Raw genomic sequence first — 254,654 nt, forward strand, 5'->3', positions numbered from 1 at the left:
TATTGCCGACAACAGGTAGCAGCCTTGTGCAAAATCATTGTTTTTTATAACTTGTCCGACATTTTTTGTGCTTAATTTTCCGCCACGTCCCTTGCGCCAATCCTATTACAAATTTGATTCCACTATCAGAATTAACCAAAAATAATTGTTTTAATATCAACTTTTAACATTTTAAATTCCATAATTATAATTTAGCGGACTTACTTCAAAATTCCATTTATTTAATTATATTTATTTATTATTAAACATTAATTCACTATCCGTTTCACGTCCACTACAAGGCAGAGACCTCCATCAAAATATCACCATAATATTTAATCGCATTATGCTTTATTATATAACATTTATTGATAATTTAATATGTAAGAGTATTATTACTATATCGTCAACTGATTAAGCTACTTAATAAATATTGCACCATAGTAGCATTTGTATAAAAGGATCTACTAAGGTTTTTTTGGCAAATTGTGTTATTGTTTCTACTTCCCAGCACTGTGTCAGAATTTTGTTAGTAGTTCGATTGGAAGAATGATGACAGGTGATTAATGAAAGAATTGGACCTTTTTTATTTATATGGCAATCTTATAAACTAGGCTAAGTTTTCTCAGCAGATTTGTAAAATTATTTACACAGTGTTTTCCATCTTATTTTAAATCAAACCTACAACCAATGATAGGTATGATAAATATTGTGAATATTTAACCACTACGTTACCGGTGCAAGGTAATTGTAAATCTCATATACGATGAAAACATTCCGAAATGTAACACAATATTCTCGTAGTTAAATGCGCTTATGGATTTTAATATACATCTTCCCATCTTTCGAATTGTCAGTTAAATGTTATTAACGAATATATAAGAATTATTTGGAGGTGTACAAAATAACCCCAGTAGTGTCTTTAAGAGCTTGATCAAAGTTCAACAATTACGCAATTTTAATGAAATTGAAGTTATATTGAAATGTAAGCTGTCACGCTGACATACACTACTCATTTTGTTGAAAAATATCCTGTACTACAAAATACACCGATTTTACATTTTACCGTTACAGTTTTATCGATTCGTTCATACATTGAGAAGAAAGATTATTAACGAAATGAAATGTTTTTTTTTTTTTGTATAATATAGATAAAAAACATTTCCGATGTATTGCATTCTGAAACAATGACAGAGAAAGGCGACGGTTAGTGACGTCAACTCGAAAGTAATGGCTAGTGATCTATCAGAATCGGCCTGAAAAAAATACATTTATATCAATAGAATGCAACTTGTTCGATCGGCGCTCTTTTTGCTTAGAGGTCTTTTCTTAAATCTAATAAAAATTAAAAAAAAACTGTTCTTGTATTATTATTTTCCACTCAAATATATATCTAGCTGGTAAACTTCTTTAGTATATTTATGTTATCTTACATTACACTTATGTATTATTTTTATTTCGTTATATTTTTTCTCTTTCATGTAATTTGCTTCATCTACTTTCATTAATTTATCTCTGCACTGTCAAAATGATTAACGTGTAGAAATATGGCACAGGCATTAAGTTCGCACTTGGACTTAAAACGTTTAAATAAAAAAATAAAACCTTAATATTTCTAAATATGTACTTTTGTGAAGATTATGCTATTGTAATTATTTTCTAGTGATTCAAATTGAATGTAAGTGTGGAGATCAGAAACATAAAGACACGTTTCTTTTATTTTTTTAAATTAATTGAAAACCTGTATTTAATTAGATGTAAACTTATTATTTTCATTGTTATAAAAATATAATATATTCCTTATTAAGGTTGACAGATAACCTTGTTAACGTCGTCTTAAAACCACTGCTGGCCGCTTCCAATCGGTCTTTATGAATATCTATTGGGATGCCTTTGTATAACGGTAGACGTTCTTCGGCTGAAAGGATTATGTAAAATTAAGAATAGTCACACTAACCACTCCATCCTACACGATCTCAAATAAAAAACCATGCTTTCTATGTGGCTGCGCCGAGTTATGGAGTTTTTCAATCACTTGGCGAACCCCTGATTACTGATGGTGATTGAAGTCGAGAACAAACGTCCGAGAAGTCTTGTTGCCGACATTTCGTCGGGACAAGCTCGACGCACCAAATTGAATATTGCTCTCGACGATATCAAAGATACAAACACGTAACGCAACATAATAAAAACTAAGTGTCTTTGTCCTCAGAAAAGTAGAAAACAATGCGAAGAAGAAGCGGATATAAAACGTAGTACTTTTTTTTTTTTTAAATTGTACATTTACATGGTAATTATGATAAAAAATATTTGTGTGAAAATACGAGACCATTAAAAAATTCCTTTGTCTTTTCTAATTATAGGTGTACTTTTTCCAATGTTTTATTATCATCATCATTTTGTTCGTAAAATATCCACTGGAGATAGCGATCGCCCCAGGATTTTCAAGAAACGATTGAAAGCGGCTCGCATCTTGCTTCTTTCGATAATCTTGCTATGAAGCCTGCTTATTGCCTAATTTCGGTTCTCTACGCATCACCTCATTGCTTAATTAATTTAATTCCACGGAGAAATACCAAGTACAACCATCTCAAAAGCTCATTGAGCGACCGAAGCTTGCCGATCAAATCCGAAGTGAGAGATCACGTTTCAGTGTCCTACTCAATGTAATATGGTACAAATATGTAAAAGAAAAATAAATATAGTTTGATATAAATAAATCAATTTACTTTATCTGTCAGTAATAAAACTTATAGATATCAATATTTAATTGGGTAACGGTTAATGATATTTATAAAAAATTAATTTAAAAGTAACCTAAATGGCTTAAAATATCAACCACGACGCGGTTAAAATTGAAGTAATAGCAATAAAAAGGTCGACACATTTTTTATGAATACCAATTAAATATAAATAACGATATCGCAATATCGACATGGGATGTTCTGCGTGTATATGTAATGTAAATGTATACTTAAACTAATGGCGTTTGTCATATCTCAAGGTTTTTAACTCTTCATTTAAGTATAGAGAGAGCGATCTGCCGACCGCCTGCCAGCAGTTTCGTGTTGGACTCGGCGACGTCGTGCACTGCTATCACGTATTAAAAGTTTAACGTTCTATTTTCAAACTGCTGTCAAATCGCGCGCCTCAATTTAAAGTTTGCGTCCTATATAACAATTTTAATTTTCTTATAAAAGTGTATATTAGTATATTTTAGTGTTTGTGATTTGCCGTGGAATAGTAAAACGAAAGAATACTTATAATTTTGTAAGTAGAATATATTCATGTACTCCATATTATTTTTTATGTTTTATCATTCAGCAGCCGAAAAAATAATCCCGAATAAAAGATTTTATTGATTACAAAACTTCAATATCAATATCTCCGCATCCTAAATAAATTGACTACACTGTTATGTCAAAGTTAAGCAACATGGTCTCGTTTAAAAATTAACGTCATGCTTAGTAATTGTGTAATAATAATGGCTTTTACATAAATCTCTGTAAGCGATTAAATTTTACAATTATTTATTACAAATTTAACTATACAAAAATCCCTATTACAGATAAATAAATTTTATTTGTTAATTTCGTTATTCGTGGTAATTTCATATATTTTTGGTTAAAGAAATATGTAGAAATTCAAATTAGATTAGTAAAGTTCCAATTGCATTTATTAAAATTGTGTATTTATCATTTTAAAGATTTGATAATTTCATTTATCGTTCTAAAACATTTTAAATATATGTAATTGAAGCGAATGCAAATTCTTTATTCGACTTACTATGGATTACATCTCTTGTTGACGTCAAATTTATCACCTGTTCGGATGATAAATTCCGCAGACCTAAAAAGAACCGGCAAAAGAGACAGCGAGATTTATCAATTTTTTGAAAATGATTTACAATGACTTATTTCATAAACAATGAAATAGCCAGAACGCGAACACATCATACCCGAGGTGTGCTGTGCTATCTAGTGTTTTTTATTATCTAATCTTTTAATTAATTTGAAAATAGAATGTCCAATTTTTTTTTCTACAGTAGAGCAGTTTAAATAAAATTATCAGTTTTTTTTACATATTGAGGAAAGTGTACACGGCGCGAATTATCGCGCTTTCGTAAGTGGGATTTTGTGCTAATAAAAAGCGAGGCGCGCTTGTAGATATTGCCTAACCAGCATTGCCGCTTGTTGACAAAATTTTAATCGAATGCATATTAACGAACAAAAGAATACAATAAAGCAATACGAAATTTTAACGTTGTAAATAATAGATAAATATAGATAAAAATATTTATAATGAATACTGGAAAAAGACAGTAAAAATTAAGTAAATTTTTATGTATTTGTCCTTTATTAAAATTATGTGTGGTTAATCAAATGGATGTGTCCATGGAAAATATTGTTACATATTAATAGTTTGTTAAATCTTTTTAATAATTCGCATTTATTTAAAAAGAAATAGATTAATATTTTCATAAATAAGTTAAAGATTATCATGAAATTCACAACACCCTGATATGGAGTCTATACTCCCGTTGCAAAGCATAGGCCTTTCCCAAAGATATGTATGGAATACATGGTCACTCTTGGCAGGCGGGTTGACGGTAGCAATATGGTATTATGGTACGCAAAGAACGCTGATACCCATCCCCTGGAAACTTTTTTGTTAGCAATGGAAATCCTATTTAATTAATGAACAAAGCGTGAATTATATAAGATTGTATCCCGGGAACTGAATCCGTGATCTACAGTCTGTAAGTTTCAATTCTCTAAGAGGCTATTAATGAAACTTATTAAGTCGGATATGTAATGATATTTTTCTTCGGCAATTAAGCAAGTCTAGACGTAATCTAGCAATAGGTCAAGTGGTAGTCAACATTTTTTTATTAATTCTAATTTGTATCACTGACATGTATTGCTAAGGATGTTTTATATTCGCGGTTATTAAGCGCAGACAGTCACGAGAGGGATTGCCGCTATTTGATATCAACTTTTCTTCTCCCAGCTGCAAGTCACGCAACAGTTTTTTATTGTAAACATTACTACTTTTATTGTATATTTTCGTAACAGTCAGTAAAGCTAAAATATAATATATTTTATATATTTTAATAAATTACTAGAAATAAAAAGTCCCTGTCCCACACGAGATAGGGGAACGAGAGGTCCCCAACAGCGGGGCCATAAAAAAAAATATTTTACATTGATTTCTATTTCAAATTTTTTAATTTTTATTTAAAGCCGCCACAGACCGTTAAAAACACTGAGGTTTAAAACAATGTGCCGGGCTTGCTCATCAAAAGATTTTACAGTAGTATTATTTTTTCTTGAAGTGGTCCGATAAATTGTACGGTCGTATTAAGGTTATTGCGGGTTTTCTGAATATTTATATAAGCTTAAATATAAAAGCCGCAAGGCGTGCGCCTGTGGACAGGAGATGATCTAAAGTGTAAATTATAATAACTGACTGTCCTCTGTACAGTGGAATAATAAATAATGTAGAAAGATAATTGAATATAGAATTTTAAAATGTACACATATATTTTTAAAATTTTGTAAATACTTAGTTAACAAAGTAATTAATCAAACAAATAAATAATTCAAAGTAAGCTGTAACATATATATTATATTTGTATGTATGCTTCATGTTTCTGTTAAATAAGATGGTTTTACTTTTAAACATTATATATAACAGCTGAGTTACGTCTTGTACCCTAGTTCTGCAAATAAATTTAGTTCGATAACAATTTGTTACTCCACCAATGTCCCTGACCACACATCAAGGAAAGAAATGTAAAAAGGGTCACGTGGCCATATTTTAGATTCGAATCGGGAACAATGTGTGACTAAATGTAGAAAAGTTTGTAATGTGAAGCCGTAATATAATCACACATAATAATAATAAGGGTAAGTTCGGGGTAAAAGCCTCCTATAAAGCCGAAAATGGTCAGACATAGTTGTAGATTATTTTAAAAGGGTGGAGGTAATGCTTGCAGTGCCATTGCCCGTCTAGTAGTTGTTTGAGATGAAATGATGTTTTCATGAATTTTCGCAGTTTGTTTATATCGGAGAATTTCGGTAGGAGTCCTGGTGTCGTAGTCAACATAAGAAAATTTATTTAAAAAACCATTGTCACTATTTATATAATCGGTTAAAGTTGTATATAGTGACTTTGAGTACATGAATTGAAAAATATGTTATAGTTTTTCAAAGTCGCGCCAATTATTTTTCAACGAAATAGCATGATGCAGCGTTAATTTTCTCTATCGATAGCTTACAGAACTCAGTTCCGCAAGCTCTTGTCCAATGAAGCTGTACATGCGTCTGGGCTAGCCGCAAATCAACAGAGACAATAGCTAGAAGACACTCACGGCACTAAGAATGTAAAAGGAGAAAGTAGAGATTCGTCATCATATTAATAATAAGGGCATCATATGGTAAAAAATTTTACTTTTTTTGACAATAGATTTAACCAATATCGGCTTTATATATATATATATATATATATATATATATATATATATATATATATATATATAAATTAATATTATTATTACATATTTAAGCTAATTCTTCGCTATTTCTACAAATAACTTGTTTTGTTATACAAAATTTTGTGTCCAATTTTATTGCATATGCTATTGCTACGTAAGCAAAAATAACCGTCTGACTCGATGGAAAATCTAGTCGTGTTTGTTTATTAATTATTTAAATAGTTTGTGAATGTTATAACAAATATTTGTGTAATAACCTAAGCACAAAATACTTCAAATAGAACGAAAAAGACTTTCTTATGTTGAATCTGTGAAACTTAAAGCGTATTTAGATTAAAAATCGACGTAAACTTTTTAACATATCAGTGATGTTAATATAATACATTTTATAATGCTATACTTATTGTATGTATAAGTAAATCAGAGTGATTGAAAATAGGTTTAAACGCTTTAAAAGGGTGTACGTGTAGCTCTTTGACTATCAATTAATGTATGATACCCCTAATCCAAAAAATCAATGGGTTCAGTAATGTAGTACGAAAAATCGTTTTCATATCACTGATTACTAAATATTGTTTCGTATATGTCCCTATACACTTTGTACTGCTCAAAGTTATTGGCCCGTCGCATTTCAATAAAATAGAATAATACGATGTAACATATTTCAAAGCGATCACTTTATATCGTTGATTGAAAATAGATGTAAAGGCTTCGAAGAATTTTACTAACGCATAAGCTATACTCCTATAAAGGTTTTATATCTGTAAAAATCATCATGTATATTTAATATGTAAATTAGAAGTCATTGATTTTAAGTTGTCATTATAGTATATCTCCCTAGTTATATACAACTCTCTTCTGAAAGGGAGGGTAAATTTTTAAGTGTATTTATTAAACGGGTTTATTTAGTTCGACCCGTACGGAATCCTGTTGTCAGATTGATCTGAAATTTGGTACACACATTTAATTTAGATGACAATACAATAGAATAAAATCAATAACATTATAAATCTAAGATGGCCGCCGATACAAAATGGCGGATTACATATTTTTCCTTAACCCCCTCAATATGGGTATCAAATGAAAGGGCTACACTAGTAAAACACGATGATTATGTCAAAATTTAAAATTCAAGATGGACGCCGTTCCAATATGGCGGACTAGAAACATACTTTTCCACAACCACCACAATATGGGTATCAAAAAACCGTTTAATGTAAAAGTTTTATAAATGTATTTATTTTAAATATATGGGCGGCACCTCGTTTTTAAATTGCGTAATTGTTGAAAATTATTTATTGAGTTTGAATGAATAGAAGTTACGATGACAAAAGACGACAATAGAGAAGAGTTGTCTTGTTACGCTGTTTGTTAAACACAAGAAGATTCTCCAAAACAGTTTTATTATATGTTATACGTGTGTTGTACTGACTAAAATTATATTAATGAAGCCATAATATCTATTTCCCTGACAAATGTACGTTTATTAATATTCTGTTTGAATATTTTGTTAGCTGCAGTAATGTTCAGTGTAAATGCATTAGCTTATTGAAGGTTTATTTGCTTATCAGATGGTCTGTAACACAGCAATGATTACTTACTTGCGCGGTCTTTGTTCATATCCAACACGACTGGATGTCATTTCTACACGTTTATACAGGGTGATTCATTATGTAGGTGTAAAAGATTCAAAGGTTACAGTTTGACAGGTCAAAAGGCCTTCTAGCAGTACAAAGTCCATAGGGATAGAAAGTAAACAATAATTAATTTTATTATGTTATAATCCTATTTTTTTCTTACTGTTTTATCATTACATTTTTTGTCTCTGAAACCATAGATTTGCGGATAAGGTGTACCATACATTAATTGACAGTAAATAAGTTATAAGGTCACCCATTTAAAACTTTTACCTCTATATACAATAACACTGTTAATGTGTATGTTAACATTTTCTTCAGCCGGACAACATTTATGTTACAGACAGTTTACTATGACTAGAGTAATTAATTAAGCCGTGGTTTAGTTGTCTCGGGAGTCGTGTAACTTCATCATTAGAAATTCAGTCGTACGATAACAACTGCTAGACTTTGACCATCTTCATAAATTGACAATAGGACCGGTTAGAAGACTGCATCTACGATCGATAAGGTGAACTCAGGCCTTAGCAGCCATCAGTTTTGCGTACTATGTAGGCCTGTCACTGCCACTTCAACCTGTCCGAATCCGCTGGGTTAGGTCGGTTACTTTCGCCATCCATTCTGTTGGGCAGGTGCTCGCGTGGAATGAAATCCGTTTCGATTGTTTACTTGTATTGAAATATACATAACCGGTATCATAGTGCAAACATTCTTTAATCATTTTTCTAGGATAAAAAAGAAAGTTAAATGTTCAATGGCGCATATTTACTTAATATTCTAAATCTGTCAAAAACCTTAAAGGCATTCGGAAGCCTTAACTTGGATCGTTATATTAATTATTCTATTGCTTAAATGTGGTATATTTTGATGATAAAGATTCTTGAGGACAATAGGCTGTACTTCTATCTGCACACGAGATAATACAGGAGCAAGTGTCGAGTATCATACGACTTCTTGCCTCGCTACTAAAACGTCCACTACAAGGCCAATGACCAGCCTTGTGTTGCTTACATCCAGCGACTAATATCAACCTGGACTATGTCATCAGTTCACATAGTGGGGAAGTCACCCCGGCCTCTACCGACTCAATTAGGTCTTTATAAATGACCTTTTATAAGCGCCTGTAACCTAGGCATATTTAAAAAAAGAATTTTGAATTTTAAAATTCGAATTTATATACGGAGTTACAACAGTGACCCTCAAACTTTGATACCACTTATGACCCAATAATATACTCTACGGTGCCTTTCAAATCGGAAATATGTAAATTACTTACGTTCTACTGCTAATCGGCCTCTTGCAAAAGAGTCCACCGTAAACATCAAACGAGAGAGAGGTGGGTGTTTAAGTTAGATAATTTTGACGCACCTATGACAGCGCGTCTAGTGAAACATTACCAACTTGCTGCCGGCAACAACAGGCTGTATGAATTGTAAGGGGTATATAAGATATCTATGGATCAATCTATGGGTATATTTTCTAATTTTGTTGAAAAGTTCAACTTTTTCTGTGTTTGTTTTAATCGTGTATCATTTAAATTAAAGGAATTAAAACCTATGATAGAAAATGCCCTATTCTTACTATTTTTAAATCGCCATTAATATGTAGAAATTTTTTTTATTCATAATTTTGTGTGTTCAAAACCCTCATTTCCCTTGGTCACACTATAACTTGACAAATTTTTCGATCGGTATCTTCTTCTATGCATATCATTTTCTCTTTTTTCAATTTTCTATTTATAAAAGATGAGATGTTGGATGCAGGCCGTTTCCTACCATTCCTATTGGGAATCCATGAGAGTGGCCTTTGCTCAATAGTGAACGTACTACGGTTGAAATACTAATGATGAAATTAAATCCTTATTTTTTAATTACTTAATAACTTGAAAAGTTTATAATAAATTATGGTTGGTATCACTGCAGCGACTATATCAGACGTCAAACAAGTAGAGCGTGACCACTATTAAGTTTATGTATGGAGTGTATCATTGTTATTAAAAAAAAGATTATAGTTTAATTCTTGATATTATTTCGCGAGTCGAAACAGCGAACCGAGTCATGATAGGTAAAGATATTAAATAATTTTTAGCGCAGTTTTAGTGCTCCGTGAGATTTTGTACTACAAAATGACATTGTAAATATAATGAATATCATAACACTAGACTAATATAACCGGGCTTAACACATATCTGGTATAACTTGCTTATGACGTCACTATTATCATAATCCTCTCTATTTTGTTGACGTCACTTATGTATATACCACCGACCGTCAAGCGTAGCACTACATGTCCACCTACGATGTGGATAGATGATCTTGTTAAAATCTTCAAAAGATGCTAAATGCGGACTGCTTCCAGCTGATCCTGTTCGAAGGCTTGAATCCAGCATCGCACGTCCTACTGTTGTAAATATGATAATCATATGTCCATACTTCAAAGTAGCTACAGCGGGGAAGAATAATATGATAACCGTTATATCGCCGTCCCCACCGATTAAAATGATAAGTCCAAAAATGCGACTTCCCAGGAAGAGTCGAAAAACTAAATATTAGTTATATCTCAAAATTTGATATACTTAAAATTATATTCTTTGTATAGTTTGAAAGCTAATTTTATACCGAACAAACTTTGTGTATAATCTTTTTATTCTTGTTTGTTTGTAACAAAGTTAAACTTAAGCAAAGTTATGTTTTTTTAAACAAGGTTAAGTACTTAACCTTGTTTATTTAGAAAAACAAAAGATAACTTTGCCTATCTCCGCCATTTTGACTCAGAAAGTTATGGTAAAAATTGACTTGGAACTCTTAGATTGCAAACATTTAAAAGCTCGATAAAAATGATAAAGGTAATTGACATTTTGTTCGGTTGGGACGGAGAAATATTGTTTAAATAAAGCTTAATTTATGGATGAAATTAAAATAAAATTATTTTTAATATTATACTGGTGTGTTCACTGACATTAACATAATTTATTGCGCTTTTGTAAAGCAGCAAAAACATTACAGATTGGGTCAATTATTCCCAATCTTTTTCCTACGAAATTTCATACGTAACCTGAACGTCAGAGTCTAAAAAGATCAAAATACACAATAACCCTTCAGAATATTTAAAATTATATTTAAAATTTCTAAATTATACACATATAAAAATGAAAGGTAGTACTATATTGACAGTTGATTCATCTATTTATTTATAGTTGCATGTATAATTATGTCATCATAATCATAAGTTCAGTTATAGAACGTCCACAGCTAGACATAGGTCTTCCCCATAGATTTCTAATAGGATTGACTGGAAACGTTCTGCAACGTCTTCCGGTGACGTTAAAAAATTCGTTTAATAGAATTATAATAGGCCTCGTAAGGAAGACTCAAAGTCACCCAGAGAACAATGGAGATGGCCATGCTCGGAGTTTTACTGCGATCCAAGGTCTCCGGCGTTTCGAACTACGTCATATCGTTTGGCTGAAGTGGCAATAGGCATATCGCTCGAGCAAATGGATAGTCGTTGTGGGTGAGCTTACCCATGCCGAGTCTTCTTGCTCTTGGTGGAAGCTCCCATGTGAATTGACGATAAAGTTAAAGTACGGTATGTCGCTAGATGCGGGCAGCGAAAGACCAGTTATCGTCGCGATCTTCGAGAGAGGCCTATGCCTCGCAGTGGGCGTCCATTAGCTGAAAAGAAAAAGGTGTATTTTAAAAGACTAACCTAAGGATACGTTGTATCTGCCATAAATTAAATAAAAAAGACGTTAAGGTTTTTAATTATTCATTGTTTTATTAATTTATCTGTTACATCGAGGTATCAGATTATTAAGTGCACGCAACGGTCCATTGTTAAATGACAATGTAGACGGAAGCCGCCAACCTGCTCGTCGCTAAAAAGTAAAACAATAATATTGCTTCATAGTTAGGCAATGGTCTGAAGCTGTTTGTTTTAAATCGATCATTTTCCCCGTATAAGTTTTTTTTAAATATAGTTATAAATAAAAGTGTTTTTGTCATTTTTAATCTACTATAGGCAAGGCATTTAATATCTTGTCTGATGTTAAGTGATGACGACGTCTATGGTAGCACATGCTTGCCTGCATAGAAACCTATTCAATCTTGACTTGAAGATCGCATAATATAGTTAGCTGGAAATGCGACGCCGGTAGGTTTCATACTTTAGCTGTTCGCACTATAAAAATAGTATCATAACTCCTAGCACGGGTTAAATACAGGCGAGGCAAAAAAGTGGGATCTATTTATACAGGATGTTTATATGTGTAAAAGCTTGTTTAAGGGATTAATGTATGCATGCTATACATCATGTATTTCACTATTCTTCTATGTAAATATGATTGTATGTCCAAAAACTTTTGTTTGGAACCTCTGTAATTTCGCTATTAATAGTGTGATATTAATTTATCTACGCATATAATTAAGAATGGATTTCGTCTTTTTAACAATTTAATTGAATCTATGTATTAGGTTTTAATTCAAAATAAAATTACAATTTTCCATATAACTTCAAATTTTTCAAAACGTATCATGACTAGTTGTGGAGTTTCTTACTGCATCTTCTTCACACCTATAACGTCTTGCGAAGCAGAGTACAGTCAAAAACAAAATATATAGAGAAACAAATAAAAGATGACGATCAATTAGAATCCCTTTAAAGGTTACAATGTTGAATAAACAAATTTTATCTTTATATCTTTATCTGTAGTGAATCATTGTAATTTTTGAAAATTACTACAAGACCTCCCACCATGATCACCACCTCGTTTTATTATTTTCTAACACTAACAGGATAATTACTGGTAGTCTACGCGCAAATCTGCGACTAATTAATCCTCTCGTGCATGTAAAGGTGGCGACGGCGTGATCTTAGAAATACTATATGTTGTTACACTCAGATGGTTCTTAATGCGCAGTGGAGTCGTTCGAGTATCATAATTAATTGCAGAGACAAAGAGATCGCAAAATTATTACTGTTTAAAATGCTTTAATAAAAAACATATAGCTCACCTGTTGCTAGAGGATTTTTATTTTTAACAACAAGTGGTTGATATTTTCGGCTGGCTTTTAAATTTAACTGTTCACATTATGAGTGGACTTTTTCCGCTAAACTTACCGCGGTTTACACTCTTGAACCATAAAATCCTAGCGCCCATCTATCCTGTACACTACACACTGCTACTTCACCTTGCCAATCCAATAGCTTATTTTGTTTACTTTCCTTTGTCTACGTTTCTCCTCGTTCTGATTTGATCTCGGAAAGAAATCGCAAGCATAACGCTCATATAGAAAACGAGATAGGAGAGATGGTAGAGAGTGGCAGTATCGCCTTCCTGTAAGAGAATGCAGGATATCGCCACAGATTCTTAAAATACTGCGAGGAGGTCATATCGTCATAACTATGAATTTAATCTAAGGTCGGGTAATAGTGATAAATAGCTATGATACAGTAATAAGAAAACAAATTTTAACAGCTAAGACAAACAAATGTAATAATAAAAAATGAAAATTAAAAAAAATAATAAAAATATATCGATGGATAGAAAGCGAAATATGAACAGACTGAAAATAAATATGGATTGAAAGATATTGAGAAGTAAGAATGAGAGAGAGAAAGAGAATGCAAAATTATGTGAAGTTTGAAAGAATGAAAATGAAGAATAAACTATTGAAAAAATATTACATAGGTCCTAAGTATAATAAGTCCCTGTCATAGATTAAGATAGGGAAATTACTTTTTTAAAAAAAAAGAATAACATTATCGATGGCTGGTCGGACGACGGCGAGCTTGCCAAGTAAGAGACCACTTAAAAATCTCTTAATAAATAAATTTTATTGAATTAAGAGATGGCCAAGTTCTGAGTTCGATCACGCAGGTGTTCCACTAGGTTCCATTCAGTCAGTGTTTAGCATTCTGATCCCAGAGAGGCGGAACCACGGCTCGGGCGGTTAGTACTAACATATTTTAATGTTATAATGATACTACCCGGTAAAGGAACCGCAAAATATAAATTCTAGAAAACATTCTTGATAAAAATATAATTATATTAAAATTACACTGTTAAAAAGTATATAAAATATTCCATCGTTTTTATAATGATCGGAATTTTTATCACTGTATCGAATTTTGTTTAAATTGTAAACCAAGTGGAAAATCAGTATAGAGAATATCGTAATACATTTTTAATTCTTTTTTTTAAATTTTTGTAAAAATAAGTCAGTAAAAATAATTTAAATTTAAATCAGATATTATTTATATCTACGAGTATTACTTAACTTCGGTTAACCGTTTATAAAACTAGACTAAAGAAACAGAGAAAAAACGAACAGAAATGATTTACAGAAAGCATGTTATTTTACTCTATGCCAACATCAGAAATATTTAGTATTTCATGGATTCATTGTAGAAAAAAGGGTCGGGTACGGTGCCCAGGGCTGACAATCCACAAAGTCCTAGGAAGGCCTCCTTGCAATATATAGGCATTCTCACCTTCGCTGACCAGATAACGCAGACCATTCCTCCACCTAACCAAATTTAAATGACCATTACTGATTCAGGAGCCCGTTTCGTAAATGCGATAATATTCACTGACAAGTTTCATTTATGTGGCAAGTTATACGATAGATTTCGCTGTTATTCCTCATGCAACTTCTGCATCAGATACAAAGTCACTTTGAATTTACATTATTTCGTTGACTAGGTCGTAGTTAAACTAGCGTGTTCAAAGATCAATTAGACCTTACAAATAATACACAAGTTAAAAATAATCCACGATTAATCTTCCCCAAGTGCCAATTCAATATGAATAGGTTCTTAAAAGAAACACAATAGGCCTTTTCAAAACGACACTCTTATCAATACGAGATCATTCAATACAGACTTTGCCAATTATCCATTGTTCTGTCAACCAGGAAAACATCACGTCTGAATGTTCCACGTGACCCTGCAATGTATTACTTTGTTATTGGTAGCTTACTCCTCAAGAGTTTGTTTATTGATACGCTTAGCACATGTTAATATAGCTAGCCTCCTTGAAAAATTAAATCCTGTCTATAACGTCTACCGTGGAAGCATGTGCGAACCCACCACAACTATTCTTCCAAGAATACTTTATGTAATGTTGGAAATTATAGTTATTGGTAGCTTACTCCTCAAGAGTTTGTTTATTGATACGCTTAGCACATGTTAATATAGCTAGCCTCCTTGAAAAATTAAATCCTGTCTATAACGTCTACCGTGGAAGCATGTGCGAACCCACCACAACTATTCTTCCAAGAATACTTTATGTAATGTTGGAAATTATAGTTATTGGTAGCTTACTCCTCAAGAGTTTGTTTATTGATACGCTTAGCACATGTTAATATAGCTAGCCTCCTTGAAAAATTAAATCCTGTCTATAACGTCTACCGTGGAAGCATGTGCGAACCCACCACAACTATTCTTCCAAGAATACTTTATGTAATGTTGGAAATTATAGTTATTGGTAGCTTACTCCTCAAGAGTTTGTTTATTGATACGCTTAGCACATGTTAATATAGCTAGCCTCCTTGAAAAATTAAATCCTGTCTATAACGTCTACCGTGGAAGCATGTGCGAACCCACCACAACTATTCTTCCAAGAATACTTTATGTAATGTTGGAAATATAGCGTAACAAAACGCACGACAAGTTTTCCTAAGAGGGTCAAGAATATAATAATGTAATATAAGAGGAATGCTACCAATTCGTATTTTGTAAATATTACTGTGCTCCGGTTCAAATATCCTTAACTAGGACCTTTTTTTTTTTGTAATCCCGGGAGTAAATCTAGAGCTTGTACCAGATATCCTCACGTTTGAGGAGAGAACAGAGTTATTTGGAATTCCAACCTACTAAAGAATTGTCGTCCGACCCTGTATTGGTGCTGACAGGCTGTCCCATGGTATGTGACGTCTACGCTACCCCTAAAATCCTTGATGTACTATCACGTCGTTTCGAGACCACATTGATCTACTCTCCATATCAGAGTCGCTAATAAGAGGAAACAAAGTTAGAAAACCTGGTTTGAGTTAGGGGTGTACCATACTCCGGATGGCCGTTACTAGACGTCGGATCTTTCAGGGACGAGAAAAGGTTCTATCCGAGTTTCTTCACAAGGATTAGCCTAAAACGATCTTTACTTCTTGCGTTCGGCGTGTGCGTGTCGGAATCTTTAGCCGCCCCATCGCCGATGAAGTTCTTACACAGATAATCTCCGAAGCAACCATGACCTGTGATCACCTGTGTAACTGTAATTTGTACCTAGGCTACTAAGAAGTGCTATTAGGAATCATGACGTAGACCACAATCACAGTGCGATTTTGTGTAACAATAGATTAGCGACTCATTGTTATGTGTCGGGCGTAACTTGCCGTCAGAGCGATGGCCTCCTCGTCTCGTCAATATATTCACGTTGTCGGTTTTTTTAATAAACATAAAACAGTTATAATAGTACGAAATTAATACTACTGTAACGTAATGGATAATAAAATATAAAGTTATAAAGTAAATAGATTAAATAGTACATTGCAATTTAATCTATTAAATAAACTAGACATTTAAATAGAACAGAAAGGTAATAGATGACATAGTTAAGATCGCGAGAAGTCGCAGGACGCCGGCAGCGCAGGACCGGTCATCGTCGTGATCGTTGGGGGAGGCCTATACCTTGCAATAGGCATCCATCGGCTGAAAATAATAAGAAAAAAATAGGTAAATTGGGTAAGGAATACCAAAGATCATTATCATTACAGTCGTAAGACTTCCACTGCGGCATATAGGCTTTAAATTCAGCGTCATCTGACGATCTTATAAGGTAGTTTTGTGTGTCACAACCAGATATACAATATTATTACTAAAAAGACATAAATCGAACATTTTAAAATTAACGTTCAATAATAGCTTATATTAAAATTACACCGCGCTATTTTTGTTTCCGCCAAAACTCCACGTGCAAACTAAAATCTACTAGCTATTGTGATTTTTGGAATGCTTTTTAAACACTTATAGTTAATTTGAACAGCTTTTAAAATTCTCTGTGCTACATCGCGGGGTACATTACATCCACGCCGATCTGATATTTACAAGGATTGAGAACTAAACTTTTTTATTTATTCCAATTTAAGAGGTTTCGGCTATGAAAACGTTCTAGTTGATTTAATTTAAACATATATGTTTTGCTAACTTGTGTTGATTTAAATAAAATTATTTAAAAGATCTTAAACATTGAATTCAAAATATCTTTATTCAACAAATAAGCATTTACATGCACTTTCGAATCGTTGTTCATTTTACATTATAAATAGTAAACTACCATCGACTCCAGAAACTCGACAGTTGCTCTTTTTAAATGAAGGTAAACAATTTTGGATGTATATATTATGTCAGCCCTGTTAATGAGTCATTAAACCAAGTTCGACGCATTTAGAACAAAAAAAACCTCTAGAAGAAAAGAGAAAGAAAAAGAAATGGCTAAAATGTTTTATGGAACTTTGTTATATATATGTATACTCAGACCCATAAAGGATTTGTTAACTTTTTGAAAGCAAAACTAAAGCGTTGCGAACTTATTTTTATTTCTTTTATTTATATTCTTGTGTCTTTCACCATTCTTACATAACATTATAAATTTGACGCATATCTAATATGTTATTAAATAAGAATTGAAAAGACGACCGTTAGGATATCAATTTCTTCGAAAACATTTCGCAGGGAATCGAAAGCTATCACGTTATAAACAGCCCGAACAGGTGCTTTTTTGTAAAATAAATATAGAAATAATTTCGACGTAACTTCCCCATAGTAAAATACCATCAAACAAAATGCTATGAACCTAGCTGAAATATGGAAGTCTACTTTTCTACTTAAATTGTAATTATTTTTTTAATCTTATTTTAATAGAAAACCTGTGTGTTAATTTACTATTGTTGACCATAACCGATAAAAGGCGATAAAATATTAATTAAGTACAGTTTTTTTTTCAGTTATGGAGTTAACTATAAAAAACTTAAACCTTATTTCACGCGTTCACAGGTAACTTCTTACGAAATTCACTTAATCTTAAAAGGCTTGTATGGGAAGACAATTTTAAAATTATTCCGACTCCGTTTACCTTACTATCCACAACCGTAACTACAACTAATAAAGTATTTTTATGTAATATTAATAAATAAAAACATTTTTATACAGTTACATTATTTTGCACAGACTAACGGTTACATGACAAGTGTGAAATTTAGCAAATGCGTAGAATGAATTTTTGATTAGACATGTAGCTGTTGTTACGGTGATATTTCGATTACTAAAAAACGAATACATTGCTTACGTTCATAGTACATTATCGGATCCGATATATTTCCATTGCTGGGACACAAGCCTTATCAAGTTTAGAGGGTTCAGGCACCACCCACCACGTGTGCTCTTGCAATTTTATGCCACAAGGCCCTTCGTTATACCGAAACGGGTTTTTTTATTAATTTTCACTTCATTGCTTCACTGTATTATAATTACTTACAACTGAAAGACCAGAGGTTTGACATTTTAATATAAAATGAAAAACAATTTTTACGGAATACTCAATATTAAGCAACTATTTTTAAATATGCAACATTATATTATATTGGTTCATTTTTTTGGTTCCTGATTTTGTACATGGCGTAGTGTAAGTGTGAGGTGTTAAGTCAGTCCTCATCCGTTAATAGAAATTAAACATGTATTTTAAAATAAATAATATACCAATAACAAATATAAAGTCAAAATTAAAAACGATGAAAGAACTTTGCAGTAAATGTGTTAGTGTGATTGTGTGTGCGTGTTTTATTTGATGATTTAATGTTTTCGTATGACGATTGCACGAAGAATTTTCTGTTTCGCAAACTGTCAGACTTGCAAATATCCTGTGGTTTATATAGGGTGAAATAGTGGGGGCTATTAATTATTTTCCTCCTATTTTTTCCATTTTATTCTTTCTCTTCTACGTGCTATCACATATGTAGAATTCAGTCTACTTCTATTTATGTATAATGTTCATGTAAACATCTCTATCTTCATTTCAAAACAAAAACACCGTAAATTAATTTTATTTCATCCGATTTAGAAATATTCTATTGTAACTAAACGTGCCGGCTGATTACAAATTTTCATCTCACTAGCCCACACACGTCTTCTCTACAAACTCGAATAGAATATATATCCGCCGTTTTAAAAGTTACGAATGCACCTTACCAAGGACACTCGAGTTACACTCGCCTACGTGATCAGAATGACTTATACCCAAGGTTAATTTCACCCGATACGAATTCGGAATTGCGATATTCGCGAATACTACTGTTGGCAAATAGTACGGGACATATTAAGTTTATTGAACTTTTTTAAGTTTTAGTTTATGCAACACACTTCGTTGGGTCAAATAGCTACATTTGCATTTATAAATATTAAAATACAAACGATCACATTATTTTTTTATAACTTTAATTTGTCTTCTGGATCATTCTACATAAATTGTAATATATTATAAAAGAGGCTCTAACACTCTAAATAAAGTTATTCCACAATATAACATACACAAAGTAAAATATGAAAAAACTCATAGTTTGTCATAGTCGAAATCAACAAATTTTTTGTTGGTTATAGGCAAAGCATTTGACCTCTGCTTCGCCTGATGATAAGCGATAACGAGGTCTACGATGGTATATGCTTGCCTAGAAGATAAGTATTCACTGTTGACTTGAGGACACCAAAGTTATAGCTACCTTGAAACAACCACGCTGGAAGATTGTTCCATTTCTTTGCTGCAGCAAAACGCTTAATGCAGGTTGAATGGATTTCTTCCGTACATGGATGTCAGAAATTCGTGCCTCTTGATGTTGGGTCGAAGAAAAGAATGGGGACGATGCTCCAAGCTCTGTAGCTTAGCGTTCATCAAAAGCATCGTTAAAATTGAACATACAGTATTTACAATATTGGGAAAAAAAATTAAAACACAAATTCATAAATTATTTATTCGACGTACAGTGAATTACATCTCTGAAAGACGTCATGTTGAATCTACCTGTTCGGTAGATAAATATCTCAGACCTGAAAAAGCTGGCGAAAGAAACTTAACGGAATTATTTAAATTTAAATGAAAAAATTACATATTTAATACATATTGAAATATCCCGGAGGCGAACACATTATTCCCAAGGTGTGCTATCTTCTTTAAAATCTTTTACACTGTAATAATCCCTAAAACACAAATTTTGATTTGTCGGTGGCAGTTGTGTGATTCGTGTTGTTTGCCGTATACGCATTTGTCGGCGGGCTCGCGGGCGGTACACTTTGTTGCACGACTGCCGCTGCATGTGCGAAAGTGGCTAGATATTGGTCCTTTTCTTACTTAGGATGGACTTCCGCAAGGTAACGCCTGATTCCATTAAATATTTAAAACACAAATGTTCTTTAGTAACTTCCTGGTTATTATCATCAGTATCACTTCGCTGCTTCAAATAGGAAACCCTATAAATCTCCTATAGAATAAGTTAGAAGCGTCCTTAATCCAATGTCTACTGATAATCTTAATAAAGCCCTTTGTCCAGCGCTGGGTTTGCGGTGCGTGTTCTCTCAATGGCTCTATAACAAATCTTTTTGGAGGGCGACCGTTTGTTGAGGAATATTCATAGCTATTCGTTTTTGTCTGCATTCGAAAGACAGAGCAACGCGGATATTGGTATTCAGTATTACGAATCTGGCCAGTGAAGTGTGACGGACTTGCTATTTAACTATTTGGAAAATCCAAATAGGTAAATATGAATAATAATAACGAGATGAGGGTACACTGTACTATAAATGTACACCAATTTTAATTCGTTAAAATAAACATAGTTGAAGAAAACCTTTATTTAACTCTAATAATAAATACATCCAACCTTTTTACTCGATTTTGAAATAACGCGGTTAACTAATAAGGATAAATACACTTTTTACGCGACGTTTTTTGTTTTAACAATTTTCTTTTTTTTTCTTATCAGCCAATAGACGCTCGCTACAGGGCACAGGTATCTCCCAAAGATATATATGGGAGGATATACCATAATCGCCACGCTTGGCAGGTGGGTGGGCGATTGCAGTGAGGTATGCTAATTCTCCCCCCGTCTCGGCGCGCGCATACCTAAGGCGCGGTTTCAAAGCAACGGTTCCGATAGTATGATGTGTGGTCCATACAACTTAATTCCTGTTTACTTCACTTTATCTGTTTCTCGGAAACGTAATGGCATGTTCATCGAAAAGCTTTTTAATAGAGAAACAAAGATAGATGATAAAAGAATATTGTTATTACTTAAATATTTTTTAAATTTTGTTGTAATTATAAAACCTTCTTAAATTTTGTTACGATTTTTGTCGCCCACTACAAACATCTGTCACTTTCATTTGCTAACAAAAATGCGGTTTTAAGAGTTTGTAATATTTTTATGAAAGGTAGTTTTATTTTTATTAAATGGCCACACTACTCAACCCCTCATTCTTTCGTGACAACTTCCAGTAAAAGGATTGAGAGTGGTGGGGTTAAAACAGCGTTTTGATTATTGAGACGGGAGCTCGGTCACTCGTTAGATAATCATAGAAGTGATAAGTTGTCTGGTCGAAACAATGCTAGTTGACCTATAAGAGTATTAAAAGTGGTATAAAAGTATTCACTGTGCTGTGAGTTTTTCTGATAAGTTATTATATTATATTAACTCTATCCGGCGAATAAATCTGTAGTTTTTTTTTATTCCTAAAAATAAATATGTAAACGATATCATTGCAGGGATCACCTATTAATAGTAAGTCTTTATTAACCCAACGCATGAAATATTACAGTGAAAATGGAATTTGATCATAAACTCATTTACTAGAATATTACATAAAGCAACACTTCATACTTGCGAGCAAACGATGTCCCATAGACTTACGTTATCACTTCCGTATATTAAATCCTTCCGGTATTGGCACGCATTAGACTGGCCACTTTCATAAACAGTTTTAAAGATTAACTAAAAAAAGTATGGGCTCCGTAGCCTGCATACATCGAACCAATAACAATAATTAAAAAAATTGACAGTACTTCATATTCATATTCAAAATATCTTTATTCACGAAGGCATTATCAGATAATAGCAATCGAGAAATTGCCTTGATCGCCTATATAAAGTTTACTTTAATATACCTTGCAAGGAACTTCGACATCATCCATCAATATGTGTCGTCGTCGTTTCACCCCATAGGCCCCCACTGCAAAGCATATGCCTCTCCCAAAAATATCTATGGGGATATATACATTGGCCACTCTAGGTAGGTGGGTTTACGGTCACAGTGTAGAATTGTGGTACTACCTGCCCATCTAGAAACGTGTTTATGAGCAGTGGAAAATAAAAAAAAATATTGCAAAAGATTGTATCCCTGTAATTGAACTTGCGATCGTAGAACACAAATCTCAGTTCTCTACTACTGGGCTACCATTGCTCTGTACGTGTACCTAACATCAAGTAACTGTATGTAAAAAAGAATACTGTGCGAGTGAGTAACTTTAATAGTTTGTGTAAGGAACATTAGTGCTTTTTGACGACTGTTCCTTCAGCAATGAGGTTTTAATTCCAAATTGGCAATAACAATTTTCAGGCTTTCCTAAATTTGTATTAAATCATTTATCTTGCAGCAACTTGTTAAATATTTGAAACCTAATATAATACTATAATTAAAGAATTTTAATTGGTTGGTTTAATTGGTTGGTAATAATCTCTTATTTTAAAAACACTAGCTTTGTATAATTACCTACGGTTATTAGTCTACCATATAAATAAATAACATGATGGTGTTATGCCATCTACACATTTGCAATTAGCGTGCGTTACGTAACCTTGCATCGTATCCTTTGTTACTAAGAATATTTACCTTTTTTGAAATTCCACAACATAGTAAGCCAGAGGAAAGTGAGATATTGTTAAAATAAATAGAAGAATGTATGATTGAAATTGTGACAGAAAAATGAGAGTAAAAAATGTAAATAAAAATGGAAATATTATTGTAAAAAAATTCCACAACATTCCCACAGGATATTCACTGGAAGATATACGTGATGGGGGTCCCACGTCCTTCCACGGCAGACGTTTTTACGAGAGCGGCTAAAAATCATGTTCTAAACTTTTAACAAGCGCATTCAATTGTAACTGCGAATGTTCTAAAGAAGCAAGCGATTTTTCTTTGTCTTGTAATAAAAAAGCCAATATTGGGTCGGATCAATTAAAAGCACTTACAAAAGTAGAAAAACAATGTCAATAAGATTGTTGGCTTCATTTGTATATTTGATTGATGGCTCACTGTCACGAGTTATAGTGTGTATTTATTCGTGTGACAGTTAGCTGGGGTTTGACAAGCGTATGGATGTAGTATTAAAAATTTAACATATTTATTATATTGTATAAAGAACCAAAAACGTTATAGATGGTAAGAAAGTAATATAAGTATGTTTGGTATAATTTTTTTTTATGACCCCCGCTATTGGGGGCCTCTCGTACCCCTATTTGTGGTGGGATAGGGACTTTATTAGCATTTAATTTTTTCACATTATCTTTTATTTTCTCTCTCTTCTTTCATTCTTCACATTCTCTTTCGGTCCGTTTTCTATCTTTCATGCTACATTTCTACTTTCTTACCCTTTTGCTCTGTTCGTCTATCATTCTTCCCTTTTTCTTTTTACATTTTTTCGATTTGTGTTTTTATTTTACATTGTTACTTATTCTATAATTATTTTCTATCACAGTTTTGTTTCTATTTACATTTTTAATCTATTTATCTTTTTATACTGTTTGCTTTATTCCTTTCTATCGCCCTTTTGGCGATCTCTTTACAAAGGGATATGAACGCATGTTTGTCATCTCCGCCTATCAGGGTCTCCTCCCTGATTTTAACGCCAGACTAGGTATATATTTAACATTTACATAAAACAAAAAATGGAACAAACTTGTCACGGTTAAAGTCGAAACGTACAAAAGTAATAAATACTAGTTGCAAATTTCTATACATCGACGACCCATGTCTACATATAGATATGTGTAGTAATTACTACAGTAGATTAAAGTTGTTCTAAAAGAAACTTGGACTAACTCGTTAAGGTGGACATTATCTCCAAGGAATATTTTCGGAGGATTATTAAAAAAAATATTTAAAAAGTCTTATTAAAAAGTTTTTAAAGCAAGATCGTACACTTCACGCTCCATGTATTCTCTATTTTAATTTTAAAATTCTACTTTTTGGGCTTTTAGAGTTGAAACCAATAGTGTTAAAATCTATTGTAATAAAATTACCTTTGAGCCAACTAATGTAACTATTTGCAGAATAACAATAGACACATCACGCTATTACACAAGTCGTGTACCCGTCATTAAATATAATTTTATTTGCAAACACGATAACAGGTTTTTATCAATATTTCCCTTCGTGAAATGCTGTAATTAAATCTTGCGTGACGCACGGATTTAACTGAGATTAGGACACGATAATGAATGTGAACACTGTAACACATAAAAGAAATCCTAAAATTATTTCAATATCTCATTTCCTAATAAGCAAACAGAATTACTGCTTTAGCAGTAACAGGAGGAACAGTAAATACTTATATAATAAGAAAGTAATACAAATATTACAAATATCAAACAGTCTTGTCTATATTAAAAAAATCTAGAGCCCTATATAATAAGAACACGACCAGACTACGACCGCTCTGAATGTGACTAAACAAAAGAATATCTACACCCATTCGACGCCCTTATGAACCCTTATCTTGATTGCATATACAAGCAGAGTAAAGGTTTTATATGTGAAGTGAAAGTAAATAGCGTTTCAAAAAATTTCCAGTACAAAAAGCTTAAACACGTGCATTAATAAAATGGATGTACATATTAATCGAACAGTTGGAGCCCAGCGATAGAGGACTGAAACTTACGATCGTTGGTTGCGGCTTCGATTACCGTAATACAATCATATTTAATTCACAAGTGGTGCATTATTTATATAAGAGCGCCACTACTCACAAACAAGTTTCGACAGGATGGGCAGCAGTGTCCCCTGCGTACCATAATACCACACCGGGATTGAAAACTAGCCTGCAAAGCATGGCGATAAAGGTATTTACCAAAATAGATATCTTCCGGAAGGCCTATGAATTGCAGTGGGCGTCTAAGGGCTGAAACGACGATTTATTTATAAATTCATCAGCTTTCAGATTATAGAGTATTGAAGACTTTAACTCGAACTTGGTTTGAGCTATTGCATTATTTATTTCACAAGATTCGGATTTCAAAAATTCCTCCATGAAGACTGACTGAGAAGGCTGTTAAAAAATAATTAAAAGGTTTTTTTTTTAAAAAAAACTCTAAACGTATTACCAAAAATATTTGCTTTATATAAGTCACATCGGCCAGAACAACATAGGACGTACATCTATAAGGTAAACAGACCTTTTTAGTTACGTAGTTGGTCGTTGGAAGACGCTGAATGGCTGAACATTTTCAACTAAGGTCTAGTTAGGCAATCCACGGGGGAGGTTTATGTCTAGCAATTAGCGACCTAGGGCTGAAATCATGATGGTGACATTTCCTAATTTCTTTACTATTATTTTAAGAACTTTAGATATCAACTTTGTCTTTCGATAACTTTTTAGTCAGTAACATTACAGGCAGTCGTGGCTTCCATCCAAGTGTACATCCTTTGACGTCAGCGCAATAAAAGCTAACGTCATTTCGATAGTTACAATATTCGAAAGGACTGCATCGGTCGTGTATTATATTGTTTATTATCATTGATAAATAATTCATAATATTTTCATAATGTTATTATAACCGCGAAAGTGACACGTTTTAACGTCAAAAGAGGATTTACAATTTTCATTTAAAATTGTAAAATAACAAAATTATTGCATGTAAGTGAAAGCTAGTTTTAATAATAAAAAAAAACTCTTATCTCCTTAAATTAGTTCACAAGAAATTAATTTATACGATTTTAATTTTCCTGCGAGTTATTCCTCGCGAACAACTATAACAAGTCTCTTGGGAGAGTGTGTCGTAGACTTCGTTGTCGTTTCAGCCTATGTACGCCCACTGCAAGGCATATGCCTCCCCCAAAAATATCGATGACAAGATTTACCACAATTGCCAACCGCTGGCTTACCACTGCTCAATATATATCAAAACACCAAAACTTGAAATACACACAGGCTCTACCAAAAGATATATTATTCTATTACAGAATATCTTCAAGGTAAAAAGGGTTGGAAATGAATTATTCTAATTTTAAGATAAAAAATTGTCAAACAATAATCAAAAGAAATTACAAACCCTTTGAGTTTCTTGTTAGCTTTTTGCAGTAGATGGCGTGTTACAAATAAACTTAATTTTAAGCTGACTTTTATAGATAATTGTAATGATTTTAGATAATAAAGCTATTTTGACTTTAATTAAATACATCTAATCTTTTGAGAGAGGCTCTACCATTATAAAATTCATATCAAATATAGTTTTACAGTAATTAATAAATTATAGAATATTTGTAGTTTTATTGTGTTTCTTAAGAAACAAAAGATTTTTAATATTAATCCTGATATCTCTTCATTTCCCGCGAATACATGGATTACAAAATAAGTGACGATTGGTGTTGTGAACGTTGTTACATGTAGAGTCATAACTAATGACATTGCGTTTCGATAGAAATTATATTTTATCGAAACGCTGTTACATAACGTGAAACTAGCGCAATGATTCGACAGTTTTTTTTTGTCTTAACGTTTAACGACCAGTTGCGATTGTTATAAAAACTTACACGTAGATTTTACAAACCGTATCATATTTATTACAAATTATTTTAAACTATCTACCATACTTGTCTTTTTGTTCTAATTATTAAATTTAATGCTTTAACCTATTTTTATTTAAAAATTGCAATAATCCAGCAAAAAAAAACCATACTCATTTTATGCATAATATATCGTGTATTGGTATCTATGTATATACACACCTATGTTCTCAATCATCACGATATCTTTGAAGCCATAAGGCTTAGAGACTTGAAATTTGGTAGGAATATTTCTTTAGCTGAGTAGAGATCAGCTAAGATTTTATGTAATTTCACCCAAAAAGGCGTTGAGAGTGCGTTCATTAAAAATGCATTTTTTTACTTTAACTCCTGTGTATAAACTTGAGCAGAATCTAATATATAAAATTCTCGTGTCACGGTGTTCGAACTTGAACTCCTCTGAAACGGCTTGACTGATTTTTACCAAATTTAATATGCGTATTCAGTAGGTCTGAGAATCGGCTACTATCTATATTCTATACCCCTAAGTGATAATGGTTGTTCACACATAAAAAAAAAAATTATTTTTTTTAACGAAATTTTTTGTTTTTATTTTTTTATGATACAGCGTACAAGAATACATACAACCATAAATTTTCACCCCTCTACGATCAACCCTTATTTTTATTTAAATTAAAATATCAATTTTTTTTTGCAAAACTACGTTTGCGGGATCAGCTAGTATTTTTATAAAAGTTTAAAATGATTAAGAATGGCTTTTACAAAATTACACGTACAAAAGTCAGAGCGGATGCTGCGAAGCGAGCGTATGACAGCCGGTATTATATAAATTTAATGCTGTTATTGGAATTTTTTTTCTGAACTGTAGTAGTTTTAAAATACGACGAGTTATACTATATATTTATGCAATATATTACAATTACAAATGTTTATTGTTTACTTTGTCGTATGATGTAATAAATAGCGATAGTTATATTTCGATTATTACTCACAATAATCTAGCGTCAGTGCTCAATTGTCATCACTATTATACTATTATTTAATAACATCGTTGTGATATCATTATCGTAATTATTATCATTATGTTTTGTCCAATTGAAGCCTACCTTCTCGTAGTTCATCTTTTTCGTAAGAACAAGACTAAGATGTAAAGACCAATATGCATTGCAGCATGCATCTTTAATTTCTTTTTCTCAACTGTCTATTAATTTCTGAGGGTCGTTTCCGTCTTGAAACATCTTGACGTAATCGATGACAAGCTCTTTTCATTCATAGAGTTTGTCGTGATAGATGAGCGCCCACGTGGTCTTTTACCATCTATTTTCCATGCAACCAATAATTTGTCGAAGTTTTATGGTTGCCTACGGGCGTTGTTGCCAAAATAACCTAAAACACGCTGATAACATATCATCACATCTACATCCTAATCTATCGCGACGACGTGTTTCTTAATAGTATAAAAGAATGAGTGAACTTGAGTTTGTTTTAATTTAATTTGGAGTAACATACACATCTTAAAAAGTATCGTTTTCACTCTTTTTCCTGGCAATTTTTCATCAAGTTAAAAAAAATGTTAAATTCAGAATGCTTGTGCACTCTATGAATTTAACATTTATTTTTCAAGCACAAGCTTGGAAGCAAATCGTAAAACTTAAGTGTCTACTTATATCTATATAACATAATTTATGTATACTTTGAATTTTACGTCGTTAATCTGGGATTTATGTGATAAAATTTGCATATATTTCTCAGGCAAATTAAAATTTCTTTCAAGTCTTCACTACATTTATTTTTACTTTTGTCATTTGTGATTCGCAAGTCAGGTTTTATAGAATTTTTAAAAGATTGTATGTAAAATTTATATCATGAAATTTATATTTATAATGCCGACGATATAACTTAGTACTGTTTTTGAAATGTTAGTGAAAACTTTTTATTTGCCTTTCCATATTTATATTGTTTAATCTTGCTGTAAGTTATCCGAAAACGATTAATAAATAAATAACGAAGTTACAATGAAAATTAACAAATAAAAATCGTAAATAAATTGATCGGCTATAACGAAGTATATTTATTAAAACGTTTGTTACTTTATATTTAAATTTTGCAAACATCACAAATGGCCTATGCTGAGAAAAGTTGAAATTGTGCTCGAAGTCCGACGACACATACTTGGACCAAGTCTTCCAGCTTCGTAAATCACACTTCGATAAAGAGATCACTCATCGAAAAATTTAACCGTCGAAAATGCCACAACGTCTGAAAACGGAGTTCTTTGAACAATGTGTGCTGCCAGTCATGATATACAGATATGTGAGATCCAATCAGAAATGAGATCTGCAGGAGAATCACAATCACCGACTTAGCTCGAAAGATTTCTCCCCTGAAGTGGCAGTTCTCGACCAGCTAGACATGACGTGGGTAGGACTTCCAATCGGTGGACCGACGATGTAGTTAAGGTTGCGGAAAGAAGCTGAATGCAGGCAACGCAAGAGCGGTCACAGTGGCGATGTTTGATTGTCTATGTATATCTGCCTTGCTTTAGGCGTATATCGGCTACAAATATGAAGGTTTTACAAATGAAATTATTTAAATTTGATTGCGAGCAATTTGTTCTATGGCGTACGAGCGCAGGAAATGACTTATTCTTACTACGACTCTATAAATATAATTTGCGCAGTTACAATTTGCTAACAAACAAAGCTCAAATTACCAACGTAACCGAAGTCGATGATAATCATAACATTAATCATAGAACATGTGGAAATCTTTTAACGTTAATAAGTACTGAGGGATAAAAACTACTTATGAGATTTAGAAATGACTCGTAAATCTAATTATAACTATGAATGAGCATTGTTTTTTTATAATTCTAGAGTTTTTTTTATTCCTAATATAACATAATGGAATTGTAAAGAATAACATATTTAATAAATTTGTTTTTATAGGGAGACAAACCTTCGTAATTTGCAATAATTTCCGTTTAACACTACTTTTGCTTATTATTATTATAATTAATTCCATTTCATTAATTTGTAGTAAAAACCCTTTATTTCAGACATAACGCTCCGAACAAAATGGATAACATAAGATAATCTATTTTCAGGTTGATTCGAAATAAAAAGCTTTGTACCCTTATTTCCGATTACTCTGTACCCTGCAGGAACTGGTTAACAATAATTAATTATGATATGTAAGAATCCGAATTTTGCGCTTTGTCTTACTGTATTATCATTACGTTATTTTTATTTCTGAAACCATTGATTAGCAAATATTTATGATGAAGTAACTGTTTCAAATTTATGAAAAAAATCCTTTGAATTATTCTATATACGTAATATACCATAGTCGTGTATAGAAAACGGATTTCCGAACGAAAGGTTTTATTATGGTACGCAGACACTGCTCTCCATCCTCTAGAAACTTGTTCGTAACTAATGGCAATCCTATATAATTAATGCACAAAATGAAAATTATTCAAGATTGTATCTGGGAATCCAACCTGCGACCTACGCTCATAAGTCTCAGTCCTCTACCGCTGAGCTACCACTGCTCGTTTATTACGATGTTATACTTCATTATTCACAAGCGAATATAAAGTTCAACTTCTCGAGTGTTAGACTATCGGAAGATTGAACAAGCAACTAAGTATTGAATTCCATTGTCCTTAACCTTTATATTACAATGTATGTATTACACAAAAATATTAAATATATTATTTTATTTATTCTACGTAAATAAAACGACTTCTACGATATCTTATCAGAAATGAGAGGATCCGTAGACGAATTTTCAAGATGAAATAGCAGTAAGCACATTACATAACGAGCAGGACAGATGACCGCTGGAGCCTTAAAGTTCTGGAGTACAAATCACAGGTCGAAAAGCGCAGCCTAGGATATCAGCCCACAAGGTGGATATGGTGTCTTGCGAAGAGCTGAACAGAACGCTAGATGCAGACCGCTTCTTACTTGTCTTAATGTAAATCTACGTGAAGACCTACGTCCAGCATTGGACGTTGACGATGATGAAATTAAAATAAATCAAATGTTTTTCTAAGCTTTGCAAAACTCACGGCTGGCTCTTCCAATTCGGCTTAAAATGTTTCCTATATGCTTTCGTTGAAGCAAGAGATTTTTGTTTATTTTTTTTAAAGATATGAACTTTTCGTTTTTAAACCACAGATTAAATTAAAAAAATATTTCTCTTAACTGTCTTACTCATGACAGTAATCATAACCAAAATTGGCGTGTTAGGATATAATCAAACAAGAATATTTTTCTGTATGGTACAGCACTACAATAAAAATATATTATACGAAGTTTTGCACGGAACGAAACAGAAAACTTTTTCTAATTAGTACTGATTTTGTAATGTCAAGATATTAAATCAATAGATAAATTGATCAATGTTAATTACGAATTATTTATATTTGCCTTTTTTTGATAGGCCAATAACTACTAAAGACTAGAGGTAGTTAGTACGTTTGTTAAGTTAACTTTTAAAATTACGCTGGCAAACTAAAAATCGAATGTTAACGGTGTTTATACATAAATAAACAACTGTACATTATTATACGAATTTGTATCTTATTGCAAAGAAGTTTAAGCTCTTTATGCATCGTCTACGCGTCTGTTATAAAAATTTTGCGAAACCGTATGGTGGCAGTCATCGAGCAAATATTTATGGCGGCTAACGGAACTGGAGTAACGGACTCTAGCTTTTTGGTATTGCCATATATCAAGTGAATAAAAATATCATTACTAGCTTTCTAATGTGCTTCGATTTCGCTTTCACATAAATCTCGTCAATATGCATCACAGAGTTAAATACAATCTATCATAATTTTGTTCGTTAAGTTTTTTTAATAAGAGATACAGCATAATGTGCTTACACAGCCTCCGGCAATTTTTTTTAAATGTTTTTTTTTTATTAATGATAAATGTTCTTGCCCGTTGGCATTAATAACGAAGATCTCTTGTTACCGAACGTAACAAAAATTGAAGGTTACTTTGAGAATCGCGGCTCGGACCAAAAGATTTTTATTTTATTGGATTGGGAGACCTGACGATCCTGCATGGATCTGAGCTCAAAGCAATCACCCGTCCAAGTTTTTTTTAAATGGCCCCCGCTATTGGGGACTTCTCCTTCCACCCCCTATTTAATTGGGAACAGGGTTTTGTATTTCTTAATATTTTTTTTCACTAGAATTTTTATTTTCGTTCTCGTCTTCCATAGTACACAATATGTTTTTTTCTCCTTCTTTCATTCTACAATTCCATCTTCCTTTCTCAATCATTCCATTCCTTTCGTACATCTTCAAACACTTCTGTTATCCATTTCTATTACAGTATCGCAGTTTTAATTATTTTCTCGTGTACATCAATTTTATCCTGGATTTATTTTACAATTTTTTTTTTTAACATCAATGAATCTCCCGTCCAATTTTAGCATTCCGTACGAAGATGGAAGCTAAACCATGACCCAATTGACTGACGTAATCCAGCGGATTGGCAAGTTGAAATAGCTGGCCGCAAGACACGTTGAGCTGATAGCCGCTTGGGCTTTAATATTCTGAAATGGAAACCTCGAAGCAGTAAGCAAAACGTGAAACGTCCATGAAGACGGTCAAACAACATTCATAAGGTCGTCGGAAGACGCTAGATTGAAGCTACTATCGACCAGTCCTGAAAGAAATCTTTGGGGAAATTCAAGAGGATAACCTTAGGCTGAAATTTAAATTAAATCTCAATTGTTTATTTACTTCGTAACTTCAGTTTAAATTAAATGATTGGTTTCGTTTATGCAGATACCGGCTTAAACGAAAATGATAACGGTCATCATGTTACAAAGTGTAGTAATGCAAGAGACAGTTTTTAGTAAGGCAAAGTTTAAGGAAAATTGGATTTAAAACAGGGGTCAACAACCTTTTTTGGTAGTAGGCCAAAATCGTCCATAATACAAGTATTAAAGATAAATCGATCCGCGGGTCATGTTTTTTAATGGCTCCCTTTTTTGGGGACCTATCTTAATCTCAGGCAGGCAATTCAATACACAATTTCGAAATAATTTTTCCGTATATTCTTCATTTTTATTCTTTCATGCTTCACATAATCTCGCATCCTCTCTTCTTATTACCTTTTCAATATCTTTCACTCTATAAGTTTTATTTACATCGTACATCGTCTTCAATTCATCGCCATATTTCTCACAATAATACATTTTTACTATTTGCATTTTAATTTTTATTATTACATTGGTTTGTCTCAGCTGTTAAAATTTTATTTTCTTATTACTATATCACAGCTATTTATCGCTTTAGCCATATGCTGCCGGCCTTTTGTACATAAAATACAACTCTCAGTATGTGACCAACCGCCAATGCTCTTCCATACGCGTATATTGGACTGGGATGAAGTATTCGATATTTAAATTATAATATTTGTAAGTAAGTCAGTATTCAATATGGAAATGCATTGTATCCATACGTTAACATCGCTGGATTACATTTCGATAATTTATATAATTGAAGGCAAATTCCCATAACACAAAAAGTTCAAGACGAACACGGAAGTCAATATCTTAAACAACTGTATGTTTGTACGGCTTAATAAACATATTCACGGTACAGTAAATTGACTGAATCGGACCTAACAATAGCTGTAAGCGCATCCGTAAATGTCGCGAGGTAATTTAGCGCCTAAAGTTATAACAATACGTAGCATTGTTGCATGTTATGAAACTTCATCACTTGTTATTAATACCGACATAACGGTATTGATTTAGTAGTGGTATTATAACAGTGTCAAATAGCAGTAGCTAAACGAACCAACATCAAACATGCGCAAAAGAGGGATTTTTTTTTATTTCATAATACAGTTACACTGACTTCATACCATTCATATGATAAACAGGTCCATATATACTGTAGTATAATATAGACTAAAAATGCATAAGTATATTTGTTTAAGGTATATTTGTTATTTAGGTTGTATAAGGACTACGTCTTGTCAAAAGTTAAAAACTTGTCGGAAATCTAATAGAAAAAAAATGAAACGTGTTTCAGTTTAGCCAATTTATTGTAATATGTCTTAATAATAAACAATGATTTCCCATATAAATAAATTATCTATTTCCTACACCTCCAAAGTTCCTTTTTTTTGTTCTAATTGAATTGTTATTTGTTTGACAGCTGGAGACAGACTTGGTTTACTCTGTGGTTTATGTGGAAAAAGAAGAATCGATTTCAATGTTTTCCTCGCAGTATTTTCATCTTTTTTATTCATAAGAAACTTCTAGAAGACTTAACGAAAATATAAAAAAATACTAATAAGGAAATTGTTCAAGACGTTTCGTAATACATTTAATTATAATTTTTTTGTATGTAGATATATAAAGTTATATGTAGATATCTTTGCTATACCAATGATTAAGTATTGACGCTTAAGGTTGTAGGTCGTTCACTTTAAAATACAAATATTGAATGTATTTATAACATATCATTGCGAGGAATAGAACCAAATATTTGAAAAAGATGCGACAAGCTCAAAAAGCCTGCATGAAGGTCATCGTACTAAATCGTCTCTTATTGAAACGCTATCCTTTTATTATTCGTGGGGAAATCCTGTATGGGATATTTTTACGCTGCGGAACAAGGAAAGGGTGTTGAACTCGCACTGGCTAAAATCCCAAGATGTAACGCCTGTTGTCAAAAATATTTTTTATCGTTTTCGCACCATTATATTTCACATTTGTAATTCCATGACAAATCCTACATGGAATGTCCTTCTGTAGCATATTCAACGAAAGGAATATTTTTTCTACTGGCTAAAACCTCACGTTCTTCTGTGCATTTTACTAAACCTATGCAAAGATATTCGCATGTTACCATATGTATATTCTTCGCCATTGTCTTAGTGCTTCAACATCCTAGGTAGACCTGGAACTCCCTCCCGTTATTACACAGAGCGTCTAGGACGTGTATGCGGCGGGTCACTCGAATCAGTTACGGAGGCCTTGTCAGAAGGTTTAGTAGAGAGTGTGGTACAACCTTCCCTGACGTCCAAGTTTCCAATTCCGTATAAGGAACTCTAATGTTTTCTTTTCTTGCCTCGTTCTGCAACTTTGGTACTGTAGTATGGCACCTGTGTAAACTTATATTATCTTATTCTCCGGTTTAGAAGAGGCAGAACGTTATACGCGCCTAGGCTAAACTTTTTCACGGTAGTATAAACTCCAAGCTTACTTAAATAACAATTTGTTAAGGATGTGCCGCGCTCATGCTCTTCTTACCTTGATCCCTACCTCACCGCGTTTTTCTTACGTGTGGTACTGTGGTATCGGCACTATAGTAACAAGTTTATCCCGGATAAATATAAAAACAAAAATCAATATTAATAAATTATAATATAAGTTAATTGTAAAATTATAATAAATATCACAGATTTAACTTTGTGCTTTTGATAGATGGCAATAGGATTACGTCTGTTGGGCATGATACTGGCTCTCTGGCTATGGTTATATTCGATTGGTGCTGGATGCTGTTATCCATTCTGGCTTTTATAGCTTCTTCGGACTCAGGGCTCGAGGATCCGAAATCCGCGAGCTAACAAATTAAAAATATCTACGTCAGATGCGTCGCTAGACGTATAGTATTAATGGTTTTCGGAGACGCGTGTGATTCTTTTCTCTGAAGACATTTAATATGGGCCTTCGATATTACATAATACAGTTCACTAACAATGGACAGCCGAACTTGATGAAAGACGAAAAATGTAAACCACTTTCGAGCGGTCTTATTAAAAATTTATGGTGAAGGCCTACCGGTGAATTAATGATAAATTGCTGTTGTCTTATACTTTTTTTGGTACAGAAAGGGAAGCTCTCTTTGCCTTAGTGACTGACGCCTCAGCTAATCGTTTTATTATGTTTTTCACTTGAATGGGAGGCGACCAAGATTTTTTAATCCACCACCACTTTATAAACCGGTGGCAAAAACCGTCAAGAGTAAAGCTTGACTTGGGAACTCGAAACATACTCCGTATTAACTTAGCTGTTATTATTAGGGGAACCGGAAAGTAATATTGCTTTCCTAAGTTAAATTCACACGACTACATTTTTAACAAGTTTTTATTTCGTTATCAATAATCATTTGCAATCTAATATACAACGTTTTCTTAGTACGCTACCAAATCACTATCAAATATAGACATGCGAAAGGACATTGCTTTCCGATTCCCCTAATATTTTAATAAAATTACAATGCCTTAACTAACTGAAATTTATTTATGTATTGATCGTCGTCTGTTATCATTTATACAATGATTTAACAGGCGCAAATTAAAGATATATCCTTGTAATTAGTGTCAAGAACCCTTGACACCAAGCATCTACAGACATGTTCTTATATTAAGAGTTTTGTTTACTATCATTCAAATTATCGATTATAAAAATGTTTTATTACATAAACTATAAATATAAATACATATTTCATTGTAATACATATTTTAAAAAAATAGTAAGCAATCATCTTAAAAATATTATATCTTTATCGAGCAATTGTTTCGTCTGATAGTGTGACATCGCCCTTAAACATAGTTAACGCGACTAGATGCTAGTTTACAAACCGCGTATCCATTTCGAAAGAACAAGGAAAGAAGATTTTAAAATAGGTCATCTAATATTTAAAAGTTATTTTGTGTTTAATATGTTTTGTTAATATTTTTATCTTTGTACGAAATTTGTTTTATTAAGGGTGAACTAACATTTTTAATAAAATTTCAATGAAAATGCGTTATAATGTGATGAAGGCTCTAATATGCATAAGGTTGCGAAGGTATCTTGGGGTCTGAACTCGGAGGTGATCAGAGCGATGTATCTGGCGGTGCTGGAGCCGACGATTTTATATGCAGCGAGTGCATGGACGCCGGCGGCTAGGAAGCTGCTGGTCCGCAGGCAGTTGGACGCGGTCCAGCGGGGCTTCGCGCAGAAGATCCCGAGGACCCACAGGACCGCGTCCCTGCACTCGGCCCTTATACTTGCCGGGTTGCTTCCCCTGGACCTTCGGGTCCAAGAAGCAGCCCGCTTATTTGAAATAAGAAAGGGTCATTCCCGGCAGGTGTTAAGGGACCGAGACCTGGAGGTACCGGTCAGCTACCTGAGACTACCGCACCCGTCTGGTCAAGTTGGTGTGGAGTTCTCCTGTCTGGGGGAAAGTGCGGAGGAAGTCCGACTTGCCACCGCGGCTGCCGACTTGGTAATTTATACCGACGGCAGCCGCATAGAAGATAAGGTGGGTGCGGCGTTCTGCGTCAAGCGGGGCGCCGCAGAGCTGTACACAAAAAAGCTCAAGTTGGGCCACTTCTGCACCGTATACCAGGCAGAGCTGCTGGCTCTAGCTGAGGCAACAGGGTACGCGGCCGGCGAGTCAGCGCAAGCCTGCGCCATACTAAGCGACTCGCGGTCCGCCCTCGAAACTGTCGCAAGATCGGACACCCTCCATCCCTTAGCGTTAAGAGTGAAGGAGAACGTGATGAAAGCGAGAGAAAAAGGGAAGGATGTAAGGTTGTTTTGGGTGAAAGCGCACGCGGAGATGGAGGGGAACGAGAGGGCGGACCAGCTGGCCAAGGAAGCGGCCCTGAAGAGTAAAAGACGACCAGAGTACGAGAGATGCCCTGTTTCATTCGTCAAGCGGCAACTGAGACTGGAGTCGCTCGATGAATGGAACAGGAGGTATGTGGAAGGAACGACGGCTTCGGTAACGAGGATGTTTTTCCCGGACGCCGTCTCAGCCTACCGCGTGCTCCGCAGCATCGAGGTGGACGCGGTCTCGGCCCAGCTCTTCACGGGGCACGGGGGGTTCTCTGAGTACCTTCATAGGTTTAAGCTCAAGGAGGACCCCTCGTGCTTCTGTGAACCGGGCGTGGGCTAGACCGTGATCCACCTTGTGGCCCGGTGTCCCGCATTCGGGGGACTCCGGTTCGGCTTCGAGTGCCGGTCTGGGGTTCAAATCAGGGAGGAGTCAATAGCCTCCCTGATAGGCGAAACTGCAACTAGAAAAGAGTTCCTCGAATACTGTAAAATAATTATAACGCAAGCTATTAAAAGAAATAAAACTAGGTAAAACAAAAGAAAATAAAAAATAATAAGACTGATGTAAAATAAATAATAATTATAAGTAAACAACTGTGATTAACTTACCTAGTAAATAAGATTTGTAAAAAATAAGAGGACGAAAGAAAGAGGAATTGAGTAAAAGGGCATAAAAGAATAGAAATGTAACATGATAGACAGAAAAGAATGAAAGATAATAAGATGAATGACAGATGATCATGGAAATAAAAAAACTTATGTGAATAATATATGTAAAAAAGGTCCCTGTCCTAAACCAGATAGGGGTACGAGAGGCCCCCAATAACGGGGGTCATTAAAAAAAAAAATATGCATAAGGTTCTGGAATGGCAACCACAGACCGGCGTAGCATAGGATGTTCACCCACAAAGTAGACAGAAGATCTTGTAAAGGTTGTCGAAAGACGAAGGATGCAGGCAGTTTCGAACTGGTCTTATTAGAAATCTGAGGGGTGGCCCATAAACAGCAGTTCTGCAGCTGAATTGATGATGTGTCACGATGTGTCCGATCCAACGAATATCTGTACGACATACCTATTATGATAAGGTAGTAGTAAGTTTGTAGGTCTTAGATACGCGAGCCCCGAGTTAGAATGTAACTTTTAAAGCCTTACACAGCTACTAGTATGTTAAATTTTTCAGAATAAAGGTAGTATTGTAAGTATATAAAAAAAGGAAAACTGGCGTTTGTAATTAGAAGATTACGTTCTCTGATTGTTGATTACAAAACTATCAAGGTTGGCATGCTCTTGACTTTATAACGGATTAAACGCCGGAAGAAACAATTTGACCTTAAGATGTCTTCGGATGTTAAAATTATAAGTCTGATGTTTTAGTCTTGCGTGCGGTTGATGGTGCAAGTCCAGTCAATTGCTAAATCATTTTTCTCTCTCTAATTTATATTTTTTTATGCAGTATATTGTAAATTTTAAATGTTGTCACCTAAAAGGAACACAACAGAACTTATATGCACTGTCAATATAGCTAACTAAATAAACATAAAATCCTGGTGTAATGGCAGTCATATTATTTTTTATTACTTAGTGTGTAACTATCCTTATACCCATCTATATTTATATCTAAAGGATATCCACATTTGTACTGACTCATCATAATATATCTTGATTGTTAAGGGTTAAAGATTTAAAATTTGTTGAGAATAATTCTACAAATAATTTTTAATTAAGCTAAGAACGAATTCTTTGAAATTCTATCCGCGAGAGACGTTGATGGTTCATTAAGTTCTGTATATATGTATATATCCTCCGCGATATTTTTAACAGGTGCTATTTGTCACTACAACTATTTTGCATTACACTGTAATTAAAAATTACAGATACAGTACATTGTTATCTAAAGGTCAAATGCAGTTGCTTCACATTACATATACAAAAATAGGCCTGCCCGTCCATAACGTGATGTAACAGAACATTAAACCGCAATGTTGTATGTTAGGCGAATTTTTATTAGCGTATTAAATATTATGATTTTTTGTTGCATTACTTAACATTAAATTAAAAATAGTTCTCAATTGCAGTACATTGTTTAGTAAAGATTAAATATTCTACTGAAATTAACATGGAAAGCCTTCGCTCCCATTGAATTGGTGTGCTCAATCGTTTGTTATAAAAATACAAGTTATAGTTTTTAATGAATATTTAAATGTTTTACTTATTTATTTAATATTTTTTATTGTACACGCTAGGATACATTTAAATAATTCCATAATGATGAACAAAAAGTACAATGGGAGGTCTTATCACACAAGGCAATCTCTTACAGACAACTATATGTATGTAAAAGGTAGAAGTACAAAAAATTTTAGTTTATGATAAAATAATTCGTGATCTAATATATAATTAAATAGATATTTTTCTTATGAATAAATAAATTAGGTTATTTTATCAAAAACTTTTTTATGCTAGTACTATTTATTGTTGACAAAAAATGTGTAAATTGTAATTTTTAACATTATTGTCTACCTTTTTGCGCCGATCTCCAGCCTAACGACATGTTGACTAAGGTGTCCACACGTGCAAATTTTGGGAGATTCATATCGTGACGGCTTTCACATGATCGTCTTCAAATCTTGTACCGTTTATTCTGCCATGAACAAAAAGTATACCCATAACGTTTTTTTTCTTTGCTTACTCAAAGTATGTCAAAATTGAGCGTAAACGGTGACTGACAAGTGTTGCTTGATCTTAAGTTCTTATTCGCAGTATTCTTCTTCAACACCACTTCTCCGTTCTCATTTACTGGACAACTGGAGAATTGACATTTCTGAGCCATAAAAAACACTGGCGACACGTATGTTAGTTAGTGAGAAATGCATTTGATTCGCAAGGTTATTTTGATGCTTTATTAATATTATGAGTACTCCAAATCTTAGGTTTAATAAAAGTATATTAATTTTTACGCATTATCAACGAAAAAAGATCTTTAACTTTACATAAAATTATTAGATTTATTAAAATGGTTGAAGGATCTCAAGTGATTGTAATAAAGGAGTAGATGACACATAAAGGCCTCACTCGTAAATATTAGAAAAGCGAGTAAAGCCGTTAAGAACCAGCTAATTCTTTTACCTATTCGATTCCATGCATCTGCGTTAAATCGATATAGAAGTTCCAAATAAACCATCAAACGTATTACGCGTCTATCTAACGTTAATAATTTTTAAAGTTATCTTCATATTTTGTCAGTGTTTTCGTGAAAGAAATAAATAAACACCGATCGTGCGGGAATGATGAACAGCTAGTTGTACGACGGTCGGCCCCGATTCGCACGGTGTCAGAGCCCCGAATCGCAGGCTGTTAAACGAAACAAACACTTTCACCCACTGAACTCCAAATTTAAATTAAAATGAGACCGTTGGCCACCGCGTGTTGTAATAACATGTAAAAACACGACGCGGATACTCGGCTAAAACAAGATGTAGATTCTCTCAAATGGCTGGGTCGATATCTACTGTGTTAATAGATCTTTGAGTTTTTGAAAGGTTCTCTAGGATAAATGGCATTTTTTTTTGCCAAACGACAAATACCTGTCACAAGTTTTCTTTGACCTGGCTTACACTGCTGCCCAAGTAACATTTGGAGATTCCGAAAGTAGGAATGGGCAGTTCAAAGAGGGCCTTGGCTTAAAATCTCTTTTGAGGTAGCACAGCCCGAGGGTTCCCTGGAAAGCCTTCCGTTCCGGGCCGTGCCCGGACCGCTACATGCAACTATTTTACTGGAGTAGGAGCTCCCTGACCTCTTTGTTATAAGCGTTACTGTTAGCATTCAAGTGATAACGCTCCTTATTACTGGCCGCTACAGCCCTCAATATTTTTAAAAATGAAATTATTATGGGTCGTTAGAATTCATACCGCGTTCAAATCGCAGCAATATAATATTTCTATATAAAATGGGTCATAACTAATGAATTCACTTAACTATTCAAATAAAATAAAAGAAATTATAGACATTAGCGTATTTTTAAAAGTACAAGAATCAAATAAACCAAAGTTTTTTGTCATCTCATTATTAAATACCTTAAACAACACAAATTACAGAAAAATGTCACAATTGTTTTTGTATATTAAATATTAACGAGGTAAACTTTGTGATCACCTGTTAATAAGTGATAGTGCCTCATAACAGTGGGGTGTTAAACACAGTTGTGTAACAAATGCGTACATAACGACAACATCGCTTGTCACTTTGAGTCTCGTGATGGTGTATCTTATAACTCTACTGACGTTTAAAGTCCGTTTTACTTTTAATTGCTTTTTATATTTTTCTTTCATCTACATACCAAAAAAATTTGACACGTATGAATTGTAAAAAAAATATGTTACAAACAATAAAAATTCATTTATTTATTTAATATTCTTTATTGTACACGTTAAGCTACATTTAATAAGTTTTACAATAATACACAAAAAAGTACAATGGGCGGTCTTATCACACATGGCAATCTCTTCCAGACAACCATAGTATGGAAAAGGTAAAAGTACTAATAATGGGTAGTTTACGTGTACAAAAAATACATATTTACAAACAAACGAACATAGACATACATACTTAAACATACATACATACGTATATAACTTATGTACTTATAATAAAAAAGGTTTATTACATATTATAAATATAATACAATAATAAATAAAAACATCTAACTGACTTCGATCAGTATTGGTTCGAACGCACTTGCCTCAGAAAGAAACAGAAGAAGAAAAAGAAATGAATTAAGAGATAGATAATTATAGGTCTCGTAAATGGTTCTTAATCATTTTCTTGAAAATAGGTAGTGAGTTAGCACATCTTATATTCATTCTTCATGTGATCTTTAAGGAAACTTTAACAAAACGTTTTTCATATAAGTATAGTTTTGAGTTTGCGTTAACTGAATAACAAGCAACGTTTGGCGATCAAGTTTATGTGCAATTTGTGGTTTGTGCAATTTAGAACAATGTAAAGATTCTTCAAGAAATAATTCGTGAAATAATAACTATGCCCGATAAAAACAAATTTTGTTTAAGGAAACTGTGTAAGCTTTTACAATAAACTTTAGCGTTATGCCTTTTTGAAAAATTAAATTTGAAAAAAATATATAACAATGTAAAAGATTTTTCGGGCGTTTATTACAGTTTGAATAAATTGCTCTGTATTAGGTTTACTGTATAAACCATATTGTGAAAGTGATCACAAAAAAATCTGATTTCGTGGACTCTTCTTTCTAGCTTTATTAATTAAGCAACTCAATATTTTTCTGTACTATTAATTTGGACTCTTTTAGAATTAGCCTTATGATTTACAAAAATGTTCGATAAAAATATTGAAAGATGTTTTTTTTAAAGATATTTTCCTTTAACTAAACTTTATTCGTAAAGCTTTAATATAGTGTTGACAAAATGACAAGCGGTGCATGTCGATTGAAATATTCTCATATGATTTGATAATTCGAATTACAAAGGTCGTTACCCACTTGCGCAGACAATTTCGCCGGCCCGACGCGAGGCCGCCTGACGTAATCGAAAGGTTGGCTCGCACCGCGCTGTTCCGGTCATCCGAGATCGTACGTAACGCAGTTGCGTCAATAAACACCGTCGCTTCCAATACCATCGACACAGTCTCTGATTGTCATTAAAACTTTCCTGTGATCAAAACTACTGTTATGACTTTTTGGATCTACGAAACAGTAATTCTTTATTTAAAAAAAACGCTATTTAAATTAAAAACTATCGCGACGGAAATGTAACAGAAGTGGTGGGGGGGAAAATACGCATCAAGTGTTGATGGAATGTGCCAAAAATGTAAGTGAGAATTACAGTCGGTACAACTGAAATTTAGCCTGCACGATGTTGGCATCGTACAATCTAATTAGGTCCCGCTAAGTCTGAAGCGACTAAACGATTTTGCAGATTGGCGTCTCGTCAAACAATATTCATGACGTTGAATTTAATAATGGCATTTACCATTAATGATGGTCATAAAGAGTTTGATATGTTTAAACATGGATAAAATCTCAACCTAAAATTTGTTGTTTGTAAAGAAGGTAGAGCAGTGTTTGTAAACTGGTGCTAAGAAACTAAAAGACATTTAAGTATAAGAACAAACGTAACTTGTTACATCTAAGTACTACTAAAAAAAATCTTTTCATATAACATACATTTTCGTGAATAATTTGTGTCAACAATCAGCTGATTATGGACAGTCACTATAATCCGCAACTCACACATAGACAGTCATTGAACGCGGCAGAATAAACATACGTAGCTTAAACATACGTAGAGGAAAGAGTTTTGTGGGTCAGTACAACAGGTTTTGTCTCCGGTGCGATGCGACCCCGTTTCTCTATATTTTGCACAAAATATACATAAATTATATATAATACATAATATGTATGATTATGGTGTACAAATCATTGCGCATCAAGATGTAATATTCGAATATAGTTAATTTTATAAGCATTAAGGATCGTTGTTTTTTTATTTACTTTTAATTATATATGTCTATAGAAATCAGCTGTTATCTGATCTTTTAGCGTGAATTGCACCGATGACTATCATTTTTATCATACCATCATAAATAATCTGGTCAAGTTTTATAGCTAGCTATAGTATTTTCTTAATGAAATGTGAGCGTTCATTCAAATTTTACAGTAGGGCATTTCGTAAATTCCATTCTCAGTTGGCCTTTACTTGGTGAAAGGAATATTGATGATGATAAAACCTTTTAGTTTCCGAGATATCGTGATGAGACAGTTGATAGGTGAAAATGTAATAAATATAAGTTATAACTGTTAAGACTTTAAATTGGTAAGTGCTCAATCATAGCTCAGTAGTCATCTAAGTCTAGCTTTTATACCTATATCCAATCATTCTATTTATAGTAATCACTCTGAAATACGTTAGACACACGCCTATAACTTACAGTACAAAGTCTTCAGGGGCAGTTATTAAGCAATACTATTGTTTATTATTAATTTTATTTATTTTTTCCGAAACCATTGATTTTTTGCATAGGGTGTAACATGCATTAATTGACAGCAAATGAGTTATACATTCACCCCTTTAAACTTTTTACATATATAACCAATCTCCTTGTATAAATTTGTTTATAACGAAAGATAAAATTTAGGTACAACATTACAGTAGCATTATTTTGTATTAACTAACTAGACCTAAACCTATTTTATTTTAATCTAATATATAAAATTCTCGTGTCACGGTGTTCAAACTTGAACTCCTCCGAAACGGCTTGACCGATTTTTACCAAATTTTACATGCGTATTCAGTATGTCTGAGAATCGGCTACTATCTATTTTCCATACCCCTAAGTGATAAGGGTGGTCCACCCCTAGATTTTATTTTTAATTTTTTATACAATTTTTTTGGTTTTTATTTTATTATGTTACAGCATACAAAAATACATACAAACCTAAATTTTCACCCCTCTACGATCAGCCCTTATCTTACATTTGTTGATTAAAAACTTTAATTTTTTTTGCAAAACAACGTTTGCGGTATCAGCTAGTTATAATTATAATTATGATAATAACTTTAAGAATAATATAGATGGCATATTATGTATGTATATATATATGTATCATAAATATGGGAAACTTCCTAAAATAAAAACAATTTATTTATTTTATTTAATTATTATTTATTACGAAATCTCATAATGGTGATAGTGTACTTTTATACCAGCATTCCGAATGCAAAAAGTTAGTTTTTTATGAATATAATATTTTATCATATTCAATCCCATTTGTTTTGTTCATTATATATTGCATTAACAAATCAAGTAAGCCTCTTCTTGATGTAACTGTTCTAGCCATTTTTAACCAGGTTTCGGCTTTACTTGAATGCCTTCACACAGGTGTTATACTCGGAAAGAATTTAAATTGATCCCAACGGTAGGATATTCTGTGTATGTATTTTTTATTGACCAGGATTTCAATACAAAATTCTGCTTGGAATCACAAGCTCGTGTATTAAAAAGATTGCCTTTTTATTATCTTTCTTTGGTTCAGTAACTATACAAATACAGTTAAACACAGATACATCCTATATATATTCCCGGTGAGTTTCTTTCGTCTGTTTGTTTAATTTTCATTTATCATCCGAACAGATAGTAGACCCATCATCGCGTCAATATAAAGTGCAATTCATCCTATGTTGAAAAAATCATTTTTAAATTTGAATTTAGAGATTTAAGTTAAGATCCGGCGCGCAAGGCGACTCTTAAAAAGCTAAACGCAGACTGCAATTGTCTGTGTAAAAAAAGAGTTGACAGCGGAGTACATACGCCATGGTTATCCATCTAGCTTTCTATAAATGAAACCTGTCGCCATTGGAACTAACAATCAACAATTGTAAAGCGTTCCATAATTAAATTTATCACATGAGGTAGTATTACGACGGTCTATGATTAGACGGCAGTTTAAGTGTTCATTTCCTCAATTCAAGTAACACGTGTCTATTAATTACTTTCCGAACTGTCATTTCACTTAATTATATGTGAAAAGAACTTCGCAGTTTTTTTAAATGTCTATAGTTCTCTCATTTCAAAGCATTTAGCCTTACTTGACGAGCTAGCTATAAATATCTACTTACTGTGCAATGATTTCTTAACTGAACACAAAATTTTGAAAATCTATTACTACAGATATATTAAGGACGTGTATACATTATTAAAAGTAACACAAAAATCCCCGTCTTGGTTTATTAAGCGTTCTTATCAAATCTAGACGCTATTGGAACCCTTGTAAGTTTAAATTGTTGAATGGTATTATAGAAAGATAAGAGCCATTAGAGAAAGAATTCAAGATAAGATTCATTTATTTCTTATTGAAACTTTTTACTGAATTTTCTTTGATAGTCAAGTCTTTTTTTTTAATCTATTTAACTTTTACTCCGTTTTCCAAGGTGTTATAGTTGTAGAAAAGAAGCATAAAGAAAATCCACTGAGGTACTCTAAGAAACTTTAATCTGGTTCTGGCATTCTATAATTTCATTCATCCATATAGGACGAATAATAACATGAATAAATTAATAAAGATACAGAAGCAGCGTCTGATTATTATAGTATTATATTTTGATGTATCATGTAAAATAACTTTGCTTTTAAACATGTACCATAATTCAAGCAATAAGCAGATGTAATACTATAAAACTGTGGAACATCGGACTTAGGCAGATTATTTCATTATTTGAAACACATTATGTAAGGAAATAAAAAAGCAATGGAAATGTATACGTCGCTAGAATATAAAAAACATGAATGTGTTTTACAGACTACAGGTTCAAATATGTATGTAGTGTCGTGCAAAACATGACCAGTTCTTCTTTAAATCAAACACATTTTTCTCCAAAGGCATTTTAATATGCCACAGGTCACGTTCGTTATCTATTATACACACTCATACGATCGTTGCAGTAAATTTTACATGTAAATAGGTTATATTATACGTAGTATAGTTTAAAAAATGTTTTCACTATTAGATGTTCAAAGAATTTAATAATTTATTACGATCGCTTGTCATTTCTACATGGTCTATACAGTTCTATGGGTCTATATCTATGAGGGGATATACCATAATTGCCACGCTATCCCGGCATACCGGCCATTATTCAAAAATAATGTTTTTTCTCGAGCCACGATTAAATATGTTTTAACTACATCATATACACCAAAAATAGTGGAAAATTACAAAAATTAAATTTATTGACAATATAACAAGTAGTTCAAAATAAGTGTACTAAGCAAATTTATTTCATTTTTATGATTGTTTTTTAAAATTTGGTATAATTGTTGACTGCAGTGGTATAAAGTAATTGGTGACAGCAATTATCAGTAATTCTTTCAGACGCTGGTTTGTTGATACCGGCCAGTGTTCCATTTAACGATATTTTTTTTAAAATATATTGACAAATATGAAAAAAAGTAGAAGACAAGGGTACATTCGTCGAGAACCACAAATAATTATTCCACCTCTGTTATACAATTTAAGCAGAAAGCGTGAATTATATACAAAAGACTGCATCAAGGGAATCGAACCCTGTCTCTCAGAACCTATGATCGCAAGTCTCTGTCCTCTGCACTTTCTAACAGTGTGATCACTGTGAAATATGTTACTTTATTTATTTTTTCTAATAAAATAAAACAGGCCGATAACTCGACAGAACAAAGTCTTTACGGATAGATAGTAAACAATTGTTTAATATATTTATATATAAACATAGTAATCCAAAATATAAACTTTTATTTTGGTTACGTTACATATTTATTTGTAACCATTAATATTTAAATAGATTGTTCCATACGCGAAATGACTGCAAATAATATATACTAACATTTATCTCTTTAATGTTTTTACACCTAATTCCTGTCTAAAGTTTTCTTTCTTATATTTTTTGTAATATCCTTATATTAATAGTAATATACTTATATTTTTGTAATATATAAAAAGTACCTAAATAATTACTCAATTGTCATTTTTTTTCACAGATAACAAGAAGATGCGTTCACGCTGATAAGGGGTTCATCGAGAAAATTCCAAGATGGCGGCGCGTCCCGCCGCTGTGGTTGTGGAGCGCGCCTACAAATATTATGGGAAACAAAACAAACCCGACTACAAGCCTGTCCTTAATTACTTGGATATGACTGTCGAGCGAGGAATTATGTAAGTTTTCTTTTATCCTTAAAGTGATTAACCTATATTGCGAAAAAGGTTACTGTGTTTAGTTAAGAAGAATAATAAACACAGGCTGATGGTGATTGGTTTTAAGTGTAAAAGCTTTAAAAGGATGAATATAGCTCACGTATTAGCGAAAAAACTTTAAAGCTTGAACACCTGTTTCCAATCACCCTGTATAAAGTGATCACTCTGATGTCTGTAATACGACAAGCCTGTAACTTCTGGGGCTACAAAGTCTGCAAGGACAGATATTAAACAATAACTAATTTCAATATAAAGTAATACAGATTTGAAAAAAGGCTTTATTAAATTCATTGTCATTACGCAAATTATTATTTCTAAAACCATAAATTCTTCAAAGCTTTTTTAATTTTTTTGCTTAGGCACCCTTGAAATGTACAGGTAAACGCGTATTGACAACTTAACTCAAGGTTCCCTAAGAGGTCAAAGGCATCTCACTTCACTGAAATATCTAACTTAACATTTACACTATTTTATGTTCATATATACGATTATATGATTTATTTATAAATTAATCCATCTTTAAATACTTATATTGATGAATATAATGATGAATGAAAATTGCAATTTTTGTCATTTCATTTAGGATCATCGAATACAAAACGAAATATGTTTCGAAAAGTTAGTCTGAAAAAGCAAATTCGATTACCCCGTACTACTCTTTTAAAAGAATTATAAAAAAATAAAATGGACAAATTGCATAAGGTATATTGATCTACATAATAAATAGCATTTTTATGCTTAAAAAATTCTTAGTTTTGTCTTAAGCTGCAATTAAAACATACGCTAACACATTTAATAAAATCGATTATTTTGATGATACTAAAATCTTAAACTGATTCGCTTATACTTGATTTATGACATCAGTTGTTTGGTTCGAAAATTTTACCCCAAAAATCATATATTATCATTATAGAACGGTGATAAAGGTTCAGTAAACATTAAAATTAGTAGCGAAATCAGTGACTTAGGATCCCTTGTATTAAGTTCGAATCATCGTCGCCATAGACAGCACATTTTGCGTAAATTACTTAATATTGTTACTGTTTATAAACAAAGGAAAACATCATGAGCATATCTTAAAATCTACAATTTCACACTAAGATCGCGTGCTTTCGCTAAGACTGCTTGTGTAACAACTGTGGGAACATTACATTAGATACAATTAAGAAAAATATTTAATCGCAGATACGGTCTCCTTGGTGCTTCCGGATGTGGAAAGACTACACTTCTCTCCTGCATAGTCGGAAGACGAAAACTAGACGGTGGAGATATCTGGGTATTAGGAGGCAAGCCGGGTGAAAAAGGCAGCGGGGTACCTGGTCCCAGGGTTGGGTATATGCCACAGGTAATTTAGAATTCAGGTATTTTAATAATTTTGTTCTTATTTTAAAATCTATAGTTATCCTTAACACCACGTAAAATATACAGACATGAAATAAAATTAAATACTCGCTACAAAAATTAATCTTTGTGGCAAAACTGAGTTATAATTTCACACCCTCCCATGGATTCAAAGTGCGGATGCTGCTTCGTAGGAAAATGTGGCGATTGCCATGCTCGGGGCTGACGACACGTGTAGCAGGTTTATAGACGCCCTACAATGCGTTCGCGTTCACTTACCCTACCTTACCTTTTTTAAAATGATCCCACCAATTAGTAGGTAAAATGCATCCGAATCAAGTCCCTTTATCCATAACATTCATTACAAAGAGAAGGTAATGTTAGTCGTGTGTATACAGCAATAATAACTGTAATAGTAGTCATTACGGCTTCAGTAATCAATAATAACGATGATGATAGTATTTACGGTTGCACCATACATTAATAACAGATAAAAAAAATACAAAATAGCCGATTTGGTATCCGCACGTTAAAATATTCAACTCTTATGGTGTTGACTTAGTTGTTTCTAGTGAAGTTAATTTTTACATTTTGTTAGTTATGATGCCTTTATTCGGTTGTCAATGGGATGCTGGGTTCTGAACAAAAATTCTGGGACTTGAATACCGCTGTTAAGTACAGGTGTACCGAGTATGTAGGCGGTGTACTTGGCCATTCAGCGGCGAAAAATGATATTGCAGTGTATTAACGTTGTTTCTCTTTATTTTTTGATAGGACATAGCATTAGTCGCAGAGTTCTCTGTACGAGACGCAGTGTTTTACTTCGGTCGAATCTACGGGATGCCAATGAAGAAATTAGTCGAACGCTTTGACTTTCTAACCAACCTGCTAGATTTGCCCAACGGTGGACGCCTTATCAAATCACTATCTGGCGGACAACAGAGGCGAGTGTCGTTAGCGGCTGCTCTCGTGCATGAACCGGAGCTCCTTATATTGGATGAACCTACCGTGGGATTGGATCCGGTGTTACGAGAACGGTAAGAGTTTATGTACTTCCTATTTTATTGCGCATACGGTACATTTTATTCATTTAGTAAGTAGATACAGACACAGTAATATTTCTAGAATCTTCTCGTGGCTCAGAGAACTGAATTTAAAAAAAGATTGTGATAGAAGAAACTTATTATTCATCAAATGAATTGTCTATATCTCGTAATGGAATTAATGCTCACCTAAACTTCTTAAAGAATCATGGACAAGCCATCTTGATAATCACAATAAATTCTAATATCTATTTAAAAATATATGCAAAACGCTATAAAATGCAGACACTATATATCAAAGCAACCTATACAAAAAAAATACTTATGATGTGTATAAAACTGAAACATTAAAAATAACATTTGTTTTACTTCTGATTGGTGTTTAAATTTCACAGTAATAATTTATAAAAATATAACACAAAAAAGAAAAGTGAATATGGCTAATTTTTTTAAGAACCATAAATAATTCTTGAAATGGTCGCGGCAGCATGATGCCCCTACCCTGTTACAAAGTGTAAATCTATCGTATCTTAACTATGTAACAGGGTGTAAAGTACCTGCTTGACGTGTCAATCAAAAACTTTGTAACTTATAACATATACGGTGTATGTTTTAATGTGACAACAGTAACAACCACACTATACTGTGGTTATTATAATACTAAAGAATGCCACTCAAATGTATCCAACAATGTTTACGTGTGTTAATTCTTACCGCCTATAATGTTTTAAATTTCTTACAATATAGGTCATAGTGCTTTGAGTTATCAGTAAATTTAAACTATTATAATAAAGTTAATAACTGTTATTATTATTAACGGAGTATCGCGTTTTTTTGTCACCCTGAAACATAATTTAGTATACGTCACTATGTTACGCTAATTTGACTTGCGCATTTCCTTTATTAAGTCTACAATGAAAAAATTTCGAAGATATAAAGAGATAATATATTATTCTTAGCGTTTTCAGTATTTATTTATTAAACTTCTTATCATGATAAAGAAAACATAAATCTTATGAAATATGCAAAAGAAGTTCAAATTGCGATCTTATTGCTAGCGGTAGTTTCTTCTTGGAGAGGTCATGAAGAATACATGAACGTGAAGATGAATAAAAAGGATGAGGAAGAATTAATACTTCTTTTTCATATTCAATAAAAACGGCTATCCTGCTTAAAGGGCAACAACTCTTCGCTGCTATCACTACTTGGAATATTTATATTATATCGTTAAAGAATTTTGTTTTTAATACTGAGATCAAAAAGTAAGGCGAATTTGTCTATAATATTTAAATTCTTTATTAATTCTGTCCTTTCCTCAATCGTGTCAAAACGACATCCCCGCATTGGCCTTTTGAGTTTGCTAAATAGCCATATCGCACGGAGCCAACCAAATATTATGCTCGCAAAACGACATGAGTCGACTTTTTGCCATTTTTGTTTTTTTCCAAAAAAAATTAACGTTTTTGACACCAATCGAAATGTTTGAGACACAAAACATCCTTAAAGATTATTTTAGCTAAGCCAAATGATATTCGAACTTTTGACAAACATACATTTGGCAAATGTTATATGCAGTCCTACCAACCTAAAAAAAATTACCTGCCTTCCTAATGCCCAGGAGTTGTAAATAACTATATCAACTTACTTTTTATATATAGTAACTTGGTATAGTAGCTTTATAGTTTATTTTTCATTGCTCACGTTTTAATTTAAAATAAATCATAAAGGCATCATTTTCATCAGCATTATGATCTTATACGGTATTAGAATAACACGCGATACGCGGAATATGCACACGTACGTTTAATTATTTCGTTACACAACACGGAAATTATTATTATTTTATTTGTTTATCACATCACGTGTTACAATAGGCGATTCATAGATTATTAATGAAATGATTACTACGAAAGTATGCAGTTTGAAGGTATTTTTTTTTATTTCGATTCAAATTGTTGCTATTTGAAAATAATTTAAGTACAAATCACAATAAGTCTCTAAATTTATTTAATTTTCTTTAATATTCTGTGTTTTACCGTTTCAACCCATAGAAAGGCATCTCCCGATTATCTATGATTATATTATATTTATGGCGGATATACTATAATCGCCACGCTTGGCAGGCGGTTTGGCATTCAGTGTGGTATTATTGTACGCAGAGGATACGCTTCCGATCCTCTGGAACTCGTTTAAGAGCAGTGGCAATCCTATATAACGAATGTACAAAATTTGAATTATATATGATTGTATCCCGGGAACCGAACCCGTGACATACGATCATTAATTATTACCGGTAGACTGTATTTTAAAATGTTAATATTTCAATGATATAAATTAAACTTCATACAGATTACAAGCTAGTAAATATTTGTTTTAATTTTCACGCTTGCTTGTAATAATTGAAGTGTTATAAATCACGCAAATAATGAAATACATCTAGCAGCTTCTTGCCATCCGGATGTGTAAAGGTTAAGTTTAGCCGAATTTAGCATGTCACCCATAAATACTTGTCTGTCTTGGGCATATAAAAAAGTCAGTCCACAAATATACTTGACTCTTGTCAAAAGTCTACTGCAATATACGAGCATGAATGTATACAGCATTCGCCAAAAATGGTTGTTACGAAAAAAATTCTGTTTTAGCGTCTATTTCATAAATGTACATCAATTCCTATTTAATGACGATATTTTTATTCATCCCAACAATAAAACAAATTGATAATAATTACATGAATTGTTCCTTGCATAACATTTAAAAAAGTAGGGACATGTAAACCCATCTTTAAATTTTGTAGTTATTGTTAAAGCCCATCAAGCCTGTTTTTCCCTAATTCTATCAGGCGAATAAACTGAAACTACTGTTGCTAGAGTCTCCTCTGCTATTTCTTTCTCAGAAGAATAGAAGAACGAATAGTAATGTTAGTCAGACAATTGTAAGCGACCAAGATGAGGTTCAGAACTCCCGGATGCCTTAGAGTCGAAATGCTAAAAGGCTATCATGTAATAGCAGAGATGAAACGCCTGTCTCACATTAGTTCTAAATATGCGGCAGCCTCCCAATCCTTTAATATTGCACGTGACATAATAGTTTTAGCCGAGGTACCTGAGTGAACCTGCGAGCCAAATAACATTAAAGAGGTTTAACCTAAGTGCCTTCCGCGCTCTGTTCCTTTTTTTTTTGAAACGACTGCCGTCAAATGGCAGAATGTTTTTATACAGGATAATAAGTTTTTTCACATTTCTCACTTTATTAAATTTTTTATAAAAGAAAAAAAACCTCTTTCCTACATTTAATTTTTTAAGTACCGGCCTTATAATACTTATAATTTTAAAACCTCATTTACAGTTTATTTTTAACAATCATATGATATTTATAATATCCTCTTAATTTTACGTTATACATTTTAAAAGGCTTATTTTTCGTACTTTGTGTATTGCTCTACCCCTTTAGGTTCAGATAATATGTAAGGCAGCAGTATAGATCTAAAAAACATATAAATAATCTCCACCGCGTCTATTGATAATTTGTGTTTAATTGTGTTACTTTAAAAAACTAACCTATGTTCGAATACAATCAAATACAAACCAAAGTTCAGTATTCTCAGAAAAATTAATAATCTTTTTTGACATTGACTTTAGCCTTCGCAAGTGAAGATGTCCTTTTAGTGTCAAGGATAAAATTTAACGAGCAAAAATAATATTTGAAGATTAAATTCAACGCGAGCCGCCTGTGATTTGTGAATTTACAGAATATAAAGTGAACAAACGAAACTTGACCCTATTAAGAAGTAAAGCAAATTTAACACCCAAACATTTCACAACGTGATCAAATAAAAACAACCTTAACCGTATAGACTTTATACATATAATTAAAGAATAAACATGTGATGTTATTATTCCAAAACATTGAAAAATTATGTTTGAATTACCTTTATGTCCGAATGGCCACTAATGTTGACTTACGACACTTAAACATGGTCATCTACTTCAGCTCTCATTGGTTAAGAAACAGTCGCTCAACCAGTCATTTAAAGAGAGTCAGGATATTTTCAGGATTACTTTACGAGATCTAAATAAGAATGAGACGATCTAAAAACTCAACAAGGTAACAGAGATAGTCCAGCTGATTATCAAGTTAAGGTGGCAGTGTACGGATCACAAAGCCCGCAAAAAATAGCCCAAAAGCTTTTAGTTTCTGGAGTAGAGACAACAGATCGGCAATACAGCGTAAGATTGACGCCCACAGGTGGACAGGTCTTAATGTCGTTGGAAGTCGCTTGATGCAGCCCGCTTCCTGTCGTTCCTTTGGTAATATACGAGGGAGATCCATTGGCAGCAGTGGAAATCTTCTTACTGAAATAATGATTATTGCAATTTTGAAAATTAATGCCTGCTTAACAGGTTAATGTAAAAAATAAAAAATTTAGCACAAAATTCCGAGTGGCTTTATCGATAGTTAAAACCCCGATAGTTATTTTGATTGAGTAATGAAAGTTAGATAATGTACGTGACATCATTGCTTAGTAATTAAAGAATTCAATACAGCTACGAAGACCCGTCTAAAATTGGCACTGTATGAATTATATCCTGTTCACTGACGATAAAATAGTCCAACATTAAACTAACTTAAATTATTTGGTAACTAAGTACTGGTTAGAAGGGTGTAGTGAAACATTAAAGGCTATTGAGATACGTGGTGTCATTCAATACAGTTTGAAATCAAATAGTTAATGCTATTTTATCTCATACATTAATACCATTGCTACACCGCTTGCAAAGCGATAGTGTTGCCAATGCATTTGGAAATGGGAGTAACTTTTATATCTTTTTATTATTCTCAACGCGTAATGTTTCGAATTACTCTGTGCAAATGTGTCTGTCGCTATATAAACTAATCTTCTGTGCCCTTCTTGCAAATACTAGGTCTCGTAGTTTACATTAAGAAAATTATGTAAACAAAACATATTACGAATTTTCTATCCAGTTATTAGTAGCTTTCTCAAATGTTAAGACTTGAATAATTTATACATTACCACGAGATATTTCATATGTAAAAGGTTCATCATTGTCATAAATTTATAGGACATTTCATAGATTTTCTAAAGGAGCAGAGGGAAGCGGTCTGCATCCAGCATGTTTCGACGATCATAACCAGTATTTGTTCTTATAAATAAATGTGTTTAATTGCCTCATCGATCTAGTTCTATTTAGTTATACTAGGGTTACATAGAATGTTGTAAGATTCAACCGGAGATCTAATTGATAAAAAAGGCAAAAACTTTTTAAAAAAAATTACTATATTATGTGTTCACTCGTACGATTCTACCCAAGTGAACACAGTGTCTAAGCTACTATTTCAATGGATAATTTACATAAGTGCCTTCAATGGAGAATATTTCAGACGCGTTGCAATTAAAAATATTTACGTAGTTATCTTTTAATATAATAATCTCTAGTTCTTGTTTACCTTTGTGTAAATTATACTAACGGTACGTAACGGTTTCATTATCCTTTCAGTTTTTCGTGTTTTTTTTTTATTTTGAAAAGTATACAATTACAAAATAAACTCATACACAATTGATGTAAAAAGCAATAATAATTCTTTAATAATTGTATAAAAAGGTTATGAACAAAATAGCGGTTCAGGTGCTAATTCTGCAAACTTTATTTTAAAATAACTAAAACACGAAGAATTTTTACAGCTGATAAGTTAAGTTAGTATATGTATGTATATCGCTGTTTTTGTTTATGACTTCTCAACATTTCGTTTTAAGAAACATATGGCTACGGATTGTCCTGTTATGATAACAAACGTAACGTAACGCAACGTAAACGTAAAGTTCTAATGTCTATACTAAAATAAAAGCTTTAATTCAAAAAATTAAAAAGATCAGTATTTACATTTTCATCATCATCGCTTCATCCGGAAAATTTCCACCGCTGTACATGGGCCTCCTCGAATAATTTCCAATAAGACTAGTTAGCAACCTGTATCTAGATACATCTACTACATCTTGCGACGGCTTTAACAAGTTCATCTATCCACCTTCGTTTTACACAGAATTACTTTTTTTATTAATATTAATAGACAATACATCAGAATAGAATACACTGAAAATAGTAACTGTAATAAAATGTGATAACCCTTATTAAATAACAAGAAATAAAAATACAAAATAGTGTAGCATAAACATAAAGCTAAAAGCGAAAAAATTTGATTAATTACCTAAACCTGTGATATTAGAGGAACGAGATAAAGGAAGAGAGGTGACGCATGGAAGGAAATTCCTATGTAGAGGAATGCTTGAGAATTAGAGATTGAAAGAAGAGGAAAGTTAGATCAAAATTCGAACAAAAGAAGATTAAAGAATTAAAAAAGTATTTTAAAAGAATTATTAAATAAAATGTAAATGCCCGGTCCCAAAATCAGGGGATCAATACCTCAACAAATAAAAAAAAATATAATACAATGTCTAATTTCCAGGATCTGGGATTTCCTAGCTGAACTAGCCAGGGGAGGAACGACAGTTATCATAACAACACACTACATCGATGAAACGAAACAGGCCCATAAAGTAAGTTACATTATTCATACCTAGTTTTAATGATTAAAGTGTTGCCGTACAGGGTTAAGGATAAGTAAAAAGGCCTGTTGCTATGAAATTCGTCCACATGCAAAATAGATCGTCGCTGGAGCCTTAAGTTTCTGGAGTAGAGATGACAGACTAGTAAGCGCAGCGTAGGATGTCGGAAGGTGGATAAGTAAGAAGACGTTGGATACTGGCTGGTCAAATTAGAAATCTATGGGGTAGGCCTACTTCAAACAGTAGACGTCTTATGACTGAAATGATGATGAATTTAGACTCCCGTAATGACCTTACGGCCTTTTTGATATTTACCCAATGGCATTTACAACTTCATCGGGAATAAAGAGGCAAAATATTGAGAGCGTACAGTCTAAATCCCTTAACATAACTTGTAGACTCCTTTGGGAACCTCCGCACGAACCATTATATTAGATATTCCATCAGATTGGGTGGCAGCCAAGTGTCCTTTGATATACCACTCGATATGCGTTTAGCATTTAGATTGGAAGAAGTATCAGAGGGCCTAGGCTACAATAAAATCTACAACCGGTAAAAGATAACAAAAAAATGTACGCGAAAAAAGTGAATTATACAATTATGATAATTGTTAATGCCATAGAGCGAAGAAAAAAAATATTATCAACCCTGATTACCTTAAATAACTAATTCAATACCATTAACACTATTATTATATCTATGACTATATGCAAGCGCACAAAAGGCACCAGATATAGACAATTAATCTTAAGTTAGTGTAATTGTAATTTTAGGTTTTTTTTCGGTGTAATTCTAGGCTGACATAATTTAAGTAGCATTAAATTTAGTAAATCCGAAATATAATTCTATAAATTCTTAAAGGTTTATTCCGAGTGATGGAAGGGAATTTTGGGGATTAATAAAAACCCAATGAATCTGTAAAGATTAAGCGAGTATTTCAATTTTACATGATTACTAAAATTAAATTTCAGGTGAAATAAATAAATAAATCACTGATTCAAATACAGATTCTGTAGTCAAATTCATAAAGACCCTTTTAGGTTTAAATTAGGCAATCGTTTAAATGATTGCGGTAAAACCCGAGTGATGCGCGATCGCTTCATCAAATTCAACAATACAATTTAATGGGGGTCAAATTTCAATGTCGTTAACAATAATAACATACGTTTATTTAAAATTAAAACATTTATGACATAAACATAATGAACTATCAATTTATTTATTCTTTAATTTAAAAAGAACCTCAGAATAATGAAGTTAATAAGTCTAAGATTACAATAGACTTCATCATAGTTTATTTACTTAAAATTCGACAGCGCAGTTGGGGCTATGGTTTTTTTTTTTTTTAATTAGGGACCACTCGTACTCTCTAATTCAATTTTGAGACAGGGCATTTACATTGATTTTAATAATTATTTTTACATTCTTTTTATTTCATTACGCTTCTTTCATTCTACTCGTATAATTCTCTAGCATTATTCTACATACTAATTTCCTTTCATGCATCACCTCTCTTACTTCACCTCGTTACTCAAATATCGCAGGTATAGGTAATTAATCATTTTTTTTACTTTTAGCTTTATGTTTATGCAATAATATTTAGTTTTCTTATTTTCTATACTTATTTAATATAGGTTATCATATTTTATCACAGATACGATTTCCAATTTATCTACATTATTTCTGTTTTATTTATAACTTCCTATTTTGTTAGTGATACATATTTTATTTTTGTTTTGTTTACCTATTAAAAAGTATTTTATGTTAGGATTCAATTTTAGTACATTCCTAACACATTCATAAAATATGCTTCATATATTCTGTTGTCTATATATAAGCGATTTCCACCTATATACTGACTGATCACGATATTTCTGGACCCTGAAGGCTTTAAGAGTTTAAATTTGATAAGAAGATTTTTTACATCAAATAGAGGTCAGCCTAGAAGAGATTTTACCATATTCCACCCGCAAGGATAGTAGGGTATCCATAAATTCTTTTTATGACAAGATAGTCCATGTCAACATAGTTGTAGGATGCAAAATAGCAAGCAACACGGCCCAGTAAATACAAGATGATTCGTCCAAATATCTCTCTAACTTTAAATACATCTTAATCAATGTATTAAGCCACAAATTTTAGTGCTGAATCTACATTGTTACCCTATTGGCATTTATAAATTCCACTCGTTTGATAGAGCAGAGCAAAGAAAGCGCTTAGCCTAATCTCATTCTCATTCACGAAATAGCTCGATGGTTCTCCCGAACTCTGCAGTTATTTTTCATGCAATATTACTAGATTGGAATAACCAGAGAGATTTACTTCGATTTTATATGGATTTTATTTTTAGATTGGACTTCTCCGCGACGGACAATTGCTGGCGGAAGACTCGCCGAGTGAAATCTTACGCAAGTACGACTGTGATACACTAGAAGAAGCGTTCTTGAAGATGGCGCTTCGGCAACACGAAGTCACGACAAGGAGAAGATCAAGTTAGTATTTCTATATAATCTATGAATAATTCTCTTCTCTTCGAAATGTTGGAACGCTATTACCTCGGAAGCCGATAGATGGCGCTTATCCATTACCTCCTTAGACGCAGGTAGTAGCTAATACGGGCACCGCTTAGTTAACAAGATTCAACAAAAACCCCTCAGTTTCGATACGGGTCCGAACAGAGCCACACGATAACCAAATAGGATTTACCAGTGTTTTTTTTTATGGTCCCCGCTATTGGGGACCTCTCGTTCCCCTATCTCGTGTGGGACAGGGACTTTTTAATTCTAGTAATTTATTCATATTTTTTTTTATTATTATTATCATTCTTCTCTTTCATATATCATCTTATCTGTCGTACTGTTTCTTTCATTCTACAATTTTCCCAGTCTTTCTCTTTCATTCCATTAGCCATACATTCACCCTCAACCACAACATTCTAGGTTTCCTTACTATTTTATTTTGCAACATTAGATTTACCAGTGTTAACCAAATATTGGCTTTCATTTTTCAGAAAGGATAAATAGTTACGTAATTGTCTATTTTAATAGTAATTATTTCATGGGGGTAAATTATTACATATAAGCAATAAGTGTTATGCATAATACGTACGTACACATGACATATAGTTGCAGTCACTGCAGATTGCGATAATAATAAAAATATATAAATGCTTATATCAAATTGAAATAGAACATAATTACAATACATAATGTTAGAGGTATCAAGTTTACTTGGCTTCGCCTACAACTAGGTCTTGTTGTATTTTAATACGTCAAAGAGCTGATCAAATATTTATTTTTAAAAAATGCCCATCTGACTATCCAATCTCGTCCCTCTCTAGACTTCTCCCATTGATGGCATCTGAAAACAAATAAAATTCCTATCTATATATTTCTTGTTTAAAAACAAATATCATTTAAGTCAAATTATCCGTATGCAAACATATCCCTGTCCTAAACACGCAAATGTGCTTAAGACGTGTTTGAACTATTTTTTGCACGAGCACGTATTTTATAAACATGAGACATCCATTAAAAATATTCTTCTAATTACCAAAAAAAAAAACAGTATTTGTAGTTTAAGAATATTTAAAAATTCGAATTCGAACCCGAATGCCAAACGTGGCAATTGAGTGGCATATGCCTTGCAGTAAACATATATGGGCTGAAACGTCAACGACTATTCTGTTAATGTGACATAACCTTGCGCTATCAACACAACGGGTTTTTGGAACACCTACATATTCCTATGCCAATAAGTCCGCTTGCACACATATACACTAAAAACAAACACAATCACGTACCCGAACGATATTCTATTTCGAAACAACTAAAGAATATTTACATAAAATGTACCTTTTAAAAAAAAATGTTTTTTTTATTATAAGTATAGTTATCCTTTTTGCCTACTTAAGATGGTTTAATAATTATAATTAAAAGACACAGATTATTATAAATATATTATTATCGATAAAAATGAATGTAATCAATGGAAATTAAATCAAGCACTCATAAGTAACAGCAGCTAATGCATCTCAATGTAGTTTTTTTTCTTGTCTTCAAAGCAGTCATATGATTGAATCTGCTTGGTCACTTAGACCATAACTAAATGCTCTGGACTACGTCAAACGAAGTTGTGCTGATAAAAGCTTTTCGGCTCTCGCCAAGTATACAACAAAAGCTCGAATATTCATCATCAACACAATCATTTCAACTGTAGTATGTCAATTGCCGGGACTCCGACCTCCTCATAGATCTCAAATAGGCCCAGTCAAAATTGGCCTGTATCTTCCGATATTCTCAACAAGGTCATCTGTCTACTTTTTGGGAAGAAGTCCTGCACTACACTGCCCTTCCGCGGTCTTTACTCTAAAATCTTAAAAGCTGATCTTGAAAACTTCTTCTCCAAACTCCAAATAATGTAGAAAAATTTAAATATTTTCCATTTTTGAAAGACAATCGTTCATTTGATATAATAAATTGCCTGTCTACAGCTACTTATATGCCAACGCATTATATGTTATAAGTTATGTTCTCTACAATGGGTTTCATATAAGTATATAGTCTTTTGAGTTTAGATTCAATCTTATCTCCATATACTATGTTAAATAGATATATTATTGCATATCTATATACCTGCATAAGTGTTGCATAAGATGTAAGTATATACACCACACTATAGGCAGACGCCTTGCTTGGTTTATAACCAACTGAAAAATAAAACTCCGCAGCTCTAACAACATCTCCCGACGTGATACCGGAGAGCAGCATCGTCAGCAATGCGGACAGCCGATACCAGTCCCGGGACGATTTCACCGTGGTCACCAGCAGCACTGATGTAAGTGTAGTAGAACTAGGTTAACTGCATATACTAACTGCAAAGGATCCATCATTAGGAAGAGGCTTCTGATGCTATTAGTACGACTTATATATATACAGTATTTAGTATGTCTGATGACAGGCAATCGAAAACGGAAGGTATTATATAGGTGCAACGCAGAGGTAAAGGTCTTTTGATGATCGTCACGATGACCAGTACTACATTGCCTGCTTCCAGCGACTTTCGTGACCTTAACTATACCGCCGGTCTATCTAATGGGTGCAATGTAGTGGGTACATTACATTAAATACAAGCTTAAAATTTTGGGAGTTTTATCTTGGTCAAACATTCGGCCAGTCCAAGACTGATTAATAAATGTCAAAGGGCACAAAGCTTTAGTCACTTGTTCAATAATTTCGATATCCGTTGGTTAAATTTTTTTCATCTATATTTCCATTTAATTAATTTTTTTTTCCGGCAAAATTAAAATATTTTATTTTTTTTTCTTTCAGATGCTTAACACCAAAGAAAAACCTACGTATTGTCATAGTAAATCCAAAGCGAGGTATAAGGCAGTGTTTATCAAAAGCATACAGCAGTTCTCTAGGCATCCAGGGTAAGTGAGCGCCTTCTTATATATTCTATTCTATAGCTTCAAAAATATAGACATCTCTTTTACAAAGTTTGTACACTGCTGGTCAAAGGTCTAGCCTTAGATTTCCAAAAGAACTGGCTGGAAGAGGCCTGCATCAAGCGTCCTACGTTGCACTTGCTGATCCATGGTCTCCGCTCACGAACCTTAAGGTCCCACCAGTCTTTTCTACATTCTATGTAACCCTTCCCACTTTCCACTTTCATTCAGCTACGGATCTCCTTATTAAGCTAATTGGGAAATCCCAACCATAGCCCTCAGCGACTATGAGGTCGCTAATGAAGCCTGAAGTGAGAGACGACGTTACACTACTTTTAATAATCTCTTATAATACGCATTGGTTGTAGATCTTCGTCTTATAGCTGGGAATATTGGACAATCTACAATGTAACGAATTTTAAAATTATTTACGCGAATAATAATAAGAAGCCAACTCCTAAACAGATTAAATATTTTATGACCAGCTAAAATATATTAATTGTATATGGAAGTGTTCGTGGACTTAGGTAATCGCTCCTTAATAATATTTCCGCGAACCTTTGGCAGAACAACGTGACTGGAATCGAGTTCTTTGTTCAATATTCAGTTCCCATTGACACTCATATATATTATTTATATATATTATATGAAACTAGCTGTTTACCGCCCTCTTTGCGTGGCGTATAAAGGTTATTAAGAGAAATTTAATTTTTATTATGTAACTCTCTGAATGCATGCATGAATAAATTTCTAAATTGCTTAAAAACATGGTAAAAATGTTCGGCCTAAATTTTATTCCTATTAAAGCTATAGTTTGATAGTAAGCATTTATTTTAATAAATAACCCCACAACCCCCTTTTCGGGTGAAATTTTCAGGTGAATTTCAAGTCTCTTTTTTCTCTTTCACGCATTTGTGTAAAATTGTATTACACGATAAAAATAAATATATATGTATGTATGTATATGTATATATATATATATACGTATTATATATATATATACTACTTATATATATTCCATACTTTTTTTAAATGGTAGATAACGTCATACTTAGTACATTAATTAAAGCGGATCAATCAAAGTAATATTCTTTTACAATAACAAATGAAGCAGACTTTTTATATTATCATAAATGTTTCCTCTACCCATACAATACTATGTTACTAATAATTAAGAACCAACTCCACAGAATAGTGTAAAGGTCACTTTGAGACGTAAGCGTTGAAATTGGAATGGAGCAATCACACTACTAATTAAACACATAATTAACTTTATCTGAATTTATCATCAACAAAGTTTAAATATCGCTAAACATTAAAAGATTTTTTTTCTATTTTAAATAAAACTTTGATTGTAAACTACGCGTATCATTCGCAATAATTAATCATTTATTTCTTTGTGTTTCGCGTTTATACTTATAACACATTATAATAATCATAATCAAATTAGTGAGAGTATTACATTAACATAAGTTGTGCAGCTTGCATGTTAAATGTATGTGTGAAAGTACAAGTGTGACAGTTTGACGTATGTATAAATTAAATACTTCATTGTAAATATTAATTTCACGATTGGTATGTATGAACATACGTAATGCGATAATTGTAACTGGTCGAGTCGTCACTCAGCCATTTCGGACACCTTAGAAAACTGTTAGACGCGTATCAAATGACACCGGGGGGATAATAATTTATTCACTCCTAATTACTCTCTTTACAGCGATAGAACTGAACTTCATCTGTTCACTTTTTAATAAAAGCTAATAGTTTCTGTCTGCAATTTCTCTATCATGAATATATGTCATAATTAACAAGTTCCCCACTATAGTTTAATTTATTAAAATAAATAGAAGTGGATTGTCTGTTTGTAATATTATTTTTTATTATTATTAGATCCTAAGATCGATGTTCCACAGACATTAGTATTTCTGATTTTTTGTTCATGTTTTTGTATTTTACAGTGTTTAAGCACAAAATTACGTCTATTAATCTATTTTAACGAGGCCCTAACAATGTCCAGTTTTGATTACGTTTCGTGCGACCACTTCCTTATCCCTACTCTATATTATATATTGGGCTGCTTGTAATATTGAAATTAATGCTTTTCACTACATGCAATATTAATATACTAATGCAATACATATAAATAACATACGGGACATGTACCGAAATTACAGTTTTTTTTTTTTTTTGTATGTTTATCTTTTCTGGGTAATCTATGAAATGGCTGGACAAATTTTCACTGTACTTACACTGGCATGTAGCTAACTTAATAAAGAATAACTTATGCTAATTTTATTTTAGAAAAATTCTTAATATTATATGATGTCACCCACAAAAATCAGTGCGTGCCACGTGAAGCAGCGGACTGCTAGAATAATACAAAATTATTTTCAGGGGATTAATATTTTCGGTGCTGTTTCCCATCATACAAGTGGTCGCTTTCTTCCTGGCTGTCGGCAGCGACCCAAGAGACCTTCATGTCGCCGTGGTCAACGAGGAAGCCGCCTCTTCGCCCTGTAAGTAACACGACCTTAAAGCAATTTAATAGCGAAGCTTATAAAAATTTTTGTCTCAATTTTATTTATTTTTTTCACGCTTATTACATCACGCTTAAATTACAATGTAAATAAAAGGAATTAATATCTATAACATTACATGTAATTTATATAATAAATAAATTAAGTAAACATCACCGAAAATTCCAGTACTATTATAAGTGACATTGCATAAGTAATGACAATGCAAATAAGTCAAATCCAATCCGATAACATTGCATGTGATGTATCTTCCCGAACCGAGGCTCCCGAGGGAGGGGAGCGATAATGCTACGTCACCTAAAAGAAGTTTAGGCCAAGCTTTGTCGCTGGAATCTATATATGCCAATAAGGCGATAGTGTAGTTATTTTTGTTAACATTGTAGTATGTTTCCTAGTTAGATCCCCAGGAATCCACGAAGGACTCGATCAAGGTCCACTTAGACAAGTAAAAAAATGGAGGTTCATAATTCGTAAGGTTTCGATAGTGAAGATGTTTTCAATAATGCTGGCAACTAAAATGTTCACTCATCAATTAAGACAAATAATATTTTAAGAAGCTACTGTTATAAAAACTTGTATATTCTATATGCAGTACGTAGCAAGAGTAGTAAAAAATGGAAAAAAAAATATTATTGATATAAGTCCTGGACGAAACTCAGCAACAGTTTCCATCACATATTCATTGCGTTTTGGGAATATGGCAGAAATGTTCGTGTGAACCGGTTGTGACTATTAATCTGAACTCCTTACAAAGAATTCAAAATAAAATAATTAAAGTAATATATAAATACCACTATCGCACACCAACCACACATATAAAAAACTCAAATACTAAACTTGAAACAACTTTACTCATTATATGTACAATAATAAAAAAATAACTTGAAACCATTAATTTAGATATAAATTTTACAAAAACATAGCATAGTTGTAATTTAAAAAACAGACATAAACTGCAATTAATTAATGTCAAATCAATTTACGGAAACAAAACTATATAGTTTGAAGGAATACAGTTATACGAAAACCTACCCAATTATTTAAAGAAACGTTTATATCGCGGTTTTAAATATTTTTAAGTTAATGTAATGTGATATTATATTAAGTGGACCGGAAAGTAATATCGCTTTCTTAAATTAAATTCACATGACTACATTTTGACCAAGTTTTTATTTCTAATCAACAATATATTCATTTTCGTTATCAACAAACTTTTGCAACCGGTTTTTCTGAAAAGACATTATACATATTCGACAGAAAAAACATTACTTTCCGGTTCCCCTAATATAATGTCTCATTTTATGTTACTATGTATATTTTGTGAAAATAAATTCTGTAAACCCAATATAGCTACAAGGTATTCACCGGAACCAGTTAAATTTTGAAAGTAGTCTTATAATAAAAAGCCCTGGGGAACTCTGATATAGATCCAAACTGAATCGAAAGGAAATGGTCTAATTACTGACTTTATGTTATCTTCCAGACGGTCTGGACATTTGCAAGAACGACAGCTTGGTGACCGTGGTGAGGAAAGACGACGACACATGCGACCAGTACATGCTCAGCTGCTGGTTCCTCGAGGAAATGGAGAAACGAAGGCTCTACCCTGTGAGTGACGGTTTCAAAACGTGACAGCCAAAGTTATTTCAATAAAACCGTTGCTGAATATGGATATACTCTTTATTATTATTAGTAAATAAAATAGCAACGTACATTAATACTAGATAATAAAGACAAGATTTTTAAACGGTTTTATTTAGTTCGACGCGTACGGAATTTATTTGTTTGGGTCAAAATTTAAATTTGAAATATAAACACCTTCCCGTTGTCAGTTTGATCTGAAATTTGGAACACACATTTAATTTAAATGACAATACAATATAATAGAATCAATAACATTATAAATCTAAGATGGCCGCAAAACTTTAAAATTCAAGTTGGACGCCGTTCCAATATGGCGGACTAGGTACATATTTTTCCACACAATATGGGTATCAAAAAACCGTTTAACTTAAAAGTTTTTTAAATATATTTATTATGAATAAAAATCAAATACAAACATTCCGTCATGAACAGCCATTCGGACTACAAAAGTGGTTTTACTTCAGTTATAAAAACAACCCTATCCCTTTAACGATGCCGTTGATTTAATAGCAACATTGTTTTTATAACAGGAATAAAGAAATATAATATTACTAAATATGTTTGCCGGTTACTTTTAAGCGTATCTACTGTTTAATATTATACTCAAGCGTTAGGACAGGAAGGAATGTTGTATTTGATCTTACACACATTTATTCTTTCACCATACAACACCGTTCAAGTCTAAGAAGCTCATAAATATTTCTAATAACAACCTCACCCCCTCCCTTAAGATCTTCCGATTTCGGTATCTTTATAATTGTGACCACGGACGTTTCAAAGCACTAAAAGCGATATCTCTAGTTCGTTCTACGCAGACTCATCATTTCAGCCCATAGATATCTTTATATATATATTATATCACTATAACCGCCACGCTTGACAAATGGTTTGTCGATAGCAGTGCGTCAATACTCTGAAAACTTGTTTATGATCAGCCGCAATCATAATTAATGCACAAATTGTGAATTATATAACTTGTTTATATATACGCTGGGCTACCACTGCTCGTAGATTGGATCTAAATAATAAAAATTTGAATGTACCTCGGAATAACAGTGAAATGGATGTCCAACATCTCAGTCCTACCCCTGGCCATGACACCGAAACTTTCTAGAAATATTTTTAAGTTAAATAAAACGCAGTATAATCCAACAGAAAACTTATTTTTTTAATTTCATGAATTATTTTCACATAAATGTAAGAAGTAAATGTAAAAATTAAATTTTTTTTTATATCTTTTATAAAAATAATAAATCTTTCGTGAATAAATTAAATAAGTTCATTAAACAAAAACATGTAATCAAATCCTTGCCTATAAGAAAAATTAACGAAAACGCTGTCGTGACTCGTAGCTGGGAGAAGAAAGATTCGTATCAAATAACGACATTCCCTCTTCCAACTTTTTTTATAAAAAAAAACATATTGTAACAAAACATCCTAGCAATACCAATTAGATCTAAAGAAAATGTATGGTGAGAAGGATTTTTGAGTGATATATAGCTTGGGAATTAATTGCTCTAATACTATATTAAGAATATTGTAAAAGTGACCACTAAAAACCTATACAGGTTTTTATGGTCACCCACAATTTATTGTGGGTTTTCTCAGATCAAGGTGCATTGGAACTCCCGAAGCAGGAAGTTCAAAGATGGCATTTGAAATGATCATAGGATAATAACATATATCATAGAATAAATGTCCATAGACGGCGTACAACTCGACGCAGCAAGCGAAGCTCGCACTGGCCACGCGACGCACGTACGCCGTGCTGCACTTCTCGCGCAACTTCAGCGGCGCGCTGGGCGTGCGCGTGCGCGAAGGCGACGTGCTCGACGACGTGCTCGAGCAGAGCATCGTCGCCGTGTGGCTCGACACTGCCGGTAAAGCACGCACACACACACAAACAGACGCATGCTCACGCACACACACACAAACAGACACATGCTCACGCACACACACGGGCATGTACGGATACACAAATATGCACACGTGCTCACGTACGTACATATATACTAAGCTGTTAAGCATAAAATTGTGTAGAATTAAATTTTTCCTATAATAACCACTAACCGAGCAGTAGTTAAGTTCCTCGCAAGATATTGCATTGCATCGCTTCCAAACGATCCAATTGGAACTCTTTGTGGCTTATGTCCAGCTGTGGTCGTCCCATGGAGCCGTGGCTATGATAAGAAATCACCAAACTTCTTAAATCATCTAACTGCTCTGTCAAGAACGTAAGACTTACAATAAGATAGGTCATGGGCAGTTCCTATTTGGTACCCTCGCATCAAAATGCTAAAGGCCTGTCCAATGTCAGCCCTTACCAATGTGCCCAGGTACTATCTCTTTTATCAATTGTACCTTTGATAAACTAGCCAATGTCAAATTATTTATTTCTTAACCGTACTTACATTCAGGGTGATTGTTATAGTTGTAAAAGCTTTAAATTGGTTAAAGCATCGCACATTTCTCAGCAAAACACTTTAAGACATTTCCAACTATTTTCTTTCACTCTCTTTGAAGTTATCACATTGAAATATGATACATAAATTTAATTTTTAGATCGGAGTGCGACAATCCAACAACTTTTGGCAATAATAATTAATTCTTACACTTATAATAAATCATACTACATAAAGATATAATATAGATGATAATACAGTATACGTCTTTCATTTACAGATTATCAAATTTCAAACTTTGTTAAGCTGCAAGTACATAAAGCATATGAGAAGTTCACGAAACGCGCCATGAGGGCCTGCGGACGGAACGAGGACCTCGTGCAGGTGAGATGACTAGAAGCTATTATTCTTCTTTTTTCAGCTGATAGAATACCACTGCATGGCACAGACCTTATCCAAAGAATACCACCATGACCATTCTTACGCTCCCCGCATTCAGCGATTTCCCGCCACCTTGACTATGTCGTCAAGTGTTGCGAAGCACGCAATGCACGATTTATAATTACTGTTGTGACAGCAATATATTAAGTTTGTAGAGTGTGATCTAACAACTAATATGGCAGTCTATCTGGGACTTTGCGATTAGGCAACAATGCAAATTTCGTCTATAAAACAACATTAAAACGCATAGTATTATTGGGACACATATAAATATATATCATTTTTATGTATAAATATATATTAAAAAACAATTTATCTCTCTCTTCCTCCCTATATAATTTATTTTATACTGATATTCAGCACTTCCTTGGCCTCTACAATAGGATGTTGTGCGGCATCTGTTATTAATTCGTATTTATATAATACCTATATGTATATAAAATTATTCTTGTATGTGTGTATAGTAATGTATGTATTTGTTTATACATACACCCTAAACTGCTCTCTCCTTCATTTCTCTCATCTCTACCCGAAGGTTGTCTGGTAGAGATCGCCTCAAGCGATAAGACCGCTTCTTTTTATGTAATGATAAAGCTCTATGAATTGTTTGTGATTTGTGATTTAAAAATATTATTAATATTAAATATATTATTTGATAAACATTTCTGTACAAACATTAAAATATTTTGAAATTCTCTAAAGTCAAGTGGTTAAGAAGAGTATATATATATATATATATATATATATATATATATATATATATATATATATATATATATATATTGAGTATATATATATATATACATTTATATAAATATAAATATATATATATATATTGACTAATAATTGTAGTATTTATTGTTAATATAACACAATTGAGTGAGTCTCCAATAAAAGGTACTTCGTATATCGTATATGATTAATTAATATATTATTTATTTATCAATATACAAACGTTACTAGATTGCAGTTAACTTTAGGGCAATGCTCGCGGTACTCGAGGCTTAATCGGACTAATAATCTACTAACAACTGTTATTTCTAAAGTAATTTATGAGCATTGATGTGCTGATCAAAAATATATCGATTTAATAAATTATTGCAGAAGTAACAATAAAATTTCAATTTAATTTAGCCTTGCAATAAGTATTTAATCGACCGCGAAAATATAGTTTTATTTTTAAATCAATTCTTAACAAAAATATCTGTTTTCTTCTCTTCCTTACAAATATTTTACAGTGAATATTTCACTTCTTTGTTGACATTTGTTAAATCTCATATCCCAATTAGTCTGTTGCAATTTAGCGCAGTATGGACACTTCTCTGATAGACCAGGCTACATTTTAATAACAATTAAGGAAGTCCATATTAAAACAAGTTTTGATAAAATCTCTTTCCTTCTGTTAATGAAAAGTCTTTAAAAATAATTTTACTTTTGAAATTTTTACGAAGGACCTTTATTTGTCGGCTATAATTCAGTTGGAAGAGGTTGCATGCAGGCCTGTTTGAGCTGGTCCTAAAAATCTCCAGCTGGTCCTGGAAATTTATGGTGGAAGCCTATGTCCAGCAATAAACGTTCTACTGTGGAAATGATGATGATGAAGTCAGTGAACAGTGAATTCTTCCTTGATACTCAAGACTGTGAGAAAATTATAGTCTTGCCTGTGCTTCACAATTTTGAAACCCGTGATTCAAACAATTTCAGATTCCCGTGCGCTTCAAAGATCCGGTGTTCGGGTCGATGGATACTCAGATGGTGGGTTTCATGGCACCGGGCATTATGATCACGTGAGTTCAAATTCAAATTCATAAATCTTTATTAATTACATGGTATTTACATGAATTATTTGCATAACTCAATTGTATCGTTATTTATTAAATTTATGTATAATGTTATGCTACCACCTCTTTTTTAAATGATATTTAACATTGTTAGATGTACACATTATAATATCAACCGTGTAAACACAATCCACAAATAAGTTCCACATTTAGATCAACTAAAAACTCTTTAAATGCTATAATAAGATTTATTTAATAACATACCTTAAATTTTAGATTTAAAATTATAAAAAAAACAGCTTTCAGATATGTACCTTTGAAGAATTTGTTATCTTTTTGAAGACAAAATTTGTGCGTTAGCGGTGTATTTTTATCTCGTGTATTTATCGAATGTCTGTTTTCAAATAAATATATAAGTTTTGTTATATATATATATATATATATATATATATATATATATAAAATATATACATATAAAATATATATACATATAATAAAAAAACTCATGATTCTCCGAACACTCAACTGTATACATATTTATAAACTTCAATAAATTTATGATATTGATTCTAAATTTTTTAGATTCAATATCCGGATACAAAAAAAAATAAGAAAACTATAAAATTCATTGATTCGTATAGAGACAGAAGCTTACTTCTAACCGAACATAGAACGCACATACTCAAATTATTATTATTAATTATTGTGTTATTTGTGTAAATTGTCTCAAAAATGATTATTTCTAGTTTCATTTACCTTTAAACTATGCTATAGATTCTTAAGTTGGGTTTAAGCTGTACCTAACCTTTCCCAGAATTTTGTTAAATAAAATTTCTAATTTTACCGATTAAGTACTACGGTTGCGTATTGCGTATACGAGAGATGGCAAGATCTCTCGATAGTACATATGTCAAGGTTTGAAGTAGTTCTACAAAAATCCATCAGGATCATCTTCTTCCTGCCGGCGATCGTGACGTCGACGCTGATGATCTCTGACCGGCTGGAGGGCGTGTGGGAGCGCAGCGCCGTTGCCGGAGTACGTCCCAGCGAGATGCTCAACGTGCACTGCACGCTACAGTCCGTCGTCATACTGCTACAGGCGAGTATATTCATTAATATATTTATTTTATCATTTATTAATTGGTGAGGGCTCAGACCTGTGCGTGATCAAATCAGAGACGACGAGATCTACGGAAGAACTAAGGTCTCGTATCTCGAAGGATTGCGTGTCTGAAGTGACAATGAGTGGAATATATAGAGCCGATAGATGCGTCGTGGGTAGGTCCCACCACTAAATGGACCCACGACATAATAAAGTTACAGAGGCTCTTATAACCGATGGCCGTTGGGGCCGAAAAAATTTTGAGCTACGACCATGAACCTACTGATATAGCGTGGGTAGACCCGCCATTTGTGTGGACTGACGACATAGTCAAAGTTGCAAAAATTCGCTGATTGCAGTCAACATAAGACAGGTCATCATGGCGATCTTTGAGGAAAGGCCAGTGCCTTGTAAACTTCTATCGTCTTGCATGATAATGATGGTGATATAATAGCGCCGCTAGCCTCCTGTACCCGCTTTGTGCTTTGAGTAGCAACGAATTTCTCTCCCTCACCAACCATCGTCCTTTTGCAACAGGCATTTAACTGGCACGGTGGTATACATTATTTTTTTATACATATTATTTATTCACGAATGATTATTTAAGATAACCACTTGTGTACGACTTGAGAAGAATGCCAGAGGAGCCCAATTTGATAGAAACTAGAATTAGATTAAACTCCTGTTTAATAACACTTGCAAGAACACACGAAAACTGCGAGACATATTTAGTATTGATGTTGTCAAACAAAACATTCTCATTTAGACAAACATCGAACAATTTTAATAATTCTTTTCGTGTTTTAAAGTTTTTTAAACATTGTTTTTTTTTTGGTATAAAATTAAAATCAACTTTATCTTTGATGTGTTATAATGATACTACCATTACTACTTGTGGCTATCTTCACCTGAAACTCGCGGTTTTCGAGGCAAAATAACGGTCATGGCAATTTCATTTTAAATTAGCAAATGGTTCCTAACAAACTACCAAGTTTTATTATCACTTAAAAAATTTTCATACTGTAATAAGATTCTTTACAAGTTTTCTTTAATGAATTTCTTAAATTTATTCTAAGATAACTAAAAAAAGATTGCATCAGAGTGTATTGTGATATATTACACAGTTTTTCAGAAAAGAATTACAAATTTTGTGAATTAGTTTACCCGCTATTCCTCGGATGTCGTAAAAGGAAACACTCGGGTGGATGATGTACACTTGCGTGCAAATAAGATTTTTTTTATAGCACAATCTTCTATTATAGTAAAGTGTATATTTGACAGACGTTAGAGATGATGGCGCTGGCGTTCCTGGGGTACAGCCTGCCGTCCAAGGGCTCGCTGGTGGCGTGCGGTGCGCTGCTGTTCCTGCAGGGTCTGAGCGGCATGTGCTACGGCTTCCTGCTCTCTGTACTCTGCTCCAGCTACTCCGTGGCTTTCTTCGTGGCCACTGGCAGCTTCTACCCCATGATACTGCTTTGCGGTGAGCCTTTAAAAGATAAAATTCATTTATTCAACATTGCAACTTTTAACAGGACTCTTATTGATCGTCAACTTTTTTAAATCTCTATTATTTTTGAATCTGCTCTGCTGCACCAGTAGTTACAGTTGTGGAGAAGAAGCGGGAAGAAAATCCACAACAACAACTTTTAAAAAAGATTGACACCGATTTATGCACATAATTTTCTGTCAAGTATAGTCTAAATGAAAACAAAACGATCTAGCGACATCATTGCCAAGGATTCTTATCATTTATTTATTCAGTTACGTGTTACTCGTCAGTATACTTTTAATATACGTTCCGAAATTTATAATTAGAGGTCTTATAATGTTTTGTAGAATTTTATTAAAGAAATCTAATTCAGTTTATTCGAAATGAACTAGACAAATTTTGTAGTCGTAATTTTGAATTTACTCTATGGACGTCCCCTATTTTTTTATTTATATCTTTACGTTTTATGTATATCTTAGGTCGCGTGTTCGATTCCCGGATAATAGTCTTATATAATTCACACTGTCCACAATATCAGACTGCGACTGCTTATAAAGAAGTTTCCAGAGGATGGGGAGCAGCATACTCTAACACCAAAATACCAAACAAAGACAACAAAGACAAAGACAACTTGCCTACCGAGCGTGCCGATTATGGTAATTCCTCCCATAGATATCTTTGGTAGAGGCCAGTGGGCGACCATGGGCTGAAACGACTTTAATGACCATCACAAATCTGTATGTTTCAAAACCGGGTTTGTTTGACATTGTATTAGAGAAGACTTGTCACTATAACCATAAATATCAAAACAAAATTGTATTTCCAGTTCATTTGACAATATTTATAAGAATTAGACACTTATTTTTTAAAAGTAAATAATTATAGGTTACTTGCGTTTATGTAGAGGACATCATCTGAAACGACCAAAGGTCCTAAAGTGACATCATGGCATTTTTTATATTATCTAATGAACACATAGATAAGTTTTTCCTAATACTCTTGATATTTGTGGTTAATATTTTATTCGTTCGAAATCGTCGATAATTCTATGAATAGGTATATGTGCGTATACACACCTATACTATGTGTTCATAAGTATGTACAGATAATATAATGGTATAAAATTAACCAAATAATTGTCGTCCTCAGGAATCCTCTGGCCTCTGGAAGGCATGTCATCGGGTTTGCGGGCTGTATCTGTAACCTTACCGTTCACAATCCCCTCCATGTCACTACGGGACATCATGGAAAAGGGTTCCTCAATCACGGAGCCGGCGGTATACAACGGCTTCCTAATCACCGTCGCGTGGATCATCGCCACGCTGGGCCTCTGCTTCTTAAGACTGAAGTACAAGAAGACATAGACCCTCGCACATTGTACATAGCATGTAATTAAGAAAACTGGTACATTGTATATTCAATAATTAAATATACAATTTCATTAACTAAATGATTAATTATAACCGTGTGTTTGGTGGTAGATCTTTATAGGCCGTAGTAGATCACCAGGACGTCTATCTTCAGACAGTATAGGACACCGAAACTAGAGTGATCACTGGCCTAATGAGATATTAAGTCTTCGAGGTGATGAAGTTATGATGTGATAATGATGAAATATATTTTGTATTACACAATTCAATACATCTGTTATAGGCCGAAATAAATTAATGAAATTGAATTTATAATTCAAGTGACACTAACGGTCTTCTGAAAGGTCAATCAAAGAAACAACCATTGATTAACTTTATTATTACATAGTATAATTTAAACTAACCACTTGTATAATAAAAAGGCCAACTTAACTTAAAAGGGTTCCAAGTACGCTCTGGTTTGAAAGGAGACCTCAACAAACTCGGACGGGTTTTATTTTGTTGTCACTTACATCTTTAATACAGTTTTACAACTGAGTAGATGATAGAACACAACTCGAAAATTCCATGATGTCTAAGTTTTTACAAAAATTCTAAAACCGGCAAATACTTTGCCCTTATGAAATTAAAAAATATCAGTTTTAATTAAAAAAATTGAAGATTTGAGAAATTAAAAAATCTGCATACTAGAAATTTATAAATGTGTAATATTTTGCTCCGATTTCCTTTGTTCATATTTTAAAAATGAAAGTATCATGATTTTTTTAGCACACAAGACTAACAACGGGCGACGTAATAACTTTTTTTTTAATGAAAATTGGAATTATGTTTCGTTCAGTCATTCCTAAATTTAAAAAAATTCTTCACGCTGTAATATATTTCTTACAAATTTGTTTTTAATACTATTTTTATGAAGCTTATCTTTATCGTAACGTTTTGTTAAAAATGGCCAGCTGATACATTTGCGTTAAACTTTGATTTCTATTCAAAAACAAATTTTTCTTGAACCATCAATAAAATGTGTTAATCGTAGCTTAATCTACGATTAAACATTTTTGGTCAAATTTACGTCAACGTATATTCATTTATGCCATTCGTCTGTCTATTGTATAGCGTTCATTTGAAAAGTGCAAACAATGTCAATGTTTTGTCATTGTTGACATAATCCAGTTGAAAATTAAATATTGTATTAATTACTGCAAGTAATTTTAATGATGTAACGTAATAAGACCCAAAAAAAACTTCAGAGTTTAGGCGAAATGAACTTATATCAATAGTAAACAGGTAGGATAATTACATTGTCATGTTTATTACGTATTTATCATAATGGCATTAAATTGACCTTTGATCAAGTGATCAAGTAAAACGTTAATTTTCTTGATAAAACAAAAAGATTTTAGTTAAAATATATATACCGCGATTAATCGACCAAATTTAATTTTGATAACCCGTTAATTAAAACAACAATTAACTTAATAAACTCCTTTTATTTTAATCAGTGATTAATAGAAAGTCAAAATTCACTTTGTATTCAGTTGTCTAACGACGCAGTCAACCTTTAACAAAAGTTTGATATTAAATTAAAATTGGTTGGGTCTTTCGGAAACCGGGTGTAACATTGGTTGCAAATTTTCTATGCGTCAATCGTCTCTATGTTGAATTAAGGCCATAATTTGTTGCTGGAGTATAGAATATATAATGCAATTGTATTTAATTAAAAAGTAAAAGAAACTTAGTCTTTAATAAATTTATATTTTTTATAAATAATTGTTACTTTTTAAAAAATGCATAAAATCAATGTTTTTAATTCGTTTCACGCGGCTTCTGTATATATACAACTTGCCGACGAAATGTGTTTGCTCAAATATTATTTTATTGTGATCGTTTCGAGTTACCGTTTCTAGAACAATTTAATATTTAGAAATAAATTTATTTTAAACACTTCCGTTATAACAATATGATTTACTTTTATCTAAAATTTTATGGCATTTAAATAATATAGAAACAAACGGGACAACGGTTCTATAAATATGTTTTATAATGTTGACAATTATTATTCAACGCATAAAAGCGTGTGACATTTTGTAAGTAAATAGGCAATCGTGTTTTAGCATCCCGAGATGCGTGTGATTTTGGGTATTTATAAAATACATTTATATTGAAAACGCTATTTATTTTACCCGTCCTTTTAATCTTCCTGAAAAATATAATTTTGAATACGATCTGTTTATTTAAAACAATATGGATTCCATATTAGACGCACATTCAAATACATTACATAGGTACTGCAGTGGTTTGGCAAGTTTTTGAGTTTCTATGCTCGAGTTTTCTATACGAATAAGAAATAGATCCATAGACGAAAGAAATCCGACATCGGCCAGCGGATTGGCAGGTTGAAGTGGCAGTAGTCAGAAGACCACCGGGGCTTAAGCGTCTGGAATGTAGATTGCAGACCGGCAAGCGCAAAGCTACAGTTCGGAAGAATTTAACCGCAGGTCACTTTCGACCGGTTCTTTTGGAAATCTGTGAAGAAATCTTATCAGCAGTGGACGTCTTACGGTAGTCATATTCGGATGCGTATTTACTTAAGAGAATGTTCGGCTAAGAAATTATAGAGCGCGCTTCAATGAGTTACGTATAGATGAATTAACAAAAACTCTACCTGCACAAGCAGGGGCGGCTAGCTCGTGTAGCGTTCGTGTGCAATGGGGCGCCCCCTAGGCCTGACTCCCACCCCCCGCGGCTATGACTATTAACTTTGCCGTCCTAACAAGAAAGTTTTTTCATATTTCATCAAGCTATTTTATAAGTAGTTATAGCTTACAGTATGGTATTAGTTACGGCCTTTCTTCTTATGCTTCTCTTATTTCGCCTACTTATTGTTTTTATGCCTTTGGCACATCTCTGTTGCCGCAGCGCCCCCTGAGACGGTGGCGCCCGTGTGCATTGCACACCCTGCACTATAGGTTAAGCCGCCCCTGTGGACACACAGGTATAGATGATCAATTTCTTCGCAAGTAATCCGGGAATTTTCAACAAAAAGTGTTTTATATAATAACCTAAAACAAGGTATCCCGAAAGTTCAATATCTATTAATAAACAGGCTCCTAGCTGAGTAAAGCTAGAACGTCTAGCTGTTGTGGTAATGGTAAAGCTAGATCTACATTTCCAGTGATGACAAAAAATCACGGATAAATTATCAAAGACCACTAAGTATTATAGTTAGAGTCGAATGGAATGTAAGCAACTTTAACACAAGTAAGAGTACAACATACGCAACTTGATTCATCGTTATAAATACTTTTAGACGATGTTTTTAGACTATTGTACCACCACAAAGTTTATAGTGCTACCACTATACCGCGTCTTAAAGACGCACAGCGATACAGAGGAATTTCTGCCGCTATGTTCCGTCAGTCAGCGGTCAAAGATCATGGCGGCGGCACTCCTGCTCTTTATTCCCCGGCCCTAGAGACGTAAAAGCCCATACAATAAACTACATAATGGATTGAAATGCCATTTGATAACCAACTGATTGTATAAGCAACGATACCGGATTCTATATCACAGGAAACCTCAACCCCCAATCATTTTAGATAGAAACGTTGTTGGAGTTTCTGCCGCCACTTGGTATTGGTGATATCAGGTAGGTAATAACAACCGATCAATTCGTTCTTTTGAATGCTAAAAAAAAATAGCGACGAGGGGCCCTTGAATCGAGTCACTCCATTGAGCGTCCGCAAAGGCGATCAGATCTTGGCGGCCTCACAATCCGGTAAAATAGTATGTAGAGCAGTATGCCTGAGCCAAGGCATCTCCGGTAGACCTCGAGCTTCACTACCTTTAAAGAGGTCAGCTTACACGCTCTGCCGCTTGGAATCCGCGGAATCTGCAAATGCCATTTAGGCAATAGTAGTAGTCCGATCCAAAAAAATATGACATGCATTATTCAAACCCTTTAAAGTCTTTTGTTTAATAATCCGTATTACTTATTTGTGGTAAAATACAAGCAAATCACAAATTGAGCTACTTCGTTCCAATGGTGTAAAAATTAGCATTAGTAGTTCTGCAGGCTCAACTCTGCTAAAGCTAGTAAAAACCCTTGGGCTAACATAGGTAACATCATCCAAAAACATGTCAGCATTTTGTATCGAAGAGCTATGCTACGCTGCTAAGACCTTTGATTATAAAAGGTATTTGCTCCATCAACTTACCAAAACGAGATGATAAACATTTTATTGGGATTATGTTATTGTGCAAAATCATTCCCGTAGTTTTGACAGCAGACGCTGGAAGGCCGTAGTTTTAACCGGTAGAGTCCAGCATAAATCTTCTCCTAGTGAGTTCTTCTTATAGGATATCCTAATAAAAAGGTGGACTGCTGTTGATCTCTTTCAACTTTTCTTTGTGAGGATTTTTGCACACAACTATTAAAGGTGATCGGTTACAGAAGTAAAGCTTTAAAGGTGTATATAACACAATTAATCTCTATTTGATGAGAGCAACCATTTAATCACATGGAGTCTTGCATTATTATGTAATTCAAAACCTTAGTAACACCGTGCTACAGGGCGTATCAGTTACAGTTTAAAAATTAAATATTTTAAGTAAACAGCAAAAAATATTTTAGTATAAATAATTATTCCAGAAGTGTACGTACGTGCATTCATCGAAAGTTTTTGTTATTCGTAGTGCTCTTATTTTAGAAGTGGAAGGTAAATAAAACAAATATTCAGATATAAAAATTTATATTATAGGAAATATTTTGGATTCAACAACAACTTTCTCTCCGTGCAACGCCCACGCGCCTTCGCCTCTGACCATGGCACATATGATATTAAAAAAAAGCCAAACATTTTTCATCTTCAAATTTACAAAAAATAAAATTCTACAAATCGAAACTTTAATACATCATAAAGGAGCTCGTGGTCGTCTTAATCAATTTCTTAGCTGTGTTTGGACAAATACACATATCATTATAAAAATCAAATTTATTCGTCAATGATATACAAGAAAATAATACATGACGTAACGTTTTCAGCAGCAATTATAAAAATTGCATTGACATTAACGTGTGTAGCAACAACTCGTGTATTGTTAACTATAAATTCAACCTTAAGAGTAATATACGAACGCTCAATACGATAATTTGTTCCATGTATTTTTTGTATATCAAAGGCGACTGTGCACGGGCGGCTGGCTGTGACAAATGCACGGAGACGAAGGCGGGCCGCGCTGCGTTTCGTTGTCAACCGACCTACTCGAGGTGCCCTTTAGCTCCGCCCACGCTCGCTGCGACCTATCATATCACATTGAAGCAAAAATCATCACCGTTGATCCCTCGACGTAGGAAAAGAAAAAAAAACTGCTTTATTTTAACTGTCGCGCGTCCAGTTTTCGCCTAACTATTACCTAGACTTAAATAAAGATGCACACATCGCTCCACGCACGCACACTCACACACCGTCTTCGCTTTATACTACAGAGCTCACGTTTTCACATCGACATCTGCGGGGACTTAGTCAATTCCAACATAAAAAAAAATTACTTTATTGCTTCCGAAGCAATCCAAACTTAGCTGGCGAAGGCATTTCGATAATTATCACACATTTATCACTAAGGTTATGTTCCTAACAGCCAATAGTTGAACAGCAGCGTCGACGAACTCGGTGTACGCTTAACCTACGCGGGGAATTGACTGCGCCCCTTACAAAGTACGAAATGAAATCAAAGTACAAGTAAAACTTAACACATGCATACATCCATCGCTCAACCTCGGCGCTGCCAACTGCTGTCGCGCGGTCGCTCTGTGCACGCAGTGTCGCTCGCGGCGGCCACACGCCTACATAATGATTTATACAAAACTCAACAAAACTTCACTACAAAAAATGATTCATTCCCAATATCAGCGAACATAATTTTACCATAAGCTTTACAAAGTACAAATATATATGTATATATAACTGTACAGTAACATACCGTGTTGTGACAAAATATTCTATATTTATATAGTTCAGGCCTCCATTCGTTCACTATATTTACATTTTTTTAAGACTTACGCTTGCTTTAATAAATGAAACTTAATCACAAATGAACGAATACAGTTTCGTTGCGGTAAGTATCGCATGCCCAACGAATCCCACCGAGAGCGGAATCAAATGTTAAAATTAGCGCGGATTTAGCCGCGCCGGCTCGACCTGCAACCGTCCCACTGACATCGGACTTGAGTAAAGCTTACATCGAATACGTTTAAATGAAACAACTATGCTACTTTGATCCGCTGCGCCATTTGGTGGGTTACAACTGACGTCACGGGACGTAGGCGGTCCACCACAACCAAGGTGGTTTCAACAGCATTTATATTTAAACAAAACCAAAATGAAGAGAAAACATTTACTACAGCAGAAAATTTTAAAGTAAACAATTGAAACAACAAATAACGTTTTAATCCCCTAACCAAAGGCTGTGGGGGAGTATGTCATTAATCATACACAAAATTATATCAATTAAAACCCACCTCACAGCAACAGCGCGGCTTTGCGTCAACTAAAAAAAAAAAACTTACGAACTACAAAACCGTTCGCAAGCCTTTCTCACAAAGGTACACAATAAATAGACTATAACAAAAACACTACATACACTGTTAAGGCACGGGCCTAGAAATGAAACAACGGGCGACGCCGCGGACTTTCAAAGTTTACGTATACAACCTTAGGTCGCTTCACACAGCCGAACGTGAACTGATTACGGAACGGGACACTAACGTTACCTGCAACAAGTAAAAAATTCTCAATCGGTATCTACTCACATACATCTGAGGGTAGTGTGAACATGCCCTTACCGCGGCTAGACAATTCAAGTACATGCCACAGCAAGGAAGCATTTCATGACATCGATTTTTATTACAATGAAACAAACGATAGTGTCCTCCGATCTGATTAATGTTTTCATTTCTCATTTTAATTTTAGACCGCTGGATATTTTTTTATATGTTACTGTGTGAAACGACTGCTATTGCGGTGGACTTTATATATAACATTATAAATATTTGTAACACCTTAAAACTTAGTCATCGAAGAGACGATTCCATCTATACATATATGGCTAATTAATATCCTTGGAATGATGGTCCATACAATCCAGATTAAAAGGGGAACATACATAGAATTTACATTAATTCTTATTTCTCTCAAAACAAACTTTCGAAATTATGTTAGGCACTACACTCCTCTAATATTGGTAAACAACATATTTTAACAAATACTATGAACTTGACACAATTTCATCAATTAATATAGTGGCAACTAAAGAGGACATAACACCAAAACGTTAACAAAATTAAATTGAAATAATCAACAATGTAAACTATGCCTTGTCCCAAATTTTTATTCCATAAATGTGCTGACATTTTGCTGGAATGCTCATTGTGACCGTAAAGACGACGACGTAAAAGTAAAAATGGATCAATTTAATGCACAGTTGGTTCGATACAAAAAAGTGAATATGTCAGCTTGATATCTGAACCTGCAAGCACCGCATAGGACATACATTCACAAGGAGGGCTGACTCGTTGAGGTCGTCGGAAGACGCTGGATACAAGTCGCTTCTGATCATTTCTATTAGAAATCTATATCTTACGTATGAAATTATGATATTGCGTAACAGACATGAATATGTTAACCAAACGTAATGGCACATTTTACTTTTATCTGTAAATTCTCACCATATCTTATATCACAATACTTTTTAACTGAATATCATTAATTTAATGATAATTTGCTTAAAGTTTTTTTTATTTACAAATACAGGTTTTATTATTTATTATGATAAAAACAACATATGCAACTGGATGGCTGTAAGGAAGTTCTCAAAATTAAAGTCAAAATGTAAAACATTATCAAATAGAGTTATTGTGAATAAATTAAGGGAGGAAATTTTATAGCCTCCTTTTATAACTTTAGTATGTTCCCCTTTTGAACTTATGCAATAACATATTTCTTCGATACAAGTGTTGGCCACATTGTTGGTTTTCCAATTGTTCGTTGATCCCTAACTAATCTCATATCCACGTGGCCAGTCTTTACCTTACGTTCCTTTATTTAACAATAAATACTAGAGCAGCTCATTAACCACTTAGTACCTTAAGTATCAAAAGCGTATTTCTATTAGAGATTTAATGGACTTACTTCCTAACTTTGCGTCGAGTTGTCCAGGCGATTTATTGGAAGAACAGATTCATGATACACTAATAACATTATTTAAGCATAATTGGTGCGTTTCAGAAAGATTGTTATTACTTAATAGGTCGATGAAAAATTTCAGTACGGTAAAAGACGGCTACAAACACATATGTGACTAAACTATTTAAAGATTGCTTTCATTTAAAATCACGTATTGACGCCCGCACAAAACGACGCAAGTACAGTTTATGTATAACTTGAATACTGTGTTAGCTACCAATAAGAGATTCGTAAAAAATCATTCATAAAACTGTCGAAAAAGTGTATTAAAACAATTACCAAATTTTGAACAAATACCTCTGTCGATCTCTGGTTTAGACCATTGGCTCTAACTAACCATTGACCTGGTGAGCTGGTCAAAATATGGTGTAAGAATATCTGCCAATACATTTAAAATATAAAATAGATTTACTAGTATCGTTTTTCATTGTTAAAATTTAAAAAAAAAAACACTTTCTTATCTTTCTTATACAATTAAATTCAAATTAAATTATCCCATGAATTCAATAGGCTTTAATCAACTAATCATTGCCGGAATTAAAGAAATTAAAATCATTTACGAATTAAACTTTCTTCATAATTCAAATCAACTATTCCAAGAAAGAGGCAAATCCCAAAGCTTTATTATTTTAAAAACACAATAATAGATGCATGACATTCAGAATGAAAGTTATGAAGATATAGCAGAAGCTATATTTCACTACCTATTGATAGCCACCACAGATAATAACAAATTTTATTAATAAAACCAGCCCCAGGTATTGAGGATTTATGCATATGGCGGGATATTAAACATTATGCTACAATATAGGTAAAAACTTATTTTTTGTGTTATTGTATGAATTATTTTGTGTCTGCGCTCAAAAACAAAATGACATTTTTCTTGATAACTCAGTAGTTTTAAGAAAAATAACAGTTTTTTGTTTTAATAACTGTAAATGTGTGAAAATGGTTTACTCATTAACTTTTTCAATGCAAGAACATTCAATAGAATTTGCAATATTTTCAAACAGTTCCTTAAATTTTTCAAATTCACGACAACATAATTGCATAATGGGACGTTAGTGTTAATCTCAATATTTTTTCTTGTTTTTACGATACTTAAGTACATTTATTCGGATTTTAGAATTCATTTCTTTTGTGTGGATGTCCAGTAGTAACTTGCAGTATATAAATTTTATAAAAAAAAACCTTTTTCTAAACAAATTGAATACAGGTAGGATCTCATTTTTATGTAAAATAATTCTATGACCTTTGTGCAACTGATTACATTTAAACTTTAAATATTTATAGTGGATGGACTATTTTCAATTATTTCCAATATTTCTCAGATTTAAATTACTAATTTCCCTATTATATCTTCTGATTGAATTATATTTACTTTACAAATGCAAAATATTAATTATTTTTAATTGTTATTGCTATGTTTATGTTACACATTTTTGCTAGATTTAAAAGGCATGTTGATGTCTACAAAAATAAATCGCTTCACACAGTCGTGTGACACAAATTTTAATTGTAATGATTTCAAACTTTTTGAGAAAATTAACCTAATAACATTTACATGGCCAAGAGCTATATTTTATCAATTTCAAAGAAAAGGCATAACATTGCGAAAATTTGGAATAGTTCACTATAATAGCATTTGTCACTTATGGTAGAACGAGAAGAATAAGCAAACATGTTACAGAGAAACTAAAATTTTAAATTATATTGAAATATGGCACCGTAGCTAATTTAAATATGTTATACATTATGCTTTATTGGGTATATTTGGTTCTTACAAATTTGGCTTACTCAATCTACATATTAGATATTAATGAAATATAAATTTCGTGAGTTGTGGCTGTATGTAGTTCATAAATGAAATATAAAATGGTGTTTAATATTTTATGTCACACTACCATTATTTTAGTTATATTGTAGATAGAAAAGCTGTACTGGTGGTAGCAATTCGGACCATAATTTCCTTAGTTCTTGTTCGCGGTGTATAATGAAGTGAAGTATTTGATTTAACGGTAAATATTGCTTATAACCGTCGTCCCCATACCTAAGGCCAGCGGTGTCTAGGCGCGCGGGCGTGAGGCCCGCTAAAACTTGTCCTGGAAGATGAACAGGTTGTTCGTGGCTGCGACGGCGATGATGCTCTCGTGTGGATGCCATGCGGTGTGCAGGATCTTCTTATTGAAGTCCAAACAATCCACGCTTATTTCGTCCTGAAAAAGAATCAAATTATTATACAGGGCATTGGTCACAGGAGTAAAACAGATTAATGTATGGGTGCTCAGTTTCTGTCAATCAATATATGGTATACTCTATTCTATTCAAAAATCAATGATTTTAGAAATATAAATAACATAATCATAATATAGCAGTATTCCAGTGTTTTCAAGCATTCATCTCTTCAAATCTTTTGCACCTATAACCAATCAACCTTTATGGGTTTTCTTTTCTAACACAATCACTTTCATACAACTATAATAAATCTTTGTTGTGGAAATTTAATTCAATTATGTCTGTGCTGTTATTTTATCAGCTGTAGATAAACGCATTTATTAAATGCGTTGGGCCATTTATAAAATGTTGGTCATATATGTCAAGAGTAACTGTTTACAGAAAAATAAAAATACATGCATAAGATATAATGAGTTAACATAGAAGGAAGATGTACATATAAAATTTTCGTCTCCATTTATAATATAAAATGTCCCATTACTACTCCACTAAATTACTGCATCTAGTCTCAGTAATTTGAAAAATATATGCAACTAGGAAGCATGTACATATTTGACAAACGGCTGGCGACGAGCAATATTTGTGACACAAATTATTATCATCATTTTAGTTTTAGGACTGGACTGCTGAATACAGGCCTCTCAGATTCCCAACACAACCGGTTGCGACCTGCATCCTGCGACTTTTAACGACTTTACCACGTCTGTAGATTTGGGTGCATGATCTATGCTGCACTTGCTATTCCGGATATCAAACTAGCGTTTTGTTTTATTGAACCAAATGTCACGTAAAACTAAGTTATGCTTCCAAAATTTGCTCACTTCATTTTAAAAATAATCACAATCGGGTAATTTAATTTTTATTTAGTACATACACTCGTCAATATATTTGCCTGTCCATGGTTTTCACGGCCTCAACAACCACCTGTGCTTTTGAAGGAATAAATACAAATTTAAAGAAACACGAGCCGGTAAACACTGCGTGGATTGGTCGGAACGGTCGCGGAAACAAGTTGGATACGTGCAGCGCAGGATCAGACATGGTGGCGATCTTTGCGGGAGCCCTATGCCTTGATTGAGTGTTTATAAGCTGATATGATGAATGATGTGCAGATTGTTAGAGGGTGCATTTACCTTCTTCCTCTTAGCAGTGGCAGCGACGCGACGTGCGCGTAGCGGCTGACGGGGCCGTGCAGCCGCGTCGCGCGACGCCTCCAGCGTGAGTTCCCCGCGCCGCGGACCTGTGCCCCCGGCCCCCACGGCGGCCGTCGTGCCGCCTCGCTCAAATATCCTGTCGATGTAAAACAAGCAAAACTTTATTACATGTAAAAAATCAGCATAAAAAACTCTAATAAGACCATCAGACATCTATGTATCTATTTACACAAAGCACAAAATTTACATAATGCTGTGTGCCTTACTGAAAATCAGCAATGTAATACAGATTAAGCTGTATTCCGAAAAACACATGTGGGTTCCTATTATTGGTAATCTTGTGTCTTGCCTTCATTATTAAACCATAGCCAAGAATAAATTTCCTTTTTTTAATATTTAGAGGTTACACATAAGAATCCTTTGACTTTCACCTGTACAATACCAAACCATTTGGTTTTAAAAGGATGCTAATAGGGTATTGGTTCCCTGGCTGTTTAATGATACAATAAATTACATTATGTATGTGCTCTATACGGGTAAGGTTTTTCAGTTATAATCTCTTTTTTTAAAGTAATTATTTAAGTATCTTAGTGTGTTAAGTACGCATTTTTAGTTAATTTTTTTTACTGAATTAAATAAATCAAGTTTTTATCAATGAGACTTTGTTTTCTAACATATATAAATATTTATAATATATGATTTTAAAAGTATGATAGCATAAGTCATACAACTAATGACAAATTCAAAACAGAATTCATTGCAGACTAAAATTTCTCCAAATTCCATGAAATTCATAAATGGCTTTCCAATCAAGCTATATATTATCTCTTGAAATGCAAGTGCATTGATGAAATTAATTATCAATAAAAAAATTACAAGATTGATGGTTTTCTTGTCAAAATGCTAATATAAATAAATAGATAATAAAAAATACCAAGGAAAATGATTGACTTTCTAGTGTTATATGTGGATGCAAAGGTATTATTATGTAGGAACAAAGACAAACCTAAAGAATCCATTGTAAGAACCGGTCATCAATCTCTGATCATCTCCGCTCCAGCAGCACTCGAATTTGTCAAATATACAATCGTTCTCATACAATGAACACAGTTTCGAACGAAGATATTCGTGCACCTGGAATAACAAGTTTGTACAAATTTAAACAATATATGATGAGTAGTTTCAAAGATGTCTTCATTTAAATATAAGAATTTATGTACGACGTAATAACTTTCAAAATAATATAAACAATCTTGCAAACTGACTCATTTTTAGGACATAGACAAGTTAATAATTTTAAAATTAGGGTCTTCTCATCAATTGGAACAAAAATCAAATGATTTAATTTGTTTAAATACATTAAACAAAAAAGACATTAATATTTACACTGCAAAATCAATACTAACAATTGCTTCAACAGCATTAATTTACTTTTATTTTATTGCAATAAATGATCAGGAATATACATTTCCACATATGCTTTTTTAATATAACAAAACATTAATTATTAAACATACTCATATTGTAAATAAGAATGCTTGAAAACAAAGTTGAATATATAGAGAATTAGTAGAAATAACTCACTGGATATGTTTCTACAGGTTTTGTTTCCATTCTAAGATCCCATACTTTTAAACCTAAATAGTCTCTAGACATCATATATCTGAAACAAATAAAAAGAGTGTATTAGCAAATTATAAAAAACCATTTGTTTCAGCCAATGTTACAAACCCTTCCCCCATACATTTTCTGTTTATTTATAGATTAAAATGCCACTGCATCATTGTGTATGCAAGCAAAAAATACCCAGCAAGACATTATTAATTTTTTAAATAAACGACATTTACATATCTTGCCTTTTAATATAATTAATAAAAACAAATTAATAGTTTACCAAAATTTTGACCATAGACATAGTTATAAAGATAAACAATACGTACAATCATGTAAGTACAGGATTGAAGATATGTAATGAATTATGGTTTAATATTGAGTGAATAAAGAAAAAACAATCTCCATATCTCTTTCTAACAGCTTAACAATCTCAGTTGTCAACAAATACAAAAAATTGCGACCGACAATAAACATTGGGAAGACACAAAAAATGGATACATTAAAATACCATATAAAAACAATATACCATTATCTATTAAAAGCTAATCATTGATGTAAATAAGTAAAGTATAAAATGAATAAATCAATGGCTGGAAGGTTTTTTTTTATTTAATACTCTTCCAATCTTATTTTTAGGACAGGGGAGTATACATTGCTATTTTCAGTCCCTCTCTCATTCTTCACAATTTCTCTCTTTCTCCTTCATATTTTCTATTATTCTCAAAACATTCACATTACATTCACACATCGCCTCTCATCCTCCATATTTCTTGTTACATCATTTTGTTAATTACATAACCCACCACCTTGCAAGAAAACGCCTAGAAAGTATAGCGGCTCTCCTCTTCCTCCAAAAGGGAAGGGATGCTGTCGCAAACAATACTCTTATCCATTTCCATTTCAGAAGCCACTTAAAGTCGGGGGTTGTAAGATTGACTAGAGTATTTGCTCACCTGCCAGAGTTGCTAAGCTTCACGTCGCTGATAGAAGAGATAATCTCCGAGAAGAAAGAGCGCGCATGTGGATCCTCCGGCTCTTCGAACAACTTGGCGTGTCGGTCGCACAGCGCCGCCGCGCGCATGTCGCACAGCCTTATTGTACCTACGCCCCACAAAAAGGAAGACCATAATTGCATATAATCTTATAGCCGATAATATATTTATTGAGAAAGATATAAAATAAATATTGCTCACCCTTACTACTAGAATATACAAAGAGATTGCATTCAGTCGGGTGGAACTCAGCCGCGGTTATAACCTGAAAGTAATTTATTATTCGAATCACATATCTATAAATTTAGAGTAATGGCTGTTCTACCAATAACAGCTTTATAAACATTTCAAATAGTTCCTGCCCAAATTCTTTCATTGATAAATTATGCCAAAAAGATAATATCCCAAAGTGGCATAATGCAGTGTAAAAAGAAACTGGCTTAGCTGGAAGCCGCCACTAACCTGACATTTAACTCCACACATATAACCATCTAAATTCACTAGACTGATCATCAGTTAGCACAAAAAATATATTCTAAACATAAAAATATCCATTAATATTAAAAATTCCTATTGAAAAATTAAATGTCCATTAACAATATTATGATTATGATTAAAAATATTTTTAAAATACCAGTTTTCAGACTTTGGTTACCAAAATTAAGAAATTTCTTGCTGTTTTTACTAAAAATTCAGCCAAATATTATTCGGTATAATAAAGCAACAAAATCTTTTCGTATGAAACTAAAAATCGCTATTATCAAAACACCACAAACATTATTATCGTTAAAGCCATACTCTTCTTAAAAACTAGACTTTTTATTTATTATTTAGCCATTATTTACTTTATAACAGTGAATATTTTATCTTCAAACAAGTAGATACCACAAATACTGGACAATGTAATTTTTTTTAGTTCTTAGACTGATACTCTATATATAATTAGGTATAATTTTTTAGTACTATTAGGTATATCTGGAACAAATCTTCTAAAGATCATAATCGTTGAATCTCAGCTTGATTGGTTGTTATCAAAACTAATGTGAAGGGAAGTGTACCTCGGTGAGTTCCTCCATATTGGCGGGCTTAATGTCGACGATATTGAAGCTCTGGTCGGTGATCTCGAGGTGCCACAAGTTGATGCGGAGGTCGTCCGCCGAGAGGTAGGTCTCCTGGTCCGAGTTGAGCGAGATCGAATTTATGTGATATGTGTGCGCGTTCGCGAAGATCCTCCTGCGTAATATAAATTGTAATATTTAATATTATTGACTATCGCTTATAGAACTACACCATAATGCCCTGCGCTGTGGTGTTGCACAATTAATTTGATTTTGATAAGATAATATAGCAGTTACACAAGTTGTATCTTGTAATTTAACTTCTATTTAGATTATTATTTTTACTGTCTACCCATCAAATAAGTGCGAGTCTTGTGCAGGTAATTGTAAAATTATTTTAAAGACTAGTGAGATAAGTATCATTAGTGCAATGTCATTCATTAACCTCTATTAGTTATTCGTTAGACTGTCCTATAGTCTCGTCTGCTATTTACTTTTTCATTTAAATAGGTTTTTATGCAGAAATGTTCTAATAGAATGTGGCATTAAACAACATTTGTAACACTGCACATGTTTTTCCAAAATGGCTTTTGTCCCAATAATAAAATTCTCTGTATTTGGTATAAAAAAAATGTTTAATAGAAACATAAATAAACATGAAATGAAGCTCTTTTTTAGGTTTTAAAATAACTTGTAAGTAAATAAACTAGATAATTTTAACGTAAAAACTATTTCATAGAATTCCCAGAAAAAACACACCATTTTTTAATCAAGCTTGAAAAGAGCAATAACTTTGATGACGGGATTAAGTTAAGGCCGGCTCGCTTATCGCTCTGACAAACATCAGAATGAATAGCACTCTGTTATGACATCACCAAATGTTTAATTAAATATTTTATATATGGTAGGACATAACTTTTGATGACACTTCATTCTTATATTGTTTCCGAATAGTTATTGCATCATATGATAAAATTTATTAGCACGTCGCCTCATCTATAATCTCAAATCAGCTGCTTTTTAAAATATATGACAGCCCATTAGAACAAATCTAACTTCTTTATATTATTGGGAATATATAGTTTTTTCAAATCTTTTTTTTTTTTTGATACTGGAATCTAATAAGAGTTACCATACTCTCCAATGACAGTTGGATATACCATATATAATACCTGTAAATGTCAATTTTCTAGTAAGCGTCTGTGGGGTAAAATTTTCCGCCATTGGTATTAGATCAATAGTTCACTGAATTTTTTTGGGACTGGGATATGAAAATTGGTATATTTTTCTATTATGATGTGTGTGGATGCTGTGGAGGATGTGGATGCCTGTGTGTCGCACCTAGGCGAGGCTTCGACCATGAGCTCCGCGGGCCGCACGGTAGGCACGCGTAGCTGGGTGACCCGCGACGGGTGTCGCAGACGGCCGCCCTCCTCCCGCGTGTTGTACCCAGTGACCCGCTTGTCGCGCTCCGACACCTGAAAGCGCACACCAATTCGTATATATTTTCGTTCTATTGTATTATCTTTATTCTTCTTGTATTAGTTGTTAATTATATCTTATAACAGCACAGCAAGATCAATCACTACTACTTTATTTATCGCAAATTAAATATACTCGCGTACCATAATACGGATTGGTAATTTTAGTAATATATTAAAAATTACTATTGATACAATTTTTTTTCTTATAAATTTGGTAGGAATGTTCCTTTCGCCGAATAGAGGTTAGTTAAGAAGCTAGCAGCTAAGCGGATTTTACGAAATTTCACCCGGAGGTTACATAAGCGTTCATTAAATTCGAAGCGGGCGGCGGACAGTCAATACTATGTATATGCTTCGAATGTCAGGTTCTTAAGGGAAGCCGTATCACCTCCGTGTCGATGTTTCCGTGGTGTCAACACGGTTAAAGGCGTAGGAAGCGATTTATGAAATAAACACCTGACATTTATTATTTGACATTTTCATAAAAAAATAAAACATTTTCCTAGCTAAGAATGTTAATTTTATCTTGCAATTGTATTTTTTAATGAATTAATAATCTCGATTCTGCCGCAACCACAAGAAGTAATAATACAGTGACACATAAAATAGATATAACATGTTAAATGTTGATTTTAAATAACTTCAGAAAAGATTTGAATATTTTTATGAGAATTTTACAAACACTTTTTGGGTATAAGTCTTTTTTACTTATTTTTAAGTCGTATTAAATGCTTATTTTACCTATGCTTCACATGTTTATCTACGTCGTTATTTGTTAAAACCAGAAAAAGAAAGAAACCTAAATTTGAACACGATATTATTCTTTAAAACAAAGAAACGCAAATTAAAGATCGCATCGCACCTTCCAAAGCTTAATCGTCTTGTCATTTGTCGATAGTAGGAAATGGGCCTGGTTCTTCCTCTTCAACCACCGAATCTTGTTGATTTTCTCCTCGATCTCCAACGACTTCAGGTAATCGAACTCCGGTTCGTGGGACTGGAAGGTCGAGTACACGTTGTACTCGCCCTTCTTCGGGACGCATTGCTTCGACGCCGGGTCTCTCTGCGGAGGAATAGGATCACATAAGTTTGTAAACACGGTTAGTTAGTATCTCTAATTAAATGATATGTATTGACGATAATGAAGTAATATTTATGAGAAAGGAAAAAAGATAAACATGTATACAGGCTAATTAGTAGTAGGTATAAAATCTTTGAAAATTTCAATGTATAACTTATTTATGAGCAGAGATAAACCTTTTACACCTATGTTGTATACTTGACTATTGTTTTCGCTGGTAAAAACCAACAGGAACACCAACAACTAATACATACCTAGACGACCTACTTCGTTACATATCTTAGTGTCTCACGTATAAATAACCATATGACATGACTGACCCTGGATCACAATTTCTGGTAATTTCTCTATTACACGTAAATATTAATTAAAGGACTCGGATAGGGTTCCCCAGTCATAAAAACATCTTTTTTTTTTGCTGCATCACTGCATTTTGATTTCTTTTAAAGTTACCTGTTTACATGTAAAAAACTAAAAAAAGAAAAATCTGTTACATTTGTTTTGTAGCCTTGGCACCAACTACGTCGTAAAATCTTTAAAGACGCGAATTACAAAGAGAGTGCGAACAATCGCGCGGCACTAGAGATGCCCGATCCTGTGAGATATCGATAATACGGGTCACACGAGATCATGATCTTATAACTGTAATACAAATAGACTATGTGACTAGAAAGATCACGAGAATTAACAACATGTAACATCGGTTAGATTCACACTTCTAAATTTACTTGATTTTTATATATGTGTGTATTGTCAAAGACAAGCCAAAATCGACTATTTACAAAAAGTATATAAGGATGCTCCATGCCAACTTTAATTATTAAGCCTCATTTTCAATGATCATTTACACACGCGGGGAATCCCCGCACTCGGCCCAATATCAAATATAATTTATCAGTTGGTGCAACCACGGTACAAGACTCAATTTACGAACGGTATTAGATTTAACTTTACGTTGCGCGCAATTATTCCATATGTTATACGTTACAGAATATTAAAAAAAAATTAATAATATGTACACGATACCTATGGCATGACAGAAATCTCCAGCGAAAGTAAATTCTAACGACCTATGAAATACGCCATAACGCAAAGTAATTGGTTATAGACGTAAAATCTTTAAAGATGTGAATGTATAGCTATAGCATAGCGTTTGTCAGCAAAAAGATTTAAAGCTTACACCTATTTACAATCACTAAGTACAAAATGATGATTCTGAAATAACTTACATTAATATATTTTTTTCTATTGGAATACGAGGCAATTACTTTTGGCGATAAAGTCTCCAGAGACAGATAGTAAACAGTAGATAATTTTAAAATGTAGTAATCTGAATTTTGAACATACTTTATTTTCATTACGTTATTTGTTAATTTCTGAAACCATAGATTTATTATGACACTGATGACACTCTTTTAAAGCATTCACCTAATTAAATTTTATTCAATTATGTGTACAAGAGTCGATATAGAATAAGGTACAGTGTCTAGTATTAACATGAAGCGAGTAAAATTAAATCAAATGTAGCAAAACGTGGCAAGTATTTACCTGAAATATAACAACCCTGCCACCCTTATCTCCGGTCGCCAGCAGCTCGCCGTCGTGGTTAAACTCGACGCACGATATGAGATCGGCCTCGGTCACATCGTCCTCCAAAGTACCCTTCACCTGACTAAAACACCATGTCGTCTCCCCACCATTGCCTGCAACAGTACCACCACACATGTACTCATACCTACCCTTACGAAAACTCCTACAATTTTCGTTTTAAATATTTTACTAAATATTCATTTAATACAAATTTACTGGAAATACCGTTTCATAAAGATGGCATTACATAGCAAAGCATCTCTTTCCAGAAGTTATATCATCTCTAAAATTGATACTTAAGTTTTAAATTTTAGTACACTAACTACTATTAATAAATAAATATAATAAATGAAAGTATAATTTGTCAATGTTTTTGTCTATACGGTTTGTTAATTTTTTTAGTTTGGCGTCATGTGTGTTTTGATGTTGTGCCTTTGTTTTTGTATTAAAATAGTTTAACACGTTAAACGCTATTAGAAATATCGAATATTTCCCATCTAGGCTACACCAGCTATTAACCTATCAACTGCCTATGGACATATCTGTCCGAACTTCCCGGGTGCGTACAGGTCAATTCTACCCGAAATAAAGTAGGCTACATTATATCGAATCACCTTAAAAATACAGTTTAAAATCGCTTGCTCTGGATGTACTACAGATTATGATCTACAGACTGGATGTGTAAAAGATCATAGGATCGAAAACAAAATTTCATTTAACATTTAAAAAAAATCTTTCCCTACAATGACAGGCGCCATGTTGGGGCAAATGAAGGGTTAAGCAATCTCTCACTGAACTGTTTAATCCAAAGGGGTCACACGTCAGCCGCGTATTAGATTCATCGTAAACATTTCCCACAAGCCACCTATTGCAACTACCAAATAAAACGCACGTAGAAGTAAACCGTGTGGCTCTATTGCCCAACTGGAAGGCGTGGTTTTCAAATCTAATAAAACTTGCAATTTTATGCCTTTACATATATTGCTAAAACGGTAGGTTACTAATTTTTACTTAATGTGGAATTAACCGCATTTTATGTACTTTACAATTTAAATCGTAATTAATGAAAATAATTGATTTCATGATTTTAGGTTAACCCGAATAACTAGGCTCACCGCTAGATAATATAAATTATCTAGGCTATTTCAAAACAGGACGTGTGGCATTAAGTTGAAACTTTATGACTTGAATATTAAAAAAATAACTATCGCACCGTATCTCTCTCTGTATCATATCAGATTATCGTACACTCCAAACAAAACGTAATGAAAACAATAAGGCGATATCAGCAAAATATAGACAGAGAACAGCCATATTGTGACGCGGAATAGTTGATAAAGCTGACATATGATCCAGATCGAGTGGCGACCAAGAGCCGGCAGACGCGACGTTGTTAGACCACCCACTATGTAGATGACAAGGTCACGGAACTCGCTGAATGCGTGTAACGCAAGATAGGTCATCGTGGCAATGTTGGTTGCTTTGCAGATGTTCGCAACTGCCATTATGCTTAGAAATTTCATCGGCCGTATTCGAATATTCAAGAAAGATTTGAAAAATTTCAAACTTATTTACCATATAAATAGTGTATTTTTCAAAAACTTCGCAAATTGAGATTTCAATAACGAACCAGCCGCGATTTAAAAAATGTTTAAACGTTTAAATGTGTCGTAACGCGCTAATGTCAGGAGCGCGTGACTCGACTATCAGAGTATGCTGACTGATACGTATACGTCACAAGTCATACGTGATGACCACATAACATTTGCGAGTCAGTAAACAATTGGAATGAAATGGATCAGTCTTTATCTGTTCAGTTTCAATCAAACTTTAAAACTATATCAGTGTAGTGCTTCCGGACTATCTATCATTTTATATATTATAAATATTCATACACGTACTTTAAAGAAATTTGTACAAACGGGATTTTTTATTTGAAAATAAAAAATATTTTGGTTTCCTAATAAAAAACAGTCGACAATTAACTACTAAACGCAAAAGTCTAGAATGGCTGTCGACCAAAAACATTATTATTATTTTTGTTAGAGCTCGAGGAAAGAAAAATTGGAGGAAATTAGTAAAACAATACACTTTTTTCTTACTAATCATAACGTAAATTAAAGAAAAAACATCTCAAGATGTCACACATACATCATACACAAAAAATTGGTACAGTTTTTATTTAATATATATATATATATATATATATAGTAATTATTTGATATAATTTAATGAACGAAATATTAAATTATTGTAAAATAAATCAATATGATCACACTTAAATAAATTACAATTAACTATTTATAAATTACATTTATGAGAATATTTCTAAGATTTAATGGTCATATTCCAGCCAGAGACCTTAGGTGAACAAAACAGAAAAATTATATTCAGCAGTAATCATTGATAATTATTAAATAATAAGTCAGTGAACGATCACACTCAAATACAATTTATTTCATTTATTTTTTTTCTATTGAACTGCGACTGACCGATAGCTTTTGACCATAAGAAGCACAACAGAGCAAAGAGTTGTTTTAATAAATTAGGCTAAGTTATACAAAGAAGAGATTTTCAACTAATTATAATATTTAAAATATCTTTGCAATCTGGCCAGTTATGAACATATGTTTACTGAATGTATTTTTAAGTTGATTTATGAGGGTATCATTAATTTTCATGTTCATTTTAACAAGTTGCCTATTTTGCTACATAATTCGTCAATGACTGGCTCTTGAAATTTTTTTCGAATTTTAATTAAAAATTCAATATAAGCCTAGTAAACAATGACACAGCTTTTTAATACAATTATGTTATTTTTTATTTAGCATTTATACTCCTATGGTGATCACGGAAAACAATATATATTTTTATTTATATTAATAACCGACTCGTGAAACCCGGGAAGTTATTCATAAGAGTTTGCGTGCACAATTAATTTTCGCCAAATTTACAATTCGTATTAATAATTTCCGTGTCAATCACAAATTAATAATAAGTTTAATACATTGTAATTTTTAACTGTGATTTTCATAATTCATTCTATTTAAGAAGTGTATTCAAAATGCAGGATAATTGGTTACCTATTACACCTATGTAAAAGATGTAAAAGCACTTGACTACTAATTATCTCTGCACCACCTTGGGTTTACTTGCACAGAATGGCTAAATGCCTTAACCCTTAAATGCATGTCTTTTATACTTTAATAAAATATATATCTTGCTGATAAATAACTACTATGCAGGGAAAAATACAAATATATGTATGTATATACATTTATTACAATTATTTATTAAAAGCTTATGTTGCAGATGTGCACTATCATGTATTTACTTTTAAGTGTAGCATATTTTACGTTTAAGTGGTATGTTACAGTTTTTTATCATTATGCATTTATGGGTGAAGTCGGCTTATATATATACAAAATAAGCTAATAAAAGCTTTCAAGTGGTGAATTAGCTCATTTGCTATCAATTAAATACACCCTGTCTAAAAATCAATGGTTCCAAAATTGAATAAATAACGTGACGATAATATATTAAGAAAAATCGTTCAATATTCGTAGTAGTACATATTAAAATTAATTATTATTTATTTACTAGTCGATGTAGAGTGTACTGACAGAAACAAATAGCCTGTCGCAACCCAATAGAAAATATAAATTAATGTAACATATTTCAGAGTTCTCTTTATATAAAGTGATTGGAAATAGGTGTAGAAACCGTTTTAAAGTATTACACTTATAACCAATCGCCCTGAATATGCGGAGACATTTCAATGCAGCTCTAAATGGCGCAGCGCGTCTGAAACTAAGTTTTGTTTAAAGGCCTTTAAATCGTTCAGGTCAGTGAACTTTTCAACTTCATCTGACACAAGTGAAATTACGAATAAATATGGTTTGTTTTATAAAATTAAATTGTAATAATGGTTACATTACCCACATCAGTAGACAAGTGTTTTTTTAAATTAATCGGAATTAAGTTCTTTATTATAAATAAGATTTCGGTAAAATTATTGATTTACACGTGTAACCAGAATTGTATCTACGTGAACCTTCATGTTGTCAGTCCAAATTAGTATTTTGTTTTTCTTTTTTTACGGTCAAAATGCATTATCTTTAGAATTACTATGGAGTCGTCGTAAGCCTCAAATTTCTGTAATTTATTACGATAATTTTGAATTTAAAAAATGTCTCATCTTTTGAAGCAATACTAATTAGCTGCATTTCTACTCCATGCGAAATTATATGGTACAGAATTCAAAAGTTATGGACAATGCATTACGGCGATGCAGTGAAATATCTCTCTTGGACGTTTTGAATTTTTATTTATGACTTTTAGAAATGAATCAGAACTTTTATATAAAAGAATTTTTACGTTTTGAGACTTACAAAATCAATTTAATGATAGCGACCATCAACCACAAATGACGTTGACGAAAAATAAAATATAAATAGGGGTACGGAAATTTCATATTTACGAAATAGATGCGAATAAATGCGAAAATTTCTTATAAATGCGAAATGTATGCCATTTTTCTGTTTTTCAAGATCATTTTTAAATGAGTTAATTGATGAATATACACACTTTCATAGGTAAATTCAGTGATGTCAACCCCGTATCGTAGACCCCTAAGGCCTACGAGATATATTTCTTGGCTTACTTATCAGTTAAGAAGCTCTTTGTTTTGTGTAAAAGACCTCTGGTCAGTTGAAAATCCCTAATTTTTAGAAAAACGCCTTATCTTTTTTTCGAACTCTGCCATCAATGGGCTAATAAACTATTTAGTAAAAAAGTAAGTAAGTAAATCCATGAACTCATTAATAAAAATATAAATCATAATATGCATGACAATTTGTTGGCCGTCAAATGCGACTTTTCGTCCTTTGATGGAGCAGAATCTAATACAGAGTATTTGACATCCAACTTTACATAGTGGACGCTTAACTCATCTTTAAAATATACAATGTCGTCGTAACAAACTAAAAAAGAACGCTTAAGGTTGCGAATATTAATTTTTTTACGATTTTTTAATTAACTAAACTTGTCAAATGTTAAGGCATGCACCTTTAATTTTGAAATTTTTTTGGCGAAAAATGCCTATTACCCCAAATTTAATAAGTTTTAAAGTATAAATGCGAAATTAATGCGAAATTTGCAATGTTTGAAAAATTTAAATGCGAAATTGGTGATTTTTTTTGCGAAAATTCCGTACCTCTAAATATAAATGATAATAATTTTCTTTATTTCACAAAATCTCACAGCCAAGGCTGTGGCAAAACCACGACGACATTTTTCATTTGATGAAAAATATTAAAATCGCTTAGGCGCTCTAGTTCAGAGGTAGTCATTTTTTCATATGTAATGCAAAATCATAAATCCTTAAACCACGTCTTTTATGTGGGTAGGACAAAGAATGTAAATAAGCATGTAATCACGTTAGATACAACAAAATGATTAGTCACTATAACACAGTGTGAATAGTAATATTAAAAATAAATAAGTAAAAGTTTGTAATAATAATAATACATGAATCGTAACTCTGAATAAATATTTTGAAAATATTGCAGCTGACGCTTTAAATCTATCGTGGGCTCACTCTATGCTATGCAAGGTGTCCATCTATTGAATAAATAAGACAAGTGTATCATTTGTAGTACTCTTTTTCCAAGAGATGGCCACTATATACATTTCTTTTCGATGTAAACAAACTACAATTCTATATAAGAAACTTTACGTCTATTCTTTTATTATTATTTAAGAATTATTATGTATCAGTTCATAAGATTCTACATTATTTATTACCATTCTTGTCATATACATTCGACTAATTTCGGTAAATGTTGACATTAAGGTTAAATAAAAACATTTTAATACAGCTTTTACGTAGTTTAAAGTTGATATTTTAAAATAGGACAATATAACACTGGCACATTACATATAATCCAGTTTAAGCGAAATTCTAGTTAGTCAATAAAAGGTTTGATTATAGCCACAAGCACAATTATTGGCAATATTAGTCTTGAATATAAAATCATAGCATTTGATAGAATTAGAAAAGATAGCATAAATGTAATGCAAAGGACTAGAAAAAGGCAGAAGTGTTCAAAAGTTCTCGCTTCGGCTTATAATGGTTGAAGCCTTCATGTCATGAAGTTGATGAAGTAGTAATATTGCTTCTATTCTTGGATTAAAACTAATTATTATGCGTTACAAGGTGCAACAACGATCCAACTACCATTAGTCTGTTAAACACGGCATTTTTATTTTACGTCAACAATAGCGTAGCCTGTTTTTAATAAATGATTACCTAGGCAATAACTTTGCAATCTTTTATTTACAACCGCCCCCTTTGATGTTTATTTACACCATCATAATAAAAGAAAAGATCAAGTTTTTAAATATATTATACTTTATAATGCTGGTAGATTGATTTTCCTTCCAAATCAAGTCTCGTACATTTTGTAGCTTGCTTAATTATCAAAGTGACTGTCAATATTCATAATAACTTCACTAACGTAGATCAAAGGTTTATAACGTAAACATAGATTAAAAACATTTAACTTTCAATAATTTAAACTGTAAAACCAGTTTTTGTTTTTGTCTAGACATATAGTCTTGATAATTATTATTGCATATCTAACATTAATAAAATAATCAACTTAAGTACCTACATTTTTTTTAAATTGTATTATTTTGGCCCAGTAAGGGTTCGGTATTGGATCGTTAGGAACCGTTACTTTAATTACATTTACGTGTATAAAAATAAAATTAATACAGTTTGTTGATTGTGTGATATATTGCAAAATAAAGTCCTTGCGAGAATATTTTTAGAATACGTACAATCGCAAGCGGTATTCCAGTGAAGTCTACAAGAATTCGTCCTCCAATTCGTCGAACTATCGTGACTACGGACGCGATGGTTTGAATACCATGGCGCCTCCTTCTTTTTTAACATTTCTATATCACTGCACAAAGTCACAGCACTATTTCCAACATCTTACGGCGTAACCGGGCACAACGGTGCGCGAACATGTCCTGCGCAGGAATGTAAAACAAAAGTGATGACTGTAAACCTGTTTTGGATATCGAGCTGTAATCTTATGCTTTTGTATGGCAAACTTGTTAGGTAACAGAACACCCGCCTTTTATGTGGTCGGTGAAATAAAAACAATGGTGCAGGGAATGAGTCGGTTCGTTACGCGGCGGAAGGCACCAATAGGGGTACAGGCATTTAAATGGTTCAATATAACTAGCTAACAGTATAGACTTTATTAAAAACGTCTGTGATTAAGGAGAGTCAAAACTAAAACATTTATTAAGTTACAACTAATAATTAAGATAATAATAATAATTTTTATAATTATAAAATTCCAAATAACAATTAAACCCACTGCTTAACAAAACACTAGGCACAGCCTGTCTCATAAAGTGGATTAAATTTGAAATAACACAACAGGCATGCAGCATCTAACAATACTAAAAATTTGAAAAAATAGTAAAATGAAAAAGGTTGCGATATTGAATCCCTCAAACCTTTTTATAAAAATTGGCTATCAGATTGGAGGCCCTGATATATGTTTGGTTGCTAGGTGATGAATTTTTCATTGTCCAAAAATGTTTAGAAATAATTCTTGTAGTATATAGTAAATGGTTAATATGATAAAACTTGGAAATTATTGATACAAAAAAAGATTTTTATTCCATAAAGACAAACTTAAAGAAAACTTGCAAATATATACTAGGCACACAAGGAAATCCTACACAAAAATAGATAATGAAAGAAAAATAAAACTTTGAACAGGAACTCAAAGGTAGGCGAGCAAATTCTCAAAAAAGCAGACTCCATTTGTTTTTTTGACCAAAGCATAAAATTATCATTTAATTTACATTATACCTATAACATCAATCAATATCAAGGATCTGGTGAGCTTTTTCAAAGAGCTTAGTTGGCTAGACTAGAGTCAACCCAAAAGTAATATTAGCACAATGTGACTAGGTTGCCGAAATCAGCCCCTTGATACAAAAAACTACATATGATAGAAGAACAATCATCCATAAACATAAATAAGGAAGCTTTCTAAGAACATATTTATACTTTTTACAAAGTGGTGTATGTCTTCAAAGTCTAATAACTACTATAGAGTGTACTTTAGATATTTTTTTATTGCTTATAGAATTATTTCCATCTTAAATATAAGAATTTAGAGTCATCTATTATGCTTTACTGTATGCATTATTTATAAATACATAAAATTGACATCCCAAATGGAACCTCTCTGAAATTCCTTACAAAAAATTTTTAACACTAAGAAGTTAATTAGTTTTGTATATGAGTAATGAAAATAATTACAAAATTACATTATTTAATACAAATTTTAATAATCGCGACAGAAAGCACAATTGAGAAAAATATTTTCTAACAGATGGTCTAGAAAATAAATGTGACAACAAAGTAAATGTTTAAACTTAAGAACAACCCATGTACTTATTTTTTTTCCTGATTCATATTTTTTGTGCTGTTTATGTATAACGAAGAGTAGATAAACAGATAAATAAACAAAAAAATGATAAAATAAACAGTATAAATTATGAATATTTGCATATTAGCACAAATTCTAATGAACTGTCATTATTTTATAAAAGCTAAAAATTCTCAGAACATTTCCAATATGTGGGACATATGAATTTCGACTCATGGTAGTGTAGGTAAGTATCGAGTATTTTTTTAAGTAAGTCTGTCTAGAACTAGTAAGTCTAGAATGCCTTGAATTAGTAAGTCTGCATAGAAGTGACAAAATTATTTAAGGTTACATATCCTAGCTATCCTAATTCACATATTTTATTGTAATATACATAAATTACAATTGATTAAGGTTCAGGAATGTTTGGCAAAATGTTGGTGCAATGTTCAGCAAAGAAAATAACTAAAAATACACTTTATTATTTAACAAAAGCACATTGTTATTTTGAACACTTTCATTGTTGCTGATAAAATATAGAGAAATTATTTATGACACTACAAATGTGTTCATGTCTGTGTGAATGTCTTTTTATTATGTAAATTCATATTCAGGTTTTTCTTTTTTTTTAAGAAAACTAATTTTCAAATGTGATTTGGCAATCTATTATAACAAGAAAATTTAAAAATTGTCCAGATTACTTTGTCACTTTACTATAATTGTTATTGATTATAATTTTGAAATTTTGAAAATAAACATATTTACTTCAATATTAATGATTTTTAGGTTTTGTGATTTGTTTAGGAATAATAGTAATTAGCTACACATACAACACAGCTAAATAACTTCTGTATTTGTAGTAGCTATTACTAATGTAGTGTATAAATATTTCCAATAAAAAATACACATTTGGGATGAGGAAATATAAGAGTACATAGTATTACAGAAAATAAGTAATTTATGGGGCTTAGTAACAATTTTTTTCTTTTGGTACCTAACTTGTAGTTAATTGAATCATTATTAATAAAATATATTATTTATATATAAATAATTATATTATATATATTATTATATCTTTTCATACCAAATTTGTTATTTTAAACATACTTTATGGATATTAATTTGTATTGTGTCTGACCATTTATATATGTATTGTTAAAAAAAGAGAATTATTAGTTTCATATAAATGTTTCCTTGACAATAACTAGAATGCCACAAGATTAATGGGGTGATATGATAGATACACTAATCTCCTAAAACAACATGGTGCCGGATTCAATTCCTCATGTTGATCCTTGACATTATATGTCTTGTTACCAAAGTGATTTTATTGTAAACATTGATTATTGTATGTATATTCCAAAGCAATAGATGTACTTTCACTTTTATCCTATTAACTGCTAGGACCACCTGTGATTTCACCTTAAATAGGTGAAATGTACTCTAAATACATATAGACATATGCAGGTTTATAAAGCAAATTCCTGCATAAAATTGTAGATTTTGGAACCTTGGTGCCATTATTATTATACTAATCATGCTCATGTCATTGGTGAAATGTACTGCATCAATTTAAAATACTGGATTTTACAATTCCAAAACCAATAATAATCGCTGCAATGATATTGAACCAGAAAACCTCTTGACAGATCTACTTCCTGAAATCTATTGATCAATTCAACATATACTGCACCAGTTAACATTACTAAACTGTTTCAATTTTCTTTTTATTTATAAGAAAAATAATTAAAACATGTTTCTTAATTTTATTTTCAAATATATTTATTTCAACATTCAAATTCAATATTATTCAACATATGATGGATTACATCTATAGTTGACACAGGCAAGTCTACAACCTGGTCTAATGAAATACTTCAAACCAGAGAAGAACGGGAAAAAGAATCTCGGAAGGAATATGTATTTTTTAATAATATAGAGTTATATAAGTTAATAAACATTGAAATAGCCTGGACATCATTCCCAAGGGGTGCTTTTTTCTGCAAAATCAAACTAAGTACATTTTTTAAAAATGCAGCTATTAAAGCTTTCTCAACACATTCTGGGATCTTATTGTAAAAGTGTGCATTGAATGCAATACACAATTACCTATTGCAATCCCACTCTTTCTTTATGTCCTACTACAATAGGCAACAATTACTTTGTGTACATTGCTAATAGAATAAATTGACCTTTATCTGAACTGTATACTCATGACTGTAGTTAGCATATTGTGACTTGTCATCTGAACATCGTTCTACTAAGCCATATGGTAATTAGTAGGTACTAATGTGTTTGGGGCAGCATCATATAAAAAAAATTATAATTGAGAGTAATAACTGTTGTAAGGATATCACCATTATTTTTTCACTTTATATTATTATATAAGTGTTACCTTTAATTTTAATTAAATATGCATAATGTAACAAACATCTACAACCGATTATTAACAAACTGAAAAATTTGTGATTTTCTGTTTTACTAACAATAGAGAAACAAGTTTCAATACTGTTATATACTGAAAGTAACGAATACTAAAAGAAACTGCAGGAGTAATGTTTACTGTACATGTGGAATTACCTAATAGACAGAAATAAATTCGTAAAAAAATAAAGTGGGTATACAAAAATCCTAGTTGCCTAACCTGATTAATGTCATTTGTTATATCCCCGTAGAAGCGTTAGAGCAATTGAAAACGATTCAATATGAATTTTAATTGCAAAAATCTGCAAAATACATTGATTTGACCTTCGAAGCGTAATCAACAATCGGAATCATCTGATCACACAAACAAATTAGTTAAAACCGCCGCGAGTGCTATGATACGTTGTTTATTCGTTGTGATAAAGAAAAAAAACCTTTGCGAGAACCTTTTTAATGCTACAAATTTAGCGTAGTAGTGAAATAATCAGAATAAAAGGTTAAAACTATCGGCTCAAACATTACAATAACCAAACACTGGCACTATGCTGTTATCACATTAATAACACTAAAACTAATAACCAAACTAAAGACAAAAACATTGAATTTACCGTCGGAGTTCGAACGATAAAACATCTTCGACTTATTTCCAAATCCCGAATCCGATTCGCCCTTGTCTATCGGGCGCTAAAAGTCACCACTTACCGGCCATGACAAAGCCCAGCACAAAAACTTTAAGAAGTTCGATAGTTTTATTACACAATCACTTTAATATTTTATTAAAACATCACACACAACTGCCGATGAAAACTGATTAAAATCATTTCAACATTACATCGGTAAATAGCAATGGCGCTCAGAAAACTCTGAAATAACACAATTATTACTGCAGAGAACAGTGTTGCCAATATAAATCTACTAAAACGTACTATAAACACACTTACCATTATTGCGATAGAAATAAAAACAAAGTCGCGTTCTTGAAAAATACTACTCTCAAAAAATAATTGTAAAACTAAAGCATATTCAATAGTCTCACATGAAGAAAGGCCGATAAAAAATCTCTTTGTCAAAAAATCGTTTATCAAAAAATTACGAAAAATTGAACACTTGTTCAGAAAAAAATGTGTTTAAGGGCTGCAAATCCAGGAAATAATTTTTTTATCAACTAAAAACGTTCTATAAATAATTGTCTTGCATTACTACATGCAAGTAAAAAAAATAACAAATTGCGTCTTCATCGAGATAATTCTTGATAACGGTCAATCAATTTAAAAAATCAATTTCTAATATATACCAATAATCTTCCAAAGTAGCAACATTTTTTCTTGTACGTCAAAATACATAAAGCGGTTGTAAAACAGTTTCAAAGAGCACGCATTTCAAGCAACTTCTAGTGCTGCCATCTATCGTTAGATTCTTTACCAATCTGTGTAAGGCTGTTTAACAGCATTATTTAACGAATTCTAAATATTTTAAACTTGACTTTGTAACGAACTTTTATTATCATTTCTGTTTACGTTATTTTCAGACGCGACCTTTATTAATATTTTTATAATAATGAGTAACATATTTAAATACTATGAATTATTATATTTTAACCGACAAACACATTTCTTAAATTTATCAACTGTTTGTTTTTATCTGTAATATTTTATTGACATTATAGTGCTCATTCATACTGAAGGTCGTCCACGATTAAACTAAATATCTAATACGCAAATTATACAACGTTCGTCGATAATGACCGATGAATATATGTTCGATCCAGTATGTAAAAGTTTTCTTAATAAAGTACATGTTTTAGTTATTGTAATAGTTATTGACAGTTTTTAATGAGTCTACCGTACTATATTAGCAGGACATGTTACTAGTAGATAATACTTTACTTATCTCTTTATTTAGTGATAATGGGCCAAGAATTAGTTCAAATACTATGTCGTTTGCACAGTACGGACGCGTCTTGTTTCTTTTATGACTGTTGTTCATGTTTACTCTACGACTTGCCGAGTTTTGGACTGTTCTTTTTTTTCTCGTGATTTGGCGTGTTCTTGCTTTGATTGCTGTTTAATTTGTTACACATAAAGAGTTTTACGGACAATACAATACGGATAGCATACATCGTAAAACCTAGCAACATTTAGATTGGAACGATATTTTTTTAGGATAAAAAAGCGCATCTCAACGTTTTTGAACTATGTTAAGGCCTATTACTATATTTTTTTTCTTAACTCTCGTTACAAACCGCAACTATTAGAGCTCTCTTATAGTTGCGGTTAATTCTATCTGGCGAATATAGTGTAAACATTACTGAAATATATATTTTTTGCGCCTTATAATATTGTAAAGTTTATATAGTATACGTTCTCCATTTAAAAAAATAAGAAAACGACATTGTTAAAAAATACTACTTTAAAAAAATGTAAAACTGAGATATTCAATAGTCTGTGGAAAAAATGTAGACTAGAATGTAGTTTTATTTTTTTTATTAAAAGAGTTTACGTCTACATAAAAATTAGATTAGAAAAGTGAATTTCTTATCTGAGTGCTGCATATATAAAGAATATTTGTTTAACTAAAATGTTAGTATATTTGTGTTGTTAATGCAATTATTAATATTAAATGTATAAATACATATAAAATTATAGGAATGTCTATATCTATGTTACTTTGTGATAGCTTTGTTTAGATGTAGCTGTATATGTTTATAACAAAAAAGTTTAAAAAAAAAATGTATGATTAGGCAGTCCTCTTCCGATTGCAAAATTATGGGGGACGTCTAAGATCAGCAGTGGAAGTATTACGGCTAAAATACTAATGATGATGATAATTATTATTGTAACTATATATTTGATATAAAATTACAAGGAACAAAAAATATCCGAAGTTATAAATCAGTATGAACGGAATTTATTAAAAATAAATAAATATACGTTATTTAACTATCTACATTAGTCTAATTAAAACGATGTCAAAAGCCAATAAACTTTGCTTATACATGTACCTACCATTATAATAGATATTTACCATTTTTATGTCCATGGTCGAATATTACGCTTAATTTTTGAAGACTGTTCTGTCTGGCCTCAGCAAATAGTCTCCTTTTGTTCTTCGGTGAAGATTGTGTGGCAAGCGGCGATACTACCATAGTCGTGGTTGCCATTTTTGCAACTCATGACATGTAAGACCTGAAAAGAAGTAGCAATTCTATTATATCAATAACTTGTTTTTGTGAAATAAAGTGACTATTGTAAATACGCTTTAAATTGTGATTCATTGTCGTCATCAAGAAGCTGATAATCCAAAAGCCATTTTGTTTGATCTCGCTTACACTGCCGCCTAAGTGAAATTTATATATTTCGCGAATTCGAGTGATCAGAGCGCAGAGTATGCTTAACCTAAACCTCTTATAATATATCAATACTCGATGGCTCGCTGGAAGATACGACTCTGGATACTACATACTATAGTTTTCAACGATTGGGAGACCGCTGTGTTCTTACATCCTATAGGCTGACTAGTCTTCAGGTAACTCTGGAGAGAACCTCGCCTTGGGCCCTGACTCGTCGATAAGTTTCCAGTTTTACATTCAGACTCAAGGGCATCCTAAAGGGCTGAATCTTGACATGGTCGGTTGCTATTACCTTGTTAACGCTACCATTACTTCGGAAAGCGTTAGTGCTGGGAGAAGAACAGCGTGTTATTTGTTTGATAAAAATCTATAATGTTCGGAGGTTAGTGACCTCTGTGATATTTGAAACGCCCTCGACTTCTCCGAGGCCGGTCTGAGTTACTTACACTTGTTACTTAAGCGCTCGAAGATCGCAAGGATAAGGTGAATCGTCATCTTAATGGTACATCAATAAAAAAAATTGTTTTGATTCATCCCTGATTTTTTCATATTTAGAAACATAAAAATAGAAGAGAGCTAATCAATTTTCCTTAAAAATCACGGAGATAATAAAAACAGCTGTGCGTAGTTGTCAAATTTTGACATAAATTGGGGGAATTCCAATACACTAGTGTATAACATTTTATTTTATTTTTATTACAGTATATTAGATATAAAGAAGAAAAAACTTAAAAGCAAGAAGTATCCTAAACAGGTTTATCTTTCCGTATCCGGTGAAATAATAATATGTAGATACCAGATCCGAGACTCCTCCGGGCGTGCTTGAGTAAGTCTTGGACTAGACCCGATACGCCCTGCAGCGGAATCTGCCACTAGGGAAAGTTCAATAAAAATCAATTTTTTCCCAATTTACACGATTAAATGAAAGAATATTACAACATCATTCTGGCCGACATGTTCGTGACGATTAAATCATAGAGCAAGCGTGCAAATCCACTTAAGTAAAGTAAACAGACTAGTTATAGCTCTCGTGACATCAAACAGCCTCTCCGAAACGTCAATAACTCGAGGATTTAGAACGCTTCAGCTAAATTAATATTTACCTTTAATCTTTTAAACTAGATTGAATTTTTTTTTTGAAGGAACATGTGTATTATGGTACTTCTACTATATGTACAATAATCGTAGTTCCATCAATCTAATTATTATGTCTCTTCGATCATATCTCGATTTTTAAACAAATTTACAAATTAAAAAAAAAACTATAAAGTGAGCTCAGTCCGTCGCCGCTTTGATATTTATATACCAAAAACAAAAATATGCCAAAATAAAAACTACAAAATAGAACAAAGGCCTATTACATTAAGAATCGGATTTTAAGTGATATGAAAGCTTCAGAATGATATGATTTAATGCTGCAGTTAGAATATTGTCAAAGAGGTCACAGTAAACCCCCTGTATTCGTCGTGGTGGGGTTGTACCAGATCAGGGCTCGTTTGGAAACCTTTTAGCTTTTAATTGTAAGATGTTGTTACAGTGCAGCTTAATCTGATTCTAATGTTGTACACTAGTGGTTATCATTGAATCAAAACCAAAAAAATTAGATTACCACTGGTCTATGGTTATATATCTAGATGTTAATCTTAATATGTCCTGGCATCATGTTCCCTTCTCCAAAGATCAAGTCAACCACGCGCTTGCGCTGCCCGTATCTTCTTACGCCCTTTACTATGTCAGCGGTCTACCTAGCGGATGGCTTGCATCTACCTGCTCGTGGTTGCCACTTGACCATTTAACCCCAACTGCCTTCCGTTGCACGAGCGATATCTCCCGCCCAGCCACTTCACATTGCCACTTCAGATGAGATTTCTTTGACCTTCGTCGGTGACCTTGGTTTTCTGTGGATCTCCTCATTTCTAATTTGATATCGCAGCTGAGGGTTGAGCATAGCCAACAGAGGTTAAATACTTAGATTTAATTAGATTTTAATAATAATTAACGACTTCGATATATGAAATATGAATTGATAACTACCCTCAATTTCAAAACATTCTCTGTTTCTACCTAGACGTCTTAATTACGGAGTCATTAAGATATATTTCTATATTCCAATATCTGGTTCGTATAAGACGGAATCAGTACGAGTCGGTTTCTATTGAGCTTCGCTCCATGGGTCAGAGACAATGCTCAATTAACTATATTGTGGGGTCCTTACATTGTATTGTCTTAATAACGACTTCGCGTATGTCTTCATATGATATAAAATGTTTTTGTTCGTTTGTATATATTGTTTGATATAGTTATCTGCTATTTCGACTGATTGGATATAAGTGTAAGGACCTGTAAAAAAGGGTGAATGTATAGCTTAGTTGTTAGTAAAACACTTTAAAGCTTTTACTCGTATTTCCAATCACCATATATAAAATATTCACTATGAAATATGTTACATCAATTATTTTTTTCAATTGAAATGTTACTGGCCATTAACTTTTGGCAATACAAAGTCTACAGGCAGAGATAGTAAACAATTAATTTTAATATGTAATAATTCGAATTTTAAAAACACTCTTACTATATTTTTCTCTGCTAAATTCTTCTTACAGTACCCGGCGATAAATATTGCACATCGACCTTTGGAAAGAGAGAATCGGCTAATTTCGGCTTTGTAGAGCACTATCTTTGTACCATACTACCTATGTGACGTTTTGTCAGTCGTATTTCGTTTAAGAGTAAATGACCTATACATTCACCCGTTGAAAGTTTTTATAACTGTAACTAATCACCCAGAATTAAACAATTCTTTTTTTTATATACGAATATATAAATAAATAAAAAGACTTATGCGGGGATGGGTCAGTTGATCGTCACAAAATAACAAATCTTGTATATCTAGTGAAAATAGAAAACATCTTTCCGGTTATGTAATATAATTTATTATTTATATACCTTATCTTGTAATTTTTTCAGAACTCTGCCGACCAGCTCACTAAAGAGCGCGGGGACTGCCTACAGTGTATGTTATTACTCATTTTTTTTCGATAATACCCAAAGTATTTGACCTCTATCTCGTCTGATGCTAAATGATGACGAGGTCTACAATGCTATATGCTTGTCTAGAAGCAACCTATTCATTTACGACTTGAATAATCCTAAGTTATATAGGTAGTTAGCTAGAATCAACGACGCCACTAGGTTGTTCCATATCTTCACTGTTCGCAGTATAAAAGTAGTATTATAGCGCATAGTGAAGGTTGTATGTAAAAACAAAAAAAATATTTACCTAGTTAATTATTAGTTAGAAGGTTTTTAAATATGAAAACCTAAATTAAAAATCTGTTTTGCATATTTCATGTAAATAATAACACTAAGTATTGAAAATCAAGAGATGTTTCTAGAAAATCATTAATTTCCAAGACATCTACAGGGTGATTAGTTATAGGTGTAAAAGTTTCAAAAGCGTAAATACAGTTCCTTTATCAGCCAAAACGCTTTAAAGCTTTCATACCTATTTACAATTACCCTCTATATATTGATAACTCTGAAATATGTTACATTAATTCATTTTCTTACTATTGGAACGCGTCAAGCGATTAACTTCTACAAGTACAAGGTCTGCAGGGACAGATAGTAAAAAATAATTAATAATATGCAAAAATATGGATTTCGTAAACGCTTTGTGGATAGAACATACCATACAATAATTTACAGTAATCTTATATAATCACACTGTGTATATATGTATTAAAAGATAAAAATATCGTATTTAAATATTTTTAATATGTATACTTGTTTCGTAATATTATTGTATTAGGTACGTGATGTATAAGATATAGTATGGATATCATACGCCGCGCTCGACAGTTGGTCTTTACTTCAGAATCTAAAGGCCCAGTAGTCATCTGATCTGCGCTCTATAGGTAATTTCAACTTAACGTCCGCTGTACTTCTCATTTCTGATTAGACGTGCAATCTAATTAGAATGATATATACGTAAGAAAGCAAGACACTAGATGGATCGACGCCTTAGTCGAAGGCGCGAGATGTCGCTGGTTGCAGACAACGCAAGACTGGTCATTGTGGCGATTTTGGTATAAACCTATGCTCTACAGTACCGTCTATCGGCTGACATAATGATGAAGAAAGGAACTTGGGTGAGTCTGTGATAATGAAATATATATTTTTAGATGATTGCGGCATAAAGAAAATATACGAACAGTTTCAAAGGTGCGAGAATAGAGTCAAGGGAAAGTCCTACACGGCAGAAACATGTGAGGAAGAATTGATTGATCTGATGGTGGCTTTAGACCACTGTGTCGCGGAGAAGGCATTTAAAAAGTTTGTGTAACAACATTATATCTATGTGTTATCTTAAATAAATAGGTCTTTTTTAGTTTATTGCTTTTTCCTTTTGAATCCTATATTTATAAGCCGGTAAAGATGGCGAAGATAGCCCCACCTATTAGATGACTGATGTCATAGTCAAGGTCGTAGGAAATGCCTGGATGCGGGTAAAGCTAGATCTTCGTTGCGATTTTTGGTGATGTTTATGTCTTGCAATGAGTGACAATCGGCTGATATGAAAAATATAGAGTTCTTAATCCAAATATTATGTAAGTAACTCTACGGAAATAAGAAACAAATTATTACTAGTTTGTAATTTTACAGTGGTCTTCTATGAAGATCTGACTAGTGCAGTCGTATAATGTTACGCATCGTCTTTCTGTCTTTAATTTTATCATATCTAGCCCATAGGCTCTTAATCCAATTTTTGACCGTTGTAGCTCTAAGATGTTAGATGTTGCCATATATGTCGATTTTGTAATAATATTTTAAATACCTTTCTATTTCAACAAATTGGTTTCTACGTAAGTACTCAAATATGATAATTTGATCGAAGTATTTTGGGAGTATATCGATGTGATTTTCAAGAAATATGCGAACAGAATCTTTAGATCAGTTATCAATCAATTCTGAACAAAAATTTTAACCTAAAAAGTATTATAATTTTGGTTACCTAGTGAATTTTGCGCGATAGCATTAGCCGAAACGCTGTAAGTAAAGTTCAACAGAATAATAGGTTAGTATCGTTTTGTTAAATTTTAATTTTGATAAAGCATTTTCGAAGTTATTTCTGTAAAAAAAATATCGTAATTTGATAAATGAATCAAATTCATGTTCCAAATAACAGAATCTTCGGAACATCTTATAACGTTTCCTTAAAAAATTTATACGAACGAAAGATCGATAGCATCCATCTATCGAGAGTCGGGTCTGGTTTTACGAGCGCGTCGAGACCCCGGCGACTGGGCCACGAGATAAGGTCACGGGGATAATAGCCACGGTCGAAAGGAATTCCTCCATTATTTATATCGCTCACATGCCTCCTGTTACGATATCCAGATGTATGTGGATTCTTTGTCCGGTTGTGAAAATTTAATAGCTTTGACATTAATTTGAGCTTAGGTTGTTACTTGGTCGTAATCAAACTTGACAAGGATAAATTGAAATTTATTTATTTAATACAATCTTTATAATATATGACATCGAACCATGATATTGTAGACAAAGTTAATATAACTCTATTTCAATCGCACTTTTGAATTGTAAATAAATAACTTTTTTAGCACAAATAATTAATTTTTCAATATAATTAGAATCTCCCTATCTATCTCTCACTTTCTGAGTGTCGTTACTTCTCCAATAACTTTTGGTTCTATGACCAACACAAGAGTTTAGGTACGATTTTTATTAGAAAATGAAGAAGGTGCCAAGTCGTGTGGTAAACCAGGAATACCTAACGTAATACCAGGATAAGACGTTACGCGTAAAAATATATATGTTAACCGGCATTTGATATGTAAACATATCCGTATCTCGCTATTACTAACCAAAAAGAAAATTTACGTATTTTACGTTAATTTCTCCATCCAGAGAATATAGTATAGAAAAATTATAATATGTAATATGTATGTAAAAATTAATATTCTTGTACCAAAAGAAAAGGCTGTAAATTTCAGGTCAACATCTTTTGTCTTTATTATCAGCAATTTATCTTATTTTATCATAATACTAGATAAAAGAATTAACAATTACAAACTTAAATAATAATAACGTATTTTATTCTCACAAAGACATTTGGTACAAACGGAGTGGTCAATGACATTTTAAGTTCTACTTTATCATATATCATAGTTTATTATATATTATTTGACTTATTTAAAATACGTTCTAGTGTTTTGATCCATGTTTCAATTTGTTGTATTTATCTGCTTTACTGAAATTAACGAATACATTCATAGAAATTACATATTTGTCATACACCAACATCGACATGTTACACAACACGACTACGTTGAAAATTAAAGAATTATTATGGGGCAAGCACATTTTGTAACTACCTTACTGATAAAAATTAATCGTTGAGGGTAGTCGAAAATTTATATGACTACCCACCAAGGATATAAATAGAGACCCCGGCAGCACAAACAGAGAACCGTCGCACGTGTGCAGTATCTCTGCAAACCTGATATCACACTTAATAAATCCCACTGAGGATATTTCACCGACATACATACAGGGTGATTTGTTATAATTACTACTACTGCCGTTCATTTGTTCCCTGATTGTGACACAAACAACGGTGATAACGTATCTTTATTATATTTTTAAGACAAATAATTTAATACGTTTATTTATCTGTAATTATAATAAAAATTAAGAATGTCAACATCGTTAGAAAGTGTTGTTAATTGCCTTATTTAACTTTTAAATTGTTTTGAAAACGAATGTTTACTTAGCATGAATAAATTCAATATCCTACACCAAATCCAAACACACTGAACTTATATTATGAAAAGTTAATAAAAAACATTACTTGATCGCATATATTTTTGCAATTTATATACCTACGAGAGAAAGCAATTATCTATACACAAGTACATTATTTATTGCAAATTGCATATCAAAACTGTAAGTAATTACAATTGTAAAGGGACATGTAGATATTTCTTTTATTATATTAAATCTAAAACTAAAATACATCACGTAGTCTTAGCAGTTCTCAGTTACCTACTGTAATAAGACGAAATAAGTTAATATAACTTAGGTAATTTCTATGGCCATACTATTGTGATAAATAGTAAAGTGAAAGTATCCTGTAAAACTCCCGGGCATTAGGAAGACAGATAGTTTTTTTTTCTAGTTTGGTAGACATATGCCAAGAGTCTCGTTGTCAAAAGGTTTTCAAGTTACACATGTTGTGACATAAAAACCAAATCGAAGAAGTTCTTGAAGAAAAAAGAATATTCCGTCTGATTTGAGGACTGAAAAAAAACATTTGCCAAAAGTACGTTTTATCGGACGGGGATTACTTTGAAGGAGATGAAATTAATTTGGAAGAATAAATAAACAATTTACATTTTATTAACAAATTCACCTTACTTTTTGATCGTAGTATTATATATGGAAACCAAATAAATTAGTTTATATGGTGCAATACTTAAGAACACTGTATTTTTCTTTATGATAATAAAATAAAATTAAAAAATCAATTAGGCATGCTTTAAAGAATATCAAAATAGAATAATTGAAACAGCAATTTATATTCTCAAAACGCAATGTAAAAATTTTATATAAATTATCCGCCAAGATGGCCAGTTCAAAAAGTAAAAAACTTTAGTAACAAATTATTACTACTTGAGTAATTTATATAATGATGGACTAAATCCATATAAACACATCCTAAAGCCACTCAATGCTATAGTTTTCAATAATTTTTTATTTTGTTTTGTTTTTTACCACAAACCCGGGTGGTTTATTGTGCTATCTCATCATAATTGTAAATCTTTGTTTATAATGATAAACGAATGAAAAATAATGTTATTATCGTATATAATTAAACAGTGAGCTGTAGTAGCCCAGCGATAGTGGACTGAGTATCGCGATCGTAGGGTGCTGGTTTGGTTTACGATATAATCGGTAAGGAGGACAGGTTTTATATAATTCACACTTTAATTTTATAGGATTGTCATTGCTCACAAACAAATTTCCTGATGATGGTCAGCAGAGTCCTCTGTGGTCAATAATACTACACTGCGATCGCCAACCCGCCTGCCAAGCGTGGCGATTATGTTATATCCCCCTTAGATACCTTTGGAAGAGGCCTATAGCTTGAAGTGGGCGTCTATAGTCTGAAATGTCGCCGATTACGAATTATTCGGGTTAAGTTATTAATTAATAAGTCTAAGATAAGTAAACGTAATAAATAATTAGTTTATTATAGTCGTGACTACATTTGATTCTCAAAATAATTGACAAGCATTTACTAGATCTTACTTTTTTCCTCCAAAATTTAACCGTATCTGTGACCGCAACATGTATTGAGGTCATTTAAGTGGTGAATAAATTATTTATTCTATTAGCGGTAAAATAATAAAATGTTTTTTAAATGGTTATTCCCCGAGACACAAAATAAACACTATATGCCCCACAGACGTGATGTCGATTATTGAAACGTCAATAATGCTAATATTAATAACAAACTAACGTATACATGCGATAGAATATCACGGTGCGGTTTAACCGCTGGCAAGGTCAGTTAACTAAATCTATTTAACTGTGCCTAGGTAATATTTCACCTTTACACCTTGACTGTGACAGGTCAAGTGCGCCGGACTTTGTCGTGCAATTGGTCACGTTTATTGCAACTATACTAACTAAGACATTAAGGTCTTTAGAAGACGATGCAAGCTTTCAATCCGATCTACTGGAAATCCATGGGGAAGGCATATGTCCAGCGGTGGACGTCTTATGGCTGCAATTATAATGATGATGATTGCAACTATGTATTTTATTCGCGGCATTAATAGTTCTATAACTCATTTTTCGTGATGACGTCTCATTGCGCGGTGAATAGTAGACAAAAATATAATCTTTTCAGTTTGAAAGTACGCATGATTTAAAATTTGCACATAGTCAAATATGCTGACGTAATTAAGAGACATAAGATGAAAAAAAAATGTACCATGATGGTACATAATGTGTGTTACATCCTGCCCAAAAATGTTTCAGAAAAAATAAATAACGTAATGATAATGCAGCAAGAAAAATCTTATTGTAATATTTATAATATTAAAAAATACCATTTTATATCTATCACAGACTATACTGCCAGATGTTATTCATCTGCTGCATTATAGAAAGCATTTATACATATATATATATATATATATATATATATATATATATATATATATATATATATATATATATATATATAAATATATATCCCACCGACACTTCTGCTCCGTGAACTCAGTTCCGATGAAGTCTAAAAGCCCCCGGGCTAACAGCATCCACTTCAACCGAAACCAAGTAGTAAGTATAATTGCGTTCCGTATGAAACAATTCACACAACAATCTTTCATTTAATACAGTGTCCTAAGTCTTCTTCATACAAACATTTATAAAATGATGTAAAGTCTGGCAACGAGGTTTGTAAAAGTCATTTATGGCTCAACAGAGTGGGGAAGAACAAGTTGATTGGTTATTGGTATAAAAGCTTCTAAGCGATGAATATTTGGATCAAAAATCAATGGTTTCAGAAATAAGAAATAGCATAATGATATCATATTTAAATTAATTATTGTTTACAGGGACAAATTGGAAATAGGTGTAAAAACTTTAAAGCATTTTTCTGACCCCACTTATGACCAATTATCATAATGTGTAAAGCGTCACTTAAAATCGTTCCATATAAGGAGTTGTTTACATTTAATATTTCGCATATAAATAACTGCAATTTTACAAGGACTAAATCCATATAAAAGTAAATATACACTAAAATTATTGATAAAATTAAAGAAATATTAATATAGAATTATCATACCAGAATATGAATTTAAAAACAATTGATTCACAGCTACGATACGTATTGCAAATCTGCAATTCTGTGTTACAATGACTTGCATTTTATATAAAAAAAATATATGACTGCGTGTATTACTGTATAATTGTATGTGTACAACAATAATCATAGTATTTTATATAAAGAAATGCGACATACGACAGACATCAGAATGACAATAACTCGCGGTGTCTGTAAGATTTTTAATCCAACAGATCAACAAAAAAAATTAAAATAAAGTCAACGGAGGAAACTTCATAGATTCCCATTAGGCGGTCCTACGGTTCGAAGCGACTAGCATGCAGTGCCTTACGACTCTGGGCTTGCCCATACGGCCTTCAAATGCTTCTAAAATGATATAAGAACCTGATGCGTATAAGCTTCTGCTGCGGAAAAAAATCAATATAAACACAAATTTTACCATTGGATGGAAGTTATTTATATCATATATACAGGTGATTAGATATAGGTGTAAAAGCGGTGAAAACATGGCAACATTTGCCAACAAAAACGTTTAAAACTTTTACAATTACTTCCAATCATCATATATAAAGTGTTCACTTTGAAATATGTTAAATTAATTATTTGTTTTCTTTCCGTATGAAAGATTGCCAATTGCCAATTGCAATTCTGGAAGTACATAGTGTGCAGGGGCAGCTAAATCAGTTTTTCTTACTATATTTATGCAAAGCATCAAATTGGCTACACGTTCCTCAAAAGCTACATAAATAACCAATCAACCTGTATAACCAATAATTTTATTAATAATGTAATATTTATGTACAAGACCGCAGGAATAAGTTAGTATGTTGATAAATAAACGTTGTAAATTCTTTATCATTTTACTGAATTGTTCATATGGCTATACATACGTGCATTGGGGCAGTGTGTCAAGGTCCACGTGCCGGTGGCGTTTTTACAGCGCATTGCAATAATTTATTAGTGTAAGGCACTTCCAGTTCGCAGATATATCAATGACACTCCTTTTTACTACAATTAACCATCGAATTAATTCTTTGATATTTATATAAAGGTCACAATAATGGTAATCAAACATCGGTGTTTACTGAGATGGTAAAGTCAAAAATTTCAACTTGCCAGATAGCAACGGAGACAAGTATATTTGGAATAAGAAAGAAAGACAAAACATGAAGTAAACATTTTAGAAACAAAATAAAATTTCAAGACGCTCTTATCAAAGCACTAAAGTTTAAATGGCATTAAGCAAGCTTCATTAGCCGAATGATAGACAAAAGATCACATCAAATACAACAAAGTCACCAAACCAAAGAAACGAGGAATGAATGATATTCTTGAATAGAAAGATCTAGAATGATTAAGAATCGATGATAGATCTAGAATAGATCTTTATCAGTGAGGTATTCACGATAATTTGAAACAAATTACTTCTAGCAATGATAACCCAAAAAAATATTTACTAATGTCATTAAAAATGTAAAATACCGCATGGAAATAAAAGGAAAATATTTATTTATTATACAGCGCACATCAATTATATGGAAATACGTTCGGTTATTTTTTCGATTTAAAAATAAAACTACGAAGCATAAAGTAAGCTTTTTAACATATTTTGATTTTTTTTAATTTTTATCATCTCACCCGATCTCATTAAAATATTTTTCTAAGAGAATTAAACGTTCATATTTCTTTATATACTGTATTTTTAATTTTAAATCAATAATTTTTTTGTCTATAATATAATATATAAAAGTGATCCATCACTTTGACATTAATACGTCAAGAGGAGAATGTCAGGAAAGCCTAATTTGATTGAAACTAGTATCAATTTCAGCTCCGCTTTATGAATGAAGCTTGGTTTCTAAATAAAAGCGCATTGGTCTGAGAAGAGATTTAAAAAATCGGGTTTTTCTTCTGTAATCACTTCACCACGCTTGACCGAATTTGTAAATGTCTCAATTATTTTTCGTATCGATGACTATTTTCATTTATATAGAAAAGATATTACGATTGCTCTTATTGAACTGAACATTGCAAGAAACTTATTTCATGAAGATCAACTTGGCGATCCTCCATCTTAAATCAGGTGAGTCACACAGCATGTCGGTGTTGATGGGAAGGTACATTAAACCCATGAACCAGAATTCTCTGCATATTTTACAGACCTGAGTCATTTTCACTTTGCAAACATCGCAGTGTATAACATGAGGTTAAAAGATCATTAACACCTTTACAACTTATTATCTCGGTGTTTTTTTAAAAAGATATTTCTATGGGGAGATATTTTAGATGTATCCATTTTATTGGCCTGGGTGGAACCTCAGAGGTACACAAGAGACTTGACGGGGATTCACGTTGTTGTGACAAAAAAATGGGAGTCCACAATTCGTAAGCACGGGGCTACGAAAATTTATCTACCTTCGTAAGCCTACAACTAAAATATTGGCTTGCTTTCATCTATCTATGCAGGCAGGTAATATGTAAAAATGTTCAGTAATTTTACTTGTGAATCTAAGTGATTGTAGTAGCAAGGCGTCACATATTACACGTTGTCTTTATGGGACGTCAATGTAAAGTCAAAACCAAAAAATTGGTAAGCGATGATCAAAAATGTATACCACAGTGGCTTGAGTTTTTGAGGAAATACCACTAGCCTTTCGTGCTGAAAATTATCTAAGATTAATTGCATGCCCTACTTATACCCAGCTCAGCGTTCATTTATAGGAGACTGCTTATATAATAACATGTTCGCTTAAAGAGACTGAAGTTCTTCATCAACGACTATATCATCATAATCATCTTTTCAGTCGTAACACGTCTGATGTGCCTCCTTATATTTCCAAAAGGACCGGTAGGTAGCGTCCTGTATCAACATTATCCGACTCCCTTAACATTTTATGCACTGTTTTTATATATGATTGTTTATGTTTAATAAACAGGTTCTAGCTCTTTCTGAGAGAAAAATAAAATCAAATAAATTTATTTAAGTAGGTATTTACAGATAAATTTGTATTGTTAATTAATATTATAAGTAGTAAGCTGCCACCGTTTCGGATTGCTGATCTGCCGAAAAAACCCGTCAAAAAACTAAACAATTACTCTTTTTGTAAAATAAATTTAACAATGTATGACTTATTTATTATAATGTCATCTTTGCAAGAAAACAGGGTTTATATACTTTACAGATTGATATTTAATGTCTAACAGACAGGAATGATTAAATATTAACAAAAATAGTCATCTGTTTAAGACGTAATAAGTTGTTATATTCTTCCCAGGGCCGGTAAGTTTTGAGGCAATAACAACAAGCAGTCCAAATTAGAAGTGTGTATATTCATCTGAGCTTCGTCCATATTAATACAGATGTAAATGAATAATTTTATTTCTGTGGAATAATCCTTTTCGATGCGCCGCTAACGATAATGTAATGTTGCTCCTACATGCCTTTATAGCTAACACATGTTTACCGACCATTGTTAGACAAACGTAACCAGTGCCGTCGATGTACATGTGGTAGGAAAATTGTTACTGGTTATATCATCAAGCATAAATACCGTTGCCAAACATACAAAAAAAGTAAAAAAACTACGCCGCGACATTGTTAATAATACAGTAAATAACTGTTTACTTTACTTTCATATAGAGATTTTTCCAGTCGAACGTCATATCGGCAGAATAACTCGCAACAATCAGTCATTTACTATACCCGTTTAAGAAAAAAAAAAATTCTTTCCAATATCATGCGATCAGTCCACAGACTATAAACTTGTATTTATATGTTGACAGATAAAAGACGGTAAGATCATATTGCCTACTAGGAATATTATCTAATATATAAAATTCTCGTGTCACGGTGTTCGAACTTGAACTCCTCCGAAACGGCTTGACCGATTTTTACCAAATTTTACATGAGTATTCAGTATATCTGAGAATCGGCTACTATCTATTTTCCATACCCCTAAGTGATAAGGGTGGTCCACCCCTAAATTTTATTTTTAATTTTTTAGACAATTTTTTTGGTTTTTATTTTATAATGATACAGCATACAAAAATACATACAAACCTAAATTTTCACCCCTCTACGATCAACCCTTGTCTTACATTTGTTAATTAAAAACTTTAATTTTTTTTCCAAAACAACGTTTGCGGGATCAGCTAGTACTATATATAATTAGTATTTCGCTGACCAAACATTGTTTTTTCTTCAACCGATGCATTGTCTCGGGAACAGTCAGTTGCAAGGCGAGTTGGATTATTGTCAAACATCCCTTCATATTTCATGCTATTAGCCTCGATTTCTAGTTGCACAGCGTTTATTTTGGACATTTCGTACATTTCTGACATTCTAAGAAATCGCAGAGCGTTGGAAATTTAGTTAAGAATTTATTTCTGATTTCTCAGATTTATACTTATGCTGGACTTACATTCTTAGCTCTAGAGTTGAAATTTCACAGATTTAGAAAGATAATTCAAATCGTACAAATGCTTCCTATATTAAGCGAATTTCGCTCATCAAAACGAAAAGTTTCATGAAAAAAGTAACATATCTTCCAAAAAGGAGAGTAGTCACTTCTTGTCCTAGTCACTTCCTGGAACGTCGTCCCATGCGAGATAAGAGCTCGGATGGCTCATTGATCCACTATGTACTTCTTTCTCACTCTAACAAAAAATATGAAGTGATTATTTTAATACTATTTTATAGCTAAATGAAATTGAAGACACAACTTTCTCAATTCAATTTAAAATATCTTTGTTTAAGTACGCATATGTTCCTTTGAATCGTCGATTATTTTAACATAAAGTTGTAATATCGACTAACCTTACTTGTGTACATTATAATATCATGAATGTAAACGAGTGTACAAACCAAGTTCCACGCATTTCGATCAACTAAAACTTTTGAATGCTGTAATAAAATTTAGTTAATATTATACTTTTAATTTTAGATTTAAAACTAATAAAAAATAATCTTAAAAGAATGGTACCATAACAGCGCACACAACAAACAATTAAATGGCGTCTCTCTAACACAAATGTCCAATTTTATAAGCGATGTATTCAATATAACCTTTCAAAACTTTCCAAAGACTAAAAATAGGTCTAGGCCTAAACGTATTCAGCACTAATCGGCTAAAATTGTAAATTCCTATGAGGTCACCTTGATTGATCTAAGGAAAGCTTGGCTGGGAACGTTGCCACGTCTAATTCTGTATCGGCTTAGCACAAATCCCCCAAAAGGGGCAGCCACACGTTAAGCATTTACCATTCCAATTCGAGGTTGAACAGGGTGAGGACAAGAGGGTCGAACCATGGTTCTGTTACCATAACTAGACCAAAAGGTCTCCTAATATTAATAAGGACGCAAAGTGACCGAATAGTAACCTAAATAGTCCAGCGATTTGATAAGTTGAAGTAGCAGTGGACGGGAAATCGACAATTGGCTGCGGCCTTAAGGTTTTGGAGTAGAAATCACAGACCGACAAGCGCCACATAGGTGTACACCTAAAAGGTGGATAAACTAACGTCCAACTTATTTTATTCATTTTTTATTTAACATTTTTTATTGTACACGTTAAGATACATTTAATAAGTTTTACAATAATATACAAAAAAGTACAATGGGCGGTCTTATCACACAAGGCAATCTCTTACAGACAACCATAGTATGGAAAAAGTAAAAGTACTAATAATGGGTAGTTTACTTGTACAGAAAATACATATTACGTCCAGTTGTGGACGTCGCGTAGCTAAAATGTTGGTGATACTTTTTCCTCGTAAAAATATGTATTTTATAACTTACACGTACCGGTCTAATATATATACATATATACAAAAAACAGCCAATTATTTATATTAGTTACTTGAATACTACGGATATACCTCAGTGGGTCGATTTAAAATGATTTTTAATGATTTAATTGTTTTTTAATCGTTTCAAGCGTACGCGTGCCTACGTGTAACGATTATGTTAGCTCTCGCGAGAAGACAATTTGTGACGTCTTTTCGTCGTCTCGACAATTAGTGAGCCTTATTTAATTACGTTAATTAAATAGTTGGACACGTTAAGATAATTTTTAATTACTTCAACTGAATTGGCCAAAGGTTTCCTGTTAACTGTGTTTAGCGACTAGAGTTTAACCCTCTCGCACAGAGTCATCTGAATGCAATGCAAGATTTCGATGCGAAATGTAACGTTAAAAGCAAATTTTAAATAATTGTAAATGTTACATAGGGGGGCATAAGAATTCACACCTCTCCAGAACCTTAAGGCTCCAACGGCCATCTGTTGTACACGCTACGTGGCTTGTGCTGTAAAGTAAAACAGAAGGCAATAAGGATACATTTGAGAATCATAGGATTACAAGGCAAGGCATTACTTAATGTTACGATTCTTTCAGATAGCGTCATTTAGATGCAATCATTTCAGTGTCCTATTTTGAAGGTTACATCAGTAAAATTACTTAGATTTTTACTGCCAAATGCTGTTTATCCTTTGGCATATATGATTTCACCGGGTTAGAGATATCAGAGCTCTTTAGGTTGATACTCGAATCTGGTTGGCAAGTCGGACGCAATCCAGTTCATGATTTTGTATTTCAAAACTATGTGGTAATATCCTATTGTTTGGCCAGAATACACTTACTATCATTTTATCTCCGTTGAACTCGACACCATCATCATCATAAGGCATAGGTCTGACTAAAAATTCACTACAATGATCGATCTTGCGCTACCCGTATAGAACGAATTCCCGCAATCTTTACTATGTCGTGACACCATTGGATAGAAAAAAAAATAAGTACGCCTTCCGTATCTGGAGTCGGGCGATAGGAGTACAATAATAATAGAACTAGCGAATATTGATTCATCGACTTTATTAAGGAGTTCGAAGGTCAACGAGACGGCATGCGCGCAGGAGGTCACGCGGCAATTCCTATTACGTTTACCTAAACCTTACTTGACACTCGATGATCACGTTTTAAGAGACCTTAGCACTAATAAGAATTAATTAATAATTAATTAAGTACGTATATCACGTCGTATTTCAATTTTTTACAATTTTCCGTCTATCAACAATACTTACTGTTCTATCAAAATAAATAGCAACAGAGTGTTTATCTATAGGTGTAAAAGCTTAAAAGGGGGTAAATACACAGCTCATTTATTGACAAATAATGAGTGGCACAACCAATCCGAAAGTCAATGTTTTCAAAAATAACGTAATGACGTTTTCAAAATTCGAATTATTTCGTATTAAAATTAAAAGGTTTTATAATACCTAAACTAAAAATATTTTTGTATTATTTAATGGAATAAGGCGTTATTTTGGGGAAATACATCCTTTGTATGAAAAGGACCAATATTCAGCCACTTCCGCACATGCAGTGGTAGTCGTGCAACAAAGTACACCGCCCGCCAGCCCGCTGATAAATGCGCATGCGGCAAACAATGCGAATTACACAACCACCACCGTCAAATCACTCAACACGTGTTTCATCCCTCCACGGGACATCTTCAGGAGTTATGTTACACCGATTAGTGCCAAATGACTCTGTGCACCTGCATGCGCATTCATGAGCTGGCTAAATATTGTTCCTTTTCTTCCTTATTTACGTATTACTTGGAGAAATATTAAAAAAGGTAAATAAAGCTTTAGTTAGCATTCGCAGTGGTAGACCGGAGGTAGAGGACTGAGACTTGCGACCGTAGGTACGTAGGATCGTCCTTTGTGTATTAATTATAAACGATTGTCTTGCTCCTAGCAGGGGACCAATATAAAATCTCTTCAATTTTTGTGGTAATCAAATATGATATATATGAATTTCATATTGATAAACGCAAGTCTAAATCAAACTGTTTTGTATTTCAAAATAATTAGATGTTAATTGCAATTGTAGACTTTCCTTAGGCGTTTTTAAAATAATGCTTAAAAATCTATGTTATACTTGTTTATTTAATTAACTTTAAAACACATGAAAAGTTAATTATAATTACCGTCCTGTCGCTTCCGCAACTGTAGTGATAAAGGCCTGGAAACCGCGTTTTAAGAGCGCACGTGAAGTTTTAAGTTTTGACAATCTATGTGAAATACGATGTTGCAACGAGTCACACCAAATTCAATTTGAGTGACATTTTGGATTTGTTTTTGTCATTATATTATGAAAAATATTGTACATATTACACTGTTTGTATCCTGTACTACAATAAAATTAAAAAAAAAAACTTGAAAATTAAACAATAATTGTTTTTGGCTAGCCGTAATAACCTAACGTCGCCACCAATTGTAAGAATTAGTAGCGTAAATTAGAAACGTCTTTATCATAACTCTCATTGTAGTATAATGCGTGACTATTTCTCCAAAAGCTAGTACGAAAATAATCATACTGAATGAGTTTATCTTGTAAGAGAACTAAACAACCGTCGTTAGCTAAGCGAACTATTCTAGTATCACGCTTTAAGAGAATGTTGCCGTAAAAACTATTTCCTTGTTTTTTTGCTTGTAGTAATTACAGTTGAATTAAGTTAGCGCCAATTACTTGTTAGTTTCAATACTAATTATGGTCAATCTTATAATAGAAACTGGGCCTTTTTGGTATCCTAAAATGATAATTTTAAGTCTTTGGAATCTCATTCTTTGGTACGTTCGTCGGAATTCGATAACCAATCGGTCTTGTCGGAAACGAGTCCGAATCGTATACAACAGAGGACATGTACTCCTAAATAGACCAGGTAGAAGCGTTGATGGAGTTTCTTCCGCCATTTCTTCTCCCAATGTTGACACTTTCCGAAGTGATAGTATTGTTATAAGTCAATAGGAACAGGCCAAGTCTAGGTTCGGTTCTATTGGGCGCCCTTGTATGAATGCTAAATAAGTATTATTGACGAGAGACAGCTTAAACCAAGGTCCCCTCAGTGCGACCCTTGACCCTATTCAGTCCGTGAAGCGTTCGCCGAAGTGATCTAAGAACTTAAATGAAATTGTAGTATATAGTTGAGACTTCCCTGGGCCCTCGTTACTTTACCATGCTGAGGATTAAAGGAGTCATGATGGGCAGTTACTAGAAATAGGTCCAGGTCTTCAGCACAGCTACCTCGTACCAGAATAAGTGTACGTACCAGATATAAATGCCAATGGTTATATATCATCAAAAAGTGTTAGCGTGTTAGTACTCCTACAAGTATATAATAAATCTCTTAGGTTAGGTTAGGTCTATGACGATCTTTACATAGTTTTCTTTATTTTTTTATCGTTTCAAACGTAGAACGTCCAGTTTAATATAGGCCTGCCTGCAGTTTTCACAGGGAACGGTTGAAGTGGTCTGCGTCCGTCTTCTGACAACCTGAACATTGTCGTCTGTCCACTTTGCCTATCTGTGGTCGCCAATCCAGGACTTTAAGAGCTCAGCTGGCCTATTCTGTGCGCTTTACGGCCTGCCTATTGCCACTTCAAATTGCTGATTGGGTACGCGTCGGTTATTTTCGTTCGTCTACGGAAATCCGAGCCTAGCCTACTCCATAGCTCGTTGAACGACCTGCCCATGAGTCTAAAAGCGAGAGACCACGTCTCTGACTAGTTATTTTAGTAAATTATATAACATAGAATTGAAAATATATTTAATAATTTAAAATAAGTGCTCATGATTATTGTTTTCATTTTTCTTGTGTTAATATTTTTACATGATACTTCTGACTTTTTATCTACTGTATAGTCTAGGTGTTCCTAGTAGTATCTCTAAACACGCGGAAAGGAAATAATCGGTCGAAGGGCATGCAATAATAAGAAGTGGATATAGCAAATAGTTCGAACAACCTCCTGCGGTCACGTGTTAACAGTCACTTCCGTAGTTTAGTTAACAAATATTTTTATAATAATATAGTCTCTCTATATATCTATATCTCTATATATAGTCTCTTTAGTCTTTATATATATATAAAGACAAAGTATTTATGAAAGTCTATATATATATATATATATATATATATATATATATATATATATAATAGGTTGTCAAATATCTCCCTTCCGCTTTTTTGCTCTTTATTCAATGCTTTATAAAAAGTGTTACAGTGATCGGATTTAGTTCAAATATGCGCCGTTTTGTTCGATAATCTGTTTCCATCTAGACGGCAACTTCATAATACCTCCCTCGTAGAAGCCCCCCTCCTTATTTGCGAAGAACTCGGACAGCCACTTTTCACAAACCTCTTTTGAGTTCAACTTTACACCAACAAGGGCGTTCGCCATGGACAGGAACAGGTGGTAATCACTTGGCGCTATGTCCGGGCTATATGGTGGATGTGATAAAACCTCCCATCCGAGCTCCCGTAGCTTCACGACGCTGGACGAGTCATCAACGAAGTGTGTGGTCTGGCGTTGTCCTGGTGGAACACTACACCCTTCCTGTTGGCCAATTCTGGACGCTTCTGGTCGATCGCCTGCGAATTAAGCGTCTGGCCATATGGGAGCAGCTTATAGTGGATGATTCCCTTTCAATCCCACCAAACACACAGCAAAACCTTCCTGGCCGTCAATCTCGGCTTGGCCACTGTTTGGGACGATTCACCGGCCTTCGACCACGACCGTTTTCGCTTGATATTGTCGTATGTGATCCATTTTTCGTTGCCAGTCACCATCCGCTTCAAGAATGGGTCGAGTTCGTTCCGTTTCAGCAGCATATCGCAGGCGTTGATTCGGTCCAGAAGGTTTTTTTGCGTCAAATCATGCGGCACCCAAACATCAAGCTTTTTTTGTATCCAGCTTTCTGCAGATGGTTTAAAATGGTTTGGTGACTAACTCCCATCTCCTGGGCGATGTCACGAGATGCCACATGCCGGTCTAACTCGATGTAGTCCATGATTTGATCGGTATTTGTCGCCACAGGTCTTCCGCCGGCTGGCTTATCCATGGTGTCGTTTTCGCCGGCTCTGAATCGTCGAAACCATTCCTCCGCGGTTCAAAGTGATAGAGCACCATCCCCCAAAACACCATTAATCTCACGGAACGTTTCTCTAGCGGATTTACCTTTAACGAAGGAAAACTTTAAAATAGCGCGAATTTCGGCGTTAGTGAACTCCATGTTTACACGTCTATAACTGTTGAACGCAATATCCAAACTAATCATGCATAGCGTCGTTTTGTAGGTTATGTCAAGACCTTTCAAATTATGTATAGTATTGCCAGATACGAGCTCTGTAGCGCTTCGTACATAGCCGCGAAATTCAAAAGACAAAAAGGTGGAAGGGAGATATTTGACAACCTTATATACATATATATATATATATATATATATATATATATATATATATAAAGACTAAAGAGGTGAATGTTTAGTTAATTTGCTGTCAATTAACATATGGTATATCCCTATCCAAAAAACAATGTTTTAAAATACAATAAATTACGTTATGATAATATTGTAAGAAAATACGTTTTTGTGTCGCCAGAAGTTATCAAAATAATTAAATAATTATAAATAAAATTTTTAAGAATGATTTCCTTTCAGATGGTGATTAGAAATAGGTACAAAAGCCTTACGCTCTAAAGCTTTTACACCTATCATCAATCATCCTGTAGATGTATCCCGTCATATAAAGTCTGTAGGAACGTGAATCACAGCTCAATGACTGTATATTCAACGAATTAAAATTAAAGTGAACAAATAAAGCCATCTGATATGAAATTGCTTCGATTAGTTCTTAGAAACGAACTTAGGATATCGGCTTACTGACTAATCAATTTAACAACCGACCCAGGGGTTAATAAGCTTGTTTATCAATAACAATGTTTCAACAGTAAACTATAATATGGTAATGTACAAAGTATATAGTCTGTGATTTGAAACCCAGACGACGGCAGCCAAATGGGACAACTGAGGAATGATCGCTACGAGACAGCCTTATGGGGAATGATGTAAACCTACCAGAAACGGGGCCTTCGAAGTCACGAGTGGTGGCACGGATTATGGTGAACAACGCATGCCCTGGATAGGCTATCCTAAACACAACGCACGAGACTGTGGCAACTAAAAAGTTCCTAAATGGAACAACCGTAGCCATTAACACTGCGCAGGCGACGATCACCAAGGAAAGTTTCGTAGGGGCCCCCTAATTATGATTAATTTTAAAATGTCCACAATGTTAATTAACATATTAAATCGTAATATTGCAGTATTTAAACGAATAAAAATTACAATAACATTGACAATATTTGAGAATGAAACGTAGATATTTATGAACTTATTTCATTTTTTTTAATGTTATAAGCCGATAGATGCCTATTGCAAAGTATAGGACTCCGAAGATCGCCACGAAGACTCGATTTCTCGTGACCTTGACATCGTTGGTCTATCTAGAGGATCTAGTTATTAAGTGTCAACATTTATTAATCCGTCGTAATATTGTAGTTGATGATATTATTTATTTAGGAGGCCTAGTAGTGAGATGCACCATGTTCAGGAGATTCTTTTGAAGAAGAAGAGGCTACGATTCGCATGTACTTTTGACTATGCCATATAATGATGTTGGAGGGTTCCAAGAAGAGCAATGCCTCCTCCATAAAAGAAATCTGGTTTAGTCATAAAACTTTCGTCGAAAAATTACACGCAACTTACATTAAGGCACTCAGGCTACGTGTATAGTTTACGGCTTTTCTCTCCAGTATTACACTGGGGAGGGTATCGTCTTTCGCGGCTAATAGATTGTGCGGGGAAATTGGGTTAATTTACTATCGAAAGCAATAATAGCTGAGCGAGCATTGATGCCAACTAATTCAATATGGGCGCGGTCCAGCGGGGCTTCGCGCAGAAGATCGCGAGGACCCACAGGACCGCGTCCCTGCACTCGGCCCTTATACTTGCCGGGTTGCTTCCCCTGGACCTTCGGGTCCAAGAAGCAGCCCGCTTATTTGAAATAAGAAAGGGTCATTCCCGGCAGGTGGTAAAGGACCGAGACCTGGAGGTACCGGTCAGCTACCTGAGACTACCACACCCGTCTGGTCAAGTTGGTGTGGAGTTCTCCTGTCTGGGGGAAAGTGCGGAGGAAGTCCGACTTGCCACCGCGGCTGCCGATCTGGTAATTTATACCGACGGCAGCCGCATAGAGGATAAGGTGGGTGCGGCGTTCTGCGTCAAGCGGGGCGCCGTAGAGTCATACACAAAGAAACTCAAGTTGGGCAACTTCTGCACCGTATACCAGGCAGAGCTGCTGGCTCTAGCTGAGGCAACAGGGTACGCGGCCGGCGAGTCGGCGCAAGTCTGCGCCGTACTGAGCGACTCGCGGTCCGCTCTCGAAACTGTCGCAAGATCGGACACCCTCCATCCCTTAGCGTTAAGAGTGAAGGAGAATGTGATGAAAGTGAGAGAAAAAGGGAAGGATGTAAGGTTGTATTGGGTGAAAGCGCACGCGGGGATGGAGGGGAACGAGAGGGCGGACCAGCTTGCCAAGGAAGCGGCCCTGAAGAGTAAAAGACGACCAGAATATGAGAGATGCCCTGTTTCATTCGTCAAGCGGCAACTGAGACAGGAGTCGCTCGACGAATGGAACAGGAGGTATGTAGAAGGAACGACGGCTTCGGTAACGAGGATGTTTTTCCCGGACGCCGCCTCAGCTTACCGCGTGCTCCGCAGCATCGAGGTGGACGCGGTCTCGGCCCAGCTCTTCACGGGGCACGGGGGGTTCTCTGAGTACCTTTATAGGTTTAAGCTCAAGGAGGACCCCTCGTGCTTCTGTGAACCGGGCGTGGGCCAGACCGTGATCCACCTTGTGGCCCGGTGTCCCGCATTCGGGGGACTCCGGTACGACTTCGAGTGCCGGTCTGGCGTGCAAATCAGGGAGGACTCGATTGCCTCCCTGATAGGCGGGGAATTCAAAAGTTCATTCTTAACCCTCTGTAAAGAAATAGTCAAAAAAGCTACAAGCATTAACAAAACGCAAACATAATAAACAAATAGAAAATAGAAAATAAAGTGACAAAATGAAACATAAACCTGTGATAAATGAAAAATAATTATAGAGTAAGAAATTTATTGTAAAATATTAATAAATTGTTATTATTGTAAAATAAAAAAGGTAACATAAAAACATAAAATGGAATTAGTAATAAGAAAAGAGGAAAGAATGAAAGTTGAATAGAGCAAATGAGAAAGAAAGATGAATTGTTGAATGAAAGATAGAAAACAGACTGAAAGAAATGATAATGTAAAGAAAGAAAGACGAGTAAGAAAATAAAAACGTATGTGAAAAATATTGCTGAAAAGGTCCCTGTCCCAAAAATCAGATAGGGGTACGAGAGGCCCCCAATAGCGGGGGTCATTAAAAAAAAAAAAAAAAAAAAAAAAAACTAATTCAATATCAAAAATATATTTTATTTTGTATTTTAAATTGCTATTATATTCGAATTGTTAAGTAAAATGTCATTTGCTATATGCATTAAATTATCGGTTTTAAGTGATTTAAATAGGTGAATGCATAGCTGATTGCCAGCAAAAACTCTTCAAACTTTTAAATCTATTTCCAATGATCCTTTGTGAAGTGATTACTCTTATATTTTTTTATTGAAATGCTACCATCCACGGTCTATCAACCTTTTGGATTGATGTCCTACGCTACGCTTGACAAGTGATCTCTACTGCAGGACCTTAGTTACAATGTGCAATCTGTTCTTCACACTGCCATTTCAACTTGCCAATCTGCTGGACTACGTCGGATACTTGTGTTCCTCTACGAATCTTCTTATTCCTGATACGATCTCGTAGAGAAATCTCGAGTATAGCCTTCTCGATTGCTCGTTGAACTTGACTTAAGTGCCCATATCCTCCAAAATACGTCACCATCTCGGTCAGTCTTGAGTCTCGCGTTTAACTCGGTCTACGTCTTACATAATATTTTCCCCTTGTAATCATCGTCTGCTGCCAGGACTGGTAAAAACGAAACTATGTTTGCGCTTTCCAAGAGGGTTCCAGTCCAGGGGACACCTCTCTATATCATGGGTAGCCCTTCGAAGAGTGTGCTAATCGATTGGGGTCTCGATGTAGCGTTCCCATAGATTAGTGATGGTGATTTTCTTGGGCCAGTATTTACTAGGAATTACGCGATGGCTCATCGAACGATATTATTATTATTATTCGCACGAAATTTACACCTGCCAAGAATGACGGCCCGTGTAAAATCTGAAGGGTCTGTCATCTGCTATTGTCTTTGCTCGTACAACTACTATTACCTTGAGGCATGTAGTGATATTAAAGTAAGAAATCGTGTATCGAAACTAAACATGAATACGCCTTGAGACAAAACGTTCCGTCACACTGGCCCAGTATTTCACATGCTACGGCGCCATACGTATACAGTTAACGTCCACTTTAAACTTGTTTATTTAGCTGTGATACAAACAAACAGTCGGGCCTTGCTCGAGGCGGCCTCCATCCAAGGTGATCTCGTCAGCGTTACACTTTGTCATGGCTCCTAATAGTTTCTGCTGCAGGCGCATAGCTTCTCACATAAATGGATTGTTGACGCATATTTTCATGGGTACGCCGTACCGATACATATATCTGTGCGCGGGCAATTGCGTACTGAGTCCCCGGGTTCAATATCAAAACGATTTCAAATGAACGTACATACCTTTCGCAACCATACGGACAGGTTGATTAATAGAGCTTAAAATGGGTGAATTTATAGATCTTTTGCCGTCAACAAGCGGTACACGCTATCCAAAGATATTTATCTTATCCATAAGATCCATAAATAATGATGATGATTATATAGTAAGAGAAAGCGTTTTCAAAATTCGCATTACTACATATTAAAATTATTTATTCTTCACTACTTGTTCCTGCAGACTGTACTGTCAGAAGTTATCAATCTAGCGCATTCTAATGGCGTTTCAGTTACCGCTTTATACTTGGTGAATGAATATCGGTGTAAAAGTTTACATCTTTTTCCTGTCAAATGAGCTAAACATTTACCTCTTTATATATTTTACACCTTTTACCAATAACTGTTTATTTTGAAATATTAATGTTACGAATGAACGAAGCTAGGGTGGTGGTTTATTGAATTCCTAATTCGTTAACAACTTAGGCGCCATGTGTATTTTTTTGTTACACAGTGTCTGGAACACTGTATTTTTAAAAGTATAAGTACACATCTTTCTACTTAGTAAACGCGCCGTGTATTCTTTAGGAACACGTTTTCTATACATTTATTACACAAAAATGAAAGTCCTGACCTGTCACATTTTTAAATGTAAATAGTCTTGGAAATGTCACACGGATAAAAATCCAAGAAAACGGATGAAAGGGGGGAGGGTGAAAAACAATACATGATTATTATGTAATTTTAAACACATCCGAACAAAAAAAAAATGTATTTTGTAATGGTCACTTAGGGTCTGGCACTGAGGGTGTTAAAATCTAAGGAGAAGCAACCCGCGGGAAACAATCGGCTTAATCACGAAAAGTATAACGCAGTTTCTTATTTTTATTGAAACATCTTGTGCGTTATGTAAAAAGTTAACGTACACTTTTAAACGTTTACTTTTTTAAAGACACAATGGCAAGCAAAGCACCTAATTACCATCATTTAGTATAGTATTGTCATCATTTAATTCCCTAACCTTCTATATAAATAAAAATTAATTGACGAATGTGTTGCTAAGCTAGAGAACAGCTCCACCGATTCGGCTTCTTTTTTATTTTATATCATGGAGACGAAAGAACGCTTCTAAATAGAGAGAAAATATTAAAATTACGAAAAAAAAAAACAGAAAAAACACCATTTTATTTTCCCATACAAACCAGATAGTAAATTAAAACACCTGTTCCTTTGCCATCAAACATTTCACGTCAAAAATCAAGTAACTAAACAAAAATATCATTTATTACATTAATTTTATTACTATGAATATTATCCTTGCGTATGTTCAAAAAAATAAATCAATGAAATGGTCAGTCTAAATAATATTAATTTTTCGGCAGTTGGTCTGCGATAGTTCAACAGTTTTGACAATACGAAAACTATTCAGCAACTTCTATTAAAAAAAGGTTTAAGACCAAATATAGTAAATAAAAAATCTTATCCAATAACACTAAAATATATAAAAGGCGTTTACCGACATTGACCGACTGACACAGCGCTTTGTAAAAGAAAAAAAATTGTCTTGCGCGGGAAATGTGACATATGCCGCCTAAAATTAAATCTAAATAGATATTGTAATTACACATATGCTTATTTCAAGAATAAGAGGAAATTTTATGTATGTGAATATTCTTTCCTAATTAAAAAACTATTCACAAAGACAATTAAAGTTACTGAATATTTTTATTAGATAATTTTAATTTAAAACCTATTTACAAAAATCTTTACTTACCTCATCAAAATATTTTAATTCATAGTTTATACTATTAAAATCGTCTCGATAATGTAAAATTTAAATTGTTATCACTTTTACACAATTTTAAAACGATTCCTTTCGTATTTTTGCAACGTTCAAACACATCAATTATTTAACAAACGAATTTCAAGTCCACTCTATTGCGACAAATAATTAATCGCGTAAATTTTATCGAGGTTTAAATTGTTTTTACTTTTATCGTGTAAACACAACAATGCGTACACAAGTAAATATTTCCGTGTTGTGAATGCGATTGCGGCGCTAGCAAGACACGATTCAACTCGTTTATCTCTCGACGTTATTGAACAAAAATAATTATTCCGTTAGCGCCATCTATCCATGAAGTAGAAAACGAGATTGTGACGCACAAGTGACATCTGACAAAATTCATTCACAGCCGTTTGGTGTTTTTAGAAGTCGTTTTCTGTTTTACCCGACTTACACTGCAACCCAAAGAGCGTTTTCAGATTTCGAGGAAGAGCGAGGGGTAAGAGCGCAGTGGAAGCTTAGATTAAAATGGGTAGCGAAGCCCTGGAAAACCTCGTCTCGGGCTTACTACAATTTCATCAGATTAGGATGCCACCGAACTATTAGATTGCTTAGTCGGCTTGGACTTGTCACTCATCGATAGTACACGTTTGGCAGACCTCGACTTGGTCGGTTGCTATTACTTGGCTAACATTACTTACACCATTGACACCATTTGAGTGAGCGTTAGCGCTAGGAGAATTTTCACTCCAATTTTTTAAACACGACTACATAGAAACCCCGGTGATTCACTATCCAAAGGGCAAGAGCACAATTTCTACTGAGTATGTTTTCGCTTTTTAAATGCCTTGGAAGCACTTTTCTTTTTGCTGTGCCTTTCATTTTTTCGTTCTTATATATTAGAGGGACCGGAAAGTAATGTCGCTCTCTTAAATTAAATTTACACGAATACATTTTTAACAAATATTTATTTCTATTCAACAGTATATTTATCTTCGTTATCAACAACATTTTGCCATCTAGTATACAATTTTTAAATGCCGGTGCGGTAAAAATTAATCTGTTTTTCTGTAAAATATGTTGACAGTAACGATATTATTTTCCGGTCCCCTTAACATATATATAAATATTTAATTTGCTTTATTTTAAATAAACGAATAGCGTGCCACAGCACGGCCAGTGCTGTGTACATTATAAGAAGAAAACATATTTTAGAATTTTATGTGAATGTATTACTGTTGGCGCCCTTAAAAGAAATATTCTCTCTCCCTTGCCGCGGGTTCCGTGTTTAGATCCGCACCTGACCATAATCCGATTTTTTTTTAATAGACTTTCACTGCTGCTTCACTGGCATTTGCAGATTCCGTGGGTTTGAGGGAGCAGCGACCATCTAGCCTTAGACCTAATTAAGGTAGCGAAACTGGAGGGTTTCCAGAGGACTAAAGGCCGCAACATAATATAATTTTACCTGATTGTGTAATTCGACTGTGGAAGATAATTCGAGCGCCGTAAGACAAGCTAAAGCAAACAATGCTTAATCGTCAAAAGTAAGAGCGGGCACGTGGCAATATCTCTTCTGTCTTCGCTATTCCACATCTAAAGTGACATTGAGCCCTTCTAGAACGGCCATCTTGGACCTATATAGCTATAAAGGTTTTTATTTTTTATTGAAACCCAATACATTTTTCGCGCAAATATATAAATAGCAATTTTATTTTAACGAGTCGCTAGACCAACGATATAGTTGATATGGTAGAGGGCAGCGCAAGACTGGTCATTGCGACAATCTTTTGGGGAGACCTAGGTCTTGCAGAGGGCCTCTATCAACTGACATGAAGAAGATTAGCAGATAGTAAAGGACGAGCCATTGATTATTGTTTCTTAATACACTTCTTGTAACTAAGGCTTCAGGACATCGATCAGTAAAGAGTTCAGAGACGATTCCGGCAGTTACGAGAAACAATCATATGAAAGAGGGGTGATATTGAGCAGCCTTCATGCAGTTCAGATTTGAAAACATTCAGTATCGTTTGAATGTTCCCGAAGGTCCAAATCCATTCGTTTTATAAAAAATACAAATTCGTCAAAGCACTACACCCGTTATAAAATTACTCATGGCTATATTCACGATGTGTCGTAGTGTTTTTGTGGTTATATTCACAGGACATTGTGTCTACTACATTTAACAAACTGTGTTTAGGCTTCGATCCATGGATTACTGTACATTAACTGATGAACCAGCGTGTTAGTAGTTTAGTTACAGAAAGTTAACTATTTTGTTGATATACACTACACCTCATTAAATATTAATATCCTATCGCATTCCTATAAAAAAAATTGTAACAATTCAGAATGATCACTATACAGGAAGCTTTCTAACAAATAATCTATCACTTATACCCCTTGAAAGCTTTTAACACCTATAACTAATCCACCTGTGAGTAATGGACAAGGCGTTTAAAAAAAAGTTTTATTTTAATACCATTTAATGAGTTATATGTTAATGACAATAATGTATATTATTCTTGAATATTCGATAGATCATCTACACAATATCTAAATAATAAAATATATACTTATTTTTGTAATTCAAATTTTATAACAAACATTAACTAATAAATTTTTAAAGTGTACTAAGTTATTTCAGCATTTTTTATACATTTTCATAATACATATGTATGTAAGCAATTCCCAAAGAGTACAATAAAAATATTTTAGTAACCAATTAACCAAAAATTTTTTATCTTTATGTTTAAAGAGAAATTATGCATTTAAGAAGAATACATGTTGTAGTTTTAAAATGCAAACAACAATGTATTATCTTAACTTTACTTGTATTATTAGTGTATGTGTAATAATAATATTCAGGGGCCTTTCTTAACAATTTCTGATTCATAAAGCCACAATAGTATATAATATGTGTTTTAAATAATTTTTATATTCCTTTACAACAATTTTAACAAAGCCTATCGTGTTACACGAGAAATAAAATTGAAAGTGAACTTAACATTTAATCACTATCACTATCATTATCTCTATTAAACCAATTGCCAAACATCCTACTGAAAAACATTCTCATCATAAAATGATCACGAGCTTCTTTTTGTGCCCTGTGTATCAATATCTGCGGCTTGAGTAATTGTAAATGCCAACATAATGCAGTTTTGTTCTCTCTATGTGCTGTAGTTTCCAAGTGACTTTCCATAGCCTTCCATGAACACTTCAGGATGTTACAATAGCCACAATGAAAGGAGTTTGGTTGAATCTGTTAAAAAGATAAATATGATGTTAAAATACTGAACTTTCCTAAAAAATCATTTACCTAAAATTTTATAAATAACTGAAAGCAAACATGAAAAACTAACACAGTGCAAATAAAAATGACAATACTTGAAATATATTTAAGTTTTCTATAATAAAACAAAAACTTACCTCACGTATAAATTCATCTTTAAGGTCTTTAGATACCACTACAAGGCATTCATCAATTTGACGCTCATGCTCGTTTGATTCTATATGTAGCTGCCATTGATCCCTATATATATAATTATTACAAAGCTGACATTTCATTTTGTTGGGTAGCTTAGTAATCAACATAAAACTGAAGATGCTTAAACATATTTCCTCATTGATTACAACAACTTTTTGTGATCCATTAGCAGTAACAACATTTTGTATAAAACGGTTTGTGGGAATTTTGATCAGATTAGTTTTATCAGATTGTATAGCTTTAATGGGGACAAGTTGCTTATCTTGATCTTTCATCTTTTTCTTATGACCAGCTCCTTCAATGTGCACCTTGATGTTTCTTTTGGAATATGAAATGGTAGAATTACATTTTTTGCAATAAACTTTGTTTTTATTTGACCCTCTTACTAGATAATTTTGTTCCATATAATCTTTTAACTGTTCTTCTGTATCAGATTCTGATAAAATTTCGACTGATGTGTCTTCTTTCGAAATTATCTCTACTTCTTCATCCTTCTTTAAAACTGGTTTTGTAAATAATGAATTCTTCTTGTTCTCTATTTCATCACTGTTTGTTACCTCTAAACCTGATGTGAGGCAAATTGATTTTATATTCTTCCCAGCATCTTTATTTGCATGCTCATTAATATGATCTTCAATAGCTTGCACATCAAAACATAAATCTTTTGAGCACTTTTTACAGACTGCACTTTGGTTTTCAAAGTTGATATTGATATGATTCTTTTGAAAATTTTCTATGCAATCTGAAATATTTTTCTTGTTTAAGACATCTTGCTTGTTGCTACACAAATCAGTGTCAACAGCAGTCTTTGCCTCTGTAGAGTGTACATTACTATTAGAATTTTCAGTTTTTTCAGGTGATTTATTATTGGAATCTTGTTGTGGTAAAGGGACCTCTGTCGATTTTTTATGGGAATCTTGTTTAGGTGTAGTTACTTCTGATGAGTTATGATTAGAATTTAGTTTTAACAGACGATTTTCATGCAACTGAAGAATTTTTCGATGATGACGATTATTAATATGACCTGTGACAGCAAACGGGTCCATTACCCAATTGCACAATATGCACCATGATTTTCCATTTTCATCAATTGTTATGTAGTCATTCTTTGCACCCAAAATCTCACAAATTTCTTTATCATTTATTATAGGAGAATCCACACTGGGTTCTTTAATATTGTCATCTGTGTTCTTATCTTCTTGAATATCCATATCAACATCTGAGGTATTAACTCCTTCACTTAAGTTTTCCGGTAGATTCTGTATTTCTTTGCTATTTTCCTTATCTGTAGTACTGTCTCCACTAGTTTTTCCAAAGGCTTTAGGTCTGGTACATATTTCGAATAGGTCACAACAATTTTGATATTGTTCTTTATGGTCAGTTGAATTAAAATGGGAATCAATTGAACTTAATCCAATAACTTCATTGCAAGTTAGACAGTGGATGAAATTGTCATCAATCTAAAAAATGCATATTAAGATGTATGAATTCTAAACGAAAGGGCGACACATATTTAAAGTGTAATCTTTATATAGAACAAATGTTTAAGTCTCAATCCAATATGAGTTGGTGATAGACTTCCAATGGGTATTTTTATGAATAATAATGATTCTGTTAATGCATGATATGCATCACAACTTCGTTATATATATATATATATATATATATATATATATATATATATATATATATATATATATATATCTGGGTATGTATACACACAAATGTAATATATTTGTTTGTACAATGGTATGATTGGCAATAAAGTGTAATCTGAGACTTTCATATTTATATTATACAGCGTGGCCAAATGGGTATAATTCATGACATATAATTATTGATCGTATCAAAATAAGACAAATTGTTTGAAAGTACTTACCTTCCGTGATATGTTTTTATTGGAGTCAATCTCAACCTTGCTTTGAATTAATTTTATTATGTGATTACTTTCATTTACGTGTATATTTTGATTTTCAAATTCAACGTTGCAAACAGCACAAGTGTCACCACTTAGTCCATTCCATGAATTCTCGTTAATTTGGACGCTCGAAAATGCAACAACAGAATTTCCTCTACGCTGCAAGTCATTGCTGGCTTTATTATAAATGTGCATAGGCTCATTCAGGTGAAGACGCACTCTCGCCGCAGTGAATAACAAAAGGTTGCACACTTCGCAAAAATACCACTTCTGAATCTAAAAACAAATAAAATATATATAAATAGTTTACCAGATTAGTAGTAGTACCAGAAATTTTAACACAAATCATCTCTTTTTAAAGTTTAATGGTTTTAATTAAAATCAAAATAATGCGAACAGGTTTTAGCTATATCATGCTCAAGCTTTAGACAATTATGAAATACCTCTTCAAATTAAAAAAATAGGGATAGGACTTCGAAATAACAGTTTTTAAGAAGTTTTTTTTTCAAAAACGTAACTGACTCTTGAAAAGATCAGCTGGCAAAACAAGCTTACTTTTATGTCAATTAAGATATCAGAATTTTATTTACTAAATGTTTTTAATTCTTATGTGGCAAACGCACTTGATATGTGACTACATAATCAGAATAAATTAGACCGTGTTCACATTACAAAATTGATGTCCCATCAGAACGTACGGATGTATATAGTCGGTTTTTTTAAAATAAACCCCTTGGCCTATTGGACAATGTGTGTGAGTAGCAGAGTTTTGTAACAATTTTTTTTTATTTAGCTTACATTGCTGCTAAAACGTCATTTGCAAGTTCCGCGGGTGCGAGGTGGCGTGGACAAGAGGGCGCGTTGCCCAACACCTCTGTTAAAGTAGCGAAGCTAAAGGGCTTCTTAAGACTTGCCCTCGGGGTTTTCTATGCTAGTTTAAGACTTCTGGGGCCTACGCACGCTCACCCACTCAAGAATCTTTCGCCCCTCCCCCCTATGTGATACGCCCCGCCCACTTCAAACGAACAATTCTTCGAGCTACGTCGGTGGGAACTTTGTTTTGCACATCGCCTATTATCCCAATACTGTTTACTTATGTTACAATATACTATGCATAAATGTTGCAGTACAATATTTTCAGGGTTTTATTATCATCGCCCGGAAGTGGCCGATAACGTGTTTGTTGTAAAGTTATTATTAAAATATTAATAACATTTAAACAATTTAACAACTTCATCTATAAAAATATAAAGTACGTGAACGGTGATTTATAAAAATGAAAAGTACGTTTTAAATTTTATATTCCCATTGTAGAAACAAATACCGAACGCAATGTGTTTGAAGTTATATAGCCATGTTCCCTGGATGGCTATTCTTTCAAATCTAATATAACTTTAAGGCCTTTAACTATATTGATAAAAATAAACGATAAGAGACTACTAATATTTTATTTTATATGTAATTGACCCCATTTTATATGCTTTAAAATAAATGTCAATTAAGAAAATAAATTGATTTGCAGACTTTAGCTTGGCACGAATGAACTCATCGGTGGACCGTAAAGCATAAAAAGCTTAAAAAAAAAACCACTAATAATAGAACATTTTTGTAGCCACTTACCTTCCTTACATAATTGTCCTTATTTTCGAAATATTCCGTAGAAGCAAACTTTTTGGTATGCACAGGCTTGTTAATGTGCGCATTTGCTATGTCTTCGTTATGCAGCCGGCACTCGCAAACCAAGCAGAAGTAGTCTACTGCACTCGCTAGCACCCCGCTTCTACTCAATTTTGAAATCATAGCGAATACCTGTTCAAAATAAATGTTTAAAAAACTGAATAACTTCACTTTGTCGCGAAATGTATACGGCTATCCCGTGCATTAAAAGGAGAAATAGATTTATATTATTTATTTCTAATTTTGTTTATAACTACTCAATAAAAAAATACTTTTAGCTGAAAAATTACACCACCTCTTCAGTCACTGAAGTTTACCTTATTAGTTTTTTTTTCTCCTATCCTCCTATATGTCCCAATTTAATTTGGTTTAATAGAAATAATAATAAACAGTTGTTACATATTTTACAATACTAAAAATTTAAAAATGTAATGCCAAATAAAGGTTATAACAAAGAATTAAAAAAATATTTTTTCCATATCATAGAAACAAAAAGTGCAGGCTTAAACCAATCCACTTCACAACTAAATGCAATTAAACGACTACAGTCTATTTATAGAAAGATTAAAACAACAATAAATTATTCTGCACGCTTTAATAATCCGCAAACAATAATTTGAAAACAAATATTTACTAACTTTTAACGACTCATTATTACTAATTAAAATTAAGACTCGTTAAGTTGTACGTGTCAAAAAATGAAACGCATTTTGATAAACCTATAAATTTTAACGTTAAAAACGTACCCAGTTTTATATAACATCGTTAAAAAAATAAATCATTGTTAAGCGAATATAACTAAGTAATTTTACGCTAATGTGAAAATAAATTACGACGGACAAGTTGCCTTAATATTACACGTTTACAGTTATAAGAAATTATAAAAATGCAAATACAAAATAATAGTTTATACCTAAATTTTCCTAGAAAAAGACGAAATCCACGTAAACGTAAATAAAACAATCTTATATTTCAGACAATAGAATGTTCCATTTAAGAAGTACTTACAAGATAATATCCACATGTACAGTAGAGTTTTCAATATTATTCTGCGAAGGCACCGTTTTTCACCATGCTCACAGTAAATATGACTAAAATTTTAAACTAACTAGAGAATAATTTACATGACATGAAAGTGCAGAATTCCCTCACGATGAACAAAGCGGGTTAACGTGTTTTAAAATAATACCTACCATAAAGAAACTTTTGAAATGTTGTCATTATTAAATTACAAGTCTTACCAATACCAATATTGAATACAGTACTTATATACATTTTAATATTATTATATTCAACATTGAATTAGATAAATAATACATTGAACGTTGGCGCTGTAGACCAGTAAAGGACAAGTTGAAAGTCGAAAGTTTTTTTTTAAATTTTTCAGTATGTAATTTTTGATTTGTAATAAAATTATTTAATTGAAACTTTATTTTTCTATTCATACTCTGCGAATTCGAGCTAGGTGAATAATACAGTACAAATATATAGATCCGATATTTGAGGAATATAAAATTCCGTTATTGAATTTTTATTGTAAACAAATATTTAGTCATAAAATAAATCATTTTCGAGCATATACATGACTTTTAATAAATTTCATTCATCATAGTCACATGAATTAAGTGTCGATATAAGACAGGTAAAAAAAAAGTTAATTTTTATTCTAAGCCCTTTTAAGAATTTACCGAGTTTTAAGATGTTGTTAATATTGATAAATTGGGTTGAATTGTATAGGACTTTAAAGATTGAATTTAATACTGAAACTACTTTTAAAAATAAAATTATTGATTAATCAGGGAGTATTATATTTTATTAAAGGTTTTTATAAAAAAGTACCATTGATTGTTACTTTTTTCTTTCACAATTATGAAAATTTTAAAAAGCTCGCAAATGGAAAACCATTAATTATTGATAAATTCCTAAATTGGCTAAGGGAGAGTGATAGCTATTACTCCAAAATTAACATTTTCCACGGACATGTATAGATCACTATTTGATATTGGTATTAACAAAATTTTTATTTTCATAACAATTCACACCTAAATAACACTTTCTGATTAACTTTAATTTGTATTATTCTGTGGTAATATTAAACTCATAAGTGAATACTATACCTACCTATTATAAATTAGTTCTAATAAAAATAAGATGAAATAAGATGTCGTTCATTATATAATTACTATCCCATTATTAATAATTATAAAACAATTTACTACCGTTCCTACCTAAAAAATATTTGCTATAACTATGTAGCGAACACCTAAATTTAGCGAACAGACTCTTAAAAAATTAATTTAATTTTACTTCAATATAATATGCACAGATTACTGATACAAAGATCAAATATTAAACATTCACAATTTATGATATTTTTTCTCTGGACATTGCTAGTTCATATTTTATTGTCTATGACTAGAGCGTTCTCAAGAAGTTTGGTGTGGACATAATTATTTCGTACTCGAAGTTGTATTTAACCTCCAAAATTATAATTATTAACTCAAAATGTAAGTATTGAATGTATATGTACTTGATTTATGCAAGGGTATAAAATAGAATTAAACGTTCAATTTCTTTCAGGGCGACTACGTCGAAGCCACGCTCTGAAATGACTTTAGAAGAATTATCAAAGATAGAAGAAGAAGAATTTAGCACGGGACCTCTTTCCGTTCTGACACAATCAGTAAAAAATAACACGCAGGTGTTAATAAACTGTAGAAACAACAAGAAATTGTTGGGCCGAGTAAAAGCTTTCGACCGGCATTGCAATATGGTTTTGGAAAATGTTAAAGAGATGTGGACTGAAGTACCTCGTACTGGTAAAGGGAAAAAGGTAATAAAACATAACTTATTTAGTTTAGTAATTGATTACCATCGGAAGCAGCTGAATAAATTCCAAAATGCTATTTAGGCGGAAAACCTGTTCATGTGTACGTAAAGAAAAGTTCTTTTCCCTTCTGATAACGTTTGTTTTGACAAAATATCTTTAGTCTGGTTTTGAAGTTTCGTCCATAATTTTTAAGCAAAACTTAGAGAGTAAATAGTACTGGTGATATTTGTACTATTAGAATGTTGTCACACAGGAATGTTGATGAATAATTGTTACTCTAGGTTTGTTGATTTATGAGGAAGTCATAAACAGTTGCAATATTTGTAGCAATACAGAGTACTAAATAAATTTAAATGTAATTACAACATTTATTTTTGATTTATGTCAAAAAAAATTTTGCATTTAATTATTCCTTATCTTGTAGTTAGTTAAGAAAGTAGCCAATATCTTTGTACTAATGTATACATAATGATTATTTAATTACTGTTTATGTTTACCCTTAGTTTTATAATTAATTAAATTTATTTACCACTTTGATAATTAAAAATAAGTTGGTTTCACAAACACTAGTGATTACTAATCTAAGAATACTTAATATGTAACTATCATATTTACATTTCACAGAGTGGATCTGAATCTGCTATAAAACTATTGCTAATTTTTTTGGTATAAATGTTTAATATTACATTTTATTATTAATTACAAGCATATAACACAAAAGAGATCATTGAAATATTTGATGTTAAAAAGAAATACCAGCAACCTTAAAAGTAATATTTCAATATATATTTAAAAATAAAATTTCAATATATATTAACAAATATTTATAAATTGAATTCGGTTTTTGTTTTAAATAATAATTTTAATTACAATGTGTATTTCATACACAATGTAATATAAATTTAACTTACCATTACCTGTCAACTCCTGAAGATGCCCCGTGGAGGAGTTCAACTCCTGAAGATGCCCCGTGGAGGGGTGAAACACGTGTTGGGTGAATTTACGGTGGCGGTTGTGTAGTTGGCATTGTCTGTCGCATGCGCATTTACGAGCGGGCTGGCGGGCGGTGCACTTTCATGCACGACAACCACTGCATGTGCGGAGGTGGCTAGATATTGGTCCTTTCTTATTTAAAAGTGTGTCTGTTTGGACATATTCATAACTGCATAACCATAGCTTGACCTTTCACCTTTGGTCACACTATTCATCAGTTACATATTATGGTACATTCTCAGTAGATATTTATTCTCAGACTTTTTCAAAAATTTGATTATTTAGGTAACACCATAACAATATATTACTGTTCATGTTTATTGAAACAAACTGAATAGCTCTGCAATTGTAGTAGTATAAATAGTAGTAATACAATGGTAGAAATAACTCAGATCCTCATTTAGACAGCTTTTTACAAGATATCTTACAGCAATGTTATTCTCAGTAACTCATTTATTTGTAATACCTCTTCACCTATACCTAACATATTTCAGAGTGATTACTTTTTGCAGGGTGATTGGAAATATGTGTAAAAGCTTTTTGTTGACAAATTAACTAAATATACATTCACCCATTTAAAGCGATGAAATCTATTACTAATCACCCTGTATATTGGGGCTTTGATGTTCTGCAGTGGATACCAGGGATCAGCATGTGCAGTATATGAATTCTGTGATCAGTGATAGACAGACAATTTTTTGGTGAAAGTTTGATGTAAACTACTTCTAACTGGAAATACCCAAGTCCAGTCATGAACATCCTATGGCTGGAATGATAATGATGATTAAAAATGACAGAATTTTATAGTTTTTTTTCAAATGTATTGATTATGACATAAATCATACATACCCAAAAAAGATTTTGCAAAAAGGTTAGGAAGTCTAAATAATGAGGAGACCCACAGAAAAACCAAAGTCATGGGTGTAGCTCTAAAAATTGTCTGAAGTGGCAATAGAAAGGGCTCTTAGGTTGTTCAGCCTATGGCTGTTGGAGACAGAAGGTTCTCGGTATGGTTAGGTCCCCACTAAGTTGGAAGTTGCTGGATGTGGACAGCGCAGCTCCGGTTGTCATGGCGGTCTTGAATGGAGGCAATATCCTTACAGTGGGTTCTATCAGCTGAAAAGAGGAATCTAATTAATGCTTTGTATTATAATTCCAAATTATCTATTTCAGGGCAAAGCAGTTAACAAAGACAAATTCATTTCCAAGATGTTTCTTCGTGGCGATTCAGTGATTTTAGTGTTAAGAAACCCTCTCGCCACCGCTGCAGGGAAATAATATTAGTATAAAATATGTTCTAAGGTGAAAACTGGTGATACAAAAACTGTTTTACATTAAACCAATACATGGAATTTGCATATGCAGAGGCCAATAACTAGTTTATAAGTTGGTCTTTCTATGAATAAATACTTAATACTATATACATTATTTTATTTTGATTACATATGGATTCCTGACTTTTGTTATGAGGCATTCAAGGCTTCAAGATAGAAATCACAGAAGATTGAGGGCTTTAGACCTTTTTATAATAACTAATGATGTCTTCGCAGACTTGGCTTGAGTCATTACATTGCTTATTTTACCAGAGGCCATTAAACTGATTCGCTCAAGACGCCACCAGTGACAGCGCATGGTTCTCCGAGAGAGGTCCTCAACTTGCATAAGAAGCGTAGACCATTCCCATTCTTAGGTTGTCCATGAACATCGTACATTTATAAGGTGCAAATATTGAAAAAAAAAATTAAAACGAAGTGATTTAAGAAATTCCAGCAAGAATTTTTGCATAGAGAAAGTTTTTTTGCAGAATTAGACAGAAAATCGACTGTAAATTCGAAGTAGACATGGTTATGTATTGTGTGTTTTATAGCGTTCTCTTTTACGATTTTTTATTATAGGGCAGTGCCGCTAATATAATTCAACGTGTATTTTACAAAACAGCTGTAAGGGCTATTTATAACTCAAAAGCCAGAGATTCTTTGATAGATGTTTTAAAAGAAATTGGTATTCTAGCGGTAGCTTCGCAATACATTATGGGCCATAATTAGGGGTACGGAAATTTCGTATTTACGAAATAGATGCGAATAAATGCGAAAATTTCTTATAAATGCGAAATGTATGCAATTTTTCTGTTTTTCAAGATCATTTTTAAATGAGTTAATTGATGAATATACACACTTTCATAGATAAATTCAGTGATGTCAACCCCGTATCATAGACCCCTAAGGCCTACGGGATATATTTCTTGGCTTACTTATCAGTTAAGAAGCTCTTTGTTTTGTGTAAAAGACCTCTGGTCAGTTGAAAATCCCTAATTTTTAGAAAAACGCCTTATCTTTTTTTCGAATTCTGCCATCAATGGGCTAATCCATGAACTCATTAATAAAAATATAAATCATAATATGCATGACAATTTGTTGGCCCTCAAATGCAACTTTTCGTCCTTTGATGGAGCAGAATCTAATACAGAGTATTTGACATCCAACTTTACATAGTGGACGCTTAACTCATCTTTAAAATATACAACGTCGTCGTAACAAACTAAAAAAGAACGCTTAAGATTGCGAATATTAATTTTTTTACGATTTTTTAATTAACTAAACTTGTCAAATGTTAAGGCATGCACCTTTAATTTTGAATATTTTTTGTCGAAAAATGCCTATTACCACAAATTTAACAAGTTTTAAAGTATAAATGCGAAATTAATGCGAAATTTGCAATGTTCGAAAAATTTAAATGTGAAATTGGTGATTTTTTTTTGCGAAAATTCCGTACCTCTAGCCATAATTTAAAATCTTATGTGAAAATAACAGACTGGTATATGATAAATACAAGAAATAAAAATTAAAACGTAACGCCTAAATTTCATCTTAACTCGAGAAGTGTCTCTCGTGCATATTTGACTTGAACTTGGAGCAAATAGTGGTGCACGTGATTACCAGTTGTCCTGTCTTCGGGTCATTGAGAATGGAATACTAGTTACGGCTAACAGAAAGAATGGAGAGCCACATCCCACGCAACATCGCCTCATTGGTTAACAATGAGTAGCAACATCTCGATCTTTTTTATGTAAAAAAATCATAAGTAAGTTACTACTAGCTACATACGTCACCGCCAGCGGCACATCGTAAAGGGGAATTCCACAGAAATATAATCCCATATATACATCGGGCAAAAGAGGGCCCTCTACGTTGCTTCTTACTTACTTGTTATTGACTGACGATTTTTATTAATTGATATTCAACCAATATAAATGTTTTTCAGTATATATTTCAGTGTTCGACATGTATTTCAGTATATTTTTTATTTGTTTATGTTATGTAAGATTTTGAAAGATTTCGAATGTTACTCAAATTGTGGTTAACTTCCTTGATTACTTTTCTTAATTATATCACATTTACATTATTTTATATTATCCTATTTTTTATACAAGACGAACTATTTTGCATCGAGGCAAGTATGCATTAAACATAATACTCGTATACATAACTCATAAATATATTGTATTTAATAAACTTAAATTATTCATGTTATTTTTTTGTTCTCAAATTTAATTTTTTCGTTATTTTCCATTTCATGTGGTTGCCTGGCACTGGGGTTGCTTTTTTGTTGTTTTTTATATAATATGTATTTGTATGAAACAATATAAATTTTATCGGCGATCTAAAATAATAAAAATAAAACAAAGTGTACATGTGTACAACGTAACAACATATTTGTTTGGTGAATAGGAATCAATGGCGGGGAATAAAAAAAAAACAAAAGTTTCGTAATGACGTTTTTATTCATTATTCATCATCCTTTTAAATTATCTAGCTCGCCTTACAATTCTTCAAGGTAAATAAATGTGCAGTAGTAAACGAATTAGACGTGCGACAGTCTTGCCATAAATATAAACGCTACATACAAAAAGGTCACTCACACTTACATCTAATAAAGTCAGCTAAATACTCCAACACCGTTAAATACAATTTTCTTTGGTTGTATTTACAATAATTATTATGTAATTTTAATTATCACAATTTATTAATTAAGGAAGCGTTTAAATGGGTTATAAATTTGACATGTAACACACAACCTAAAAAACCAATTCGAATAAAAAATGCGGTGTGGGATATTTCGACCTACATAGAAATTTTTGTATGTAACAAAAATTATTAGGAAATTTGACTAAAATTAATAAAACGAAATTGTTCTCCTATGAACACAAAAAAGTCAATACATCTATCTAGTCAGAAATGAAATCAGGCGAAGTGAAACTTTTACCTTAGGAATACAATTTCTTGCACGAAGCATCAGGCTAATCATATTTTGTAAGTAATAAAACGCGAACATGTCACCTGACTTCATCGCGTTTCAATCTTCGATGTACCTGTTCACATCTCTGGAATTATACTATCGCTGTTTTCCAGACAATCAGCACCATTCGATTTGTACCAAGCTGGCAGTGCTATCTAACGGACGAACTCTCATTCAATATAAAAATACATATTGTATACATAAATAAATAATAGTTTTATTCGATATTTCTTGCAACACCAGACACCGGATATTCGGAAGAATATTTAAATTTAAAATTATTAATAATAGTTGAAAAATTACGTTTTTATAATAAGATAATAATCAGAAAGATTTTTTTTAATCTACAATTTTAGGTTGGGGTTTTATCTGCGTTAAGACATATCGACCCCGTTGTGACCATTATAAATATGCGCCATTACAGCATTCAAAAATATTTATGGAGGGAAGACGCCAATCTTCGAAATCGTTTCGCCACTTCCGGTAAAATAGACTTCGCGGTGCCAATATCGCATGGTCTAAATTTCAATAGTTTAGACAGTAATTCTCTATAACTTTGATTCTAGGCACCTTCCATCGATAAATCATACTATTTATTGCTAGATTTAAAAAATAATGTGAAAGGGCGTTTGTGTGTTAATGGTTACTACAATGTACATGACTTCAAAGAAAAGATGTGGTCGGATGTGGTCGCCTCCAAGTTTTTAACATTATTCTATATTTTTTAAAAAAGGTATATAGTCACGCTGAGTGTCTTTCGCCGGTTCTTCTCAGGTTTGACGCATTTATCATCCTAAGAGTTGGAAGTCTCATCGCGACGTCAAAAACCAAAGGTAATCAAAATCTTAAGTTCAAAGGCAACTTAAGTTCAATAAGCATTTTTCAATTTTAAATTTGGAAATTAACGGGCGAGTAACTTCGTTTAGGTAGTAACTTCGTAAATAGTATTTCTTAGACATTTCTACCGAATATTCGATATCTGTTCATAACCAACTCAACGTGCGTAACATATGTTTTATACAAAAATAGATATAGAAATAACTTATCATCACTATGGGGAACATTGACGAACAATTGTTATTCTAGCACCAGATTTGTCGATTAACATTGTTTAAGGCGAATGGCATATGCAGTATACAAAATTAAACTATTAACTTTTAATTAAATGACTATTACATTCGAGTCGGTTTTATACTGACAAATAGTACATACGTAAGATTTGAATGTGGTACATGTAAATGCTGTATTAAATATACTATAAGGCGTAGAATGGCCCAGCAAGTGTACACTTTATATAAAAATACAAACGAACATACCGCTTTAAGTCCTCTATATAATCCAAACGAAAATAAGAATTATTTACAAAATATCTTAACTCTAATTATTATGAATTTTCAGACATCTTTCACGCAAAATTCAATCATTCCTTAACATAACTTTATACATAATATTACAGTAATTTTTAAAGAAAATATTAAATTTGAAAATATGAACACGTGGATGATTTTAGGAAATACACCAAATGATCATCATCATCATCTTGGCCGATAGACGCCCACTATAAGATATACGCCTCCCCCAGAGATTGCTACGACGACCGGTCTTGGACTACCTGCATACAGCGACATCTGGTGACCTATTTGCCTTTACGTGGCCTGAGTACGTCTACCGGCTCGTGGTGGCGATTCGTTGCACGAGCGACGTGCCCAATCCATTGCCACTTCATGCGATAATTCTTCAACTTACGTTGGTAACCTTGGTTATCTTGCGAATCTCCTCATATGAATTCAAAATATATTTGCCAACTCAACAATGATTTGGTTAATTATGAATTTACTAGTAGATTTACAGGTCTACTGTTACAAACACTCTATATTGATATAGAAACGATTGCGGCAAATATGCACAAATGAATCTCAATGAAAATAAATTTCATATAATTAAAATAGACTAGAAATAATTTCTGTGATAATTATCAGAGGTCCTACAATGTTATCAATATTAAGCTATCTATAACAACAAATGCTTTACTTTTCAAATTAAGTCAATAAACATTCGAAAGAAAACTGTATTTAAATCATATTAAGCGAGAATACAATGCATTGTGTTTTAATAGTTTACTGATATACATTTAATTTGTTATCTACTTTCATTCAAAGACCATATGTGATGAACTTTTTTGAGGGTATTGTAAAAAATAAAATTTTACTCTTTAACTCTAATTAGTGTAACACTATTGGAAATAAATATATTCGTCACAAAATTATTATGCACAATTAATATAATTACTCACCAACTTTCAGTTCAAGAATAAAACCTTGTGTGATTAATTTTCATGAGGGTATTCTAAAAATTAATTCTTACTGACAACTCTGGCAGTCAATTAGCATTAATAAGACTTGTCAGGCACGTAATATGTACAGGGACAATTAATTAGAACATTTCAATTCGAAGCTACTCAGGGCGTTTGTTATTTTTTTGTAACACTCACCTCTTTGCCCAAAGACTTTCTGTTTTCAAACTTCTGCTGCAAGCTCGCCACGTTCGACGGCTTGGGCATCAGTTTGTTTGCGTTCGTTTTAACGTTTGATTCAGTCCGTTGAACGTTCGTTGTGCTAGGTTTTGGAACTACTTTAGGTTTATTTTTATTTAAATTATCCGCTATGGCTTTAACGTTAGAGTCTACTTTTGATTGCGTGCGGTTTACGATTGGATTCTTCTCCGTTTGCGGTTTAGCATTGACGTTGGACGGGTTCAATGTTTTGGGGTTAACTGTTTTGTTTGCCTTCTTGTCAATGGTGGGGGCGGGACGTAAAGGCGGTCTATTGTCTGTGGGTTTGGCCGTTACGCTTGGCTTCGTCGCTACCTTAGGTGGTTCGTTGATTATCTTGTTGTTGTTGATGACGTCGGGGGCTTTGATGTTTTTCGAATCTGTCACCGCACAGCTCGACACCACATCTGGACTGTTTGATATTGTTTTCGCAACGGTTGAGTTTTTAATTGCATTTTTTGGTGATTGGGGAACGTTTTTGAAAGTGCTCGTGGTACGTAGACCGGGAGGCGTGACTTGTCTTGCGAATGTAGGTATTTTAGAGTTTGCTTTTAAAGTTGGAGACGGCGGTGACTTTTCAGTGTCTTTCGTATCGTTATTGTTGTCCTGCTCCTTCATGTAGGACGGCACGTTGACCGCCGAGGGATGCAGGTAGCCGCTACTAGTGGTAGAGGCTGAACTTGATTTCGCGCCAGAGTTGCTGTAGAGACTTTCTGGAGATTTATAATGGTCGGTGTTCATATACGTGCTGTCTCTGTTGTTCTCAGCATTTCTTTCTTTTCTTTCCTTCTCCTTCTTTCTGGAAAGTGTTGAAGCGGAATATATGGAGTCAAAATTACGATTTTGAATTTCGTTCACAATTTCTCCTAGAAGGCCCATGCTCTCTGTACTTCCGGAATTGGAAGTGACAGGCTTAGGAGTATTGTAACCAACCGGTGGTGCTTGAGGGATGGTTTTCACAGGCGCGGGGACACCAGGTAAGGGTTTAGAATGTTTTTCGGGGCTTTCTTCAATTATTGCGTAAATATTGTCACCAGATTCTTCATCAATGTGAGCTAGCGGTGCTGATTTTTCTTCTATACAATCTACATAGTCAACCGATTTAATATCGTTATGTGGTTTCGGGTTTTGATACAGCGATGTTTCAACTTCTTGATTTGGATTTGGTGGTAAAGGTGGGGGTGGGGCTGTCGGCCGTCCAACCACGGACAGTGGGCGTGGTGTAGCCTGTCTCATGGAACCAAAGCTCTGCAATGCAGGCTTTTGGGCTGGAGGAGCTCTCATGCTTTGTGCCCTATTAACAAAAGCTCTAGAATCATCGACTTCTTCCGAGTCGGAAACCACTGGAATCGTATTCACGGGTAAATCGATCTGCTTTTGCACAATCGGTTTAGAAATTTGCAAATTTCTTAACGCTACCTTATCAGCGGCCTTCGGTACTTTGACTTGATGATTTGGATTTTTTGGCAACGAGTGACTTCTCTCTACTGGATGGCGTTCTCTCTCTTTAGGCTTTTCTTGTTTAAGAAAAGATGCTATTCTATTCAACGATATTCCTTCTTTGACTTTCTTCGGTTCTTCTGGTAAAGGTTTTTGCGGCACTGCACCTGAGTGCATACTGACGGGTCTCTGTCTCATGTCTTGCGCCAGCCCCGGAACAGTTGGAGCTGCTCGTACTGGTCCTAGAGTCTTAGAGCCTTGCAGTGGTGAAATCAATTCTTTCGCTGTACATGTTGAAGCTTCTAGAATGGGGCTTGATATGACCGGTCGAGGGTTGGCTACAGATTGTACATCTTCTGTCTTTTCCGTACTCATCAGAGCTTTGATTCTGTTTTGAACAGAGCTGTTGGTTCTTTTGACGGACGGGCTCGTTTTTGGACTTGTCGTGGTTGGTACAACGGGTAAAGGCGGAGCGGATCTTAGCACTGGTTTCAGAACACTCTGATTGATTAGACTTTGGCTGTTGCTCCCGCTTCTATGTACCGGTGTTATTTTTGCGCTTTTAGCGTTAACACTTTCGGTTTTTGCTTTTTCTTTTGCAGGAACGTTGTCGTTATTTTCGCTCTGTTGGTTTTTGTCTATCGGCGTGAGAGAGAAGCCCTTGAAGTTGCCGAAGAAGTTGACTGACGGATTCAGGTTACCAGCAGGGCTTCGGTCCGAGTCGCTTCGCAGCAGACTGGAGCTCATATCGTCTGGATTGGAGAGCGTGTGTACACTCACTGGTTGAGCGTTATTCTGGTTTCCGTTCTGGAAGTTCGATGCAAACTTGCTAGCGCTGCGAGATAGACGCCGCTGCAAACTGTTCTTTTTCGGCGATTGTATTCTGTAAACATAGATATTACAATCAGGAATGTTAAATATTATATACAAGGACACGTAATTTCAATACTTTAATTTAAATGTGTGTATAATTTATTAACCATGCATATAAAATACTTTTCTAAACATGCAAAGCTGGTAAATATACATAAAAACATATGTATAAAAATAATTCGGATGCAACCCTTTCGTCACGATTTTACTGTGTTTTCAATTTAAAAATTTCTTAAAGGACATCAACGCGAATTCATTTTTCTGGTGATTACAATAAATAACTATACCTGGAAAGAGATTTTTAAATAAAACTATACGTTATAATTTGGTAGAAAACGTGTTGCACGAAATTAGTCAATAGTCATTAATAAACTATTTTATAATAAACTTTGATTTTACATTAATAACAACAAAACAAATAACTTTAATAGAACCAAAAACCAAACATATATATATATATATATTACACACTTGAATATAAAATGAGTTAACAATAAAAGAAATATACGTAGAAATCACAAGTACAGGGATATATGTTCTTTATTACAAGAAGAATATGGTCTACAATAGTAAAAATTCTTTAAATCATCAAAAAAGTCTAGTAATATAAATAAAACAATTTAACTTAAAAATTTAAATATCCTGAGTGTAAGTGTTTAGATGTGTTTTGAGTATAAATGTAAAAATAAAGCATTCGCATGCACATGCAACATGCATCAATAAACCCATTAGCCAACTCACCAACAACACAGAACCAAGCACCTTCTAGAAATAGACTAAAATGTTGCCATGAGTTTTAAATTTAAACTTCTGCCAGCATTGATTAAAAAAAATGAATGCACCTAATATCATTTATTTACAAAACTATTATTGATGACAGTTTCTAATTACAGAATGAAAGGACTTATCTCAAAAGACCATTTAAATTTCTTAACTATTACACGAATTATTAAAATTTATTAAAATAAAACGTAATCATTTTATTTGGATCAAATGAAACAAGTCTACCAGATTAGCTAACAACTTCATTCAATATGTCTTATAATTAAGTTGGTTAGAGGAGTTTTTTAGTTTTATTCCAGTTATTTATTTGAAATATCTTCATTTTAAACGATGTTTTTATAATGAAGAAGTATATACAGTTCTTTGGTATTTATTTAGAATTAGGTTAAATTTTAATGAGCAAGTTAATAAACAAACCAAAAATAAGAATATAGCTTAAATATTTAAAATCTACGTGCATGTCTTGCGAGGTGATATGAGTTTCAATTAGAAGAAAATAAAAAATGGAACTTTTACCCATTGTGTTTTATTTTTACATTATTTGAATTTAAGTGTACCCTTAAAAATAAGCAAGCATTACTTACATTAAGTACATGACATTAAATATGAAAATCCGTTGTGAATATTTTGGAAATTAAATTCAAAGTATTTTTTTTAAACAGATATGCATTTTTTGGTAGTTAGTTATTTTAAACATTATAAAAAGATTAGCGTAGTAAGTAAGCTTCCATCTGACAATGTAGACCGCTTTCAAGCAATCCTAATTGAAATCTATGTGGAAAACCTGTCCAATAGTGGACGTCTGACGTCGGAAAAATCTTGTCATCTCTTTTAATGTTATACAGTGAACTTGACGTGTTCAGATCACCTCGCTGAAGACTTTAGGATGGTAACATGGAACTGATTTCATTTGAGAGGTCTAAACTTCTCACGATAGAGACAAGATTTACAAGCAAATAAAACTTACTTGATCGTAGTGGATGACATTTGCAAAGAAATTTAAAGAAGCGTTTACATGGCTACTTTTTAATACGTACAAATGTAACAATTTTTTAAATAACTCAAAAATCTGTCATTACTCGATTCATTTACAGTTTCAGGGTTCCTTATATTAATAGTAATATTTTCAGTCATTGTTCTATGCAAATTTTTAAAAGACGTCAAAGGTTAAAATAAAAAATAAGTACACATTGTAACACACACACAGATTCAGACTAACATTTTGCCTCCATGTAAACGCATCTTTACTTGTTTATTACTAACCAATACGATAAGTAGTGAATTTTCAGTGCAAATCCAGCGTTTTTAATGCAACTGGTGTAGGCCTTGAACTTCTTTTTATCTTGTATTTATTTTTAAAATGGTATCGAGGCGAATTTAGCTAATTTTATTTATCATACCTAAAGACAATTTTATTACTTTGTTAATAGTATTAAAATTTTGCCTTTGTTTCTTCATGCATAGAACGTGGAATTGCACTAAAACCTCTAACACTAAATAACTAAAAATGACTCATACAAACATTAAGTACTAAAACAGCCCAATGCAAAATTAATACGCTTAGTATTTTACTAAATACATTCCACAAACAACATGCTGATTGGTAAAGTGCATATTGCGCTTTGACAAAAAACTGCGCTTTGAAATATAATAAAAATATTTTAATAAAATTATCATTAATGCTAGTGACTGGTTAGCGAAGACTTAATCAAACATTTTAACCTGAATTTTTTCAAATCTAAAGGTGAAATCTGTATCAGAAATAGTTTTATAACTACGTATGCCTTATAACAGAATCAATTTGACTCAAACAAAATGCAGTGGCGTATGTATAGGAAAGACTATAGAAACAATGGGATAAGATAAGATGAAATTAATTTATTGAAATATATTATAATATTACGAAATATATTCAACATTGAAACTTTTCATATGGCTCTTTTTGACTGACTTTGACTTAACTTTTTTCACTCCATTTTACTTTTGACTTTGTTTCGCAAGGTGTTATAGTTGTGGAGATGGACATCCACAACGACAGATCTTTTAAACAAAAGTTTAACAATATTGATTTATGTGCACATTTTTAAATATTGCTTAAATGAAAACAAAATAATCAAGCGACATCATTGTCAAGGATGCTTGTTATTTAAATATTTGTTTATAGTATAATGTGCCTTTTTGTCAATTTTTTAAAATTTACTTACATGTTTACATTATATTTCAAGTTTTTTATCTATATATGTATGTTTTCGTTTTGAAAATTTATTTTTAAATGAGCTCCCCTAAAGTATTTTTATTACGCTTCAATATAAATAGATATTTCATTGACAAAAAAAGCTTTAAGAAAATAACTACTTCCCTCCAGTGTTTAATTATTAAATAATCAGAGTAACTTATTTTCTATTTTACTCTTCATTGCACATAGTGTTCACTTCTAGTAACTAGACTATTTATTTAGTTTCTCATAAATACTTTCATTATTTAGCTTAGTGAACCAAACCTCTAAAATTAAATTTGTAAAGACATTCATTAAATAACCATCCATGTAAATTTATGAATTTGTTTCTGAACGCAAACTTTAATCTTTTATACCCCACGTAAAGATAAAAAATGTAAAAAAAAACTTAGTATTTTTAAGTGTTTACTAGCCAAAGAATTTATAGTTTATAACTATATTAATAGAGGCAATTAAAGAAAAACCTTATTACGCCACTGCAAAAACGAGTTAATTTTTTTATAAATATTTACGTTATATATTTGATTAATTCTTACACATATAAGTAGGAAAATATAAAAATATTAAACTAAACTACATGAGCATTACACTACAGCATACAATCAAGCAAAGTGATTAGGTTCTTTTAAACTCGTGAACTTTCTGTCCTAAGACTTCATCGTAGAGGCCGTTGCTTTTGATTTTATACATGCGCCTCTGAGAGTGATCCTTGTCTGTGATCATTTGATTAGTAGTGGACGCTAGACCAGTGTTAACGATTACCGATTTTTTATCTTTGTTTATCGGATATTTACCGTGAACTTTGGAAATTGCATTTTTATTATCGATTTCACAGACTCCATTATTTTTTGCTTGAAACACAGATGACGCTGTTAATATATTATCCGGTCGTTTTATGTGTTCTTTGCCGATCTTTTCGTTAGTCGTGGAGGTAAGACCCGTGTTGACTATGACTATTTTCTTATCTACTAAATTCGAACTGTTAGGTTTTATTTCATTAGCGGGTATTTCTTTTTTACTGCGATCTGATACACTGTTTTTATTTAGCAGTTTCTTTGTAGATGAAGTTCTTCCTTCAGTCCTACCTTTTAAGTTGAAAACTTTGAGGAAACAAAGTTTGCCTTTTGAAAATTTTACAGTTTCAGTTCTATCATTGGGAACTTCATTTTCAATGGTTTCATAAATGTTTTCGATCTCGTTGTCACTGTTATCACAATTGTTATCCGGATTTTTATTGCTTGTCTCCGATTCGTTGCTATTGGAATGTTTGAAGCTGAGAAGTCTTAGGACAGAACTGGTGCTCGAGCGGAATCTACTGAATGGATTTTGTTTGGACGTGGTTGGTTTAGATGAGTGTTTATTTCCCGCTCCCATTAGCGTGTGTACGTACGTTTTGCGCGGCTTCTTCCACCACTCTTCCAGCACATTGTGTCGCGAGTAATATATCAGGAAGAGCAACAGCAGAATCGATGGCAGGATCCCCAGGAATATGACGTACATTGCCACCATGAAGTTTCTTTGAACTGTAGAAAAAAATATTGGTAAATATGACGCAACGTACAAATTATTAAATGAGAAAAGTTAAAGTAAAGTATTAAAGCTATAATATAAAGTTGGAAAAAAAAAACGGAGATCTACTATTATTTTAAATAGTATAGAATACGAAGCAAAAACGAGCAGTGGTAGGTAAGTATATAAAGGCTGTGACTTTTGAATGTAATCTGATTCTACACATTTAATGAATATAAAAGATTCGGCAAAAATAAATATCAAGAAACATATAAGTATTGAAAACGAAAACCTTTTATTTAGTGTCAATACGCTAGAAAGCCTTTGTCCAGCTATAAACACATTAAAAGAGTAAGTAAGGGTAGCATGTGTATATAGTATTTGAGATTGATTTTAGTTTATAATGGTCCTCTTGAACCAATGTCAAAGCACGTAGACGTTTCCACAAACTAAAAGTACCTAAACAAGAGAAAGACTCACATATTGAACCGAATTTAATAAAGAAAACAACTTACTGCTAGAATCAGTTGCTGGTCCAGAATCATATGAGCCTCCAGGACCCGGCAGAGCGCATAATGGGGGCGCGAACCCTGCGTCGCAGTGACAGTGTCCTGTGCAAATAAAGTAATAATAAATTTAAGAAAAAAAAATCACACGTTATTGTTTTTTTTTATGTAAATATAACAACCATACTAGCACACCTTCTGAGATACTACAGACAACAGTCAGATAATAAACTCTAGGTTAATACATGAGTGTCACACACGTCTAATGACAGTAAGTATGAACGGCTTTATAACGCTACAAAATCGATAAAAAGTCACAACGGATGCTCCAGCATGGTCGCTCACAGCCCGGAGCCAATATCCTACTACCAGTAAGGCTATATCTTTTATATCGAAGCCCACTAGTAGTCACCAACCAGCGTTCAAGTTTAGGAGGAAATGCCTACCATACACTGTTGGCTCTCTAAAACCCTGCTCCGGTAGTCACGACTCCTTGCGTTAAGTGTCAGTGGTTTTTACTGGTCATGGTCTTTTGCTCTGTCTAGGCCATGCTTGAAGTAGGGGAGGACAGCTGCTTACGTACTTGTTAAGTGTGCGGAGGCAGCGTTCCATAAGGCCCTGCACTTCGGTTTAACAGGGTGCCTTATCGAGATGAACGGTGACATAAAGGATCTGCTGAGATTCCTCGAGTTGAACTGTCTAATCTTATCCCTGGCGTCTAGTCACGCCTTGGAGCCTTCACCGACGCGATCTAATAGGTCGACAGACTCCCAACCCAGTATACAATCTATGTTATGCCTAAAGCCGAGACTACCAAGGGATCCCACGAGCTATAGTTACTTATAACGAGGTTCAAGTTCAGCGCTATGCCAAATCCAGTCCAAAAATCTGGCAATGACATTGTAAACAGAGAACTTTCGTAAAAAATAAAAATACCTTCAGAATTGCAGACGCCATGACCCGAGCAGTTGGACGGACATACTGCAGTTTCTTTATTTGCTATTGCTTCCTTCACTGTATCAACGTCCACGCATCTCTGGTTCAAACACATCTGAAATATATTTCAATATGGCAATGTAATATAAATTTAGTTAAGTTGGTGCTATTTATGTTTTTCGTTGGCAACATTGTCGATTCCCATTCAAATACCGTTATTTAAAAGTTGAAATACATAATTTATAAAGCGTATGATCATATTATTCATCATAATTTAACAATTATTTGTTTTTCATCATCATGTCAGTCGTATACGTCCACTGCAAGGCACAGGCCTCCCCCAAAGACGAACACATACTATAAAACCACACTGCGGTCGCTAGCCCTCTTGCTATGCTCGCAGCTTTATGGCATATCCTCCTATGGATTGTTGACCAAGCAAAGTTTCCGGCGACCCCGCTGGTCCTGGGTACGGTAGCGGCCAGAGCACTAAGCTAGCCAAGGGGTGCTAAGAAACCTCGAGTACTACATTTTAGGAAAAATATTTTTAGACAAAACGTGCAGGATTTTGAATATAAAATTTTTAATATTATTTTTAAATACAAAATTTTGCATTTGAGCAAGATTATACCTACTAGCGGATGAAGACAGCTTGTATTAATAACATTAACGATTTTTATATTCTTGTGAAAATTATCCAATTATTGTATTAGGAATTATAAGTAAAAAAAATTAGTAGTTTATTAAATAGTATTGTTTACCCTGTTATCACCACATTTAGCGCCGTCGGGCACCATGCCTGGATCAACATCGCTGAGGCCCAGGTCGATTATGGCCGTACGGCATGGGATTATAGTACCTGTGTATCACATTTAAAATAAACATATTTGCTTTGGTTATATTTATTGGTAGATCTATAGAAATACAGTGAGAGGCTGTCTAGTAAAGCGTGACGCCGTTTAGGTTACAAAAGTGCAGGTGATGTAATAATCAGGGCTTTGTAATTCCAAATATTTTTGTAACGGTTTTTTTTTGGTGATCGACGTTCATTGTTTGTATTCACAGATTCCGCTGGTTTGAAGCAACAGGGAATAGATGGCGCTTAAACTAAACCACGTTTAAAATACTAAAGGTAGAGAGTTCCCAAAGGAAACACGGCTTAGGTCGCTACATACTACTTTATTACCAGATAGAGAAGCTACCGATCTCTTAGACCGCTTGTGCGGATGCTTCATGAAGTGGCCTGGCGTAAGAGCCCTCGATAGTTTTAAAATAAATATCACCTGATAACGGATATTGACTTGCAATTTATGTAGTACATTAAAAATTACAGAGTTATAGTTGTAAAAATTAAAAATAATTAGTAAGTATATATAAGTTGTATACATATACTTATATAATTACCACGATATAATTTAAAAATCTTACATGGGACTGTATATATAAGTATGTGAGTGCGTTTGTATAGAATAAGACAAAGCGCGGTAATTACCGTTGTTATTGATAAAGAGCGCAGAGAGCTGTGCAACAGACTCCATGCCAAATTCGAGGCGCTCATTGAGGTGCCGGCACTGCAGCAGACCGCAGCGAGCGTCCGCCGGGGCGCAGGCTCGGAAGATTTGACGGATCCTGTCGTACCCGCAGTTGCCATTTCTGCGGGTAATGGCACCAGTCGAATTTAGTACTAAATATTTTGATAAATCACCCACTATAAATTTTTGTAACTTAAATTACTGTAAAATAGGTTTTTTGTGTAAAATCCACTGTTAATACAAATTACAATATTTACGGTATCGCATGATTTACAGCACAGAAACGTGGTCTTTCATTTGTGGCTTCAATGGGTTTATATTCTCTAAGAAAAAATATGGTTTAACGTTTCCCGTCGTTGTTTCCAATTTAAATCATTTAAAGAAATGTAGACTTAAGTATTTAAAGAAAACCAAATTGAAACTGGAAGCAAAGACCCTTGTGGAAATTGTAGGAATATATGATAGCTTACTTGGTGCCCTTAATATTGGTGGTGGTGTAGCATCTATTGTCAGAACTCTCGCCGGTGGAACCCCACAGCAACCTGCACTGGTCCGTGTGCGAGCGACAAGCACCTCGCACGCAGTACGCCTATCAACAAACGACAATCACATCAACAATTAAAGTACACCGATTACCTACCCTTCTTCGGCTGTCGTGACTTTGACTGCATCTTGTGGCAGGGATTTTACCTTGTCATAGTCTTATGGGATCTCTTGAGGAGTTGGGTTGTCTAAAGCAAACCACGACGCAAAATGAACACAGTGATGTTGCGTAAATTGGCCCGTTGAGACAAGGTCGACCCAGTGTCTCCTCAATTCCTGTATTATAGTTTTCTTGAGCGATGTCTCGTATTGTTACAAGCAGATTTTATTACAGGGAAGTTTTTTTTAAGTCGTCGAAACATAAAGCACAATTTGTGCTGCAAAAGAGAGCTCTCAATGAGCCTTGATTCCTCACGGACGTAACGGAGAACCGATACGCCGTCCGCTATATACCAAAAGCGCGATTCAGAGATTTCGGTAGCACTATAATACGAAAGGATCGTTTTTCCCCTTAACAAAGCTTATGTTCTCATTTATGGATGCAGTTGTGAGTGACAAGTCAATAAGGCGAAAAGGTGTGAGTTTTTTTTGGATTTTACAAGGGATAGTATTTCTTAGAACTAGCTTTATCTATAAGTAATCATTATAAGCACATGATCATAGAAGTTACCTCATTATTACCGCAAGGCGTGGTGTCCATCCGGTAGACGTCTTTAGGACAGAACTCGGAATGTCCGGTGCAATACTCCGGGAGGTCACACTCGCGATCTGCTGACCGGCAGACGGTACCCGCCGACTTTGGTCCACACGTCTGAAAATATTTATTAAAATACTTCGTAAGTCTATATCATTGCAACAATTTACCATTGCCATATAAAACTTCCTATAGGTTCCTATTAAATTAATTTAGTTTGTATTAATTGGTAAAAAGAAGTAATCGTATATATGATTCGGCAGTTAGTAAATATTTATATGAATCGGCAGTGAAAAATAGTCGTTTATATGAATCGGCACAAAGAAACTGACTTTAATTCGACACTAGAGAGTAGGTACCGTCACATGACATCGCCTCGTATTACTGGCCACTACGGGTGTAGCACTTTTTATAATTAAATGATTCTCGCGCTTTCGAATTTAAAATCGAACGCCGATTTGAATTCAAATGCAATCAGTATTACAGTCACTGCCTTTATAGTTAAGATTGAGACATTATTTGTAATTAGTAACCCTATATATGTAATCACACCACATGTGTTATAAATTTCCACCACACATATTAAACCATTTTTTTCTTAGTTTTAAATTTAAAACTAAAAGCATGTTATTAAATAAATTTTATTAAAGTATTCAAGAGTTTTTGGCTGATCGAAATGTTTTTTTTTGTTGACTCGTTCACAGGGTTTATATTATAATGTATATATGAGATATTGTTAAATTTAAGTATATTGTTAAAATAATCGACGATTCAAAAGTTTGTGAAAATAATTTTTATTTTTATCGCCATTATGAAGGCACGAATATGTGCACCGGTGGTCTCTCGGCACAAGTATAAGCGTGTTACACTTTTGTCCGAATAGACGACACTAACCTTTAAGTCGCAGCATTCACCGGCGGCGCAAGTCGCGTTGCTGCGCAACATGCATGTGCGCGGCTCACAGCACGCGGCGCATGCTGCACGTGACTTCTCTTCTTCCCCAATGCCGCAATCACACTGCTCGCCCACTTCCACGAACCCATTGCCGCAAGTCGGCGACTGGAAGAGACGCTTCGGCTTGTTCCTGTACCACGAATTACGACTTATTAAATCTTATTAATTCAATTAAAATTAAAAGAGATCGGTAGATTATCATCAATCTTTCATTCTATACAGTCTCTTTTATTGATGTATGCGCTGGCTGCTGTTGAGTCTTGTGAAAGAAGGAATTTCATCGTTCCACACGTGGCCTCCATGACTTTCCTCTCCCATCGTAAGTTATCTATACATCAAATAGGCAACCCACTACCACTTCCAAGGACAGATTTTTCACTCATCGAATTATTCAGCCAGATATTGGATGTTCTATTGCCGCTTTGTGATGTGTACAATAACTATTACACATGATAATAGCTAAATGTGAGAATTTAAAGCTATTGATTTACTTAGTGTTTTACAATGCGGATTGTACTATTATTGACATTATTCATGGCGACCTTAATGTCTTATAATGATAACTAATCAACTTACTTTGGTGTCGAGATAACATGTAGTCAGGTTGTAATAGAATCAATGGGATAGAAAAATAATACAAAACATGTAAAATACACTAGCATTAATAGCCGTACTTAAGAAATACACTAATTATCTAATTACTAATAAACATACACTTAAATATGGGAATATAAATACACATGAATCACACATATATAAAATTAAGAGAGAGTTATGTCGATTCTTCTTTGAATTGGCATCAAACCGCTCTTTAAACATAACGGTTTGCTGAACCTCTAATTCTAAGGGGAAGGTTATATATTTATTTATATACCTAAGACAATAATCCATGCCTCTTTCGAATGACAGCGCCAAGGACCTTAAGCTGCACGAGGACCAATGTATTGGCACCACGGAGGTACTGGAGGGGCTCATAATGCACTTCTCGTCTGGACAGTCGCAATCCTCTTCTGTGTCGTGCTCCATGCCGAAGTTGTGGCCCATCTCGTGCGCGATAGTGGTTGCCACCAGCCCGATAACTTCAGAATGATTAGTGGCAACTCCACCGGAGAATTCGAAAGTACAAATTGGACCCTTCAAGGCTTTTCCGACGACACCCTCTTGGAATTTTTGACGACTGGAAAGAAAATATGTTGGTTATGACCACAGAGGTTCATTTCACAGGAATTAGATTGTCACAGTTGTTACAACCACTACTTAATAATTATTTATAATTTTTTTAATAACAAAAAAGATAAGCTTGTTATATTTTTCTTCAGCCTTCAAAAAATAGTAACGCTTTTATGTTGAACTGTATACAACAGATTCTCATAGCACATCTGCGAATTACAGTGAAATAATTTTAAGTAATTCAGTGAACACAAACTTTTACAAATTCTATTAAAGTATAAAGACATTTTCAATAAATGCTAGAACTTGGAAATTAATTGCTCTAACTGCTTTATTAAAAATATTGTAAAAGTGACAACAAAACAAAACCGTTTGTTGCGGACTCTTTTCAGATCACGCATTTGGAACCATCGTAGCTGTATAAGGGTGTTATGTAGATCAATTTGATCCTAGTTTCTGTAAATAGGGCTCTTCTGACATTCTTCTCGTAAGTGGTAACTTTAAATGATCCTATGTTGATATTAAAATAAATACATAATTACACTCACGTCAATAGATGCGCGTTGTCATTGGGTATCTCAGTCAAAAGTCTCATTCTCCTGTACACCAGGAAGTTGGTCAAGGTCCGGTCGCCATTCTCCTCCAACTGTATCTCGTCGTGCTCGTTCCACACCACCACCCCTACTAGCGCTATGAAGATGTTTAGTGGTGAATATACCTGAAATTATAACGCATCTAAAATGTATTTTTAAATCAATATAGCAAAGTGATGAGTCAAGGGTTCGTCTAATAAACATTTACGCACGCGGAGACTATACCGTTCGGTTCTACTAATAAAAGTTTACTTTCATCATCATCATATCAACTGATAAGCGCCCATTGCAAGCCATATGAATCCCTCAATGATGGCTACGATGCTCTTGCGCTGCTCTCATCCAGCGTATCCATCGTAGTTGCTTCGATCTTTACTTTGATTACTATTTTTTTTTAATACTGTGTGTATTTATCATTAACCAAGTTTTTAAGTTTACTTTGATTAGTTAAATAATTATAATTGTACACACAACGTCTAGTTTAGGTATTTAATACTTTAGTTCGTTCATCCTCAAAACAACGTTTATAGTGCTACCGAAGGCGCAGTACCGCGCCTTAGGTATGCACGCAGTGAGACGGTTCCGTCAATGTTCGCAGCGACAACGCTCATGTTTTCTCCTCGGCACCCACCTCACTGCGCTTCCTAAGTCGCGGCACGGCGATTTCAGTTCCACTAGATCCAACAGTGGTTTGAAATATAAAATCCCGCTTAGCACAACACTTGCGTTTGGATTTTTTGAGACAAAAGTTCGATGTCTTCCTTTGCAACATTCGACAATCTCTCCATTTGCATAAGCCTCCGACTTAACTCTTCATCACTAATCCCAAGTACACAACAAAGCCAGAAATATACAAGTTTAATTAAGACTCAGTCAACTAATATTTTTAATTTCTAGTTTTGACTCACCGAATTAATGATGTTCGCGACGTCTTTAAGCTGACGGTGTACTGTCTGCAAATTCTCTCCGTTGGCTTTGAACTCCCTGTTGTCAGCCACCAGCACCAGCTCCACGTACCGGGACTGTTTGTTGGCGTTGACCGGACCCCGGACCTCAGTATCGTCGTACGCTTGCCGTTTGTACTGCGGACAGAGTTGGCGATATGCTTAATGACCGTGGTGGATATGTAAAGATTTAGGACTTCATCAATTCTCTATTTAAATTGCCATATCAGAGCTATAATGACTATTACAGGTCTTTATAAACCAAAACATGTTTATTACATACTAAAATGTAAAAAGCTACATATGGGGGATATTACATAGAGCGCAGAACGAATGGTTGCTGGGGTCTCTAGGTTTTTGATTGAAAACCACGGACTGCCATCGATAATGTAAGACGTCCACACATAAAATCGAAACTACCTTTTTAAGGTCATCAAGTGGCATGTTCAGCAGTGGTCCCCTGCGGTAGAAATAATGATGATAATGGTATATGGTGATGAATATATGGTATATTTACACGTACTCGTGTCCTTTAAATCTAATTGAATTAAACATTTTTGATTATAAAATTGGTGTAAATATTATTAATTTGATTATGTTAGTGCGTCTTATTGTTTGTGTTCATGTATTTACGAAAATTAATAATGCTTGGTCTAAACTCTATAGCAAATAATCTATCGATGTTCCGGTTGAAACCCTCTGGAACATGTGAAATCTTCGAGCTAAGTCGAATGCAGGTCTTTGTATTTGAACGTCCCTTGAATTGTAGGTACTTATTAAAATACATGGTTGTCCTTCGATCCAAGGTTCACTTTACTTGTGCCACACTCTACGTCTTTAATGTACCCTTTATCGATCCTGAATGAAATCTTTTTCAGAATATACTTAAAATAAATATATACCCGATTGATCCTGCTGCGTTGCGCCGTCTGTCTGTCGGTACGCTTCTGCATGAGTTGCGGATCGTAGCTCGTGTTCTTGGTGACACCGCCGTCGTACCCGCAGCGGTGGACCGCACGAAGATTCGCGTGGTCGTATAAGTAATGTTGGGAGCCGAAACCGCCATCTTAAAAACAAAAGAATAACTTTACATTTTGTTGACAATTCACTGTTTACCCGCTATGTTTTAATGTCGTTTTATTTAACTATTGATAATAATTCGCGTGTTGATAATACGTAAATACAACTAATATGTAACTCTGATCATAATAAAATAGAATATAAAAACCCAAAAATCTGTGATAAATTAGAAAATAGGTATGCTGTGATAATATTAATAGTATGTAAAAAAAACGAATGTTAATTATTTTTGTCAAAACTAATAAATGAGGAAAAAGGATGAGGCGATGAACGAATGGCAATCAGAATGGAAGAGAGAGACAGATCGAATTGTGGTATAAAAGAATAGAATGGTAGATTATGTGAAGGATGACAGCTGAGAATGAAAATAAAAAGACTGTGAAAAATTAGTAAAGTCTGTCCCAAACCAGATAGGGGCGAAAGCAGAAAAAAATGTAACTCTGGGCATCATTGAAAACTCACATTTGCTCAACGAGTTACGTACTGTTTGTTTTGTAATAAGAGACTGCATATTTCTTCTAAGAAATTGATAGTAAGAAAAAAATGGCATTACATTAAAGAAGAATTTAAACTCTTTGTACACTTCAACCATCTTAGGCGCCAAAGTAATATTTTAGCCCCAAATATAAATAGTGAGCTCCATATCTTTCTTGACAAAAATAGGTAGGATAATCTGATTACTAACCTTCTGCAGGCTCGATGTACCGCATCTCTTTGCCGTCGTAGATGACGCCCCGAACTCCATGGCACGTGGAAAGCGCTACCCACGAGTTCTCCTTGTCTTTTACTTTGCCTGAGTATTGGCATAAGTCTAATTCCTAAAAGAGAAGTTATCCGCTTTTAGCACAACTATTGTTTATTTTTTTTTTAAATTACATTATCATCACCATTAGGGGTTAGTAAAAATTAAAGAAAACATATTATGTCTATTTAATAAAGTAAACCGCACTGAAAAATTGCCTCTAATTTCAGGGCTAATTGGCAAGGTAACAATCGCTCAACGATTTCTCTAAGAGATATAATGAGGAGATCCATAAACAAACGAAAGCAATCGACAGCCTAGCGGATTGGCATGTTAAAGCGGCAGTAAGCTGGTCACATAGCGCGCAGAACAGATGGCTGCTTGGGCCTTAAGGTATTGGAGTGGAGATCAAATACCGGCAAGCCCTTGTTGAACGTCCGCGCACAAGGTGGACAGACAACCTTGTCACAGTCATCGGAACATGGCTATTAGAGATGGAGGCCTATGTCTAGTTGTGGTTGTTCTTTGTGATGATGATGGTAAAAATTAAAAGCTAATAGAACTAAATTTTGATAATAAAAGTTTTATAACAGAGCGCGGTCCGAATTTAAATTCTTAATAATTCTGTGTAATTATCGGAAAGAAAATCTTTTCAATTATTTTGAGTTTTTTAATAGCTTATTAAAAGTATGCGATTCCCGGAATAATTGAAGCTTTACCGTCATTTATAAATCATTAATTTTTAAATAACTTTTAAAAATTTGTTATACATAAAAAACATTCGTTACCTCTATATTGGGTTTATGCAAAACAGTCTTCCCGTTCTTCTGGTAACTAAGGATATGGTTGTCGGTGACCAGATCCTCGTTCAGTCTTAAGTCCAGCACATACTCCTCCCCATCTACGTCCACCTTCACCGTCACCTCTGGATGGTGCACACCTGTCTGAAATAATAATACGTATTTTATGATTCACAAATATTTTTTTTTAAAATTTGCATGCGACCTAGCTGTGTCGGCAGGGTGTTTATTTATATATGTAAAAGCTTTAAAGGGTCAATGAACAACTCATTTTTTGTCAACTAAGGTATGGTACACGAAATTTAAAATTCAATGGTTTCAGAAATTTAATAAATAATGTAATATAGGAAAAACCGTTTTTAATATTCGGATTACTTCATATTAAAATTAATTATTTAGTGTAATAAATAAATTTGATTCTAAAAGTAAATAACATACATAACATTAACAACATTTTAACTAAATTATAACTTAATATCTAAGTTTTGCATATTTATTTTAGAGTTTTATAAAATTATATTTATATATATCTCTACGCCTCTTTAATAATTATCACCTAATAAATTAAAAAAGTTGATTAATTAAAAACTTTTCAAAAAAGTGAAGAGAATTTTTAAAAGATAATGCAGTACAGGAATGAATTGCTAGGAAAAACAGTTTATTGTAGGCTTTTCTTAGACATGAGTGCGTTTGGAACTTTTATTGCACGTATTTGTAGTTGAAGAATGTAAATAAGTGAGCTCAATGATTCTATTTTCTATCAAATTAGGCTCTTGTGAAAATTTACCCCTGTTGCACGCAAGTGCTCTCGGTAAAGGATTTACGATAGATGGTTATGTCCATTAATAAAACTCACAATCGGCCCAAGAATTCTTTTGCAAAGACATCATCCATGTATCACCATGAAGTCTATACCTGTTGTAAATGATAACGCGCGTTATTGTTTTTGCTTTCATTTTAAACAAACAACTGAGCATATGGGAATTCAAATGGTATAATCAATATTGCCTGTAACAAACTTTCAGAAATCACAAGATAATTGATTATTAATGTGAAATCTTTTAAGTGTTATATGTATATATATAATTACTATCTATGTCTGCGACTTGTTCTACATAGATATTAACAAAAAATAATTAGTATACATATATTTTTTAAATTTTTTTTCAAAAGTAGCCTAAGTTATACATGTACATATATACAAGCATATATATATATACATTTTAACTTGAGTCTATTTGCAAATGCTGCAGAGGCTTTTGTAATTTTTTTACATTGTTGTAAAGCCTAAATTAGTAACGTAATTTTTATTATGAATGTTATATAAACTGTATAGTTTATCTTCTTATTTTCTCGTTTAAATTAAATACAAATACGATTAGGAAATCTGCTAGTCCGTCTACTTCTTTATAAGTAACTGCACGTTTTGAATAAGCAAGTAGTTCATTGTCCAGGAGGTCACGTGTATTAGATTCATCCGTTAGTGTGTTACCTTGGAGATCGGATATGAATATCCGTCCGTTATTACGTAATGCATGGCGCTTGCTGGATTTGTACCAAATATTACGCCATCGTCTGGCAGAAGCATAAGTTGGACTTTAAGTTTATTCTCTCTCTGAAGTTATTTAGCTTAGTTCTTCAATAACGAAACTTCTAGTAGGGTTATTTGGATATTTTAGATGATTAACCTTCTACCACACAGAAACTTAGTCTCTCACTCTGAGCTTTATTACCAGGATCATATTCGTTTCCACGAGTCATTAAGAGGTCTATGCGCAGGATTTCTCTAGGACATCGAATCAAAAATGAATAGACCCGTAAACGAACGAAAGTAGTAGATATTGCACGCGGACTGAAAAGTTGAAGTTGCATTGGGCAGTTCACATAGCATCACAACACCGTTTTCAGAAGGCGGTCGCCCGTGTCCTAATCGCGCATAGCGTGGGCGAACCGAGGTTGGATCCGGATCCCACCTTGGCTCGCCTGTGGTCCACGCTGCCGTCTCAAGTCACATATACATAACATCAACACTACATAGTTCTAATCGGGTAGAGTTCTTTATTACATGCGAAAGACAACGTGCAACTGGAACGCGTCCGTCCAGCTTTCGCTTTATTTTTAAGTTCTTGGACAAGGGTCCGTGGGCCGCTCCGTGATATCAGTTCTGACGAAGCTGTAAAAAAAAGCACCTGGGCCAACAGCATCAACATCAAGCGAGTATAAGTAAGTCACATAGCACGGAGATTTGAGGGCCGCTGGGGTCTTAATTTTCTAGAGTGGAGACGACAGACCGGTAAGCGCAGCGCAGGACGTCCGGCCACAGCGTGAAAAGATGTTGTTATGGTCGTTAGAGGTCACCGGATGTAAACCGTTTCCTACCGGTTCTATTGGAAATTTGATAGAAGCTTTAGTCCAACAGTGAACGTCCTGTACCTGAAATTATGGTGATAATGATCTGCATTACTTTGAAAAATAATAAACAAATGTTATTTAACAATAGCAATGATGAAACAACATAAAGGTCAAATTCGTAAAACAAACATACGAGCGAGGCTCTAATTAGCAAACGAACGTATGGATATTTTGCGAACAATTAAGAGGTTTGTGCGCTAAGAGATTTAAATGCTCGCGATCAAGGCCATGTCTTTTGAAAGGCATGTATTAACAAAATGAGCGACTATGTTAGTGTAATTTAACTATTTTTTACGGATTAAATCGCGGTTTGTTTTATTTTCATGTTCTAGCAACTGGATAAAACTGAACGTCCATATAACATGGATATATCGAGGTATATATGATATGCAAAAAAGTAAGACACTAAGATAGTTGAAAGAAAAAAAACAGAGAAGTTTCATATTACTCTTTTATATACACTTAACACCAACCCGCCTGCCAAGCGATTACGGTATATCCCCTCATATTTGGGTGAGGGCTATACCTTGCAGTGGGTGACTATAGGTTGATACGACGACACAATACACAAATTTAAACATATCAATATAAACACGCAAATAATCTTGATCATGAGAGATCCTGGCTTTTTGGATGAAAAAGTTAAACATAACAATTATTTTTATTCGTAGGATTTACATTTAACTTGGATAATTTTCAGAGAAAATTCTGTACGCTTTCTATGCATTAACAATACAAAAAGTTTAAAATTAAAAATGATGTGAATTTAAAATTAAAATACATTATAGCTTTAAAGTATAAGCATACGCGATAATTTGCGTAGATTTTCTTAGAGATATATCGTGGCCGTGCGGTTAACGTGGTACTCCATTAGATGACCTAGTTCATACGGCTCAGTAAATTAATAGGTTTATTGGCTCGGTCATATAAAATGTTAAAGCATGTTTTCTGATCCAGTTGCCGAGCTGGTTTAACTCCTTTTGATTAAGTATACTTCTATCAAAGAACATGAGAACTATCATTAAAATATTATTTTTAAATAAAAAATGAACATTAATTTTCGATTCACCTGAAGAAATATACAGAACTATATAGTTTTTAAAAGTTTTAAAGGTGATGAATGTATGGCTGATTTGCTATCAATAATATATGGTACGTCTAATATAAACATCAATGGTATCAGAAGTAAAAAAATAACGTAATTAAAGTAAAATAAGAAAAAGCGTTATCAAATTATAGTATTTATTATATCTTACTCTCTCTCTCTCTCTGTACAGACTTTCTACTGCCAGAAGTTATGGAAGTATATCATATTTCAGTGTGATTATTCCATACAGTGTCATTGTAAGAAAATATGAAAGATTAAGAGATTTTACGCCTATAACCAATCAACCTGTATACACTTATTATATTTTAATCTACGCTTCTAATCACCGATTTTTCACTTTGACATTGTTTATACTTTGTTCACCAAAACATGTGATAATATTTTACTGTACCGAATAATTATTACAATTTTTTGTGATGAAAGGTAAGGGGTCAAAGGCCCAATGGGAGCCTGACAAACTCACCGTGTCCCTTGTAGAAGTAATCTCTCTCTTCGTCCGGCCATGATGTACGACCGGTTGCACCAGTCTATGTCTGCTGAATTCAGGTGCAGGACCCTCTGAAACAACAAAACACAAAGTTAAGAAACGACAATATACGTAAGCTTGTGCTATAAAACCTTTTTCTTATTTTTATAGCCTTCCGTTGGTCTAAATCATCATCATGACTGAGAAGCAATTATTATTAAAATACAATAACAATATTCAACATTCTAATACAAAATTATCAATCGTAGCGTTCTTGTTCCTTTGCGTGATGATCCGCAAGAATCTCTTCCAGAACAAATAGTTTGTAAAACTCAATCTTTTTGCGACAACGAGTTAAGAATGCGTTTACACGCATCATTCGTTCACAGTATTTTTTGCCTCTTTTATTATTATTTGTATGCTTTTGTATCGCTACTTTGCTTAAAGAGTGTACTCGTTTTTCGACGACTTAACTGATGGCAATTTTTAAAAGTAGTTTGCAACGACATTGTTCCAATTCGATCTTTTAATAAAAATACCACGTGTAGACGCATCTTCTATTTTATTTATAATCGTTAACGTATACTGCGATAATTTATCCCTTTCGCTTGTTTACTAAAGTGCGGTAAAGCGCTAAGTCCAGTCAAAATCGGTGAGACATAATTTATAAGCCTTTACAAGGTGGATGTTTTTAATATACCATCAAATGGATTTCGCCCGCTGTAATTCATAACCAAAAGAAACAAGACGATGGTTGTGTATGTTGCACTATGTAAATTATTTCTTTAAACAAAATCTAGTCATCCGTGCATCAAGCAACTAATCAGAAACAGTCCGACATTTAACAGGATATTACTCAGCCAACATGTGATTCATAGAAAAAACACATTTGCGAATGCATGTGCAATAACAAAGATTTTATAATTAAAGCATCCGTTCTCTTACGATCACATTGTCATAAAAAAGACCCGATTAAATCTACAGGTTAATTTGCTTATAGGTATGTCATCATCACCTAAGTCATAGGTCACTGCTGAACACAGGCCTCCCTATAGATTTTCATCATGAATGTATAGATTTTATTCCCAATCAATGTACGGTACACCATATCCAAAAATCAATGGTTTTCGAAACAATAAATAATGTAATGATTATATAGTGAGAATAATCGTTTATTAAATTCGGATTACTTCAAGTTAAATTAATTATAGTTTACTACAACTTTGTACTGCCAAAAGTTATTAACTGTAGCATTCGAAAATAAAATCAGTGCGATTTTTATATACAGGTTGTTGAGAAATAGGTGTAGAATCTTTATGCTTATAAATGGTCTATACATTCACTCCTTAAAAGCAGTCTTTACACCTGTTTCCAATCATCTTGTATAATACACTTATATTTTTTTAATCCAATGAAAGCAAACACTAAAATAGAGGCACGGCTAGTGACAAGTAACTATTAACTAAATTGGACAGCTGTATTATCAAAGGACACCCACATCATTTCAATTCAACCCTCGACAGGCGCTTAACGGAATGTCATGGGCGAAACAATATAAGCGCCGAAACACCGAGGCCCCCCACTGTTTAGTGAACAATTGGTGACGCGTGCGGTGCGCAAGCCACTGTCAAATTTCACGCTAGTGATGTCAGCTGCTGATAAAAATTATGTCTGTTTTTTAAATTATTGAATCATCATAATACATTCGCATAAAACACTTGTTAATTGGAAATAATTTAAAATCTTAAAAGGTATAAATATGTAGCTTATTTGACAGCAAAAAGCTCTTACACCTAGCAATTATTATCATTACGTTATTTATTATATCTGACACCTTAGGTATTTAAACAAGACGTATGTTTATTTTTACCATTAAGTGACAGCAAATGAGGTATCATATCCACTCCTTTATATATATTCACTTTCAACCTGACCTGATAGGCGCTGTTCTAGCTATGAATAATCAATTAAAACCCTTAATTCGAATACATTAAAAAAATATATATTATTTTTATTTCTGGTACGTAAATATATAATGCCTTGCCGAAAACAATTGAAAGCATGCAAGCGAAGCAAGTTTTTAAGACTGACGGTACAACCACACAAAACGTCTGCCCTTGCAATTTATTTACTGATAAATACAAGTCATGATATCAATTATATTTTTTTTAGGAATATAGGGAAATCTAGAAGGAAGATGTGAATGTTTTATTCAGTTCGGGTTGTGGTCGTAAATACCAGGAACAGTTATCGTGTGGTACGGGTATTCTGTACTTGTACATCACTAATTGGTTCCGTTGAGTTCGTTCTATTAAAAGCGCACAACAGGTTTCCTCATCAGCGCACTGCCGATGCCCGCGAATGTGTGCCGAACGGGTTGCAAGGCTTACATGTTTATTTGCTACTATCACTATTAAAACTACAACTCCACAACTTTAAATTTATATATGAGACAGAGTACAGATAAATAATCGAAGCTAAGTTTTTGTAACATTTTGTCTGCAGAAGATAACACAGAATTATAAAAACCGAACACAACAATATTAATAAATTTCTAACATCATAAATTAAGTTAAAAATATCGGATACCCATCATATCGGCGATAAGTATTTAATATCAAATAAGTTCGGCTTTTACCTTGACTTCTAACAACATTTATTATTTAACAATTATATTATCTAACAACTTGATTTTGAAGTTTAAGCTTGAGTCAAACTTCGCAAGGTGCATTTGTGTATGTGCGTGGACGTGGGAGAACAGAAAGAGAGAGAGATGGAGGGAGTGAGAACGCGTGAAAGGAGAAAGAAAAAAAGGAGAAAGAAGGAGGAAGAGACAGAGTAAGGGAGGGTGTGTAGGTGGGGGCGAGTGAGGGTGATCTAGTGACGCAGGGAGAGGATGAGAGAGAGAGCGGGAGGAGTGAGAGGGAGGGTGGGTGAGAAAGAAAGAGAAAGGGAAAGAAAATCGTGAAATAGTCGAGTTTCATCAAAATTTGAAAGTGAAATAAACCGCAATCTTTTGTTGAATTAATCCTTTATGGAGTAAATTAGTTAATAACGCGAAATTGACTGTGTTCTTTGTTATTTTTACACATTATTTATGAAACTGTAATTGGTAAATGTTAGGAGAGCACTTACATTAAATTTCGCTTTGTCAGTTTTCCGCTATACTTACCAAATAAATATGAAAAGACTACTTAAATGAGATTTCATTGTTACTGAAATGGGTCGACATAAAAGATAAGAAAGTGGCTCGTGTAAAAGTGAACGCGTTCCAATTAGATCGATTCAAATTGTTCTGTTACTTCACTTTCGCGGTGCACTCTACTCCTATATAGTAAATAATGTACATTCTCTTTTACCTGTGCGATCCATCAAGATATCAACATGCAGTATTTTTCGTATAACATAAAATTTATCGGAATTTAAAAAACAAAAACTTATTAAAATATTTTCAAATAAAGATGATTTATTGTGGTTTTATTATTATTTTGTTGCTCACAGTCGCACAACAAGCCATGAATTTTTCAATTCAGTCCAATTACGAATGAGGAGATCCGTAGGTGAACAAAAGTAACGGACATAACCCAGAAGGCTGATAAGTTTAAGTGGCAGTAGACCAGGCCAGATAGCGCGTACATATGGCCTTGTTAAAGTCATCAGAAGATTTTAGGTGCAGGTCGCTTCCAACCGACGCCATATGACTGAAATGATAAAGACGGTGTTTCGATTTTGCGAAATCACCTTGATACATTGTTTGAGTATAACACTACTGTGATTGAAAAGTAAGTAGAAATTTTTATTTAAAACTCTCGGGCATTACCAAGTTAGTATTTTTTTCCTAGTTTAGTTTAGTTTAGTTTAGCGCCTGTTTCTCAAAAGGTTTAATTATCTCAAAATTACACGTGTTTTTGTCAAACGTTTCACACAAACACGCGTCAAGTCTCGATTAATGCCAAAATCACTCAATTATTTGGAAAATAAGCGTCAAAAACTCGATTAATATCATCCCGTATTCGTCTGGCTCTGTGCGACTTTTGGATATTCAGCAAACTCAAAAGGCCAATACGGAGACTCCGTTTTGACACGATTAAGGAGATAAAAATCGAATCGAAGGTTACGAATGCTATACAGGAAAAAAAATATTTCGGCTGTGTCGTGGACAAATTAACCCTACTTCTTATTCGCAATGTTGTTTTTTTAAATAGTCATTATAATGTACACAAACTCTTTGAATAGCTTTCTATTACATGTGCGACATATTTGTTAAAAGAATCGTAATAAAGGAGTCTGTAAATTACTCATTCAATTTATACAACTTGTTTATAGCAGACTATCTTATAAGCTTCATTATAATTATTAAAAATATACGATGATATTTTTTCAACGTACATGTAAACCCACCCTTAGCCAATCTAGTACTTAAAGAGTCTAGATAAAGATCGTTGACCTATGCGGCGTCGCTCATATTGTGACAAATATAAAAATGACCAGTACAATCAACGAGGCTTGTAACATTTTGCGACGAATATATATTTTTTAATGGCGCTCATGGGAAGTTCAATAAACTTTTTGAGTGATACGGACTGCGTAATTGTTTCTAGGGTTATAGTTATTATTTGTACGAATTTAATTGTTATAATGTATAGATAAAGGACAGGGCAGAATATAGGTAGACAGACAACCTCGATGACGTCGTCGTCAGACGTTAGATGTAGGCCACTTGCGAGCAGTTCTATTGGAAATCTATAGGGCATATGTCCAGTGGACATCTTACTGTCGAAATGATGACGGTGATATATCTTTATGCACATTTAAATATGTATATATATATTTATGTGTGTGTGTGTATATATATGTGTGTATTTTCGCTCCTCCCGCCCTTCACTTCCTCACCTCGCGGTGGCCTTGGTGCCGGCTTGAACGTTGACTATAAACGTTTGATAAATTAAAAAAATTCCTGAATATATAAAAAGTTCAGTTCTTCCCGACCACACGTAAACTATATTGTTATCTCAATGTGCATTATTCTTAAATTTGTGTGTGTGTAGTCTTGGTTTACCTAAAACAATATGCCCACACGTAATCGATGCCGCTTGTGTGTCTGTAGCAATTCACCACACGCGGCGAATTCGCTTACTTTAATTTCGGTGTGGCCCAGTTTGATTATTAATAGTGACAGCATTTAGCGTTCCCGGTAATTCACACCACATGACTTGATTACACCGATATATTTTTTATTCTCTTTAATGTATTGTCTATGTCGTATTATTATTTTATTAATTAGTAACTCCTTTGTATGCAATTATGTACGCTTATACAATAATCTCTCTTCTAGTCTTCCTTTGTGCAAGAAATTTTAAAGTTTATCAAACAAAATTAATAAAACCGCTGTGTTAGGTATACCAGCGAGACGGGGGTAAGAAAGAACGCTCCGTTCCGTCAGTCAACGCGCCTGAAGCGCCGCTTCCTATGACGCGGTACAGCAGTTTCGGTAGCACCATAATAAAATAACCTAACTACCATGTAAATAAAAAAATAATGTGGGAAGGATTTTAAGTAATAACGCCGCTTGATAATGAATTCCTATAGCTATTGTAGGAACAAACATCTACTAAAGTAATCACTTAATGAAAACTATCGAGTTCGTTGGATCTTTTCAGATCAATCTATTAAATATCCTTGTAGTTTTAGTTTAAGGAAGTTGAAGGAGCTTCTCTAGAATTCTACTCATGACATACACTATATGGATAATACTAATGTGTACAGTATAAAGTTATTAATAAGTAAGTAGTTCACTTGGCTGCGATTTTAAAGTTTAGGATTGGCGACAACAGGTAACAAGTACAGTGTATGACGTTCACACACAAAGTGGACAGACGACCTTGTTAAGATCGTCAAAAGATGCTGGATACAAGTTTCCAACTGGTCCTATTGGAAAACTTGGAGGGGTGAGGTTCTATGACAGCAGTGGACGTCTTACGATCGAAGTACGATATGGTGATAATGAGGTAATTAACCAGATGTAAGCCGTCATTATCAGCGGTCTGTAACTCAAGACATGAAATGGTACGTCTCATTAACTCACTAATTACACTGTACACACAGACTGTAACACAGAAATAATTAAGGGCTACTGTTTGGCGTCAGATACAAGCGCAGCTATGGTAGTCACATAGACGGGTATTGTAATGTAGGTAGTCACATAAACAAACTATTGTTAAATCAAGTCATATTTATTTATCACTAATATTAAATATATTAATACGCATTAAGTCATCGAGGCCTCTAATTTCTAATATAATCTAAGTCACTTTAGTGCTTCTTGTCTCATTTGATGCATTTTTGATTTTTAAATGTTTATACAGGGTGATTGATTATATCTGTAAGTTTTAAAGTGAACGTATATCACATTCAGCGAGACGCTTAACACTTTTAAACCTATTTCCAATCAACCTACTTAAAGTGATCACACTCGAATAAGTTACATGAATATTTATTTCTATAGAAATACGAAAATCCAATAACATTTGATGGTAAAGAGTATGTCAGGACACTTAGTCTAGTGGGAACATATTCTTTAAAGCGGTATGCGCAGGTTTCAAAAGCTTTGCAAATATCTTTAGTAATCCGCGACGTAGGTTTATGAATAATTCGTCAAGTTCTACACGTCCTGTGGGTGGTGGTATTTAATATCATTTGTTACGTAACATTTAACACTTTGCAATAAATTCGTGAGGCGTGGGTATACGATTCTTATCCAGTCTTACAAAATTTATTAAATATAATAATTATAAACTTGAAACCTAGATTTTCTTTATCTACAAAACTCACTTGATAAGCTGCTCAGATCATCGTAGAACTTGAAATGTTCATTCTATTTATGGAAAAAATTGCCAGAAGTAATAAGACGCACTTAATCGCTGTCAGCTTTACAAAAGATGGTAAAAGAGCACTTCGTTGGCCTCTAAAAAAGGATATTGACTATCATCTATCACTGATCTCTATTTATATAATAAATTTCCATATAAAAAGTTTTTATGTTTGCAGATGTGTATATCAAATGTATTTGTATGTTGTTTATGTGTATAGATGTGTGTATATGTACATAGTGTATTATACAGTGAAATGTGTTGTGTTTTAATGTTTTTGTTAATATGTTCACCTTAAACTACCCTTTTCTTTCATGTATCTAATTTCTCTCTAAAAGTAGAGATCGCCTCGAGCGATAAGACCGCTTCTTGTACCACCTGTGCTTAAAATATTAAATTTATAGTTTATATTTTTAGGTTCTATTTTAATTTTACATTTCCTTTTAGATGTTTCTTGTTATTTTGATGTACAATAAAATGTAAATAAATGAATCTGAAATATGTAATCAAACAAAAAAAAAACAAATATAAAATAGCTTCTTTGTAAGCCCTATAAATGTAGGGATTATAGACGCAGTAAGGTCTGCGTCTATAATCACCAGACTAAAAAAATAAATAAATGTTTTTTTGAGTTACAACTTTATTTTTTTTATTTCATATTAAATTGCTTAAAAAAAGCGTATACAGCGAGTTTGGGATAAGGTGTTTCAAAGTACGCTGATTTGTGTGAAAAAAGAATAGTTTCATTATAATATTCCACGCAATACTTTGTTTCTTTATAAAAATCTTTTTAGTGGTTAAAATATAAAGAAAAAACCATGAATATCACACGAATATTTGTCCTCTTTTTACCGGTGTTACCAAAATCCATAATGTAGCAGGATAGTATGAGTAAGAGACCGCTTATTACAATTAAAAGATGTTAGCTTGACAACTTCGAGTTTTAGGAGTGTCAGGTAGGTGAAAAATATTTTAAATAAATGTTAAGTAAATATAAAATCTCTTTAGCGGTGCTATATGTATCTGGCTGGTTTTGCTAACATTCAAAACGGTTACATTTATAAGCACAACATCAAGATAATATATTGTTACAAGCTATTTTCTCTTTTTTTGTGATAAAATGTATTCGAAAGTAGAAATTCGATCCATTCTAAAATTTTACGTCAAAAAACGAAAACTTTTTTAATCAAAAAACATTGTGACTGTTATGGACCTAGTGCAGTATCAGTAAGACTGTCAGGTAAACATCAAGAGAGGACTGCCTGAAACTACTTATCGTGTTTTTTTTAATCGCTAGTCCTATTATTTGTGTAGCATCGACATCTTAATACCTGTAAGATTGATAAAAAGTTATCGAACAAAATAGCGTCTATATAAGTGAGAGTAAAATGTTAATAAAGAGGAGAAATATTTCTCGAATTTTCATATTAAATGCGAAGGAACTTTTTTCTTCCAATCCACTTTATATAAATACTAACTGATCCCGCAAACGTTGTTTTGCAAAAAAAAAATTAAAGTTTTTAATTAACAAATAAAAAATAAGGGTTAATCGTAGAGGGGTAAAAATTTAGGGTTGTATGTATTTTGGTATGCTGTATCATAATAAAATAAAAACCAAAAAATTTGTTTAAAAAATAAAAAAAAATTAGGGGTGGACCACCCTTATCACTTAGGAGTATGGAAAATAGATAGTAGCCGATTCTCATACCTACTGAATACGCATATAAAATTTGGTAAAAATCGGTCGAGCCGTTTCAGAGGAGTTCAAGTTCGAACACCGTGACACGAGAATTTTATATATTAGATAGTTTTAATATTCGAAGCGCCTCTTACAACCTGTGCAATGAAGCGGGGTTCGCGGAGCCGTTACGTCTGTCGAGTTACCAATTAACCTCATACTGGACCGCTGCCGAGCAACAGTGGGCTAGTTTTAACTAGTTAATAAATAACTACTACTGAACAACCTGCATCCATCGCGAGCGTGCTAAATTGACAGGATGTTGTTTGGCCGTAAATTATACGTAATTTTTTAAAATATTACTTTAACTCCCTTTAAGTAAATCATACATTTCATTGACCTTATTATCAAAGACTATCAATGAACACACGTACAGACACAGTCCCATGTAAGATATTTTCGTTAATGAGTTTTTTTTTTAGTTTTTTATGTCTTAGTATATAAACTATATATATAATATTATATATATATATATATATATATATATATATATATAATGTGGTCTCTTATGTAAATTATTGCTTGAAAACTTCGATAAAAAATATTTCTAAAAGATAGATAGTGACAGAAGCGTAGCTTTGATAACTATATATTTAATGATATAAATAAAAAATCAAATTCATTAAAGGGCATAAAATGAATACGTCCATAAGTAGTCGAAATAATTAAAGAAAAGTATTGATTGTTATGTAAATGTCATGTCATTCTTAACTTAATATATTTTTTAAAAATTAAAAACTATGTACAGATATATCTACACCTTATAAACAGATAATAAATGATACATTAGTATATAGGACTATTATTACAGAGTTAATAATATTGCCGAAGAAAGCTGCGGAGACGGAAAGATAACATCAGAGCTTCAACCCTAACAAGACCTTGAAAAGATCCGTCACGTGAATGTCCGTCCTGGTAGTCTTTATGATAAAGATGAAGAGTTTTTACTCAACACTAAGCAATCGCCGTTGAAACTACGGTAGTACATAAAAGTGTTCTCTTAACTCTGTCAAAAAGTGGCTAAGAAGACTATAGGGTTATAGCTCCGGCATAATCTTTTCGTTATACACCGCAACCGGTACCACCCTATGCAGGATTTCCTCACGCAAAAAATAGTTCAAAGTATTTGTGATACGAGGCCAAATTTACTCTATATTTACCCGATGTTATAAGACAAATAACTAAAGTAAATATTACTAACTTATAACAGTAAATAAATTACAAGCGGCTATGTTGTAACTTTACTGAGAGACATTTACCGCTGGTTGGATTGTATGAAAGCTATATAGTGCGCAATCTACGTGGGCGGCACTGCATCATTATCAGTTCGCTTCCTGCTGCGTAAGGTAAATACAAACGGACGGTTCAGAGGCGTTTTTTTTCACGCTTCGCGTTTTCGAAATTTAGTTACACACGATCATTTGTTTGACACGATCTTTTTAGCGTAGTCCTCATCTGTCGTTTGTTTGACGGAACTTTACAGTGGGGTTACTTATAAGACATTTGCTGTCAATTGATGCATGGTACAACCTATCCTGTGAGCAGAAGTAGCCGAGCGGTAGAGGATTGAAACTCGCGATTTTAGGTTGTGGGTTCGATTCCCAATCAATCTTATATATAATTCACACTGCGCATTAATTATATAGGATTGCCATTGCTCTCAAGTTCAAGTTTTTAGATGATGGGCAGCAACGTCCTCTGTGTACCATGATACTACACTGCGATCGCCAACCTTCCTGACAAGGATTGCGTTTATGGTATATCTCTGAAACGAAGACGACGACGCCCTTTCCTAAAATCAAATTTTCAGAAATATTAGACAACGTAATGATAATATACTAGAAAAAATCGTTATCAAAATTCGGGTATCTAGACATTTAAATTAAATATTGTTTACTATCTGACCCTGTAGACTGTGTTAAGTGACTGGCGAGACGTATTCCGTATATCGTATTCCAATAGAAAAAAAATGTGTCTTGTATAAACAGGATAAATAATGAATAAAGATGTAAAAGATTTAAAACTTTTTGTTGACAAATAAGCTATACATCCAAACCTTTAAAGTATTTACACCTACAATCAATCATCTTGTTTATCTTATACATTTATTTATTTATAATAACGTCTGTGATACACCAAGAATGAATGTACTGAGAAAGTTCCTTAAAAAATGTTTAATTCTTTATGCATGTTTTACATTTGACTTAAGTATAAAAGTTTTTTTTTTTAAGTTAAATGTTATTGTCTGCATTAAAGGACTTCTTCCGGAAAAGTTTCCTTGGAACAATCTTTTTTGAAATTCAAACACCGACTAACTAACCGACATCTGTAATAATTACTTAGAAGTGTTGTCACCAATTGAAAAGAATTATTAAGAGACGTAGAACAAATAAGTTATATTTTACGAAGTTTTGTAGTTTTATTAGTATGTTCTTAATTAATATAATTGCTGTAAATAATTTTTTAAACCTGTTTTGCATATATATTAATGTGTATTTAATAGTGATATACTCTTGTTATATTTATGTTCATATCACTTGATATTAAAGCGAAAGGGTTACACTGGTGTCAATTCCACTATCGAATTGCCCCCTTGTGGGCCGTGGGTCCCACGATGTGAAGCATTACAATAATCTTTGTCACCGCTTTTATCTGTGGCACGGGTTTTGAGAGACCCTGACCAAATCCTTTATTTTAACATAGTATTCATAAATATCATATTTCTTTACTGGAAAAAAATTGAATTTCGATATTCAATATATCTGAATGTCAATCTCAAAAGCTGATTAGAGTAAGTCACGACTTTAAAATGTTACATTACATTTAACTACGTTAAATGTCCGAGGAAATTATCTGCCTTGCTGGCCTCATTTCATAAGAGCTTTAGATTACAATACTGTACTAATTACGGTCTCAATATGAATAGAGTTATATACATAGAGATATTTATTCTAGAGAGTAGGTAATAAAAAATAGGTTAGCATACATCCCGTATCCCTGGAGTTAGATAAAGCCGAGATAAATAAATCTCGGCGTTTAGCTGACACACTGATTACTCAGTTTAGTGGCGGTTCCAAGATAACAGCAGGGACAACTATGTGATACATTAGTACATCATTTATGAGAATTAGCTTAGGGTTATTAAAACATTTTTGTATTTCATTCTTCTCCTTTCTCCTATGTCGTCGATCCATTTAGTGGGAGGCCTACCCACGCCGCGTCTTGCTTAGTTTCGGTTTTTTTTTTTAATGGTCCCTTTTATTGGAGGCCACTCGTACTCCCCTAACATGTGTAAGGTTAAGGATGTTTATTTCCAATAAGTTACTCACACACTTAATATATTTCTTCTGTCATACGTCACATTGTCATTCATTCTCTCTACTGCCACCCATCACAATATCTTCCACTCTTTATCATTTATTACATTCCTTTCTTTTATCTTCTCCCATTCTTCACCTCAGTTCCTAATATTACAGCTATGCTAATTTACATTCGGTTATCATACTTCTTTTCTTTATTTTTACAATTATACTTTTATTCTATTTTCTTAAACTAGTACTATACTGCTATATAATAATATTGACTTATACAACTTGCTTACATTATTTTGTATTAGTGGTAAGCTGGGTATTATTACTACTAAATGTTTTGTTTATGACATATTCGCAGAATTTTAAGAAAATTTTCCGTGACTGGTCGTGGCTTATTAAAGAGGAGATGCTTTCCCTCTTTATGCTCGCACACAGTTCCATCTCGCAGTCATACCTGCTTAGTTTCGGTTGAAGTTGATGCTGTTAGTCCGGGAGCTTATACAGCTATCGGAACTCACCGGATCGTGGACGCCACTTGAAAACCTTTCGGCCCCAACGACCCATATTCCTCGCCTACTGTTACTTCAGAAGAGCAATTCTTCGAGCTACATCGGTTTAAAATTTAAATAAACTTTAACATACGTTCCTTCTAAATTACTTAAACGAGTCACCTTCCCACTATGGAACGTGGGATATCGTGGGAAAAACATTAGTCTACAGTAACAAAAGTTTTAGCTCTATATTTCATTATCATCAATTAAGCCTTAGAATATCAAATACTATTAATTATTATTATGGAGAAAATTTATTGGTTTACACTTTAAATATTATGAAGTAAATTTCTCGTTAAATAGTCACATATCATGGAGTAAAAGCCAATTACACAATTTAAAATTCAATTACCAGGTCGTTGAATCGATTAATATAAGTTCTAAGTAAATATATCGCATAAAAATGCACATACTGTATGCGCAGTTGAAGTAGGAAGTATTTAAAGATACTCATAAGAAACAAGGAATGCTCTTGAAAACTTGTCATACAAAGACTAATTTGCGACTCTGCGCCCATCCGAGTTTAGTCCTTTTATTTCGCAAGACATTCATTGTTTCATATTGCAAATATAACAAATGATAATTAAAATAAAATGCTGCTCTGTGACGTATTATTGGAAGTAACTTCGCTCACATAGTATATATTTAATAGATATAATCCAATAACGGCAACAGTGATCGTGATTTAGCCTATTTGGATTGACTTAAAATGCTAAACTCGTCACAAATGACAGCTTCAGTAGAGGAACTTTCTCGGAAATCTTCGCAGACATTCATTCAGATTCCATCAAAGAGCTTCTCTTCTTAGCTGGTTGACTACTCAATCCAGAGAAACGTAATGTAACAGCCCAAGCAGTCGCCCCTGGGGGTATCCTGGACCTTCGTCAAAGTGGGCTATGCGACGAGAGCGCCATCTCCCAGTAAGTTTTATTATTATTATTATTATTACTGTAAATTATTGCCTAAACAAAGCCAGTCGGTGACGTAAAATATAAAGCATTCATCATTTTTTTTTAAATTATAATACAAAGAAATTGATTAAATATGATGTTGTAATGTCACACGACATACACAACTATTTTAAAGTAAAACCTTAATATTTTTTTCTTATTTTCAGCTTTTCCTCGATTCAAAATTATACGTATGCCTCCTTTATTTCTGCCCACTTATACCTGTTTTAACAGCAAAGTGTGGGACATAACAAAGATCATTTTCGAAAATAATATGAAAATAATACAACATGTATTGTTAATATTATTTTTATAAATGAATGGATGGAATTTTCCATTTAAGTTCTCCAAATAACACGCCGTCAGCTTTCTTTTGGAACCTCCGTCATTTTTAGAATGTTTTACTTTAATTCCGCATTTTTTTCGGGTTGTTTGAGGCTATAAAAAAATTCATTTGACCATTCATCGTCACCTTTTTTTGACATTACTTTTCTTGGAATTATTCTTCATACGGTGCTGGCATTAGATGTATAAGACATGAACCAGTTTCTTCGAAACCATTTCATGAAGTTGTACTCTTGAGCTCTTGAAGCTTTGGTCGCAAGAAGTTATTTAAAAAATAAAGTGAACTTTATTTTCGCCCACCTTGTAGTTAATTCGTTACAAAGAAAAATCTCCTGTTACCTGAGGAATGCCACATCTTTGTGTAGTATTAATATGCTGCTATATAAGACTCAAGCACGCGAGACTTCGCCATAACAACTCGCCGATACCGCTCTTTAAGTGGAAACCAGTAACACTCGCAGTGGCGTTGTGGGCATTGCAGTACTTTATATTAAAGTGTTTTTGCAAAAATTCTTGAAAGAACTCACCTTTTACTCTTCGGAATATGTTTATAACTTTTTTTTTGTTTAAAATTACGCGGCATAATGTTCTAGAAGAGGGTCTATGAAACGAATTTGAAGTGAGGGTACTTTTGCAAATGATTTTTAGAAATGGAAGGTAATCTTGAAAAAGTTGGAATACGGGTTATCAAAGCGGGCTTTGGTGTCGGAGTGACACCGTATGCAATTAGTCATAGTGAGGCGCGGTGAAATGGATATTGAGTTTAAACAAATTATTAAAAGTGACAAATAGTTCATCACCATCACTTTAGCCGGTAGACGCTCACTGCATGGCAATGTCCTCTTCCAAAGATCGTCACGAAGACCGGTCTTGCGCTGCTGCAGGTCCACTTAGTAGTGTGCCTACCTCCGCTCCCATCTACCATTCGGGTTGTTCCAAACTAATAAACATTCTGTTATGTTTTCAATTCATCGTGTGTAAATTCGTGTAGCCAATGAGTTTCCAACATTTAATATAGTACATTTCACGTAACAAGAAATAAAATAATAGTCTCCTTTTACATGTTTAGTTACATAATAACAATGGGAAAATCATTTTAAAATGTTAAATAAACTGTTTTTCAATGAGAGGAGTTACTCTACGCTTCTAACCTGTCTGTGGATCTGGGGGGAAGAACCTGTGGTGTAATTAAAACAAACATCGTGTTCTGTAGAGTTTTAACACAGGCTTATGGAATTTGCATATTTTTCCTTATTTACATAAATATATAAATGAACCAGGAAGTTATATCAGAAATCCTTGTGCAGTGGCGACAGCCTTTTGAGGTAAAGTATTGCAGTAAATACTAAAACTGTTATTAAGTGTTGTCCATGAATTGACTGATTAAAGAGAACAATATTACGCTGACTAAATATTTACGTATATTTATCGTCACTATTTTAGCTATGGACGCCCTTTAGGACCTATTTAGGACGCCCACAGCTGGACATAGCGTTTTCCTAAGGATTTTCAACAGGACCGGGTCGAAGCGGCCTGCGTTTAGTCTTCCGACGATTTTATAACAAAGGTCGCCTGTACACCTACCTTCACATACATGTGACGAATTAAGAATTTATGTGAATGAATTAAGAATTTATGTGAATGAATTAAGAATTTTAAGTGCGACTTTATCTGTTACAATAATTGAGTTCTTTGAATCTATGAGTTTGAATGAGTTTGTATGATATCTATGAGTTTGAATCTATATATTTTAACAGTGAGATTACTTTCAATAGCACATCTCATACCATAGACAAGCAAGCGTAGGGCAGGACGTCCATGCATAAGATGGAGCAAAACTTTAGTCTACGATTATCGTCACAGGACAGAAAGAGAACTTAAAAGATATTTTATACGTCATAAATCGTCCTAGGCGTTGTTCAATATACTTTGCACTGAAAGGGTTTCGTAATGTGATAAGCACTTGTGTAACAGCTTGCGCGCGTTCGCTTACATGTGACTACATCACCGATCTTGTTACGGTATTATAAACCTTAATACAACTTACATATTTATTTAAGTTGTGGTTTAACTTACGAACATCGTTCACAGGTTCGATACAAACTAGACCACAAAGTATGAAAAAAAATTTGCAAGAATACCGGCAAGTCGGTATAGATCAAAAACTATATACATAAATGGCAATTTGAAAACTGATAGTACGGCAGATAGTGCCTAATCCTAGAAAATTCATTTAATAAAATCTATGTGCGCGACCACAAGGCCGATTCTTCTGGCCAGAACAATGGAGGTCGATCGCCAACTCACATTGCTTCTGTGGCGGCATCTCTGAACAGCTTCTTTCTTTTTCTGTGCTTCTTGCTCATTAGACATCACAACGGGGTCACTACTATGGTTTAATGTTTCCAGGTTGTTCACTAAATTATCACAAAAGAGTTGAAAAACTAGTAAAGTAGTTGGCAGAGGGATGTGTGCGTTTAAACCCCGAGCTAAGATCCCAATGAAAGCTCCGTAAGGTAGATGCGTTGCCTAGTTAACAACAATTGGCCGTGTAAGGTAGGTGCGATTTTATACTAAAGATCGCCACATATCTAAATGATAATAATCTAATTAAATAAATATCTAATCAATTGTCTATTTATAACGTATGAATGTTTGTTGTAACACAGAAAGTGGTTATATTTTTATAGAGATAGGTAAACCAAGGTATATATACAAAGTCTGTATATATAAATTTAATACGTTAATATACATATATATTTACACACTAGACGGATCTGGACCCGCACGACTGTACAGTGATTTCCCTCTTACGCTTCAAGTGGAGGGAGCCCTTGTTTAGCAATTGGTTTAGTTTGTACTAATTATACCAACAAGCCTTTATTTAACATTTTTAATTTTTTTTCTTCTGAACCGGTAAATAAGGCGATAAACTTAGGTTAGATTAGTAACAAAGCGTAGTCATTATCTTAGTGGGTTTTGATTTAATAAGTTTAACTTACAAAATCTTACGCTGCAATGTGTTTGCGACTGCCAACTTAAGTCCATAAGGTGTCGCATTCGCCCGAGTAACTTTACCGCGCACTTCAATTATAAACTTAAATTGACTTGCATACTACAATTTATCGGCAGAAATATACGTTACTTTTAATCTAAAATCCGTTTTGCAAAATTTTCCAGTAATATGGAAATAACATTATTTTAATATAGTTGCGCAATGGTACATACGACAGAAATACTTATGGAATTATTAAAATAAAATTATACTTTTATACAGGACACTCTTCTAGATATTTTCTTTTTTTCAGACGTAGACGCCTACTGAAAGGCACAGGCTTCGCGCCTTCAGGTTTAGCGCTGCCTGCATCCAGCGACATTCCTCGACCTTAACTTTGGAGTTGGTCCACCTAGAGCAGGCATCACCCACGCCGCGTCTACCGGCTCGTGGTCGCCACTCGAGAAGCCTTCGGCTCCAACATCGGCAGCACGTGCGATGGCTCATGCCCACTGTCATTTTCGACGAGTAATTCTTCGAGTTACTTTCAATGATTCGATCTCGCACCGAAACTGGTGTATAGCTCTCTGGCTCTTGTACCTTCATATGGGGCTAGTTAAAAACCTTTATTTTCAGACACTGCGGAATTTTATTGAACCTCTAAATATATAAACGGATCAACTTTCAATTTGTTTTGAATTTTACTCAAATAAGAAATTACTCAGAACGACACCTAATACATTAAAATTCCTTTAATAATATTCCTAATTTTTTTTTCAAGTTACAACAGAGGTCGGCTGTTCATCAGTTGTCAGTTCAACTTATCAGATAAACGGCCGAATGAATACATAAGGCGAAATCACAACCAAAGGATTGTTCCAATTTATTGCATATAAAATGTTATAAGTCGTTTATTTATTTTTTTTTAAATACCAAGTGTGGGAAACAATCTTGGATGTGTTGACTCACGCTGTCAAAGTCAAACAAGTCAACAAATAGCGGGCGGTGAAACTTCTCAAGAAATATTCGCAAGGAATATGGTATGTAAATACTGAACAGTTGCATATGCAAAACTTGAATTAAAAAAGTGAGTTAATTATATTTGTACATATAGCTAAAACCTTTTATTAGGTTTTAAAAAAAAATTGCAACTTTTTTATCATCATCATTTCAATCATAGAACGTCGTAAATTTCTAACAGGTCCGGTAGGAAGCGGCCTGGATACAGCGTCAACCGATTACCTCAACATTGTTCCGGCAAGAATTTTTTTTAAACACAAAAGTGGTCGTAATAACCCAACACCTAAATTTACCAACCCAACGCTTACTTCTGTTTGACTATGTATAATCAATAATATTAAATGGTATTTTCTGGCATTTTTCGCAAGACGTGTAAAGTGATCACTATAATAGATCCTAAGTAGGTAATAATATAAAAAAATAAAGGGTACGTACCTAAATGTTTCTTTTTAATTAAAGCAATTAATATCAATAAAATGAATCCAATAAAAAAATTGATGAAAATGTTGTCTCTACTATGCTACGGAAACATTATCCCATTCACCATGGTACATAACATACATAACTTTAATACAATCGTGTGCATCGATCCATGTCCCCCTACGGAACCCCATTGAACCTTTGCTGATCAACCAACCTTAACGGTTTTCATACAAAATGTTGCCAGGGCAAAATGGACTTGAAAGCTTGATTTAGATGTTATAATCATAATACATAAAAGATAAATATTAAAATGAAAACAATGTTAAATTTGTTATACTCGTATTACGTTTAGTTTATAGGAGTATATAAGCCCAAAAGAAGTGAATGTATAGCTCATTGCTTATCAAAAAGCTTTAAATCCTGTACACCTATTTCTTATTAACGAGCATAAAGTGAGCACTCTAAAATATGTAATAATAATTATTTTTTCTATTGTAATACAAGCTGATAAATCGTCACCGTGCCAGATCTGCACGGACAGATGGGTATCAACTAATTATTATTATTACTATACTCGTTTTGTCATTAAGTTATTTATTATTTTCAAATACCGTTGATTTTTGGGTGGGATGTACAACACATTAATTGACAGCAAATGAGCTTTTCATTCACCCCTTCAAAGCTTTCTCACGTGGAACTAATCACCCTATATACTGTTATACAAAATTTTAATAAAATTGATGAACAAAAACGGAGACTGTCCATTACTTAGAGATATACGTTCATTCTACATACATACTAGAATAGCCCAATTCAATAGAAACTAAAATCATATTGAACTCCTTGATAATCCAGAGACAGTATCCAGATTTAAATTTACGTGTGTTCTAAAAGATTTAAAAAAATATATCAAAGTCGAACGGTTTTTTTAAATTCACATTCATACATCCTTAATATAGTAGGCCAATTAATTCCCATGCGTTATTATCAGTTTAATTAGAAATGTAATAATTGAAACCCCAGTCATATTCAATTGTATTACTGTAATGTAAAAATAAAGCATTACATCCTATAGATATAGTATCATTAACAATGTTTCATCCGGGAAATCTACACAATGTTGCACGTATAGTTACTTTGTTAGACAAGATTAATACTGTTAATCTTCTCAAAACATCCGTTTTGTTAGATAACAGCGTGCAATGTATTAAGTTTTTATCCGTTTTCAAATTCTGACATGAATATATTTGTCATAATATTACAGTAAATTCAAACCTGTTTCCGTGCGGTGGGCAGACCCTCTGCATAAAAAAACTTCACGAGTTACTGTAAAAGCAAATTTTCGCTGTATATTATACGATGAATAGAGACTACATATAAAAGTCTCACGTAGAAAGTTACCCATAACTACGAAATAACAAAGAATTACAAAAATGTTATCAATTTAGGTAATTTGACTAAAATTTAAGTGAACAGGTTCAAAATAGTCTTTCGTCAATTGAGGATACTAAAATACTATCACGCAATCGTTTACAGTTGACTTTTATAAGTTACCGTGTAGGCGATGTTCAGTTTTTGCGACGACTGTTGTTTTACTAGACGCTTGTATATGTCTCGATAGGCAGATAAATATACTGCCTATTTGATTAATAATTTAACTTCGTTATTGTTAAAGAGAAGATATCCATGCCTGTCTCGGAAAATCTAGAGGAATGGTGGTCAAAGCCTGACGAATGTAATATATGAAGGACGCACACGAGGTATTTAAGAACATTCAACTTGAAGTATGATTAAATACATCAGTCTATAGTTTATTATCACATAAGACGCCAGGCGTCACGTTGAAGATTACCTAAGGTGTTTCTTTAGATTCTGAATTCCGGACCTGTGAGACGAGTGTAGAGTTCGATAAAACTATAACCCTTACAGTTAACAACACAGAATGACATCCAAATATATTTGTTTTTTATTTCTAATAAATATATTATCAGATATAATAATAGGATTAAGCGTCCGTGGAACCGCATTTAGTGCGCGCAAATGGCGTGAAAACGTAAGGAGTGGTAAGTTTTTTCCTTTTTAATAAACGCCAGCAAACGCATCGGGCAGAAAAAAAACAGGTCGTTGAGCCAGCGCGTGTCCCTTTTTTTCCGTTTTTCTGTACGATGACTCGATGACGCACGCCCTGTGAACTTCCTGCCATTGTGAGAACGACTCTTTTAAATTTCGAGCTTGATCCTTCCTTTCCACGGTGTTAATGCGTTATTCTTATGAATTTTTAATCTTATATTAAATTTATACTAGTGTTTTTGTAATCTTTTCGAAATTCATTCCACCTGTGATAAAATTAAAACAGGTTTACAAATTAACTGAGGCTATATTTTTTTGATTTAACAATGTCTACGATCAATGATTATGTTCCACTATTTATCAGTCTGTTATAACTTGATAACTCGCCATGAGATGGTGTTATTATTATTATTGAGTATAAGTTTTCGTAAGTCTCAGTTCTATACCGCTAGGCTTTTCGAGGTCGAAGGTTAGATCTCCAGGATACAATCTTTAATAATTCACACTCTGTGCATTATTCATAAAGGATTGCCACTGCTCACAAACAAGTTTCCAGAAGATGAGCAGCAGCGTCTTATGCGTATATTGCACTGCGGATTCTACCCCGCCTGCTAACCGTGGCGATTATGATAAATCACCATAAAGATATCTTTAAGGGAGGCCTCAGATTTACAATGGATGTCTATGGGTGGAAACGAAGACACATTTTATTGATTTTATTTCATTTTCATCTATGTGCAACTGACAAATTAAACAACATTTATACATTAATTTCACAAATAATAATAATGATTTTTTGAAGCGAAAAAATTCTTGAATATCGATCTCACAAAACTGACGAACATTTGATCGCGATGGGGACCGAAAACATTCTGCAGGTAGTTGCGTATTGTTAAAAAAAATATCGCAGCTGCCGGCAGGTGTGCAAATGCATATCACAAATTTGATGAAGATAAATTTAAAAATCAACGTAATTCAAATACTTGGGGATATGTTAGTGATACATAAAAACGGATATTAAGTTTATTACTGTCATGAGAGAGAAACAGTACGTTTATGTAATGCAAAGATAGCAATGCATTGAGAAATTTATGGCTACAATGTGATATTTATTTATTTAATCAATTGTGTACGTCTTAGGAAGAATGCTAGAAGCCTAATTTGATACAATTAAATTGGAATCAGATTGAACGCGCCTCTAAGACCTCCTTCAACTTAAACTTCCGAAGGTACTCTTATCTGAGAAAGTGCAACATCAAACTCGAACAAGCATTAGCGGCGATAGAGCCTACCTAATAAACATTATTTTTTTTTGGTATAGAAGGAAGGAGGACTTATGTATATCTACATTGAAGGTAAAAAACATCGTTCTGTGGGATTTCTTTCCAATTAAACTGGTATTGTCTATGATTTCGTGTATCGATTAAAACAAACTTCCTAGATCTATAATGCTTCTGTCATGCCTAATACCTCCACAGATTAATATAAAGATATATTTAATCCTCATTTACTTTATTTCTTTTTTAAATCTAAAGTTATGACAACTTTTCTGAATTGTTTCAAAAATACACTTGATAAGTTTTCAATCAGTCTGACAACACAGTACCAGTCATATAGCTGTATGTAAGGCATGCTTGATTATTTAAATAAATAAAAATCTTGACAGAGCTATGGTGTAGATAGTATATTACATATAATGACGTTAATACCTTAACTATTATCGTAAAAACGTAGTCGTTTTTCAACAGATACCTTTAATTCTATAACATCCACCAGTGGAAAAACCACAAAAACATCTGAATCCACTATAAGTAGAGTCTAAGAATATTACTTTTAACAAAATTTCTTTTGAATAAGGTACATCGACTATCACTACAGTGTATTATTTCGTGCGTGGAATTCATATATGTATAAGTAAAAAAATATTTTTGTGAATTAATAAAAATTATTTAGCTTATTCACAAAGGCATGCTCAACTTGTACGTGTAAAGAGGTCGAAGTGTGCAAACAAACTTATCTTGATCGAGCCAAAAGTGTACTGCGGTTAGTTGTCTTCGAACCCGGGACGAATACGAATGAGTTGAATAAACATGGAACAATGGATGTTCGGAAAGGGGCAGTAGCGCTTTAAAACAATAAACTTTTATTTCTAGTTTACAACTGTAGCATTATTACAATTTTGTTCATTAAATATTTAATCATCATTTTATTTGTAAGACATCCACTCCTGGACATAGGCTTATCCATAGCGACTTGCATTCAGCGTTTTAAGATGCCTTTAACAAGGTCATCTTTTCACATTGTGGGCGGACCGTTCTACGCTGCCCTTGTCTCTCCGTGGTCTAAACTGCAGAACTTTGAGGCCTCCTCTGCCATTACTGCGCGTCGCAAGACCAACCTACTGCCTAATTCAATTTGCCAACACGCCTCATGCGAATACCCTAATATACCTCCGTTTAACTTACCGGACCTCCTCAGGAAAAATCTACGGCAGAATCTTTTGACGAGTTTACCCGGCACATTGTCTTAATCCTCAAGACATTTTACGGTCTGTAGCGCTTGGGTAGTAACTTTAAATAAATTAATGTACCAATTAATGTATAATTGAGTAAAACTTCCAAATTGTATTGTTTATATTTATAAATTTTAGCTGTATTTGCCTGTAACAAAAATTGAAAATAATAATAAAACACTATCGTGACTCGCAGCTGGGAGAAGAGAGATCCGTATCGAATAGCGGCAAACCCTCTTCCAACTGTCTGCGTTTAGTAAAAGCGAAAAAAAAATTGTATATAAAACACCCTGGCGATACAAATTAGAATTAATAAAAAAACTTGCCAATTCGCTGGCCTATTTTATAGTTAGTTAACCGATCTCCTCATTCCTGATACAATTTCGTAAAGAAATTTTAACCATCACCTGGCTCTTTGAATTAGATAACGGTAATCAATATTATTACATAAATTAAAAAGGTTTTTGTATGCAATTGAGAATTTTTGTTTGCAACATGCGCTGCGTTCGTACACCAAATCAAAAAGTCCTTTTTATAAATAGATGCTGAATAATAAGTTCAGAAGCGTTGTGTCCTATAAGGAGTGTATCGTATTTAAATCGTAAACCGGCTTGAACAAGACAAGGCCGGTGCATGACTCGCTTACAGTACAATATGAGAGAGCAACATATGTAATATAACATGTACTGCTTTTACAGAGCTATTGGTTATATATGTAAAGACTTTAAAATGCCGACTGCAAGCACAGGACAGAATTTTTTTATTTTATTCTCCCAAAGATTGCCACAGTGATTGGTCTTGCGCTGTCTACATCCAGCTACTTACCGTGACCTTAACTATGTTGTCTGTCCACTACACACTAATGGGAGTAATAGTAAAACTAATCTATATACGCAGAGTTTATATATATATATATATATGTATATATATATTAGTACCTGTCCCTATATACTTTGTACTGTCAGAAATTATTGACTTATCTATATATCAAATTACAGAATGATGATGAATGAACTTTATAGAGGGTGATTACATAAATACAAAAGATATAAAGTTTATTGCCGTCAAATGAGCTGTAGAAGAGCTATGAAAAGCTGTACATTCACGCTTTAGTTTTTATACTTATGACCCTTTACGTTGTTTTGTTATTTACAAATGCAGTTTGATCGTTTAAATTCATAGCTACACGGGGTTAAGGTTGAGGTTGCTAGTGTTTGGACCTTTTTACACAAACTAACCTCAAGGGGTTCTTAGGGAAGCTCAGTTCGGGTCGTTATATTAGATTTTTCACTGGACTGGAAGACTGCCAAGCGCAAATAAAAACTCCATGCAGTGACTGAGTGCAAAGACCTACAAAGCAGCCTTGACTCGGGTCGAAAAGAGCAGACGCGCCGCTGGATCAATTCACTAGGTAGGAACCATTTTGTAACAACGATACAAACGTTGCGTGAGAAGCAGTTAGTGTTCATTATAATATTTGTTTTAAAAATTCGGCTGCATTTTAAGACGCTTTTCATAATAATACAACTATAATACCTCACTGGTACAACATCAGAAGTTGTTGTCCATAAACTAAATTACTATATGTGTAGTCATATCAATCCTGATAATTTACTGAGCACTTGTAAAATAATTAATAATAAAAATAGAAAGCGAAAATTTATTAATATTATGTAGTATGGATGATGCGTGTACAATTAGAAAATTAACTGTAATGTTACATATTTTAAATAAATTCGCTTTATATATGATTTATTTCCAAAAAATATTTCATAATACAGCAACACATATTTCTACTCGTTTACGTTACATTTCACTCAAGGTGAATAATTTTTAATTTTTTGTTGGTTTGTACAAACATTACGAAACTCGATCAGGGCCGAATTCGTAGTTGTCTTTGAAAGTTAACTGCTCAAATTCTTATACTAAATGCGGTTGGCAGAAAATACATTTCTTTTCTATTCTTTTCTTCTCCTTTGTCCTTACATAATTTTTCTCCTTTTTCCACTCTGGTTGTTTTGCGCCTCATAAAATTCTTATAATGTAAAAAGTTATATTTATTATGTTAAATGAAAGATACGTAATTTCAAAAAGATATTTTTTATTAATTTTGAAGTATTTGTGAGGTTCTGTAAGCGAAATTATTTATCGCCAATAGAAAATGTCGTTAAAAAAAGTCTTTTTATATTGACAATCGTTTTAACAATGTCTATACAAACGCCCTTGACCATTGTTATACTAGATAGCGAGAATATATATTGAGATAATTGTAGCTGTTAATGACTCAAGATCACTCAGACTCGGTCACGTGCTTTGGCACTAAAGATGCTAGTAAAGCATTGTCGTAAGAATATTCACTATAATGCTACCGTAACCGCTGTACCGCGCCACCCCGTTTACCTTCTCCCGTCTCGCCACGTTAGACCCAAGTACAGTTGTTTTAGTAGCACTATTCTATAACGTTAAAAATCTGGGAGTTTAATTTATTTTTAATCTATGTACTAGTAAATTTCTATTCGGCACTTATTAACAAACTCATAAAATTAAGTATGTATATGTACGGGTGTGTGTAAATTTACTGATATAAAATTATTTTTGTAATATGACAATGATTTAGTATTTATACATTAGATTTTCCTTTTTAAGCTACAGGATATACATATCATATTGGTTTTAATTATGTCCCAAAATATATTTTCCTTGAAATATCTTCCTATGCCGTCTGTCTCCAACGGTTAACCCTGGAAGCGGTAAGTGTTATGGAAATGGCTTGTGGAAATAGAGACCACTGCGTATGTGACAAAAGATTTATATACAGTACCACCACACAACTATAAATGAATGTCACTTTTACTCTATCAAGTTGAATAAAACAACATTGAAAAGAAGAAACAACATTAAAAAGCCGAAATACGACTTGGTAGTCGTTAAAATGTTAAAACTGTGGTCCATTGATGACGTAAATATTTTTTTAAATTTTACAAAATTCAAGAATTATTTTATAATTTTACGATATTAATGTAAAGAAATTTATGTCAATATCACAATTTATATTTATTTCTATGTGAAATAAACCATTTCAGTTATTCATTTACGTCAGAAGTGTCTTTTTCGAATCTATATGCTATATGCTGCCTGTACACGTAAAGATAGCTGTTTTTATTAGACATTAACTTTCATTTAATGTCACAAGCATATTGTTAAGCGTATCATACGGCGCGCATTCATTCAATCGCCGGTCGATTATTGTATTGTGACGTTTTAGTGTCCTTTGCTATGTTAAATCGATGAATAACCGATGACTGCAGTGACGAACATCCGTAACGACTTTTCAACTTTTATTTATTGTCTGGTTTATTCATCCTTAACACTTTTATTAATTTCATTAGGTATAATAAACTTCAATTACAAATAAATCATATATTTGGCATGTATTTGAAAGATACAAAGAATATATATATTTATTTTTAATATATTTGAGTTGACAAAATAGTAACCCTTTGTTAATTATTAGCTTAGCCAGGCCGCTTGAACAATAGGAGAGGTTTTACAATCGACAAATGGCGCGTCCATGCTTCCTATTGGAAGTCTTACTGTTGAGATGACGATGATGATGATCATGATGCTATAAATAGAAGTAGATGCATGCCAATCTAGAAGAGAATTCTAGAAGAAAGGTGAATTAGGGAATTTTAAAATTATTCTACAAAGTCATTGTTAAACAAAAATAAGTCAAGATAAAAATTATTTTGGTTTTGAAATTTTGATTAGTCATATGCCATATTCCTTTTTGGGTGAAATAAAATCCCTTGTAGCTTAGTTACTGTAAAGAGGTCAATTTTAGAGAATCCACTGTCATTGCATTACAATCTCTAGATGCCGAAAATAATGAAATAACACGTTGCCGGATTACTTGCGGGCTTGTCTATTTAGTCAACGATAAGTCACTATTTTTTTAACACGAATGCTATAGTTATAATCTTATAGTAGCTTAATGAATACCTTATAGGGAGTTCAATCACGGCTAATCTGGCATTCTTCACGTCTTAGTTTAAATGATCTTATGTGGGTAATAATATAATAAATAAGTGTAACCAGTATAACATTGTACACTAAGCTTATTGTATGTTGTGACGGACGCGTTTAAATAAACGATACCATCGCTAACACTATGAGTTTTATAAATAGTTTAGAGCCAGTCTAACATCTTGCCTTCTCTTGGAAAGCCTAAAAATAGAGCGTGAGTCACGCGCGCAGGTAGTCCGCCGCGTGCATGGATGCAGCCGAATTATGATAATATCGGTGGAACAATAAATACAGCTGCTCTCCCCTGGTACGGGCTCGTGCAACCGTACGATGTCATGGAATCAAAAGGAATATATTTATCTTTTTTTACTTCCATTATTTATACTACCAAAGCTGTTTGATAACTCCGCGACTATTTTAAATTTACCTTGCAGTAACTTTAAAAAACAACAATTCTACTGTCAATCACCATCTATTAATAGACTACTGTCAAATTTTAAGCAATTCGAGTCATTATAACTATTAATCCTTTACCCAGATGCAGACGGCTTTGATGAGTTACTTATAGTAAATTTCTACCTTTATACCATCACCGTTAACCCATTGAAGACGCCAGTAAAATGAGCTAATTTCGGAGTATGTCTGCGTATAAGCAGACAGTAACTTCTATACCAGTTACAGATACATGTTTTACTCACCCATTTACATCACATGAATTTTTAAAAATAAAATTTATATCTATATTAAACTAATACAAAATTTAAATAAACACGCATTTTAATGTTCCATCTCTGTTGATTGCTCATTAACCGTTAGCGTAACACGTTTGTATTATAAGTTAAGGCTTTCATCGAATAATATCAGCGCCTACCGTATTTACTTAACCGCAATAAAAACTATTTCGAAACCAATCAGATTGATGACAATCTTCTATTGCATATACATTCAGCATGTTTATAGGTATGAAAACTAAAGGGTTGAATATGAGATGTATCAACCCTTTAACGACAAAGCTTTATTAACTTCATTGTAGGGTCCTTACATTGTATTGTCTTATTAACGAGTTTGCGTATGTCTTCATGTGATATAAAATGTTTTTGTTCCTTTGTATATATTGTTTGATATTGTTGTTTGCTATATCGACTGATTGGATATAAGTGTAAAGGCTAAAATGGGGTATTGCTTATTCGTCATCAAAAATTCTTCTAACTTTTACACCTATTTTTAACCAATATGTATAAAGGGATCACTATAAATAATGTTACTTACAAGTTAATTTTTTCCTTCTTCTATATGAATGCAACAGGCCTATAATTTCTGTCATTACAAATTTTGCATTGAAACAATCGCTGTAAGGCCCAAAGATAGCCACGATGACAAATGAAATCTTGCGCTGCACGGTAAACAAATAATTAAAAACTGATTATAATTAACAATAATTCACTCTAGTATAACGATAATTCGAATTTTGAAAACGTTTTTCTTTACTATATTATCGTTAACCTATTTATAATTTCTGTATCTAAGTATATTTAGATAGGGTATAACAAACATTAATTGACCGCGAACGAGCTATACATTGATCCATTTAAAGCTTTTACTAACTATTAACAACCATCCTGTATATAGAGTAAATAAATAAAAACTTATTTTTCCTTGAACGTCAACAGCCAGTAAGGCATTACGAGCAATAACTAAATACTAAGTTAGAGTCAGGTGACTCAGGTTTTTCCCAACATTTGAATTGTTTCCCACAAGACTGCGCTAGTAGATGTAAAAACTATTCAGTGTGCTCGGTATAATTTACTCGTAAATTTTACCGTCATTTTTAAGTTTTCTCGTTTCTCGATTACGATTATCGCAAGGTTATATTTTAATTCAGCTTTATATTTCTAATGCTATTATATTTATTTATACTACCAAAACCACCAGAAAGTCAAAAACACCAGAAAATAAAGTTCGCAACGAATAGCAAACTGGGATTCTTTTGGGATATTTACTTGATTAAACTTTTAAAGTTTGTTAAACAAATATTTAATAAGTAAGTGACTCGATAGTTTAGTTAATTGTTGTCTTAAGAGTATGTTTACGAAATCTGACTCCATTAAAAGATTTAATTGACTTACATTTACTTTGGTAATACACTAAGAAGTAGCAAACATGTCATTAGGTGACCGGCGATTTTGAATACAAAATATTTAAAGCTCCAAATTTATAGAGTTATAGTTATCATGCTTTTGATTATTTATTAAGATAAAAGACGGTTATATCACTGTTACGAAGAAGATATACACGTTTATAAAATTGTATAGTATGTTGGGATTACCATAGGAAACCTACCATATAAATGTCTTGATACCGAAATAATTCAAAATACTCTGGATGTAGCTCTCTGTAATCTATACTGTAATAATTTGTTTTGTCGTTTCAGCTCATAAATACCCACTTTAAGGCATTAGCCTCTCCTAAATATATCTATGGAAGGATATACCATAATCTACACACCTGGCAAGCGAATTCGCGATCGCAGTATGGTATCGTGGTACGCAGAAAACGTTGCCACTCAACCGCTGCAAATTTATTTCGTGACCAATAGCAATATTATATAATTAATGCACAAGGTGTTAAATATAAAACATTGGGTCTCGGGAATCGAACCCGCGACCTACGATTGCAATTAAATAAATAATTTGCCTACATTAGTTATTATAATTTGAATGAATCGCTTAACAGTACTACTTTTCGTTTTTAAAGGGACAGATAGCAGAAGGCGCTTAGCCTAAACCTTGATTAAACTAAATTTAACTATCAAGGGCAACCCCGAGTGCATCGGTTCGGGCAAGTACACCGCAAGCAATATAAACCGAGTGGTACAGTAGTATTAGGTAACTAGGAAAGTGAAAGGAATAAGACATATTGCAGGAGTTGGAATTACCAATCAGTTCCGCAACACATCAAGCGACGTAAGTAATAAAGACAGCTGATTGAAGGAGTCAGTTGAAGTCACAATCCTCGGCAGTATGAAAGCAAACAGAGAAAAAAAATTAACCTTTTTGATGCAATCACAATACAAATACAAATTTTGGGGTTTCACCAAGTAATGTTTATAGACCTGTTTGTAATTTAGATATCTCTTCGCCAGACATTAGTTTAGGTTTTACTTGCTCATTTACTATAGAAAACAGAAAAATAAGTTTTGGACGGGCGTCCAATGAACTTTGTAAATATTGCAAAAAATGAAATCCGAAATACACTATTAACACGGTATGGTATCAATGTAAACTACCCTAAGAGAGATTATAAGGATTCTCATTCACTTTTGTAAGGTCTGTTGCAACCTTATACCATTAAAACACTTATTACTCTACTAATAAGGTCTTTCTCTTGTAACACTAAATTAATTTAAAATATTTTCTTCTCTGAATAGTTAACATTGGTGTTTAGTTCAAATGCGGATATTGTCAAGCTTACATTTGTATAAAAGCTTTTTACAATATAACTAACGTGTTTTTTTATAGTCATTTTAGCCGTAAGATGTCATCTGCTAGACATAGGCCACCCCATAGATTGCCAATAGGACCACTTAGAAGCGGCTGACATCCTGTATTTTCCGGCGTTCTTAATCCAATCTGTTCACCTTGAGGTTGGACGTCCTATGTTTCGCTTGCCAGTCGGTGGTCTCCACTCTAGAATCTTAAGGCTCTAGCAGCTATCAGTTCTGCGCGGTATTAGCAATTAACTTGCCAATTAGCAACTGCAACTTGCTAATCAGCTGGGCTGTGTTGTTTACTTATTACATGTGCTATACAAACACTAATTTTAAATATATTCCACAGAAATTAATAAAAATCTTTTAATGTATGCTCGTTAGCAAAACGCCATTGCGACACGTGTTTACCATTACAGTTACATGACATTTGGATGACGAAAATGTCGCGAACTTTATAACTGAATTTAGTAAATGCCAAGCTTTAAAGCGAACCGCTTTGAGGTAAGAACCTTGTTAAAAACAACCTCAGAGCTTGTTAGTTTTATTTCGGAACCAAAAATAATAAAAAAAAAAATTATACACTACCATCGTCGATGTCTAAGGTTTTATAGAAGGTTCTAGAATTTGGAAACATTTATAGACCAAATCCTGCGCCGAATTAAAACACAATCACACACATTGGTCTAAGAATCGAATCAATAGTTATATGTCCTAAGTAAGAAAACTTAAGTCATATAATTTGACGATAATTTTGTCAGCAAAATGCTTTAATGCTTATACGCCTACATCTACTAATAAAGTATTGAAACAATCGCTCTGTTGGAAATGCGCCACGTTAATAACATTTTGCAGGACAGTCTGCGGGGAATGATAATAAACAATTATTTTTTCATTACCATATTATCATTATTTTACACATACGTACACGTTGACAGCAAATTAGATAAATCATCCCTTTAAAACTTTTACATTTGTAAGCACTTATGTCGGCGAGACTGCGTTGCATAATCGTGCAATTGTTGAAAATTGACTATTTTAGTACAAAAACATATATTATAGCTTGTATTATACCTGATTGTTAAAAAGTATACGAATATAAGCGAGTTGCTTGTTGTTGTGTATATAGAATGATGCAACGACTGCACCTGAAAGAGCTATCTTGTTGATCTATGGAGATGTTGTTACGTAGCTAGGCGAATATAAAATTCTCCGAAACTGTGTTATTTTACGCTCTTGAACAAACTCCGAGTTGTGATAACTATAAATATCTTTATTTATATGATAACCAAATTTATCTTTAACCACTTCGGTACAGTGCTTGTCGGCCAAAAAACCATATCCACAGCCGAGCTTCGAGTTTAGTCGACGGACGTGCATCGACTTTAGTCTTCAACCAAGATATTTTAAGATATCTCTGCAATTACACTTTTTTGTAATAATATTAGGAAAACGTAATGGGTCGTATTTGCATCTGCTTGTGGTACAAAACACTCTCATCACAAATGTGTTAATGAGCAAAACGATGATCAGTGACGCTGTGCGAAGCATAGCGCGACAGTTACGTGCCGGCTGTGCGTATTCTTCTATAGCCGTCGAGTATACTCGACGCTCGTATCGAAGAGGGATCACCTCTGCGACTATTTATCCGAAATATGTATGTATATACAATAGCTAAAACGAGGTTCCAAAGGAAACCCTCGAGCTTAGTTACCAAATAAGAGGTTTTGACGCCCAGCGTTCTACAACCTGCATAAATGGCAAATGTCACTAAGACAGTTACGACTAACCTGCACAAATAGCCATGTTTTTAGCTTAATGCGAATTACAAACAATATAAACAGCATGTTTTGAAAAAATCCTACCGCATTCTTGAGCATAGTAAACATGATTCGATTACAAAGTTGTTTCATACGGAATACTTATCTTTAAATTATCGTAACTATAATCTTTTATAAGTGTAATAAATTGGTATACAGTTTCTACTACATAGAACTTTCGTTATTAATATATCTTTTCAAAATTACTGATCTTTTAATAATAATATTTTTTTCTCTGAACACATTAATAACACCACAATTTTATGAATTAACAAACCAACGAACAAAGATTATTGTCAAACTAGTTTCTGCTATATGCATATTGATGGCTTTTTTCTTTTGTCGATCATTGTATCTCTCTACGATATCGATTCGGGAACGAGGAGATTCGTATACAGACGGAAGTAATACACATAGACCAGCGGATTGGCAAGTTAAAGTCGCATTGAGCAGGACACCGCGCTGATCAGCTGCTGGGGTCTTAAGATTGAAAGAATGAACACAGAACTGCAAGCGTAGTGTAGAACTTCCATGTACAAGGTGTACAGACAACCTTTAACCATCGCACGACGCTGGTTGCAGATCGCTTCCAAGAGGTTCTATTGTACATCAACATTCAACACCTGAAATTATGCCATTTATTTATCTCATTCGGGCATTGTTATACTTAAATTAAGATGTCAGAGAAGCTGCAAGCGTATTATGTTTTACATGGTTTTTATATATGGGGGCAATCCGTAATTAGTTTTAAAATTTTAACTATTTAAAAGTAAATTTATTAATATAAAAAAATCCAAATTTAAAATAACTTTTAGTATTTTACCAAACAATCACATGTCAAAGAAAAAGTAATCAGCTGTTTATAAATCACCCCGAAATTACTGCAACGTTTTTTAGATTTTAAACAATAAGTGCAAGCACCTGCCGTTCGGATCCATAATGAGTCAACCCGGGCAGCTGCAGCAGGACGCACGTGGGCGTGCCGGCTGCATTGCGAAAGGCGAAACGGGACTAAAGACTCGCTGTCTTGTGCAACAGTTGAGTTACAATGAAAACATTAAAAATGAAAACATTAAAAAAACATAGTAATGCTTCTTCGCATCTCATGTTCTCCTGGTACAATACTATAAAAAGTAATAAAATAAATTCAGTTTGGTATTTTTTCTATTACCCCGGTTCTCCTCAAGCTAAATTTAACCTAAAAATCCAACGTTAAACTAGAATTAGACTTATGCTTGTTGAGTAATTAAATAATTTTGGTTATCGATACCGAAAAGTTATTGGGCAATACTCAGGATTTCGCTGCGAGATTAAATCAGAAATGAAGATATCCAAAAAGAACTAAAGTCACATAAGTAGCTCAAAGGATTACTCGTCTGATGGCAGTGATCGGACACATCGCTCAACTAACAACGGAGGTTGGGGCCGAAAGCTTCTCGAGTGGCGACCATGGTCGATGAAATAGTCAAAATCCCGGGAAGTCGCGGAATAAGACCGATTATGACAGTCTTTGGGGGAAGGCTATGCTTTGCAGTGGGCGTCTATCGGCTGAGATAATGATGATGGTTGACGCTGATTTAGATCATCACACGGACTCCAGAAAAATAACACGGAGACAATATACGAACACTCAGCAAGTATATGTTGATACGTACCATCTACATTATATCAAGTTCATTATACAAAAAAATAGCTACAATAGTGTAAAGGATTTCTTTAATTTAACTGCCTTTTAAGAACGTTCGTGAGCGCGGTCACAATAAAGAGTTTATAGAGTACTCTTCTCAGATTAGAGCACTTTTTGAACCCTTATTATCGTATATCGTGTATATTCCTGCATTAGTATTTATTTTAAAATATATTCTTTATTTGTGATTTTAATATCGAAATACTTGTTTATAATAATAACTTATTTTTTGATGTCGTATCCATGGGTACAAAAATTAATTCACCGCAATTTACTCAATAAAAATGCTAAATATATAGTAATAGCTTGATATTTCGCATCTTTCATTATTATTTTTTTTTCATAAATATTTTTATCATTTCTACGTTAATATTGAAAGTATTATTTAAATATCGTTAAACGTAGTGCTTTGCTTTTTGTACCAATGGATGTCCATTAAATATAATATATAAATAAAATTCTATACTAAATCGATACAGTCGATTAAAAACAGTAAACATGATAAATGGAGTGTGACCGAATGCGCTTTCGCTTAGCAACTCGATGTGGGCCAATGACGATGAAAGAACAAAACGTAATTTTACGCACCGTAATGGATTAGCAGGCCTATAGCTGAGCGATAATCACGAAATACGAAATACGATTACACTAAATAAGACTTTGTGCAATGCTTTGACGTAATGTTGCAGAGGTTTTACACATTTTTTTTCGTTAAACTGAGCCAAAGCTTTAAAAGGTCAAGGCTAAACTATGGAATATAAAGCGGTCTTTAAATGGAAAAAGACATTTTTATGTAAGCTGCCAAATGTCAGCAATGGATTCTTTTTTTAAATATTAACTAGCTTCTTTCCGTCAAAGAGAGAACTAAGACAAATCAACTAAGTCTATTGCAGTTCAATAGGATATTTAAATAAATAAATGAACCATATCAGAGTAATAATTTATTTATAGATTTATTGACAAACAACGGTTCTACTGAGTACACTGCAAAACTAGTTATAATGTGATAAAATGTTTATTGCAATGGATTACGTATACTTAATGATCTATTGTTTTGGAATTTTCTTACTGGAAGATTTTGAGTAGCTTTTTCTTCTTGTCTACTACATACCTACGCACTATCTTTTCTATAATGCTTTGTGATAAATGATACCTCAGGATTTATCGAAAGTTTGGCAGTTGTACATGTGTTTTAATATATTTGCGGATTGTATGTTTAAACAACACTTCTCTTAGTTTTATTTTATTGTTTTTATCTCATGTATTTTTTCTATATAAGAACCTTCCTCGTGCCTAGAAGATACGAAAAAAATTGATTGAATTGATCCGACCGTACTGAAGTTTTGTGCTTGGCAAACTTTGGCGATTCGTTTTTAATTATATACATACTATAGACGCCCACTGCAGAGCATAGGTCTCCTCCAAGAATTTCTATCTATTTGGTTGGCGATCGCAGTGTTATTATGGTACGCAGAGGATACTGCTGCCCATCTGCTGCTCTAGAAACTTGTTTGTAGGCAGTGGCAGTGCTTAATAATTTACACATATAGTGTGAATTATATAAGATTGTATCCGGGGAATCGAACCCGCGACCTTGTGATCGCAAGTGTCAGTATTCTACCTCTGGGCTTAAAGTCTAATCATATTACGGATGATGTTATATTACAGTCAAATATTTTTAGAGAAATACCTACAATTATATGTCAATTCTAATATAGACTGTAAAAATCAATAAAGGAATAATCTGTGTTTAATCAGTGTTACTAACGCTTACTCACAATCTGTGATTTTAAACCTCGCATCGGATTCTGTGAAGCGGATCTTCACATAGTCGTTATTCATCTTGCGATCTTTTGAAAATACATACTGCGATTTTGCAGATCAATATATTCCATACACAGCTCGGGAAATAGTATAGCTCATGATTTCTAACTCCAATAAGGATAATATTTTTTTTTATTTCCATAACATTATAAATTACAATAAAACATCTTCATTATTATTTTGTTTATTGTTAAACTAATAAATAATACACTAGACACAGCCTATTTCGTATAATGAATTGTGTTGAGTCACTGGAGCGTACAGCGTTAAACAATGCTAAAAATTAAGAAAATAAAAGAAAGAAATTTTTAACTGCTACAATATTATAGCTATTTGAAAGTTACCTAATTTTTTTTGTTTGTTAAAAAGAATCAATTTAACAGCCTGTTGTAACATAAAATATTCTTAATTATTTAAAAAATTTATACATGTACTGGTTTGCAACGAAAATTGTAGTTATTACCTTGAAGTATATCAGTTTGTAGTACAAGGTTATAAAGTACAAAATACTACTCCATATTTACTACGCCCGTTACTTGTCTCAGACATGAGATTATCCGTTCAGTGATCTCAAGTTACGTTGCGGTTTATAGAACCGGAACATGGTTACGTTTGCGGGCTATTCTTTATCAACAAATGCTTTTTTGCTTTTCCACAGTGGTGCGACAACGACTGAGTAATCGTTTTTCTTCGACATATGCAGAGAGCATCAGACAAGTGGTAGCCCAGCGATAGAGGACTGAGACTTGCGATCGTAGGTCGCGGGTACCATTGCTGCGATACAATAATATACACTTTGTCCATTAATTATACTATATTAGGTCACTGCTTATAAAAAAAATTGTTTTTAGAGGATTCGCTGCGTACTATAATCGATATATATATACACTGCGATCGCCAACTCGTCTGCCTATCAAGGCGATCATGATATATCTCCAGAGTTTTCTTTGGGGAAGGCGTATGCCTTGCAGTGGCATCTGTGGGCTGAAACGACGACTTAGGCTATCACTAAAAGTGCAATAAGCATCCGGTTCGAGGGTAGTCGAGGGGGAGTGAGGATCAGTGCGGATTACTTGGCGTTAGATACAAGAACACTACCTCTTACAACATTATGTAGTACTAGTACAACTATAAACATGTTAATGTGACAGATATTGCCGCGCATGGTAATCGAATGATCTTGAAAGTAGTGCAGTTGAGTTACCCGCTTGCCTTTAAGCACTTGTACGGCGTATGTGACATAATTTCGCTTGCAAACGCTCAGCACATTAGGCGATATAGGCGCCGGAACGAATGCACTCCACCAACTCGGGGTCAAGAACTCGCGAGTACGTCTGGCCGTATCGAGCGCTGACTCACTCGCGCATTGTCTAGCAATGCCGTATGCACTTACAGTTGCATTACACAAATATAATCTTATTACAATACCATAGAGTTTAAATTTATACAAAACGTTGTATGTTACTTTTGCAAATTGAACGGTTCACTATTACTTTCGAGCGTTGTCTGGAGCGAAGTGTAGTTTGGACGGCCAGTAAGTGCGGCTGTAATCAAGTGAACTCTTTCTTAAAGGTTTTTAACCGGTTACGTAGTTGCCATTACTTGGTTATTGTTTAAGTTAAAGTTTATCATAGTGTAATATATAAAAGTTTAGCTTTTGGTAAATATTGTTCTATCCATGTTACATATAGAGTGATTGGTTATAGGGCTATAATAACTTTAATAGGGTGAATGTAAAGCCCATTTGTGAGCAAAAATCTTTAAAGCTTAAACTTCGATTCCCGATCACCTTCTATAAAATTGTCATTCTGAAATAGTTACATTATTTTTTTCTTTTGATAAGCAATAGGCCATAGTAAACAACAATTAATTTTATCATGTGGTAATGGGAGTTCTAAAAACGATTTCGTTACTATGTTATTATTACGTGGTTTATAATTTCAGAAACTATTGAATTTTGGATGTACCATTTTACTGCAAATAAGTTATAAATTTACCCCTATAAAGGTTTTACACCCATAAAGAACACTCTGTATAAGTTATTAAGGTCACGATCAAGAGCCAACACACACAGGGATGGAATAGGAAATTTTAACACTGATCAACGCACACTAGCACCTCTAAATATTGTAGCATCGCAGCGCCTAAAAACATCTCGCAAAGTGATGAAGCATACCTCATATGCACCTTTTTCTGGTAAACATTTATTTTTTTCGCAGCGGCAATGTGGTATGCATATGCCGTCTCAAGAAATCCCTTTCAAATGTATTGCAATTTGTGTCCAATTCCCACAACATTAGTTTCAGTGTCCTTTTTTTTAAATTTAAAACCATAAAAATTTGGTGTGCATAGGCCTTAAGCGAGCAAAGTAATGTAACATGATATAAAATTTTAAAGTAGTTTTTGCCAACCAGATGTCGAGGGGAATCGGATACCGCGGTATGTATTCCCCCTACGTCTCAAATGTTAATCAGACGAGTGTTAACAACTATTCGCAATTGTACGTTCGCTCTCCATTAAGCTCGTTAAAAAGTTTAAGTTCATTACGAAAATTATATTTAATGAGAAAAATTAAACGGGAAATCTTTATTTAATTCTCAGTGTGTAAAAGTTGCAACTAACTTATTGCTGAAATTGGACCGTCAACATAGCCATGGTCGGGGGAAGTCGCAGGATGCAGGCAGCGTCAGACCGGTCATTGTGATCACCCATAACACATCACCATCCAGTAGACGTCTAACGGCTGATGATGATACTGTAGTTCGGTTCGTGAAGAAATTACAACATTATTGATTATATATAAAATATTAATTTATGTAAAAATGGCCATGTACATTATTACTAAAATATAAATACGTTTGGAATACCTACTATAGGGTAAATAAAACTAATTACTCTATGAGCAATGGCTTCAAAAAACACTTTCTTGACAGTACCCAGCGATAAATATTGCATATCGACTTCGAATTCAGTATTATCGACATAGATAGTATGAGCGAAATGAAAATCTTTATAAATCTATGTGACGTTTTGTCAGTCGTGCGACAGAGATAACACTCTACGTAGCTGAAATTAGTCTCTTTTTTAAGGTCGATGTGAAATATTTATCGTCGGCTATTGTAATACCTGAAATAAAACTCTAAAATAAAAATTTTATAAAATAAAAATCCTATTATAGTGTGTTAAAATTTTTTAAGCGATAATAAAGCTTGAAAGCTTGGGAATTAATTTCTGTAAATATTGCAGTTAGAGAAAAAAAAACCGATTAAGTTTGTTGTGGTCTCCTCTCAGATCAATGCGCATAGTATTCCGTATCCATTTTTTTCAGTTGATAATTTATTGTAGGTGATGATTTATTATAGGTCCTTGGATCGTCCGCCGAAGCGATCTAAGCTCGTCGGCATCACAATCCGGTGAAATATGTTGGAGCTCCCGGGAGCGCTAGGGCTTCGTTATCTTACAAAAGTAATAAAACCCGCGTAATTTACAGAGAAAGAGGGTCCGTTATGTAAAAACTATTACAAAGTAGCTCCGATTGATTCTTGTTTCTATCTACGTTCTTTTTAAATACGTTTTTTTTAAAGTTTTCAAAACTCCAAACGCGACTCCGTAGGACCTTTTGATTAAAGCCCTTTCATTGTCTTCATTTTATAATTTGAAAATATACTAGTAACTATACTCTATCGTTTCACCATAATATTGCATAGGACTACAATATTTCTATAGTTGGCTCAATTTCGTGAAATGTAGATATTTATGTTGTAAGTTTTGGAGATCTTAATTACAGTGAAGCTGTACGAACTAACAGATTTTTTGGACAATATACAGTATTTCTAAAATATTGTTAAGCAGCGATTACTGGCTAAAATAAATAGCTAATATATTTAGTATATGATATAATTAGTTAAAAGAAACATTTCACTTTTACGTATATTATACAATATGAAAAGCAAACGTTAATTTCGATCCAAACTCTCAGAGGACATGGCGAACGTTTTCGCTTTCCATCGTCATGCAACGGAACGCTTTCTGCCAATTAAATAAACGGTTGTGTATATTTTTATTATTTCACATGGCCAGTGACATAATCTTAGCTGCTATTAAAGTGATAAAAAATATTCAAATTGTTTTTTTTTTACGTTAATACTTCCTTTATTTTCTTTTACGGGTAATACTTTTGTAATAGTACCTTTTGTATTATATGTATATTTTTCTGTTATGTGCTTAAACTGATGATTGTATTACGAAACCTTATTATACCCCCGACACAGCCTAGCAGATTGGCAAGTTGTAGATTATTAAAGTCATCGGAAGCCGCTGGATGCAGGCGTGCAACCAGTCTTGTTATAAATATTAATGAATATAGAAAGAAATTTTTAGACAGTCTAGGAAAATAATAAGGAAACAATAAATAGGTATCGGTTAAAAAAAGTAAGCTAAAAAAAGAATTAGCGGTAAGGAAAAATGTAATAATAAAAATTATTGTAAATGTAACGAGTAAAGGAAGGAAAAAAATAACGAGTAAGGGAAAGAAAAAAGAGACGAGTAAGGGAATGAAAAAAGTAACGAGTATGGGAAGGAAAAAAGTAACGAGTAAGGGAAGGAAAAAAGTAACGAGTAAAGGAAGGAAAAAAGTAACGAGTAAGGGAAGGAAAAAAGGTCTCTGGCAATTGACGGTAGAAGGTTATAGATGATTTATAGGCAGTGGAAACTACGGCGAAAATGGTAAGGATGATTGACAATTGACAAATATGCGAATTTGCAGAGCCAAATTTGAACCAACGCTAAGTAAGTAACAATTGATACTTACATATTAACAAATCTTCGAAACCGAGAATTGAAATTATTGACTTTATGCATACAATCACACACACAGCTATATAAATGCCAGATTCGTGAGAACCTTTATTTTCCCAGGCATGACAAAAATAAGATTGGAAAAACTGCAGGCTTGTTCGCAATAGTAATAAATTGCTCGATTCTTTCTCAACAGTTACTCAATAATAGTATGTGTTTCTTTTTAAAATGTTGGTGCGGTTTATAATAAGCTGAAAAAGAAAAACAAAAACAGCGACTTGCGACGGCGACGAAGCGCTTTAGACATTTAACCTAAGCCTTCTTGCAGTTACTAAGATCGTTCCCTATTAGGCGCCTTGGCTGGTGCCGTTACATGGCACATATTTTTTTATCTGAACGACACTGTTCATTGTTCGCGGATTTCATAGTAGAGGGCACAGATGACGCCTTGATGACTTCTACTTCGCTACCCGAGCTGCCTTGGGAACCTCGATTCAAACCGGTACTTACTACTGTGTTCGAACCTGTCACAATTGACAAGTGAGTATCAAGATACCTGTTTAGCATATCGACGCCTGGAGGGTCCAAATCTCTTGGTTGGTAATTGCATATAAGACCAGATAATTTGAACATTCCTGTAACATTTAGTTTTTTATATGTGCATTACTTATAGTGAAGATACCTTCTCTAAAAACAAGAATAGTTAAATATAGATCTTGCGCGCGGGTGTCACCAGGTCAAAAGAAAGAATGTTGTTAAATTACCGTATTATACAACAATACGGATACTTTCTATATTATGGAATGACTGCTTTATAATAATGGCGCTTTGGAGCGCGACAGACCCACTTTCATATACAATACATTATTTTATACAAAAAGAAATCGAACCTTGCTATGTATGTTGACGTACATCTGTACAGTATCACAACTTTTTCACAGAAGGCCGACAGGTATATGCCGCCTGTAGTGCGAAAATGTATTGTTCCCGTTTAATCCATACGAGGGGACAGGCAATTATATTATATTAAAATTAAATGAACAATATATATAATTATTTTTTTAACATGTGTACGCTATTTGATCTCTTTATAAGTCTGGTTACTGGCAAGTGGGCATTTTTCTATTACACCGACAGCACATCTTATTATTTATTTATATATTTGAGAAATTTTAAAACGGCCTTCCCATATTTGTGTTCTATTATTATTATTTTGTCTAGCTGTAAGTTTTCCATAAATTATAAATATCTCTGACCTCCCCGTTTTGGAAATACCAATCAATTGTAATTCACAATTAAACCTGTTAAATATTGTTTAACATAATCTGGGTGGTCAAGAACGTCTGAAACCTACGTTGATTTTAATTTGTAAGTGATCACCGATCAAAACAAAATGTGTAGGTATGTATTTCCGAATAGTTTTTATTAGCTAATCGGAAAATATAAATAAAGTGTATTTAGCCGATTATTTTTTGAGTGGAAAAGGCCCATGTCAATAGGCCTGGTTATAGGTCTCCCCCGTTCTATGGTTAAATGATAATGAAGATCTTATTAGTAACATTTTTTTAACTAAGAGTTTTTTCGAGAGACATGCTTTCAAATTACTTGTTTATTCATTAAGAATTGCGTCTTTTATTATATATTTATTCGTGATATGTAAAATTTTACAAATTTAACACACAGTCTACAAAGAGCGGACAGTAACATTATTCATACTTTATTTGGAAAAAGACGGTTATGAAGTTTATAGAGACAAATAACTTTCGATGAGTTATAATATTTAACAACTCATCATTTTAAACATAAATTGACCTTAAAAACTGACCATAGGTGTAACTACAATATCATATCTACACTCATCATCATGCAGTGTTTGCTCGTCTCTCCACTTACCTGTAAAAAAAAATTGCTATAATTAGAATGGTTAAATATTTTTCAATTCATTAATTTAATAGTCATTGACGAATATTAAGTACGTTGTTAATGTGAATTAATAATGTTATTAAACTTTTTGCGTCGTATCAAACATTGGGAAGTTTATTTGTTTTGTGCGTTGAGCATTTATGACAACGATAATCTCGTGCACGAATTGGTTTGCAGGGAGTACCGTACCAGAGGTTCTTTTTCCAACGTGTCTTTTTCTGTCTTGTTTAATATTCCCTTTTAATTTTTATGTACATTTAACTTTAATGTATGTAATCTCAAGTAGTTTTCATATTAAAAACCTGTCAATCCATTGCCTTACGTTTATAAAACATTCGATTTATTTATGATATATTTTACATATGATTGCCAATATATATATTTAAATATTTACTATGAATAGAAAATAAAATAAATCATGTGAGATAGGCAAAATAAAACCAAACGGAATTTTTTACCAGACTAATTAAATGAATTTGGTTGCCAAAGAAGAATAGATCGATGACCATCAGAAGGAATTGAAAATATGTATACAAATATTGAATACTTATAATACATATACTATAAAAATAACTACATACTGTGTTAACACTTGCTATCACAATATAATACAACTCCCTTCGTCATTATAGTAGAAAAATTTTTTACTACACTTTATTTACTACAATTAATTGCGTCCACTGTTTAAAGAGATAACTGCTCTATTATTCTGTATTACTGTATAAATAACATTAAAGGTCAGTTATGTTACCTTATTACATTGTTAGTACAGTCGATAACGGTTCTTGGTATTAAAACACACAAATATCTATTTACGTTTAGAGCTCTGTAGTTTTTTGGCTATATAAATCATATTGAGCATGCAACATGAGAAGGCTTATAACGTCAGTTCTTATGTTTGGATTCATTACCTTAAATTAAAGGGTTGTCTAACTATGGAAAGCACTTGGATATCGAATTAATTAAAATTCAAAAATTCGTTAGCCAACATGGTATGGCATACATCTGTTTTGGACTTCAAATTGAGACTACCATTAGTTCGGATAATAAATGCCTCAGATCTACGAAGAACAGACGAAAGAAACTAGGTAAGACAAACACTGAAATAGCTGGAGGGGTCAAATACATCATCGGTGAGTGCTGTCTGAAGTATCTATGAAGTCATTTACTGTATTAATTCGTAGCATAGACGTTAATTGACAGGTTTTTCATCTAATACTAGGAGCATTCTGAACATTATCTGGTAAGTTACTGTAAAAAAGTTTACATTGCCCATAGAAAGATTACTCACGAATTTTATGAAGCGAATGGGCGAGTAAGACTTCCTACATAGATTCAAAAAATAATGCTATTTTCTTTATTCATATATTCTTTTTCTTTTTAGCCGATGGACGCCCACTACAAGTAATAAGCCTCCATCTATGATCGTCACAATGACCGATCCTGCGCTGTAAGGATCCACCGATTTCCCGCGACCTTCACTATTTCGGCAATCCACCTAGTGGGACTCAATCCCACGCCGCTTCATCATCGTCATATTCATCTATTAGTAGTAACTAATTCATTCCTTCGTAAATTTAAAAAAAATACTTTAGGTATATGATTATACGAACTTAGCTTTAACAATAAGATATAAAGATTAACGATGTATTTTGCACTGCTAAAACTTAGCATTATTTAGATTAAAAATAAAGCTATCGCATAGCAGATAACGAGTCATTTAGTGCTAATTGTTTCTCGCGATTATTTAATTGACTTGACAATTACCAAGGGCAAATATTTGATAAGAAAAGAACATAACAATGTTATTTACGTTTTTTTTATTTTTTATCTATACGCTAGGAAAACAACTTTTGGTATAATAGTAAAACTACTTGTATATTCATGATAGCGCTACATTTAAGACGTTTGTTGTAATCTATTTTCCTACTTTGCGAATTACTTTAAGTTCTTATTAGAAATAAGTTATTTTGTTGAAGGAAGCTGTGGTAAAGAAGGGAGAGGGAAAATATGAGTTTGTTGTGAATTTTTCTCAGATTATAGGGTGTTTTGAAATCTATAGCCTTTAAGAGGAAGGGTGCCGTTATAGGGGAGTTCAATCTGCTTCAGGTTTCTTCGATATTGGGCTGTTGTAACATTTTTCTCGTGTCTTATAGAATTAGTCAGTGTAAATGATGTTATGTGGAAAAAAATTAAATCAATGGTTACTCTATTCTAACCTCCTTAACATAGGTCATACGGTGGTATTAGTTACTAGTTGGTATTATTCTAATACCACCGGTATTAGAATAATAAAAGGGTTCTATGTGAAGTTTTTTGTCATCTCAATTCGTAGTAGATTTATAGTACAAGGTACTACAAGTTGTTCTTAGATGCTTCATCAAAATTAAGACTATAATTGACATGCAATGACATGCAACACACAAAGGGCGATTGGTTGCACATTTATAAACTTTAAGCGTGTGAATGTTGTTAATTAATGTATAGTAAACTCTTTACATAAATAAATGGTTCAATACATAAACTAATCATATGGTACGAAAAAGCGTTTTCGAAGTATGAATTGCTACATATTCAAATTAATTATTGTTTACTATCTGACCCTGCAGGATTTGTACTGCCAGAAATTATTGCCCTGCCGCAATCGAATATAAAAAATAAATTGATGTAACATATTTCTGAGTTCTCTATACTGGGGTGGATTAAAGATCGATATAAAAGTTTTAAAGCTTTTTACTGACAAATGAGCTTTTACATCTATAACCAATCACCCTAAATATCTATAGATATTATTTATATGTTTCATGTTTTATTCTAGTCTATCTGCTTTCATAGTAAAGTTCTGTAACATCGTGAAGTCTAAAATAACAACGCTCAGCTAAAACCAGCGCAGGATCATGGTTACGATAACCTGGTATTACATAAATACACTGGCTCGACCTGAGTCATAGCGCAAAAGTAATTTACATAATCAACTTCATTGTATACATGCAGCTTTGATAATCACGTAACATTGTAATTTTCTATATAAAAACCCGGTATGAGTGCACACAAAATTTATTCAAAACTTTGAAAATAAATTACATAAAACAAAAGGCACAGGCAAAAGAAGTAAAAACGACGGCACTATCGTAGTATGTTACTATAGATGAAAGAGGTAATCAAGAAAAAATAAACTAATTGTTGTAAATGTACCTCCTCATAATGTGAAGGATTTAAACATAAGATTACAAAAAATAGGCTATTCCCAGGTCAGAGTGCATTTGAAACCCTCATAGTTTTAAGTAGAAGAATACCATTATAGATCGAATTCTAGTTCTTTTTGCATTCTTCTCATGCGGTGTACAATGTGAATATTAATATAAATAAATAAATATAGCTATCATAATGTGATAGAAGGGGAAGGAAATCTGCGGCAAATAAATATTAAAATTCACAATTGCTCGATATTCAGATGTCATTTGACCGCCTCGGTCATGCGGTTTAACACTGGATTTTTGTGAGGCTTTATTGAAAACACTCTTAGCAAAACAATGCGAATACACGCGCCATTTTGCTTTCTTTTTAATTTCTAAAGAAATTTACGTCGTAGTAGAAATCATTTATCATTTATAGTAGCCTAAGAAACCTTTTCCGATACTGTTCAAATACGTTTAAGCACGTTTCGCGAACCCTTCCTCAAATTTATGCATCTGTTGGCACGTTTAAACAATTTTATAAACATGTTTCAACTATTTATAACACAATATGGTTTACAAAGCATTCAAGGGCTTCTCCTAAAATGTACTTACATTGTTAAGGATGCATTTGTTTTAAATAATAGCTTCACGAACGGTCAATAACAAACGTTGGTTGAATAAAATGTAACAATACCGGAAATAAAGACTGAGGCGAAAAACAATACTAAATGGTTGAAAAGCTTGTAAGTGATAAAATTTACATGACTTACTGAATAATTGACGAATAAACAGTGAATATTTTCAGTTAAGCCGCATAATTAGCTAGTACATAAGATAATTTTGAAGGTCAACTAATGAAATAAAACGTGTTTTATATAAAATATTTGAAGTGTTGCTATGTGAACAAGGTAGCTAGGTTCTATTATTTTAATGGTTTTTAATTAATCTTCTTTTTAATATGATACAGTGAAATATTTTTCTGGGCTCCGAAACTAAAGTCGTCAATTTGTCTAATGGATATTTGTCATTGGTCATCGCCATGTAGATTTAGTTAATAATTACACGTCTAATAAGTACTATACGTACATAAATTACTCCCTATTTAACTTAGTTACGACTTCGCTATTTCTTAGTTTAGTTTTAGTTGTTTTCGTTACACGAAAGTTCATGTAAGTAAATAGAAAATTGGACAGAAAATTGAAAACTTCCGAAAAATATAATAACTTAAACTTTACATTTGAGTTGCTTTGTTAATGTCGCATATAACAGTTCGCTTTGAACTTTGCGCTTTTGACAGTTCACGAGCGGTAAATTTATATTATCGTTTACCGGCAACATCGGTTTGTTTTGACAAAAAAAGTAATTAATTTATTTCACTTACTCATAAAATAGATATGTGTGAATGATAAAGTTACTTTTTAGGGATTAAGTATCTAGGAAGTTAAAAATTATCGACACTCTTTATTAAACGATAATTTTGTCATCGTTAAAAAAGCGTGTGTTTAGTTTATTGAGCCGTAAATAGTGAGATTTCAATATGAAAGTTTCGTAGGTAAAACAACAAAAAAACTAGAATGAAATACACGAGGATATTTCATATTATTTTAATCTTACACATAATAAGCATAAATAGTAATTGCACAAAAAAAAACACTTTTTTCGATTTCATAAAAACGCACGTTATTTAAAAGTTTAAAAATGGGTCGCTATCGCTAACGGGTTTAACAGTCCGACATTCCTTTGAACGCCTCGACACGGACATCACTTAAGAAACTCAACCCATATTCTGTCAGTGTGGGCTATGTGCCAAATGCACGGCTTCCTTGTAAATCCGCGGCACGGTCAATAAATGTATCATATGATACGTACGCTTTACCTCGCACAACGAGGTTCTGTTCAGGAAACTAAAAAAATTTGCGCCACATTTGATTTTACCAATAAACGCCATTCGCTAGGCTTCTTAAAATTAGAAACTCTTTTGTTGGCAACTCTGTAAGATTTATATTATACTTTCATGTAGTCGTTTCGGGCCATAGGCCTTCCCTAAAGATATCAATGCCATAATCGCCACGCTTGGCAGGCGAGTTGACAACCGCAGTTTGGTGTTATGGTACGCAGAAGACGGTACTGCACATCCTCTGGAATCTTGTAAGTGAGCTATTCTTTTCAATTAATGCACGAAATTTGTATTATTTAAGATTGCATCCCAGGAATCGAACCTATGAGCTACGATCGCAAGTTTCAGTCCTTTACCGCTGTATAACCAAATATCTAAGTTTAATGATAGTTTCGTGTAAATCCTAACAGCGGAGCGAATTTTCTTATGTAATGTCTCTAAATTACCTCGTAATAAATTTAAAAACTACATTCAGCAAAAACTTGTGTTAAATTGCTAATACAGTTTAAATTTTTTTTCTAAGAGAAGGACCAATATTTAGCCACTTCCGCACATGCAGTGGTAGTCGTGCAACAAAGTGCACCGCCCGCCAGCCCACTGATAAATGCGTATGCGGCAAACAATGCGAATCACACAACTGCCACCGCCAAATCACTCAACACGTGTTTCACCCCTCCACGGGGCATCTTCAGGAGTTATGTTACACCGATTAGTGCCAAACACAGAGTGAGGTTCTAAGCTTTATTATCAATAAAAAAAATTGAGTGCATTTAATTTTTTTATTGATAATAAAGCTTAGAAATGATCTTCCATACTTACAATTCATACGTATAAAGGATATTAACAAAATTATCACAAAAAAATCGGAGTTTATTGCGGAACTTAGATCCCGATAAGTTAAGTTACTCACGTAACTTTAAGTTGACGGATGCCTTGTAGGAGTGTTTAACCTGATACTAGTTCTTATCAAGTGGGTTCCTTTACCGTTCTTTTTACGTTGCACACAAACGGATACTATTAATGATAATAAGCGGAAAGAGAACCTCTGTAGTTGCCCTTACGAATTCAGCCGGGGTACAATTAAAACGTAGCGATATTAAATAAAAATAAAAATGTTCTTCTATAACATTTAAATTTTGTCTGTTTCTCTGAAACTTTTTATTTTTAGCTATCACGGGTAACTATATAACCTTCAAATTCACGCAGCAGTTTCTGAGGGCAGTGAAATATCATGCCATAGCAGCTTATTATTTATACATCACAATTTAAAATCTTGTATGAAAAATAGTGACGGACAGATGATATATATATACAAGAAATATAAATAAACTCGTAACGCCTTAATTTTGACTTTAAAAAAGTTAAATACTTCATGGGTCCTGGATTTACACACGTATAATAGAGTTGTAACAGCAGTATTTTTCAACCTTTTTTGTGCCATGCCCCCCCCCCCCCCTTCCTCTTTGCCTGTCCAAAATTCTTACACTCCGTAACACTGTCTTAGACCTTATTTTCTAAGTTTCTATAAATAAAAGTATATTATTGAATAAGTCTTATAGCATTAACATTTTTAGTTGATCTAATGTGTGGAAATAGGTTAGATGACTCATTTACATAGTTCATATTGTAATGTACATATGAATAATTGTTAAATTACATTTGAAAAAGGCTCTTCTCAACAGATCACCATTCCGAGCCGGTGGTATCTTACTTCTTATAATGTTAGAATAATCGATAAGTCAAAAGCACTTGAATAAAGATATTTTGTATTAATTTTTTTTATTGGGAGTGTGGGGTAGAACAATTCAATATAAATTTATTAGCAGTCCTAATATTATAGACAAGCAGAAAATAATGTGGACGATATTATAGACATAACTATTTAGAAATTTATATGTTAATGGTTAAGGAAATTAATTGGAATGAAAGTTTAAAAACTCAAACAGTTCTTGTGATTGTCATTTTTAACAACAATCATTTAAAGTGCACTTTGCAGATTGGAACGATGACAATATAGTTTCATCAGATGTTAAACATATAGGTCCTATGTGATTATATGTGTCCGTAACATAAATGAGTCTAGCCCACAATAATCAATTTTCAACAATTACGCGATATTAAAACGCGGTCACACTGACTTTAGTCGCTCAGAAGCCAATGCGGTTAAGACCGAACCACAAAAATTGAGAAAATTAATGTTTTTGATAAATTAGTTTTTAAAATTCTTGGTTTAATAATTTAATTATAAAAGTGTACAGTATTTTTTCTAGGTGTAAACTCTGTAAAAAAGGAGACATACAGGATGTGTAAATGTATATATTTATTGAAGTAATGACAGCATCTTAAAAATTTTAGGACTTTTTGGCAGCTGAAAAAGATTAATAATTTTTGCAAAAAAATAAAGGACTTATTCACAATGGCTTTTGAAATTATAATACAATAAATTCAGAAGCTATTAAAAAAAATGCTGTCTATCCTAGAAAAAGGTAACCAATGAGTCAATCCTTTAATAACTAAGAATATTATTATACATTTCATCAGAATTTCCAAAAATCAGGAAATATCAAAAAATGGACTTAACCGCATTGGCTTCTGTGCGGCTCATACAAATATTTACCAGGTATGAAAGTTACGTAAAACCCAAGCAAGATAGAGAATAAGAGGTAAGTTAAACAATTTCGTTAATATTAATTAAAAGCAGCGTTTATAAAGTGGCAACAGAAATAAAACACCAAAACCCGTTAACCGTTCATTAAATGTAATTTAAGCAGAGTTAATTGCAGGCATTGCATGTGTACGTGGCCAACGTTGAGGTCATTGGTGAAACGACCGTAATCTGACATGGGTTCATTGTTGAAGCGCCATATACGACGTCGTTAGTTGCGATAAGGCGGACCAAATTTTAAGAGAACATTTTAAGGAAAATTATTTATGGTAACGTTTTTGAAATACGTTCGCTCTGAAGAGCAGCGTAACAAGTGGTGATACGGGGAAATGGGGTTGGTTCCTTGAAAACGGTGAGGATCACCGTTGATACTTCAAAAACGATTACAAATATCTCAGAATATTTATGTAACCCTTTCAACAATAAAAAATATTTATTTGTGCTTAAGATATTTATTAATTTATTCAATTTTGTTATAAATAAAAACACAAATTCTTATATGTATATTCATGATTTTCAGTGGAGCGGTTTAGTTTTTATGACGTAATATTTTTAGAGGTTCGCAAAAAGTGTATCGGGCCGTGACAAGGCAAGAGTTAAGTGAAGTTAAATTTCAGGCGATGTATTTTATATATTGTATTGTAGCAAACCAAAAACAATTTTATCATAGTTCATAGAGATATATAGCAGAATAGCAACTGATCGAGTCGATCTTTTCTCTCAGGTATCCCAGAAAGAAAAACCTGCAAGTCATGGTCACCTATTGGGTAATTTAACTTGCGTCGAAGCATTCCGTGGAGTGAAGGTTCGTCAAAGGGGCATAACAGCTAAACTCTTACGCTTCCCAAAACTAATGTGATAAATAATGTATTGGCATGAGCCTAGCTCTAGTCTTCCACGTCAAATCTGGATGCAAATGCCACTAAATAAACAAGATTTGTCTGTGACGTACCAGATTTCAAATCAAACTTTCAAAAAAAAATTATATGGATTTATGTAGCAAATTCTTAATATTATTGTAAGCGCTACGAAGGAAATTTAGGAAATTATTAGTTTTGGAATATAAACATAGGCAATTTTAAAGCAATTTCATTTTCAAACTTTCGTTAGAGGACGTGTTCTAGGTGAAGAATGAAAATGAACGACGAGAGTAATTAAAGTTTGAGCGTCATCAAACAATTAAGTGGCTTTGTCGCTGCAGTTTCCAGGAAGCGGTGCGTCAGATTTAAAAATGGAATCTCTCCGTTTTATTGGTGCGGTTTGAGCTAATTAAATTATTCTTTGTGGCCTCTTACAAACAGGGAGATTTTTAATTCAATCAACTTTTTTTGGTCTAACTAATTAAGCCTATTAAAAGTAAAGAATTACTCAAAAATATACATACGAGTGATTTATATACAAATAACAATGGTTCCAATTACCAGTTATCTTTGTACTGTTCTATTCTGTTACTATTGGTGGTCATATGTATTCAATAAAAGATGATCGCGTGACAATCCTACCGGTACTATCATCATCATAATTTTAACCGAAGGACATCAACTGAATTTCAAATAACACCGGTAACAAGCGGCCTGCATCCGGCGTCTTATGACTACTACTTTAAGATGGTACGACCTAGTAAAAGGATGTTCTATGCTGCGTTTGCCAGTCCATAGTTCTACACTTCAGAACATTAAGACATCAGCAGATATCTGTTTTGCACGCTATGTGATCACTGCCATTTCAGCCTACCAATCCGCTGGGTTGCATCGGTTATTTTCGATCGACTACGAATCTCTTCATTCGTGATTAGATCGTTGAGATGCTGTCAGCAATTGATTATAAAGAGTGTGCTCATCTAGGGCACGAAAAAACTAGAGCCAGTGCTATGACGTCACAGCGTTCTAATAATTAGAATGAGCACGGAATTAATAAGGAAGGTAACGGCGTGGCGTGAGAGCTGTAACGACATAATGACTGCGCAAACGCGATGGGCCGCTTAATTTTATTTCCTCGCGCTCGCTCCACTTTCACTACGCACGTACAATTTTTCTCGCTGTGATTTTAATCTGTACATAAGTTACTAGCGACAATTTTGATGTCACAAATGCTATATTCTCGTTGGCGTTTACAGTATCACCAAGATTTGTAGTAGAACACTGATAATGCTTAGCCTAGAATGTTTATTTAATTGAATCAGGCGTTATTTTGCAGAAGTCTATTCTAAGTAAGAAAAGGACCAATATTTAGCCACTTCCGCACATGCAGTGGTAGTCGTGCAACAAAGTGCACCGCCCGCCAGCCCGCTGATAAATGCGCATGCGGGAAACAACGCGAATTACACAACTGCCACCGTTAAATCACTCAACATGTGTTTCACCCCTCCATGGGTCATTTTCAGGAGTTATGTTACACCGATTAGTGCCAAACACAGAGTCCGTTTATTTTAAACTGGAGAGCTTCCCGGGGGTTTCTTCTCGAGCCGTTGCTGAACAATTAATGTACTCGTAAATATACTAAGTGATTGTTAATAGCCTTAAAAGGTTGAAGAAATAGCTTATTCTTCAAAATTCTTTTAAGGTATAATAGATGTGAGGGCCTCTTTTTCCAAACACCATTAAAGGTATGATTCTGAAATATGAACCATGTAGTTTTTCTATTGGAATACAATAGGTAAATAATTTCTAGCATTGTAAAGTGGAAGGAAGGGATTGATAGTTTACAATAATTTATTTTATTATTCAATTTTTTTAAAACGATATTTTTCCATTTTATTATTACGTTACATATTATCACTGAATCCATTGATTTTTGTAACCATGCCTTTATTTAACCGCAGCCACACACCCATAACCAATTACAACTCTTATAAATACTGTCAAAATTTATTCACGATTATGTTTACACACTAAAGTAACATACATCGATACCACAACATCTTAACTGCGTCAAGTTGTTTACATGCAGAGCACCTCTCAATTTTGTACGAGGCGCTAAACACGTATTACCGTACAAGTCGCAAGCGGAATTTCAAGGTCAATCCGCGGTCATCTAGAATGTTCCACATTTTTGTAAAATCCGTTCTTGCCTCATTGATATCAACTCTCGCCGGATTTACTTAAATTTATACAAGAAAGACTCAGTTCGTATTATATTATTCCAATAAATGAAATTGTTTCATTTATTTATAATGAATGAATTTTTGTTGTAAATTTGAATGTCATTTAATTATTTCATCATTTAAGTAAACATATCTCGCTTCATCAATTCATTATGTATTTACAAAAATATATAGAAAAATCAAGCTACATTCGTAAAATTATATTACTTTGCAAAAGTACAGAATTACTTTTAATTATTTAATTATTAAGAAATTCAAAGAGAAGGACGCTGCCAACAACATAATATAATTACATAGAGTAATATTAAATAATTTATTTGCCTTTAACTTTATTTTAAATGTGAGTAGTTAACAGCTAAAACTCTGTCTAAATATTTGTAACTACACGGTTATAAATCGTAATAAATAAATTGTTCTATCATTAACAATCACAGACTCGTGAATCATCGGTAGAGTTCATTATTTATTTTTTTATTTAAAATTCTTGATTGTACACGTTAAGATTCATTTAATAAGTTTTACAATAATATACAAGAAAGTCCAATAGGCGGTCTTATCATTCAAGGCAATCTTTTCCAGACAACCATAGTATGGAAAAGGTAAAAGTACTAATAATGGGTAGTTTACGTGTGCAAAAAATACATATTTATTAACAAACGAACATAGACATACATAAACATACATAGACATACATACATACATACGTATATAACATTAGATGAATCCATTTACATTTTTATGTCGTTTAGCGGACCTATTATTTGATTACTATCACGTTATCATCACAGCTCAGTTAATCGCTCAGAGCGTACAATACATAGAGATTTGCACGTGAACATATGATTCATTCTAACGTGTACTTATATACGGTTTAAACATAACATAGTCAATCAGAATAATTAATAGAAGTTTATTGATACAACCCTTTGCCAATTGTTCCGTATACTGTTATAAAAAGTATTACATTTTTTATTTACAATCTTAAAGATCTCTTTAGAAAGAGATAAAAATATATCGATACATTTTTTTTAAATTTACCTATTACGTTATAGAAACTAATTTAACATTTCAATATTGTTAGTGTTAATGTTTTTTGCGACCTGGGAGAGCCCAACAGTAAAGGACCGAAACTTACGGTTGTAGGGTTGGGTTTGATTACCGAGATACAATCTTACATAATTCACTTTGTGCATTAATTATATAGGATTGCCACTGCTCATAAAAAGTTTCCAGAGGATGGGCGCGTCGATGGCAGCGTCCTCTGCGTACTATAATACCACACTGCGATCGCCAATCCTGCCAAGCGTGGTGATTATGACATACCTCCCCATAGAATTATTAAGTGATGGCCTATCCCATGTTTTACATGGGCGTTTTCGGGATGAAACGACGACGACGACGAGATTTTGACTTTTGCCATCTAAAGTGTAAATGCACATTCGTATATTATGGTTCTGTTGTGAAGTTGTTGTAGTCCGTATATTTGTTTCGCTATTCATTAATATTATATATTTGACATAAAAATAATAATGTTACTATCCCAAATGTTATAAATAAAAGTGCGACTCACAAAGCCGATAAATTATCGTATGAAACACTTAGACTAATATAAACACTATTCTATTCTGCTATACAGTTTTTCAGTGCACAAGGTATGGCGGTTTGATACGTGCTATACACGTAAGATCAGAGTCCGCACAATACCACGTATGCTCGTACATGCGCATTCTTATGTGATAATATTTCAGCAGATTTTTCTGTTGTTTCTTGCGCTGCAAACAGGTAATCCGTATTGCACTACGCGGAACGATGCTAACGTGAATCGGTTAATATACCTACCTACGTAACAATTGCCCTTCTTTTGTTTGGAGGGGAGAAATCTTTTGGTTATGCACAAAATACATCTGTGAGTAGATAAAGTTATAAACATCAAAGTATTTCAGCAACACATGATTGTTTTATGGTGCTGTCTTCTCCGGGTTCGCTTTTAGTTGACGAAGAAGGCATCCATCTTCGACGCTCGCGAATCTGATTTTTGTTTTAGTCTAATTCTACGACTGATTTTTTTTGTTTAGTGGAAAAAATAAATCGATGTTCAAGATAGGCTGTCTGCCCTATCAGGGTTATGCAGAATTACTACAAACTAACACCATTACTTTTCTTTTTGACACAGTGCCTAGGCAATGTGCTATTTTGCATAAGCCATTCTAGGGTGTATTGTTTACCCTGCTCTGAAACTCTCGTTATGCTATCATGATAGTTTGAGACTACGTTGACCCAACTTCAGCCATAATGTCGCTGAATTTAGTGTGAGTTTAGGTAGAGAACCCCTTTTTCTAGGAAGTAGGTAGAGGACATCGTCTCTGAGCAGTATATGAACTTATTTTAGTCTCAGGCAATGTACCAACATAGAAAACTGTTCTTCGTAATATTTTCTGTTATGTGCAGTAGCGATATTTATGTCATCTAAACAGAGTGATCAACGGGAAACATGCATTCAAATATGTAACGTTACGTTAACGAGGCATTATTTCAACGCAGCCGCAGCCGCGGCTTAACCTAGTTCTCATAGATACGAAACGTTGTTTATTCTATAACAACATAACAATAGACAAACGTCGTATTAATTAATTGTCATGGGTTTAGATAATAATTTTAATTCAAGACGTAAGTTCACGGCTAAATTATAATGTGGGTGGTCGGAAAATTGTGAGACTACCTACTTCAAAAATACATTAAATGAATATAATTATCTATTAATATAATTATAGTTTAATTAACGCTATTTAAAATAAATGTTCAAAGTGTTATAAAACTAAGCATTGCTTTTGACTGTAGTTTTACGTTTGTGATGTGAATATAAATTCCTGAAAGCATTTTAGTATCGCGGAAATTGAACCTACTACGTACAAACGCAAGTTTTAATCATCTACCGCTTGGCTACCACTGCTCGAATAGTTCATAGTTGTCGGTCAAATTAAAAACATTTTTTAATCCCTACCGAACTATATTTTATAAATGAAAAGGGATCATTTATCCAGAATCACAAATGATCGTTCAAAGGGCCGCAAGTTGGTCCCCTGTTTACTCGATAATTATGAGACTACCTTACGTTCATAAAACGTAATCTGGACCATGTCACGTGACAATTAACGTTAACATATGCGCATGATTACACATTTCGATGAGCGCGTGCCACGGTAATAGACGCCTGGTGTCGTGCTGTGTGGCGCCTACGAGTGACTCATAGGTTAGATCTCATGAACGAATAGGAAATTGAGTTGATATGTCGTCATTATTAATAAAGGAACATCAACACTAGACACATTTTATTGAGATTAAATTCTATAAAATACATCATAAGATCGTTCTTGGTCGTTCATCTTCATTGCTAAGTCGCTTCTTTTCTGGATAGCCGTGTTCGAGGATTTTACTAGTTGTTTTCACAGGTCTCTATGATCTGCTTTTCTGAGCGCTTCCGTTATTAAGAGGCCCGTCACCAGCCGCAAAGAGTCCATTCAACGGGTTGGTGATCACAGTCTGGTATCATGGTACGCAGAGGACGCTGCTGCCCATTCTCTGGAAACTTGTTTGTGAATATTGTGAATCTTATATAATGAATGCAAAGTGTAAGTTATATATGGTTTTATCCCGGGAATGAATCCGCGACCTACAATCGCAAATTTCAGTTCTCTATCGCTGGGTTAGTTCTAGATAGAAAAAGATAAATAAAATCGGTAAAGCCATTCTCAAGTATTGGCGTGGCCATAAGAAATAGGGAATATTTTTTTGTAAACGCTTTTCATGCTTATAAATAAAAGATATTTTTATTAGTTTTAATTACAAATACTATTTGAATAAATTGAAGCTTTATTCATAATCTAGTACTTAATAAATAAACAAACATTGACTTGGCTAATTATGACAAATACCTCCATTAAAAGGTTTTAAGATAATGATGTTTTCAATGTCTAGTAAGCGTCAGTTGTTTTTTGAAATTGGAACACTTTCGAGGGGACTCCGCAACGATCCAATACAGGTAATAAATCATTTTTTATTTTTGAAGTATATAGCCTGAACTATGTAGTGAATAGTAAACAGAATTTTGAAAAATTCTGCGTTTCGATTAAGAAGGAACGATGTACTGTTGCATTTTATATTCGTCGGTCACGTTAAACGCGGCATAACGGTGCTGACCGCATTTCGTTCACTCCGTTCCACCGGCGATTCAAAAATACTGTCTTAACGAAATTTGCGTGACAACGGTCGTCGACCGTTCGTTGTTGTCGTGATTTGCATTCTATAATTTGAAAATCGAACGGCTATTTTTTAAACACTTTATTCAAATTTCTTATGTACAAGAACATGTGTCTTTTCATACCAATATCTGGTGCATGCAAAAAGTTTTAACTAAAATATAAAATAAAAGAGATCTTCTGCCAAATGAATAAATATGTATTTTGCACCCTTTTTCCCATATAACCCACTCAACTTTAACTTGATTTTCATATTCGTTTTTGTATACGTAAATATGGTGAGATATTAATTTTTTGATACGTACCAAAAATACTAACATAATGTGCAATGTTTGTTATTATTTGCCTGATATTGTTAAATAGTTCTGGGCTGTGTAAGAAGATACGATACTTAAAATATCTTTAAATTAGGTCAATACGTTAAAATAATTACTACCCGATAATTATGAAATCATTATACGATTTCAATCTAATACCAGCTGTCCCGACTAACTTCGTACTATATGAATTATTGTCCAGTCGCAATCCAATACCTTAATAACAACAATTAATCAAGAAAATAAGTAATCTGTTTCGAACACTGTAGTAGTAATGAGATTATATTTTCATTGTAACACGTTAAGGTAAAAGGGACAGACATATCTATTTTACTCTGTGGTTTAAAAGTCAAATACGGATTATTTTTAATTTTGCCCCGTAATTTTAACACATAATATTTGAATTGGTCGAGTCTAACTTGATGAACACTAGGCGATTCATTTTTATTTACAAAAGGTAGATTAAAATTATGAATAAATTCAGGTGTTTATGCATATTGTTGCATGGAATGTTTTTTTTATTTAGATATATTTATTTATTCCCTTAATTCAATCGTACGTCATCTTATTATGAATTTAAGCATTAAAATTCCACAAAGGCGATTACGTTTATGGTATTTTTTTTTAACAACTGAAATATAAAATCCATAAAAGGGTCTATGGCCACTCCTTTATCGCGGTTGGCAGTGATAAGCGCCACAACTGAACTGCTTCCGTATCATGCTGGAATACTTTCGAGTTGAATGTATCCTAATTAGGTCGTGTAAAATAAAAGGACTCTTTGATTTATTCTCTTTTTAATTACTCTTTGGCTTCACATGTAATAAATCATTTAATCATATTATATTATCACTTATAGTATTAAAGATAATATAATGCCATAATTTTAACACCAGCTTATTCATATTACTATCTACATTGAATTATTTATGGTGACAATTTGAATACGTCATGGAATTACCAGAGGGGCCCTATTTAATAGAAACCAGAATCAAATTAAACTCTGCTATAACGACATCTTTCAACTTAATATACGTTGCTACAAAAGCTACAAACGCACCGAAATTTTAGTCCACAACCACACTCCACAACTCTAACGTGTTTTTTGTAATCCCTTTCACAAATATGCTTTAACATTCTAGTTACAATCATCACCATTTCAATCGATGGTCGTCCATTGCAAGGCAATAGGTCTCCCTCAAAGATTGCCACAATGAGTCTGACTCTGCTTTCGACTTCCCGTGACACTATGTCTTCAGTCCACCTAGCATACTACACCTAACACTGTAATTGTGTTATTTAATAATTATTGTTCAATTTTTATAAATTTATTGCATGATAATTCAAAGGCTTCATAGAAGTTCATTGTAAAAATGTAATATTTCTCACAAAGGAGTTAACGTTATAATCTCAAGTTTTAGTTTCCGTAATCAATCAGTAACTTTCTTGAAGCAAGCAATGTTTATCATTTTAAGAAGAGTTATAACGATAACTGTGCACTTTGTCCGTTAAAATTGTTAAGAACAAAAACAAACAAAGGAATTTGTACAGTGGCTATAAATTTTTCACTGAAAACAGCGATAAGTCGAAACAACTGAGACTACACTTGGTGTGAAATCGAAATAAACTTTCTGTAACCAAGATATTGTTTACAAAGTTTAAAATACTGCTGAAGTTATTTGTAACTCTATTTTCTCTTAGCGGTCATGTAGAGTGATGGGTAAAATAAAATGTTTCAGCTTTGACCAATTTTATTTTATTTATTAAGTCGTCGTTTAAGCCCGTAAACGCCCGTTGGAAGGTCTCCACAAAGGTATCTATTTGTTTGGCGATCGCAGTTATGAAACGCAGACAATGCCGCTGTCCATCTTTCAGAAAGTTGTTCGAGCATTGGCAATCCTACAGGATTACATAGTAATTAATGCACAAAATATGAAATTTATGAAACTGTATCCCGGAAATCGAACCCGCGACCTACGATAGCAAGTCTCTGTCCTGCTTGATTACCACTACTCATTTTTATTTAGTAAATGTGATTTATTAAGGATTTCCAACAAAATCAACAATATCATATAAATACAAAGTACTTAAAAATACAGGACTAATTACAATTGTTATGCCAGACCTGCGATAGGTTAACAAAAAAATAAAATAAAAATAAAATCATTTATAACCTAATCTAAATGAGTAATTACTATTGTTTATTAATTCACCTACTATTTATTTATTTATTATTATCATAATGCTATGCATCATGAATATAGTCAAAAGCATTTTGTTTGAATGAAGATAAGATAATAGTTTTGTGTACTGATAACAGATAATATTTACATCTGAGAAAACTTGACTAAAATGGTTCTCGAATTAATTCAGATCCCATTAGCTTTACAGAAAAAAAAAGAATTGCATTATATGTTACAGAGAATAATTTAGTAAGTAAATAACATTTTTAGTAAAAAAAAAATTGTTTAAAAATTGAAACGTCGTATTTTTCAACCGCTCGTAAGTATCTACGGTTAAATAAAAAAGAATCTGACGCTCTATAAGGCATCGCCTATGTTACTGTCAACCGGACGATCCAATACAGAATGCATCTTTTTTGTTTCCCGCCGTTCCCAGCGTTCCCAGACGCAGTACGCGCTTTTAAATTTAGAACGCCTTCGCTTCCAACTGTCAGCCTGATAGTTCCACTTTCACAATATTATAATTTTGTGTATTTTTTAATTACATTTTTTACCGGCTGCTCCGAACAACTGTATACCATTCGTTAAAAGGGATATAGCAAAACTTTTCTCATCGTGATATCTATATTGATTGATTCGATGTCTTAATATTAAACAACGACTTTAAAAACAATTAAAGACTTTAGTATTAAGGCATTATATGATCGTTATAACGCTTTGTGGTACATGACTTATTTCTTAATTTATTTAATTTTCTTTTTTATTCTTATTAATACCTAACATTCGAAAGTTTGTAATTGTTATTTAAAGTGAAGAGCAATATATAAACCTCTGCGATTTTTTTTAATTTTTCTTGATTTTTCAAAGTTTTCTCTCGAAAACCAAAAAAATAATGGCCAAATTGATAGAGCCATTCTTGAGTTTTTATAAGCAATAAATTCGTCATTTCATCTTTAACAATTATAATCACAAAGAGATTACACAAACAAGTGTTTCCATCTATCTAAGATATTAGAATACAATTGTTCTTAAAAGTTATTATGTGGCAACCCATAAACAAACGTTATAGTTTTATCTATCCAGAAAATAGTGCGTATGATCACGTTGATTAGTTTTTATGACAACTACATAACCACCGACTGTGGGGTCGAAGTTTTTCGGAGTAAGTCGGTACGGCCGAACTAAACTGAATTAGCCTTCATAAATAAAATCTTATTCTAAATTAAGTTCACATTAAGTTTCTAGATTCAGTTAAATTTACTAGAACTAGAGTAATAGAGGGAGTATACAAGACCACCGACTGTTATGGTCTACGTAAAAAGTTATTACTGCATACTTCAATTCCGCGTGACAGCAAGACGTAAAAGTCCATCACACAGTCCATCCACAGATGTGCCAGACGGCATAAATCATGCCAATTAAATTGCCATTCGCAGTTAATACACAAGGCCAGTAAGATAATGGACCGCCTTTAAGACCGGCTCACCCGTTCACTGGCCACTAGAACTCAAGTTTTTTCTAGAAATAAACATACGACGTATTCATAAAATGAAAAAAATAATTGATATTTATAGAGACCTTTCATTGTTACAAGAAAAAATAAGTTCAAATATAGCGAGAAATGAAAGATATTTAAAAAAAGCTTAAGCTAGCACCTATAATTTTAACTGTATCTTTAATAGAGTATAGTTCAAAAATCTTCTTTTCACTCATTTTATCATCTCTAAAGATTGTGTCTGTCTGGGAACATCCACATTTCTTTCCATACCATCCTATCCTCGTCTTCCCCCAGAGCAGTAGTAACATAGTCCAATTATTGACTGGATCAGACCAGCCCCTTAATCGCCCATGTAGTCTTTTACCTTCTAATTTCCTTGCAAACAGAAGTTTAAATAAAATTTCATACAAATGAATACACATTTTGCATTTTTTTACAATTTTAATGGAATAATCTAAAAAGGAGCAATTTGTTTTTGTAAGCAGACTACCAAAATTAATTTTGAACATTGCTCGAACTCTACACAATATTCAGTGCCATTAGTATGGCTACAGATGTTTCAACTTCGCTGAAAAATTGTAACAATGAAACTTGATTTCGCGTTCAATGACCTGAAAATCGTTATGCCCTGTGAATGAGGGACGGCTTACCCCCTATTCGAACATGCACACTTCTAGAGATGATTTATTGACCCTTGTCAGGACTTTCGAATGGTATAAGAAGGCGTTGGAAAAATTTCGTACAAATTTCGTAAAATATTTTAAACATCTATCGATTATATAATATATTCATAAAAAAAATGTATAGGGAGGTTGTGATTATTTGTGTTACTAGCTATCTTCCGCCCGCTTTATAAAAATCCGTTCTTAGCTTACCTCCACTAGACTGAAGAATCATTATTAACAAAGTTCAATTTCTTAAGCCTTATGGGTCCAGAGATATCATGATGAGTCAATACATAGCTGGATATATAGATTGATAACATATTAAATATATAAGCCTTCTCGATTCCCCGTTTATATGTTTTATGTTAAAACACTATATAACTCATTTTACTTTAGTGAAACGAGAACAGTTTAAACTACAGTCCCGTACTTCCTATTCCAAGCGTTGGATAATTAATCATCATTGTACAAGTGCACGCTATTTTCATCTTTATACCATTGGCGCAAGTGCGACAACTGAAAAGCATCTCCCGGCATAATCATAACAAATTTATAACGTAAACAAACTCAAGTCGACTGGAGCATGCAAAAATCTCAGCGGGGCTATGAACTATTAAAACGCGTGTTATGAAAACGTACTTACAAATAGATGTACGTAAACAGCAATCGGAAAATATTTCGTGAGATATGGTTGTGACTTTGTGGAACAACAAAAATTAGAGTGTTTAGTCTAATGAGTGAATGTAGTTGGTTTCCAGAGAATCCTATGATCGTCACCGCTTGCGTTAAGGGTCGGTCCTTTTGAGGAACTTTTAATCTGAATGATATTTACAATAGAGTTTCATGTCAGAGCACAAGTCAATGTTTCTTGTATTCAGTCACTCTATGGCGCATCTGTCAATCCTAGTCCCAATCCGGTAAAACTTAGTGTCTAGAACCGAGGCTCCCTCAGCAGTTCTCGTGCTTAGTTATCTATAAAGAGATTTTAGTTTAGGCGTCATCTGCTCTCTGTTCCTTTAAATCTTCGAAATCTGCAAATGCTACTCGGGCGGTAGTGTAAGGTTGCTAAGAAAAAATTGGCAAGCGACCTAAGAGCTCCACAGCCTCCTTTAGTGATATAAATAATGTAATGGCATGACCAACTTACTGCGAAGAGTTCTGGAATAAGCCTTTCTAAGCAACGATGGTGGAGGCTTAGATCGGCCCTCCACTACGTCCGGTTTACTTCGTAGCATTGGGCTCCCCTAACATACACTAATAGTAGATATTTTCTGCCGATTTGGATTGGACAATTAGCTTCTTATATAAAGTGTAACTTGCCTAGTTTGACAATTTTAGAGGCCGTGGATACACCTCTAAAATATTTTTAATCATTATCGCTTTTATCGACTAATGTAACCGTATTGGTTGGTGCTGTTACAGCGTTCACTCATATATTTGTATGCACAAACTAACTTATTGTCAATTTAGATGTCTAACGGGTGTCTTAATCATCATTAAACTCTATCAATGAAACGGAAGTAATCGAAGTTTCTGAATAAAGTGACTATGACTACGTAACTTCCGGCCATTGTCTCCGTTACTATTATATTTAATAGCGAATAAAGTATTAATAAACACGATGGTTTATATAGCCCGTTACGAATTCCTTGGAGGTGCATCTTGATAAAATGATAATTCAAATTCATTTCTGATGGTTAATTTATTTAGCATACAGTAATTTCGAATTAAAAGCACTATGCACCAATTTTAATTTTCAAAAATCTGTAACTGAATAATAATGTTAAAAACTATCTTCAGTGTTTTTTCTAGTTCTCAGCCTAAAAACGCTCACTACGAGGCATAGACCTTCCAAAATTTCGCCACGTATATACTTAGTGACGTTTCTTTAGCGATATTAAAAATATATATTTGTCATTTCATATTATGTACGTTATTTTTCTCATCAAACCGTTACAACTATTAAAAATAACATTATTATTATATACATACATTTATTTTAATGTTAATTTAAGGGAATATTAGATCTACACGCTTATAATTTTAACGAAAGTCATGTTCACGTCGGGTAGCTAGCTTCTTCGTTTATACATACGTTTTGACGTAATACGTAATATAATATCTATTATTAATCTAATATCTATTATACTCTGTCTATTTATGTGCTAGTTTGTGAATGTAAAATAAAAAGTCGTAATTGTCTTTTACTCTACGGTTTTATAAATAAGCGACCAAGTCATGCAAGCATCGGTGGGTGTAAAAGCCACTAATAATAGTCGATCTCTCATCGGCGCGTAAAGCTTAGAGCCGTAACACTCCAGGTGAGCACGTTAAAACAATGAGAGCAACGAACCGCGGCGAGCGTTAATAAACTTACGGACATTTGTTTATTTATTTACCGCATCACGCACACCTAGTTCAACTTGGATATCGTCCAAAATGTTCGCTGCTAGTCGAACTATGTTTTTATTTACAGCGCCTTGGGAGCTTTCTATGCCGGTATAAAATGCTTTGTATATCAAACAGCAGATCGACGACATTTTGAGGTCATTTGTTAATCAGTGAATTTATATCTCTTTTTATAAATATACGCAATAGCAAAAGTATTTTTGGCAACGATAAAATTCATAAAGGGAAAGAAATAAAGGAATCTAATATATCATAAATGAATAAGAAATTTACACTTATATACAATCTCATTACGATATCGACAAAAACTATAAGGCTTAGCGACTTGAAAGTTGAGATGTAGAAATGTAGCATACACCGAAAAGGGGTCAGCTGAGAACGGAAGTTCATTAAGTTCGCGAATTGGTTATTTAAACGTATATAAAAATAAGCAGTTGTTAGTATAAAACCAATAATTTAAATTTTATTTTATATTATACATTACCGAGCTTTTGTCACACAAATACACGTATAATATTTTGCTTAAAGTTTTTAGTCGCGTAATGCAAAAGGAGCAATATAAATAGAATGTATATATATATATATATATATATATATATATATATATATATATATATATATATATATATATATATATTATATATATATTTATTTATTTATGCACATGTAGTCTGTAAGCTCATCGACCCTTGGTCCTATTGGAAACCTATGGAAGATGGATAAAAGTAGTTTAAAATAAAATAAAATAAAATTATAATCATTTCCTAACTAAAATTAGAATCATCACACACTGTATTAATTTTAACACCTTTTTTTACCACAATCGACGTATTAATTCTATTGTCCGTTGACAGAATGTCAATTCGCTTTCGCGTCGGCGAAATGAAGTCCAATTTGTCCAAAATGTCCAGACATTTATCAAAAACTCTAATGATATATTAAATACTTCTCTACAGATACACAAAGCGGTTCAGACAATACAAAAAAAAACATTCCGTGATACCAGACATCGCGTGATGAAGCCTATTTGAATTAAATCAGCAACGGTGCGAAATGGCAGGTCTTCAAGTATAACTCACCGGTCTGACATAAAACATTTTTATTTAACGCCATTTAGTATCAATTACCTAATGGCCAGCGCTCCTTGTTTTGACTAATTTATTCTCTTTAGAACTCTGTAAATCAGTACCGCACCTCTAATAAAATACCGTTGCCATGTGAAAAATATAGTAAAAAAAATCGTACTTTTAACCTATACTTGCGAACTGATGATACTAAGCATAGAATCATCATGACAAATACAATATAATCACAGAGAGATGATTTTTATATGTATATGCTATACTTATCTATTTATTCACTCTTTTCATTGATTTTTGTCATCAAAGGCACCAGAGGCCTTCCTCAAAATCGCAACGATGACTGCCCGCCTCCGGCGACTTTTAGAAAATTTTATTTACACTTTATTGTACATTAAAATGACTTAAAATATAAAGAGATGATGAAGAGAATAGTGCAAAGAGCGATAATAATGCAAACGTAGATTTTTTACAAACAACTATTTATCGGTCTTTGTTAACAAAAACACTTTGTTTAAATAGTATTTATAACAAATAAATTACACAGTGAAAATACAATATACAGTGTAATTAGTTACAGATGTACAAGATTTGAAAAGGTGAATATACGTATTACATTTGTCAGCAAAAGGCTTTTATACCTATTTCCAATAACCCCGTATTAAGTTATCACTTTAAAATATGTTAAAATATTTCAATTTGGAATGCGACAGGCCAAAAACTTCTGTCAATACAGTCTGCAAGGAAAAAAAATAAAATATTTTTAATATGTAATAATAGGAATGTTAAAAACGAGTTATTTTACTATCTTATCGTACTGTATTTATTATTTCTAAAACCGTTGATTTTTGAATAAGGTGTACCGTACATTAGATATAAATTTTCCACCAATAACCAATAACTCTGTATACATCACTACTTGTCATACTGTAATACTGGCTGTAAATAAATTCATATAAACATTCGCAGTACAGATTAAATACAAATTGCATTACCGGAATGGCGTACGTGCTTTTATTTTATTTATATGATGATAACGCAAGCGCTACACGACTTGAACGTGTTCATCTGTTATTTTCCGCAACAAATCCCCTCATGTGTGAAATTTAATTATTACAATAATTTATGCCTGATTTAAATTGTTTTCATGGTGCTACATAGATGGAATATCATTGTTACACGTACTCAGAAACAGTATTACCATGACAACCCATAATTGTATATTATGGTGGGGTGCCGTGAATATGCTGTAAAAATAATTTCATGGCGCATTAAAATAACCTAACAAAGCACATTCTACATTTTTACATAAATCACATGTAATATTATTTTCTGGTAAAAATTAAAACCGTTTACTTTTACAACTGTTAATGTAATTAAGTATCTAATACCATTTAGCAATACAATTTATTTGTCAGGGAAGAAATAAGATTCACTTTTGAGAATTTAACCCATTTTTAGGCCATAATGTAATTGTTTTTTTTTAAATCACAGTAATACATTATTTTTATTCAGTAACTATTCATATGCACAACTAAACACAATTGAAACCGACTGGACACTGTATTGATCACATGCAACACGCCCATCAGAACAATGATGGCGTCATCACTTCACATACCAGGGTCCCACGCATCGCTTCACAACCTATTGGGTTGAGATTGCGCATCATCCGTGAAGTTGTTGTGAATTTGGCAAAGGTTGTGCTTTTCGAACTTTCATTTTATATTGACGAGAATAAAAATAAATAATGAGGGTATATAGCACATAAATAACTCCAAGAAGAGAAAAGAAGAGGAAGTCTACGACCAATGTGTGTTGCCACTCTGGTCCTTATTTTCAAGAACACAGTAGCTCAAAGAGCCATGGAAAGCAAAAAATAGTAAACAAATTATCTATACCACAAGATAAAAATTAAAAAGAATATCGTAACCTAGCACGAAAATACATTAACAACTTATGTAGCGCTGCATACAAAATAACTATTCTCAGGTTTAACAGTCAAAATACATGATTAACTAAAAAGATTCCCGCGCGTCACACCATCGCATCCAAGTCAGGCGTTCTCTTAACTGTTTATTTGCAATGGGTATTCAGAACACAGCTCTTCACTGCATATAAAACTAAGTCGTAATGTTAACACGGGAGTTTCTCGTGTACATGACCGTACGGACATATTACACTAGCTGTTATGACTTGTTAACCGATTTCCTGTATAAATAAAAATGAATCGACAAATTTTGTATTTACCGTAACTTCAGGTCTTCACTAAAACTTCAGGTCGGCTCATTTGATTCCTGTAGTTTTTTCTCCCTTTTTCGTTAAGTCACGAGGAAGGTTCTAAGGAAGCAAAAAATTGCACAATTGCGTGGCAAATAGTAAATATGACACTTTTCTACAAATTTACAAATTATTACATTTATATAAACTATACCACTATATAGACAATCATTTATTTTCATACAGTTCGCAAAGAAAATAAAACATCTATGCAAGGCATTTTTGACGTAAATCAAAATTAAAAAAAATCGTGTTAGGAGGCTAACAAACAAAAACACATGTGCCATAAAGTATTACAATAAGAGTACATTACATTATTAAAAGCCTTCACTTTGGGCCTCATTGGAAGGCTTACGTCGCTTAACGAGCTATAGAAAAGTCTATGCTCGGAATTTCTCTACAAGATCAAATGAGGAGATCTGTAAATGATTGAAAGTAAATGACAGCCTAAAGGATTTGCAAGTTCAAGTGGCATTGGTATCTTAAGGTTTTGGAGTTGAGACAACGAACCAACAAGCGGAGCGTAAGACGTTCACCTTAAGGTCAATTTTTTTATTACAGATATAATCAAATAAAATACGTGACGTAAACATTTAAAAACATATTTTCTAAATATACTGTGTTCATCTCGTGTCCTAATTAAACAAAATATGTACAGCTAGATCATGAACACGGCTAAACTGTCTACAGTGCCCTGAATAGTACGACTAAATTGTCTCGCCTTAGGAAACGAGGCCAAAGCAATGGGACAATAAATGTTAGAATGCGGCTGCACGTGTGCTGCGGGTCCAGCGCTTGTCAAACTTACAATACTATTCTACAAGTAAAATGAGTTCCTCGTAAAGGTAGCAATCTTTGGGGAAGGCCTGTATCTAGCAGTGCGCGTCTATCGACTGACATGATGATGAAGGGCACCGGGCAGCTAATCAACAAATTTCACGTTTCATATTTGCGTGTTATACAGCCTATATTTCAGAAGTAACTTTAAAGTTTTCTATTAATTAAATTCATACAAATATATAATATCTTTAAATTTAGGTCTTATGTACTCTATTAAATAGTGATCACAAGCTTTTTGCTGTCAAATCAGCTATACATTCACCATTTTTAAAGCTTCTACATCTATAGCCTATCACACTCTAGATACAAGCGCGTTGGTTAACTGAAAAATAATAAAAAATACATAAAGTTTGAGAGTGACTTGTTTTCGCTGATTCACGATACAGCGACCCCGTGATACGGAGTCGACGTACACAATCATAACCATAAAGTAAAGACATAAACATGTTCCGCAGTTAATGCGGTCCCGCGTTCGATTTCCTGCGCAGTCGCCGCCTCTTATACAAACACATGTTATACTCGAAGCGTGAACGTGCTTATGTTTTTGTTCTTATTTTAATAAACATATATTTTAAGGAAACCGGAATAAGATTTCATTAGAGATTTAATAATAATCTTGTTGATTTTAATAGTTTTGACTAAGTACATTAATTGAAGTATAAAACAATAAAGATTATAGGTTCATTTGTCAACAAAAAGCTTTAAGCTTTTGCCACCTATTTCTACCAGTAAAAAGTGATCATTTTCAATAATTAATTTTAAAAACTTTTCTATTGGCGGCACGCTTCTGGCAGTACAAGATGCGCTCATTTGCTGTTATTTAGGGTATGATACACCATATCTAAAAATAAAAAGTTTTAAGAATAATAAACAACCCAATGATAAAAAATTAAGTAAACGTGTTTTCAAATTTAAAATACTATGGAGTAAAAATATTTATTGTTTACTATATGTCTGTACAGACTGTGTACCACCAGAACCCAAACATATTCTTTCAAATTAATAAATTACAGTAACACATTTCAGAGTGACCACTCTATACATTGTGATTGGAAAAAGGATTTTTTTTTAGTAACAAATGAGCTATACATTAAGCCTTTTAGCTTTTACACATACAATTAATCATCCTTTATGCGTCTATTAGACCATTTTCATAAACCATTGATACCAAAATGACATGGCAAGTGCTTAAGGAAGCGATAGCATAATTAAAAATCACCATGGACGTGACGTCACGCGGAGGAAACGCACCGTGTCGCTGCGTGGAAGTCACCATTCCCATACAGTTACATCCAGAAATAACTGAACTGCTATAAAATGAGCCCAGCCTGATCCGTGTGGTTACCATTATGCGGCTCAGTTAGAGACAGGCCCCTTAATTCAAATATATCTATCACTGTAAAATGCAAGTTTTACTTAAGTCTGAAATTGATGTTTTATAAGGTTGGTAATTACATATACGAATAATGTTATCAATGACAGAAAACTAAATAATGGAACTTGAATTTCGTCTCATTTACAATTAGGTGCAGAGGTTCCCTGACTTTTTTTTTCAGAGACTGCTTTTAAAATTTACCTGGTTCCAGAGAGTCCTTTTCATTTCTGCTATATATCTAAATCTCTACAAATTCTTGAAGATTAAGACCTTGATAGATCAAACTATAGCGGCACTTTGGAAGTCTCGGCACGTTACATTGAATATGGAATTGCAAGTTTTAACGAATAACACTCGTTAAGTTTCTTAAAAAATTATTGGCGTACAAAGATAGGTGAATCAGTAGTATTGATTTGTAAATTAATAAATTACGATGTGAGTCAATCCAAAAAAGTAAAGATTGACAAAAAAGTGATTCCTTCAAAAAAAAATAAAAGCTTCCTAAAATATTAGCTGTCAGCCAATATTGTTAGGTTCAGTCAAGCCAACATTTTAATTCTTCACAATCGAAAGTTGATAAAGTTTCATTCGTAGCCCCGTTTACGAATTGTAAATCTGCACTTTTCCGTCACGCCAACGTAGACCATATCATCAAGCATGGAGGTCCAACGGGACTTCTTTTATAACCATTAGCTTGTTAGTAAACAACATTCACTTTCGTTCAGGATTTGCCAATTAATAGATAATTTGGACACCCTAATTAAGTGTTCGTAACTCCATCCTCCGACTAAATCTTCGGGAAAGAGAGCTGAGAGAGGCCAAGACAAAATTGTCAATTCTATAAACAGCTGTTGACGTAGTGGGGGCGTTGCTTTCCAAATGGCTTACATTTATTTTATTGCATGGGACGCCATCGCTGTATTTAAGAATAACATGCATCTCACTACGGATTGATACCGAATGAATTTTAAAAATTTAATGAAACTGTTCGGTATCATTTGCTGCGTTCAATGTATCGTAAAAAAATAAAAATATCAATTTTTGGTATACATATTATATAAGAAATTAAATTATAATCATATCGAGTGCGACTGCTATGAAGGTGCTTAGCCAAAAAAAATATCTACAGTAACTAAGAGGCTCTTGCATAGATTTTTCATAAGATTGGGATACCACTAAGATATGTCGGCCCACGGAATACATGAAACACGTGGAAGGTGGGGTAGGTGTGACAAAAAAATGATTTTTCAATTTATAAGCAGGGATCCATGAAAACTTGTTTGCTTTCTCAGGTAAAAAAAAAACTAAAATGTTGGCTTGACTGAACCTAACAATATTGGCAGCTAATATTTTAAGAAGCTTTTAATTTTTTTTAAAGGAATCACTTTTTTGTCAATCTTTACTTTTTTGGGTTGACTCACATCGTAATTTATTAATTTACAAATCAATACTGACAAATTTTTTTTTCAAATACTATTGATTCGTTGTTTCTAGCTGCAACACAAATTTTTTGGATTGTGGTAGAAATGTGGCTGCAGGAGGTCCACCCGAACGAGCTACATTTTAAAATAGCCTATGACAAAAGATCTGGCATATAACAATAAAACAACTTTTACTATTATTACTTAGAGCATTCAATTCATTCATTAAAAACACTGTTTATATTTAAAAACCCATTGTTATATTCCAAGTCATTGTTGTTGTTACAAAAGCTTATTACCCCTCCAAAAAAAGTGCATAAGTCAGCGTCCTGTACCCATAGAAATAATCTGTACCACTTTGTTTATTGTACCACGAACATATGTGAGTTTTTATTCTTAATTTCATTATAACGATAACGATAGTATCAACATTATTGACATACTAAACGGTGTAATAATATCACTAAAGGTTTTATTATATGCATATAAAAGTAGAATCGGTAATTTTTAATATTTTTATTGAAAAATTACGTGTCCGCTTGTCATTTTTCTATTTATCTCCGATTCTTATTTTTAAGTCACCCCCATCCTGTTTTATGTCGTTCTTTTCTGTAAATGTCATATCTAATCAAACCAAACTTCTTACCCTAAATAATAAATAAAAAAGTCCACAAATTGTTTAAATTTTAACAGTTATATCTTCGTACATATGTCAAAACAACGTACGCTTTTCCTTTAATGCAAATTGTGAGCGATTTTTGTTTGCGCCCGTCTAACGGAACAGAACAATCGATTTAGTTCGGCCCGTTAAAACTTTTTGACCATACACTGTGCATAAACAGTTGGCCATGCATGCTATTCAAACGTTACGAGAACTCATGCACATGCTAATTGTATAGTTTCACGGATGTCGCGTATGGGGAGTATTTACTTTGCATACGGCCAGTTTCCGACTGAATCACGATACAACTTCCGACGGCCGAACGGCTGACTCACAGCCATGCTAATTGCTGTGCTAACGTACCATGGAAATGGATTCCTTTATTGAAATTTAAATTATTTTTCAGAGTTGATTCATGAGTTATGTTAATTCAAATTCTGAATATGTTTAGTAAAAATATTTGCTTATTTTAAATAAAATACAAATATTATTTGATGTTTACATTATAATATCAACCCTGCTAGAGTCAATTGACCAAGTTTCAATTACCTAAAAGGTCTGTTTGTCCCAATATTTATATAAGATTTTATATTTAATTTTAGATTTAAAACCAATAAAAGGTAGGTCTAAGAAATCTTTTGGAACTTTATTATATGTGTGTATGATCAGATCCATGAAGGAATTCAAGAAATTGTATATATTTGTCATTGTTCGCCATTCAATTCATCAATTTTGAGATGATAAACTATATGAAACACACAGCAGAAATCAAGTCATTACATTATTTATTTTATTGTGTATTATTTGTTGTGTTGAAATTTAGATTAAATATTAGTCTCCTAAATCTTATTACAGAAAGTGTTATTGAAAAAATAAAAATTTATAATTATTGGTGACTTTATAATGTACAAGAAACATTGGACAGCATCCTCTACATCTAGTAGAGTGTAAACAAAATTCCTTGCTATTAAAATTGCCCTATTTTGTGAAATACACTTTTAAAACTTAAAATAGTAATAAACATTTCTAAATATATTAAATTTCAACTGTAAGTAATGTTATGGTTGCTTTGAATTAATACTAGTTAATGAATAATTTGCTGCCTTCAGTGGGTTGATTGGAACACTCCGGGGGAGACCCATATGCTAGCTGATGATTTATCATATCACAGAACTGCGTGAGTATAAAAGATTTATATCTTTTTCTGTATGTATAATAACAAGCGGCATTTTATTTACAATGTAAGTAGAACTTTTTGGTGAAAAATTTAGAATTAATGTACTTGTGCTTCTTACTAAATATTTGTAATTAAACATTACCCATAGCTTTAATAGTTATTATATGGCATAGTTCTAACAATACATCATGCAAATATATATTTCTCATTTTTATAGTGAACTATGGGACTGGTAATAACAAAGCTCATCAGATATTAATTAATGGATGCTAGATATTAAGAAGGTACTAGTTTAAGAGTATCTAAATGTAGTTTGATATTTTACTCATACTTATCAATCTTGTGCTCATTCGCATTTTGAAATTTTTGAATTTAAAAGTTGTTGCCATAATAAGCCATCACTGCAATTATAGGTCAATGTGCATCCAAATGTTCAATAAATAATTATTAGGCAAGTTAACTTAGAATCAATCTTATCGGGTATTTTTAAGTGGTAACAAAGTAATAAAGTCAATTTTGTAATTATCTTTTTATAAATAATTATAAATAATTTTCCTTTGTTATAGTAGAGAGACCATTCATATAGATTTAAACAGATGAATACAAGTGCATTAAAAGTGGTGGTATGTTATATGAAAACATAGTAATAATGAAATAAAAATAAAATAAAAATAAATTCTTTAAAAAATATACATCTAAGTATCAGTATTTAAAGTCTAGGATTACTAACAACTCTATGAAAAATATGTGCAGAACAAAAAACTTATCTATTCGAGAGTTTGAACGTAAAAATTAATAAATCAACTAATGCACCTAAAAACAGTCAATTTAAGTTTTATAATGTTAAAGTTTATGAATTCCTTAGGTTAAATTATAAATTTCACAGAATAATATTTTTTTATTTATATATATGATAATTATTTCACAAAAAAAATACATACGTTGATAGTTCAATAACAAATTTAAAAGATTCATACAAACATGTTTGTTATTGATTGATTATTACTATAAAATTTGAACATTTCGTTAAGTAAATATGTTTTCAACATAAATAAATAAATAAAATTACAAATTATTAATTATATGCAGCAGACAAAACTTACTTAATTCCTGGGCAATAACGGTGTCCTTTGTCAGAATTAATAAAAATAAGAAATGCACTAGAAACAAGCACCAAACACTCAAAATATCACATTTAAACATTTTACACTGACCGTATTATGTAAAGTCGTACATTAGATACTTATTCTTTATAGCAAAAATAAAGAAATGAACATATTTAGTTCAAATAAAAGTACGCTTTAAATTTATCAACAAGACACAACACACCATTCTTTCTCTTTGCCACAAACTAACTTGAATGAAGTAGGTTGTGTTGCCATGTTGCTTGCGGTAATATTTACCGAATCAACATGCATACATCAAACATATTTTTTTCCTCTTTATGTTATTATGATCGTCAATTGTACTTGAGTTAATATAGCTATAGTTTGTATGTGAAATATTTAGTCGCAAAATTCTTGTCGTTCTCGCTTTGACAAATCTTATTCGCTTTGACTTTTCACATATTACTTTCGTTTTATAATTTAAATTTATTGAAATAATACAGAGTTACTTAATAAAGAAAACACACTAAGAAGTTACACTGAGAAGTTTCAATCGTTAAGCATTTATCATCATTATTGCCTCATTATTGCCAAGTCGCTGTTTTACACTATAGTCTATTCTGTTAAGGCTTTGTGATTACCACAATTAACCTTCATTTTAAGGTAAATCTTAATAAATGGTATCATTGTCAACTGTCAGAGAAGAGTCAAAAGGAAACGTTCCTCTCCACAGATAACAATATTTTAAAATGTCATTGAAATAAAAGTATTTAGTGAGAATTATTTAGTAAATAAAATGCTGCAGCGTCATTTAAAAAAAATACTTATAAAAGTAACATTAATTAAAAGTTATTCACGTTAAATTACACAGACCCACTAGCACAAAAGAGTGACACAAAAAAGATAATTGGAAGTAAAAGTGAAAAGGATTAGAACTGTTCGCAGAAACATCACTAGATGGCGACAAAATAATATGTAATGATGGTAATAAAAGTAATGTAAATTAAATTTATATAGAGTACATACCATAATTTTTTTATGGATTCAAGTAGCTGCACCTTAACAGAAATAAATTTATAAAAAAAATACATAAAATATATTTATATTTCTATAAAAAATGCCAAATTAGTACAAATTTAAAATTAAAATTCCTGTTACACAATTTTATTATAAAAGTTTTCTTACAAATTTTGTGAACTACGGTAATTGTCTTTCCCAAATTGAAAATTCATGGATTATAGATACCCAGTGGCGTACCTAAGGAGGGGCGGTGGGTGCGGTCCGCACCGGGCGGCACTTACCTTGGGACGGCATTTTTTAAATTTACTTATAGTTGTAAAAAGCAACATATTCATTTCATATTTATTTTCTTTCTTAAATAATAAATTAAAATTCTGTTCTCAACGTTAAAATTTTGTTAAGAATTTTTTTTAACAATTTCAATCAGTGTCGCTAGTTGCGAAAGAAGTTCCTCAAAATTAAAGTTGATAAAAAATTATCTTCGTTCTACAATGAATCAATTAAGACTACAAAATCTTGCAATAATGCCAATAGAACAAGAAATTACAAATAATATTAATTTTGAGAGCATTATACACGATTTTTCTAGTATGAAAGCTAGAAGAGTAGATATTATATAAATATGTTTACGAGTACATACAAATATGTCTAAAAAAATTTACTCTGTGTATTAATTAATATTGATTAAATAACTTAATAATTTATTTATGTGTATTCATTTATAAAAAACCACTATTTGATTGACTTATAATAGAAAGGGCGGCAAACTGGAGATCGCCCCGTGCGGCAAAAGTTCTTGTTACGCCACTGTAGATACCCGAATTTTAGAAAAGAATAGTGTTCTCGTAGTGAAGTAAAAACGCTTTACTTCGAGAATATTATTTAACTGCCTACGAATTACGACAAATTAGAAAAGAAATCATGAATTGTATAGATAAAAGGATACACATTACAGCTCTGTTTATGGATATGACTAAAGCTTTCGATTTTGTTGACCATAGCGTATTATTTAAAAAATTTGAAGCTGATGGAGTGAGTGGAAATAACCTAAATTTAATTGAATCGTACCTACCTAAGGAGGAGGAGGATACAAGAAACAAATAATCACTCCCAACACTGAATACAAAACTACATTTACTTCCGGGGCTAAAACAATCCTATATGGAGTACCACAGGGCAGTATTTGGGCCCAATTCTTCATTTTTGGTATATATCAATGATATGCTGTAAGCTATAAATCATTTACTAGTTTTATTTGCTGAAGTAAGTGCTGCTATATTTTAAAAAAAGTAACATCTATACTTTTAACATGACATTAATAAGTCTCTAAGAGCAATAATCGAATGGCCTAAAAGTAATAATTTATTAATTAATTTAACAAACAGTTTTAATGAACTTTCGACAATGACGAATTAAATGACGAATGGCAAATTATAACTAAAACTATGCGGGCTAAATTTTCGGGGACCCACCATTCTATAACAAATTAAACTGATTCTCATACGCGCTGTACATATTACGAAAATCAGCAAACATTTCATTACTTTTAGCAGTCGATCATGGCTCGTATCATCCACTTTGCGATATTGCATTATGTTTTAGGGCAATTGTACATACAAAACTGACATATTTATAGCTGAAAAAATGTGTATCAAAGCAATTAGTAACTTGAAACCAACAGACAGCTGTTAGCCATATTTCAGAAATTTAAGGTTACTAACGTTCCCATCGTTGTACATCTGTCAGACCGCTGTTTCAACTAGGGCGAATATTAACTTGCACTAATGTCTTTCTGTCCAAAAAATATATTCTCGCAATGTCTGTGGGAGTGATTCGAGCGATGTGTTCACTTATGTTATCACTGTGAGATAGACTTTCTAAATAGGAACAGGGGTAAATGAAACATAAATAGAGCATAACTTTTTATTTCGTGTAGAGAACTGAATCCTTTAACAGTACAAAAAGAAGTCGTGAGTCGATGTCCGCTTCTGCACACAAACCAACAACATCACAGATCAATTGGAACATAAATAATAAACGCTTTTTGGCTCCAATCTTTGAGCAATAGACCTTGCTTAACTACCACCATATTCAATATGGTACCAACATGTTCAAATAAATAACATGCTCCTTAGGTTCACTTTTTTTATTATAAAAGTCAGTGTAAAACTATCTGCCTACTTTTACCGAACTTGCTGTTTGGTAGAATTTGGATTACTTTTGCATTTTAAACTGACTTTTAAACACTTTAGTAACATAATATATACATTGCCATTTTTTCAATTAACATTCTCTATTTGTAAATATTATACAAGTTGAAATATTTTCTTCTAGAATTACTTGTTTCGGCCATTTTCTAGTTATATCGATCAGTAAAAAATCAATTTGCATTTTAGGTCGCTACTGCTGTAAAGATAAAATAACACGTCAATTTAAGGCATTGGTTCCAAGTGGTATCGCGCTCAATAAGCGCAGACTTTTCATAGGGCGGGTCTAAAAGCAATTGGCAGGTATATTATATATTTCTCTAATAGAAAAATATTTTGTTGACCTACATAAAGTTGGTATCATTAACAATTGTTTTTCGTAATATTTGGAACTCATCTAATGTATTGATTGATCTAAAATTAACGATAAATACAAAAAAGTATTTTTAATGTTACAATGATATTTATATATGTGGCAATTGTCCAGTTGTCAATCAAAAAAAATCCTAGAATTCAATTATACTTAATGACTACATATAACCAATAAAATGACTTTATTCATGAATTTCTAGAACTTATGAGCTTCAAGTTCAGTTCCGCATTTATCTATATAGACAAGTAGAGAACGGAATAGAGATATACATAACTACTGTAGTTGTGTACAGAAAAAAATATAACTATGCATTTCTGCAATTTTCTGACAATATAAGGATAATAATAATAAGCATCTTCAAAAAGTAATTGTGCCTTTAACAAAAAAATTTTAAGTTAAATTTTACAATAATTATGTCTGTCATAAATAACTTATCAATTTAACAATATTACTTACATATTAAGAAAGAGCAAGTCAATTACTTTTACAGAAAAATTTAAAGCCATTTGTTACTTGTAGACAGAATAAAATTTTGGGGGACACAAATACTTAAAAAACATGAGATATACTTTAAATTATTTTAACTAATATTCCCCTACCATATTATTTTTATTACCATGAACATTGGGTGATATTGAAGATAACTGATTAAAGTTGTAAAAACTTTGACACTGCATGTCACATATGTTGTAACTTAAAAATATCATGTCTTGGTCTAAAAGTAAAATAATAAATACAATAACTAATAAATATATTCAAAATTTTGTAATAAACATTCACCTCCTGAGAAAGCGCTTGTATTATTAATACATTTTACTGTTTAATTATTTTCATTTTATTTTTTAAAAATTAAGATCAATTTTAATAATTGCTATGCATAATTGTGATGTTGATGTTTTATTAACCTACCAATAATGTGACAGAAACAAGGCAAGTCAATGCATTCCAAAAAGTTTCTGGCGCGAAAAATAATATTTTTTTGTGCTAAAAAATTAAAAGTGTTATCATGATATTTACATTTTGCATAGATAAAAGTAAATGGATATATACACACAAAAACTTTTGCAATGTATTGAGCCGGCATGC

The 254,654-nt window shown here is 33.2% G+C and overlaps 6 protein-coding genes across 12 annotated transcripts; 3 read left to right on the top strand and 3 right to left on the bottom strand.

Moving 5' to 3' along the window:
* Positions 1–3,065: 3,065 nt before the first annotated feature.
* On the top strand, positions 3,066–75,694 carry LOC137926033 (ABC transporter G family member 20). The gene is made up of 16 exons (XM_068769564.1): positions 3,066–3,249; positions 48,092–48,266; positions 49,491–49,650; positions 50,421–50,683; positions 57,173–57,263; positions 59,623–59,764; positions 62,002–62,108; positions 62,603–62,706; positions 65,119–65,240; positions 66,745–66,869; positions 68,611–68,785; positions 69,588–69,691; positions 71,453–71,535; positions 72,475–72,628; positions 73,913–74,111; positions 75,270–75,694. The coding sequence occupies exons 2-16, from the start codon at positions 48,145–48,147 to the stop codon at positions 75,482–75,484; spliced, it is 2,166 nt and encodes a 721-aa protein (XP_068625665.1). The 5' UTR covers positions 3,066–3,249; positions 48,092–48,144; the 3' UTR covers positions 75,485–75,694.
* Positions 75,695–80,221: 4,527 nt separating this feature from the next.
* Positions 80,222–136,697, bottom strand: tws (protein phosphatase 2 regulatory subunit tws). 6 transcript variants are annotated; one of them, XM_068769560.1, is made up of 13 exons: positions 136,422–136,697; positions 108,849–109,009; positions 94,897–95,051; positions 93,130–93,330; positions 92,125–92,261; positions 90,784–90,958; positions 89,927–89,990; positions 89,687–89,834; positions 88,704–88,782; positions 88,126–88,253; positions 87,099–87,255; positions 85,781–85,946; positions 80,222–81,332 (listed from the first exon to the last, which is right to left on the bottom strand). In XM_068769560.1, exons 2-12 carry the CDS (start codon positions 108,982–108,984, stop codon positions 85,821–85,823), a joined length of 1,506 nt encoding a protein of 501 aa, XP_068625661.1. In that variant the 5' UTR covers positions 108,985–109,009; positions 136,422–136,697; the 3' UTR covers positions 80,222–81,332; positions 85,781–85,820. The 6 variants fall into 6 exon arrangements, with proteins under 6 accessions (XP_068625661.1, XP_068625660.1, XP_068625658.1 ...); XM_068769559.1 differs by having other exon boundaries at positions 80,222–82,259; XM_068769557.1 differs by having other exon boundaries at positions 80,222–85,946.
* Positions 107,471–113,566, top strand: LOC137926034 (cytochrome b-c1 complex subunit 6, mitochondrial-like). Its single transcript, XM_068769565.1, has 3 exons — positions 107,471–107,591; positions 112,141–112,186; positions 113,358–113,566. Exons 1-3 carry the CDS (start codon positions 107,565–107,567, stop codon positions 113,516–113,518), a joined length of 234 nt encoding a protein of 77 aa, XP_068625666.1. The 5' UTR covers positions 107,471–107,564; the 3' UTR covers positions 113,519–113,566.
* Positions 136,698–138,966: 2,269 nt separating the features above from the next.
* LOC137925936 (putative leucine-rich repeat-containing protein DDB_G0290503) lies at positions 138,967–144,631 on the bottom strand. Of its 2 annotated transcripts, none has more exons than XM_068769431.1 (5): positions 144,527–144,631; positions 143,462–143,650; positions 141,803–142,117; positions 139,866–141,383; positions 138,967–139,698 (listed from the first exon to the last, which is right to left on the bottom strand). In XM_068769431.1, the coding sequence occupies exons 2-5, from the start codon at positions 143,639–143,641 to the stop codon at positions 139,444–139,446; spliced, it is 2,268 nt and encodes a 755-aa protein (XP_068625532.1). In that variant the 5' UTR covers positions 143,642–143,650; positions 144,527–144,631; the 3' UTR covers positions 138,967–139,443. The 2 variants fall into 2 exon arrangements, with proteins under 2 accessions (XP_068625532.1, XP_068625533.1); XM_068769432.1 differs by lacking the exon at positions 144,527–144,631 and adding an exon at positions 143,836–144,023.
* A 1,308-nt stretch (positions 144,632–145,939) lies between these two features.
* SmD2 (small ribonucleoprotein particle protein SmD2) lies at positions 145,940–148,750 on the top strand. The gene is made up of 3 exons (XM_068769437.1): positions 145,940–146,025; positions 146,099–146,351; positions 148,515–148,750. Coding segments are annotated over exons 1-3 (360 nt in total). The 5' UTR covers positions 145,940–146,023; the 3' UTR covers positions 148,620–148,750.
* Positions 148,751–151,132: 2,382 nt separating this feature from the next.
* Positions 151,133–250,194, bottom strand: Meltrin (meltrin). The gene is made up of 17 exons (XM_068769630.1): positions 249,966–250,194; positions 175,507–175,601; positions 171,512–171,667; positions 170,667–170,799; positions 169,804–169,967; positions 168,866–169,039; positions 167,913–168,082; positions 167,069–167,371; positions 166,135–166,324; positions 165,217–165,357; positions 164,474–164,592; positions 163,964–164,124; positions 163,233–163,330; positions 162,472–162,586; positions 161,545–161,640; positions 160,911–161,043; positions 151,133–156,511 (listed from the first exon to the last, which is right to left on the bottom strand). The coding sequence occupies exons 1-17, from the start codon at positions 250,063–250,065 to the stop codon at positions 154,108–154,110; spliced, it is 4,752 nt and encodes a 1,583-aa protein (XP_068625731.1). The 5' UTR covers positions 250,066–250,194; the 3' UTR covers positions 151,133–154,107.
* Between the last annotated feature and the right edge of the window lie 4,460 nt (positions 250,195–254,654).

The sequence above is a fragment of the Battus philenor genome, unplaced genomic scaffold (assembly GCF_028537555.1).
Source record: "Battus philenor isolate CCGP_79_NKW_IND1 unplaced genomic scaffold, ilBatPhil1.0.hap1 SCAF_28, whole genome shotgun sequence".
Taxonomy (NCBI): Eukaryota; Metazoa; Arthropoda; class Insecta; order Lepidoptera; family Papilionidae; genus Battus; species Battus philenor.

What these genes read in the sequence shown, in the direction of transcription:
- tws (XM_068769560.1), bottom strand. Translation starts at nt 108,984, where the DNA reads ATGGCAACCACGACTATGGTAGTATCGCCGCTTGCCACACAATCTTCA. An exon ending in GCAGGGTTGTTATATTTCAG is followed by an intron (nt 93,331 to 94,896) that starts GTAAATACTTGC and finishes ATTCCTCCGCAG; the next exon opens with AGAGACCCGGCGTCGAAGCA. An exon ending in TCTTACAATGGATTCTTTAG is followed by an intron (nt 87,256 to 88,125) that starts GTTTGTCTTTGT and finishes TTACATCGACAG; the next exon opens with GATATTTGAGCGAGGCGGCA.
- Meltrin (XM_068769630.1), bottom strand. Translation starts at nt 250,065, where the DNA reads ATGTTTAAATGTGATATTTTGAGTGTTTGGTGCTTGTTTCTAGTGCAT. An exon ending in TCGCGAACATCATTAATTCG is followed by an intron (nt 168,083 to 168,865) that starts GTGAGTCAAAAC and finishes TTATAATTTCAG; the next exon opens with GTATATTCACCACTAAACAT. An exon ending in TGGAAGAAGCCGCGCAAAAC is followed by an intron (nt 156,512 to 160,910) that starts GTACGTACACAC and finishes CTATGTTTACAG; the next exon opens with AATACAATCGCCGAAAAAGA.
- LOC137926033 (XM_068769564.1), top strand. Translation starts at nt 48,145, where the DNA reads ATGGCGGCGCGTCCCGCCGCTGTGGTTGTGGAGCGCGCCTACAAATAT. An exon ending in GGGTTGGGTATATGCCACAG is followed by an intron (nt 49,651 to 50,420) that starts GTAATTTAGAAT and finishes ATTTTTTGATAG; the next exon opens with GACATAGCATTAGTCGCAGA. An exon ending in AGAAACGAAGGCTCTACCCT is followed by an intron (nt 66,870 to 68,610) that starts GTGAGTGACGGT and finishes AAATGTCCATAG; the next exon opens with ACGGCGTACAACTCGACGCA.
- LOC137925936 (XM_068769431.1), bottom strand. Translation starts at nt 143,641, where the DNA reads ATGATTTCAAAATTGAGTAGAAGCGGGGTGCTAGCGAGTGCAGTAGAC. An exon ending in ATAAAAACATATCACGGAAG is followed by an intron (nt 141,384 to 141,802) that starts GTAAGTACTTTC and finishes TGCATTTTTTAG; the next exon opens with ATTGATGACAATTTCATCCA. An exon ending in AAGATGAATTTATACGTGAG is followed by an intron (nt 139,699 to 139,865) that starts GTAAGTTTTTGT and finishes TCTTTTTAACAG; the next exon opens with ATTCAACCAAACTCCTTTCA.
- LOC137926034 (XM_068769565.1), top strand. Translation starts at nt 107,565, where the DNA reads ATGACCGATGAATATATGTTCGATCCA. An exon ending in ATGAATATATGTTCGATCCA is followed by an intron (nt 107,592 to 112,140) that starts GTATGTAAAAGT and finishes TAATTTTTTCAG; the next exon opens with AACTCTGCCGACCAGCTCAC. An exon ending in GCGCGGGGACTGCCTACAGT is followed by an intron (nt 112,187 to 113,357) that starts GTATGTTATTAC and finishes ATATATTTTTAG; the next exon opens with ATGATTGCGGCATAAAGAAA.
- SmD2 (XM_068769437.1), top strand. An exon ending in GTACTGGTAAAGGGAAAAAG is followed by an intron (nt 146,352 to 148,514) that starts GTAATAAAACAT and finishes TATCTATTTCAG; the next exon opens with GGCAAAGCAGTTAACAAAGA.